The sequence below is a fragment of the Abrus precatorius genome, unplaced genomic scaffold, assembly GCF_003935025.1.
Source record: "Abrus precatorius isolate BTA unplaced genomic scaffold, Abrus_2018 Scaffold9, whole genome shotgun sequence".
Taxonomy (NCBI): Eukaryota; Viridiplantae; Streptophyta; class Magnoliopsida; order Fabales; family Fabaceae; genus Abrus; species Abrus precatorius.
Window position 1 is genome coordinate 21,349,082 of NW_020874439.1, and position 220,978 is coordinate 21,570,059.

The window sequence follows — 220,978 nt, forward strand, 5'->3', positions numbered from 1 at the left end:
TTTTGAGGTTTGTATTTGATATGTAAACAAAATCAACTAAGTTAATAATTCGCTTAAGTCCGATCTAATCAGAATATCATAACAAAAAAGAATCAAAACTTAGTTAAAGCTTAAAACCATCTCTCAAAATGTTACAAATCTTTAGAATATTTTTCTAAATAGTAGAGTATGTTGGGCCTATTTTAATAACCCATAGTGGATTACCTTCCATATACTAGACCTTCATAATTTAAATCTAAAATTTGAGTTTATCCTACAAAATATCATACATAATTCATATTTAACCATTCGCATATCACAAACACCCAAACCACCATTTTTCTTAGGAGATATAATTTTGTCTAAGTCAACTAAATAAATATTGTGGTTTGAATTATTAGAAGATTAAATAAAATCTATAATCACTTAATTGATATCATAAAAAAAACAGATTGAGGTAATCACCAAATTTAAATGTGATAAATAGGAACATAAGTTAAGATAAATTTTGCGAAGCAAAGTTTACAAATTTTTTTAGTTTTTCATTTCAAATTGTCACCGTTTTATGAATTTTCTCAAGTAAAGGTGTATATCTGTTTTATTCAATCTACCTTTACTTAATAGAAAATCATTACAGGTTTCCATATTTGAAACAAAATGAATGGAAGTGAGGCCATAAAAAGTGTCATGCTTTTAGCGAGAGACTCCTTTCGAACACATTGTCTTTGATTTGTCAAAGATAATCTCAAGGTTGGAGGCATCATAAAATTCTCATATTATTGTTATAACATCTTTGACCTGTGTATTTTTAGCTTTATGAAAAAGAAAGACATCGTCAACAAACAAAAGATGGGTGATATTTGAGTCATTTTCTAGATATATGAATGTTTTCACAACCCCTCCTTCACTTTTTGATCTATCAATAAAGAAAGTTTCTTCATACAAAAAATAAAAAAGGGAAAGATGATCTCCTTATTTAAAACCTCTCGTTGGATGAAAATCATCAAGTTGAACATCATTCCATATAATGGATAAGAAAGAAGTACACACATACTACATGATAAGAGACATAATGCAACATAATATATCAAAGTTATGGAGTGTGTGTAAGAGAAAATTCCAATTAATAATGTCATAGGGCTTTTCCAAATCAATATTAATGATTATTATTCCTTTTTTGGCTTTATTTCTTATGCATGTAGATTAAGATTTCTTGAACTAAAACATTCTATGTTGTTCCTCTTCCAAAGATGAAACAATTTTGAAGTTAAGATATTAAATCATTTAAAAATGATCTAAGACGACTATTAAGGACTTTAGTGATGACCTTATAAGCCACGTTACAAAGGCTTATAGTTTGAAAGTCCTTAAAATATAGTGGATAATCAACTTTGAAAATAAGGAAAATAAAAGTATACACTAAACAAGGATCTACAAAATTAAACTGAAAAACATCCATACCAATCTTCAAAGATCAACCACAGCTACTTTCTACCAAGATTGATAGAAAATTGATGGAATTCATCTAACTCAAGGACTTTGTAAGTGCCCATGCTAAAAATAGTATTTTGCACTTCCTCCTTTTAAATCAGGATTTATAAGAACTATTTTACCTTTTTTTTTTAGAGTTTAGAAAGAAAAAAAAAAGATAGTAAAATACTACTATATTGTAAAATAAATTTTTATAAAATTTCAAAGCTTCTAATTTAATAATGTTATTTTCTGGAGGATAATATGTTAGTAATTGGAGCATTAAAAGGTCATCTTTATGCTTCTATTAAAAGATCAAACTTTAATGGACCTGTTTCAATCACTATTATATGTGACAACAAGTGTGTACGGGAGTCCATACAAATTAGGATAATATATTAGTCATTAGATTAACAAAATTAGATCTTCATCTTATTTCTTAGTTGTTTGTTTTATATATTCATTAGAAGTTTTATACTATGTAAAAAATATTAATTTTGTATGACTATTAAATATTAAAATCATCAAAATAAGTAATTGACAGTTGGTGAAAATACAAACTATAAGATTTTGATAATATCTTAGTAATTATCTAGAAAAAACCAAACATTTTAACTTCATCAATAATTAAATTTTTATTTGTAATACAGTGAATCTTTGATTTTTTTTTTCTTTATTTATTGCTAACAAAAACGTTCAAACCATACCATTTGTACTTAAGTATCTTAATACTAAGTGTAATTAGTAAATAATAAGAGTATATTTGATTTTCTTTTTAAAAATAGTTTTTTGTTTTTAAAAATAAAATAAAAAATGATCTTAAAAAAAAATTCTTTCCCCCCTAATAGATACATTGTTCTATGTCACTCAATAAATCGTTCATTCTTACCAAATCAACGGCCACAATAATCTATTCATCTCCATCTCCAAATCAATACCACTTTCCGTTTCCATACATTGCTCTAACCCTTTTGCATTCAACCTATGAAATACTCATATATAAGCAAGCTTGAACCCGTAGTCGGAACCCTATCATTATTTGGTGTCCAGATTAATAGTCAAATCTCCATTGACCCCATCATTGCAAATCCATGGCTGATGCTTCTTCCCTGCCATAATTTGTGCCTTAAAAATTTGTAGTTATTTTGAACTTTGTTCATGTCTGGCTAGCTCTCGTACCTTACTACTCTTTTTTGTTGATTAGAAAAAAGACTCGCTCTAGCCACTTGTGGCTTGCAATTTATAGATGCCTAATATATATATATCTTTCTCACACAAGTGTAACACTTATATTTAATTTGAGTCTTTCATTTAACTTAAATTTAATAGTTAGTGAAGTAATAAATTATAACCCGTTAAATTTAAATTAAATGAAAGGCTCAAATTAAGTATAAGAGTTTTTAGACTTATGATATATATATATATATATATATATATATATATATATATATATATGCTCATAATCAATAGATGTGCAATGGTTTAATGGATTTTTTTTTATTTTAATTAATATCCTATATTATATTATCAAACTATTGCTTTAGAATAAGTTGGAGTGTTGTTGAGGCCACTACCACAACCACAATGTTGCACATCATGAGCTCTAGCTCTTGTATTCTTGACCAACAAAATGATTTTCTCAAAATCATTGACCTTGGCCTTGGTCATGCCTTCATTGTTCTTCTCAAGAACTATACTCACCACATCGTCACCCTTTGGTATATACCAGTCTAGGTTCTCTCCTCAATTCCATCCATCTTTAGTTTATGCACTCTTTCTCAGCATGTTTCTTTATCCACCACCAATCACATGCATGCTAAGTTGTCCCATTTTGTTTGGTTTGTTTGTATAGTTTGAAATGGAGATGGAGAAGACGAGCTCTATTTCCGAATTATCCAGCAGCTCCTTAACATATTTTTGAAATGGTTTGTTTCTTTTGCTGTTTTGATCTAGCTAGAATCCCAGTGTCTGGACATCACATTGGACATTCGACTAATCTAGTTCAAGAAGGGATGCAAATATTTTATTGCAATGAAAATGAAACCCATTTTTATAACAGAACAATTATTAGCGATTAAATATTGTTTTAGATGCACCATTAATACCCTCTAACCTTTGCAAGTGTTTACTTTTAATTTCTACTACTGATTGTTGATTTGTAGCAATGGGATTATGACTAAATGTGTTATTAACGGTTCTAAGAATTGATTCAGTTCTAATTTTTGTAATGCAGCTCCTTGCATTTGTCATCTTGTAGCACAGAGGATATGTTTGATCATAAAAGCATGTAATTAAAATAAAAAAACACAAACAATTAAGAGTTTGTAAAGCAAATAATTAAGAGAGGCAACGACGAATCTAGAAATTTTTAGCTACCGCAAATTACACATCATTTTTGTGGGAGTAACATAAATAAATGATTTTTGGCCACTTAAGAGCGCTAATACTTTGTTGCTTGATGTTCAAATTGGATCAATGATCATACTTCACAATCTATTATCAATTTATATCTGCATACTCAACACTTAACACTTCATGCATGCTCACACAAGGAATCATAGCTAAGAATTACTCATTGTTATATAACACCCACAATTTTTTACAGTTATGTCATGTTGACACATCACATAATCTCGTTTTCATATCTTGATTTATTTTTTACTATTACTTTGATGACTCCAATAAAGATGAATTCCATGGGGTCTAAAGAACTCTTATTATTTTGGTACGTGGGAGGTAGGCGAATATTTTTTATATATATGGAATTAATATATATATATATATATATATATATATATATATATATATATACACACACACACACCAAAATATAGTATTTTTTAAAAAGTTACAAAAATATAGCATTTAAAAATCGTCAGTAATAATTTTTTGTGTAGGTAAAATAGAAAATTGGAAAGTTACTAAATTATAAAAGATGTCGTTAACGATTTTTAGAAAAATATTAAAAAATTGTCACTAACAATTTTTAAAAAAATAATAAGAAAGTTTAAAAATTTAAAAATGGCCGGTGGCAGTTTTTAGAAAAAAATTGTTAAAAATTATCATTAATGATTTTTTAGAAAATTTTATATTTTTGTAATATTTTTTCAAAACATCATATTTTTTGGTAATTTTTTATTTTTTTCCATATAAAATAAAAGCAAAGGTAGGTGGTAAAATAAGAATTTAGATTTTAAAAAGTGTTTTTCATCAGTCTTATTTATTCATAAATTACTTTTTTTACAATTGGCATATTTTTTTTCTTACTCATTTTATACGCCTAATCATTTACATGTTTTTTTTTTTTTGGTGCTTTAGTAATAATTTAAAATACATATGACGCGCGTATAGATTGTTAAATGGAAGTTATATAGATAAATAGATAGGTATAACGTTGCTTATAACAAATCTTTATAAAAGAAAATAATTGTGAAAAGAGAGAAGCAAGGAATAGTATATATATACTCTTGAATCTATATTTCACGTAACGTTACTAATTTAAAAGATCTAGAGAAAAACATCATCCGGACACGTCTCTCATACATGCACATATTCTCTCTCTTACTGTAGGTAGAAATCCAATAAAGATGACATTTATGGAGCTATCACTGTTTTGACATTTATGTTCGCCTGGAGCTTTGTACCGCTCTACTGTAACACAAGAAAGTACCAGCGTAGTTGGTCCTCAGCTACCATTACCATACAAAACTACCTAAGAAGACCTACTGCTGTAAGCTATAATATTATAGATTAGAGATAGAGGTAGCTGATCTTCTTCAAGCCTTCTGGCTTCTAGCCATATTTTACTTCCCATGAAACCATCTCTTTCCCGCTTCTAAACTGAATGACCACGTGTTGTGGACTCTCCATAAATAGTATGAAGTCAGATTCTTGATGGGTTTTTAGTTTTATATTTTCCAGATACACTGCTATTTTATCAAAGTTCAAACTCAAAGGAGCCATTCTTGCTGCCTATTTACTATTACGTTTTCCAACATTACCATCTAATAGTTCATAATTATTAGATAAAAACTGTGTTTAACTGTGTACGCGCAAAAATAAAACATACATTTCAGCTTTTCAAAATAATACATTATGTTCATATATGGCTTCGTTATGTACTTGTCCTTGTCCCCCCCTCCCCCTCCCCCTCCCCCCCCCCCTATTGTCATCTTTAAGTCGACAATTTCATGGATATATAACTAGGTGTGTATTACACACAAACCCTTCATCCCCTATCACCGAGGCATGCTGTGTGTGGAACACATGAAAATAAATGATTGAACCACATTATGATTTCAATCAATGCTCTGAACGGATATCTAATTTAAACGACCAAACTAGTTGTGAACATTAAAGTCAACATAATGTAGGAGGCCGACACGGTAATAGCGTACTGATTAAATATGTGTTTCAGAATTTTAAGGAAACAAGATGAGATTGCACATGCTGGGAGAGATCTAAAATCTATTACAAGACACATTACTTGGTTAAACCGAGTGGAATGTTGAACAAGGACCACAACAGCATCAGGACATGAAGGGACCACGCACCAGCAGGGAAAGAAAATTTGCCAGCAAGTGCCTGCACGGCAAGCTGTTCTTGTGGACAAATAGAGACAAGAAGCAAGTAGTAGTGGTGATTTCACGTGTACAGATTTTTTAATATCAAATCATGTGCTGTATAACATCCATGGAACGCTTACTGCTACAAATTCTTATGGAGAAATCTGTAGTGGACAGTTCCAAGTCCCACTCTACTGTTATGTCAACTTCCATTCACTCATTGCTCTCTAAGTCAGCCTTCTTACTCCAAGTTTACTTATTTCATTGTTGGCGTGGACATTTTCTCCACACAGCTTTTTCCTATCACAGATCTGAACTCGCCTTCTCATTTGGCACTCCCTCCAGTAATTGGACATGCATAAGCCAATGGCCCAACCCCATGCTACCATAGGAAAACTTAAAAACTAGAAGTGGACATCCTAAAATTTCAATTTTAATTACATTAAGTATATATTTAAGAAATGAGATGTATAAAAATTACTAATAATAAGCTTAAGTTTGATATATTAAAATCAACACGAACATCTTAAATATTTCGTATATGTGTGATAAATAGGTTTTCAAACATGAAAAATGGACATTGCTAACTTTCAACCTAATTATTTCTACCCAGACAACCATTTTATTGCTCAAGCAACTTCTAGAGGATGCGACGCTAAGAAAGTACGTTGAACGTGAATTGTTTGCTGCAAAGAGTAAATCAGCCTAATTCTCAGCAGGTTTCCTAATTCCCATCCATGAAACTCAGTTTGTTTAGGAATGAACATACCACTAGTCATGGCACTTTTCTTTCTTAAGTTCCTTCTTACTACCCTATCCCTCCCCACACCCCTCTTTTCCAAAAAAGAATTAAGAAAACTAGAATCTACAATAGATAAGAGAAACAATGTGAAATTTTACTATTTGAGATTGATTTATATCAAAATCCGTAGTCGAATAAAATTTTTCAATGCCAACAACTGGCATGCAAATATGAGGCTCTTAGACAGTGGATTGAAAAAAAAATCCTAATCTTCCCCCTCCCTAAAAGACAAAAAAAAAAAAAAAAAGCTAAGACAAGCAAAAAAATTCAATGGATAGAAATACCATAATTCATAATTCTTTTGTATTACAAAATACTTTTGTTACTTTGAGAGCCAATAAATAATGAGAAACAACGTACAAGCAGCAATAACTGCTGACAGAATAAGAGTATCCCTTGAGCGTCGCCTTCTTATTGAACCTGCAAAAGCACATATTTGGTCAACAAAAAGAGAGACAGTGACGCTGAAAATCAATGGAAAATTCGTAATATAAAATCTAAAACATACCAAGCAGGCTACGAATGATGGGAAACTTGTCACCAAGAAGCTTCACTTTTCCTTGAACATCAGAAAACAATGCCCTCTGCGAACCCAACACAGCTCTTGTTGCTTGAGCTTGACTAATCACATCATCTATCTGGAAAAATGCAGCAAAATTGACATCATGACTCCTTAAAATCCAGGATAATAGAGTCATGTTTAATAAGAGCAGAAAAGAAAAAAGTGTGTACGAGACCTATTATTGTGACTTCGTGTCAGCAAAAGTGAAGAAAACTTATAACATAGCGATTCACATACAATCCAAATGGATTTTCAAGACCTTTTTCTTTTTGTTAAAGAAAAAAGAAATCTAATTAGAAATTTGACAACCATAAATGGATAAATGCAGTATTGCAAATTTTGAGAACTTCAAAATTATAAAACCCAAAATATGCTTGAGGAATTAACTATATCAGACTAAACATTATTGCCACCAAGCAGGAAGCCCTAACTTTGCACAGAAGCAATAGTGCATAATTTGAGATACGAGAGACAATATGATTATTGAAAAGATAAAGCAATTTACTTCAAGTACTAATGGGATACTGAACATCTCAATCTCCAGTTAAAATTTGTATGTTGGGAAGCCCGACTTTGGATTAGGCCTTGCATATGACTTAAAAGACACCATATGATATGTAGCCAGAAAAATGTACACTAAAAGTAGAGACCATATGACAAATCTTAGGTACAAGACTTAAGCTACCCATTTGACATTAGTTCAAGTGAAGGGAAAGAAAAAGGGGATCCCCAGAGCTAGCCATGGGGAAAGAGCATTGTTTGACCCCTCTGATGCAGCTTTCAAGGGATCAATGAATAATTGACATTCACTTGAAATGTTCACCAATTGTTTAAGAAGAAGAAGTACAAATTTATCCTACTTCAATAGAATAAATACTCACATGAGATATATTGCCATGGATTGCAGCTCTCTCACGTAGTAACTGCATCCTTGGGGACATACTACCAGCAGACGTCTGCCAGAAGAAGGTAAGTCTATAGTACAGCTATGAGAAAATATCAATGTAATTTAACTCAGATCATACTCATGATTCACCTTAAAGTCAGTAATATCATCCCTGACAGAACTCAAAAGCTCTGCATGTTCCCTCATTGAGTTTATGTTTCCCTTGATGCGCCTAAATTCCTGAAGAGAATAACAAATAACAGGGTAAACATGTTTAAAGTAAACTTATTAGAGTAATAGAAATCAAAATTTTCAATGTAGTCATATCTAATTAATGTCAGCAATAAACTAACTTTCTAAAAGCTGCTGCCTAGTTCCTAAATAAGCTATCTCAAGTAAAAAATAGCATAACAGATTAACAGTAGGTAGGGCACAGCCACAATACATTGTATGTGATTATGCTTAGAAGGAATTGCTAAATGCATGTACAGTTAGGTCATCATCAGCAAACTCAAGTCAAAATGACAGTAGAACATTGCTCACTTGAGTTACCGAAATTTTCTGTTTACTTTCTAAGACATCTGTCAAGGCTTAAGAAGGATGATGCAGAGTCTGAAGAACCTTGATAAATGGACTAAAACATTACACTTACACCTGTCCTGTCCTCAGTAGCCTCATGTTAGCATGAAATGGACTACAAGAATATCTGAAGATCACTTTTTTGCACTTTTTACTCCAGGGGGATATCTTATTATTATCCCCTGTTTAGTTCTTCTATTGATAACATTCATCAGGCCTCAAGCCAGATAGATATTTAGTTTCCATTTGAACAATATTCATCATTTCCTTAAAAAGGCTACAATAAGGACAAGAAAATAATCACAATCCAAGCACTTTTTTATTCTTCAGTATTGTCAGTGAAATCATTACAAAGAAATGAAATCAAAATATCAAATTCAATCATTAATTCCCCACCTTCTCAGAAGACAGAAACTTCAATAGTTCTCTCCATTTTCAATTGTTTCATTTTGTTGAGAATAGAATAAAGCAGTGACATATTAAAAGAATCACCAGCCATCTGATTCAACAGTTTACCCAAGGTTACAGGCTTGACATAACATAATGTGTGCAAACGAAAAATTGGTATTGGACACTTAGTTGAAGTTAGGATTCAGGGCAATGATTACTAGCAATTCATTTATTACTTATAACCCTTTATTTTTCACTTGGCATATATCAAAGCCTAGTGCTTTGTATCTTGCTTATCCAGTGGTGAAACTTGAGCCACAATCCACTTATAAGGCAACCCCTTCTACAAAGCAATAACTAGAACACCTGCACAAATTCCTTTCTCCCTAGATGTCAGTAAATCCATCTAGTTCCTTAGTCCAAAAAGGTACTTAACTCAGCTGCACTTCTTAGTACTAAACAAATCTCTAGAAGTCATGAGTCATTGATTCTAGAATAACTGATCTTATGAAAATTTGTTCAAGATTATTCTCTTTCTATAGTCCTTGGAGAGTGAGCCTTGGTGTAAACAGTAAAGCTGTTAACTTGTCGCCTAGAAATCAGAGGTTCAAATCCTGGAAACAACCTTTTTGTTTATATGGACAAGGTTCCCCAAACCCTATTTGATTGGAGTTTCGTGCATTAGGCCATCCTTTTGTTCCTTGTACAGCCAATAAAAAATCAAAATTGTTGATGGGTCCTTCCTCACAATAGTCAGAACTAGCTTTCTCTGCCCCTCATTAAACCCCCACAGTGTTTATGATCCTAGCCTGTCATGCAATTTATTGTCCATTAATAAAGAAACTCATGACCTAAATTGTCATGCCATTTTTTATTCCTTGTGCTGTAAATTTCAAGCATGATGCTCAGGTAGGATGATGGGCAGCTAAGGAGATTGATAGAATCTACATCTTTGACAATGGATCTGACTTCAGTGGACAACTCAACATACCTTTTTAAATTTTATCTCTGTTTCTATGGACAATGAAATAATGTTATGGTACTAAAGGTTAGACCATCCAAGTTTTAGTTATTTAAAGCATTTTCTTCTGAAGCTTTCAAGAATAAAATTCATCATCCTTTACTAGTGAAATTTGTCAATTAGCTAAGCATCATTGCACCTCTTATCCATCAAAGACTAACAAAAGCATCCAGTCCTTTTACCATCATCCACAGCAACATTTGGGGACCTAGTCAAGATCTCACATCTTCAGGAAAACAATAGTTTGTCACTTCAAAGATACAAGACTCAGTTGGTTGTCAAGGGATTTTCTTCAACCAATGGCAATGATAATTTAGAGACAGTTCTCTGGCTGTGAAGCCAAAGATTGTTATAGTTGTTCCATCTCTTGCTACAAGCTCAGTTGAACTTTACAATAACTAGTTGTGAAGAATGCAACACAACAATTAAGTTTTATCCTATTGTTGATATGCTTCAGTCACTTTTTTTCTGTTTTTTTTCAAGTCAAAGATTGTTTTTCAATAAGTCCTATTTTCTAGGAATTTGTTAGTGCTTGATAGGTTGTCACCACTGATCACGCAACATTAGTTTTTCTGTTAAGTTTTTTTTATAAATGTATCGGTTGATGAATGAAATAACACGATGGAGCATATATTAGTTTTTCATTCTCTCATACTCGTTACCTCCACACTCTGTTTTCCATTCCTTGAAAAAATTTACATATCCTATTAGGTGAAGTTAGTATGGATCACACGATGTTATTGAGTTCAATCAAAAACCAAATTCTTAAAATTATTATTAATAAAAAAAATTGTTCTAATAACTTCGTTTAAGATTCTCTTGGATCTCCTTCTACCATTTTTTACCAAATTAAAAGTTGTATTCACTTTCTTAACTAGTACTTCTAAAAGTTTTCTTTGTACATAACCAAACCATCTTAAGTCGGTTTTCAATCATCTTTTTCACTATAAGTACTACTCTAACATTCTTATGATCATTGTTTATTCAGTTCATTCTCATGTAAGCACTCATTCACTTTAATATTCTCATTCTGACCTCACTTAGTAGGATAAGACTTAGTTGTTACTGTTGTTATAAAAAATCAAGGATATACACAAAGTCAAGCAAATCATGCCAGGCTTGCTAAGGAAGATTATTGTATTGATTGTAATTGTGTATGACATAATTCTTACAAGAGATGAACTAGATGCAGAAAACTCTCTAAATAGATTTTAAGATTGTTGAGATCCCACATTGATTAGACATGATCAAAGAATGGCTTATAAAAATTAAAGCAATCTTTATTTTACAAGCTAACTTTTGAGGTAAAATTAAGTCAAAGCTTTCATTTAAGATAATATCAAATTCTATTGTAAATTTGATATTAAACCACCCTTAACTGCTTAAAAAATACTTAGTCTCATGAATTTTTCTGAATGCAACTTACCTGATCCCACAACTTTCACAATGCAACACACACACACACACAAATCTAACCTCAATTACAGTATCACTAAAATAAAACTTATAAAGATTACAAAAATCCTCACCTTACAAACTATCTTTTGGTGTTGAATTAGGCTCAAGTTTAAATTCAAGAAAGAAAAAAGATTTCCAGTCCCTGAGATACTTCCATGGAATGGATTTTGCAAGGTACATAAAAGGAATTGTTCTCTCTCCAAGGTACATAAAAGAAAGGTATGAATGCTCACATATCAGTAGACACACCATTGGCCCTAGTCAAAAGCTTAGGGATGACAAGAAGGGGGAAGGGGAGAACTTATTTACTGCTTGTCACATGGCCTAATAATGTGTTTGCAGTAAATTTAGTAAGTCAGTTGGCAAATATCTTTTCTTCAAAAGAAAGTCACACAATAGATTATTGAGGCCATCACATATACTTACCGGGTAGGGTATAACTGACAAGAGGTCTATTGCAGGCAGTTGCACAATTCTGAGGTAATTTTGTTAACTGGAAAAGCAGAATAACAGAATGCCATAGCAAGGAGCACTGCTGAAACAAAATACAGAGCTATGGCTCATGGAAACTATGAAATGTTGTAGCTTAAAAAAGGGTTCTTGAATAATTAGGGATGCAAAACCAACCTACCAATGAAGTTATATTGCGACAACAAGTATAGCTATTTGGATATCAACCTACCAATATGCATTGCCCAGATTCCAATACAACAATGATAGAATTAAATTTGTGTTTGAACTTCTTGTAAGCATGATGAGCATAATAGATATTTATGCACCAACAAGAAGGCGTTAAATTTTGTTAGGAATTAATTCATAAAAATTTTAGAGAGATTTGTTGGTTAGGACAAAAAACACAAAAACTGAATACAGTGATTCAATTGTTAGGTGGGCACTTGGGCTGTCTTTTCCTTATTTTGCTCTGTTCTTATCAATTGGCATGCTAGTTTAATTTCTCATAATTTGAACCAGATCATACTATGAATTTCCCAATAATAATTAACAAGAGAATGCATTTTTTTTTCTCTCCAAACCTGTTCCAGGCATTGCAAGTAGGAAGATGTCAAAATGCACCAATTCTTAGAATCAACAAATTCAGTAGTTCAAATCCAATGCAACATCCATCCATCCACTAGACAAGGAATATGCAATGGTTGTCTTGTCAAATGAATTATATGCATTTCTGTAATAATCTACAATGCTAGAAATTCAATCATTTTGAACTGAACAGAGGTTAAAACTTTAAATTATCCAAAATAGAAATGTGACATAAACATACCTGGGTAAACTCATGAAGAATATCTCTGTGCCTAGCCAACTTTTGAGTAACAGAAGTGGCTGGTCCAGCAGATGCAGCACATCTACTCATTGAATCATTTATATCCAACAGTTTCTCAAGCAAGGATTGGATTTCCATTTCCATGGACTTCCATGACCTACTGGACCCAAGAGGTGGTGAACCACCATCCACATAACCTAATAACAAGAGGCATATACTCATAATTCTTAAAAATAGAGAACTGCCACTGCCAGACTAAATGCACTTGATTATTAGATACTTCTTCACTATTAATCAACATAGACAATTTCTCTTTCATGTCCAAATAACATTTAATGATTGTGAACAATTAACTAATCGAAATTATGTATCGCTACAATTAACTAATCAGATATAGAATTTCATCTGGACAAGAAACATTTCCATTATAACAGCGCAATGCCTAAATAAAAAAAATAAATAAATTATCAATGTAAAGCACTGAAAATCTGAAATACAGTAATAGTCACTTCACCAGCTAGCAAATCGGAAATTAAAAAGCAGAAAAGATTAAAACTAAAAATCTTCAATTCACTTTCATGAGTAAAATTAGCTAGTTTAATTTAATTTAATTCAAATTCAAATATAGATAAAACAGAAACACGATTCTCAGATGAATGTATGTTCATTGAAGGATTGAATTGAAAAGGAAGTGTGTTGAGAATCGAACCTCCTGGAGTGAAGCGAGCGCCAAGTTTGGCGTAAGAAGAAAGCTTGACGTCGAGATCGCCTTCGATCTTGCGCGCTTCCTTTCGCAGTTCCTCCCAACCCGATTCCTGCAACTCCAAATTCGGATCCCTCATTCGGATCTTTCTCGGGAACCACGAGATTTCGGGTATCACGGTTATTGGAGTTGGTTGTGATGTGAGTAATTTCGAAGTCGCGAAGAACACAACGAAATAGAAGGTGAAGAAGGACGAAGTAGGGAACGAAGGAGGAGGATCCTCTGTAGCTAGTCCACCGTAGGAAGAATGCAACCGGGTCTATTATTATGATTAGTCAAGCGATAAATAAATATTAGTTGTTATTTAATTTTTAATTTAAATAAAAACTTTTAAAATTATAAGAACACTTCTCATGATTCATTTTAATTAAAAGCGTAAATAACTTATATTTTAGACCCTCCAAAGAGTATCATATGTTTTGTATTATATTTCATTAATTGTATATCATCTACTTTTTGTAACATTGGAATTTCTCAGTTTAATTACATTTTTCATATTAACAGCCGATGCAGTACATACATAATTATATAAAATAATATATGATTTCAGTACACTTAAGAATTACTCAAGATGAAGGGATGCGTTTTTCTTACTTTCATTATTAAATAAGTAGTTTTGATTTTTGTTGAGACTCGCCCTCTTTTGAAATGAGATAACTTTGTTTCTTTTTTTCAAAGATTTACTTGTTAGAGTTTGTTATATTCTCCCCATATTGTTTTATTTTTTATTATTTTATAAAATAAATATTAAATAAAAATATATGTAATTATTATCTTAAGATTATAAAAAAATATTTAATAAACATAAAGGATAGAAATTTTAAAATTATTCTTCTATTATTCTCGTTTCGTTAATGTGACTTCTTCCAAATGCTCGTACTCTCTCTTTTATTCCTCAAGAGACTTTTTGTATTTCCTTATTAAACTATAATTTGATCGTTAAATAACCCTTATAATCTTCATATAAAAATAAAAATAAAAATTTTGTTAAACTGAAAATAAGCAATTAATAATAATACAATTTTTTATTAAAAAATATTTATTATATTTTTATAATTTTAATATAATAATTGTGTATATTTTTTATAAAAAATTTATATTTATAAATGCTTAAACTTAACCCTAAAAGTTAAAGTTAACAAAACTCTTAAAAAATTAGATAACTGTAGAAAACTCTAAAACAAAACTCTATCACCTTATCTGAAAGATTACAAGTATGTGAAAGAGGAGAAACACAAAAAAACGAAAATTTTAAAATTGTTATTAATAAGTATTTAAAAAAATTTAAAAATAAAGTCAGTTATTTCATTCAAAGAATACATTTTTTAGACACATATTTTCTTATTTTTTTCTAAAATATTATATTTAGTATATAATATTTTTAAATCTCATATTTAAATTAATTTCCTGCAGTTGGTTTAAATTAATTTTTTGGTGTTAGGTTGGATTTCTAAACTGGTGCATGCAATAGGTGTGGGTCAGCCCAATCAAACGAAGGAAAGTGAGCCTAGGCCTAATGTCACGCCCAAAAGATTACCATTCAAATATCAGATAAAATTTAAATTATTTCTAAAAAATATGTATACATGTTGTTTTATTAATTTATATAGGTATATCAAATTAAAGATTATGAAATGTAATAAAAACAATCATTTTTTAAATTGGTGCAAAACTTTTAAAATGGTTTTGTATTAAACTATATCTTATATCAAAATACAAGCATTAGTAAAATTGGGCAGCTCATGAGTACAAGTAACCCAATAATGAATTTTTACAACTCAAAGTTTTAATTTTTTTAACATGAGGATATCTTTTTATTATATTTCATTTTTTCTTGTAATACATAAATTCATCGTTATTTAACATTTTTTTTTATCTTTTTAGTAAAATTAAATTGCTAAATTTTTAATTTTTAGGTTAAATTTCAAATTTTTAAATTTCAATTTTCATTACTTTAACTTTAATCTCATAATTTAACTACCTATATTATAAAAAAAAAATTACTTTTTTCTCTCAATTTAAGTTACTTATATTTTTTTCTTAAATTAAAAACTAATTGTGCAATATATAGATAGTTGTTGGCTACCAACCTAACTTTTTTTTTCTTTTTTCTTTATGTGATTGATTAAGTTCAACCTAAATTTCAAATTCACTACATTCCTTTTTAGATTACTTTGATTAGTGGGTTCAGAAAATTAAGGGCCTGTTTACTTTTATCATTTTTTGTTTTTATTTTTATTTTTATTTTTATTTTTATTTTTATTTTTAATAAATGAAAAATAAAAATTGATTAGCTATTTTCGTTTCTATTTTAGAAAGGAAATTTCTCAAAGATAAAAACTAAATGAAAATTGTATATTATGTACTTGCCCCGATTCTTGTTAATTGCCTGCTTTTATTTTTTAATTTGAGCAAATTATACTCAGATCTTCTTATATTTAATAATTTTTTTCAGAATTAAATAAAGTTTTTATTCTTAAAATAATTAAAAAAAGTATTTGATCTCTCATTTTGATTTTTTTTTCAAATAAGTTATCTAAAAATTCGATTTTCAATATAATTGCTCCATTTGTAATTTTTTACTCTTTTTAGTTTTTTTTTTTTTTTTTGTAACATCTAACTTGACTCGTATATAAATAATGACGTGAGATTTATATATTTTTATTATTTTTAAATCTTAATTTCAAAAGTTCTAAATTTATAACCTAAAATTATTATAAAATAAAAAAAATATATGATCTTGCTATTTATATTTCATCCATGTTATGTCTAAATTAAATTATATGAGCAAGTTAGGATATTATGTAAACAAATAATATAATAAGATAGCACATTATCAATAAAAAAAAACTGATAAAAATAAAAAAAAATTTCTCAAGGAATTAAATTAAAAATTAATAATAAAAAGAAATGATCAAATAGATAAATTACAAATTTATTTTGAAATATCAAAACCTTTATTTACACATTATCTTTAATTCATTTTATCCTATAATTAAATCTACATCAATTCGTGATTGATTGGTTAAAAAAACTTTTATACTAACGAGTATTGTTCTTTAAGAAAGGAAATTTCTAAATGGTACAGAACAAAAAATTATATAAAAATCAAAATATTGAAAAGAAGAAAAAATATTTTTTCTATGTTTTCTTTTATTAGCAACAATAATTTTTAAAGTTTTGTCACTTCAGCATGTCTCTTTAAATAGGTTAGAAAAAAAAAATTGTGAAAGCATTTGAGAAGAAAAAACTACACATTATTAATGTGTTATACAAAATATATATAGTTAATTTATAAAATAAAAAATATCTAAAAGATAACGATTCAACCAAATTATTTTATTGATTTTTGACAACTATTCAACTAGAAATAAAGAAACAAAATTTTAATAAAACTAGGAGATTTATTCAAAGCTAACAACTTCCAATATTTTAGTAACAACTAGAAACTTATTCAAACATATCTAATATTTTCACCGTTAATTTAAATCATCACAAACATTCAATTTATATTTGCTATAACTCTTAACTTGCTTTTCATTCAAACAAAGTTTTCTAGCTTGAGTAGCTTAGTCAAGACATCAGTTGCTTGTTTTTGTGAGCTACAATGTTGCAACTTAACTGCTTCATTCTTTGTAAGATCCCTTAAAAAATGAAAACGTACATCTATTTGTTTACCCCTCCTATGCATAACTGAATTTCTTAATACTTTTATAGTAGAACTATTATCATAATATATAACAATAGGACTTGTTTGTTTTCTTCTGACTACCTAAAGTATTTGTCTAAGCTACATAGTCTAACAAGAACCTGTTGTTCCTGCTATAGATTTTGCTTTAGTTGTTGATAGACTCATCATTGGTTGCCTTTCTGACTACCTAAAGTATTTATTTTCTGTTTTTTGTTTGTTGTTCTCTATTCTTTGTTTTTCATTTTCTGCTGTTTTTGCTTTGCTGTTTTCAGATTTCATTTTTCTCTGCTGCAGTTTTTGTTTTCTGTTGCAATTTTTGTTGCTGTTTTTCAAATTTTGCAGTTTTCTGTATTGAATTTTTGCTATTTTTGTGCTTCTATTTTTCTGTTTTGATGATGTTTTGTTGGAGTAGTTACACAAAGTTTCATTCTTTCTTTTTAATTTCTAGATATAGGAATTGTGAAAGTTGTTACACCATTTTTAGTTGATAGGTTGCAATACTTGATATGAGTCATTTTTACATTTTTAGTTGAGTAAGTTGCTTAAAAAATTTGAGTTTGATTCATTAATGATAGAATATGAACCTTGTGAGAATTTTAAGCCTATTTTGCTTATTTCTTGTGTGATTTCACTCATGTTGCTAGCTTACCTTTGGTTTTGCCTTGTATCTTTTTTAAGCTTCTTGTCACATGCATTATTGATATGATTTAGGCCTTCTTTGAAATTGTGGCTACTTTGCCAAATTGACTTACCTTGCATTGATTCCTCTTGTTTACCCCCTTTGGGCCTTTATAACCCTTCCTTGATTTTAGCTCATTATAGGCCATATAGTGGAAAAAACCATGATGTTCCATAACCTTAGGGATTATAGGAGCTTTGGAATTGGTTTGGGAATGGATTTTTAATAAGTGTGGGGGTGCCTCTAGGAAATACTTCTATATTGTGAATATTGAGTTGTTTGGTATTAAAAAAAAAAAAAAAGCAAAACAAAGCAAAAAAAAAATAAAAAATATATATATATATATATATATATATATAATTAAAAAAAATATGTCAAACCATAGGGTTTAGGAGATTTTTTCTAGTCTTTTTGCTTATTTAAACTTATTCCCCATTGCTCCTCTTTTCTCTTTAGTTGTTTAAGCCTCAATGTCTTTTTCATCTAACCTTTACCTTGGCCACATTACAAGCTAAATAAAAGTCCTTTTGATCTTTAATAGCATGTGTTTCAAGTTGTGGAAATTAGAAGCTTGTCAAAGCTTGATTGTGCTAGTTTTCATGTTGTGTTGAGTGTAAATACTAGCCGAAAAAAATAATAAATAAAAATATTTGAGAGTTGAGAGCTATACACTATCTTGTGAGGTTCTATCATTTTTGAATCTTTCTTTATTTTGACTTGTTTTCTTGCTTACTTTTAATGTCATTTGTGTCTCATTGATTTTTTGTTGCCTTGATTCTAGAAATGTTTGTTCTCTTTCTTTATTCTTTGCATTGGAAATTCATTAGAAAGTTCTGAAAATTTTGTAAATACTTCTTGTTGTTTTAAAAGTTTTGCCCCAGAGTGCAAAGGATTAAGTGTGGGGGTATTTGATAGTCATATTTTAGTACATCTTTCTTTTCATGTTTTTAGTTTAATTGAGTCTCATTAGTGTGCTATTTTGATGTGTTAGTTTAGATTTGTGTTATTAAGTCATTTAGGATTTAAAGTAAATCTTTCTTTATTCTCGCCATAATTTCTTGTTTGACACAATTTCTTACAAAAATCATATCTGGAGCTACACTATTCAGAATTGAACAAAATTTGTGTCTATGGAAAGATAAGAGAGAGATCTACAACTTCTCTGTTGGGAGAAAATTTCGGTTCAAGCATCTTAAGGCCTAAAATTGCGTCACAATGTTGCATCCTTGCACTAAAATTTTCAGAATTTGATTGTATTTTTTATATTACTTAGTTAGGTGTTTAGGAACCTCATTAGGGAGTTGGGCCTTAATTAAGATCAATTATTTTATCTTTCAATAGAGGTTATGACTTCATGTACGAGATCTCTTTCCTTATTTTTTAGAATTCAAAAAGTCTCTATTCTAAATTCTTTTTTTTCCTCTCTTTTATTTTCGTTTCTCTACATTCCATCTTCTTGTATTTTCTAGTTTTGGCCGAAGCAAGCATGATCATGAAGTAAGGCTAATCCATCAATCGGTTCAAGGTTTCAAGAACTACATTACATTTGAGTTTCAAATTAGGTTCTACTGAATTCTCTCTCTCTTTTTTTTTTTCTTATTAGGATAATTACATTTTTCATGATATTGAATTTTCGTTTGCAACCTAAACAGAGAATGAGAATTTCAGATTTAAAATAAATGAATTCACCTAATTCAATCAATCAATTGTTCTGAATTTCGTTAGAGCATTGGATTTGCGATTGCAATTTTTTTGTTTTGATGGAATTCATAATCTAGATTTAGATTTCGGATTGTTAATGTCGAATTGAATTAGTGTTGATTGAAAATTCGTTGGAATTGTATTCATGTAGCAATGAGAATTGCATTATAGTAATTGAGATCTTGAATTAGTTGAAGTTCATATTTCGTTGGAATTATTTTTATTCTTTTCTATTGTTTATAATTTAATTCAAAACAATCCTCCCCTTAAGCTAACCTGAAAATTGTATGATGGAACCAGAAGCAGAATGCATTTTATGTCCTTGTGAGATGACCTAGGTTTACTCCTTCTATTGCAAAAATTGTTCAGAAAATCTAGTTTATTTGATACCAGTACGACGTGGTTATCACCAACCCAAGCTATGAGCAACATTTCTTCAAAAATCTCTATATGGTTGCTTTCCTTGCTTTGACATCTCCAGTGAAAGTGCCCTAGTTTGTGACAATTGAAGCACTCAATAGTGGATTTGTCAAAGTTTACCTTTCCTTATCTTTAACCTCGTCTTTAATAACTACCACGATCTCTTCTTCGATTAAAAGATTTCCCATAAAATCACTTTCAAAGGTTGTTCATCACATGTACTAATAATTATTTGCTCATACAACTATCCAACTAAAAAAAAGAAAACATAACTCTAGTAAAACTATAAAACTTATTCAAAGCTAACAACTTTCAACATTCTAGTAATAGTTGGAGATTTATTTAAATATATTTAATAAAATATATAATTATAGAGTTTAAATTTAAATTTTTTTAATTTATGATGTCCTTAAAACATTGGATAACTATATATTAAAAGCTGAATTTATTTTCGTGTAAAATTTTTAATAACATTGCAAAAAATATATTAAAAATACTATATTAGAGTTTTTCTAAACCTAAAATTTGTTTAAAAACTGACTATCATGAACATAGAAGATCAGTTTCTTTAGAAGGAACAATAAATTTATATATATATATATATATTAATATTATCTAAAGATTTTATGATACTAATAAATAGTGTGTCTAAGATGACTTTTTTTAATTGACTTATCTGGCTTTTTTTTAATTTAATTTTAATATTCTAAAGTTAAAGAGGAGGTGTGTTATTATTTATATTTATACTTTTTTAATTAGTATTATATTTATATCCCACGTTGAACTTGTCTGCGAGTTTGTCAACGTCCCCCTTGCAGAAGGCCAATCACCTGAGGTTGAGTACTCGGCATATAGGTGTACATTTCCGCACACAAAAGCCACAACGGCATGTACCGCTGTCACAGTAACCGATGTTAAAATAATAGAAAACAATCCTGTGTTTATTGTCAATTTTACATCATCATCATTATTATTATTATAACTAATTATATAATTTTAATTTGTTTAATAGTTTTAAGAACTAATTTTACTTTTAATATTATACAAAATTAGTTCTTTTGTTAATTTTATTGTACTTAGAATACTTAAATTCTTACTTTTTTTTCTCAAAGTCTTGAGGAATTAAATCATTTAAATTATTTTAAACTTTATTTTCTCAAAAAACACTAATTTAAAAATTAAGTTTCACTTAAAATATTTTTTAAAAAAATTCTATTTCATGTCTTACAATATTTTTTAATTTTTGTCAAAATTATACTATTTTTTACGCACAAACATTTAAAAATATAATATAATAAATAAATTTATTATATATTCTTCAAATATTTATAAACAATATTAATTTAAGAATTTTAAGTAGAATAAAGTCAATGAAGTGATTAAATTTATATAATATAATTATATATAAGTCATATTAAAGAAACTTAAAATGTAATTAAAATTTAGAAAAATAAGAAAATTGACAAATTATTAAGAAAACAAGAAAAAGCATTAATAGATTAGTCTCGTGTTGGACTTTTGTTAAATGTTCACGAAAAAGTGGTGGATGCTTTAGAATAAGAAAAATCTGTAGCTACTTCTGCATTTATTATTTATATATATTATAACTTCACATTTGACAAAATCTAAAGATATTTTTAATACAAATTAAAATTTTAAAAATAAAGAATAAATTAGCTTTGTTATTTTGTGCAAAATATTTTGTACGAATTTTGGCAAAGCTACGTGTTTCTTTATAATTGGCCTAATGTTAAATTAAAAAAAATTATATAAATATAAGTCGTTAAATATTATGAAAATTTTAATTTATCATTAATTTTTCTGAACATTATAAAATTCTTTATATTAGAATTATAAATTTTTTATTTTATCGTCATGAATATCATGACATTACAAAATAAAAAAAAATAGCTAGTCACTAATAAATTTAATTGTTAACAAATGATTTTAAGGATTATACTAATAAATAATGCATTATATATTGATAATATACATTAATATTTTTAAATAATAAATTATTTATTAGTATAATATATATATATATATATATATATATATATATATTAATAGTCCAAACATAAAGTGTAATTTAACATAAAAATAACGTTTTTTAGTGTAAATTTCTAATTTAGTCTTAAGAGACTAAATGAAAAAAATTATAATATTTAAACATCAAATAAAAAAATTAACAAAATGAATTATCATTTAATACAATTTTTTTTAAAAATTAAAAATAAATTAAAAAATATATAAATTTTGAAGAGATCAAATTCTTAATTAAGTTATTACATTTTAATAAGATTATATTATTTATTTAACATTTCTTATAATACTTTTATTTGTTATTACACTAGTCAATTTATTTTAGATCTTTCTAAATTTTTATTTTTGTTGTATAAAAAAATGATATTTTCAGCCTACGAAAATATAAATGACTTTAGTTTGAACATTTCAAAAAATATATGGAATTTTAATTTTCAGAATTTGAAATAAATTAAAAAACAATGTAGAAATCCAAAATTTGTTTTCATAACAGCGTAAGCGTCACGGGTCTTGTGATAATCACATACTTAACAATCGTGCAAAAAATGTCGGTACGGTGGGCCCCACTTTTATACATGGTTGGTGTACGAAACCGTACATACATAAAACTGTAATTAGTTGGTGTTCATGTTTGTTATATTGAAAGATGAAACTTAAAACGACCCCGTTCAAGCCTCACGCGACTTTTCGTATTGAGAAAAGGACAAAGGAACGTACATTGATTAGAGCCAAATTTTCGTGGGTAGGTATCCATTTGAATAAAATATTAATTTATTTGAAATAGAGATACAGCATACGTGTACTCTATCACTTTCGAGGAAACAACTTGCAGAAGCATATCAAAGCGTTTACATTGATCTTACACTTCTTCCCACCATTTAATCCACTTTTAAATTTCTACACTCAAATGAACAATGTTCTCCGTTTGCCTTTGTTTCTTCTTTTACCAATCAAACACTACACATTAGGTCACTCGCACTTGTATATAGTCCATGTAGACTTGTAAATGTATCAGATACACCATGTAAGAAACACTAAATCAAGCTGTTTTATGAAATAAATAATTCTTATGTAAGAAAATATGACTCAAAAATTAATATTAGGCAAGTAATAATAATAATAATAAATTATATTTTTAAGTATATATGTCTACTTTTTCATTAGCATAAACTTTTATGATTTGAAACGTTCCTTTTGTTTATTAAGTAAGAATGTTTATATAGTGTTAAAACAATTATATCATATAGAAAAAAAAAATTATGTCAAGTGCAACGAGTGTGAATATAACTTGCCTGGATAAAGTTATAACTGTCTAACTAATACATGCATAAATGGGTTACTTGCTAAGTTATTTACATCATGTTTATAAAGTCTGAATTTTCATTCAATTAAATAATCAAATTTAACTCAAAACTATACTTATTTATTTAACTCAATAAATGAACTTAATTAAACATATAATAAGCTAACTCAAAATTATTAATGAATAACTCAATTTATTTATGCTTTTATTTCTGATATTTCTCTTTATTTATTAAAACAATTTTGTTAAAACAATTTTAAACTTATTTATCTTTTATTCATGTAAATTTTCTTGACTATTAATTAAAGAAAATATTATTTTTTTATATTTTTAAGATAATAAATTTTACATTTTTTGTTAACTGTATAAAATAATATCAGGATTATTAGAAAGATAAATAAAAAGGTATAGATAAAATCATTTGTTAGCTTAATTATAAAGAATAATTTAACATATTTAATTTTTTTATTGTTGTTTTTATAAAAATATTTTAAAAAAATTTGTTTTTAATAAAAATTTAAAAGTATTAATTTATTTTACATATTTATCATTCATTATTGAACTTTTTTCAATTTTCTTAATCATTAGTATGATGAAAAAATTATCTTTAGTTAGAGATAGACTTGAAATATTATAATTAATTTCAAAAAATTAACACATTAATTTCTTCAAATAAATTTTATTAATCTAATTAAAAGAGACTGAAAGGAGTTAAATTTGTATTGAAAAGAAGATATTTATTACAATTTTGCATTTGCAATGTAATATAAAATTTAGGTGTTTAAACTTATTAAATAAAGAAAGTATTGGGTATATTTTGTATTTTCAAGAAATATTAAAGTACTTATTAAGTACTTTTAACAACTCAAAAAGCAAATATTAAATAAAATTAATATCTTAATATATTTTTATCTTGGCAGATTTGATGTTAACAATAAATCATTAAAAATCCTTTTTTATTAATTTATTTTTATATTTTTTGCCTTGAATAAAATGCTACACTCCTAATCAAAAGCCATCCAACCATTGACCATTACACAATCAAACCTTTGACTCTTTCTCTGATTGTTCCAACTTCCAAGCCTCTTATAAATAAGCTCCAAATCATTCGCCACTTCATTGGCTTGCTTCATCTCACAACCACAATTCCTCATTTCATTCCAACATTTTCTCAGAACCTTTAACCCTTCACTTCCCCATCTTCTTCTCTATATATACCAATCACTTCATTAATTTGCATAAAAAGTTTAATCTTTCATATTTGGGATCCATTGGGTTCAAGGTTCTGGAATGAAAATTCACTTGTATTTTGATACTATTCATCATCATCATCATCATTATCATCGTTATCATCATCATGTCAAACATACCCACATCCCTCTCTGAAATTTGTCTCACCCACTTTCGACTTGCCATGTCCACTGCGGATCCATGGCCCTTCTCATGAGCCTCATTACACGCTAGCAAAGCCCTCCTTTTACTACTTCTAGGAAATTCTAGAAAAAAAAAAAACTGCGGTTTCTGATTTTTGTGAAGACCATGCAATTCAAGCTCGGCGGGCGCGTGATCCGGGTCACCAAATGGATCTTCAGACGGGTCAGGATCCGACGCAGATACCATCGTTTGGGTGGTTCTAACTCTAACCCCATGGCGAAGCTTCTCACGTGGGCGCGCATGTTGAAGAGAGGAGCCAGACTCCTGTGCGAGAGGAAGGGGTCGGGTTATATTCCAATCGGGTCGGATCCGGATAGTGTTCCGGCCGTGCCAAAGGGGCATTTGGCAGTGTACGTGGAGGAGGAAGACGGCGCGTGTCAGCGCGTAGTAGTGCCGGTGATTTACTTCAACCACCCTTTGTTCAGTGATTTGTTGAAGGAAGCGGAGAAGGAGTTCGGGTTTGAGCAACAGGGTGCGTTCACAATTCCGTGCCGGTTCACTGAGTTTGAACGAGTCAAGACCCGAATTGCATCCGGGTCGGGTTTGCGGAGGAACCGGAGACGATTGGCGTGGCGGGTACAGTGTTGAACTACGAAGTGTTGATGGGGTGACTTGAAATATGCTTTCGGAATTTTTATTTTTAAAAATAGGTTTGAGATATTTATTTATATATTTCACTTTTTTTTTTTAATTGGGAATTCTTTAGGTGGGTATTTGAATGTTTCTGATGTATAAATGGAATTTTGAATGTAAAGTAGAAATTGATTTTTCATTTTCCTCCGTTTAGCTTTTGGGAGGACGTGAGTTTGTGGTGGCTGGTGGGATAACGTGATTGTGATACTACCTGATTTTTAATGTGCCCCAAACAACGACCACAATAACATAATATATGAAAGAAAATAAAATATATGGCCAAACTAAAAGCGATTAAATACAATATCGATAAATTACTTTTATTAAAAATTTTGTTGTGAACGAATTAAAAATTACGAGATAAATTTTTAATAATAAACTCAATCAGCACGTTACGATTCGGTTAAATTCAGATTAAATTAAATAAAAAAATAAGATAAAAAATTAGTAATAGTATGTACATTGTGTATAATATTTGTTTTATATTTTAATTATATAAAACTAATTTAATTTAAAGAGTATTATAATAAGTTTATTGAGAAATATAATTTTTTGTTTTAATAAAATTCTTGTAATTTATTAAATTTCTAAAATTTTAATCCAAGTATGGGATTCACTTTGATACTTTTGTCTTTTTAGATACTATAATATTACCGTAATGAATTTGTAACTTTAAATTTACAACTTCTAGTTTTTGTAGTTAAGTTTACAGCATAAACCTTGTAATTCTTTTAAAATTAATTGAAACTTCATAAGAAGTTAGCTAGAAGTAGTGGACACAAAAAAAATTACAATGTTTATATAATTTATAAACTATAATGGGCCTACGTGAACTTTAAAGGAAGGTAAGGATAGGGAGACCAATGAGAGGATTTCCTTTCTCATCTTTCTGCAGAACAATCACTTAACAGTTTACTTTAAAATCGATTTTAAAATGCAAAAAAATAAGGTTGAAAATAATTAACATGAACCTGCCTGCAGCATTTTCTCACCGAAAGTGTCTCTATCAATTGATAATGCTGAATCAGATATTTGTATTTTATATTCATTCATATAAAAGTAAAGAAGTCACACCCACTTGCTGCCTCGAGAATCAAGGACCAAGACAAGCTTTAAGGATATAATTTTTATTTTTATTTTTTATATCAGATGCTCTCTCCATCAATTCTCATGTATATAAAATGTAAACATTTATTAATATTTTTATTTAATAGTTAAAAAATTATACATATAAACAAACTAGAAAATTTATTTATTTTATATGCAAATGAAATTTGTTGTGATTAATTATATATTTTCTCTCATAAATTTTAAATGTTCTGCAAAATATTTTTTAGTGATTGTCTGTTGCTACTCTCTTGTATTTATTGATATAGTCATAAAAAAAAATTATTTTAAACACAAAATACTTAAATAAGAGTGACGAATATCAGTATTTTAAATACAAAAGATAATAGACACACTCGTCAACATGATACACAAAATTTCAATAAACAATGTCATTTGATTAACAGCCCAATAATTAACCCGCTATCATAACTAAACTATTGATAGATAATGACTGAAAAAAGAAGCATCATAATATGTATTAAAAAAATTAATTTTTTTAAGTGTAAAATTTTAATTCTGAAAATATATTTTTAGAAATATAGAATCTTAATTACAAAATTTTATTTTTAGAAAAAAATTAATTTTTAAAATGTGAAGATATAATTTCAAAAATTTAATAATAATAATTATTATTAGTATCATTATAAAGGGTATTTTGGAGGAAAAATTATAAATGTATTTACTAGGTGCACAAAAAAGTAAATTCCCGTATTAAATTGGATTCACGGAGCTTAAAGGATTTGTTTAGATATTTCTTCAAATCGCGTTATTTTATTCTTATTGAACTTTGACAAATAATCCTCTTTTAAAAGCAAGGGAGCTGCTAAATAGACTTTCCACTGCAATATAATTGAATCCTCTTTTATTAAAAACTATATAAATTTTCTAAATCTCACTTTTTTTATTTTTTAATTAATTTTCTCTCTCATGTTTTTATTAATTTTTAATAAATTTTAACTAAATAATATGTTAGAAAAAGTATTACCGGCATTCCTCTTAGTAACATTTAAAATATGCCACTACTTGCAATTAGCAATACTTTGACAAATGCAAAATATTGATGCATATAGCATATTTTAACTCTTCAAATTTTTTTTAACAAATAGACAACTGTATCTCTTAATTGCAGTAAAAGTGAGTGTTTAATACTTTTCTAATATTATTTTCACATAAATTATATAATAAATATTTACTATTATTGTTCCTTAAATGTTAAGTAAATTTAAAAGTTAAGAATGTTTAAATTAAAATTAAAATTTGAAATTGAAAAGTAAATAAACAAAGAAATCACAAATATGATTTGATATGAATAAAATTTCAAACTTCGATTTATTCTTAACTACCTTTATGTTACCAAATTTAAATTTATTCAATTGTATTAAAGTAATTTTTAATTATTTAATTAACTATTATTACTACCTAATAATCATAAGATAATGATAATTTTTTATTTATATGTTATCTTAATAATTATAGAAAATAAAAAATAAATAAGAACCTCAATAAATATAAAATTTGTTAAAAATAATTAACTGATTGAAAATTGATGTAATAAATTAATTTTTTTAACTCTTAAACCTAAAGGAATTTTTATTTTTATTAATTTATTAATAGTATGATTGTCTATTAATTGATAACTAAGAATAACTTTTGAATCATATATATATATATATAAAGGTTTAAAATTACATTACAAGATAAATTTTAGTCTAAAAAAAATGTATTTAGTTACATATAATTATAAAAATAAAAATAATTAAACATAAAATATTTCTAATGACAAATAATAAGAGAAGAAAAAACTCAGTAACTAGTTTGCTTTATGAAAACACAACTTTGCAATAAGAAGGAAAGAAAGAATAAAAAAATGAATTTAAGATGGAAAATTTAAGGTTTTAGTACGCAGAGACGAGGATAAGATGAACTCTTTATTGATTTCTCTATATTTTTATTATTTTTCTGCAACATTTTTACATACGTTGTTATGTTTGTTCAGGTCGTGTTGAAATCATTTTTTATAATTAAATTAATAAAAATTTAACTAATAAAATATTAATTTAAATGATAAAATAAGTTAAAATTCTCTAAATAAAATAACAAAATGATAGTTTATAAGTATAATAGTTACAAAATAAATATAAACAGATACAATTGTTAAAAAAAATTATAAGAGGTAAATGTAATTTACCCTATCAAGAATAGTAGCTATTATATTATTAAAATAGAGGCAATACAAAATAGCTCAAACTGATTGAAAAATTCTAGATAATGTTGGGAATAATCCATCTTTAAAATCAACCAACATATCTTTTTATAATATTCTCTTGACGTAGATACTCACTCAAACTTATCATATGGCTCACCTGTGTCAGTGACTCAATGGGTATTTTACAGTTTGAGAAGAAAGTGAAAGGAATATATTCTTTTAATTTCTCTCTAAAGTAATAGCTGAAAGTTCTCATTGTAATTCATTATTTTGCCGCAAAAATATGTAAAAATCATAATCTATTGAGGATACACATGATTTATAATTATGAATTTGGATGCCAGAAATTCGAGATGATTGGTAAAGTAAATTTAGCTAACTGTAAACTTTAATGTAACTTGTTCGATATAATTCATAATTTGATCCATAGAGACAAAATTGATAGCATAAATAAGTAACCTGCTCTTAGAAAGATAATTTAAGGCTAATTTAATATTTTAAAAATAATATGAATAGTACGATCATTTCAAGTTTTGAATGTTCAGGTAATCTAAAATTAATTGAAATATAAAATTTAACATTCACAAGGCTTTCCTACTGAAAAAGGCTTCACGTGAGAATTCAGTAACGACCGAAAAAGTGCCACCACCCCACTCTCATATTATCATGATAACCATGAAAGAAAGGAAAGTCTTTACTGTGAGGAAGCAAGGAAAAAAGAATGTTGAGAACTCATAGAATCATTTTAGCTTTTAAACTCTCAAATATGATATTTCTCTTTTCTTCAATTCTTAGAGCTCAAGGTTACACTACAAGAACTCAAATGTTCATTTATGGAGGGTGCTCTCAAGAAAAATACCAACCTAACACACCCTTTGAAGCCAACCTTAATTCTTTTCTGTCTTCAGTTGTTAGCTCATCTTCTCACATTTTATACAATAGCTTTGCAATTGGAAATGGAAGCTCAACAGCCTCAGAAGGGTCCATATATGGCTTGTACCAATGTAGGGGTGATTTAAGACCAATTGATTGCTCAAAATGTGTTCAAAGTTCTGTTAACCAAATAGGTTTGGTTTGTCCCTTGGCCCTTGGAGCATCTTTGCAACTTGAAGGCTGTTATCTAAGATATGAACATGTTGATTTCCTTGGAAAACCTGACACTAGCCTTTGGTTCAAGAAGTGTAGCAAAGCTGTGACAAATGATGTTGAGTTCTTTAGGCGTAGAGATGATGTTCTTGCTGATTTGCAAGTAGCTAATGGATTTGGAGTTAGTACTTCAGGTTTTGTTGAAGGGTTTGCACAGTGTTTGGGGGATTTAACTGTTGCAGATTGCTCTTCTTGCCTTGCAGAAGCAGTGAGAAAGCTGAAGAATATATGTGGATCAGCAGCATCTGCTGATGTGTTCTTGGCACAGTGTTATGCTAGGTATTGGGAATCTGGCTACTATGATGAACCAGGTCCGTTTGATATCTCATTCTTTTTCCTTTTTACCCCCTATTTTGGATTCTCTTGTATTAATAAGTAACATTATATAGTCCTTGTTGTGAGAGCTCGAAAGACATAATTGTTACTCACTATAGTTGTTGGTTTGCATTCATTAAATTTGATAAAACTTATGTTTTTCTCAGCGCGATTGTATTATGTTATTCAATACTATGTGAGGATTTAATTTCTTTTTTTATACATTGTGCATTTAAAATTGAAGTATATATATGTATCTTATTCAAAGGCAAATCTTCTCTGATTTGTTTTTTTATTTTAAATTGTACCCACTAGTTAGTTTAGTGCTAATATAATTACATTCAATATTCTTCCCAATGAGCATTTGTTAAAGGAAACTTTGTGAATGACTAAACTGATTCAATTCTTCGGGGAAAGAAGCAAGAGAAGGAGGTTGATTTTTATTTTTTTTGGAATTTTGGAATATGATTAAAATTACTTAAAGAAACTTTGTGCCATTCATGACAAACATTTGAAGAGAAAATGGAGGTGAAAAAGATGCAGCTAGTACCTAACAAATTGTCAACATGTAATCTTTTTATGAAGCAAAGTGTTTACTTTTATGCTTTACAGGGACAGTAATTCCTCTATGCCCTTTTACTTTCTGTAAGTTTGATTACTTTTGTTTAAAACTCAGAACGCACTTATTATTTTATTCTCTATCCTATATTTTCAAGTTTCATAATTTGGCACAAAAATAAATTTTAATGTTAAAAATAAGATACTATGGAATCTAAGGACAATCTTTTAGTACCAAACACTGAAGAGTTTTATATTCTTTCTCCAATTTCTTAAACTAATTAATGGTTATGATGAAACAAAATGCAAAACTTTTATTAGATATGCTTTTGAAATTAAAAAGGTTTCCTTTACAATTTGAATATTATAAAGTACAAACCACTATTTTTTTTTTTAATCAAACCCAACAGTTTGGTGTAGTCATGGGATATTATAGCAGCCTTCCTTAGTATCTTACAAATCAAATGCACACTATACAGTAAACCAATAGTTCTGATCGTTGCTTTTCCCTAACTTTGTGTTTTGTGCAGAATCTTCCAACGACGATGACCAAGTGGGAAAATCAGTTGCCATTATTGTGGGAGTACTAGCAGGTCTAGCCATTCTAATTGTCCTCCTCTCAATCTGCCGAAGAGCAATGGGTAACATTTGATTTCTTAATCTTGTAATGCTTATAATAAAATGAAAGAAAAAGTCTGTTTTGGCTGCAAGATTTTAGTTTTTAATTGGTGCAATACGACTCCTTATATATGTGATAAATTTTTCATGACTAAATATACAAGATAAAACATAATTTTTTTTTCTAAATTGAATAACGACTGATAAACTAATGGGGCTAATATTCAATATTTTTAAATTATATGCAGGTTAAAAAAATTGTAGGTGGGGATTACACTCAAAGAAGAGGGGTAATCATTTCAAAAAGTAAGCAAATGTTTGTTTAAATTTTATGAAAGTGCTGCTTCCACTTTTGTGCTATTATTAATACATTATGTTTTTCAGAGGGTGGATGTTATGTGTACAAAGTGGCACTCTCATTGTTCATCAATTTCAGAAGGGTTGTTGAATCCCTTGCCCACGTTATCTCCCGACAAAATATCATCATTCTTTTTTTTTCATGAAAATTAATTTCTTTGTTGCTCTAGTATAGTATGATTTCTTTCTTAATAGGATTACTTTATTGTACTACCTTTGTTGACATATTTTGTTCAATGCCCTCTTGAAAGGCAATCTAGATTGTTCTGAGTTTTAATTAATTAACTTGTTTATGGATTGCAAAGCCTCTTTTAAAAGTACAACCTAGTTTGAATCACAATTTTCATAAGCAACAAAACTATAACCTAAAACTCATGTGAACATTTAAGATTTTCACATAGATGTGCGTCGAATTAACATTGTATATAATGGATCTACGTTACCATATTTTGACGTAAAAGCTATAATTTATGATGATAGTAGTAGTTTATGTGGATTTAATGCAAAACCAAGTACACTAGTAGTAGTTTATGCATTTCAAACTCATGTTACTCAACGCATATTCAAACATCTTGGTAGTAAAATTAAGTCTGATAATCTGCTAGTCTTATTGCAATAAAGATAGTGTATTTAAAAAAAGTAATGCCATTTTCTCTAATATATTAATTTTTCTAATATTTTATAAAAAAAGTATTAAATAAAAAATTATGAAGCTTGATTTAAAAATAATGATTTATTCCATAAGAAGGGAGACTGGTTTAGATTGATTTAACAGTATTTTCATTTTTCTTTCCAACTCATGTAATAACGATAATCAGAGTTTCGTTTTTTTTTTTCTTTTATAAATTTGATCGTCTTTGTTTGTTTAAAACAATGCCTAGTCCCAAATAATTTGGCACCAATCAAGACTTGTCTTCATTCTTATTTCTTTATTATTTTATTTGGTTATATTTTTTTTCTTTTTTGTTCATATGTGATATATCTTCATTGGCTTGTTTTTCGTTTTAGGTTGATATGTCTTCATTGTCTAGGGGCTTTTTCATTCTTAATTTGGGTTTATTTCAAATATCTACAAAAATATAGATCTAATTACTCAACTTTTATGTAGGTCCAGCAACTTTTTATTGTTCTGGGCCTTAAAATAATAAAAATGGTTTGCACCCAAAAGAAAAAGAAGTAAAAATCTTACCTTAATAGAAGAAATGTTGGACAGTTATAAGCTAATTATTTAAATGCTGTAATGACAAAAGCAAGAAAAATGCTATAAGGATGGATTAAATATCAAAACTGCAAGTCTTAAGTTTAAGAACATTCGAGAGATGTAAAGTTGCAAACTCGTTTGTGACAATGATGTTTTTGTTTTTGTTTTTGGATTTTAAATTGTCAAGAATTAGAATTTCAAATGATTCTAGCTAGAATTTAGATGTCGTAAGACTTTACCTACGAGAAAAGTTGGATAAGTGTAAGTATTGAAAGTCAAACATGATTACATAAGGCGTTTAATTTTAATGAAAGTTGACTGTTGCAAGAGATTGACAAGTTTTTCTTTTGAAAAATTAACAAGATTATAAGTTTAATTAACTTAGCGCGAGATTTTTTTTTTCTTAACATATATAATGTAAATGCATCTTAATTTTAGGTTCATGCCTTTTAAATTTTATCATATAATAATCTATTATATTTAAATTATAAAATTTATTAAAATATCGATTCGATTAGCTCCCGACTTAATCGTTAGGTGATGCATAATTGAAATGCACTTTTTTTAATGGAAAGAAGGAAAAAGTGGGTGGCATGAGTTACACTGTACTTCGCACACTTTATCCAATAATATATTTTATAAATAATTAACCTTTATAATATAATTTTAAGTCTGTGTTCTGAAAAGCGATGTAGTCAGTAACCATTCATACAAAAAGCCTATTTTGTTAAATATATATATATATATATATAAATAAGTGTTTAAGAATTGATCCAAACTATTTTAAAATATTAAATTACAAAACATTAAAAATTTATAAATATGCTAAAATTATAGTTATTTTTTTTTATATAAACACTAATCTAAAATATATTTTATTCAATGTATTTGTATTTTAAAAAAATGAGATTAAAAAATATTTGTTATTAACGAAGAAGAAAGTAACTCCTAAAATGGTTTTATCTAAAATAGTTTATAAAGTAAAGTTATATTTAATATACAGAGGCATATACACACATAATATTTAAAATTATGAAAATCATTTATATCTACAAAATGTGAAATAAGATTTTAATAAATAATTATTAGATTGTGTAACATTTTTTATTTTTTTAATCTTTTTTATATACATATCATTTTAAAAATATATCTCAAAATTAAAAGGGACAATATCTTGTTATCTTACTTTTGATAGTAAATAACATTTTCAGCATTTATTTATGTGGGGTCATCTCTCTTAAATGTATAACCGAGAAGACAATTCAAGGTCCTCTAACTCACATATTAGATTGATGACCCATTCTTAATTGCCCTATGATGTCGATACATGGACTAACACGAAGCTTCCAAGACATCAGAGATGACATGATCCAAATTCCAACCTCAACACACAGATCAACTCAAGAAAATGAAACTTTATTCTATATAATTTATAAAATAATCATTTATTGATATTTAAATTGTGCTCACACATGGACTAATCTTAAGGCCCGGAGAGTAAAAACAATTCCATCGCCAAATGTGAGAACCTCGCAGCTTAATTAGATTCAATATGAAAAACACAGACAAACAGAAAATGACGACCTATAAATGAAACTTTGATCTTTGATTCTATAAACGAATGCAATTCCACCAGCAATAACAATTCTTTAATTCAATAGTAACAATATAAATACCAATACAATTTATTGGCCGTACCAAGATATTATTTTTTTTTCCTTGCCTTATTATTCCCTAGTACAGCCATGATATAGATTTGTACGGGACAAATAATTTAACATGAATCAATACAAGAGCTAATCACAAGGTGCACCAACTTATAAAATTAATAAGCAATTTAAAGCCCTGATGTGAAAGGCACGCCAGTGTTTGGTATCCATGAGTTACCAGCAATGAAGTTTCCAACAGTGAAAGGTGAAGCTTGAGAAGCACTAGTGAGAACATGGTAACCCTTCCATTTAACTCTATTGGAAGTGGAGGAACCTGGACCAGTGTTTGCATATTCAGCATAATACAAAGTGTCCAAAGCAAAATTGCCATCCCATTCCATCCAGCCAGCAGGGTTTATCAAGCTATCAAGAAAAGTTTTCATGAACACTGTTCTTGAGTACTTTTGCCAAGGCCTTCCAAGATATGACTTAACAGAACTTGGGTTGAAACCTGAGGCACCTGTGACCTTAGAATTGTGAATGATGATTCCAGTGTTTTGGTTTGGATCAGTTCTTCCTTGTGCAGTGACTGTGATGGTCTTTTGTGGAGGGGGTCTTGCATAAATGTTGCAATTTTGCAACACCACTGCAGCATTACCAAAGATGAAATCTACTGTGCCATAAATGTCACATTCCCTATAAAATTGCCTCTCTGAATGAACATATAGTGTGTCTTGATAACCCTCAAAGCCACATCTATAAAATACTGAGAGATCAGACCCTGAACGTAGTGCCACAGCTTGGTGATTTGCTGCCCCTGCAGTGTTCCTAAATGTGATGTCTTGTGCAATAAATCCATCACCAACAGCAGCTGCAAAAAATAAAATAAAGGATAGTTGAATTAATTAACTATTAATTATTGCTTACACTTTTTTTATGAAATGCCAACTATTTTCTATTGAATTATTGTATTAATGAACTTTTTTGTGGCTTATATATTTATTTTCAAAATCAATTACAAAAGTTTCTATCCAAATGCCGTAGTAACTAGTCTTGTCTGCTTTTGAATTGTTCAAATTACTATACCGATTGATAAAAATCTCATTTTCTACTTTAATCTAGGTTCAGTACATGGAACTTGGAGAAAATATCAAAGTGGGACATGCTTGCTTTGAATTAGGAATAAAAGAAGATGAATGCAATTTCTTTTAACTAGCATATATTTAAGAAGTGGTCCATAAAAAGAAAATATGATAATCTAGAACGTATATATGTCCCTTTCTGCATGTTAAACCATGCACGCTTCTATAGCTTGTTTGACTTCTAAAAGTCAATTCCGATCCCCTCCTATATAATTTACCTCTCAAGAAGCTTATTAACCTTTAACTTGCTCTCTAAGACAAGTTCTGTATGCGACCCTTTAATTTTTAAGACCACTAATTCAAATTATTCACGTAAATTTATTCTTAAATCAAACCTGCGGTTATAGAACGTTGTCTTAATTCCAATAAGAAACCAGCACAAAAAATGTTTCATTGACTTGCTACGGATTATTATATTTAGTTTCCCTTTATTATCCCTTTTCCCGATTGATTGATTTCTTTTTTTGAATGGACAATACTCAATTGGAGAAATATGAATTTTCGGAAGGATTTAACAATAATTTTTTTTGAATAAAATACATATCGAAAATGATTCTAGCTTTAACCACTTAATGTGGATCTTGGGCTCCACCAACATCTCAATCCTTAATCAAGACAAGATGAAGCTTTTATTAAATTAAGATTCCGTCTAATAATAGAAATTTGAGATTTCTTTAATAGAGGTTGTTGAAAACTAAACAAAATGATTTGATTGATATCATAATAGCATCTTTTCATTTTTTTTTGTTATTATTAATCACCTTTTGTCCAAGAACTCTTTTGTCGGTTTTTTATGGTAAGTACACCACTATGTATAGAATCATATAAAATTTGTTGGAAGTAGAACGCCTAGGCATATTAAAATAGTTATTTTTAATAATTTTTAAGATTATTTTTAAATATTTAAAAATAGTATTGTTTTAACGAAAAATATATATTTATCATATTTTTAATATAATAAATATTTATTTATAAGAGAGTTATCATTTTTAATTGTTTAAAATCAATTCTAAAAGATAACATTAATAATTTTTATTAAAATATAATGTTTTAATATAGTGGTTATTTCTTTCACAGACAAGTAAACTGAGTCATGATTTTTTCACACTGAATTTTACTACACTTTCTTCTATAGTTATTAAAAAATAGTATATTTTTCTCTTTCTTTTCAATGTCAAATAAAAAATGTACACAGAATGATGAACTTGATTAATGAAATAATAATATGTCATTAAAAGGTAAAATAAATTATTGATATATTAGCCTATCTATCTATTACCACTAATTAAACCATCATTAAGTAGTGTATAATTGGTATTAATATTTTGGTGAGTGAAAAAAGTTAGAGAAAAGAATATGATAGTATTTGCTTACCAACAGTGGCTGAACGGAAGGTTGTGGAGCCCCCTCCAACGCTTTTGCTACCTGTGATTATAGTCTTTCCAATACCATCACCAACTAACATTATATTCGTCGCTTTTATCTCAACTTGTTCATTGTATACCCCAGCTTTCACATATATCACATACCTTCCGCTACTACTCTTTGGTGCAGCATCTATGGCTGCCTTAACCGTTGTGTACTTTCCAGACCCATCTTTAGCCACCACCACATTAGCCTTAGAAGCTGCTGAAGATGATTGCAAGAGCTTTCGGTCACCGGGTTTGACCCATGTTGGGAACCCATCTTTGTAACTTGGTGGTTGGTAAGAACCCTTGTTGAGAGATAGTGTATTGCTTAGTAACTTAGTTACATTATTGGACAACAAGGATAACACAAAGTTTGGGACACCAAGGTCATAGAACCCATCTTTGCACGTTTCAAGGTTTGTGAGAGCTGTGCTTATCCAAGTTTGAGCTTCGGTTTGGGTGCACTTGGTGTCTATGGTTTTGTTGAGCCTTTGGATAGTGTACTCATAGAGTTCAAGGCAATCAGTCCATGCGGCTGTTTCATGGGCGTTGCGGCACTTTGGGCCTACTGAGTGAGTGTTTTCTTGGCCCTTTTGGGCTCTCTGTAAGGCTAGTTGTAGAGAAACTTTGAAGAAATCGGATTTGTTTTTGATGGGTTTGTTGAAAGCATTGCTAGTCAAATAGTACTCACATGGTTGGGGGTAAGGGGTTTGGTTGCACCATGATTTGATGTCATTGAATGAGTAGCCGGAGACAATGGAAGAAAATAGAAAGGGAACAAGTAGAAGTGTTATTAGCAAGCGAAATGGTGTCATAGTGAGGAGGTACACTATGGCTCAAGAGTCGGAGGGTGAAGAGAAAAAAAAAATAGGGAAGGGGATTTGAGGTTGGGTTTGAGGGTGGGTGGGGCTCATGTCCTAAATTGGAGGCCTTTAAATAGAGGGAGAGAAGAGGTGCTTTGTTGGACAATTATGCATGGAAATTTGTAAACTATGGGAATATTGCCCTCCATGTCTTACTTTTCCTACTTACTTTTGGATTGGCTCTATATTTTCATGCACGTCTGTTCATTCATTTGTGTATGAGCAACAACTATTGGAATTTATTAAAACACAGCATTTAAATGGGTAGCAATATTTTATAAAAGATTGGGAAAAAAAAATCGATTAAAGATATGTAATTAAAATCGGGGTCTTTGACCTTACCTAAATACTGATTTGGCCCAATGACGGCAATATAATCATCCAATGAAACGCGTTATAGTTACAGTATGTTCATATTCTTACACATATATTGAATATAGATACATGTTTTATATCTTATGACTTATGTTACGTCCATAATCTAACTGGCTGAGGATAGTTTCTAGCTGGGTAGTATTATTGTTACTAATTAGGAACAAATTTGCCAACTGTTTACTAATTAATTGTTGGCCTCAAGGAAAGGCAAATTGTTTTTGATTTGCGTTTTGTCAACGATGAATTAACCTGCATGTTGCAGCCTGATCCTTGCCATTATAGTATTCCATAGATCCACGGCTAGATCACACACGCATACGAATTCATATATGTCATTAGTTAAATATATTAATCAAAATGAATTGGTATGGAGTAATTAATAATGGACCAGAAGTCTTGGCTTAGTTGAAAGATAACCATTGGCGAGAAACTTTCAAAATAGCTTTGTTCAAAAGAAATACTCAATTGTAAAATAGAAGGAAATTGACCCTTTGGTTTCAGCAGTTCCACCATTTGTATTTCTCATGGTTACGCTTCGGATATGTCCAGATTGACAGTAGATTGCAGTATCAAGGAGACTTTTCTTACTTTCCTGTCAAACGATGAATTGCTTGGCAATATTAATTTTCTTGTGCTGACTTTGGGACAGTGATGTATAGGGTTGCTTCATATTTTCAGTATCAATTAACATTTAATTTTAAGCATCAATTAAATTTTAATTATATAAATTTTATAAATTTGATCTACTTTTAAAAATTATAAATTAATAATTAAATTGATAAAATTTATTTTTGATAAAAAATGTTAAATATATAACTTTACGAAATTTGATATTTATTATTATTCCATATCTATCATTTAATTATCTTATAATTCATAAAGTACTAATTTTGATTATTTTTATAAACAAAATAATATTATTATGAGTTATATTATTTTCACAACAGACTTTTTTTAATTTTCTTTTTCTAATTTATAAAAAAATATAAATTTATTATAATAGAAAAACGATTCTATTATTGTTGTTAAGTAGAAGAGGTATTCAAACCTATTACAGTAACGCCAGCTATCCGTTTTAGTCAACATGCGAAAAAAGTAGTCCCCGTCCACCTATTGCTGTAATTCCAGGAAATTTATACAACGACCAAAAAAAACCCGGAAATTTATATAAAAAAGATACCTTTTTTTAAAAACAGATATAATTTAAGAATTATAATTATATTAAAGGGATATAAGTATTCTACTAATTTTTTATTCAATATATTAAATAATGTGTAAATACGAGATTCAGTGAGTAAATAATATATATAAATTAAAACGTATAAAACAGATGTATAAAACAACTTGGGATTGCACAAAAGTACCCTCATAGGCATAGCCAGTCCACTCAATACGTCAGATATTACTAGGTACTGCAATCTCTATGAAGAATTCTAAATCGAATCTATAATAATCAATTTATCAAAATGAAATTTGATTATATAATACATTTTTTAAGGTGCTACTGTAATTTTCAAAGATTAGCTCTATGAATAATTTGCTGGTGCATTCACCGTTAAAGACGTTTTGCATACTGAATAAGAGAATCAATAAAAAAAAATTAAAACGAAAAATTACCATTACATAAGCATCTACTTAATATATTTAATGTTTATATCACTTTGTAAAGTTAGAGGAAAACTACACATCTTAAACTCAATTGTTTGAGCTAGGAGTTAGGTTCAAGATTTGAGGATAAAGGTTCTATAAGTTCTTGAGTATAAGAGACTAAGAAAAATAAAATAAAAAATTCGTGTATAAAAAAATATATATACTTGATGTTTATCGTATGTTAACGGAAGAGCACATAGATAAGGGTTCATCATAATCTTCATATTTTAATGGTAGCTTCAATCAAGGTTCTAATGGCTTGTTCAATCATGTTTTATTTTTTCTATCGTTTTTTTTTTTTGGTTTTTGAAAATTAATTTAATGATCAATTTTAAAAACTGTTTCTGAGGAGAAAATAATTTACAGAATCTATTGTTAATCTATTAATTGGTTTATAATTCAAAATTATATATGTTTTACCATCCCTCGAAGGTAGCAGTATATATTCACTACGAAAAAAATTACTATTTATTAACGATTTTATGTTTAATTAGTTTTTGTTACTATCTATATATCACCATGCAAAATTTGAAGAAAAGTATAGTTATAAACACAAATATTGGTATGACGTAACAGCAAGGTTCAAGTCTTCAAGATGGAAATCATATAGTGAACATTAAAATGGATCAATAAAAAGTTTTTTCTTAATTTGGGGTAAATTTTTAAAATTCATGTATATGAAAAGATAAAAAATATAAGTGAAATTAAAAAAATTATATTCCATATATTATACAGTGTCATTTTTTTATATTTTAAATAACGATGCTATTTTGGAATAAAGATTCTAAGTTCGACAGAAGTCAGCTATAAAACACTTAAAAAAGAAAAAAGTAAAAGAAAATATAAAGTTGTGTGAACAGAATATATACTTTGATGTATCGTTATTTAACGAAAGCGCAGACAGAGAATGGTAGTATCCATATTTTATTGGCAGCTATAATCAGTGTATTTCTATTCATATTAACTACAAGTACAAATTTATATTTTTTTCAACCAAAAGAAAATTTTATTGCTTAATTAAATGCAACATGAGAATAATTCTCTAAGTAGAAAATACAAATATTACGAAAGGGTTTTCAAAATAAGGGTTGTTTCCTTTCAATCTCACAGTATTATAGGCTCATGAAGGTTTTATCAAATTAATCAAAGGCCCCAGCATGCTGATTATTACATATCACACTAGTCAAGAATGAGCAGCTAGATTCCTTTGAATGGATTTTCATAATTCTAAAATGTATAGATTTTCTTTTTCTGAAATGTCGTATATTGATAGAAAAAACTTAAATGTTATCCTAACAATTTTAAATCCTTTTATGAAAAAAAAAAGTTCTTCAAAGTCTATACCTATCCTTTAAGGAAAATTGTGGATTAAAAAATGTTAGATTAATAAAAAAAAATTTTGTTTGAGTTCATATTTGAATGAGTATTGATCTACATTTATTTTAATATTATTAATTATAATTTTTGTATTAAACCTATGCATGTTTATAAATTTTTAATGTATTTTCAGCACACTAAAAATAAAAAGACAAAACATAAGTATAAATTTTTAAGTACTAAATTTATTAATCAAAATTAAAATTTTATCTTAATAACTCTAAATGATATTAAATATTTTTTATTAATTTAAAACTTTAATTTTAATTAATAAATAATAAAAATATTTTAAAAATTACACAAAATAAAATTCATACATAATTCGCCTAGTTAGTATTGTTGAGTTCGTAAAAAATGTTTCTTCTTTTTGTTATTTTATAAATATAATATTTGTTTATTTAAGATTTAATTAAAAATAAAAAATATTAATTAAAATTATTATCGATATATTTTTATTTCAAGTTTTTTTATAAAACTATTAATTTCTCATTAATTCTTTTGAGATCAAGAACATATTATTAATTCTATCTCAATTTATGGGACCAAAAAATTTCATGAAGTCATCAATACTTATTTACATTGAAAAACGAGATGAGTTTATAATACGTATTTAGAGGGAGTTAGTTGTTTAACAGTGTAGACTTATCCTCTGAAAATTAAGATTGCCATGAGATGCAGCCGTGTGGCGTTTAGATCAGCAAACATCATTAAATCTAATCTTGACTTTATTGGATAGACACATCATTAAATAATAATTTATCCACACTCAAAGGTGTTATAAACAACTAAAATATATACATAGTAATCATTTGGGATGTTGGCTGCTCATTGACACTTTTCACTTTATTAACTTATTATTATGGAATATTGACAAACATTTTTGTATCTTAGTTAAATCGTGAGCTTAAAACATTGACAATGAGAATGACATGTGTCAATTAAGTTACAAACTTTTCAATTTTGACATTTGATGTGAACAAGTTGAATAAATTCAATTAATGTATAAGCAGGAAAAATTGTTTAGATTTTTTTATTAAATTTTTTTGTTAATATCAATTTTTAGGGCTGAGTTTAAGTATTTATAAATAAAATAATTTTATAAAAAAATATATAATTATTATATTAAAATTATAAAAATATAATAAATATTTCTTTTTTAATAAAATTTTATTATTATTAATTGCTCTTAAAATTAACAAAGCCCTTTATTAAAAGTGTTAATAAAAATTGTAGAATGACGTTTTTTAGTTAAGCTAATAATAAAGGAATAATCATAAACTTCAAAGAAACGAATTGCTTTCCGTTTTCAAGGAATGACACGACATTTGAATTTTAGACCTTATCATTAATTTTCAAGAGTCAAATATACCAACGTCGTTACTTGTACCTCATGCATTTGATAACTGGATGATATTAATTAACACGTAACAAAAAAGATCATTGATGTTAAAGTTTTTGAACTAAATAAATGGACTATCTTTTTATAAACATGCGACGATTTTCAGGTGACGATAAATTGGATACATTTTAAGTTTCTGGAGATGTCAACAAATGATCACATACCCTATCTTTGATTTTAAACTAAGTTGTTGAAAACACTCTATATGCTCCTAAATGGAGACACAAGTTTAATGTTTTAAATCATAAGTTTGTGAGTCAGTTAAACATCATCAGTTGAAATGCATTGAGTTTACACGACAATAGATTATGACTTATCCACGGGTAATTTAAAAGAAAAAAACTATGTTTAATCGATTTTTTAACATATAAGTAACCACACACACACAAAAACATTACATACAATAAATATTTACTAGATATTATAAAATTTAATCCATTAATAAAATTATATATTATAATTTCTAATAAAAAATTATTATATACTTTTAAACACGGTATATAAAACTAATAAAAGTTGATTCAAGTGATACTTACATACTTCTTTCTTTTTAAGGAAAGTTTCAGATTTAAATCCTGTGAATGAAAAAAATAATTGTTAAGAGAGTTAATTTTATCACAGTGTAGCATAAATATATATGATCTAAATAAAATATATATATAATATAAGATAATGTATATTTAATTACTAAATCTCAAATCTTTAACCAGGCACTTTTTAATTTTCCTTTCGGTAAATGCTTTAGTCTTTATTTTAGACTAGTATGCATTGATAAGTGGTAATCAATCTGGTTTTGGATTGTGGAGTCTTCAAAGGTGTGTTTATATTTACTTTTAAGTGTTTATTATTATTTTTATTTATTTGAAAAGTTTTTATGTAAAGCACCCTAACTACTAATATAATTGTAAGAGAGAATAAATAATACTTTAGAAACTCTTAATTTTAAAACATAAGTGAACTACCAAAAAAAAAAAAAGTGTTCATGCCTTTAGTCTTTATTTTTCAAATAATTATAAATTATCTTTTTTTTTATTGTTTTTGTTAGTTTCAATCTTTAAAACTAAGTTTAAGCAATTATTAGCAACAAAATTTTAGTAGAATTAGAAGCATTAATCATATTAGAGATACACAAATTTGATAATAATTTAATTTTTAATAAAATTTTACTATTATCAATTACTTACATTTAATATTAATAAAAAATTGTCATAAGTATAAATTGTTGGTTACTAGTTTTAAAGGTTCTTGTAGCATCACAGCCATTTTTAATATAGAATATTAGCCACCCTTCATGAGGTTTGGGTTGGAATTTAGTATCAAATTCATTTGTGAATCAGATTCTTCAAAAGCAATTGATCTCATTCATTGGAAGCATCAAACACCCATCCTTATGCTTCTTTGATCAGTATTATTAGACATGTGTGTTTTCAATCTTGAAATATCACTTTATTACACACTTTACGTGAAGACAATCACTCTACGGATATGCTTGCAAGTTTGGAGTCTGAACTCATGTTCCTTTTGTTGATCTCGTACAATATTCTTTTCAACTCAGTCCAATGGTGGGATTAGATGCAACAGGTTTAGAGAGAATTGAGGCTTAGCTTCTTAATTTTTATCCTGTTACTTTCATTCTTGTTTGATAAAAAAAACATGTCTTGAGGTTAATAATTGATAATTTATCTTTCTTCTTAAACTTGTATTGAGAGATATATACCGTTTATTTTATGAATGCATTTATCCATTTAATTTAGAAAATACGAAAATCAATACATAAGTGTATGTTTTTTTTATAAGCAAGTATACATGTCAAAAAGTAATAAAAAATTTTAAAATAAAATTTTAAAATATTATCTCAAAAGAATTATTTTTAATTATTAAATTTTTTTAAATTTAATTATTTGAACTTAGAGGATATAAAATTAAATTAAATAAAGATTTAAATATAAATTTAATTAAAAAGAAATTAAAATAACACAACAATTAACTTAAAATAACTAAAGTATGGGTATATTCATTGCTGTGAAATATTATTTTCAACTAATTTGAGTCCAAAATGTGCTCTAACCTAACCGTGTCCTTCTTATATTAATCTACACAATAATTATAAAAATTAGTGTAAAAACCTAATAAAATAATACCACAAATAAATATATAGATTATAAAAATATGTTAAAGTACAAACTTATCATTTTGAGTAGAGGAAAGTAAAGAAACAAAAAAAATTACAATATCAAATATGAGACAGTCCTAACATTACTTAGTTAAGACTAAACATCCATAACCTACAACTTTATATCTTGAATGTTGATATAAGTAGTGTGGTAACATGATATGTCTAGTGCTGACCAGTCATGAATCCACAAGAATATTTATCCATTACCAAGTCAAAAAGTGAATACATTCTTCATAATATTTTTCATTGCTTGCCAAGAGTTAGATTCTTCATCTTTACTATGAATTCCTTCACATATTTTTCTACAAGCATTAGATCTAAAGTTTATCCTTTTTATTCATCATATTCTAATCTCTTTTACCTAATAAAGCCACATCAGCTTCTTTATTTGTTCCCAAACCAAGGTCACCATCTTAGGTTCTATGAGTAATTGTATCTCAGTTCACCAGGTTAATTCCCTTTCCATCATTATTCTTGCAAAGAAAATTATGCACACACTTATTAATTAAGTGAAAAATAGATTGAGGCAACTTGTACAATTGTAGGTAATATGTTGGGATCGTCGTAATAACTTACTTATTTAGAGTTAAACACTTCGCTTTATTAAGGAAAATAGACTTCCAATTAGCAAGCCTATATTGAATTTTCTTCATAATGAAGTCAAAGTGTTTTCTTTTCACTCTACTTGAGATCATTTGAAAGTCCAAATATTTATTAAGGGAAGAAGTAAAATGAATAATTGAGATAAAGGTGAACTTGACTTGTTTCTGACCATTGACACTAACCAAAGCATAAACTCGAGATTTTATGAACTTAACCTTCAGACCAGAAGCAACACTAAGTTGATCAAAAATTTTCTTTATGATTTTAATTTGAGAGGTTTTAGCTTTGGTAAATAAAAGCACATCATCAGCAAAATGCAAATTAGATATAGCTGGGCCATTTTAGCTAACCTTAACTGGGTGCCACTGATTATTCCTACATAATCTTCTATAGAAAGAGTCAACATCTCCATACACTAAAAGAAGAGATATGAAGAGAGTGAATCACTTTGACGGAGGCTACGATTTGGAGAAAATGAAGAAAGTTAATTCTAATACCATAAAATGCTGGTGGATGGAGTAGTAACATAGTACATGATAAGAGTTACTATTTTATTTGGAAATCCAAAGTTTAGGAGGGTGCACATTAAGAATCTTCAATTATAATTTAAAGACAACATCTCATTTTCTCCTCTTGGACTTGTGCATCATATAAAGGATTTACTACAAAATAATTGTGTTGTTTGTAGTACGCTAACATAAGAGGAAACTACTCTGGAGTGCTCCAATGAAGTCATTAAAAATAGGTATCAACTTATTAACAAGCACTTTTGTAATGATTTTATAAAGGACATTACAAAGGCTAATAGATCGAAATTTCATGAAATTGCTAGTACAATCCACTTTTGGGATGAAAGAGATAAGATTTATTGAGAGCTTGCTATCAAAATTATTTTTCTCAAAAGTATTATTAACTAATTAGCTTATATTACTACCCATTTCATGCCAGTATTGTTTGTAGAAGATTGTTCGAAATCCATCAGGCCTAGGTAGGGATAGAAATAGGTTAAATTAGGTTAGTCTTTCTATAAGTAAGTCTGATCTGTTTAATAATTTTAAAATTTAAGTCTGACTTATTGTCTGTCATTAACTTTTTATTAAATTTAATTTAGTTTTTTTTAAGCGTGATTTGACCTATTAACTTTTTTAATGACTTACTTTATTTTAAAATTTTTAATAATCTTTTTATAAATAGATTATCAAACTATATAAATAAATATATCTTTACAAAGGCCATAAAGCTTATAGCTAAATAAGTCATAAAAAATAGCTCAACACTTTAAATATTTGTAATAAAATTACATAATTATATTTATCACTTTCAAATCACATTTTTTAATTTAAATAAGTAAATAACTAAATATACAACAAACACAAATGAAAATTAATGTTGTTTATAATTAATATCAATATATAATTTTATTTTACAGTTAAATTAATAAAATTCAATATTTATAATGAGTTATTAAATAAAATAACTCTTCTCAACATTACTCTTAAAATAACTAAATCCTACCCATAAATATATTACGAAGCTATGCATCGAGCTAACAAAAATCATAATCATAAAGTTATATCTTTACCTGCCTCAGTACCTTCGTAACTCTCAAAGGAATGGACACTCCATATATATTTTATTTCCTTTACATTTTAGCTTTGATATGATCGAATCAGGACCATAATTAATTTCTTTTAGGGCGTTACAATGATCACGTTGAATCATGTACGGCATTGCAACTTGTATAATTTTGGATAGAAGTTCAACAAATTCAAATTTGGAGAATAATAATGGTATTCATGTATTATCCATTAATTGGATATGTTATCGGTTTAGAATCAAACAAAATAGAAAACCAAGGCATAGAATTTTTATTACAAATGAATCGTCTTGAACTGCTAATTTCATGGAGTCCAACTACGAAAGAGAAGTCCCAACTATTTATACACCTAATCGTTGTTTTTTTATGCAAATAAAGAGTGGCAAGCGAAATAATAGTTCCATGCATATGCATCATCGTCTCCGTCATCATTCTCATAAAGAAATTCATGGATATGAATGTAGGTGCGTCCTTGTGGTTGCTCATTTAAGACATGGCAGCCATACATTATAAAAGTATTATATATATATATATATATATATATATATATATATATATGTATGTATGTATATATGAAAATAAAAATAGAATAGTGGGATAAGATGCCCAATTGTTTCATTCATTCACATGCACCAACCGAAATCACAATTTGATCAAATATAATAGGTATGTATTTTAAAAAAAATACTAATAATAGGCAGAAAGAACGATTTACTATTTACTAATTAAGTATTGGTTTGAGTTTAGATAATTACTCACAAATTTTCTGAAATTGATTTCATGTATATATATAATGCCAAATCCATGCATTTTAATACTTATCTCGTCTTTCACTCACATATTTTTAAATAATCAAATAAAAATGTATACTCATTAAAATTAAACAAATAATTTTTATTATTATATTACTTTAATTTTATTTTTTTTTATATCTGATCAATATTAATATATGATTTTTGGAAAGTTTTTTAAAAAAAGTGAATGCATTATCTTTTGGTCTGCACCTGTACTTCTAAGCGTAGACCTCTTTGTTAAGTTTTATAATTATTCGGCTTGGCCCCTTTCAGATTTGTTTGCCATGCTGCTGCTTTTTTTAACTTCGATTTTGTTAACCAAATTATTATATTATTTATCTAAATAATTTTAATAATTTAAATTCATGTCTCGCTTACTAATCCACTTATATGAAATTTTGTTATCTATTTTTTCTTTTTACTTTCACGACAAATCGGAAAATTCATCAGTGCAAAATGTTGGTCAACTTGGGTATATTATATTGTTTTAGCTTGACAGACAAAATTATGTAGGGTCGTAGGTGTGCTCCATGATATGTGCACAGTAACACTTAAATGTATTTTATCAACATAATTCACATTGGCATTCATAACACATGGTCTGTTTCTATGAGAATTGAAATTCGACTTCTATAAGAAATCTTGATTTACACACTTTTCTAAATAAAACATCACATTTCAATCATAATTTTTTTTCATTTTCTGAAGAGCATAGTTTAGTATATTACACAAAACAGGCTTGTATGGCCTTTACAAAAGCTAATATTTTTCCATTCTATTCAATTAAATTGGAGATTTATCTTTCAAACTATATTTAACTCACATATTAAATATGCTCCAGCTAAAATATGATAAAACAAAAAGAATAAAGAAGGAAAAAAAATGTTTTGAACTTTCTCTGTCACCATGCAGAATCCAAATGAATTACTAATAATTCAAAATTAAAAATATCACTAAATAAAAATATAATTTAGGAATTTAAAACGTCTGCTTATAAAATATAATTATTGAAAAAAAAAATAGACTATCAAATTATATAAATATCATGCATTGATATACAACAGGTATATAACAATTTCAATTGTTAAAAATTTAAAATTACAAGAACTTAATTAAAAAATTTAAAAAATTAAAGAAACAAAAAATTAATATATTATATTATGCCAAAAATAAGTTTTTAGAATTCTAACTTAGACAACGGTTAATAAAAACTGTTTTGTAACTATATATTTAAAGAACGATTTTCTATTAACCGCTCTTAGATCTATACTTCTAAAAATGATTCTCTATTAACTGCTTTCTAAAGTCACACATTGGAGAGCAGTTAATAAAAAATCACTCTCTAAAGTTATTAAAATTGTTTATAAATGAAACATTTCTTCTTCTTAGCTAACAAAGTTGGTCTCTTTTACTCTTTAAAGTCATTAAAACTGTTTATAAATGAAACATTTCTTCTTCTTAGCTAACAAAGTTGGTCTTTTTTGCTCTCTAAAGTCATTAAAACTGTTTATAAATGAAACATTTCTTCTTCTTAGCTAACAAAGTTGGTCTCTTTTACTGTAAGTTTTGTTCGTCTTTTTCTGCTCTTTTATGTTCTCTTCATTTTTTTTTTTCTGTTAACTTGCTCTCTTCGTCTTCTCTCACTAACAAATTGATTTTTTTTTCACATGTGTAGATACCTATTCATTCTTTGTTAATCTACTCTCTTCATCTTCTCTGCGCTAACAATTAGTTTTTTTTTTCATATATATAGGTAACTCTTCATTCTTTGTTAGTCTGCTCTCTTCATATTTTATGCGCTAACAAATTAGTTTTTTTTTCACATATGTAGATACTTCTTCATTCTCTCTTTCTTTCTTCTTCTCTTTGTTAACGGTGAATCATCCATTCTCTCTTTCTTTCTTTTTTTCTCTCTTTTAACGTTAAAAATCATCCTACTAATTTTTTTTTTCTGTTTGATTTATGCAGATGTGGATTGTTTGGTTAACAACAAATATATAAATTCAAGATTCAATTTTGATTTGTGATAAAAATAAAGAAAACTCACAAAGAAATCAATTCCAAATTTTGATTTAAACGTAATAATAAATTAATTTTACTTTGCAGTAGAAAACTCAAGAAGAAACCAATTTCAAATTTCAGATTCGCGGTCTACATTTATACTTTGAAAAGCAGTTTAACGTAAAATCGCTCTCTAATCTTATACCTATACTTTGGTGAACGGTTCCGTGTGAAACTGCTGTGAATACCAATTTTTGCATCTATGGAATGGCCTCCAAATTTTTTTTAGTTTATAAAAATAAAATAAAATTATTTTACAGAAAAATAGAAAATTTTGAAAAAAGAGAGAGACCGGATCATGAAAATGAAAGTCTTGCACCATGCAGGTTTACATTGCAATTTCAAAACTGACTCCATACACAAGAAAGGAAAACTCAGAACTTTGGCATTTTGTAAAAAAAATAAAAAAAATCCTAAAACGTGAGATGGAATGAGGTATAAAAGCTCAAGTAAAAAATTTGGAAGGGAAGGCCTTTTCATAAATGAAAAATTAAGAGAGCGGTAAAATCTTTTAAAAGGAAGAGGAAAAAGAAAGAGCTGGGAAAGGAAGAGAGGAGGCCACAATCATTTTTCAGAGAAGGAGAGAAATTTTTTTTATAGAGGCACCTAGAAAATTCAGAAGTAAAAAGCATAACTATTTCAGGTGCCTCTTACCTTCGACTTTCTTGAAGTATTTGTGTAGATATGAATGAAAAAAACTATGAAAGAGTTGTAAAATGAACCATGAATATGAGAAATGAGAGTTTGTGAGAATGACACCGTGAGTACTTGCAGCATTTGATTAAAATGAGGTTGCAAAAATGAAGTGGTTCTAGGTATTTTTTTAGCTTTATTATTATTTTTTATTTTTTAAAATATATTTTAATAATATTACGTTTCTTTTGATGGAATAATGACTTGAAAGACTGAACGCTAGCAGTATACGCTACCTAATAAGCCATATCCAGTCAAATCAACTTTTTTTTATTATTTATCTATTATTTCATTAGCTTTTAATCGAAGGGGTTACTTTCTTTTCTTCGTGCTGTTCCAATTCAATATACCAACAACATCTACAATCCAATGCATTAGTTACATCTATGTGGTTTCTTTTTTTTTATTATTTTCTTTAGTAACTTTATTTATTTATTTATTGTTTGGTAAACGAAAATTTGTTTAGTTATTTTATTCTTGTTTTATATTTTATTTATCTTTTATTGTCTTAAGTAAAATATTTAATTTTACATCTTTATTTTTTATTTTGACTTAACTTCTCTTAATTACATTTTATTAATTTTAGATAATAATAATTGAAATAATAATGAGAAATTATTTAAATTAGGTTAAATGCAATATAATGCAACGCAATGTAATTTCCTTTTATTTTACTATACTTGAATTCTTTTAATTGTAAAATTTAATTCGATAATAAATTCTTCCAAAATATTTTCACGTTATTTGATTATTTAGACTTTTATTATTATGATTAATTATTTTTCTTTTAATTTAAGATTATTATCTTTTGTTTTACTTATTATATAGAATGTTGATGTAACTTAAGTTTATATATATATAAGTACTTCCTCTTATATCATTAATAATAAATAGCACATGTTTATATTAATTTATGACATTAACGTGTAGCTTCTCTACTGTCATGTGTTATAAATTAATAAAGCTCGAGTGTACCTATGTTAACTAAAGTTTTATGCAACATTGGTTTATTATATGTAGTCTATAATTAATTAAAAAATTATCTTAATAATCAATCAAAATGTATTCTTTATAATCATTATTTTACTAATCAATCAATTTAAATAGAAATTATTTTATTAACACAATAACTTATAATACTAATGTGTAGCAGCTCTATCTTTACTTATTATAAATTATTAGAACATCTGTGTACCAACGTTACATTAAGTTTTATACAACATAAATTTATCAAACAAAGTTTTAATTTTTTTATTGTTATTATTAAATTTTTTTTAATCAATTCAAATATATTTATTCATTTCATTAAATGAAATTAATTTCATACTTTAAAATTTTCTGAATCATATTTCTGATTTCGATAAGTTAAATAACAAATCATTTCTCCATTTTTATTATATTATACAATTTTTTTTTTATAATATTGATGTGTAATTTACATTGCCTTTGATTATCCAAAAATTATAAGAGATTAATGTATAGCTTACGCTATCTTAAATTCTTTTTCACCATTAATCATAGTCAAAATTAAAATTCAAATACTTCATTTACGAATAAAATATATTTAACGATTTGCAGTATAGTTATGTGATATTCCTTCACTTTCTGTATTGTTTCTCCTAGGGTACATGTATAACCGCGTTATCTTGTATCCTAAATATTATAATTTTACGAAAATAATTTTAATTTTAATTTTAAAATAAATTTTATTTTACTAAACTTAATTATAATCAACTAATTTCATAATTTTTAGATAGAACTACATGACTTTGAGTTTTCCATTGCACCTGGGGATACGTAGGAGCGGGAACCGTACCCGTCATGTCAAAATAATTTTTAAAATAACTCAAATTATATCTCAATAAATAATATTTCTTCTTGTAAAATAAAAATAATTAATGTTTAGGAATTAAATAAATATTTTTTAGAATTTAAATAAATTTGCACAATTAATTTTAGGTAACCGTTTTAAACGGATGTTGTGAGGTGCTAATACCTTCCCCACATGTAAATGACTCTTGAACTCATTTTTGGTTTCAAAAATCATAATATTTTAAAAAAAAAATTTCAAGGTTTTCTTAAAATAAACTTTAGTGACGATTCCTTTGATATATTTGAAAACGTTTTTCGCCGTAACGTTGCGACCGCTCGGTTGCAACAATCGCTATCCAATCTTAACTTTTAAGATCGATTGTTTAACTGTTCTCTTAAATATAACACATCAGATGGTGCAAGATTTTAAATCAGTTCTAAACACTATAATTTAAAACGAAATCACTCTCAGACTTCCATTTTGGCGTAGTGTTAATTTAACTATTTGAAAAATTAAGCAAAATTTGACTATTAGCGTGTAATTTAATCTAATCGGTTTCATAATTTAGTAAACACATGCCAAATGTTTAGATATTATGTCGTATAACATTTTTTTTAAAAAAAAGCACCTCTAATATATATAAGTCGTCAAACTAAACAGATGGTCAATCAAAATTATTCTAATTAAAATTTTTAACTTTTAATGTTCTATATAATTATTTAATGTTAACATTGATTTGGGTTAAGAAATTAATATAATGTTAAAGAGTGGCGCCGATAACCCATTGGGTGTTGGTATAGTAAAATATGGTAATGGCAGCTAAAAGAACATAGTATCACTTTAGCTCATAAAAAAATTGAAGATGGGCCTCAATATTTATCAGCTGAAAGCAAATGTTACATTACAAAATGTTAGGAATACTCTAGAAGATTTTAGAATACATTTAGCTGTCATGACCTGTAAATAGTGATTTCTTTTTTATCTTGTACTATTTTTGTTTTTTTTTCCTCAACGGGAACTTTGTGTATATATTGACATTTGATTGCCCTTATTCAATACAAAGCTTTTCAGCCAATATTGTTTGCAAATTTCGAGGTCCATCAGCAAAACAATGAACTTATCTATGATCCCACACAACTTGTTTAGTCGCTATCATATTCATGCTAGTGACAATTTTTCTTCCATCATTGTCAAAGAGAAGTCTGCTTTGATACTATTATTGTAATAGCCTGATAACTTATTCAGGACTGACGATTGTCCCCACAACTTTTCAATGTGCTTTATCCTCACTCACACACTTCCCGAAAACTTCCTAAAAGGTCACTTAACCTTAAGTGACAGGTCATCAAAAAGTAAATGCATTTTGTTAATATAGGTAGTTCTAATCAATTCTTTTAAGCTATCCTTAATTGTATAATCTCATACCTACACAGCCTCTAGATCTCTCTAATTTCGATGTAAGATCGATTCATTCATGTGCCCCTTAACGCTAGAAGCTTGCCAGGTAGCCACTCCTTATCTGTGCCACATTGCACCGGCGATCACTCCCCGCCCTCGCCCAGCGCTTGGCTGTCACAACACCCGCACTCACTGGTAGCCTCTGGATCCCTCTAATTTCAGTGTAAGATCGATTCATTCATATGCCCTTTACCGCTGGAAGCTTGCCAGGTAGTCACTCCTTATCTGTGTCACATTGCACCGGCCACTCCCTGCCCACGCCTAGCGCTTGGGTGTCACAACATCCGCACTCACTGATAATAACTACCACTCCTGGTCTCATTCCTTCAATTCATGGTCATCGTTATTTTTTAATCATTGTTGATGATTTTAGTAGATATACTTGGGTGGTGTTATTAAAAACAAAAGGAAATGTCCAATTTCATGTTCAAAATTTCATCACCCTAATTGAAAATCAATTTGAAACAAAAGTTAAACGTATTAAATCTGATAATGGTCCAAAATTTTCATTAAAATTTTTTTCTCATCTAAAGGAATTTTAAATCAAATAAGTTGTGTTAACACCCCTCAACAAAACACTCGAGTTGAACGTAAACATCAATATATTCTCAATGTAGTAAAGACACTTCTTTTTCAATCACATATTCCCACTCATGATTGGTCATATGCTGTTAAACATGTGGTTTATCTCATTAACCATGTCCCTTCACTAGTTACTCAAAATCAAACTCCCTTTGAATTACTAAACACACAACTACCCAACTTTCCACTTTAAAAATTTTTGTATGTCTTTGATCCCCATTCTTTGTCAATACACAAAGAAACTAAAGATGGGCCTCAACATTCATCAGCTAAGAACAAATACTACATTATAGAATGCTAAAAATACTCTAGAAGACTCTAGAATATATTTAGCTATCATGAGCTGTAAATAGTGGTTTATTTTTTATCTTATACTATTTTTGTATTCTTTGTTTTTTTTTTCCAATAGGAACCTTGTGTATATGTTGGCATTTGATTGCCCTCATTCAAGACAGAGCTTTTCAGCCAATATTGTCTTTTTCCCTTTCGGTTACTGTCCTTATAGCAGCAAAATATATCATAAGCAACGGTTGTTGATTATTTGAATTGAAAGCACCAGAGATGGAAGGAAAATGTGGAGTTCTGTTGAAGTTGAAAGGAATGGTTATGGTGGTGACGATGCAAATGGATTTTTTTTTGGTGAAATCCAAAATGTGGGGACAAGTGTTGAGTTTAAAAAGTAAGAAGGAGAGTGTTAAGATGGAATGTTAATGTTTTTGATCGAGTGCTCTCATTCCGAGTCATGTTCATTATTTTTTGTTCTTTTTGGTCAAAGTTTTTCATTTGTTGAAGCCTATCTTTTCTTTTCTTTTTGGTTGAGCTTTTCTTTTAATCTGTCTCAGATTAATATTAGAACGGTAGACTGACTAAGTTGCCCAACGTTTTATGGGTTATGCCCCCATTGTCGAATTCTATATCCTCACACACGTCAAAAATCACGAGTCCAAAGCCAATGACCCTAAACATAAATTTGTTTACGAGTAAAACATGAAATATTGACAACAACATAGAAAGAGAGAGGGAGAGAGGGTAAAACACGAAATCTTTCAACTAGAATTATCTACTTTGGGTTTCACAATTATGGTTGTGTTAGCCGTTAGGAGTAAAACGTGAAACGAATTGAGTTGTGTGACTTTCACGCATACATGAATTTGAAGATATTAATTACATCTGAAAACTATTCTTTTTGGTAGATATCGATAGATAGATATATAGAGAGAGGTGATCTACTGAGTATAACTTGTTACATTGACGAATATATATGCGTATCGATCTCGTTACGATCCTATAAATACAAAAATCAAATTCAACAAAACAAAACTATTTATAAATTGTACATATTAAGTTTACTATTGCATTAGCAACCTAGGATAACATTATTTCAACGACTGAAAAAAATAAAGAAATGGAACGAATCAAACAATCAATAAATAATGAACACGACATAATCACAGAGTAGAGGTAAAAGGCACTTTGGTGGCAGGTAACCACGAGTTTCCAGCGATGAAATTTCCAACTGTGAATTTGGAGGCTTCGGAAGCTCTAGTTATCACATGATAACCTGGCCATTTAACTCTTCCAGAAGTAGAAGCACCAGGACCAGTGTTCATATACTCTCCATAATACAAAGTACTTAATGCAAAGTTACCAGTCCATTCTAACCAACCTGCTGGATTGATCAGACTATCAAGATTAGTCTTCATGAAAACTGTTCTTGAATATTGCTTCCAAGGTCTTCCAAGATAAGTCTTAACAGAGTTTTGGACTGGTTTCAAATCTGAAGCAGCAGTGACCTTTGAATTGTGAATGGAAATACCTGTGTTTTGGTTTGGATCGGTTCTACCTTGGGCAGTGATTGTGTTAACTTTGTTTGGAGGGTTTCTTGCAAATATGTTACAGTTTTGGAACACAACAGCAGCATTACCAAATATGAAGTCAACTGTGCCATAGATGTTACATTCCCTATAGAATTGTCTATCGGAGTGGACATATAGTGTGTCTTGATATCCTTCAAAGCTGCATCTATAAAATACGGACAAGTCTGATCCAGAACGCAATGCAACAGCTTGGTGATTTTTGGCTCCTGCAGTGTTTCTAAATGTGATGTCTTGAGCAATAAATCCATCCCCAACAACAGCTGCAAGAATTTAATCTTGGTTAGATTTCTGTAAATCAATTTTTGTTTCGTATAATAAATTCATGTAGGGAAAAAAAAGTTATTCAGTTTGAGAATTTTTTTATTTTCATGTTATTTTTAAAAAATAACTAGAGTTAACACCAGTAAAACCCATTAAAATCATTGCTATTGTTTATATATACAGAAAATTACACTTAATCATTGTATTGAGTGAGAGACGGAAGCTTAGAAAGAAGACGCGTGATGAGTCTTTATTGGAGAGACTTACTAGAAGTAGATATCTTAAATAATCACACTAATTTCATTTGTTTTTTATTTCCAAAAAATGTGTTTTAAAGCATAATTTTCTTTTTCAGTATCTCTTGTTTATAAATTATAGAATAAAAATATAAAATATGTTTTTTCAAACTGAATGGCAAATATAAAAATGTAATGAAACTGCTAAACATACCAACAGTTGCCGAACGAAAGGTTGTGGTGCCTCCTCCAACACTCTTGCTACCAGTGATTATAGTCTTTCCCATACCATCACCCACCAACATTATGTTCTTAGCTTTTATCTCAACTTGTTCATTATATACCCCAGCTTTCACGTGTATCACATACCTTCCACTACTACTCTTTGGAGCAGCATTCACGGCTGCACTGACGGTTGTGTACTTACCAGACCCATCTTTGGCCACCACTACATTAGCTCGAGAAGCTGAAGAAGAAGCTTGCAACAGCTTTCTATCGCCTGGTTTGACCCATGTTGGGAAGCCACCATTGTAACTTGGTTCTTGATATTGAACCTTGTTAAGAGACAAGGTGTTGCTTAGCAACTTGGTAACGTTGTTGGACATGAGAGGCAGCACATAGTCTTGAACCCCAAGGTCATAGAACCCAGCTTTGCATGTCTCAAGGTTAGTGAGAGCTGTGCTAAGCCATGTTTGGATGTCAACTTGGGAACACTTGGTGTTAGGGTCTACGGTTTGGTTGAGTTTACTAATGGTTTGTTCGTAAAGCTCAACGCAATCAGCCCAAGCAGCTGTTTCACGCGGGTTACGGCATTTTGAGCCAAGTGAGAGAGTGTTTGCATGGCCTCTGAGAGCTCTCTCTTGAGCAAGTTGCAATGAAAGTTTGAAGAAATCGGATTTTTGTTTGATGGATGTGTATTGGTGAGTGGGATTATTGCTCAAGAAATACTCACACGGTTGAGGGTTTGGAGTTTGGTTGCACCAAAGTTTGATGTCATTCGAAGAATAACCATAAACTAAAGAGGAAGACAGCAAGGGAACAAATAAAAGGGTTGCGAATAAGCGGAAAGTTTCCATAGTTTGATTTCTTCGAGCTATGGATAATTTGCGTTAACAGAAAATGGAGTAAATCAAAGAGAAAATGGTTTGAATGAGTTGCTTGTTGATGAATGGTGTTTCATGTCTTAATTTGGTGCCTATTTATAGAGAATGGCAAGACATGATCGTTATAATATATTGTCGGCGGAGCACACAACACACTCTACTTTTCCGAGGCTCAACTTTGATTTCTGACTTTTACTTTTCTAATTGCTTGTCGCTTTTTGCTTCTGCATGGCCATGCATATTCTTTAATTTCGCTTTTAGTTTTGTGTTTATCTAAATTATTCTATGGGTACATAATTTGTTGATAAGAAATTAAATAAGCAATTTATATAATATCTTAATTTTATTAATTCACCATATATTTATTCTATAAAATAATTTAATTTCTACAAACCTTAGCTTTTATTACCAATCAACGTGGAAGTTGTTAGAAAAAATGATTGGTTGCAATATGACTTGTGCATGTCTTTTGACTTTCAACCTGCGTAGCATCGTTGACTTGACATGTGGCAATACTTTAGTGGCGAAATGAAACGCGTCATGCTTATTCGTTTTGTTACGTGGATTGGCTAATAGTTTGGAATATGGAATGGCACATAGGTTCAAGAAATTATTTACGTTGGGAAATTAAAATTTTCATTTCCTCACGTGACCCTATTATTTTCCAAACAAAAAAAAATCATCTGCAAATTAATGCAAGTACGCTAATTACTGAAAAAGACTTGCATGTGAAACAAGTATATATAGCTATGAATAATAATGTACATATTGTGATTTACTAGAAAATATTTCAAAAGAATTCACTATTATAACTTTTCGAATTAGCATATGCGATAATGTTTTTTCTAATAAAGATAAGTGTCATTAAGAAACAACACTCTTAAAGAAGAACAAATGACCACGTACAGAGATCAATGAGTTGTAAAGCATTTGGCGGTCAACTCACACATGATGTGTTGCTGGTTTGAGAGTTTTCAAAATGTCAAATAAACAACTTTGACAATAATGACAATGAGAAATTTCACAGAAATTAAGTTTTTCTGCCTTTATTTTTATGTATAATTTACATATTAATTTGCAAACCTTATAATTTAGTTTTAAATAAATTCACTTAATTAAACTTACACTAGAAATAAATAAAGGTTGAGGATGAAACTTAAAAATTATAAAATTATGAATAAAATTTATTAAATTACGTGTAAAATCATATAATTTTATATTTTTTAATAAATTTAGTTGATAATAAAGTATGTATTTAAAATAATATTAAATAATATGTAGCTAATATTTCTAAAAAATAAAATACAAAAAAAATGTAGAAGCACTAAATTTTGTAGTCTATCTAAACGTTGTTGAATTAAACTTAAAATTTATAAATGATCAAGATGTTATGGGTATTATCATCATCTTAATTACTGGTATAAATTAATTAATGGTAGTTCTAAAAACATGTGAAGTATAAAATTAAGTGTTTTAAAATAAAACTTGAAGGAGATAAAGATGAAAATACATTTATTTATACTCCATATGAAGTGAAAGATAAGTAAATAATCAAAGCACCTTGTGATAATATCTTAAGTTTGTTAATTTTTAGAGAAATTTTACATTCTCCCAGATAAGTTCAATTGCTTTGATTAGTGACCATGCATGTATGTTTACATGTTAATAAATAATAAAAATAATAAATCATATTTTTAACATTAAACTTTTTTTAAGAAAAAACATATAAGACGGATGTTTCGTATATTTTATCACTAATTATATTCTTAATATAATTCAGCACATATAACAGTAACAAATCCTGACACGATAACAAGACAATTTATCTTGGTACATAAATTTTAGTAATGGTAATTATTTTGATTCAATAAAAAAACATGCTTGAAACATAACTAAAAACAAGAATCATGTAAAATCAAGAAATCCAGTTTAACAAAAGTACAAACTATTATCAACTTTTTCACATTATACAAATGAATTTGGTTAAACAATTTATAAAGAATAATAAAGCTATTATCACCACTAGCTAAGTAAATTTTCTTCTTGTATTTGATAAAACATCATTCAAACTTATATGTTGAAGGGGCGAAAATAAAAGAATAACAAATCAATAAATCTACTAACAAATGATAAAATTTAAAGACCAGAGGTGAAAGGAACACTTGTGGAAGGTAACCATGAGTTGCCAGCAACGAAATTTCCAACAGTGAATTTTGAAGCTTTAGAAGCACTAATAATGACATGATAACCCGACCATTTAAATCGGTTTGCGTTTGAAGCACCTGGTCCTGTGTTCATGTATTCTTCGTAGTACAAAGTACTTAAAGCAAAGTTACCACTCCATTCTAACCAACCCATTGGATTGATCAAACTATCAAAATAAGTCTTCATAAAATTGTTCTTGAATATTGTTGCCATGGCCTTCCAAGGCATGTCTTAACCGAGCTTTGAACTGGTTTCAAGTTTGAGGCAGCAGTGACCTTTGAATTGTGAATGGAAATACCTGTGTTTTAGTTTGGATCGGTTCTTCCTTGGGCAGTGATTGTGTTTATTTTGTTTGGAGGGTTTCTTGCAAAAAGGTTACAGTTTTGGAACACAACAGAAGCATTACCAAAGATAAAGTCAACAGTGCCATAAATGTCACATTCCCTATAGAATTGCCTCTCAGAGTGCACATACAATGTGTCTTGATAACCTTCAATGCTACATCTGTAAAATACTGATAAGTCTGAACCAGAACGCAATGCAACAGCTTGGTGGTTTGCTGCACCTGCAGTGTTCCTAAACGTGATATCTTGAGCAATGAATCCATCTCCAACAACAGCTGCGACAATTCATGTATACTAGTTAAGTCTTGATCTTTGAATAATTCAATATTTCTCATAATTTATTTTTCAATTTTTTTAATCGAGTTCAAATAACTAATAACAATATGATTTTATTATAAGAATGTATTGATCATAATTTTGTATATCTAACATAGTAAATATTTCTATTATTATTATTATTGGTTGCTTTTGTGACTTAAAAAATAGGTTAACAAATCTGTTTATTATTTTAGCAATTACATGGTTGAAAAAGAAGATGAATATTATGATTATCTTTTGGCTTACCAACAGTGGCTGAACGGAAGGTTGTGGTGCCTACTCCAACACTTTTGCTACCTGTGATGATGGTTTTGCCCATACCATCACCAACCAACATGATATTATTTGCCTTTATTCAACTTGTTCATTGTATATCCCTGCCTTCACGTATATCACATACCTTCCACTACTACTCTTTGGAGCAGCATTCACGGCTGCACTGACAGTGGTGTACTTTCCAGAACCATCTTTTGCCCCAACTACGTTTGCTTTAGAAGCTGGAGAAGCAGCTTGCAACAGCTTTCTATCCCCTGGCTTCACCCATGTTGGGAAACCATCTTTGTAACTTGGTTCTTCGTATTGAACCTTGTTAAGAGCCAAGGTGTTGCTTAGCAACTTGGTAACGTTGTTGGACATTAAAGGCAACACATAGTCTTGAACCCCAAGTTCGTAGAACCCAGCTTTGCATGTCTCAAGGTTAGTGAGAGCTGTGCTAAGCCATGTTTGGGTGTCTACTTGGGAACACTTTGTGTTAGGGTCTATGGTTTGGTTGAGCTTAAGAATAGTTTGTTCATATTATAAAAATACATAACAATGTTTAAGTTTTATAATGACGTCTCCTTCTTGTTCTCACTGGTTAAATTCTTCTTTATTCTATCATTTAATATATATATCCACTTCTAATTTTAAGTCCAATTCATATTTGTAGTACTGGTGATGTTGGTTTGAGAATGGATGATGTTAAAGTTGAGGCTAAAACTCTCTTTTTAATATCAATTTTATTATTTTTAAGTTTAAATGATTTTTTGATCTTTATAACTAACACGAATTTGTTATTTAGTCTTTATATATAAAAAATTTATAAATAAGTTTTTATATATAAATTTAGTCTCAATTCAGTATTTGTCATTATTTTTTATCATAATGTCATTTATAAAAATTGCCAATATGTATAAGAGATGCAACATGTAAGCAACTTAATAGCCAAAACAACATGTTAATAAAGAAATCTTAAATTAAATTGTATACATTGTGCCTCCTATGCCAACTTTTCTTCTTCCACATACAATAGTATAAAAAATGGGGACTACTACAACAAGCATTTCTACTTCAAGAAGAAAGAATAAAGTGTCATTCTGTGATTGTAGGTGTCAAGTGAAAATTTACACATTTTGGACTCTTCAAAATCCATGAGAATATTTCGTAGATGCCCAAATTTTAGAGTAAGTTGTCACATTAGTGCTTTCATTTTGTTTTACTATGATTTTTCCATCTTATTCTGCTATAGATTTTGCATATACTGCTGCAACGGCATGCTTACATACAATAAAATATATTATATTCAGCATAATAACAAAATTTTAATTATAGCATACTTCAAAGTATAGTAGGAAAAGAGTAGAATTGCAAAGATGAAAAATTGCAAAATAGCATAATTGCATAATATCAAAATAACATAATTCATAGTATACTATAATGAAAGGAGATGGAGAATGGAGAATGGAAGGTGATGAATGGACACTTCAAAATTTATATATAAACTACATTGGATCCGTTGGTCAGGTTGCAAATTTATTAAACAACGTTAAGATTAAAAGTAATAGTAGAGACTACATTGAGACTCAATTTATGTACATGGACTTATTTATAAATTTTTCATATATAAAGACTAAATTACAAATTTATTTTAGATATAGGGACTAAAAAATCATTTAAACTTTATTTTTATTTTTAACTTCATCATTATCATCATCTTAATAACTAATACAATTTAATGGTAGTCTTAAAAAAAATGTGAAGTATAAGGTGAAATGTTTTAAAATGAAAATTGAGGAAGATAAAGATCAAAATACATGCTCTATATGAAATGAAAGATAAGTAAATAATCATAGTACCTCATGATAATTTTAAGTTTGTTGATCTTTAGAGAAATTTTACATTCCCTCAAATAAGTTCAATTGCTTTGATTAGTGACATTGCATGTATATTTAAATGTTAATAAATAATAAAAATAATAAATCATATTTTTAACATTTGACTTCTTTTTTGAGAAAAAATATATATAAGACGGACATTTCATATATTTTATCACTAATTATATTCTTAATGCAACTCAGCACACATAAAAGTAACAAATCCTTGTAAGGATAATAAACTATTATCAACTTCTTTATAGTATACAAATAAATTTGGTAATACAATCCATAAATAATAATAAAGCTATTATCACCTAAATTAACTAAATAAATTTTCTTATTGTATTTGATGGAACATGTTCAAACTTATATTGAAGTGGTGAAAATAAAAGAATAAGAAATTAATAAATCCACCAACAAATGATTAAATTTAAAGACTAGAGGTGAAAGGAACACTTGTAGAAGGTAACCATGAGTTGCCACCAATAAAATTCCCAACTGTGAATTTTGAAGCTTCAGAAGCACTTGTAATGACATGATAACCTGACCATTTAACTCGGTTTGCAGTTGAAGCACCTGGTCCTGTGTTCATGTATTCTCCATAGTACAAAGTACTTAAAGCAAAATTACCACTCCATTCTAACCAACCTATTGGATTGATTAAACTATCAAGATAAGTCTTCATGAAAACTGTTCTTGAATATTGTTGCCATGGCCTTCCAAGGTATGTCTTAACTGAGATTTGAACTGGTTTCAAGTCTGAAGCAGCAATGACCTTTGAATTGTGAATAGAAATACCTGTGTTTTGGTTTGGATCGGTTCTTCCTTGGGCAGTGATTGTGTTTACTTTGTTTGGAGGATTTCTTGCAAAGAGATTACAATTTTGGAACACAACAGCAGCATTACCAAAGATGAAGTCAACAGTGCCATAAACGTCACATTCTCTATAAAATTGCCTCTCAGAGTGCACATACAGCGTGTCTTGATAACCTTCAATACTACATCTGTAAAATACTGATAAGTCTGAACCAGAACGCAATGCAACAGCTTGGTGGTTTGCTGCACCTGCAGTGTTCCTAAACGTGATATCTTGAGCAATGAATCCATCTCCAACAACAGCTGCAACAATTCATGTATACTAGTTAAGTATTAATCTTTGAATATTTCTTTTAATTTATTTTTCAATTTTTCTAATTGAGTTCAAATAACTAATAATAATATGATTTTATTAAAATAATGTATTGATCATAATTTTGTATCTCTAACATAGTAAATATTTTTTTTTTATTAGTTGCTTTCGTGACTTAAAATAATCGGTTAACAAATATGTTTATTTTTTTACCAATTACATGGTTGAAAAAGACGATGAATTAGTATTTACTAAGATAAATTTTTGGCTTACCAACAGTGGCTGAACGGAAGGTTGTGGTGCCTCCTCCAACACTTTTGCTACCTGTGATGATTGTTTTGCCCATACCATCACCAACCAACATTATATTATGTGCCTTTATCTCAACTTGTTCATTGTATATCCCTGCCTTCACGTATATCACATACCTTCCACTACTACTCTTTGGAGCAGCATTCACGGCTGCACTGACAGTTGTGTACTTTCCAGACCCATCTTTAGCCACAACTACGTTTGCTTTAGAAGCTGGAGAAGCAGCTTGCAACAGCTTTCTATCACCTGGCTTCACCCATGTTGGGAAACCATCTTTGTAAATTGGTTCTTCGTATTGAACCTTGTTAAGAGCCAAGGTGTTGCTTAGCAACTTGGTAACGTTGTTGGACATTAAAGGCAACACATAGTCTTGAACCCCAAGTTCGTAGAACCCAGCTTTGCATGTCTCAAGGTTAGTGAGAGCTGTGCTAAGCCATGTTTGGGTATCTACTTGGGAACACTTTGTGTTAGGGTCTATGGTTTGGTTGAGCTTAAGAATAGTTTGTTCATAAAGCTCAACGCAATCAGCCCATGCAGCTGTTTCACGTGGGTTGCGGCATTTTGAGCCAAGTGAGAGAGTGTTTGCATGGCCTTTGAGTGTTCTCTCTTGTGCAAGTTGCAATGAAAGTTTGAAAAAATCTGATTTTTGCTTGATGGGTTTGTATTGGTGAGTGGGGTTATTGCTCAAGAAATTCTCACACGGTTGAGGGTTTGGGGTTTGGCTGCACCAAAGTTTGATGTCATTCGATGAATAACCATAAACTACAGAGGAAAACAGCAAGGGGACGAATAAAAGTGTTGTGAATAACTGAAAAGTTTCCATAGTTTGATTAATTTCTTCGAGCTATGGATAATTTTCGTTAACAGAAAATGGAGTAAATCAGAGAGAAAATTGTTTGAACTAGTTTGGATCGATGATGTTTCATGTCTTAATTTTGTGCTTATTTATAGAGGATGGCGAGACATGGTTGTTAAAATTATATGGATAATATATTTTCGGCGGGAGCACACAAAACTTTCTACTTTTCCAAGTCTTTTTCGTTTTTCTTTATGAGTGTATATTATTTCAATACAAGACAGTTCTGTATAGCTTGTTCAAAATTTGGGCTTATGTTTTTGACCATCACCATGCGCTATTTTAATAAATATTTGACCATTAAAAAAAGTGTACTTTCGAAAGTGTTACCCTTTTTGCAATAACATGCATATATTGAAAGGTTGAAAACGCTTTTAGTGATATGATTAATTTGTTTGTGTAATATACAGAACTCACGAGTTCTACGGTTCCTTTAACATACTTTTTTAAAAAGGAAAACGTTCTCATTTTTTATGAACAAAGGTTGGAACAAACTACATATCAAGACTACTTGCCATTTACTTGTTTGGCAATTATAGCAGATGAGATGAATGTGTTACGTATAATTTGTGATCAATCGCAACGAATTTTTGTATTCCGTGACAAAGGTTGCACCACGGAGTACAAATTAACAAACCATATTTACTACTTGCCATTTATTTGTTTGCCAATAATAGCACATGGGTTGAAAGAATTATGTATGAATTGTGATCAATTACAACGATTTTTTATAGGCTTGCTTTAATAATTAAGCTTGATTATTTCAACACTAAATATTTTTTACTAGTATAAGTGAATATGTTATCTATATATTATTTATATTATATTTTTATTTATTGTGAAATTTGTATTAATAAAATACTTTCATTATTCATATAAATAAATATAATTAGTTATTTAATATATAATTACTAACTGATCATTTAATATATAAGTTATATAATATAAATTTATGATATAAGTAGGATCATTATTTAATTTTAATGAATATTTAGTTTTTTTTTTATAATATCGTCAGGATCATAAACCAAAAAATCAACATTTAATCAAACAGATAACATTATAAAATTAAAACTAAAATGGGCTAATATTATAAATATTAAAACTTATATTTATAAAATTATAAGGATCAAAATCAAACTTTTAAAATATAAAATTAAAACTAACAGTTGAGATATAAATTATTAGAAAAATATATATGTAGGACAGAAAATGTTGCACGTAATTATCCTACAAAATTTCCTGGCATTTATCAAAGAAGGATAATTAGTACTACATGATTCAAATAAAGCAGCCTAAGGAGTTTATGACTTCTAAATCCGATGCCAGTTGTTCATAATTATTCAACTTAAAGTTTTTAGCGACACCAAGTGGCCTCTGCAGAATTCTATGCATATAGAATAAAACATTGGACAATTTGTTGTCGTGTTTGGAATTGGAAAAGGATATGACTGTCAAGTTGGAGTCTGGCATTTCAAAACGCATAAGTCATAAATACTGCTTGTCTGTTCTCAATCGCTCTGGATTATCAAAGATTAATTGCAAAGAACCATTAAAAAAAGATTAATTAAAAAAAAAAAAAGTAAAGCATCGGGGTACTGTGTTAATTTATTTGGTATCCGTTTCTTTCATACCTTAAATATTGTGTTAAATATCTATAAAAAATTATTTGTCACAAAAAAATAATTAATCAAAATTTACAAATAATAAATTATACAAATATTAAAAAATAAAATAACAAAACCCAATTAAGCTTTATCCGATTAATGTTCCAGTATTCACGTTCAGCCGCAATTGACCCTGGGATGTCCTAGGAAAACATTGACTCAGGTGTCATGTCATGGTCAAGACAATAACGTAGGGTAATTAAACCTAGGCTTGCTTGACTATGTTGTCATGTGTTGATATTTTTGTTGAAACCTGACGTATTAGACCTAATTTATCGAATTTGATTCCGCAAATTAACAGAGTTTCCCCAGCCAAAGAATAATCTATATAAAATTAAGCATGGCGTCTATTGATATATCGAATTTGTTAAATATTTACTTTTTAGTTTTATCTGTAATTAATCCACGTGTAAGTTGTTCGGATTATGACTGGACATATCTTTGAATTGAGCATGGCGTCGATTGACTTGACACGTGGCATAATTAAGCAGCCAAATGAAACGCTCGCCGTTAGCTAATTGTATTGGATTTGCATGTCAACGTTGAAGAGTAGAACATACACAGGTTGAAATTCTTAAATTGACGACTGGGTGATTTATATTTTACTATACTAAAAGCATATTAAATCATTAATTTAAAACATGCGACAGTGATTATTGTTGCAGCAAGGAAGTGCACGCATGCAAGTTTTTAATTAATAATGATTTCAAAATATATATTTTTCTGCACCCGAGAATATCGTTTATTCATTATTAATAATTTTTCAATAAATTAAAAAAGTCATGAATAAGATCTTTTATAGTATTGCTCAAAAGAATTTTCTCAGAAGCTCGAGCTGATCTGACATAATTCTAACATTATACATGCATGTCATGAAAAAGCTGTTAAAAAGAACTACGTAACGTAAAGATTCATGACTTGAGAAAAAGGTATTTGACGGCTATGGGCTCGTGTTGTTCTGCTGGTTTGAGAGTTTTGAAAGTGTCAAATAAATCACTTTGAAAATGTGAACTTTCACAGAAATTATGTTATTTTCACACTATTATGCATATAATTTACTCATCAAAATACACACATTATAGTAATTAGTTTTAACTAAATTCACTCAAACATTAAAATCTAAATTTAAACTGATGTTAATTATAAATTGACGTTGCTATGCCCTTGCTAGCATTCAAATGCGTGTTTCTTAAAATTCTAAATTTTTTTTTTCCACCATTCATTTTTCTTCCAACAAGAGAAATCAGAACCAGTAATGTGTATATATAGAACTACTCTGGAAATTGTGTGTGATATGAAGTTTCGATGACATATATTACAGTAGTATTACATTTCTCACACGTGCTTAAATAACTTAATTAGATATAACTACATGAAAATAAAATGAATTTAATTATAATCAAATAATAAAATGTATATAAATGTTTTTCCGTATATCATCGTTGAATTCTTATATTTAGAAAATGCTAATTTTCGAGGGATATGTGGTTCAATATTAAATTAACGGATTCCATTAAAATTATTTATTACTTTAAAATGTTTCAACGGAAATACGTTGTATTTAAATTTAATTAAATAATGATTATTAACAAAGCGGTTTATTTTTTTTGTCATGCGGTGCATATAAAAAGAATTAACAAAAATAATGAAATTGCTAGGCAGTATGATTTATTTATTTTACAAACTTGGTGTACAAATGATGTGGTTATGTTTCGTTTTATTTCTTAATTTTTGTGGTTATTTAATTCATTATTAAACCAATCAATAACAAACTCTCCGCATAAAATCGTATGCATTCGTATTTAATTTTTGTACTAAATAGAACTGTTCAAAAGATATTAACATATTACAATCGTAATTATATTCACAGATAAAAAGATTAAATATGAAGTTGAAGGAGATTGGACTCGTCAAATAATTAATAACAAAGGTACTAATTAATTAGCTGGTTTAGAAAATTTAATTTATAAAAATACAGCTAATAAATAACTGAGATTTATGGTAAATGAAATATATTAAATTATATTTATTTCTCTCATTTGAAATTTCGGGATTTGCGGCGAACTTAGTAAATGTGAAGCGGAAGGGACCCATATGTCCTGCATGGATTGAGACTCCTTTCTCAATTCTATGTCTCAGAATTGAGTTGACGTTTGAGACGTTTATCAGAATCACGGCACGCTTATACTTACTCTTCCTAATTTTCCATTTGCATACTTGGAACTATGATTCTACATTTCGTGCTTCTGAGAATTTTCTTTCTGATATTCCACTAACAGTTTCTTTTTTTTTTTTCCTTTGGCTTTGCATGATAAAAGAATATATGCCCAAAACTCCGAAATTGACTAACTGTTTCTGCTAGCAGACATGCATGCATATATATATATATATATATATATATATATATATGTATATCAGTTTGATTCCAACTGTTAACTAATCAACGGTTGCACTAGACCAATAGAAATATAGGTCACTTGTTTCTACTTATAATGTTTTTCCAAGACATCGATTTTGATCGAAATAAAAGGCCATATTAAATTATCAATTTATACTAAGTTCTAGAATACTTTATTCAATATCTTCTATTGCAAGAAATAAAATCCTTACTTGCTTTTAATTTTTTGAAATATAAATTTGATAGTTTTCATTGAAAAAAAGTAGGGTTTTTACTATGGATTGCATAAATATGTGTTTTTTGAGTTTATATTAAATGCTTTTAATTATTTAAACATGAATTTTTAAATTTATAATATATTAAATATATTACATTTTTCGTTCAATAGACATGCATTACGAAAGTCAAAGAGAATAAAAATATTCCTGTTCCTATATATGGGCAAATTGTTATCATTCTTTAATTGGTATTAGTCTTATGTACTACTAACCTATGTCCTTAATTATTGAATCTCCCTCCTGAACTTTGTGTGTAAGGGTTGAATATCCTTGTATGTACTCCCTTTAATGTTATTTAACTAATAAATATTTCCTATATTATAAACATCATTTCGATACTTTAGCCCCACCATTCAACTATTGTTTAAAATAATGTCCAAATAGACAAAAGCAAAAACAAAAACAAAAACAAAAATGAATTCGATAAACTACCCCAACACTCTTGACTTTTGTCCTCATACTCAACAACTACCTCTCAACACATCATCTATATAAACACAACGACCTCAAACCCTTAAATCACCACTCTTAACTAGAAAATATATAAAATCGTCCTAAGGCTATAGAAAGCAAAGTACTATGGCATCGCTTCTCTTACTACTTTCTCTTCTAATTGTTCCCTTCTTGTATTTCCCTTTCGTTTCTTGTTATTCCTCAAATGACATCAAATTGTCGTGCAGCCAAACGCCTAACCCTCAGCCATGTGAGTATTTCTTGATCAACAACCTTGCTCACATGCACAAACAAATCAAACAAAAAGCTGATTTCACTAACCTCTCTCTTCAACTGGCCCAAGAGAGAGCTATGATGAGCCATGCAAATGCACTTTCACTAGGCCCAAAGTGCCGGAACCCACGTGAAAAAGCTGCATGGGTTGATTGCCTTCAAATGTATGAGCACACCATTCATAGGCTCAATAAAACCTTAGACCCTAACACCAGGTGCTCCCAAACTGATTCTCAAACATGGCTCAGTGCTGCTCTCACCAACCTTGAGGCATGCAAAACCGGGTTTTATGAACTTGGGGTTCAAGACTATGTGTTGCCCCTGATGATGTCTAACAACGTTACTATGTTGCTAAGCAATGTTTTGGCTCTTAACAAGGTTGAATACCAAGAACCAAAAACATACAAAGATGGGTTCCCAACATGGGTTAAACCAGGTGACCGTAAATTGTTGCAAACTTCTTCTCCATCTTCTCAGGCAAATGCGGTGGTGGCTAAAGATGGGTCTGGCCATTTCACAACAATAAATGCTGCCATAAATGCTGCACCAAAAAGCAATAGTGGAAGATATGTGATATACGTGAAGGCTGGGGAATACAATGAACAAGTTGAGATAAAGTCTAACAACATCATGTTGATGGGAGATGGTATTGGGAAGACTATTATTACTGGTAGTAGTAGTGTTGGAGGAGGCTCCACAACCTTCCGTTCTGCCACTGTTGGTAAGAAAATCAATTTTTCAACAGCATAGACAACGACTTCTATATTTTTATCATAGCTACTTTCTCTTATATTTATTCTTTATATTTTTAAAATACTAATTTGTACGAATATTTTTTCAAGACACAATAATGTGAATTATTTAATAACTTTTTTCTTAAATCAATAATTTTTCTTTGCAATTATATATCCGCTCATTTCCACATTTAGTTTAGAAGGGTCACTTGTTACACCATCAATGAAAAAAGTCATTACTACTGCGAAAAATATTAACAATATATTATTTTAAATACACTTTTTGACTTTTTTTTTATCAATTTTTTAAAATTTAAAATATTTTATAAATTCATAACTTTTTAAAATTTATTTTGACACTTTAGAAAACTAGTCATTACTAGAATTGTGTTGAATAATAAATTAAAAGAATGAATGTGTGGCTAGTATTCTTTTTGTACTACATAGCATGATTAATAATTCATTTTATCTATTTTATCTCTTAAAATTTTATTAAAATGAAACAAAATTAAATGTCGAGAACTAACCAATTGTGTTTACACATATGATTTTTCAGCTATTGATGGGGATGGGTTTATTGGTAGAGATATCACATTTAGGAACAGTGCAGGTGCATCAAATCACCAAGCCGTAGCACTACGCTCAGGATCAGATTTATCAGTGTTTTACAGATGTGGTTTCGAAGGATACCAAGACACACTCTATGTGTACACTGAGCGACAATTCTATAGGGAGTGTGACATCTATGGCACAGTTGACTTCATCTTTGGTAATGCTGCTGTGGTGTTCCAAAATTGTAACCTTTTTGCAAGAAACCCTCCAAACAAAATCAACACTATAACTGCCCAAGGCAGAACTGATCCAAACCAAAACACTGGAATTTCCATTCACAATTCAAAGGTTACAGCAGCCTCAGATTTGCAAACAGCTCAAAGTTCTGTTAAGACCTATCTTGGAAGACCATGGCAACAATATTCTAGAACAGTTTTCATTGAAACTTATCTTGATAGTTTGATTGATCCAAGTGGTTGGTTAGAATGGAGTGGTAATTTTGCATTAAGTACTTTGTATTATGGCGAGTACATGAACACAGGTCCTGGTTCATCCACTGCAGATCGGGTTAATTGGGGTGGTTATCATGTTATCACTAGTGCTTCCGAGGCATCAAAATTCACAGTTGCAAATTTCATAGGAGGAAGTTCATGGTTGCCAGCAACTGGAGTTCCATTCACCCCTGGTTTATAAATTAATTATTTTGCTATATATGTTGTACCATTACTGAATTGTTTTTTTATTATGTGAAAGTCAATTATCAATAATGTTGTACTAGTGGGATCAAGGAAAATAGATCATTAGTACCGTATTACGGTTCTCATTAAGGATAGATCTTAGTTTTGGTTTTGTTTGAGTTAGGGGAGGGAATTGTTTGTATTCATATTGATATTTAATTCGTTTTCGATGTATGAAAAAGCTTTAATTTGTTAGTTTAATAGTAAATTGTTTTGTTATGTACGAGTTAGAGTTTTTAATTTTATCTACATATACGAGGTAGAGTACATTGCTTGTACTCTTTTAATAATGAAAAAATAGTAGTGTGGTGGCCAAATAGAATTGATATCATACTGGTTTGTTGTTATTTATGGGGACATTTTCCATGATACACAATTTTTTAAAATAAGAAAAAAAATTAATTATAGATTATAAGAGTATTCCAATCCATGTCGACCAAGGAGCAAGCTCGATCCTGAGGGTAGTTTAGAAGTGTGATCGCCTAGAATCTAAGCTTAAAAGAGTGTCCAAAGTAAAAATCGTGTTCTACTTTCATTTGAAAAAAATTTCAGCTCTTGCCATTTGCAGTTAAAAAAAAAACAAAAAAGATCTTTTAATTCTTCGCACTTCACTTGTTATAAACATAGTTGACTTCTTAATTTCTATAAACTTAAAACTTCATTTAATTATAAAATTTTACTATTCTTAACATTAAAGCTCATGAAAAATTTTAGCTTTCTTCAAAAAAATTAAACAGTTATTAAGTTTGTCAAATTTATAAATTATTATCTAAATGTTTCAATCACTTATAAAATTTAATTTACGGTGTCAGTGACTATATCATCAACGGAAAAAAGTTTTTTAGAATTAAAGTTAATCAAAACCTACTTAAGGTCATCAATTTCACAAAAACAATTGAATAGTCTTATAATTTTATCAATCGATAAAGAATTTTTAAAAAATATTAATGTTAATTTTATCATTAATGATTTTGTATCTTAAAATACTCATAAAATATATTTTTTATAATTTTATGTTTTTGTAGTTGATTATAACATACGAGTCGAGTTTATTTGAATGAAAGAATTTTTTTTTTTATAATTTTATTAAAAAAATTATAGTCACTTAAAAAAAATATATTATTTTAATAAAATTATTAATATATATTTTTATTTTGTTTATTATATTTTATAACTTTTTTTAAAAATCTCTAATTTCTTATTTCGTCTATAGTCCCAAAATGGTCAAGAACACCTACCAAAGTGTACTCTTATAATGTTACAATATTTTCTTTTTCCAAATAGAACTAGACAGTATTATTACTTAAGACACAGGAAAATATTTTGATTTATAAGTTAAGTGATAATAAATACATTTTTAATTTTTCTTAATTATTTAAATTAATATTAAATAAATCTTGTTTTAAATATAATAAAAATTTTATTTTATTATAAAATTATATTTTTATTTCTATAACTATACCTTTGATGTATACGGTAATCTTTTTAAATAAACTTTGTCTATGAGAAAAGTTTAAATCACAATAAGTTTATTATTAATTATGTTATAATTTTACTCTTATACTTTTCCTTGATCATTTATATCAATTTATAGATAATTTTTTATTACAAGTATATTTTTATGTTATATTTTCTAGATTTTAATTTGTAACAATATTTTCTATTATATTTTTAAAATATATTTAACATATTTTATATGTTTAATTTAATTTTACATGTTATTGTAAAAATAAAGGAGAAGGAAAAAACTCCAAAAATTGGCTGTACTACAGAAACGTTTTTTTTTTTTTTAATTTGTGTTTTCTATATTAAAAGGTTTATTTTGTTTTTTATTTATAGATTTGAATCGAGTAAATTGATTTTGTTTAGGTTACGATATTTTAAATGATATCTTTTTTTTTTTTTGGTGAAATTTAAGTAAAATATATTGTATCCTCTCTATTTGAAAGAGTTTGGTATCTTTGTAAAATTATCATTAGTTAATTTTATATTAATAAATAATAAAATTAATAATTTAATTAAAAAATATTAATATTCTTTAATTTTCATCTATCTAAAATATAATAATAATTAGAAAAAAAATTTATCTATCTAAAATGTGAAACCGATGAATTGGCCTTTCTCTTTCAAATTTCAACAAAACTGTCAATATGTGGCATCATGGTTGACCAAGCAGACTTTACCCAACGGCGCTTTTTGGAATTAATAATTATCTTTGAGGTCTGATGTTTGATTACGCATTACAACCTCAATTTTAACTAACTCAATTTTATATAAAGATCGTATTATTGATCTTCACAAATATCTCCCAGCGCGTAGATGAATGACTTTCATTAAAGTCAAGAAATAAATTAATAAAATGTGATTATAAAAATGGATGACTTTAAGGTTATACATTTAAAAATAGTGATTCTACATAATAGTTTTAAATATTCATCACGTAAAAAGAAACACATTTATTATATTAAAAATATAGCTTAATAAATACTTGTCTATTAATAAAATTTTAGTATTAAGAGATATTTAAACACAGCCTTTAAAACTAATATTAACATTTTCTTAAATGATTATTTATTATTTATTTTTATTTTTTAACCACTCATATTTGATTATATGGATCAGATATATAATTAATTTCTTACCTGTCATAAAAAGTATCATTATTAACAATTCAATGTTAGATTAACTTTTATTAGTATAAATATTTTTTATCAAAAATTAAATTGTTGGCATAAATACTTTAAGTTTATATATATTATAATAATAAATAAGTTTATTAAGATAAAATATTAATAACTAAAGCATATTATTTGTTAATATAAGCCTTCAAATTCTTTATTGATAATTTCTTCCATTATATCGCGAGATTTAACTATTGGTTTATGATAGTTTAGCCAACCAGAACATTTTTTGAATATAGATATACGATATTTAACACTTTATATGATGTATATGCCCATTGGAGAAGAAAGAATTGAGAAAAAAATGATAAACTTAATTTTTTTTCACAAGGCCTAACTGTGACCATGGCAAACAATTATGTGATATGGTGTATATGGCAATGCATTAATCTGCAGAATAGTTTGCAGCTGAGCATATTATGAGCAGAATCAATTGTAATAAAGCTGGTTCCTTTTGGGGTGTAATGTTCGATTTTTTATTATTTATTGGATAATATGTTGAGTCAAAAAAGCGTCAATAGATTCATCCGTTTTGTGGTGTGCGTTTCACAGTTCCAAAACGTGCAAAGCCAATAGATTTGTCCAATACTTTCATTCCACGTGGATGCATGGGAGGTCTCAGGTCAGTTAATGTCTCTAATAACCTTTGTTTGATTCAGTGATTGAACAAATGGCACTGATTTTAAAAGCCATCAAATTCTTTGGCCGCTGTATTTGAATCCTTAAACTCAAAATATTAATAATTTCTTCCCTTTATAAACTTCTTTTCACTTTACGTTTTTTTCCCTGTCACAGGGAACAACTATATAAATTATATAATTCTGGATCATGATCAAACACTATTAAATTAATCTTAAGATTATTAAATAAGTAAGATATTTAATCGCAAGATGATAACTACTATCAGATTGATATATAACAATTTATTTATAATATAGTTTATATTAATGAAAATAAGTTATAGGTCACAAATAATTAAAAGATAAATTTATTATCAATTAATTAAATAATGTGAGCATAATTTGCAACAAAAAAAAAAACATATCTCTTAAAATTAGGTTTATATATATTATTTAATTATTTGTCAGTGATATTATTTTTTTACTCTTGGTGTCCTTTAACTTATTTTGTTATTAAAATCATATTGCAAATAAATTATTATGTTTCAATTAAATATAACATCTTGATCATTTATAAATTTTAAGTTTAATTCAACAATGTTTAGATAGACTACAAAATTTAGTGCTTCTACATTTTTATGTATTTTATTTTTTAGAAATATTAGCTACATATTATTTAATATTATTTTAAATACATTCTTTATTATCAACTAAATTTATTAAAAAATATAAAATTATATGATTTTACACCTAATTTAATAAATTTTATTCATAATTTTATAATTTTTAAGTATATTTTAATCAATAATTAAGAATATAAAATAAAGATTGTGTAAAAAAAAAGTATTATTACCGGTCTTCTTCATTTTGTATGGGCAGAAATCAATGGTTGAAACAGAAAATGACATTTTATTTTCTTTCGTCCAACATATTGGGATCATGTACGTTTTTAATACTACATTGATAAACATCTTTCATTTAATCATCATGTATATATATCAGTTCGTATTTCGAGCATTAATCTTTAGCTAGAATAAGATTCTTATTCATCTAATAATGTCAAAGTTGACAAATTAAACTAATCAAATACAATTAGCCTCCATCAAACTACCGGATTAGTTGACACGTTTTTACTTTTGAAAGGTTGCAAACATAGTTGCGAGAAAGTTGCATGTGTGGTGAACGCAAAATAGTGTATGTGCAAATTATAAACAAATAACAAATTTGCTATTCTAATATTGTACATTGATGAAAGAATATGCAACCAAAACAAAAACGAAAAGGACTTGGAAAGTAGAGGGAAGTCTCCAAGGCCCTAACTAGCATCCATAATTCCATATTAATTCAAGACATCAACTTCTCGTTATCCTCTATATATAGGCACCAAAATTAGGACCCTAAACACCATCCAAATCCAACACAATTGAATCTAGCTCAAACTTAATGTCATACACCATATTCATCATCCATTTGCTGTCATCCAAAATTTTATTTTCCAGTGGCCATAGCAAGCCCAATGGAAGCTGTTCGCTTAATCACAACACTTTTAATATTCGTTCCCTTGCTGTTTTCCTTTTTAGTTTATGGTTATTCTTCCAATGACATCAAACTTTGGTGCAGCCAAACCCCAAACCCTCAACCGTGTGAGTATTTCTTGAGCAATAACCCCACTCACCAATACAAACCCATCAAGCAAAAATCCGATTTTTTCAAACTTTCGTTGCAACTTGCACAAGAGAGAACACTCAAAGGCCATGCAAACACTCTCACTTGGTTCAAAATGCCGCAACCCACGTGAAACAGCTGCATGGGCTGATTGCGTTGAGCTTTATGAACAAACTATTCTTAAGCTCCACCAAACCTTAGACCCTAACACAAAGTGTTCCCAAGTAGACACCCAAACATGGCTTAGCACAGCTCTCACTAACCTTGAGACATGCAAAGCTGGGTTCTACGAACTTGGGGTTCAAGACTATGTGTTGCCTTTAATGTCCAACAAAGTTACCAAGTTGCTAAGCAACACCTTGGCTCTTAACAAGGTTCAATACGAAGAACCAAGTTGCAAAGATGGTTTCCCAACATGGGTGAAGCCAGGGGATAGAAAGCTGTTGCAAGCTGCTTCTCCAGCTTCTAAAGCAAACGTAGTTGGGGCAAAAGATGGTTCTGGAAAGTACACCACTGTCAGTGCAGCCGTGAATGCTGCTCCAAAGAGTAGTAGTGGAAGGTATGTGATATACGTGAAGGCAGGGATATACAATGAACAAGTTGAATAAAGGCAAATAATATCATGTTGGTTGGTGATGGTATGGGCAAAACCATCATCACAGGTAGCAAAAGTGTTGGAGTAGGCACCACAACCTTCCGTTCAGCCACTGTTGGTAAGCCAAAAGATAATCATAATATTCATCTTCTTTTTCAACCATGTAATTGCTAAAATAATAAACAGATTTGTTAACCTATTTTTTAAGTCACAAAAGCAACCAATAATAATAATAATAGAAATATTTACTATGTTAGATATACAAAATTATGATCAATACATTCTTATAATAAAATCATATTGTTATTAGTTATTTGAACTCGATTAAAAAAATTGAAAAATAAATTATGAGAAATATTGAATTATTCAAAGATCAAGACTTAACTAGTATACATGAATTGTCGCAGCTGTTGTTGGAGATGGATTCATTGCTCAAGATATCACGTTTAGGAACACTGCAGGTGCAGCAAACCACCAAGCTGTTGCATTGCGTTCTGGTTCAGACTTATCAGTATTTTACAGATGTAGCATTGAAGGTTATCAAGACACATTGTATGTGCACTCTGAGAGGCAATTCTATAGGGAATGTGACATTTATGGCACTGTTGACTTTATCTTTGGTAATGCTTCTGTTGTGTTCCAAAACTGTAACCTTTTTGCAAGAAACCCTCCAAACAAAATAAACACAATCACTGCCCAAGGAAGAACCGATCCAAACTAAAACACAGGTATTTCCATTCACAATTCAAAGGTCACTGCTGCCTCAAACTTGAAACCAGTTCAAAGCTCGGTTAAGACATGCCTTGGAAGGCCATGGCAACAATATTCAAGAACAATTTTATGAAGACTTATTTTGATAGTTTGATCAATCCAATGGGTTGGTTAGAATGGAGTGGTAACTTTGCTTTAAGTACTTTGTACTACGAAGAATACATGAACACAGGACCAGGTGCTTCAAACGCAAACCGATTTAAATGGTCGGGTTATCATGTCATTATTAGTGCTTCTAAAGCTTCAAAATTCACTGTTGGAAATTTCGTTGCTGGCAACTCATGGTTACCTTCCACAAGTGTTCCTTTCACCTCTGGTCTTTAAATTTTATCATTTGTTAGTAGATTTATTGATTTGTTATTCTTTTATTTTCGCCCCTTCAACATATAAGTTTGAATGATGTTTTATCAAATACAAGAAGAAAATTTACTTAGCTAGTGGTGATAATAGCTTTATTATTCTTTATAAATTGTTTAACCAAATTCATTTGTATAATGTGAAAAAGTTGATAATAGTTTGTACTTTTGTTAAACTGGATTTCTTGATTTTACATGATTCTTGTTTTTAGTTATGTTTCAAGCATGTTTTTTTATTGAATCAAAATAATTACCATTACTAAAATTTATGTACCAAGATAAATTGTCTTGTTATCGTGTCAGGATTTGTTACTGTTATATGTGCTGAATTATATTAAGAATATAATTAGTGATAAAATATACGAAACATCCGTCTTATATGTTTTTTCTTAAAAAAAGTTTAATGTTAAAAATATGATTTATTATTTTTATTATTTATTAACATGTAAACATACATGCATGGTCACTAATCAAAGCAATTGAACTTATCTGGGAGAATGTAAAATTTCTCTAAAAATTAACAAACTTAAGATATTATCACAAGGTGCTTTGATTATTTACTTATCTTTCACTTCATATGGAGTATAAATAAATGTATTTTCATCTTTATCTCCTTCAAGTTTTATTTTAAAACACTTAATTTTATACTTCACATGTTTTTAGAACTACCATTAATTAATTTATACCAGTAATTAAGATGATGATAATACCCATAACATCTTGATCATTTATAAATTTTAAGTTTAATTCAACAACGTTTAGATAGACTACAAAATTTAGTGCTTCTACATTTTTTTTGTATTTTATTTTTTAGAAATATTAGCTACATATTATTTAATATTATTTTAAATACATACTTTATTATCAACTAAATTTATTAAAAAATATAAAATTATATGATTTTACACGTAATTTAATAAATTTTATTCATAATTTTATAATTTTTAAGTTTCATCCTCAACCTTTATTTATTTCTAGTGTAAGTTTAATTAAGTGAATTTATTTAAAACTAAATTATAAGGTTTGCAAATTAATATGTAAATTATACATAAAAATAAAGGCAGAAAAACTTAATTTCTGTGAAATTTCTCATTGTCATTATTGTCAAAGTTGTTTATTTGACATTTTGAAAACTCTCAAACCAGCAACACATCATGTGTGAGTTGACCGCCAAATGCTTTACAACTCATTGATCTCTGTACGTGGTCATTTGTTCTTCTTTAAGAGTGTTGTTTCTTAATGACACTTATCTTTATTAGAAAAAACATTATCGCATATGCTAATTCGAAAAGTTATAATAGTGAATTCTTTTGAAATATTTTCTAGTAAATCACAATATGTACATTATTATTCATAGCTATATATACTTGTTTCACATGCAAGTCTTTTTCAGTAATTAGCGTACTTGCATTAATTTGCAGATGATTTTTTTTTGTTTGGAAAATAATAGGGTCACGTGAGGAAATGAAAATTTTAATTTCCCAACGTAAATAATTTCTTGAACCTATGTGCCATTCCATATTCCAAACTATTAGCCAATCCACGTAACAAAACGAATAAGCATGACGCGTTTCATTTCGCCACTAAAGTATTGCCACATGTCAAGTCAACGATGCTACGCAGGTTGAAAGTCAAAAGACATGCACAAGTCATATTGCAACCAATCATTTTTTCTAACAACTTCCACGTTGATTGGTAATAAAAGCTAAGGTTTGTAGAAATTAAATTATTTTATAGAATAAATATATGGTGAATTAATAAAATTAAGATATTATATAAATTGCTTATTTAATTTCTTATCAACAAATTATGTACCCATAGAATAATTTAGATAAACACAAAACTAAAAGCGAAATTAAAGAATATGCATGGCCATGCAGAAGCAAAAAGCGACAAGCAATTAGAAAAGTAAAAGTCAGAAATCAAAGTTGAGCCTCGGAAAAGTAGAGTGTGTTGTGTGCTCCGCCGACAATATATTATAACGATCATGTCTTGCCATTCTCTATAAATAGGCACCAAATTAAGACATGAAACACCATTCATCAACAAGCAACTCATTCAAACCATTTTCTCTTTGATTTACTCCATTTTCTGTTAACGCAAATTATCCATAGCTCGAAGAAATCAAACTATGGAAACTTTCCGCTTATTCGCAACCCTTTTATTTGTTCCCTTGCTGTCTTCCTCTTTAGTTTATGGTTATTCTTCGAATGACATCAAACTTTGGTGCAACCAAACTCCAAACCCTCAACCGTGTGAGTATTTCTTGAGCAATAATCCCACTCACCAATACACATCCATCAAACAAAAATCCGATTTCTTCAAACTTTCATTGCAACTTGCTCAAGAGAGAGCTCTCAGAGGCCATGCAAACACTCTCTCACTTGGCTCAAAATGCCGTAACCCGCGTGAAACAGCTGCTTGGGCTGATTGCGTTGAGCTTTACGAACAAACCATTAGTAAACTCAACCAAACCGTAGACCCTAACACCAAGTGTTCCCAAGTTGACATCCAAACATGGCTTAGCACAGCTCTCACTAACCTTGAGACATGCAAAGCTGGGTTCTATGACCTTGGGGTTCAAGACTATGTGCTGCCTCTCATGTCCAACAACGTTACCAAGTTGCTAAGCAACACCTTGTCTCTTAACAAGGTTCAATATCAAGAACCAAGTTACAATGGTGGCTTCCCAACATGGGTCAAACCAGGCGATAGAAAGCTGTTGCAAGCTTCTTCTTCAGCTTCTCGAGCTAATGTAGTGGTGGCCAAAGATGGGTCTGGTAAGTACACAACCGTCAGTGCAGCCGTGAATGCTGCTCCAAAGAGTAGTAGTGGAAGGTATGTGATACACGTGAAAGCTGGGGTATATAATGAACAAGTTGAGATAAAAGCTAAGAACATAATGTTGGTGGGTGATGGTATGGGAAAGACTATAATCACTGGTAGCAAGAGTGTTGGAGGAGGCACCACAACCTTTCGTTCGGCAACTGTTGGTATGTTTAGCAGTTTCATTACATTTTTATATTTGCCATTCAGTTTGAAAAAACATATTTTATATTTTTATTCTATAATTTATAAACAAGAGATACTGAAAAAGAAAATTATGCTTTAAAACACATTTTTTGGAAATAAAAAACAAATGAAATTAGTGTGATTATTTAAGATATCTACTTCTAGTAAGTCTCTCCAATAAAGACTCATCACGCGTCTTCTTTCTAAGCTTCCGTCTCTCACTCAATACAATGATTAAGTGTAATTTTCTGTATATATAAACAATAGCAATGATTTTAATGGGTTTTACTGGTGTTAACTCTAGTTATTTTTTAAAAATAACATGAAAATAAAAAAATTCTCAAACTGAATAACTTTTTTTTCCCTACATGAATTTATTATACGAAACAAAAATTGATTTACAGAAATCTAACCAAGATTAAATTCTTGCAGCTGTTGTTGGGGATGGATTTATTGCTCAAGACATCACATTTAGAAACACTGCAGGAGCCAAAAATCACCAAGCTGTTGCATTGCGTTCTGGATCAGACTTGTCCGTATTTTATAGATGCAGCTTTGAAGGATATCAAGACACACTATATGTCCACTCCGATAGACAATTCTATAGGGAATGTAACATCTATGGCACAGTTGACTTCATATTTGGTAATGCTGCTGTTGTGTTCCAAAACTGTAACATATTTGCAAGAAACCCTCCAAACAAAGTTAACACAATCACTGCCCAAGGTAGAACCGATCCAAACCAAAACACAGGTATTTCCATTCACAATTCAAAGGTCACTGCTGCTTCAGATTTGAAACCAGTCCAAAACTCTGTTAAGACTTATCTTGGAAGACCTTGGAAGCAATATTCAAGAACAGTTTTCATGAAGACTAATCTTGATAGTCTGATCAATCCAGCAGGTTGGTTAGAATGGACTGGTAACTTTGCATTAAGTACTTTGTATTATGGAGAGTATATGAACACTGGTCCTGGTGCTTCTACTTCTGGAAGAGTTAAATGGCCAGGTTATCATGTGATAACTAGAGCTTCCGAAGCCTCCAAATTCACAGTTGGAAATTTCATCGCTGGAAACTCGTGGTTACCTGCCACCAAAGTGCCTTTTACCTCTACTCTGTGATTATGTCGTGTTCATTATTTATTGATTGTTTGATTCGTTCCATTTCTTTATTTTTTTCAGTCGTTGAAATAATGTTATCCTAGGTTGCTAATGCAATAGGAAACTTAATATGTACAATTTATAAATAGTTTTGTTTTGTTGAATTTGATTTTTGTATTTAGAGGATCGTAATGAGATCGATACGCATATATAATCGTCAATGTAACAAGTTATACTCTGAAGTTCACTTCTCTCTCTCTCTCTCTCTCTATCTATCTATATCTACCAAAAAAATACTTTTCAGATGTAATTAATATCTTCAAATTCATGTATGCGTGAGAGTCACACTATTCAACGGCCAACCACGACTTGTCAACGTAATTCAAAACAATATACCCACAATTCAATTCATTTCACGTTTTACTCCAAACACAACCATAACTGCTGGCAACTCGTACTTACCTTCCACTCGTGTTCCTTTCATCTTTGGTCTTTAAATTTTATTATTTATTGATGAGTTTATTGATTTCTTATTCTTTTACTTTTGCCCCTTCAAAATAAATTTGAATGATGTACTGTCAAATACAATAAGAAAATTTTACTTAGTTTAGGTGATAATAGTTTTATTCTTTATCAATTGTATAACCAAAATCGTTTGCATAATATTAAGAAGATGTTAGCGTTTGTAATTTTTGAAACTGAGTTTCTTGGTTTTGGCACTTTGTTATGATTCATGTGATTAATTTGTTTCATGCATGCTTCTCATGATTGGACCAAATTAATTACCATGGCTTTACGTGCAACTGAGAAATAACATGGTTATTCCTGTTAAGGATTTGTTACTGTTATGTGTGTTGAATAGTGTTAAGTAGAGATGAGAACGTTAGATGTTAAAAGTTGGCCATTTAAACAGCGTTTAATTATAACAATGGAGATTTGATTTGTGTCTTACATGGGTGAACTTTTGGAAAAGTTGATATAGAAAAAAAAAAATTTAATATAAAAAATAAATAAAATTTCTCTTATTAATTAAAAAAAGTTATCTCTTTAAAATTTAGATAAGTTAAATAAAATAGCTTCTCAAAATTTCTCAAAAAAAAAAAAGTATGACTAATTTTCTATTTTATGAAAGATATTTTGTCTCTTTTTTATACTAATTTTTTTCTCTTTCAAAAGACTTTCTTGCACTTTTACTAAACTGAATCTTAGTCTATGTTTTTACTTATTAAATTTAGATCTAGAGGTGAATATCTGCTAAATTTGGGGTGGCTCGTCTTTATTTAATAATGTTAATCATAGATTTTATTTTAGGAATGCAAGAGCAGAAAATAAGAAAAAAAATTATAAATAATATGTGATCCAACAAAAAAAGATAAAAATAAAAGATGAAATAGAAAAGCAAAAATTATTATACTAATGTAAGAATATATATTTTTTAATCGGTATCATGTATATATTCATATTAGAGAAACATTTTTTCAACACACTTGAAAGAGAATAACTTTAGGTCTCTGAATAATTTTAGGTATTTCTTTATAATACAGACAATCGTATATGTTACAGTATAATTTTGAACGGTTCATGGAAGAAAACTGTTGATATTATCTGTCAAAAGTAACGTTAGTCCTGTTTTGTGTATACTAAAAGATTGGAGTATCTATTATACATATTTCAGCCATAATTTTTTTATTTTGCCTTTACAAAACTGCATGGCCTTGTGTCTCACATGTCTTTCTGTGTTTTTACAAGATACTAGCCAAACATGATGTGTGTATTGTCATGTTTCTCTACCAGTATTTTTGTCTCTAAATCAAACGTTACTCTAATGTTTCATACTTTAGGAAGCACTAAGATGATTTTGACATTCATTAGTCCTTTCACGTCAAAACATTGTGGATCAGGTGCCCATTATATGTTGGTTTTTGCATGGGCACCTGATCATATCTGACATTATTATTATTATTATAAAAATACAGTAAAATCAAAGGCTGCCTATTGGTTTTTGCATGGATTTATCAAATATAGTGTTTTCATGTGAGCAGTTGCCACCCACTGATGAGCATATCAAACCCAAAATAAGCTATTTAATACGTGGTTTACTTCTCTCATTTTGTTTTACAAAATCTTTGAAAAAATATTAAAAAATCAAAATAATTTTAAAAAATATTCAATTTATGATATAAAATTTAAATTAAAAAAAAATGTTGTAGGATATCAGCGAAGAACAATGGTATCGCAGAAGTAACATGCATAGAAAACATACTACTCTGCAAATTGTCAAATCATTGTACTTCACTTTCAAACGCGTGGCCACAAAACACCATTTTCAATGACTTCAGCCACCGAATGCGTTTTGCATTATATCTCTGTCCTTTGCTTTGCTTCTTTCTTTACATTTTTTTCTTTTATTAAATTTTCTATGACTACTCAATCGATAAATTTGTTAGAATTTTAATTTGGGAATGCAACTACTTTATTCTTATCTTATTATGTTCATCTTTATTTCTTAATATCCATTGTCAATGATAAATACCTTCTTAAACATAATTTTAAAGTATAATCAAAATGGCAATATATTCCGAATTACATTGTGATAATCAAAATTATGATTGTAATATAATTGTGGAAATAAAAAAAAGGTAATGAAAAATCCTTATCATTACATTTTTATATATTTATTAACTTCGGCCTTTGAACCTTTGTCTGGATGGCACCGCACCGCGCTTTTGTGCGCAAACTGACGCAGCATTTCAAAATCTAAAACTAAATACTACATTTTTATTTGGGATACATAACAATCAAATTTTTTAGAGTCCTACATTTTTTTATTATTTCTATTAATAGTTTATAAAAAAATTTAGCTAAAAATTTATGTAATGTCTTAAAAATATAACAGGAATTTATTATTTCTTTGATATAGTAAACAAACGAATTAATAAAAAATTTAATAAGAGAATTTAAAATAGGTTATTTTTTTATAATATATTTTTATAATTTTTATATCATTTATTTTTTTTATCAAATAATTTTTTATCTTTTCTTTATCACTTCTCACATTGTAAGACGTGTTTTTAAAATATGACTATAATTGGACTTTAATTCCTATGATCCAATCTCATGTAATCAATTATTAACATTCATGATTACTAATTTCAAATTATATTCTATTTTTAAAAATTGACAGCATAAACATTTTAGTATTTCCAATACACTAAAATTAAACTCATAAAATGCACTCTATTGTCTTATCATTTTCTTAAATTCACATTTTAAATAATTAAATATTAATACCAAATCTATTAAATTAATAAAAAAATATTTTTTATAACATGATTTTATAAATATTATTTATTTAAAAAATATATTTTGAAAATATATTTTAATTTTATATTTTTTAAATCTATAGCTATATATATAGTATTAAAATTCATATATTATATCATTAAATTAAACCAACTCAATATTATTTTATATAAGATTAATTTTTAATCAAATTAAATTTAAATAAATAATTTATCAAAACTTTAGAAAAAAAAAAACTCGTTCCTCCTATTCTTGCTAACACTTCTAATTGTATTGTCGAAAGAGATTCCTTGTGAAGCGGTGGTTTTATTACCGCACACGATCTGACAATTGTTATATGCGTGGATGTGATTTCTCATAGGTGGGCAATGGATAATATTTCTTATAATGATTTTTTATCGATTAGTATGTGTTCATATTTATTCATTTTTATCTTTCTTATATATTTTTTATGATATTATTTATTATGTTTTTTATTTATTTCTCTTTTTCTTTTCTCTTCCTATAATACACCCTATATAAAATAATCTTTTTCCAATAATTATATGCTTAGAGTCGTGCAAGCCAGGTATGAGATTAGACAATGTTAATTATATATTCATGCGGGCACGATATTTCTGTAAGAAATTATTATTATAGGCTAGACCATTTTCATACATTTTACTAATTAGATGTTAATTTAGATGATAAAAGAATTTTTTACTTATTTATAATAAAAAATTCTACTTATTTTTTATTATTCAAAATATTTTTTAAAGATTAAAAAAATTATATAATTCAACAAATCTCACAAGGTAGAAAATTTATTTAAAACTTTTCCTATCGAAGGATTATTAACCTAGTTAAAAGATTTATACTAAGGGCAATAAAAAGGAAAGGTGTCCTATATTTTATAGAAATAAAAAGTATTCTTGCACATTAAAATTTGTGAAATTAATTTTATTCTTATACAAGACCACAGAGTATTTTTCCCATACAAGTGACTTTTGTTAAATAAAGCATTTGATCTAGGTTTTCTACAATTCGAAGAATGTTAAAAAAAGAAACTATAAATGTTTAACAACATTTATATGTATACTTCGAAGAAATTTTCCCATCCAAGATAACACATATGTCAAATAGGTTAGGTCACACAGTCCTAGTGACACTTGGCTAGCATCCATGTGTGTGCTTTCTTTAAGCTGGCTATAAATCATCAACCCACAACACCAAACCATGCAACTCATCACATTTCTCTAGTAAAAAATGGCCACTTATTACTGTGCTACCACCTTGCTCCTCCTTCTTGCCATGGCCACCACCACCTTTTGCCTCCAACAAATGGAGGTGCTTCAAATGGCCCAAATCCGTATTTCAGAAGCCAAGAGTTGGGTTAGCAATAACTCTGTGAGATTGCATGGCTTTGGAAGCTTAAGCCTTGACCAAACAAGTAATAGTGTGCCTTTAAGAGATTGTGCCAAACTCTATGAGGAGAGTGAGTCTCGGCTCTCTCACATGATGTCTGAAGAGAGTAGTTACACCAAAGAAGATGCACTTACATGGGTTAGTGCTGTGATGACAAACCATAGGGCTTGTTTGGATGGTTTGCAAGAAAAAGGGTATGTTGAAGCCGATCATGTTTTGGATAGAAACTTGACCATGTTGCTTGGGGAAGCTCTTGTTTTGTATTCAAAAAGCAAAGGCAAAGGTACGTAACTTGTATGATATAATAAAGGAAAATTAGCAAATCTATTTTTTTTAAAGCTTCTGCTATATATATTTTGTGATTAATGCTTTTTTAAAAATAATTAATTTATAAGAAAAATTTGATTAATTACATGAAATGCATTATAAAATGTATTTAAAAGAATTTCTTATCAAATAACTGACGTTGTTATCAAATGGTTTTGTGTTTCATTTCTCTCTTAAACTGTGACTCACTCCTGAAAACGACTCTTGGTTGATATATAAGTAGGGGATGTTCATATGCATGCAACAGGTGTATATATCAACTTTGACATTTACTGAACATTATCTATGTTCTGCCATTGCACTAAATGTTACATAAATGAAAAGGGTACTGGTATCTATGCAATCCACCACTACACATATTTTAAGATAAGACAGCTTTTAGACATTTTTCGAGCGTTGACAACTGCGGTTCAACAAAGATAGATCCACCACGTGCGTGTGTCTCTCTGTATATAATTTATAATTTTTATTACTTCAAAAAAATTCATCAAGTATATAGTATGTGCATATGCACATAGCCCTTAAGAAAGAGAATGATTAATTTGTTCTTTTCGTATGTGACAGCAGGGTAAATGGCATATAAATATGTAAAATTATTGAGAAAAAAATTTAATTAAATTGTACATATCTATTCATGTATTTATCTGATTTTGTACTTTTGTTAGATACTACATATTTGAGCTTATCTGCACCTATATTTCTGAAAGGATAGCTACTATTTACTCTTTTCGGCAAAAGAAGTTAGAAGAATGTCTTAGTTACGGAAGGCTAGAATATTGTCCTTTAGTATATGCAACAAACAAAAGAAATCATGAAAGCTGACTGGGATATGCAATAAGCTCATTATTGGTCTACCTTGGTATATAATAATTGAGAAACAAAAAATGAAAATAACTCTTTTTTAAGTGGTTTTGTTACTAACTATTTGGTTTCTTCTGTGTTAAGGGAAAATATTATTCTCTGCCATTTGATGTACTAACTACCAATTTGATTTTACATTTACATACAACTAGGTCATAAAAAATTAACAATGACAAATGTTGATAATTAAGGATAACAACACAGGATGGTTAATTAGTAATTACCCTAATTGATCACAATATTAATTTGAATATCTTATATTGATTTTTAAAATGTTTGTTGAGGACCAGCTGAGGGAACGATATCCAAATCAAGTGGTGGTCTTTTAGAATCATGGAGTACAGAAAGCTATAAGGCAGATTTGACAGTGGCACAGGATGGTTCAGGGACCCACAAAACAATCCAAGAAGCGGTAAATGGACTAGCTGCAATGGGGCACAATCGTCCTGCGAGAGCAGTTATACATGTGAAATCAGGTGTCTACAATGAGAAGGTGCAAATTGGATTGAACAATGTGATGTTTGTAGGAGATGGCATAGACAAAACAATTATCACTGGCAACCGAAATGTTGCCCAAGGCTCTTCCACTCTGAGCTCAGCCACATTTGGTAAGACTATTAAATATCTGTCCAAATAATAAGTATCTAATGCACTGCATGTCTATGATCTTCTTAAGTCATGACACAGCATGTGACTGTATATGTTTTAGGTCATGTTTAATTCAGTTTGAATAATTTTAAATCTATAATTTTCAATGATACTATTTATAATTTTTATTATATTAGATCTACGTTTTCAAATTTTTAAACTTATATTGTATCGTAATTGATTGGAACCATTAATACACATAATTTTTAACTACACAGTAATTTCCCTTTCACTTGTGTCCGTTTCCTTCATCATAAAAATACATGTAATTTAAAAGTAGCATTATTATTTTTTTTTTTTCAATTCTAATTCTCAGACACTCCATCAATATTACCATTTATATGATATCTTTTATTTCTTTAGGTTTCTCTTATCACATCATATTACATATTATATTTATACCTTTTCTTTTCTTATCTTCCACTTGAAATTTACACTTTAAGGGGTGTGTACTAAATATTTTCACAACATTTTTTTATTCCCTAAGGTCTTATTTTCCTATTAAGGGAACAGAAAAAAGGAGACACAATGAGGACAGGTGGTTTGGTTTCATGTGATTAAAAGGTTTTGCTAACTAAATTTGGTATATATCAAACAGATGTATCAGGGGATGGATTTTGGGCCAGAGATATGACAATTGAGAACACAGCAGGCCCAGAAAAGCACCAAGCGGTGGCACTTAAGGTTAGTTCAGACTTATCAGTCTTCTATAGATGCAGCATCAAAGGCTACCAAGACACACTTTATGTGCTTTCAAATCGCCAATTCTACCGTGATTGTTACATATATGGCACTGTAGATTTCATATTTGGTGATGCCATAGTGGTGTTACAAAATTGTGACATCTTTGTGAGGAAACCAATGAGCCATCAATCCAACTTCATCACAGCACAAGGAAGAGACGATCCAAACAAACCCACTGGAATTTCAATCCAAAATAGCAGGGTTAGGCCTACATCTGAGTTTGTCTCATTTAAGAATTCTTACAACACATTCTTGGGTAGGCCTTGGAAGAAGTATTCAAGGACAGTGTATCTTAAAACTGACTTAGATGGGCTGATTCACCCAAAAGGGTGGAGTGAATGGGATGGAAATTTTGCACTCTCAACTTTGTACTATGGAGAGTATATGAACACTGGTAGTGGTGCCTCTACTCAAAATAGAGTGAATTGGCCTGGTTTTCATGTGCTGAGTGCTAGTGAGGCCTCACCCTTCACAGTGAACCAGTTTTTGCAAGGAGAAAGTTGGATTCAAGCTACTGGGGTGCCATTTTGGGCTGGAATTTAAGTGGTGATGCAACTTTGAGTTCATGCGTAGTAAATGAAATTAATCATTAATGGGTTGTAACTATATGTTAGCATGACTGTGATACTTAGCAGTTAGCAATGTATCATATGCTAGCTTTTCTAAATATCCATCGCTTTAAGTAGATCCATGAATCTAGTATGTACGTAAGGTAAAGCCTATGTTAATATTATATGGAATAAAATCATCTATATATATTGGAATAATGGTACAGTGGATTATAAGTTAATAGTTGTTTTTTTCCTTAAAAAAATGAAAAAGGGAGGAATAGTTATATTGAAAATTCTTACTCGATACAATGTAAGTCATTCATTAGTATACATGTGAATTACTGTCTTAATAATAATTTTGTTGGAATAAAGAAAAAGGCATAGACATAAACCTGAACTTATAATTTTGTTGAAATTAACAACCCCTCACACTTCAATATGATCGCTGTATTGCGTTAGAGATGTAAGTACTCGAATACTTTGGTGGCATACATATATCATATATTTTTAACTTCTTTTAGGATTGATCTGTATTAACAAAAGTGAAAAACTATACCCCAAAAGTTACTGGTTATAATAGAAATAATTATTATTTACTGACAGATTGAAGTGATATATATACTTTTTGTACTATTTTTTTTAAGATTTTAATTTTGTAGATTTTAAAAAATAGATTGATAGATAATGAGAATGTTTTTATTTAAAAACAATGAAAAATATAAATTTAAACTATCCACTTAGATACTAACAGCAAAGATTAAAAATTATTACTATGTTATTATAATTTTATTTAATAAAATTAAAATTATTAATTTAAATATCTTGAGTCTATATATGATATTGTTAACACGATGCAACAACGGTCGATAAATGAAATTGTTTATAAGTATATGTACTATTAATGAAGACTATTACTTAATTAATAGCTAAATATTTATTAGATAAAAAATATTACAAAGATTTTTTCTTTAGTATATTCTTTTTGTTTGATTAATATCAATCCTTACTATTTAAAATAGTAAAGTTTTATTAAATATTAATTATTTAAACTCAGTCTCATAAACTGATATGAATATCTTTCTTTACATCCATATAATGAAGCATGTAAGCAAACTTGTTCGCTCAAAAAAAAATATACAAATAAAAAACAGAATTAAATGAATAAGGTTAGGATAGTGTTGTTGGCACCGCATAAATTCTCAAGCAAACTTCAAACTTTGTTTTTCACTGAATAAATGAAAACTATATCCTTATACCTTAATAAATGAACTATTCAACATATATCATCACGATGTCATCGGAATGTAGACACCCAAAGTGAAGAATCATTTAGCGGTTGATTTCGGCAGTATCCTCTAATTCAAATTAAATGAACTTTTCTTTCAATAACTATGTCTCTATCGATCTGTATTTTATATATATATATAAACTTGTGTACGAATCCTGATTCATATACCCACATAGTTATTAATTAATATAAGTAGTCATAACTCATAATTAATTGGAACTTATCACAAGACAAAGATATGATGAGAGGTGACTAAGCAATCAATGCTGGAATTTCTACAAACAAGACTTCATGTGATTAGGCAATTATAATTAATTTCTTCCAAATGAAAATAATACCATCTTCCATTCTTGTTGCTATCTCTGTTTGTATATTTATGATATTTATTAAGTACCATTTTTTCATATCATTTAAAGGATACGACACAACCAATATAAGTTGGTCGAAGTGGCAAACACTTTAATAGTACTTGAGGAAAGTTTTAAATTTAAATTCTTGTGTATATAAAAAATTTTCAATAATAAATTATATTTAAATACGCAACCTATATCGGATCTAGATTTAAAAAGAATAAAAAATACGATCACAACAAAATTTTGAAAATATTCATATTAAATTAAATCTTATTCATTTTGAACTAAAATAGATAGAGTAATAATTAAGATAAATAAACTTTTTATTGAATAATGAAGCTAAAAAATTAAGAACAAACTATAAATTTTAAATGTAAATACTATTTTAAATAACATGTAAAATAATTTCATAAATAAACAATTATAAATTTACTTTAATTAAATAAGTTTATAAACTAATAAAATAAAATATAAACTAATTAAAATAATTTTCTAAATACACTAAACTTAAAAGTTTATTCAAATTTTTATCCAATCTATTCATGTTCTTTCCCCGGATTCAAAACATTATATATTTAAAACAATTAATAAAAATAGAAGTAAAATAAGAGTTATCCTCAAAGGTGAATTGTCAATGAAGACAGATGAAGTGAAGAATCATTTAGCGGTTGCTTTTGGAAGTCTCTTCCAAATTCAGTGAACTATTTCTTATCGTGGATATCAGCTGTAGAAAGATACACACATAAAAGCTTCGATTAGTTGTTTCTCCACTTAGTTTCATATTCCACAAACCAATGAAATCCAAAACTATGAAAACAAAATATGTTAGCAACAAGTTTGGGATTGTAGCAATAACACACACAAAGCCTACCAACCTTACCACTTGCCAAGTCACTCTTTCCCTCTCTCAGTTTTCCTACACGTTTTTTCACCAAAGATTCACATAGAGATTACAAATTAATGTTTCATGAATCAAACATGCCCAATTTGCATTATTCCCTTCGCTTTATCCCTCTAAGACCAATGAAGAAAAAGTGCTCCCTTGATTCGACTATCATCAGAAAAAGAATATGTCATCATACGTTTATCATATCAACAACATACTAATATTAATCTAATCTATAAAAAGTTAAGTAATATTAATTTAATCTCTCAATTATAGAAAGTAACATTGGAAGTAAGTTTGATAGTGATCACCAAAGCAAATAAAAGAAATGAATAGTAAAATCACAAACCATGTGGTTGAAAAAATAATTTAATGTCATTTTAAATTACCAAGAAAGGAAATTAATGTTGATTATTTTATAGAATTAAATTAATTTTATTGTTTGTTTTAATCATAAACTTCAGGCTGATTTGTTTTAAAATTAGATAGGATATAAAGGTATATTTTTTTATTGAATATAATTGAAATATATGTCAACATTAATTTTTATTATAACGTATAGTTTGATTAAAAAAAAAAAACTGTTTTTGCTTGGCACTTAGACTGCAATCGATTCGAACCCCAGGCCATGGATGTTGACTGAACCTAATATATGGATCTTACACATGGAAGCTTTTTAAGAATCACATGCACAGAACCTCAAAATCCTATGATTCTTGGATCATTATGAAAGTTCAAGGATTCATGCTACTTGTCTACCTAAGTTTAATTCACTTACCATACAGTTTTATACAAAAAGGATTTGATTTGAGTGTTGAAATACTCTTGTAAGTGTTCATTCTTTCACTTCTTTGTCATTCAACTGCATTTTACACAGAGAGAAAAGTGGTTTAAAAGACAAGTGTGAAGATCACATAATTTTAATTTTTACTATTAACTCCTAGTAGCTTCTGATACATTAAAGGTCTTTTTTTTTTAATAACAAAGGACATCCAATTTTAAGTTTAACAGAGTTGGAGCATGCGTTTTTTTATTTTTTATTTTTTATTTTTTATTTTCTCGTTGCCTTTTTATTTAAAAAATTATAAAAATATGAAAAAAAAATAAAAATTGTCATTAACAATCATGTTATTTAAGTACTTTTAAAAAAATTATTCTTTTTTCAAAAATCACTAATTTTTTATTTTTAAAATTATTTTTATTTTTTAAAAATCACAATAAAATTTTTTGACTTTAAAAAATTTTACATGTTTTTTTTTATTATCATTAACAATATTTTATACTTTATAATTTTTTTTATTTTATCTCTAAATATCTGCATTTATATTAAAAATCTCTATATTTCTTTAATTTTTTCAATAATATCATATTTTAACGTATATTACTTTTAAATCCTTGCTACTCCACGTAATCCCAACTAAACTCACCCCCCCCCCCCCCCCAAAGTCCTCAACCTTTGTGAACTGTGGAGACTGCACAACACTTAGCTCTCACCATGCATGAAATAATCAATCATTAATTTATATAAAAGTTGCTCTATAAATTAAACTTTTCAACCAATTTGAGTAAAAGCGAATGTGATATACTCGATCTTTTTATTTGTGATTAATCAATTAAATTAATTAGAATGACTAAACAAACAGGAATAAGATAATAAAAATAACTCATACTATAATAATATAACATTTATTAAAATGTTTTTTAAATAAAATGTGAAAGAATGTTGAATTTGAAAAGGTTTAATCAGTGTGCTGGAGAAATATGTACCCACTTGCTACGATATATAAATATGCAATTTGGGTGAGTTAAATCAACTTTAAAATATAAATTAGAAAAAGTTAGGCAAACTACCAAGTAAACAATTTGAGCTTTTTAACAAATAAACATTATTAAGATATTATTTTAAATATAAAAATTATTTTAATAAATTTTTTAAATAATTAATAATTTTGCACTCTAACGAATAAAAAAATCTTCTGGGTATTTTTTATTTTATTTTTTTTGGTTTCTTTAGCATCTAGCAATGATAGTGAATGACACACTATTTTATTCTGTAACTAAGAAGTAATTTTTGTCAGAATAACCCAGAAGATATAAATGGGCCTGATGAGCCCACGAAATAGGTAGGCCCAATTCATAGGCCGACAAAATGAACGGGCCAGGCCCAAACTGAAATGTATACCTTTCCTTGATCAACACGAAGTTATAAAATTTCTGTTCTCTCTTCACCATTTCTTCTAAGTTCTTATTCGCACTTCTTCAACCCTAGTGGCCTTCACTTGTTTGTAATCAATGGCTGGTGAATCTAATGTATCCGAAAACACCCTCTCTTGTGCTAACTGTGCCAAACCAGCAAATCTTCAGTACTTTTCCTCACTCTCTTTCTCTCTGTTTGTTCTATAGCTACTCACAAGTCACAATAACTGTGACCACTTCTTATTTAATTGTTTTGGATCGTGAGATTGTGTTTCCTGCATTTGGCATGGTTTGATGTGTGATTAGGACTTAGTTTTTTGCTTTGATCAAATTGGGTTTTCATTGTATCCGCAAAAGTTGCTGCTACTACTGGCAGCATGCAGTTTTTATTTATTTTTTTCTTCTTTTTTTAACTGTACCCAATTTTGTTGCATTGCTATGATGGCGGTTTTGGTCAATTGGGGTGGTGAAAGATTCAAATTTTGAGTTTATTATGAGGGCCTTGCAATTGGGTGTTTGAGGTTTGGGATGGTAATGTTGTACAGATAATGGAATGGTATGTGCTCATGCATCATGTGTTTGGGTTTAACTTGTCTGACTTTTTCTCCTTTTTATGTTTTTCTATTTGTTCAGGTGTCCAAAATGCATGGAATTGAAGCTTCCCCGTGAAGGTTCTGCTTTCTGGTTTGTGATTGTTTTCTACTCTGTCAGTTTTTTGAAATCGTTGATGCATGGATACTTCAATAAACAAGCTTTCTGGTTTGTGCTTATATATCATTTATGATAATAATAACATGATTAATATATTGAACTTATGTTAATATATCATTTTTTATTTTTTATTTGGAAAAAATATTAATTTAAAATATATTTATTTAAAATAGAAGATTTATCTTCCCCTCCCTTCCCTCCAAACCCACCCCTCCGCCCCACCCCCTTTCCAAACAAATCCTAAGGAAATAACGACAGATTTTTAAGTATGATGTTACTCATATGCCAACCGTTTCCGACACTGTGGAACATAGTTTGAAATCCCTTTATTATTTTTTTTTCATTTTATCTCAGTGTACATTTATACAATAGAAATTACTGAGACCAAGTGTTTATGAGGCTATTCTCCTGTGGTTAACTATCATAGTTCTTTTAACTGAAGTGACAAAGTTAGATATTTTGATTTCACTTGCTGGTTGTGCAACTGCAACATAATGCAGGAGTTGGTGCTGACAAGTGATATTGTTTCAGTCATTGTAAATAAAAGAAAGAAGTTCTGATTGATCTAATTTAATTCCTGATAGAAGATTGATAGTTACTAGGGAATGTCAATTTGGTGAAAGGGATGTCTTTGTCGCTTAGAATGGCACCGTGTGTTGCTAATTAGAGGAGGGTGAATGACTTGATACTTTATAATTCTGAATCACCCACGACATGACTTTCCTTCTCACAGTGAGTCTTTTGATCCTTTATGTTGTCTATTGGAGCCAATTTTGATATCTCTTGACAGCTCTCAGGAATGTTTCAAGTCTTCATGGAGCACACACAAGTCAGTGCATTTGAAGGCAAAGCTATCCTCACCTGGCACTCAAAATTCTGGCTCACTCGGTGAAGGTTGGCTGTATTGCTTGAAGAGAGGACAGGCTCGAAGTCCAAAGCTTCCTCACTTTGATTGGACTGGGTAAATTTCTAGGGCTTTGAATCCCCTCAATTTACTTAATGAAAGAAGATTATATAATGTTAGTAATGATATTTTCATGTTTTTGCATTTTGACTGCTGTCTGTTTGTTCCATGTTTCCAACACTTTTTTATTTTGGCATCTTAGATGTTGTAGTGTTGAATTTGCAACTTTTTTCTTCCAGTTTATTGATAATTAATTACTCATTTATTTGTTGAGACCAAAATTTCATTTCTGCTCTTGCAAGGATGCTGCGGCCATATCCCATTTCTAGTAAACGGATTATCCCTGCAAATATTGATAAACCTGATTGGGCTGATGATGTGAGTTATACAAAATCTTCTTTTTTAAATGCCTGAGGTTCATTAGTTTCTAAATTGTTTCATCTTTTCTGTTTTTAAAACTTCAGGGAATTCCCAAAGTTGAGCCCAGTAGTGAACTGCAGCATACTGTTGAGGTGTGTAAATTTAAAATACACGAGTAGATGATTGATGTTAGATCAAGTTGGACATTGTCATTATTCTGTTTATTCTACCTTCTAACTGATATTAATCTGTAGATCAAATCACAAGATCAAATTGAGAGAATGAGAGAAACTTGTCGGGTAAGTTTCTTGCCTCTCCTCTTCTGTCTGAACTCATCATTCAATGCAAAACTGTTTCATATCCTTATTTTCATACTGCTCAATTTGTTAGAAAATGACTTGGTGATATGATAATTAATGTCACTTTGTTGATTAATGATGACATCCAATAAACCTCCACTTTGATATATGTAATAAGCTTGAGGGGTGAGAAAAGAAAGAAGAATCTCTTGAAATTGTAAAAAAAAACTTCATCAATATTTCTTTTCTTGGGCCAGTTGAGGTGGCCTATAATATTCTAGTGTGAGTAAACTTTTGGTGGTGAAAAGGTCTTTGAAGATTATGTTTTTATTTTTGCTTTGTATGTTGATCTGGACTTTTGACTCATTATGTGAATTGATTTAAAGATTGCAAGGGAGGTGTTGGATGCAGCTGCTCGGATTATTCAGCCTGGTGTGACAACTGATGAGATTGACAGAGTTGTTCACGAGGCAACTATTGCTGCAGGTACTAATTTTAATGACCTTTCCTTTTCAAAAATGCTCACAAGGCTTGCCATCTTTTTAGCTGCTTTATTTATTGAATTTTAATAATTTTATCAATTAAGGAAGCTCAGATACTTCAAGTTCAAATTAGCAGCCATCTGTGTGGTGTACCCATCTTTTGAGACACATCCATCGGGCACTTAACAGAAAATCAAATACTCCTAGCTATTTTTCAAATTTTACTTTTTATTTTTAAAACTTTTATGCAATACAACTAGGAATGTCATTATACTGAGATTAAATATAAGTTTGAGATGGATTACTTTTGGTTTTTTATTTCTCTCAAAAGCTCTCTGGGATATCGGAAGAGAAAAGAGATTATTTGTCCAAAATAAGTTAAATCAAACATATACTAATTATAATGTCATATTATGTATACATTCTACAGTGACTCATGCCCACTTTTAAATTTTTTATTCTCTAATTTTATTTACAATTTGTGTTTCGTATTGCTTTAATTCAAAATTTGTCATATTATAGCTGTGTGTCAGGTCTAATAATTTTTTAAATTTATTATATCCTCTTGTCTGTGCTGTATCAGTGCCTTTAAGTTTATCACATTACATTTAGAAAATCTTGGCATTACTGTAGTGTTCAGTATGCATTTCTGTTATTTATGATGTAGTCATAATCATTGTAATCTAGAGACATATCTTTCGGAATGTTGTGTCTGACTGAAAACTCTGAAACAATTGCCTTTCTTTTTTCTTTTTGTGGTACTATGTACAACAAGCAATTTTTTGGATAAAATTTTTTTTAATAGAAAATCGATAAAGTACAACTAAGTTGAATAGAAGATATTCTCCAAAACGGGAGAAAAAATAAAAGATACCAAAAGATATAGTGAGGCTACTGAACCTCTGATACCAGAAATGAAAAAGTCCTTCAAAAAAGTCATGAGCATACTGAGAGAAAGCTTCCCAACCTCATTATAATTCTGTTTCCCAATGGTTCCTTTCGGTTTCTTGATGTCAGTGGGATTTGGCAATTACAATTGGTCATTAATGGTGGTATTTTCTTTTTTCTTTAATTTTACCTTTGCAGGAGGATATCCATCACCTCTCAATTACCATTTCTTCCCTAAATCTTGCTGCACGTAGGTACTTTTCTTCTGTAAATTTTTTTTTTCTTTTGGTTGCCTTGGTATATGTTATGAATGAAATTTGCTCTTTCTAACAGGTCAGTTAACGAAGTAGTCTGCCATGGAATTCCTGATGCAAGGTAACCTATTCGGTGCCTTTTCTTATTTATTCTTGCTGTAGTTTTCGTTTTTTGCTAGTACCCACTTTACTTATATATCTTTTGGCTATAATTTACAGAAAATAACTTTGCTATTTGATTCTTCTTTGGCACTTTACACTTGATTAGTGCAAGCAAGTGCCACAGTGGCATAATACAATTATATCAACTTGAGAACTTCTCTTAATAATAGTCATTGTACAGGAAGCTTGAGGATGGTGACGTTGTCAATATTGATGTCACTGTGTACTATAAAGGTGTTCATGGTAAGTTAATTAGTGAATATATGTTACACCATTTCACTTGAAGTTCATAAAATTCAACCCTCGGTTAATTTATGAGTTGTTATGCAGGTGATCTCAATGAGACATACTTTGTGGGAAATGTTGATGAAGAGTCTCGCCAACTGGTCAAATGCACATATGAGTGCCTGGAGAAGGCAATATCCATTGGTATATCTCCATTATATTTCAACTCTGAAGAATCTGTCTCTTGTCTAAGTTTCAAATATAATTGAATTTTTAAAACATTATATTATTAGTCTTGTATTTCCTTATGAATTCATAAATGAAACTGCAAATTTGATCCTAAAAATGTTAATTTGGTCCTCAATCCCCAATTATATTAGATAATATATCTTTTAACTATTAAAAATATAAATTAAAAATAGGACATGCTGAATAACTGATATTGATTGAGCTACTTAATATTTTATCAATATGCATTGTAAAAATCAATTAATAACTGATAAAAACCATAAATATATCTATTTGGTCTTTGGATTATATTGTCCGATTGCTGTGTTTAAATGCTTCATATAATTAGAATGTCCATAAGATTTTAAGAAATTGAACAATGGGATCCTGATTCTTCCTTTTCTAACGAATTCAGTTAAACCTGGAGTACGATTCCGCGAAATTGGTGAAGTTATTAATCGTCATGCTTCAATGTCTGGCTTCTCTGTGGTATAATTACTTTTCTTTTCTTTTCTTTTCTTTTAAATTTTAAAGGTACTTTTTTATTGTTTTGTTGCTTCACATCGGTCGATGGATATCACTTGTACCTTACTCATATTCCCCCGTCCCCTTAGGTAAAATCATATTGTGGTCATGGAATTGGAGAGCTCTTTCACTGTGCACCAAACATTCCTCATTATGCAAGTATCCTTTCCTTGGTTTAAAAGCACTGCAGGGTAGGGAAAATATATTTGAAAATTACTTTCTGCATCCTCTAATGTATGTTTGGTCAAGCGTTAAGCACAATATGCAATATGCACTTTTCTTTTAATATAAAGGAACCGATTGTTGGAACATAAAATAACTGTTGGAAAACTAGAAATAATTTTACTTATGATTAGCCGTTCACTTTCTATTGCCAATCTGGTTGTAGATTCTGTTAATTGCTCGCGACAAACAGGTTCTTTATTCTCATGTCATTTTTTTTAAAATTGTTAATTTTTCTCTGTCAAATCCAATTCTTGAAAGTATTGCTCCCAAAATTAAACTTACCATTTCACATTAGCTTTTTATTGTGCGTGCACCTCTAGCTTCTCTTCCCCCCATCCCAGTTGATTCATGTTAACATTGAACCGTGATTGCAAGAAAGAGAACATGTGCAATACACCTTAACCACCAATGTCAGGAAATAAAGCAGTTGGTGTGATGAAGGCAGGGCAGACCTTTACAATTGAACCAATGATCAATGCAGGTATACTTATAAAATTGCTTATGTAGATAATTTTCATGAATACATGTGGCAAGCTCTAATGGTAGTTTTTAATAGGCGTTTGGCGTGATCGAATGTGGCCTGATGGATGGACTGCTGTTACCGCAGATGGTAAACGGAGCGCTCAATTTGAGCACACTCTTCTGGTATGTCCACTTCTGTTTTCTCCTGGGTTCTATTGCAGTAAAGTAGAGTTATATTTTACATTCTGTCATGATTTTGTAGAAAATTATCATAATAATTTTAATTTTTGGATAAAATTTTGTACATATGATAAGATAACATTTACATTCTCACCTTTATATAATGATAATGAAATGATTCAATAGCTTGCTACAAAGTGCTTTTGTTGGGCATAATGGTAGTAGCGAAGAGGTTTAGTTTAAATGTCCGCTTGTTTATTTATTTTGGGTGATTAGTTTGTGTTTTTAATTTGTGTATATTTGATTCAAATAAAATTGATTTTGAACCTTCAAACATAATTGGGATATGTATTTAAATTAATCTCGGCTACAGATTTTACACTAGAACATGTGCATGGTGTAGGGGATTAATTGATTTCTAATATAAAACAAAAAGGCTCTAAACTTATATTCTCATGCAAATTACCCAAGCCCTACACCACTAGCCAAATCCTAATCCTATTGGCATTGCCTTCTTTTTACAAAGTGCACTAAAGCCATGGTGGCTTGTTCTTAATTTGTTTTGGTCAGTGAATTAGTAAATTCAATGACACTTGTATTTGGTGTCTTAAATATGCATCTCATCGTGCATCACTACTTTTAGCTAACCATATCTGTTTAATATGATGCAACCTTTTCATTATTAGGTGACAGAGACTGGTGTTGAAGTTCTAACAGGGCGGTTGCAGACATCACCCAATGTTTTTCCTTGGCTAAATTCATAGACAACCACATTTCATTGCTTAACTTCCGCTGGTTGCCTCTTTTTTTGGGTATCATGTTTGTAGCTTATACACAAAAAATTCAATTTAGTTGAGGAATATGATAATGATATGATGTTTGTGTAATTGAAGACAATTTCATTTAATAATTTTGTGGTGTGTTCTTTATTATGCTTTTGTTTAAGTGAATAATGCTTTGAGCAGTTGAGCCTATATTTTGAACATCAGGGCTTAGTAAATGATATTCCTAGGATTTATATCTTGTCCATAATATGCGTACTTACATTTTTAACTAAATTATTCAAACTAATAAAAATAATTAAAATTAGTTTATTTTCATAATTTTTAAATATGAAAATCAGTTTTATCCTTATTTAATATTATTGAACTGAATTTTAGTATTAACATTTATTTTTGTAGTTTTAAGTTTTCATCAATTCTATTTATGAAGGATAAATGAAAAAATAATAATAAATACTTCATAAAAATTATGAAGTATTCTATAAAAATAATTTATTAATCTATTGCTTTTAAGGTTGAGTTTATATGTTTGAAACTATACATTCATGCTATGTATAATGTTTCATGAAGAAAATAAGATTAAATTGACATGCAATATAGGTTAAATTTTGCATTATAAGAGCTGACCTGGCTTAAATAGGTTTTTCAATTAAATATAATTTTAAAAATACATTTGGATGATATTTGAATGAAGTTGTAGTGGTTGTTTGGTTTTCAATAGTTGCTTGTTAGATTAAATGTAAAAGAACCCGACACTTTCACTCCCAAACTTTGATGTTATGTACTTCAAACATTAGTTAATCCGCTTTGTCTTCTTAAGTAGTCCTTTTACTCGCCTCACTTTTAAAGTTTCGCGAATTGATTCAGTTCAATTAAAAATTAATAAAAGAATAAATTTGTATAATTTTATTCTTAAATAAATTATCAACTTTATTGTACTAAGATATATTTTTTTATGTATTAAATTTATGTCTGTAAAAATTAAGAATCTAAAAACAAAATCTTAATTCTTTTAAATTTTTATTTAACCCAATGATTCTAACTTATAAGTGAATAATACCCAACCTGTCTTGGTCTAATTTAATTTTGATGTTTTCTAAATAGCAAAATAAGACCCAATATGTTTTGGGGCGGGTTGGAATTGCTTAACCCGATAAAAAAATTATATTTTTTAAAATAATTATGAATTAATGTATGATAAATTTTAATAAATAACATTATGCATAAAACAATATTATATTTATATTATTGGCTTATATATATATATATATAGCTAGATCTTCTTATATCGGTGTAAGTTTAAAAACTTTTATATCCAATCTGAGATTTAACTTAAATCTAACGGGTTATAATTTATTATTTTACTGGTCATTAGACTTAAGTTAAATGGAAGATTCATATTAAATGTAAGAGTTTTTAAATTTACATTGGTGTAAGAAGATTCTTTCTATATATATATATATATAATGCAAAAAATAGTATAATTTTAGTTTTATATTTCGTTAAAATTGATATATCTTGTTTAAAAATTGAGTTGATTCAACCATATTAGAATATTTTTATGGAATTTTGATTGAGTCGAATTCAAACATTAAAAAGAATAATCCTATAAAAATTCATAGTGAAGTAAGAACAGATATAAGCCCGTCCCTTGTATATGGTTAGTCCAATTCACCTTATTTCACTTGGCACGAAGTAGCATAAATGGGTTGGAGGATTTCATCCCCAAACTCGCCAGCCAAATTAACGGTCACCACCACAATGTTCTACATATATAAATTAAATGGAATATGCTCAGTTTTCTTTTCTATCAAGAAAACAGTTTTCTTAGATTCGATTTTTATTTTTACTTATGAAACCACACAAAATTTATACGATTAGTTATATTATATTAGTATACTTTAGCTATTATTATTTATATTCCCCATAATATTCTTACGTTAAAAATAATTTTCCTTTATTTTTGGTGGTTTAGAATAAAATCCCTTTCATTTATTTATTGTATTCTTTTTTGCTAAATTACTTGACTTGACTTGCTGGCTAGCTAGCTATGAGAGCCTCAGTCAACGGATTCTAAAACCATTACCAATTAATAAAAACAATCAATAAAAAATGCAAAAAGAAAAACTGTTTTTTATTATTATTTTATGTGTGTGTGAATCAAAGATATCTCCCAGCCGACACTTAAAAAGTTTTATTTTTCCTAACAGTTTTTCCTATACCCATGGTTAGGAATCATATAATTCTTTATGAACAGAAACAAATATGAAATTACATTAATAAGTCCAGATTACACTTAATTAATAACAATTTAAACCCACCCAAAGAAAAAACATGCATCATGGACATGAACAAACAAAGGGTAGTAATTAGTTAAGTTAGCTTAGCTGTCAAGCTCCTAGGATTGCTTGGAGATTCTAGTAGCAGCTTGCTGGTATCTAGATGCATATCTATGAAATATGGCAAGTGCATTACTAGTAACTTGTGCCACATTCATGGCCTTAACCTTAATTGCAGCTGCTCTCTTACTCATTCTATGACCAGGGAATGAGTACACACAAGTACTAGCATCTGTTAAGGCAGTGCTCACCCATGTCTCAACATTACTTATGTGCCACAACATGTCATCATTGATGGTGGAGCCATGTTGGTTCAACATTTGTAGTTCTTTGATGGCTTGATTAAGTTGGTCCACGCTATCCTTTATTTGGTATACGCAATCTTGCACGATTAGGTACTCTCTTTTGTTGTTCTTTGTGGCCCTAAGTTCCTTGGCCACTTTCAACAAGTACCCTTTGGTGTTTAGTGCTCTAGAGAGGCTCACTGACAAGGCAAATTGAGCTAAGTGTTGTGGGCCATTTATGGTGGATTTGGCATATTGAACTAAGCAACGAATGCAAAGTTTTGGGTAGAGGGTGCCATTGCAAGAGGACTTTATGTAGGCCATTGTTTGGGAATCGTTATGCTTGGCCATGGTTGGCTCAACAAAGGTGGCAATAATTGAAAACAAAGAGAGGAAAATAAATAGCACCATTGTGAGGTTAAATCGTGCCATGTTGGGTCACAATTGAAGCTTGTTTAGTGCTAAGCCTAAAAGAAGAGTTTTCAAAGCTCAAATGGAGATGTTCGGTTGAAGAAAATGGCAATGGGGTGTGGTGTTTATATAGAATTCCTCACATCATCACATGCACATCTATTTAGTTTTTCCCTTTGTTACGTTATTTTATGTCCTTTATACATGCAATGAGTTGTGATAAGAACGAGCAGAGCAATATAGGACTATAATAAAATTTAATAGGAGTTGGTCGGTCAAATCAAAATCAAAGATAATATACAATTAACATTAGCATTGCCATCAGTATCCATTATATTATTATTTTATGTGTATATAATAATACATTCATATCAAAGATAGTCACCCTGAAATCAAGAAAATAACTTGTTGGAGTAAAACCTTGTTTTAAGAAGCTTGTTTTCCTTGTTTGAGTGTCATGGTATGTGAAGTAATGTGGCTCAAACTTTTGTTATTACACGTTTATATGACTCTTAATTAGTAAGGAAAACGCATGAAACTTGAATGATATATTGGGATAGTTTAATGAGAGTATGTTGATGATTCTGAAGGCTGAATCAAAGTGCAACATGGAACTTTCAAGGCGAGCCCACGGGTCCCTGTCCCCTTGAAAGAAGAAAAATAATATAATTAATGCTCGTGTGTATTTGATCAACTGCTTGGCAAATTTAAGCATAATAACATCTTACATTTTTTTAATATATTATATTGTTAGTAAAATTTTAAAATATCTATACTAAATTAATTTTTGTTTTAAAATATTATACTAACAAAGGCTAGTCCAACGAAAATTTGCAGTAAAGGATAATTTTTTTAATTCTTGAGATGAACAACCCATCACGCTCCTGTTATCCCAGTCAACATTGAAAAATTTTGGCCCCATGGTGGAGCCTCATGCTTTGGAAGACTAAAGTTTTAGTATAAAAATATTCACATAAAAAAAATAAAAGATGATAAAAAAAAAAGGACAAAAAGAATTTTTTTTAACAGGAAAAACTAATTTAAAAAACTATAAAATTATTTTAATTTAACTGGTAATTTTGAGTTCGAGTAATATTAGATGTGTAAAAATTAATGAAAAAAATTAAAAAATAAATAAAAGATCAAATATAATAAGATTGGTTAAAAGATTTGGACTTTCATTAATTGCTGCTTAATTTAACTTTGTGGTGTTAAGCTACACTGTTTGTTGGTTTATTTCAACTTTAAATAGCATTTAAGTATTAAGGAAATAAGTACAAGATCACGATTCTCCAAATAAAATCTATTCCCTTAATTTGGCAAGTCAGATGTTGCTACCTAAGCATATCAATCTTGAAATTGAGCTAATCCTATTCAGATTTTGAGATTCAAATGCTCAGATATAGAGATTCATGTAAATAATAGGTTCTTTATTACATGATTTACTCGTGCTTTCACTTAATAATCTCATATTAAATCAAATCAATCTATCGAATTAATTATTCGTTAATCTACGCCCCTGAGATTGAAAACCAGCTGACCTCCTTAATTACATGCCACATTAGCAACATGTAGCTTTTGGACCCAATTTTATGCTTTGTTTTGATCCAAGGGATGAAATTGCATGTGATTAATGAAATAGATAGAAATGAAATGAAAATAAAATTAAATGGTTTTTTGGATAAATTGAAATGTGAAGAAAATAATACACATAAATATTAAAAGAATAGTTTACCCTTAATGTCTGTTGAGTTAGGGAGTTTTTAGGTAGAGAGTCTCAACAAAAAATAGGACACCACAATACAACTCCAAAACTTTAAGGCAATGGGTACATAGGTCCATCTCTTTATAGACCTCTAACTTGCTCATATCACTTGACTCCAATACTTCCTCTCAAATGTGAATCTATCTATTCCATATTCCATATCGGCTCCCTCCGCAGCAGAATTTCTTTCATCCATGAGTATATCTATGGTCTACACTAGAGCAACTCTTGCTCTCTTCCACGTGGGTTGTTATTCACCCAACGATACTTTTTGGGCTCATGAGTATATCTATGGTCTACACCAAAGCAACTATTGCTCTCTTCCATGTGGGCTATCATCCACCCAACAATACTTTTTGGGCTCCACACATTCCGCACATGAATGCTACTGGCTCATGAGTATATCCATAGTCTACACTAGAGCAACTATTGCTCTCTTCCACATGGGCTGTCATTCACCCAACAATACTTTTTGGGCTGAGTATAACATTGTTGGGTTGAAGAGTTTTTACGTAAGGAGTCTCAACAAAACAAATACTAGAACACCACAATGCAACTCCAAAACCTTAAGATAATAGGTACATGAGTCTATCTCTTTATAAACCCCTAATTTACTCATATCTTATTCCATGTGGAACTAATTCACACTTTACTCTAACAATGTCTTTGAAGATAAGAAATAAAAATGACAGAATCTATTAAATTATTAAATTTTAATCATTATTTTTAATGAATTCAAATTAAGGAAGTGAACTTAAATTTTCATATTCCATGTGACTTCTTCGCTTTCGCTTGTCCTAATTCTTTACCCAATAAAAAAAAGTGGTTAAGATTATACAATTTAAGTATAGATATCATATTTAATTTTACATATCTTTTATAAATTAAATTGATTAATTTTTATTTTATCAGTACCTCATTCTTATGTGAAGAATAATTCTTCTTTCAAAATATATATATATATATATATATATATATATATATATATATAGAGCAACGCCTTTTGAATATTTTTTAAATTAGTAATATTTTCTGAAAATATTTTTAATACAATATTAAATTTTTTAATAATAATTAATTTTTAATACCCATGTTACTATTTTTAATAAATCGCCTTTATGTATCTTAAACTGTCCTAACAATTGATAACAACCCAACTCACATAGTTATTTATTAGTACAAATAGTTATGAAACTAAATTCATGAAATCAAATTACACCAAATGAATAGGTATCATAACCCCCCAAAGAAAAAACATGTATAATGTATACATGAACAAACAGAGGGTGGTAATAAGCTATAGCAAATTAGCTTCTAGGTTTTCATGGGGGTTCTAGCTGCTACTTGTTGCCGGTATCTAGATGCATATCTATGGAATATGGCAAGTGCATTACTAGTAACTTGTGCCACATTCATGGCCTTAACCTTAATTGCAGCTGCTCTCTTACTCATTCTATGACCAGGGAATGAGTACACACAAGTACTAGCATCTGTTAAGGCAGTGCTCACCCATGTCTCAACATTGCTTATGTGCCACAACATGTCATCATTGATGGTGGAGCCATGCTGGTTTAACAAATGTAGTTCTTTGATGGCTTGGTTAAGTTGGTCCACACTATCATTGATTTGGTCCACACAATCTTGCACGGTTATGTACTCCATTTTGTTGTTTTTTATGGCCTTAAGTTCCTTGGCCACATTCAAAAAGTACCCTCTTGTGTTTTGTGCTCTAGAGAGGCTCACTGACAAGGCATATTGGGCTAAGTTTTGTGGGCCATTAATGGTGGATTTGGCATATTGGGCCAGGTAACGAATGCAAAGTTTTGGGTAGAGGGTGCCATCGCAAGAGGACTTTATGTAGGACATTGTTTGGGAATTGTGATGCCTTGATGGTTCAACTGGCGCGGCAAAATTTAAAAAGAGGAGAGAAAGGAAAATGGATAGTAATGTAAAGTTGAATTGTGCCATGTTGAGTCACAAATTGAAGCTTAGTTAGCTATGAACCTTACAGAAGAGTGTTTTCAAAGCTCAAAAGGAGATATTTGGTTGAAGAAAATGGCAATGAGGTGTGGTGCTTATATAGATAGCTCCTCACATCATCACATGCATAGGTATTTAGGTTTTCTCTTTGTTACGTTATTTTATCTTCTTTTTACGTGCAATGAGTTGTGCTAAGAACGAAACAGAACATAGGACTATAATAATTTTTCAATAGGAGCTGGTCGGTCAAATTAAAATAAAAAATTATAATTAGCATTAGCATAAGCATACATTATATTATTATCTTAGATGTAAATAATAATATATTCATATAAACTATATATAGTCCACCCTGATATCAAGAAAAAACCATGTTAAAGCAAAACCTTGTCTTAAGAAGCTTGTTTTATTTTGAGTGCGGTGGTATGTGAAGTAATGTTGTGGCTCAAACCTTGTTGTTATACGATTAAAAGGGTTAGACTTGAACTTAGATTGTAAGAATTATGATCAAGTGGTGAGAGGGGGAAAAAAAGAGAAAAAAGATGTAATACGATGCTTAAGTAAGAAGAGAAAATGTATGAAACTTGAATGACTGGAGATGATTTAATAAGAGATTGTTGATGGTTTTGTAGGGTTGATGAAGGTGCAACATGGAGCTTTTAAGGCGACACCATCGGGTCTATGTCTAATGCAAAAGAAGGGAAAAAAGAAAAGAAGAAGACATGTGCGAAGTTGATCAATTGGTTGGCAAAACATAATAGCAAACCCCAATATGAAGCTTGGAAGATTCCAAGAGACATAATTTCGATTACTAAAACTATAATGATGCGTCATTATATGGTTAATTGTTGGCTCTTCAATTTTGCAAGTGGGACATTACGAGTGATATTCCAGCAAAGATGATATGATATAAGATAAAATTTAAATATCAAGTGAACATTTTTTTTTAAGACTTCAAGTACTTTTTATTTGAAGTTAAATAGGATCTTTATATAAAGGATAAAATTTTTGCTTCAAATCATAAACTCAAAAAGTTAAGTTAGAACAATCTCACGGTTAATTAATTTACTAATTCATTATAATATTAAGTGACATTTGATTATCTTTTAAAACTGTGAGCGAAAGAGATAGAAATAGGGAAAATTAAAAAATATATAATTGATATATAATAGAAAAGGAAAATAAAAATAAAAAGGAGTTAAAAATATTAAAAAAGATATAAATATAAAAATATAAGAGTTGGTAAAAGAATGATACCCAGTAACTCTAATGTAACAGTGGAGACTTTTGTCTTGTTCTACTAAAAAGATTCTTTATAATCTTTCTGATACCTAAGAAAAAAAATATTCAATAAAAGTATGTTTTATTAATTAAAAAAATTACGCGTATTCAATTTTTCAAAAAAAATATTTATATATTTTATTTAATAATGAAAAGATTGGCTGAAATATTTAGAATTGTTCAAAAATGAAAGATATTAAAATATATAATTCAAAAACTAAAAGTCAGCAAATCTAAAAATAAAATACCATAATTTCAGTATTTCATCAACTGGTGCAGCGAAATGTTGGTTTATATAGTTGCTTGGTTTAACTTTAATTAAAAATTTAAACATCGGAAGCCAGATAATGAAAAAATAATTAGAAGATGATGAATTATGTCTGAATAAAATATTATGAGTCTCAAAATAAAATTTGTTCCGTTTGATGTTGGAAATGCAGAGATACCTAGAGATTCATGTAAATCTAGGTTGTTTTACATGGCCTACTCATATTTATTTTAATAATCTCACCCTAATATAAAATTAAATCAAATGAATCTACCAAACAAAAATGCTGTTAAACAATGCTATAGGAATTGAAAACCAACCAAGCTCTTTAGAAACCATGCTACCAATACATGTCAAATAGGATTATTATGAGCAACAAAGCTCTCTCTAAGTATTTAATATAGTTGTATGTATTGATACTTAAACTTAATATCACAAATTAAGATGGAGTTCAAGTTCCAATAAATAAAGTTGTGTTAAATATTCGAAAAGAGAACTTTGTTGTCCAGAATGGTTCTACTCAATTTAGACAAGATTGTCAGTAAAAGATACATGTAGTCTAGATCAGAAATCATTGCTTAATTTACATCAGTAAGAAAGAAAATATTTTAATTTAAAGAAATATCAACTTTTATATATAATTTGTGAATATTAATTCTTGAATGAGAACATTTTTAAAATATTTTTTACATGAAAATGTTGGTAATAAGAGTGAAATATTCTCAAATGTAAATATTTTTAAGGGTTAACTTTGTTTTTTGCCATGCCAAGTAATTTTTTTTTACATTAGGAATTTTTTAATTTAATATTTATTTACATTTTTATATTTTATTTTTATTTAAATTTAATAAAATGTTATTATTATTATTAATTATAATATGTACTCTCTTTTTTTTTTTTGCTAATATAATGTGTACTCTTTTTAAATTTACAAAATTTATTAAATTTAAAAATATTCGCATAATATATTTTAATTATTTATTTTAAAAATTAATTCAATAACAGTGTAAAAAATTACAAATTTATTTAAAATCCTGCACTAAAAGTGGTTGGATAAAATTAATAAGCAAATATAATTCAAAGGAATTGGGAAATTCTCATCTTGAGTAATTCATTAAATGCATCAACATCGTTTGCTTATTTGTGCCATACATGCATGTTTGGTTTTTTCCTTTATGAAGTTCCAAGCCATCTTTTAGTTTTAAAAAAAAAAAATATTCCTCGTAACTTTTACTCAAATCATAATTTGAAAATTCTCAATAAAAATTAAATAAGTCCCCGGCCAGATCCATAAGAAGTTTTTTGAAGAGTAAGTTTTACAGGAGAAGAAAAGACATTTTTTTATTTTAAATAAATATATTTAAAATTAATATTTTTTTCAAAATATAAATTAATATATTAATCATGCATCTATCAACATAAATAATATATGTCTTTTAATTTAAAATTAAAATACATATTCTCCCCTCGCATAGATTTTCAGCAGCTATAGTAACCAAAGCATTTGCTTAACAGATGATAATGCTACCCTCCCATCAAATATATGCCCACCGAAGAACATTTCTTCTGCTGGAAACATTGAAATTCCTAAGGGAATGGAATTTCTTTTATATACCTTTCAAGAAGAGTGGTAAGAACACTTTCTAATACCCTCTTGCACTCTCTAAGTTATTAGTTACACAAGCAACAACCACCAAATCTTATTATCAATGGTTAAAAATTAATAAAAATTATAAAAGTTCGAGAAGCACGGGCTGAATTAGAAGAGAAATTTACAAAACTTTGGTAATTTTGAATAAACTTCAACCAATAGCTTAGTGACATTTCATGCCTTTCAATTCCCCTCTCACTAAGACTACTAGAATTGGGGTGCAGGATGTTTCCACAGTACAAGGGACATGAATATAAACAAGGATAAAGGCTCATTTAATCTTACAACCACTAAAAGGGATCTTAAAAATTACAGACAACAGCATTATCTTACAAGATAGGGGAACAACAATTCAAACAAACCACATACAAACAAATATGCATTTGCTGAAAGCTTGCCTGTATCCAGGAATCATTCAGCGACCTTCATACCTGAGAGATAGACTTTACTCTGAATCACACTTCCCCCAATCCAAAATCCAGGCATAACCATCAAACCAACTTTGGGTTTCTCATCATTATCATCCATTATCAGATTCTTGACCACGCTTTCCATATAAACATCAGAGAACTCACTCCCTTCTTTAACCTGAAATACCTTCACATTTGGCTCAAAGGAATAAGCCAACCTGTGTAAAAGCCAAATTGACTTGGCCAGTTTAAGAAAAGCCTGGTAAAAAGGAGTCCTTGGATGCCCTCCACCCATCACGTAATTTCGTTGATCTAAATTTCCAAAGAATGATGCCTCCATCTTGGGATGAACTACCACTAGGTATTTGCTCTTGCAAAATTTCCCAAAAATGGAATCTGGATTTTGCCCTAGAGTGTCCAAGGGATCCATCTCCCTTAACGCAAGAAATTGGTGGAAGAAGCTCTCTTTAGTGACAGTAATATTGTCTGATTTTACAGAGAAGCTTTCCTGCTCAAAGCCACTGAACATTCTTTGGCATATATAAGACTCAAATGCATATTTCTTATGAGCTCTCTTTGCATAAACAACATCAGGTTCAATTGAATTGGCAGCAGCATCAAGATCCCACCCAGCTGCTTTCATCATGTTGATCAAAGGTTTGGAAAAATCATGAATGGCTTTTGCAGCTGCTTCCATAGAAGAAGTGAAGAGATCTGGAGTTAAATCAACAGGGAAAAATCCATTTTCATCTCCTGATTCTTTGGTTGATAAACCTCTAAGCTTCAGATTTTTTTCAAGTTTTGCGCGCTTCTGGCTAGCCTCCTCAATCTGCTGCTGCAATTGATGGATCTCTGAATCTTTATTCTGGATTTCAGATTGGAATTTCTTCACCATGACCTCATAAGTTTTCAGAAGGCTCTGTTGTTCTTGAATTTCTGCAGCTAAACGCGAATCTTGGGGAGAAACACACACTGGTTTTGGGTTGTTTTCCCTGTAGAAATGCTTGAGTTCAGACAGATTTTTCAGCTCGCTAATAACAAGTTTATCAGCAGTGTGGATTTTATCAGGGTCATAGGGAGTATGAGCAGCTTGCAGCTGGATATAAGCAGACTTCAAGGAAGAGATATTTGCAAAAATTTTAGATATTAGGGTTTCCATAGCTTCTGGATTCTGATTCATGGCATCTTCCATGGGTTGAGGATGGACCTTCTGACTGTTGCTCTCACGTAATTGAGTCTCTTTTGCTCCAGTGGGTAGCATAGCTAACACCAAGAAAGGGACAGTGGAAAAAGCTTTCTGTCAACAGAATCAAAATTAAGAGAATTAGGTGCCAAATATGTGAGAGTGGGTGCTTCAGCTCCAAACACAACCCGCAAGCTTTCAAAGAAGTTCAATCAACCTGTTCAGTGCAGAAATCACTTATTTTTCTACATTACATGATTGTTCAATACATATTTCACAACTACCGTGCTTACAGTCAGCAGGTAAAGAAAACAGATTCCATTACAATATGGCCAAAGAAGAGACTGAAAACACATGTACTATGTGTGGGTGACATTCAAAGGAAATGTGCACATGCTAAAAGCAATGTGCAAATGCAATCCCATATTCTTCTTTCTAGCAATTGAAAACTTATATCATTTCACACAATGCTTCATGCCCAGTGGATTTAGGGTAGTCGTTAGGGGAAAGTTAAAATGTAAAAACTCATCCAACCATGTCCCAGGCCTTCAAAGATATTTCTGAATATTTATACTAGGAAAATAGGAGCACCCTAATGTGAGAAAGAGAGATAATAATATCACACAAATGACAATTAACACAAAAAGAGGGATAATCAATTAAGCAAATAATTACATTACATCATTGTTGATAAAGTATATAACAAATCAAGAACACAACATGTAAGCAACTACCAGTCTGCCACTAATGAGATCAAAGTTTATTAATAGAAATTTTATTCTGCAGCTTCTGATACCATTTAGTACGTTACTGTTTTTGATAGAATATCCAAGGCTTTCTTCTCCACATCTTCTTAGACCTATAACACTCTACAACTACAAGTGTACAATCATTCAATCCTCTCTCTGTGTATAGCATGTTTAAAACTGAAGGTTCTAATTGTTCTATGTCTTACATTACAACTTCCAGTATTTAAAAAATGTTCATTCCAGAAATATAATATAGAGAACATATGAAGTTCTAAGATTTCATAAGTAATTTGATTCAGGAGGCAAACTCAATGGATCATTTGCCTATAGAGTGAAGAATACATTTCTAACTACTAATTGGCAACTAATAACCTAGTTCAGTCATATTTCTCCTTACACCTATCCACTTCAAATTGGCTATGAACTAGTCATATATCCAGAAGTCTTGGAAGTTGGAAGTATATCACCAAAGATCTCCTCATGGTCTAAAGCCCATTTTGTTAAACTTGATAAAAACAAAGTCCTTTTTCAGAAGCTACTATTTTCAGCTTTGGAGAAACACACAAAACAGCTTTTTTCAAGTTTTCTTTGAAAAAAAAAAAAAACTTGGGTAACTTTTATAATTTTTTTAAAACATACCTATTAATTATAAAAGCACTTTTTCATTTAAAAAAAACTGAAATAAACGGACCCTTGGTCTTTGATCCAGTGACTCAATATTTCAGCTACTAGCATTACTATATTGAACTAGTTGAAAATGCAACAATTAAAATGAAATTGAACATAATGTAGGGATAGCTTTGGGTACAAATATCAAATTTACTACCCACAAGTAAAAATCTAGTTTCTAATCCTAAGGCACGTGAAGTTCATATTTAGAAAGGCCAATTAGTCAGAAAAATTCCAGCATTGCACAACATAAAATTGTAAATATTCAAAATAAAATACCAAAACATCATATAAAAAATGAAAGAAAACAAAATAATATACAAATGAAGTGGTGGGAACGAGCTTTCTACCTAGAAAGACTGCATTTCAGCAAGAGAATGAATCCAGCAAGCATAATACCCTCGAACCTAAGAAATTAAAGAAAAAAAATTAATAAGAGGAGATAGCTATTAGCTACAACCAAACGCTGTAAAGAATCAATGAACCCTAATTCGCAAGCAAAATAAAAATCTATAATTATCAAATGTCACAAGAAATTCCCAGAAATTATTGTGGTTTTATCACCACACCAAACCCTAAATTATGGGGAGGGGGAAAAGGGGTAGACTTTGGAGAAGATAACATGTGGGCACAAAAGATACAACCTTAAACAAACAAAAGAAACAAAAGGGAAGAAAGATCTGAGATTTGAAATGGGGTACCTTGTTGGAAATTTGAAGGAGTAAAGATGAAGTGCTGATGCAGTAAAGTAAAAGCGTGTTGGTGACAATGAGTAACAGTACAAAACCCTACTCCTTCGCGGAAGGAAACCAAACAAAACATAACGATTACGCAGTTGTCGTTTTATTTTTCTTTTATTATTATTATTTTATTGCACAAAACGGGTAGTTGCTTAAGAATTTTGATTTTTTTAACGTTGTCTAAATATACAAAATTATTAATATTTATAATATTTAATATTATTTATACATTAAATTATGTGATATCCCATTATGTTTCATAAAATTTTATCATACATAAATTTTTATTGCATACTTTTTTTATGAAAAAGTGGTATATTTTATTGCAATCAATCTTAATTGAATTAGATAATACTATTTGAGTTAAAAAATTATTTTATTATATTTTTGTTGGATAAAAAAATAATAATTTTTTTGTTGAATTTGAAAGGGAAAAGAAGTGCATGTAATGATAAGAAGAAGAAGAAGAAAAAGAAAAAAATTTGAAAATTTGTTTATCACAGTTCAAAAATGGAAAAGAAAATGACCAAAAGACATTGATGAAGTGTGAAAGAATGAAAAAAAAGAATAGAAATATTAAATTAATAAATAAATAATTTATAAGAATATAATGTGTTTTTAAAAGAATTTATAATGTGAAAGAAAATTAATAGTAATTTTTTAAAAGAATTAACATTTTATAAAAAATAACTTATTTAAAGTACTTTTATAAATTAATAAATTGAAATAAAAAAATTAAAATTTAAAAAATCAATTTACTTCAATAAAATATGCTTTTAAATAGAGTGTGTAATTTTTTATAGGAATATAATATATCACTATTTTATTTATTTATTTATTTTTATTTAACAAACTAAATTGTCAATGGCTATTGAGTTAATTTTGTGATAAATATAAAAAAATTTTATATAAAATAAATATTTAATAAAATAAAACACGCATTTATAATTAAAAGTTAAAATATTAAAAGATAAGAATATTTTATTAAAAAAACACATTTGTTATTTAAATATTTTAAAATATGATAAATGTTTTTTTTAGTAAGTTTATTTTTACTCTAAAATATTTATTGTCACACCTCCTTAAATAATTTTTTATACAATAATTTTTTATAAAATATTTTAAATGAGGTGATGATAGACATTTTAGAGTGATAATAAATTTCCTTTTTTTTTGCTATTTTTAATAGTTTAAAATAAAATTTAATAATGAAAATTATTATTTTAAAATATTATATTAAAATCATAAAAATAACTGTCTTCTAATATTTTATCTTAATAAAATATACTTTTAATTATTTAATTGGTACTTCAATATTTTTTTATTATTTTTAATAGAAATTAATTTTCTGATTTGATAATGTGATACATTAGATGTAGACCTTTTATCAAAATAAATTTTACATTTTTAAGAAAAAAATTATTAATATAAATTTTTTATTATGAAATAAATTTTATGTCATTTTAGTATATAAATATTAAGGTTTATATATTCATATAAATTTCATTTAATTATATAAAAATATTTTTATGTGTGTAAATAATATTTTTATTTCAACAATATAATTATTTATTTTTTAAATATTTTTTATATATAAATATTATATATTTTTTAAATTGTGTTTAAGAATATACAATAAAAACTTATATATAATATTTTTTATAAAAATTATAAAATTCAACACATTAAAAGTTACATAATAATATTTAAGTGCTATAATTTTAATAAAATTTATTATTTATTAATTTAATTATATTTGTAAATAGTAAAAAAATGATGTTTTATTCTGTGAATACATTAAAATTAAACTTTAGAGGATTTTTCATCAATACAATAATATTTTCAATAGCCGACCGGGACCACAAAACATGGGTTAGCTCTTGTTCTTCTCTTGTTCTTGGTTCCTTATTTCTCTCTTATTCTCTCTCTCTCTCTCTCTCTCTCTCTCTCTCTCTCATCGCATTCCACGCCATTGGCGCTATCCCCCACTAGATCTACACTCTAACGGGTACGGATTCTTACGTTTTATGTATGATTCATGGGAACGTTTTGCTTCTCTTGGTGTCTTTTTTCTTATAATACAATATGCAAGTTCTTCACTTTTTCCTCTTCTTAGTGTTTCTGTTTAAACCCCATTTCATGATTTTGCTCAAGGTGTCCGCTATATTATATTTCAATTGAAGTAGCTGTTGATAATGCAATTAGTGTGTGTGGATTTGTCCATTGCTTGAATTCTCTAACTGGGTCACTTTCTAATACACAAATAGGTTTTTAAAATATGTCACTTTATGCTACATGATTCTATATAAACCATAGATGGAATTTTCATTCGGGTTTTGATTTAATTCTGTTCATTTTTATGCATGATATGTTACTTAGAGTTGAAATTAAGTAAATTTTTATGCCATTCAATTAGGATTTCATTGCTTTGTGGTTCAATTAGTAGCATTTAGGTAATTATAATTATAAATCTATTATCCCTGAGCAAAAGCATGTATACTTAGTTTTGATTTGCCTGCTACTGCTAGATTCATAGGCTTGGACTAAGAGCTGTAATCAGCCATAGATGGCACTCTCAGCTTCGCGGGCTATGTCGAAGGGTGTGGTGATATCAGTGCCTGTTCTGGTTCTATCTGCTTTGGTGGCTGCTGTTTTTCTGTTCTTCCTTTTGTCCTCTCTTTCATCTTGCTCCTGCCCTTCAACTTCAGACATTTCTGCCTCTGATGCAAGGAGTGTTGCTATCGGTCTTTCCGAGTCTAGCCGTATTAATGTTCCCTTATCGACAAGGAAGGAGGATGTTGAGTGGGTGAAAGATCAAATCCGAGCAAACGGGCTTCATATGCATGACAATGTGCTTCGCAAGGGTATTAACCCTCGCACCAGGGCCCAGCAACTTGAGGATCTTAGACAGTAAGATCCTTCCAAGCTCTCAATTTGTTTTATCCACTTGTTTGTTAAATTTGTATACTTTTGTTTTGGGATTACCATTTTTTTAATCTTATTCATTTTATTAAGTCTTCAGATTTATAATTTCTGAGAATTCATGTCATTTCCAGTTTGTAATGAAAGTTGCTGTTTGGTAGAGAGAGAACATGGATGGGATGGGAGGATTGGTTCTAACGATTTGTATAGCACATATTAGCCAATATAGAAAAGTAAATTAACTGGATGAATTGTATGTAGCACTGAAATTGTACTGGAGTCATTAAAAGTGAGAGAAGATGCAAGAGAATGAGTGAAAATATAGGTGTTCCTAGAAAATTCAGTCCTTCTGCCTTTTTCGTCTCTGCAGTAGTGTAATGTAATCCTTTCAGTACTTATATGTTTGATTTTGAATAATCCACTGGGCTTTTCAACTTCAAACACTGTATAATATAGTTCTGACTCAGCTTTTTGTCAAACACTTTTTATCAAAATGAATGAGCAAATGTACTACAGCATGCTATATTTTTGCATTATGATCTCTTTTTAACTTTAGAAATCGCGTTCCTTGTCCTTGTTCATGACCCTGTCTTTGTCTCTTTCTCTTGATAAGATACCAAATAAAGGACCTCAATGTTTTGGTAGCCTCTTAAGTGATACATATACGTTTGTTGCTTGGTTGTGGTTTCTAATTTCATTTTATTTAGCATTACTGAATGAATGTCCTTTTGGGTTTTCTGATTTCAATTTCTTCCAAATGTAGATTTAAGGGCATATCTCACTATGAGGGACCTGAATCAAATAATCACACGGCCTTGCCATGCCCTGGGGAACTCCTAGTTGAAGAGCACCATAGCAACTATGGTGAACCTTGGGCAGGGGGAAGAGACGTGTTTGAATTTCTTGCTCAAACCACTCACCTCAGACCAGACTCGCAGGTGCTAGAGATTGGTTGTGGCACACTTCGAGTTGGATTGCATTTCATTCGATATTTAAATCCTGAACACTTCCATTGTCTTGAAAGGGATGATCTTTCTTTGATGGCTGCATTTAGGTACGAGCTTCCTGCCCAAGGCCTCTTGCACAAACGGCCTTTGATAGTTAAGGGGGATGACATGGATTTCAGCAAGTTTGATTCTGGTGTAATGTATGATTTGATTTATGCTAGCGCTGTATTTCTTCACATGCCTGATAAACTTGTGTGGACTGGACTGGAAAGATTAGCATCTAAATTGAAACCTTATGATGGACGAATCTTTGTATCGCACAATATAAAGTTCTGTTCAAGGTTAGGAGGAGAGGAATGCACAAAGAGGCTTACAAGTTTGGGGCTTGAGTATCTTGGGAAACATACACACGGTAGCTTGCTATTCAATCACTATGAGATATGGTTTGAATTTAGACGATCAAAGGTATAAGGTCTGGATTGATTCTATAAAGAAGCACGAGAAATTTCTGCAAATGGTTTGAGAGCACTATATATGTGCTTTGCACATTGCAACAAATCTTCAGCTACTCAGATGATATTCTTGCTTTGAGTCCAAACAGGTGGCAGCTTTCTACTCTGTTTCATCAACTTGTGCCAGAAACCTGTTCACGCTTTTGACACTTCCAAAGAGAGAAGAATTGTATGTAATTTTGATTGAGGACTCAACAAAAGCAACAAGATTTGTATTATTTTTTGGTGTCCTTCTGTAAAAGGACTGGCTTAATATTTACCTTCTAATTTTGTTTCCATATAGATTCTTATTATATGATGATTGTATTTCTGCTGAATGTTCCATAATGCCCTCTTTTTCTTTTTCTTTGTTTTTTTATTTGAGGGAAATAGGGCCAAGATGCATAGCTCATGAATATTGTTGTATGGTAGAAGCAGGACAGTAGATTGATCAATATCTTGTTACAGGTTCACATTCTCCACATATACTTAGCCTCCCATTTATACTCAGAAATGGCATAGAAATATGTATTATTGATTTTTGGCAATGGAAGTGATCTCGTATAAATAAATTTTATCCATTTTTTAAGTGAGCAACTAAATGCAATATAGCAATCAGAAGTTGTGTGTTTAAAAGATCATTTCATTTCTACTTAAGGAAATGCTTTGGAAGGAATTTTGTTTACAAACATTGATAATATCATAATATATGCTTCTCCTATTCTCGTTGGAGGATATAAATGATGCCTCCATTTATATTTTGGTCATTAAAAAATTGGGAATCCAATATAAACAATTGTTTTGGAATACATTAATCTACTTAAATTTAAAATAAAAAGTTAATTTTTCTTCTTCTTTTTCTTCTTATTATTAATGATTGTAGACAAATTGATTCAAATTAGAATAATTTCTTGTTCATTTTATTTGTATAAATGGGTACATGTTAATATTAATCACGGTTAGTTTATTAGTGTACATATGCACGTATTTGTTTTGAGATGATCATATTTGACTAGTGTAAATTGTTTAGATCATTAAAGCAGGTGTCACATTATTGGAGTAGTTAAACAAATTCACTTAAAGAAAGAGTTTTATTTTTAAATAATGTTTAAAATTTACAAATGAATCAAGGTTAAATCTTTCGTTAACATTTGCTTAACCTAAACATACAAATCAATTATCATAGGCCAATTTTTTTTTAAAATTATAAGCTTAGTGAAAAAAGTATCACTGATATGTCACAACTTCATTGTTAGAAGGAAAAAAAAAATCATCATACCATCAAACATACCCATATTTATTATATAATACAACATTTTAAAAACTGATATATTTTTTATTTTTAAGTATGAAATTCACACCAATTACAGATGAAAATCCTTGAATGAACCAAACATAGGGCTGCAAATCACAAACCAATGATTAAAAAAATTGTTTACTATCACTTTGATCTAATTAAGAGATTTTTTTTATTTATTTTGATTTTTTCTACTTTTGTTTAATAATTAAAGATGCCAATGTATCAACAAAGCCTAACATAATACAATATAATGTTTTTTTGTATATGATCACAATAAAATTCATTTTATCGACATTTTGTACACTTTAAAGAAAATAGTTTTACGAGAAAAGAAAATAAATGAACACAATAACTTGTGTAACTAAACCTGCTTTAGTTAAAAAAAAAAAAAAAACTTTGTACCAAAAAAGTTTTAATCATCAAAATTTTATGGATATTAATTAAAGAATTAATAAATATTTTTTTATTAAAAATTATGTAAAAATACATTAAAAACATAAAAATAGTACTTTGAATTGAAATGAGAGAGTTGTGGCGATGGTGGCACACACGCACCAGACCAGCAACATTTTCCCCCTTCCGAAACGTATTTTGTGTTCAGAAATGTTAAGAGTTCAATCGATTGAAAGAGTAAAACCAAAAGAGTGTGATGTTACTGTTATCTGAACGAAGTGAGCGAAGCAAGAACCCCTTCATAACCTAATTTTCACACTAAATTCTCACCAACACTACGCACAGTAAGCTTCTAACTTTACTTTTTTTCTTTTTATTTCTCAAACACCCATTTGCTGCGGTTTTCAATTTGGGTTTCAATGACTTCATTTTTTTTTGGGTCTTTTTTTGGTATTTTAATCAAGCAATGAAGATAAGCATTTGAATTGAGTTAGATAATTACACAGATATGATGAAAAAACACCAATTAAAAAGTTGAAAGGCACTGTTTGTAAGCAATTAAATTCACTCTGTTATGTTCATTGTTTCTGTCATAAACTCATTACAGAAAAGATTTGCAATTCCCAGTTATTTAATGGTTCTACTTATTGTAGGGATATGCTAACCAGTGTCAAAAGTGAATTTTGTTTAATTAAAAAAGTGTAACAATACACTCCTTCAGTAATTTTCAATACATGCCTAATGTGATTTTCAATGAAGGCTTTTTATTTATTAGCTCAAGTGGTACATGCTTGATGTCTCTTAAAGTCAGGCCTCGAGTTTGAATTTTGTGTATGGAAAAAGTCCTCGCTGGAAAAGCTAATCTCAACATGCTGAAGATGTTCATGACTCGACCAAATTTACCTTCTACAGAGGATACTTATAGTTTAGACACACAAAAATAATGTCTTTTGGACACTGGTCTGCAAGACCCTTAATTGTATCCCTTATAATTAATGAAAGTTGATTTAGGTATTTCAATTGTTCATGATTACACAAATTGTCCTTGTATGTATCTGGTGGTAGTATTGTTCCGATTGATGTTTCTTACATTTGGTATCATCTCTAGGAGTGACGACACCTGTGTTGTTTGCAAAAAGAATGACATCATCCAATTGTATGACAAGTGCCAAAGTTGTGTCTCTGGATTCTATCTGTTCAGGAGTTTCTAAAGTTAGTCTCTCTGCATTGTTTTACAAAGCCACATTTGGCCAGAAGCAACGCTCTCCATGCTTCTCCTTCAGTTTTGCTCAACCTTGTTTAATAGTAAATTTCAAGTAAGTCCAGTGGCAGTTTATGCTTATGATATTCTATCCCAAAAAGAGTCTGGGACATATAATGAGATAACTTTAGAAATATGTAGCATAGTTGGAGGTTCTGTAATGAATAAATGCAGAGATGGAGCTTGAGATGTGTGGGTGTACACTATGGTATTATGAACCTGTCTTTGTTGTTACAGTTCTACTCTAGTATTCAAAGTAATGAGAAAGGGTTGTTTTTAGGTCTTTAAGCACCATTCCAGATGATGAATAGAGATTTTTTAATATGTTGGAAGTTATCTTCGCTGGATGGTTGGAATGTATTTCATTACAAAAATTTTGATAAATTTAATTTGATATGAAATTATAAAGAAGATAATATCTGTGTTCTTCCACAAAATTGTATTTAAAAGGGTAGGCTATATTCAAAATGGTTGATATTTTCAGTTATTTTGGGATATGAATATGAACATGAACATGTACATGTGTTTGCACATGCATATATGCTGTTTGAAACATCAAAAGTTAATTATATGTAGAGAACCATGTATTATTGTGTGAACATTTTCTTGAAATGTCTTTTTGTTCCTCTTCAGGAGGATGACTATGTCAGTTAGAAGCAGCATAAATGACAGCAGTTTTAGTCCTTCCACGTCAAATGGCACTAATGGAAGGACCCGCATAATCAGAGTGATTCAAGAGTTTCAGACCAAGTTAGGTTCTAAAATTCAGGAGGTAAAGAAAAATCTTCCGATGAAGCTTCTTTTCTTCCTGGTTGGATTTTATTGTGCAACTGCTTTTGCCACTGTTATTGGACAAACTGGTGACTGGGATATTCTATCTGCTGCTTTGGCTGTGGCTGTTGTGGAAGGCATTGGGGCTCTCATGTACGGGGCTTCTCTTCCTTTTGTTGGCAAGAAAAGGAGCATAATTTCCATGTTTAATTATTGGAAGGCTGGCCTTACACTGGGACTTTTCTTGGATTCATTTAAATATTGATTTGGTTCCATTAGTGGATGCTGTAATCACTTCATGTGAAGTGGAATTTCCCAGTGTTCTTTTGAGACTTGGCATTTTTTATGCGATTGACTCATTGCTGTTGCAGTTAACCATCACCAGTCACCATCACCATGTGGAAGTTACACTCTGCAGATGTAAGTTGGAGCTAGTTAAGCTTCTAAGTTTAAAGTCCCTGAAAGTCAATGCTCATATCAAGAAGCTAGGACACTCAAGCTGTGAGGTGAATCATACATATTGATAATAAACTTAGCACTGGCTTTGACTGGGGAACGTAAATGCACATTGAAACAATTGGCAACTTGAAATTTTAGAATACACCTCCACTGAGTTCTGTTCTATCAGCACCTCCTTCAATGTGCAACATTTCACTCCTTCAGTCCCTTATTCCTAAGCTTCATTCTTTCATACATCTTGGCATTGGATTTGCTAGTGGAATCACTAGTATTCACTCTGCAGGAGCATCCTGATGAATTGGAATATTAAGAGGTCACTTTACGCATTGACTAGCAGCATGGATAGCAATATACAATGATTTATAATTGTGAACCTTTTTGCAAATAGCATACCCCATACTCTACAACATGAAAGATGTGACTCTTCCAAATAGAGGAAACTTGGACTGCCGCCTGACTGTTGATGTCAAAAATAATTTTAGTTCAAATAATGCAAAATGGAACAAATATGATCTTAGTAGTGTGATCGTGGATCATCTTTTCTGCAGGAACTACAAATTTTTTTAACAATGCATCAGGTACATGTGTTCCTGGCTCCATCAAGAATGGCAGATAATGTCATTCATCGATTATTTGTCGATATCAGTGTACTGCTAGAGGATTTGCTGAAAAGCTATCCATCATGTCTATACATAACTTTATTTTTTCAATAAGAGAATTTTCATTTTGTATGTACTTTTACCTCTTGTAAATTCATGACTTTGATGAACATACAGAAATGCACGGAAAAAATGTATTGGGACTATTTATGAATATGTACATATGTCAATTTTCAGCTTAACTTGATGATCAATTCTATTCTTAGCATGATGAAAGGCAGTCAATTTTCCAAGGGATGACAACTTTACGATGTACAATTGAAGCAAAGTCAACTTGAATCTTAAACACTGCATTGTTCAAGTAGGCTCTCTTCCGAGTGTTGTTCTTATGAGGGCAAATTAGGTGAGAGAACAATTTTCTCTTTAATACGAAGTTTATTACGTTTGCACCACAATTTTTGTTAACAACATCACCAGGTTTTTGTATATTTTGGATAATATATATAGGTATTTAAAGCTTGACAGCCAGGTGATTCATTACCTTCCTATTTGCCATGCACAATTTTTTTATGTGCCAAATAGAAAGGTAATGAATTTTTTCCTTTCAAATCTCCAATTTCGTTTTCTTCCTCAAGTCCATGAATGATGGGAAAATATTTAGGCAAAAAATTTCTAATTAATGCTTCAAAGATCCACTCTTGTAAGGAATGTTAAATACTTAGCACACATTATACAACTCCAAAGGAAACATATGAAGAAGTTAATAAATTTGTTGTGGGATGATGCAATAGGTGTACTAGTTCAGTCTAATTCAGAGTCTTGACTGTTTGTTGATGGAGATGTGTATATGTTTTGTTCTTTATGTGAATTAACCTTCATTGTTAATACTACTTATTATGATAATCATTTTTTTTTTATCATACACTTTGTTGCCAATGTGGAAAAATGAGACAGATTATTATTCTCGGTTTGGAGACACTTGTGATTTTAGAAAGAGAATTTGAAAATTTAAGAAGAAAAAAACGATAAACAATGCACCTATTTGAGAAAAAATAATAATAATAAACAGTGTAAAACAGTACATTGTAGCATAAAAAGATAAAAAAAATATTAATAGAGTTAACCGTTTTAACAGAAAAAATAATTATTTAAAATATTTTTAAAAAATAGAAAATTAAAATGAATCAAAATAAAATTGGAGAACCAATAAAATTTTATCCTAGAGTTAGAAAATGAAAATACTAATTTTACCAAAAATAAAATAACATAATTATTTTATTTTTTTATATTTAATATAATAAATTTATTTTATAAAATTTTTCTATTATATTTTTTAATATAAAATTTATTCTATAAGATAATTAAGACAAAAATAAAAATAAAAACATAACATAATGTAATTTAGTCCATTGTTTTAGTATATTTTAGTTATCAAATAAAATATAAATTTATTTTACTTTTATGTTATCTTATTTTATTTTATTTTATTTAAAAAATCATTTGAAAAGAAAAGTTTTAAAAGAGAGAAAAAGGGAAGACAAAATTTATATTTTAAATAAAAATATAATTAATATATTAATAATATATTCATTATCATATATAATATATAATATTTTTATTTTATTTTATTTTTTCAAAATCTCTTTCAGTAAGATTAAATAAATTTATATGAAAATAGTATAAACAGTTATCAAATATATTATTTATTTTTATTAAACAAAGAGTACCTGTGATCTAGTGGTATAACTGTACCTTGCCACGGTGCAGATTCGGGTTCGATTCCCGGCTGGTGCATTTGTAGGGAGTTATGAGGAAATTCCTGTGATTGATGGGTCAATCACTCTCATCTTCTGGATAGATGAGATATGTGCATCTGAGCTCTCTGTTTTTTTCTTTTATAATATTTTTATGGTATCAACAATTTATATTGTATTATAAATAATAATTTTTTTAATTTATGTTAACTATAGATCATATAAAAACTCACTTAAAATATTTAATAAAATAAGAGAAAAACTTATGTAACATTAAAATAAATTTTAAAATTAAAAATGGACAAGTTAGTTAACTCAAAAATTTGATAAATCAAAATTGTATATAATTCAGATTAAGAGAACCAAAAAGTATAATTAAACATTTAATTTGACATTTAAAGATAAAATAAACAAGAGTAATAATTTAAAAGAGTTATATATTTTTCAATTTAATTAAAGCATACTTAACTATGTATATAAGAAAGTGGCTAATTCCTCTTTGTCACAAAGAAGGGTTGCAACTTTCCTATTCTCTTCTTTTTCTGCATTTTTTTTCTTTTCTCTAGATTTTATATCCCACATAAAATTTCAGAATGTATTAATCACTTTCGAAAAAAAACAAGAAACTATACAACACAAAAGCATAACCAATAAAAAAAAATCAAAGATAATGTATGTTATTTCTCATCTAGGGATTATACTACCCTAGATAACAAATAATTAAGAAAAAAATTATAACCACTTGCATAATGAGAAAAATGACAAAGTACATGTATCTCAGAAGTATCGAAAATTAAATTTAAACTTGATACAGTTATAAATAGTCTAATATGACTCAAAAATATGTCTAAATTGGCTCAACTAAAAACAATGGTCAGCTTGAGTAAATTTATAATATTAAAATGAGAAGTTTCAATCTGTCTTTCATTTCTCCATTTTCACTATTATTTATGAGTTAGGAACAAAACCAAAACTCACCCAAAAATCAAAAATCAACTAAGGTTCAGAACTCACTCATTTCTCCATTTCTGTCATTGTTTTGAGGTTTAATTTTAGGCTTCACAGTTCCTGAACTTTGGAGCCGTATATCAACATTGAAATGGAAGGTACCTAAAAAGCAAAGCGAAGAGGATAACCCTGCACAATCATATATCAGTCTTCGACCCATCATATCCTTTCTTCTTCAACACCTCTAGCACCACGTAAGTCGACATTTCGCACTGTGTGAGGAGCATCTCGTTGGATCTTTGTTGCTCCGACAAGATAGAAAGGGCGCAAAGTTAGAGACTTTGAGTTCCTCGTTCTCATCAAGGAGAAGATTTTTGGGCTTCAGATCATAGTGAGTATATTATGAACTTTGTTCCTCTTCTCTATTGCTGTGGTGGTAAAATCTCACAAATTTACTCTTTTATAATCTCATTTTTTCTATTCATTTTACAGCAATAAAGTAAAAATGTTATTCTTACATTTTTCAACTGTTGTTTTTTATGACAAAAAATGAGTTTTAGTTTTGACTCTATTTTTAGAATTTCAAGTAACTTTGATTTATTAGAACTTCAAGATTATCATGCTCTATTTTAAGCATTTGTCACTATAGAGGAGACATGTATTTTTTTTTATATATAAAACTACTATTTCTTTTATGAAATTCTAACTTAGAATAAAAGATAAAATATATAATTTTTTGATGTGTTCATAAACAAGAAAAAGATATGATCGTATATATTTTTTTATAAAATATGATCATTGATATGTAAATGACATTAATATAAATTAATTATTAAAATTTTTTTATAAATATTATTTCTTTAAATTTATATTTAAGTATCTAAATTGTATCATATCTTAAAATTTAAATTTTTTTGGTATTATAAGTATATCATAACACATCACATTACATCATTGCTTGTTATTATACATGGCTATGTTTGTTCTTTGAGCTGCCACACAGACAGTTTATTGGTTTCATTGATTTATGGATCTTAAAAACTATAACCATAATTTTCATTTTGTTTAATTTAATAGCCCGATTCGTTAGAATATCATGCAGTTCAATTGATTTTTATTACTGTGCATTTATTTGAGATGTGCACATGGTTTATTTTTTGTATGTGAATCAACTTTCACTTTTAATACTAGTTTATTATAATCATTCTTTATTCCATACCATACATTTTGTTGCCAATGTAGATAATGGGACATATTGTTACTCTTAGAGTTACTTGCAATCTTAGAAAGTGAAATCAGAAATTCAATAAAAAAAATTTATGAACAGTATACATATTTAAGAAGAAATTATGAAAATTGCAAAATAATACATATAATAAAAAAATAAAAAATATTAATAGAATTAACGTTTTTAATAATAATAAAAAAGACTTATTTGAAGTATTTTGAAAAGTTAAAAGATTAAAATAAATTAAAATAAAGTTGGATGATGAAATTGAATTTGACTCTTAAACTAGAAGATAAAAGCACTAATTTTATATAAAAAAAATAACTATTATTTTTTTATTTAATATAATAAATTTATTTTATAAACTTATTTTTATTTTATTTTTTAATATAATTTTTTCTCTAAGTGCAAATTCATAATTTGTCATGTAATGCAAATTCATGAAATAATAACATAATGTAATCAAGAATAGAATTCATGTCTATATTTGCATAATGTAATTTAGTCCATTGTTTTAGTAAATATTAATTATGAAATAAAATATAAATCTATTCTACTTCTATGCTATCTTATTTTTATTTAAGGAGTTATTTTAGAAGGAGGATAAATTTATATTTAAATAAATATATTTTAAATTATATTAACATAAATTTAATATAATAATAATATATTTACCATAATAAATAATACATAATATTTTTAATTTAAAATAAAAATATATATCATCCTTTCTTTTTCTTATAAAAATATTTTTCAAAAAATTATACGAATATCACGTAGAAAAATAATAAATATATTATTATGTAAACAGAAAAGCACCAGTGGTCTAGTGGTAGAATAGTACCCTGCCACGGTACAGACCCGGGTTCGATTCCCGGCTGGCGCATTCATAGGGAGTTATGAGGAAATTCTTGTGATTGATGGGTCAATCACTCTCATCTTCTAGTTAGATGGAATAATCTGCATCTGAGCTCCCTATTTTTTCCTATTCCACTTTTGGTGAATATTATTAATAATGCATAAAAGTTATTTTATGTTATTATTTTTATATTATATTATTAATAATTTAAAATTATTTTTATTTATGTTAAGCGTATATTTTATAAAAAATTAAAGTTTACTTAAAGAACAAGATATAAATTTATTTATTTAGTACATATAAATTTACTTGATATTATTTTAATTGTAAAGAAATTATAAAATACACAATAATAAGTGAAAGATTAAAAACAAAAAAATTTAATGAGCATAAAAATGAAATAAAAAAAATTATTTAAATTAATCAATATATTTTAAAAATAAAATATATTATTTTTTATAAAATTTAATGAAAGAATTTAAAAATTAGAAAAATGCCACGTGACATTTTACTGGAAATAATAATAATAATATAGATAGTAGGCATTGATCCTTACATCAAGCATTTATCTAGACTACGTCCTCTCTTAACTCTTTTTGGCCTTTATTTTTTATTGAGGGCTATGTTTTGTTAGACTTTACATAATCTGTCAGTGGGTAATAACATGTTTTGTTAGTGAAATATTGAAAGCTATAGGAATTGAGTGATGGATTATTTTCGCTGGGGTCAGATTTAATTTGAAAAAAAAAATTGTCAGCCCTTAATTTTCTCTACTTTGATAATTTATGTAAGGGTAAATGCACAAATTACTTGGTAATAATGAATAAACAAGTCAAGAGTACAGAGATTTTGGGTGTTTCATTTTAGTCCATGTATTGTACATAGATGATGGCTCCAATAAAGTGTAATAAATTTCTTTATAACCCATTTATTTGACGGATAACCCCTTTTTGTTTATATGAATTTAGTCTCGCTTTCATGCCACCAATGAAAACAAGTAGAAAGAGAACTGTGAAATTTGAGAAACTAATGAAAATGTGAGAAAATTAAAGGATAAAAATTCGTGTAGCAGGAAAAAATACCTTCAGGGTATAGATGTCATCGCCATGATACCAGGTTAAACAAGGTACGAATGAGAGAAATCTAAGAATTATACCAAACGCGAAAAATTGTGATACAAAGCCATTGTGGCTCATATATAGCAGAATGATGTTGCTGGCTACTATACAGCAGAATGATTTACCAATTATTCATCATTACATTTGTTACTCTTTAACTATAATAAGAAATCCAGATTTATTACACATTTACTAAACAACAATGTAGATTGTTAGCAAAGTTACCAGAAATTATCAAATATGCAGTTGTGTATGCGGACAAAATTTTACCTATGTGGAGGAACTCACATATACAGAAATATACACAGAGGTTTATAACTAGTTAAATGAAGTGTTTTGGTAAAGAGATTCATCTGACAGGCCACTTGTTATGTAAGTTTCTGTAAACATTGAATGGAAAGTTGAAGTCATCAAGCATCAACATCAGGGCCTGGATATGCTGGTAAACTCATAATACGCTTGTCTAAGACAGGACCTCCAATAGTAAAATGATAGAGGCTCTGAAAGGCTGATCCTTTTAACCCAAGCAACTGATGCACTGCAAAAGAACACAAGATTTTCAAATACTATAGACTTGTCAATATTTGCATTAGTACACTACAGGACACCATTTCTCCTGAGAATAGGTATTTCTATTTAGTTAAATGGTCTAGTTGATGGAGAGCTTTCAAATTTTATTCTCAAAATGATGAGAAGTAGTGTTCTATGATATTGCATGGATGTTTAGCTTCATTGTTGATAATTTTATTTAATTGTGGTACTGTATTCTTAATCAAAATCTAACTGAGTTCAACATAACATTAAAACGAGAAATGGTTGTAGAAAAGTGACAACATAATAGTAAATTGTAAAGCTGGTCAACATAATGGAACACGGAAAAAGGATGCCAGGTTATCAATGCTCAGTTGGTGTGAAACTACAATTGCCCTAACGATGATTAGATATAAGAAAAAATTCATTTAGAACTCAGTATAAGCACTTATCTTTTTGAGGACTAAGCAAAATAAGAAACATTTATCACAAATAACTGCCACCAACCAAACCAATTCTAAAAGCAATGATGAGACAAAGAATCATACCAGGGTCATCAAAGAAGCAACCAATTCCAGTAGCAGAGATTCCAACAGCATGTGCCTCGAGGTACAGCACCTGTCCAAGGACTCCAGTCTCCCAAAATAATCGTGGATACATCCATACATTCTTCTCACGCAAAGTGGGTTCCATACGGGCCAACATACCAAGGCTGAAGCAACCATCACTTGCAATGTCCTGCAAGTGTGTGTCACATTTAAAAAACAAGAGATGGAAAATGTTCAGATTCCAGTTGCGGATAAGACCATTATTTATTAGTGTCTATTAGTAAACTTACACCAAACTCACTCTCAAAAGCTAACTTGTAAGAAGAGGACTACTAAACCCTTATAAGGATCATTTTGGCTCTATTCCTAGCAAACGCAAGACTTATTAATAGAGTCATTCAATGAATGGAATAAAGTCATTTTACATTAGAAATGTTAATGGTCAAAATAAATCATAAACCCTAAATCCTTTCTTTTCTTCAAAATCAGTAGCTCTTGAATAATAAAGCAAGAAAACAACTTAGTCTTCACACCCACAGATTCAAATTCCAAACTATGATGCTATTAAGAATAAACAGCAGCTTATTCACTTATTCAATAGTAGGGACAAGACTACCAGACGACTAGCTTGTGTGAATTGTGGCACAGTTAAATATATTGCTAATCCTGTAACCTGAATTTCAAAAAAGAAAATCTCTCTTTAAAAGCAAAAGCCAAATTCAAAACACCTAACTATTAAAAACAATAGGAACAAACCCTTAACACTGTCATCCTAAATATTTGGTTCTTTTTTTCTCTCCAGTAAGCATCTCACAATTTAACTAGAAAATTGCTTGATCCTGTAATAGGTAACAACATAGTTTCCAGACTATAAGAAACTCCATAAAGCAATGCACTAAAAATTGAATCACTAATCATCACGTACCTGGTGGCACGAAAGCTGCTTCGCAAGCTGCCGACAATCGGATCTAAGTAGTTCATACAAAGGAAGATCATCAGGACAGCCCTCAGGTTTGGTCCACGAAAAGTCAGGGAGCATAGATTTCTTCAACTCATTAAAATGCGTCTGATTCCTCACTAACAAATATAAGCCTTGTGGCAACCCTTCCACTCTATGAACAAACAAAGCAGCATGCACCTCGGCATCCCACGAAAGTGCCCGAAACGGCAATGCAAGTTGTCTCCTTTGCTTCCCTTCAGCTTGGCAACCTGAAGGGAGACAATGTGCTAGAATCTGATAAAACGTATCCCTCTCAATACTAGTAACTCCATCCATATCAACAGCACTTCTACGCTTCCTGACAACTTGCCTAACAGTAAGGTCCTTATAAGAACCTTCACTATAAAGACCACTCCTTTGAAATGGCTCAACCAAGAACCTATGCCCCAATGTCAAAGGCTTCTTCACAACCTCAGCAGTTCTATAAATAACATCCCAACACACATGCTCTTTGCTAAGGGAATTAGGCTTCCCTTTCCACTCTAACTTATCAAATTCCAACATGGCACAACTTAACTCCTTAAAATTCACATCAAACCCACCAACTCCACTTGGATAAACCAACATAACACAATCAGGGTGCTCAAACTCAATCTCTGGAATCTTCCCTCTAACAGCACGTGACGGGATTTCAAACTCGGGAAAAACACGAAGCCCCATTAGACTCTTCAACTCCTCACACCCCAGTGTGTCCAAAACCTTAACATCCCAACCAAGACACGCAGCAGCCATTGTAACAGCACCAATGGCGTGACCAACATCATGGTTACAGTACCTGAAAGCACGTTCCCCATATTTCCAAGCCTCGCGCCAGAAAACAGAGGTGAACCCAACAAGGAAGGAATTGGGGGGAAAATGTTTGGGGAAAAACCCAGATGGGATTTGAGCTCTAAGCTCCAAAGAATGCTCCTTTGGAGCATAATGAGCAACAAAAGGTGAATCAGAGATAGAGGGTATGGGTGGAGCAACGATGTAGGCTTCAGTGGGGTGCAAATTGCCGCTGCTAGGGTTAACCCTAAGGGACCAAGTGGAAAAGCCAGTGGTTTTCCAAGCGGAGAGAGCGAGGGAATCGTAGAGGAATTGGGATATGGTGGATTTGGAAACGGGTTTGGGAGAGGGGAGAGAGTGGAAGAGGGAGTGGTAAAACGGTGCGTTTTGTTGTGAGTCAGAGTCTGTGGGGAAGTGAAGGAGAGAGAGGAGAGGGGAAGAAAGGTACCTGCGAAATGGGTTGGGCTGGTTGGCCCAATCGAGCCCATGAGGGCCTCTGGCGTAGTGGTTGAAAGCGTGTTTGGTTTGGTTGTGGTATTTCAGCACGTGCGAGAGTTTGTGTTCGTCGAGGTTGTTTTGATGTTGTTGTTGTTGGGTGTAAGAAGAAGAAGAGGAGGAGGAGGAGAAAGAACCCATTGCTTGTGATTGGAACGAAACGAAAGGGGTTGAAGGAAGACAATGGAAGAATGGTGACGGTGAATTAAGGCTACGAAGAGAAAGAGATGATGGCATCTTTTAAATGGGATTCTAGAATTTCTAGTTCTAGAGACACACTGTCACTCGTTTCATTAATAAACAGAACAAAAGCCAACTGAATACACAGGCCAAAATAGTGTGCTTTTTAGCTGACGTGAACATAAATAAATATTTTATACACGATAAATTATGAGAAATAATACTTTATTTTTTAAATTAAATATTTTTTTGATGAAACAAAGGGGAAATTTTAATATAATAGTTTTTGTTTTTTTTATTTAATTGTATTTTTTCTTGTTGTTATGACTGTTAAATAGATAAAATATATTTACATGCAAAACTTATTTTATACAAGTAACTGTAACATTTACAAATATAATTAATAGCTTCTCATTTTTTATTAAAAGTAAATAATAAATTTATAATATATTTTAAAAATATCTATAATAAATAATAAAATTTGTGACTCATACATTAAGAATATATTTAATTACATAACTTATTTAAATATTTATTTAATAATTTTATCTAAACAATAATTTATTTCTTAAATTTAATTAAAATTTTATTAGAATAAAATGAAATAACTTAATTTAATAAGTTATATCGAGAAATTTAATAAAAAAGTTAAAAAGAAAACCAACGACAATTATAAGCTATTTATATAAATTATCTACAAACATTTTTTAACATACACTAAATGAATAAATATATATTTATATAAATAATAAAATTATTTTATTATTATAAATTTTACAATAAATATAAATAAATAATTAACGTATTTAAAAAAATTATTTCTTATAATTAGAAGAAAAATGCCAATGATAATTATTTTTTATAGAAGTAATTGGAAAGAGTAATATATTTCTTTTTTAACAACTGACCTAAACACACCTTAATTATTGAATGGCTTCTTAAAAGAAACTTCGAGTAAATTTTTTTAATGTAAAAGCATTTAGGATTTGTCTGTTTTAAATTTACAAAATTAATTCTCATCCTTTAAAAAAAAATACATGTTTTAATACGAATATGCAACTTAAATTAAGATATATGTTAAATAATGTTTTAAGAGCACTTGTTAAGGAATAAAAAATGAAAAATGAAAGTTTATCTGAAAATATTATTAAAATACATTTTCTCTCTTTTAATTTTTAATATATATATATATATATATATATATATATATATTATAGAAAAAAATCATTTTCAATTTCTTAACTAATACTCTTAATTAATTTACACATATCTCAATCACAAAAATTAATTTTATTCAACTTTAAACTAAGAAAAAAAAACGCATGCTATAACACAACAATATTGATCTTTCTATATTGTAAATTTATGCATAATTGAATGTTGAGAACCTGTCTTAGAGAAAGACCTCCTCATTCTCTGAGACACTCCTGGTGCAAAGGAAAGTGTAAGCATTTCATGTCCTATAGCTTGTTCACGCACTTCTGATGTTGATGATCTTATACCAACCTGAAATAAATTAAGGAAATAAAACATGAAGAATCAACATATCATAGAAGAGACAGAAAGACCAGGATGTGCACCAAAATGAAGAACATCAATTGATCCTCTGAGCTTCTCACGGATTGCTCTAACAACTGGAAATGATATTGAGGGATCACCACCTAAAACCAAGGGACGCAATGGATCCTGAAATAATACAGATATATGCCATGCATGAGATATTGAGAGCCTACCTAAATTTTATGAGAAAAATGTACACATGATAATTCAAGTTATGCTAGATTTCACTCAAAATTCTTTTACTAGAACTAGTAAAATGTACTTGTTGGACTTGGTCAACTCAGTTAAACATGTTAAAACTTAAATTTTTAGTCTTGAGCTAGAAGCAATTCTGAATTTTGTAGTTCATTCTATCTGATTTTTTCTTCAATCAAATTCAAGTTAAGTCAATTTATTTAAATATAAAGTGCAAGTAATTGAGTTAGACAAAATTTTTGGTTAACACCTCTAAGTATCATGAATCCACACTTATTGTCAAATACATTATATTCTATTTGTTAGTGTAACTGATTAATCAGGACTGAGGACTTACGGATCTATCTCTGTCATGTTGAAAGACCAGAGCAAAAGCAATTTTTCTATGACCAATGACTTTGTTAGAAAAGTAAAATACAAGTCATAATGCAATAAAAATAATTTAAAAATTTTGAGTTATTTTAAAAATAATTTAAATTTTTGAGTGATTATCATGCTACCATAATTAGCTCATGATTATCATACATTACAAGCCCTTAACAAGAAGCATTCCCTTCGTGATTTTTATTAGAGAAAAATAATAGGGTAAATTTTAACTGGAGAAGGAATTTGGAGAGAAGAATCACGTCCTTTTTCACTTTTTTAATTTTTCTCGTTAACATATTTAAATTTTTTTTTCTCCCTATTTACTTTCTCTCCATGCATAGACACTAGATTTACAATGGCTTAGAGAGTTATATCATGTTAAATACGTGACAATTTTAATTAGCACCAAAGACAATGAATAATTATTAAAAAAGTAGTTTTCTAAAGAATCTTTTAAGTTTTTTTTAATCAAAATTAAAATTTTACTTCAATAATTTACTACAACTTTAAATGATCACTATTTCATAAAAAAGTTTTAATTTTATTAAAAAACGACAAAAAATGCTTAAAAGTAGTATACTTTGTTTATAATTAAATTAGTATCATTAAAGGAGTTTTAGTTATTTTTTTAAAATTTATTTAAAAGTTTGGATAGAGCAAAAAAGAAAGCGTTTAAAGAAGGTCAAAAAAATTAAAGAAAAATAGTTAATAAAAATTATTTAAATTAAAAAAACTTAAAAATATAGACTTAGATTTTGAAAAGTTTATAAAACATTTTATCCTTGTTTAAAAACTTTTACATAAGAATTATTATTATTAATTAAATTTTTTCTCTGTTTCTTTTTCTCTAAAAATTAATTCAAATTTCAATTAATAAATCTGAATCTTCTCTAAATGTAATGGAAATTGGACATTTAGATTCATTTTTATTAAAACAAAAATGAGTTTTGTTAAGTAAAAAAAATAACAAAAAAATTTTACATTGTTTTTGTTTTTCACTTTTCTACAACTCTCCTTCTCTAACTTCTCTTTTCCTCAATCCCTAACTCTCCCTCAACTCTTAATTTTCCTTCTTTCCATATACCAACTTTTATCTTCCTCTCTCACCCTCTTTTTTCCCTCACTCCACGCACCCATATCTAACCCCCATCCGACTCTCCTTATGTCCCACATCCATTCAAATTTAAAACATTCAAATTTTGTTAAGTAAATTTTATATTTATTTGAATAAATTTTTATTATTTTATTAATTTTTATTTAAATAAAAATAGAACTAAACGCCTAATTCATATATTAATAGGAGAGAATTAAAATCTTTAATTAAGATTTAAAAGGTTTATATTCTAGAATTTTTTTTAATACAGAATATAAATTAATTTTTATTTGCTAACGAGTTTACAAAGAAAAAAATTAGCATATTTAAAATAAAATATATTGAAAAACTTATAAACGTCAATGAAACATATAAGTTATAAGATAAATGTAAATTCACTTTGATTCAAAACTAAATATGCATTTAGAGTAAACTACGCATGACTAATTGACAACACAGCCCTTTAAGGAACAACGAATTTTTGCTGCATATAGTTTCCGCATGGAATGCATGCCTCTACGTCCTATGCTTGACATTTCTGCATCACAAAAACAAAACAAGTAATATTTATATATATTTAGAGTCCAAATAAATTATTTAAAATACTCTCTTTATTATTTTTTAACATATTTTAAATTATTAAATTAAAATTTATTAAAAATTATAAAAATGTAGAAGAGAATCGTTAAATTAAAAATGAAACTCGTATAATTTTTATTATATTATATTATATATCCCTTTGGTTTTTGAAAAGAACAGAGGACACTCGATATAGAGAGACTCTGGGAGAAGTGATTAAGTTGTGCTCAGAAGAAAGGGTGTCATTTCTAAGTATATGGCTTTATATACACATTTTCATATTATATATTTTCATTTTATAGGAATTTATTGGAGTAGGGGTATGCACAAGGCAAAGTGACTCCCACCCACCCCTCACTTTAACTTTAAAGTAACATTTATTTTGGCTAATTTGACTTAAAAAAAGTTTTAATTATATGATTTTATATTATCAACTCTTAGATGTATAAGTTATTTCAACCAATTAAGAAGTTTAGTTAATTAGTTATAAGTTTGTTTTGTTAAAAAATAAAAAATGTTTGATAAATAATTTATCTCACTAATCTGTAATCTATGTCAAATATAATTTGAAGTAGCACTTTAATTTATAATTTATTATTCTAAAGTAAAAATTATTCTTTTAAAAATTAATATCTTATTATATTTTATATATTTATTTAAATTAAATTTAGATTTTTTTATAATAAGGATTTTTTAAAAATTTTATTTGTGATTTTAAAATTTCGTATAAATTTAGAAGCAAGTATATAATATAATAACGCAATACTTATTAATATAGTAAAAATAGAGAGTAGTTTTGTGCATGTTATAAAGGGAAGGATTTAAAAATTTTAGTGACAATTTGTTTTAAATAGGGAATATAATTAATCTTGGTAGAATTAATTTTGAGCCACTAAACAAAATTAGATTATGTGTTTAAAATATTTTAAATTACAAATTCATTTTATATTAAAGCGTATATTATAATAAATAGATTTTTTGAATTATATTATATTTTGTTCATGTATCACATTTTATAGGGGCGAGTATAAAAAAAATAGAGGGATTATGCAATGTGATGTAGGGATGGCAATGGGTAGGATACTATAGTACCCATCCCCGTACCCGCGTTTTAAAAAAATACTTATACTTAGTCTCATACTCGCATGAGTATAAATATTAATCTCCGTGCCGTATCCTTTGGATACCCGCATATCCATTTTATACCTATTACCCGCACTTGTTTGAGAAACAAATATTTATAAAGAAAAATATGTTTATATAACTTCACATAAATAGCATAATAATACAAAATTTCAATATGTATTTGCTGAATAAGGTACAAACATAGATAAAAAATAAATATTCAAATATCACAAGTGTTAAATGTATCTTAATACAATAATTTTTTAAATTAAAATTCTTAAAAATAATAAGCGAAACTAAACAAACAAGTTTTTTTTTATCGGTAATGACCTTATCTTATTTGAGATTCGATCGATCGGCAATATCAAAGCGACAACAAAATAGATCTGCTTGAGTGACCCTTCGTGTGGAATTACTTTATGACCTTTGTGGCGACATTGTCAACTAACTTCAATTCATAATTGTTAGATTTTAATGAAACAGAGAGTAGAGTTAAGGTAGAGAAGTTTAAGTACTAACAATGAAAAGTGGATGTATAAAATATTTTTCAAAATTTTTGAATTTGAAATTGTAAAAAAATAATAGATTTAATTAAAATAAAATAATATAATTAATATATATATATATATATATATTAATACTAGTATTTTTAACTCATATATTATATGAGAGTATTTTGTCAAAAATATAAGTTTTTGAAATATTATTTTAATAAATTAAATATTTATAATGTATATAAATTTAAAAGAAATAATTTAAATAAAAGATAAATGGTTACAATAAAATTTTATAATAAAGAAATACATGTGTATATAAAAAAAAGTATACTTTTTTATTGAAGAAAAAATTAACAAATAAAAATTAACAATAATTTTTTATATTTTATATCTTTTCAAAAACTTCTTTAAACGTAAATAAATAGTAAAAATAATATTATTTAGATTTAATAAATTATAGTTGTACTTATAATGCATATGTTGTATAAGAAAATATTATTTTAAATTAAAATATAAAAAATAAAATTTAAATATTATTAATAAATAATAAATTTATAATAATAGCAAGTGATTGTAAAATTTATAAAATATTTACAATATGTTTATTATTTATCATTCTATTTTATGATTTAAATATCAATATAATTTTATTAATAAAAATATTTGTATGAAAATATTTTATATATCTGTCATATATAAATAATATTTTTTAAAAAAGTTAATATCATATCAATTATATAATAATTAAATTGTATTAACTTAATTAAACGATATAAAATAGTAAATAAATTTTTTTATTAAAAATATAAACTAAAATAATTTTTTTAGTTTATTTTATTATTAAATATATTTTTATATTAATCTTATATAATTTCTCATAAATTAATATAATAATATAAAAATTTAATACATAATTTTAAAAAAAAATTCAAAAATAAAATAAAATAAAAATAAATAAATAAATATATATATATATATAGAGTAAGATGAGCACTTACTTATACCCGTATCCATCACTATTTATATATTTTTATTCATACTTATATCCTTACCTATATAATAAATAAATACCTATCGATTATAGGTAAATTTTATGAATGTCCGTTGGATACTTTTTTCCGTTGCCATTCCTAATGTAATGGGCTCATGGGCATCACATTTTACGATGTTAACTGCAAATTCTGTCCGTATCTGTGGCTTGCCAAATCCTTCTACAAATTCAATGAATTCGCTGTAAGCCCTTTTATTTTTTTTTCTTGTATTTTTATGAATTTCTAGTTTTAATTTTAGAGACTATTACATGATCATTTTTTTTTTATGAAACTACGTCAATAAAAAAATACTAAAATTTTAAAAATATAAAATATAGAAATTAATTTTTTTTAAAAATTAAAATAAAAAATCACAAAATACAAAAATACAACAATTAAAATATGTTTAAGCTTTTTTAATAATTAAAATATTTTTTTAATATATATAAAGACATGCATTAAAGCACTAGAATTTTTTATTAATAAAAAAATTAATTTAATATATATATTTTTTAGTAATTTAAAATATATAATAAATTATATTTAATATTTGTTTTTTGGTAAAAAAAAATTTACATTTATAAATCATCTATGGACATTCATGTGCATTAATATCTGTGTATTTTTAGAAACAAAACGCTGTTTGTATTTGTAAGAGAATTTTAAAAATATGAAATAAATAATAAAAAATAATTTTTAAATAAAAGTAAAATATTAGACTAACTATGAATAATAATTATAAACCTAACATAATATTTTTAAATTTTTTTAATAGTACATAATTTATTAAATATTATATTAGATTTTTTCTTACTATTTAAATATATATTATCTAATAATTTAGAATTATTTCATCTAAATACAATAAAGTAAAATATTTAAACAGCAGTTAAACAAATTATTTTTATAAGATTGAATGAAATGATGGCTAATGATGGTTATGGGTATCAGTGCATCCCATCAAAGTTAAATAAATAATCTATATAAGTGTCCTCTTCCGATTTATGATTAGCGCCACTTCACTTCCCACAACTCTCTCTCTCTCTCTCTCCAAGTGGTTTCCTCCATTCTCTTCCAAGTTTCCAAGGTACTCACTTAAATTTTTAAACCTGAATTGGTTTTTGATGTTTGAATGTTCTGGGAAATTAACGTTGAATCTGTCATCTGGGTGGTAAAAGGATGAAACTTTGAAAAATCCTCTATTCTGGGTGTGCCACAATTTAGTATTTTTTATTTTGGGGTTGCGAAAATGAAGAGAAAAGGGAAGATCTCTTTGTTTTTCCGATATTATTATTTTTTTCTTAACAAAGTGTTTCTTAGAGTAGTTGAAGTTATAGTTTCATTGCTACATGCAAAGGAAATGGTGAGATCAGTTAATGTTTCTGAATCTGATAGGTATTATGCTTTGTTATGATTAAAGAAAAAAAGAAATAAAAGAGCAGTGAACATAAATAATCTTTTATCTATTAGTTACTATTTTGATTTTTATGTTTTACAAAAAAAATAAATAAAAAATCACATTTTGATTTAGTGTTTTTACATTAAAGTTGAAGATATTGCTTGATGTATACCAGGGGCTGAATCACTTGATTGTGTTTGCTGGGTTTTGTGTTGTAGGAGAGGTTAATTTACTGTGTTTCAGGGTACTGGGTATGTGTGCAGTATCATTCACATTGATAAACTCCAAAGTCCAAAATGATTTTTGCAAAAAAATTTTTCAGCTCGATCATAGAAGTCTTTGGTCTCTAAATATAAATGTCAATTGTCAATAGTTTTGTTCTTTTGATGCAGAAATGTCAATTATAGCACGCAGAGGCATCCGTTACATGCCGAGACTAAATGCAGCAAAAGTATCTGATGCTTTGCTAGAGAAAGGCCAAAGTCGTGTGATAGATGCTTCACTTACACTTATTCGAGAGAGAGCAAAGCTTAAGGCATGTTATATTTGCTTCTATCCTACTTGATTGAATTTGTGTTTATTTAGTGTTGTGTCCTTTGATCCATGATTTTAATTTGTACTTTTATTTTGGTGATTTTGATTTATGCTTTGCATAAAAATAATATAAATCCAGAAGTTGTTTTTTCTCCAGGGAGAACTTGTGCGTGCTTTGGGAGGTGCCGTAGCAACTTCATCTCTTCTTGGAGTTCCTTTGGGACATAACTCGTCATTCCTTCAAGGACCTGCATTTGCACCTCCTCGCATTAGGGAGGCCATTTGGTGTGGTAGCACAAACTCAACAACTGAGGAAGGTAGTCATATAGTTTTCCTTTGGTTTGTAGAAGTCTTTGAAAAGATTTTTTGTTTTATCCTAATCTAAAATTTGCTCTGTAAACTCATCTGCATATGTTAATTGATTCTTTGCATCAGTTCTTGGTAGTAGAAAGATTCAAGAATACAAACCTCTTATCTAATTGGAACTGTTGATATTATTTCTTTAGATTCTTAAAAATACTGGAATTTCATGTTGTTAGGACTTAAGACTTCAGTTACTGTACACATCTTTTCCCTCCTCTTCTGGTTGTATTCTCTGAGTATGATATGGACTTCTGTAATGACTCCTGCTCACCTGTATGATCTGTGTTTAGTTATTTATGTTTTGTGCCTTTACAGTGGTTGTGGAAGTGACTTATTCGATGGAATACATCTTGCAATCTCACTTCACTGTGCTTTCCTCATTCTTCGTCTGGGCCTGTAGTTACCCGTGAATTATGATACTAAAGAGCTTATAGTAGCATGATTTTGATTATATGCAGGCAAGGAATTACAGGATGCACGAGTGCTAACTGATGTTGGTGATGTTCCTATCCAAGAACTTCGAGATTGTGGGGTAGATGATCACAGATTAATGAATGTTATTGGTGAATCTGTTAAATTAGTGATGGAGGAGGTAATTTGTCAATTGTGAGCCTGTGCTTTGAATGCTGTCACCTAATGTGAAATTAAAAATTTACACTTTCTGTTACATGCAGTATATGTCATTTTTTCATCCAGTTTTTCCTCATTATTTTCAGTACATTATGATCAACATTTGATAAAGTTTATATAGAAAAATGTGTGAAGTGCTTTAATTTTCTAATATTAGCATCATTTCCAGAAGTTTTATTCATAGGTAGCTTGATTGCATTGTCCCTTCTCCCTGCAAGTAAGGCTTTCTGAAGCTTGATATTCCTCGGTTTTTCTTTTGTTCCTGTTTTTAGTTTTTGGTACTGAAGATTATTAATTAATCAAATATGTAAAAGAGGAATTGCTGTTGAGGTCAATTGACACTCCCTTTTCTAGATGCTAGAGCTGTTGCTATAAGCTGGCCTGTAGTGTGAATACAGAAGTAACTTCCTGCACACTATTAGCTTGCATCTTAACTTTAACGTTGGCATTAAAATCACTGTTATTAAGGAAAAATGGCTATTTAATAGAATAATAGATTAGTCATAGAAATTGTTTTTGCTTAGGTCTTAATTCCGTAGGTCCTCAATCCTGATTGATCAGTTAAACTAATAATTGTAATATGTTTTGACATGAATTGTGGCTTCTTGGCAATAGTTTGAACATGAATAGGGAAGGATCCATGTGTGACATGACAAGACCTAAGCTTTGGGGGTCCCTTTATTTCATTATTGGATTTATTTCTCTGAAAAATTCACTAGATTGGAAAGCTCTGTTGTGAAAACAACTTTTTTTTGCATCAATTCTACTATCACTTGAATTATCAAAATTTTCTGATAGCGTTCTGTTTGAACATGATATAGCTTGATTCTCATAGTGTCTGTATTCTTCCAGGATCCATTACGTCCTTTAGTTTTAGGTGGTGATCACTCAATATCATTTCCAGTTATTAGAGCCGTCTCTGAGAAGCTTGGAGGACCGCTTGATGTTCTTCATCTTGATGCTCATCCTGATAACTATGATGCCTTTGAAGGAAACATTTATTCTCATGCTTCATCTTTTGCTCGAATCATGGAGGGTGACTATGTTCGAAGACTTTTGCAGGCAAATTTTGACATGTTAATAGTGTTTGTTTCCTAAATAGTTTAATTTAATAAGGAATTTCTAAAACATAAATCATGGTTATTCTCTGTGATAGTGTGACATTACTTTCATCCCATTTAGCCTTTTATATTCTGTTATTAATTTATGGTTGGCCACTTGGCCATGCATTGCACTGGCTGAAAGTCATTGGCATAATAGAGCTGAATTTTATTTACATACTAAATATAACTTGATAAGGACTTGGGGATTAATCATCAGGGACCTTTGCAAAGAAGGTGATCAGTAGGACATATGGATGATGTTGCTAATCTTTCTATGTATCTGGTTTCACAAATGAAGAAATCCAATTTCTGTTATATTTAGCGTAAGATATTTGTACCTCTGCTCATGTCGTTATGATTTCTTCTTGCCATATATTATTGATTATCAGAAATCATTTGTCATTTGACTAGAAAGTAGTTAGAACTATGACAGTTGAATTCCTCATAGAATCATGCAACTGCATTTTGTTGAAATATGGTTCGATTATATTCAACCACTCCATAATCAAAATGATTCCATCATTTATACAAGCTGAATTTATCAGGTTGATGGGAAAAAACAGATGCATGGTTTCTTCAGCTTTATTTCTTTCACTTTGTCTTGATCTGATGACTTTTTTTGTTATTTGTTTCACTAGCTAGATTGCTACAATTCTCTCTTTTGTATAATATCTGATCTGATATTTTTTTTAGTGGTGGTGGCAAATATTTCGATCTTCACCCATGTTGTGCTGATATATCACATTCTTCATTCTTTTATTTCAGGTTGGTATAAGATCAATTACAGCTGAAGGGCGTGCACAAGCCAAAAAATTTGGGGTAGAGCAATATGAAATGCGGACATTTTCAAGAGATCGTCACCTTTTAGAGAACCTGGTCTCTCTCTTACTCTTCACCTGTGTGTGTAATTTAGCATTATCTTTTGTTTTGGTATTTGGTGGTTCTTTGATTTTTATACCATAGGGATTTGCTTTTGCAGAAACTAGGGGAAGGTGTTAAAGGTGTATATATATCAATAGATGTGGATTGTCTTGATCCTGCCTTTGCTCCAGGAGTGTCTCACATAGAGCCAGGAGGTCTCTCGTTCCGTGATGTTCTCAACATCCTCCACAATCTTCAAGGTGATGTCGTTGCAGGAGACGTGGTTGAATTAAACCCTCAACGAGATACTGTTGATGGAATGACTGCTATGGTTGCTGCTAAGCTGGTGAGAGAACTGACTGCAAAGATTTCAAAATGATAATCTCCTGCCTCCTGACATTTACTCCCAACACACTTCTCATTCCCTAAAATGTTTTATTTGAAGCATTCATAGAACATAATCAATAATTCAAGTCTTTGTGGGAATGCTGCATTTCTATTGGGGTGTAGTTGGTCATGCTTTTGCAGTTTCAAATTTCTGCAGAGGTTGCAGTTTGTTTTTCTATATAGCCTAATAGGATGATTGATCTATGTGACTCATTGCACCTCTTGATATAAATTTTGTAAGTGCAAGTTATGATATACAAAACTATCTTCTTAGTTTGAAAGACTAATAAAGAAGAGAATAACATTAATTCTTATTTTTCCTTGCGATAAAAAGAGGGTTAGTTTGAAGTTTGAATTTTTAAGTATAAAATTTGTAATGGTTGACACAGTAATTCTATATGAGATGTTTGCCCCTATGCATTTGATCTCATCCATTTGGACTTGTGCAGTCCATTCTCTACAGTTTTGTGTGGGGGATTAGGATGAAAGCAAAATTTGAGGTTCATTCCTTTTGAAATCCCACCTCAACTATCGATGTAGCTTAAATAGAGTTTATAAATGTGAGGATAATCTTTATTTCATGAGTTAGCTTTTAAAGTTAAGTTGATTCTTAACTCAAATTTAAAATGATGCTAGAGCCTATCATAAATTTGATATTAGGCCACTCTAAATTGAAAAAAAAAAAAGGTTTCACAAATCTTTTTAATGCAATTAACCTCACCCATTTAATAATTTTTATAATTGCCAATATGGCTTAAATAGAGTGTATAAATATTAAGATAATCTTAATTTTACGAGCTAATTTTTAGAATTAAGTTAGTTCTGAATATAAATTTAAAAATTCATGTGTCATAACAATTTGCACATTAGAGTCATACGATCAAATAGTGGATCCAAGTTGAGATGCCTAATTTAAATGTTGAACGCGGGATTGATTACACACAAGCCAAGACCATCATAGCAAAATGGGAGGATAGAAAGAACCGAAGCACTAACACATTAAATGTCAGTTGTGCATTACTCTTTTAGTCCATTGTAAATGTAACATGATCCAATGCACTCAACAACAAATCACCTTTTCAATGCTTGCACAGTGAGGCACTTGATCCAATGCACTTAACCTTTTTTATACTTTATTCAATTCAATAGCCAAACCCCTTGTCAATTTCTCTTGTTCCTAAACACAACATACAAACAACCCAATATCATTCCTTCAAGTTTTTATTTACTCGAAAAAATGCCCAACTTAGCAAATTTTTGCCTGCCATTAACAATCAAAATTTAGTTTCATGTTAAGCTCTATCTTTCCTTTGCCACTCAAAACCGACTAAGGGAAATAAAATTGACAGGACTAGAGAGAAAGGATGAATTAGATTTACACATGACAAAAAAAAAATGGTAATAAGATTTATAACCATATTATGGAAACAGAACATGATTTCTAAAGCAAAATCAATAGTTGAATTGAATTTGACTTGAAATACCAAGTGTGTTAAATGACAACAAATCTTTTTTAGTTCACTGAAGATCGATTCTTCACACTTTACAAATGGGGTCAGAATATAATAAATGCCTTGAAAATCAAGTTTGAGTGAGTTTAGCACTAGTTGAGCATTTTCTGCATGTACATAGTTTTTAAATTCAAATTTTAACCTGTTAATTAATTGATGTCAAATCCTACTGAATATCCTTAACTATGAATTTCCAAGTGATTGCATATATAATTTATCTTTAGCATATAAATTAGTAAAAATATAAAAAATTAAATCAAATATTACTCAATCCTAAATAATCATTCACAAGAACGAAATAAAATAAACGGGATAGGAATGATTTAAAAAAAAAGTGAAAATAAAATATTAACTTTAAAAAATGAAATAAAATAAAAAAAACTTTCATTTATTTATATGGCTGAAAATGAGAGTATAAAAAAATTATATAAAATTATTTTATAATATTTAAAAAAAAAAACTTTAAAAAATATTGTAACGATGTGGAATCTTTTTGTATATCCAATAAAAAAAACTGTAATAAAAAGAAAAAGAGAGGCACAAGCGAAGTGCTATATCTTGCTTGGTACTTTCTTCTTTCTCTATCTTCTCTGCAACAATGCTACTTTCTCTCTCTACAATTTGGGCTCCATCAACACTTTCCCGCCTAAACTTTCTCCCCAAACCTTCGCTTTTCACTGCACTCACCACTTTCCGCAGAAACCAATTTCTACCCAAATGCTCGTCCGCTCTCAACCCGGCCTCGAAACGCGACGGCAATTTTGTCGTTTTGGGCATCGAAACAAGCTGCGACGACACCGCTGCAGCTGTCGTAAGTGTTTGGAATTGGCATTCGTCAATTTTTGTTTAGTGATGTCGTTTAATGGCTTGTGTTTTGCGCGTTGTTTAGGTGAGAAGCAACGGTGAAATTCTGAGCCAAGTGGTGTCTTCTCAGGTATGGTATTGTATTATATGTACTCAATTCGAGTTGGTACTTAAAGAGAAAATGTAGAATTGATGCAGAATTTTATCCTATTCAGGGCATGTTGGAAGAGCTTATGAACACTATGAGAAACAACTTATGATTTCCATGGAGCTATTTTTAACTTAGTTTAATAAATTTTTTGGTGCAGCTTATTAAAATAAGTTATTTTTAGCTTGTCTCAATAAAATTCATTGTGAAATTTATGATACAAGTCATCATTTAAAAAGAGCTTATTGCATAAGCATTCAGATAAGTTGTATATTCAAACTCACCTCATTGTTATCATTATTTTGTTATTGTTGTGGGAGTGAGGAATATTGAGGGTTGATTAGTGCGTGTTTGAAATATAGCGTATCTGAAACATATTTTTTAGCAGCTTCCTGAAAAGAATTTTTGAATTTATTTTTTCATGAATAAGCTGAAACAGTTGGATAGGTTTGAAAAATGAAGAGTATTTTTTGAGGTAATTAGATTTTTTCCCCCGAAAGCTACTTTTTATATTATTGAACAAACAACAAGCATTTCTTTTGGTTCTTTTGCTTGTTATTTTAAGAAGTTAATCCAAGTATCTTGAAAATTTTCAGCTTACGTTTTAAAATAAAAGTGATTTTCATTTTCTTTAAGAAAGCTCAATCAGATTGGCTATTGGCCCCTGATGGATAGAGAGAAGTTTCTTTTGCAGTGGGATTGCAGCAAAAATTTGGTATTAGAACAGTTGATCTGACTGATATTAAAATTGTGCTCTAGTGCATTTTCTATGCTGCATCAGTTAAGATATCAAATAGGTGGCTGAGACTGTTCTTTGAACATGCTAATGCCATGCATATCCCAGGCAAGAATAAAAGCACAAGAATGCCGTCTCTGGGGGATGCATCTTGCATTAAATAAATCATCTATGGAAGGATAATGAGATATAATAATATGACAGAGTGAAAATACTAAGTAAGAATTTGTGGAGGTTATTTTCACTGTTGCCTGAACTATAATGAAAATCTACAGTTTGGTTAAATTGATTTTGCTTAGTCTAAAATGGTTACTAATCATCATGAGATGGTCTGAGTCTCGTTTTTTTATTAATCATTTTTCACTCAACAGAAGAATGCCTATGTCTATATTGAATGCTTTTAGAAATGTTGTTAGCATGCATCTTTTCAGTTTTATCTTCATGAGCTCAATATATATATATAACTTGGCTCTATATTTATGTCACCTTTCAACTACCAAACATAACACTCTTTCTAAATATGTAACTTCTCCAAATTAAGGCAGATCTACTTGCAAAATATGGGGGTGTTGCTCCAAAAAAGGCAGAAGAAGCTCACTTGCAAGTGATAGACCAGGTACAGCATTTTTGTCCTGTTATCAATACATCCTAGCTTGAACATGTCTTGTGTAGCATTGTAGGTGAAGCTAGACAAATCATATCATGAGTATACTTTTGTAACATTACTTTTATGAGGTGACTGGCTGACTGCACACATGTCCATTTTCTTTCTTTCATTATTTATTTATGAGTATTCAAATATTCATAAATATTAGCCCTTCAATGCCAGAACCTGGTAGAATGTAGGTAACTTTTGGGGGCCCTGGGATGATGGGTGGAGAACACCACCAGGTTGTCAAACAAATTTCTAATATGGATTCTAATTTTCTCTCTTTCTCTTCCTCTGTATTTGGATTATTGATAACCTTTTTGTTTATTCATTGTAGGTTGTGCAAGAGGCTCTTGATAAAGCTGATATGACTGAGAAGGATCTCACTGCAGTTGCTGTCACCATAGGTCCTGGTTTAAGTCTCTGCCTTCGTGGTAATACTTAAGAAATTATGAGAATAGACTTAAGAAATTAGACAGAAGTTATGTGAATTGCTTGAGTTAGAGCTCTAATCATCATTAATATTTATATACATAAAAGAATAATATTATAAAATTTGGATTTAACTCACTCTCAAAAGTTATTTTATAGAAGGTGGAATATCCAACAAGCCCTTATATGGAATATTTTGACTTTCTCATGCCCAAAACTAGACATTTGGTGTGTGGAGTTTATAGGATTGGACATCTACAGATGACCCAACAAGACTAAATAAGACTAAATACTTGTGGGTAGCTTAACATTCAAATTAGATAGGCTTTGATACCGTATTAGGAAACTTGTGTCTAACTTATTCCCAAAAGCTAGTTTGTTGGAAGAGAATTACTCAAGCCCTTATAAGGAGTATTTTGGTTCTATTTTTAGCCAATGTGTCACACTCTCCTCATGTCTAGAATTAGACATCTAGTACATGAACTTTGTAGGATTGGATATCTACGGATGACCGAACAAGATTAGACATTTGTGGACAACCTAACATTCAAACTGGATAGACTTTGATACCATATTACAAAACTTGAGCTTAACTCATACCATGTTGAATTTGGGCTTTAAGCTTAATAGTGTTATCAAATGTTGGTTATGGTGGCGCCATGATGCCTAACGGTGGCGTTTTTCCCTCAGACCGCCATGAGTATGGTAGTATTTTAATGGATTATGCATGGTGGCTCCATGGCAGCCGTTATGTGCCTGGTAGCCACGACAAAAAACATGGGTTTTCAAGAAAAAAAATGAAATGGGCCTTTGACCTAACCTGATTCAGAGTTACCCGTGAACACCAAAATCCTAAAAAAATTGTCTTCTTCTCCCTCTCTCAAGTCGCGACTTCTCTCTTGAGTTCGAACGTCTTTGCATTTTCATCCTCAATGTCTCTTTTCTTGCTCTCGACGTCTCTCAATCTCTTCTCCTTCTCAATGTTGAGGACCACCACAATTCTGTCTTTGATGACTTAAGTTGCTGCCATCTCCAGTGGCATCTAGAGTGTGAATATAGAACTGGATAAGCCGTTAGACACATCTTAGGATGTCTGAAGTTTGTAAGACTGAACATTTGCGAGTGGTCTAACAAAACTAGATATTTGTAGGCAGCTTAACATTCAAACTGGATAGGCTCAGGATGCATGAAGTTTGTACGTGTGAATGGTCCAACAGAATTAGATATTTGTGGGCAATTCAACATTTAAATTGGATAGACTCTAATACCATGTTAGAAAACTTGGACATAACTCACTCTCAAAAGCTAGCTTGTAGGAGAACTACTCAAACTCTTATAAAGAGTATTTTGACTTTATTCCTAACTGATGTGAAACCTTTTAACAAATAAATATATAAATATACTTAACATTTATAAGAATGATAATAAAATGTAAAATATTTTCCATGACTCTAATCTTTCCAACAATGTATAATTAACTCCCATAACTCTAAATGACATTATTAATCATTATCACTATTTTCAACACACAATGTCAGTTAATTTCAATAGATTTTCATCATGTGTCCCATGGCTTCAATGAATTAAGCAGGATAATGCATGTTAAAGTCTGATAATTCATTGTGAAGATGTATTAATTATTTAATATATATGCAGCCTTGTGATATTATTTAATTAAACTTTTAAAGTTAAAATTGCAATAAAATGAAGCTGCATCTTTGTGATTCTTAAAGTTGGCTTCGTAAGTTATAAAACCATTATTTAATAGGTCAAAGCAACACATAGTAGTGCCAGTACTTGCATGGGAATTGGCAGGAAGTTTTTTTTTTTCTGTCCTCCTTCCTCCTCCCCGTCAAATTTGTTGTTGACACTGCAAATCATTGACACTGACTCATTTTATAAGTTGGGTAAATAGTTGTATCTTAATACAGTCTGATGGTTCAAACTGTAGGTATGAATGTTTGTTTCTGACTTCAGTGTAATCATTAGAAGGCATATTTCAGTAATAATTACCCATTACTTCAACTTCTGATCATTGATGCACTTTAGATGAATTTCATACTATCAATTACATATTCCTCAGTCTATGTCTTGGACAATGCAGTGGGGGTGCAGAAAGCTCGTAGAATTGCTGGGGGCTTCAATTTACCAATTATTGGCGTACATCACATGGAGGCTCATGCTCTAGTGGCCAGGTAAAGCTATAGTGGCTCATTAATATGTAATTTTCTGCATAGTAGATGGATGCAGAGGCATGCTTGCAATATTTTGGATATTTAATTTCTGTTTGTTGTTATGCTTCTAGAATTTGTGTGCACCTTCTAGTATCCCATAGGAAAATATGCTTTTTGCTATAAGATGTACATATCTTTTGTTTTAGGTTAATTGAGAAAGATTTGCAGTTTCCTTTCATGGCCCTACTTATTTCAGGTAATATTCCTGTTTTTGGGTTTTATTTTTATTAGTCTTGCTTTTATTATTCCTTACAATTGATCTATTTTTGTTTTTCTTTCTTGGATCATGAATCATAGTTTCCAGTTCTAGTTCAAAATTTGAAGTTTGTGGCATTCTTGGGTAAAAAGGTCCATCCATGTGGTACAAATAAATATGAATTAAGCCAGAGCAATTTTGGATACTTCTGAGATTTGAATTAGAGCAGTTTGCAGCTTGATGCTGAGTACTTTCAATCAAGTCACATTGAGCAACTAGTATGATGATTTGTGAAACAAATGGACATGAAATATGATTGACATGCTTTTGGAAGGGACTAGTATTTGTACTTCAAACTTTCCATGCGAAATGAGTTGTTTGGAGTATGAACTACTATCATCTTACTGCTTACTAGTAATCCATTTTTGTGTATCTACTATCTAGTAGCATTTGATTAGGTGTTTGGGAAAAATAGGGACCATCATTACAATTTTCAACATTTAAGTGGGTAAAACACTTATACAGGAAAATCTTTGAAAGTTGGATAGAATTTGAATTTGGGGTTTTGTTTTAAGTGTAAGGAGGATATCTTGTTATTTTTGGTTTTTCTTATATTATTTTTTCCTTATTTACTTTAACATGAAACATATCTTGGAAATATTAGTACAAGGGATCCAGTGGCAGTTGCTTTAGCTCAAAGTAGAGCTGATGAATCCTTAGCAACTAGAATTTGTGTTGTGATGCATTGAATGTATATCTTGAAAATCTTCAGCATTGATTGGAAACTAAATGAGAAAGGAATGTAATAAGAATCGTAGGAGACCACACTACAAAAGCTAGCCCAATGTTGGAGAACCCAAGGTCTTGTAAACTCTACATCCCATACTTCCAATTGGATCCTAACAGAATGAAAATATAGGAAGGCAGAATTCAATTTTCTAGTTTACTTTATGGCTTGAAGTCATATAAATTGAGGGATTAAAAATGTTCAAGAAAGAACTCATATTTACCTATAATATTTTTCAAAATTATGGATGTAAAACAAATCTTGGGCTTTCACCTAAAAACTTAGGGCCTGATTGGGTACTTTCCAAATGGAGTTTAGAACATTTTCCAAGGCAAAAGTCTTAAACCAAACATTTATTACTTTCAAGGAAACATAATTTAAAGTGTAATACAGAGGCTTTATCGTTTCAGAGAATTGGTTGACAACACGATCAAAGGTTCATGACCAAGTGGTTAAGAGTTTCAGTGGAATGTAGAGTGAGTTTGTTCATTGTCCATACTTCCAAATAAGGACTTTAGCATGAAAGCTCATGTTAGAGATTTAAGATCGATTGTTTGCTTTCACCTAGCAATTTAAGCTTTTGGGAGAGGGCTGGCCCATGACAACTATGATTTGAAATAGGTACTTGTTTGAATAGACTAACTGCAGGTTCATGTTAAAAAAATTCTCTTCTATATCAATTTTGTTGGCTCAAGCCTAAACTTCCTCATTAATTGTTAGAATATCTTTGACACTTGTGGTAGCACATTGGGTATACAAGGTAGAATCAATGAGAAGCGATCCTAGGCAATACTTTAGGATTATAAATCTGTATAATTAGCATTGAATCTTTTCAATTCAACACTAAAGTCATTATATGCTGTATACCACATAATTTGTTATACTAACATACCATGTACCATTTACCCATGGCGAAGAAGATTGAGTGTCAGGTACGTTGATAAAAACAAGAATTCTACTGTGGAGTCATTTCAGTCAATATGGCTCAAAAGCAATTGACATCAAGTGCTTCTACAGTTTACTCACTTCTGATAAAATGTCATATTTATACAAGGCAAGTCTGTTATTACAGTTAGTGATCCTAACTGTCTCTGTTAGAGACTAGCCAACATGAGAACTGTCATATAATAGCTGGCCAACTAACAAGTAATGGAACATATACATGTACCTCTAACACAGGAATATGATTTTCACCTTCATTCTTTTCAATAATTTGCATTCCTTCCGGGTCTCTCTTCCATTAAATTTTCTGAAGTTGGGTACATAATTGCAAATTGAATTTGAATGTTTGAATATTTTGATTCTTTTAAATGTAGAGATGGTTCTTGTGTTTTAGTTTCCAAACAATCCAGCGCATTGCTAACCTGTAATTTGATAGTGACCGCTGACTGTATTCATCACATACTGATACGCCTGGCTATCTTGTGTGAGGATGACGACAATTATTGTATTTCTAGGTGGACACAATCTACTTATTCTTGCACGTGATCTTGGGCAATACATACAACTTGGAACTACAATAGACGATGCCATTGGTGAGGCATATGACAAGACAGCAAAATGGCTTGGACTTGATATGAGGAGAAGTGGTGGTCCTGCTATAGAGGAGCTTGCTAGGGAGGGTAATGCTGAATCAGTCAATTTTTCTGTAAGTTTGTTGTGCAATATCATACTCCATTCCCCTCCCCAATGCTTCGTTGCTGCCCTAGGTTGAATATCTATCCTATTCTGACATTTTTATGGAGGCTGTGCCTGTAATGGGGAATTAAGTTTATTACTATGTTTATTCTAGATTCCGATGAAGCAGCACAAAGATTGCAACTTCTCCTATGCTGGTCTAAAAACCCAAGTACGGCTGGCAATTGAGTCAAAAAAGATGTATGTAAATACTTAAGCTGTTTGTTAATAGTTATTTTATAAATAAATACATAATGAGGGAGCAATGCCATATTGCCATAACCTGAAAGATAATCTATCTTTATCTTGTCACATGCTTTGTCTTACTAATGTAGTTATTAGCTGCACAAAGTAATTAAAAAAAATTATGTCTTGAGGAGGTGGCTGATTTCCACCATCTGTTTAGTGTTACTTTTTCTTCTCATGCAGTTGGTGTTATAAAGCCATTCATGTGTCTTTACCTAACAACATAAGCTTTGGGATAGTTGGTTTATGACATGTTATGCCTATCCATTGGTCACCGGCAGATGTCTATTGAACTTCACACTCTGAGGTGCAGTCTTGGGCTTAAGGGGGTATGTTAAGATGTTCTGAATTGGTTAGGAATATAGTTAGAATACTTCTTGTAAATAAGACTTGGGAAATCCCTTTCCCCTTACCTCTTCCTCACCTTGAGTTAGCTTTTGAGGTTGAGTTAGGTCATGTTTATTCTTAATATGTTATTAGAGCCTCTATGACCAAGTGGTCTAGTGCTTTATTCACTGCTCAAGTTCAAAGGGCTCTTGCATAAGGGGGCATGTTAAAGATATAATATAAAACAAGTAATGTGTCTACAACTAATAGCTTAAGCTTTTGGGATCATTTTCATGGTTAGATAGCTGCTAATATTTTTATTTGACCAATAGTCGTCAGCTACAGGATAACTAAATGATTCATATTGCATATTGCAAGAAATCAAGTATTAGGTGATCTAGAAGTAAATTGTACTAACAGATTTTACTTTTATTATCACCTACTTATGAGTATTTGGGTGATTGGCAGTGATGCCAAAATTCCTATTTCTCCTGCTTGTACTGAAGACCGATTGTCACGGGCTGATATTGCTGCTTCTTTTCAGGTTAGTTATATTTTTGTAGGTTTTGCAGATTGAGAGTATCTTCTCTTTCTAGTCTAGTAAATGAAGTTTAGTATTTCCTTTTTCTTGTTTAAAATTTCTTCATGTTCTCCTCTTTTGTTCACCTTCAACCCATTTGGTTTTAGTATATGCATTGTTTATTTTGTTTTCATGTCAAGCAGCGAGTTGCAGTGTTACATCTTGAGGAAAGGTGTGAACGAGCAATACAGTGGGCATTGAAGATGGAGCCTTCTATAAGATACTTGGTAATTGGAAGTCTAAACTGCTGCTGGTGTCAAATACATCAATGCTTTTTCTTTCTGTTAATTTCCATTGGAAAATGTGAATGTCATTCTATGTCTTCTTGTCTGTTGCAGGTTGTCTCTGGTGGTGTTGCATCAAACCAATATGTTCGAGCTCAGCTTGATATGGTTGTGAAGAAGAACGGCCTGCAACTTGTATGCCCTCCTCCCCGGCTTTGTACTGATAATGGTAATGATATATTCTTATTTTTGTGTTAGTAATGAAGGCTAATTCTATTCATTCCACGCTGCTATGAAAACATTACATAGCTGGTCCCAAATCCAAATAAAAGACGAGGGTTGTATATTAGACATTCAGCAATCAATATTGAAACTTGCCCAATATTCAATGACATGTATCAATGATAATGCTAGGTCATTATTTGTAAGTTACAAATTGTATTACTGAGTCCAGTGTTAAATTAGGAACTAGTACTACAACTACATTGGCACATGGATGTAGTGCAAAATAGGCAAAGGGTTCTCAAATTTTATGGAAAGTTGAAATTTGTCCATGAGAGTAGGATCCATTTTGGTTATGGGAATTTTGGAACACTGACAATTGAATTTATGAAAATAGCATCAGAAGGAGTATTACCGTGCCTTCAAACAGTATATTATCGTGAATTTGCAGTGATTCTGCAATCCATTTAGCCATATGGAACAACGTTGACTAGGCTTTCTTGTATAGATGAGGTTCAATGCTCGTCCTTTCCTCCGTGTTTTAATTCATTCTCCTTGACATTTCCTGTGGAGTATATGAAGAAAAAGGAAAATGATGCCCTCCATTTCTCAATTGTAATATTGTTCATTTGTCTTTCTTGATCCGTATTAAAAATGCAAATTAGAATGCTACTCTTTCCAACGCATCATGCATGTGATATAAGAAAGTTTATTTCTTGTTTAATTAAACCTATTTATTTCTTACCAGCTTGCTTTTAAACTAAATAGGTGTAATGATTGCTTGGACTGGTATTGAGCATTTCCGGATGGGAAGATATGATCCTCCTCCCCCTGCGGAAGAGCCAGAAGATTTTGTGGTGCGTTTTCTGAGCATTGACAAATATATGGTTTAAAGCACTTTTTAATCAGACAAAAGTGCTTTCCTATTATGATTCTTTAGATGGATTAGGTTAGGATAATAATTTTTCTTAATAAAGAAAAAATATGTTTAATGCTTTTTACACAATCAACAAGATCAGTTATCACTTAACCCAGTTCATAAAAATGTTGCTTTCATCGGTGGCCGATCTGTTTTATCATGGAAAGCTATCTTAAGATGTTGTTCACGTTCTTTTCAAATTATTTTCTACATCTCTTTTAGTAATCTAAAATTCTCAGGGCTTTAGTGCTACTTACCATTGCTGAAAATTTGTTCATGTTCAACTTGAACTTCCCTCAAATTGAATTGAAGAAGCAACAAAAAATTTACCTGTGCTGTATATTATTCTTGTGTTTCATCTGTCAATAAAATTTATTAAATAATGCTTCATTTCAGCATGATTTACGCCCAAGGTGGCCACTGGGGGAAGAATACGCTGAAGGAAAAAGTGAAGCACGCTCCTTAAAAACAGCTCGTGTCCATCCTTCTCTTACATCTCTCATTCAAGCATCATTGCAAAAGTGAGGAATGAACTTTCATGTTGCTTCATTTTGGTTTATGAAGTTGTGCAGGACAAGCCTCTTTTTGGACTTGTCTCTGATCAACATGATCGAATTTTCTATAGCACATGAAAAATTGTCCAAGTTTGGTGCTTGGTTAGGGAAACTGGGCATTGGCATCACGCAGTATCACGAGAAAATCCAGCAAAGCATTGTCATTCCAAGGAGAAATCTTATGGTTGATAGAATTGAAAATAGGAGTGGGATGAGAAGAGATGTAAATTGTCTTTTGGTATTACCAAAATTTTACTACTTCTAGGGAAACGAAGTTGCAAACTTCTATTTCTGTGCCTTATTCTTTAGGCGATCTGTAAATTTAGTGGTTAAGGGTTTTTTTTTTCTTTTTCATTTTTATTCGAATCCGCTTGTATATATTTAGATTGTGATGGTTTACCGTTGATGACGTTCGTTAAAATTCTATCCACTACTTAAGAATTAAACCCAATTTATGTGTTTGTGTTGGATCAATTGATATCAATGCAGAACATCTTTGGTGAAAATGTACACTTTGAAGAAACAAATTAAAGTACGGATGATTAGACAATTATAGAAATTTTTTAGAATACATTATATGTTCATGAAGAATAAATTAAAAAAAAATAATAATTTTGATTATATAATCAAGATTGTGAAAACCAATATTTCCTTGAGACACGATATTGGAAAAGAATTTTGTCTTTTATTAAAAAATTTCATTAACGATCATATTAGGTAATGCAAATGCTTACCTATAAGATGTGTTCAAGTAGTCACTAAACTTCTAATAGACCCAAGCATTGATGTTGTTTGTTTTAATATATCTTTGTGATATTAGATATAATAGGTTTGGAGATACCATGACAGGAATAGTAAAAATTAGTTTTGGACAAAGAATAGTTTATTTTAATTATTATCCAAACAAAATTATGAATTTAATGGATAGAAATATATTACTCTTTATTTTTAAACATATATTTCCATGGTCTTGACATAAAATAAATATTCATTCTAACAACTTTAATTTGTAGGATTTAATATAAAGTAATGAACACTTGTGCTTTTAGGGTCTTCTTTAAACTAAAAAAAATAATTTTGTTTATCACGAATATGATAAGAGCTAATGTTTCTTTACCCAGAACAATAAAATGGAATAAAGTTACTCTTCTTTATATGGACAAAGTTATTCCTTCTATTCATATACCTGCTCCACAAATCTAAGAAATCAAACAAAATAATTATGAAAAAATTGAAATAACTTTCAAAAGAAAAAATTTCTTTTTTTCTAGAATAGAAGTCTCAAAACAATCTAAGCATGCATATGCAAGAAGATTATTCTCAATTCGTTCACAAGCTTTCTAAAATTGAGATACCTAAATCAATCTCATATTCTATCCTATATAATAAACCTTCAAAGATTGGATATAACATCTAGAATCCTTAGAACAACTTATCAAAGTGATGAAGAAGAAGACCAACAATCAATCAAATTTTCAACTTAGTCTTCTCTTAATGATTCTTATGATGTTATTTCATAAATTTATTATAAATAAACCATCTTTTAAAAGAAAATTTAACTCTAAGGAATAAAAACCTTAAAGATGATGATTTTTCATAATTATAAGGGAAACAATAAATATAATATCCAAAATCAATACTACAAGTTTTTGAAACAAGTTAAGATGAATATTTTATTTTTAATTGGTTTCATGTGAATACCATAAAAAATAATATAGATTATTTATTTCAAACACACGTTATAAGACAAAGATCTATTAATATTATTGCAGTTTGACATGACAAGGAAGGAGAGATGATTCAGTCTAAATCACCTCCTTCTACCTAGTATCAATTACCTAAGATAAGAGATGATGATCATATTCCTGTTATGACTACACCTTTTAAAACAAAAAAATTATAGGAAGAAATAAATTTTAAAGACATTAATTAAGCTAATTATTCTACCAAATATCTTCAAGTTATATGAGAAAGAATTAATAAAAAAAAATATTCTCAAATCTAGATAGAAAAACCCTTCTTTAAATTATTTAAAATTAATGCCAAAGTAAAATAAAAGATCCTCTCTATTATTTAAATAGAATCTCAATCTAGAGAAGAAATATGAGATAATAATAATGAACATTTTTTCTTTGCTCCTTTAAAGTAATATAGTTTTGATTAAAAACTACTATTAAAAATATTCAAAGAATTGCACTAAAATTTTATTCGTTTATTTTCTACAAATTAACACTAAACATGTTAATAAATTTGAAATTAAATAAGTGAGCAATTTTAAATATTTGGCAGTCGTGAAAATTGAGCTGGTCTAGTCGAAACTTGTGTTATCAATTGTTCTATTGTTCCGTGTATAAACTAAGTTACATGAAATCACAATTAGATTAATACAAATTGATTGCAATATGTGACAATATAATTAAGATATATATTTTTATTGTATTTCATTTCTTACATAATCAAAGTACCTAAACATACTCTAAAAAGGATACTAAAAATAAAATTAATACAATCTTGATAAAGATTTTCACGTAATTAAAATAACCCTTACTACAAATACACAAGATTAATACAACATTAGGCAAATATAATGTTGCCAAACGACATGATTTACGACGATGAAACCTTATAGCATAGCTGATCGAAGTCTTGAGTTGAGTCAAAGGATTTTTGGTTTAAGTACAGTTAAGATGCCAGATGGAGAAACAATTCCGACGTAATTTGCAATTGCAAAATGCCGACCAAATTCAACGGAAAACTATGCGTCCAGCAATAAGTCAACAGTGTTTAATGCCCGCGAATATTGGATAGTGATGTATAACCAAAAGCAAAATGGGTAGTGAGAGCCAAAATGAAAATTATCGAAGGTGGCAAGTAGAAAACAAAATATCGAAGAAAACGTAGGAAAACACTTAATTAAGCGATAACGATAAAAGCCTGCCTAAGATTGTTTTGTTGGGTGAGAAGAGATCCATAGAGATCAGAAAAGTTTAACAGATGGAAGATATAGCAAGTAAACCGTATATAGAAAGATCAAATAGAATATTAGGAGAAAAATAGAAAAGACCTTGCTTTTATGGTTTTATTCAAAATTTATTTTTTAATAAAGTTCAACTGTGTCAACTGATTCATATAGGTTAGACTTGGTTGTATTTATAAGCATTCTGAAAGCCAGGACAAAGCCAAAGCTTATAGTTGTCAAAACAATAAAGATATTTATAAACATAAACAATAAGAAAAATGCTAGTAATACACTTTCTAACACTCTTAACTATTGATTAAAATTTATTAAAATTGTGTAAAACTCCTTAATTTTATAATTATCATTCCTGATTTAATGATTCACTCTCGTATTTTTTTAATTTTCAATAAATTATAACCAATAACTAGAAGTATTAGAGTGTGTTCCTAGCACTCCTAGACAAGAAATTACTTTCTCATTCAACACTTTCGTCACCGTTGCTGCCTCGCCAATGTGATAAAAAAGGAATTTGTGCAAGCAAGGAGCTTATGAACCCAGAAGCAGATTGGTCTTCATTTACTTCACTATCCAAATCACGCCAGAACTTGATGATATGGAGACTTTCTTCCTCTGTTGATCTTTGGACAACAATCTTGGAAGCATATCCTCTCTTTCTCATTTGAAGGCATATCTCAGAAGGATTGTTTGCAGTGAGGGTGACCAAGTACAACCATCCCTTTTCTGACAAAAGATGGTCTGCAACGGGTAAAATTCTATCAATTACACTCCGGCCATTTTCGCCACCAGCCCAAGATGCCACAATACCGTCACCACCCACTTCATCTTCAGGGGTAGGCACATAAGGAGGATTCACAATCATAACATCAACCAACCCGGCTAAACGCTTCTCTAATCCTGATGCAATATCCGTTACTATCAACTCGGCATCAACCCCATGTGCTTCCATAGTCTCAAGGGTTACTCTCACTGCATGTGGGTTGATATCAGTTGCAATATAGTTGATGCCCCGACCTTCCTGCCCGAGAATAAGAGCTAGGGATGTAATAACGTATCCACTACCACAGCCTATCTCCATGCACAAAGATGGATGATGCTCCATCAGATTATTACGATCAGCTAGAAGAGCATCAACCAGTGCAAAAGAATCATCACATGGTTCATAAACCTCTTTGTGCGAACTCACAAGGCGAATTTGGGCAGTTCTTGGTAACTCCCTGTATGAATCCTATCATTAAAAAGGTAGCTGTCAGCAAAGTGCCAATGGTTCAGTGTAATTCACAAGTAAAAGGGGACCAAGGAAGTAGCAGCAACAAAAGGTTTTGCCTCCTTACCATTTCACTGTTGTCCACTTTGGCAGTTGTTTGCAAATGACTTTTAGTGACTCCAGTTCTGAATTGCCCTGGTCAATGCAAAGAAAAAAAATCCACGATGTCAGCTTCCTCCCAACTACTCCTGAGCCTGAGAGCAGAACAATTTAGCAGTTGTACTACAAATAAGTAGTGCATGGCAGCAGGAAAAAAGCATTTAAACTAAAATATAAACTCCAATACAGGAAAAAGAAAAAGAAATAAATACATATGAATTGTATCTGGAAACTAGTATGCTATATGAGGAGTCCAGCACTCCAACGTATGCAAGTATTCTCCAAAATATAAGTAAAAGCTTTAAATTCTTATGGGGCATCATGTAGGTACAGTGTTCTTTGAACTGATGACTACCGTAGTTATTTCTGGTTCTGTAACAGATCAATTAACATATGACACAGGAAAGGTCTTGCTTCTTTATCATCATAAAGGTTGACACTCCCAGACAGGTCATTTCTCAGTAAGCATTCATAGGGATATACTGAATGTTTAAAGATTTTGTTCATGGAGAATCATATAAAATTAGTCCAGAAGGACTATTAAAGAAATCATACAGGTAGATCAATACTTTGTAATGCTAACAGATCAGATCATGTTGACTTTGAAATGATAACAGATTAAGGCTGTAGGAGAATTGACCATCATGAGGAAACTTGAGGACAACAACTAGTCGCAAAAGCAAGTAGAAAAACCAGATAATTCAATATATTAAAATCATATTCCACATATTGCTTAATCTCCCCGGCTACAATGTCGGAGCTTGGTCATTCACATTTTTATTTTTGCTTTATGACAATATATTTATTAAAGTAGAATGCTTAATGAATGAATTGGAAAAGGGGAACCATGCTACTTCCAACATTGGGAGAGAGTGAACCTAACACACTCATAAATGTGTAGTCCTGTTCATCTCATCCTAGCAATGTATAACAGATTTGACACAATTTAGCAGAATGGCTGATGTCTTTAAAACATGTGGTTGGCTAGCTAAAAGAATATTTGACAACGTGTGGGACAAATATTCATGTTTTCCAATAAAGACACTGAAGTATACCAACCAATAATAATCAAATACTTACTCTGCATTCTTCAGCAATGAAGAAATTAAAAGTTATATATAGGGGCACAAGAAGATTGAAATGAGAGAAGCAAGACTGGAGAGACATGGATTCATGTTATCTACATCCATTTTCTAAGGTTGAAGCCCATGGGATAGGATGAAAATTAGGTTCAGGCTCTCCAGGGAAGAGTGTATTTAAATGAGTAGAAATATAGCAAACAGGCAGACAAGTTTAGGAAAACAGAATATCTCCATCAGCAGAAATGTCAAATGTAAATCCAAGAAACTCCAGTTGTTTTGTCAACGAAGCCAAGCATTCATAAATCCATTCAGCCTGTTGATGCAATAAATCCCTAGCCATGAACTCATGCACAACGCCATTAATCTCAATTGAGCTACAACCTGGAGTCTTTTCTACTCCTCTCTCTTTCATTACTTTCCATGCACTCCTTGCCTCCTTCCACATTTTTGCCTCACTGTACAAGCTAGCAAGCAGAACATAAATACCGCTATCGTAAGGATCCATCTCAAGAAGCTTCAAAGCTGCCCTCTCTCCAATTAGAACATTGCAATGAACACGACAAGCAAAGAATAAAGCACCCCACACAGCAGCATCTGTTGCTATTGGCATATTTCTAATGAGCACTTCTGCTTCCTCCAAATGACCTGCCCTTCCTAAAAGATCCACCATGCATGAGAAATGTTTAAGCTTAGGGGATATATTGAATTTAGAGCTCATTTGGGAAAAGTATTTGCGGCCTTCTTCAACTAAACCTCCATGGCAACAAGCTGATAAGACCCCAAGAAAAGTGATCTCATCAGGCTTTAAGCCAATACGAATCATTTCTTCGAAATAGGATATAGCATCATGAGCATTACCATGAAGTGCTAAACCACAAATAATGGCTGTCCAGGTCAAGCAATTTTTGTGTGGAATCTCTTGGAAAACCTGGACGGCCTGTGCAATATTTCCACACTTGGCATACATGTCAACTAGTGCAGTTCCCAAGGTAACATCTAGAGGGAGATTGTATCTTTCAATATAATGGTGAATCCATATCCCTACATCAAGTGCTCCTAGTTGTGAGCATGCAGACAGGCAGCTAACCATGGTTACCTTATCAGGTTCTATTTCACTAATTTGCATTTCATGAAATAGAGCCAATGCTACTTTACTATTTTTAGCTTGGATGCAACCACTGATGATTGCATTCCATGGCACAACATTCTTCTCTGGAATTTTATATAAAAGCTCCCGAGCAACATCCAGAAAACCAAATCTGGCATATCCCAAAATCATTGTAGTCCATGAAACAAGGGTCTTATGTGCCATGTTATCAAATAGAACTTGCGCAGCTAACATGTCCCCACACTTCACATACATGTCCATTAGAGCATTATTGAGAGGGATTGTCAACTCGATCCTATGTTCTTTGACGTAACGATGAAATTCTCTCCCAAGATTCAAATCCTGCAACTGAGAACAAGAAGAAACAATCCCAATCATCGTGATTTCATTTGGTTTCACTTTCTCTGCCTCCATTTCCCGATAGAGCTTTATAGCCTCATTTGCTAGTCCTCTTCTAACACAACCAGTAATCATGGAATTCCATGTTACTAGGTCTCTCACACAACCTTTATTGAACACATCGTATGCTGCCTCCAGCTTTCCACACGAAAGCAGCATAGTGATCAATGCATTGTGCACATATATATCAAATTCAAAACCAAACTTCAACACATGGCCAATTATAGTAAGACCAACAAAATTCAGAGATGGACAAGAACAAGCTTTAAGCAATAAAGGGTAAGTATGATTATCCGGCTTCAACATACCACATTGCAACAGTCTCTTGTACAACATAATAGCTCCTTCTGAGTTCCCACTCTCCATATATCCCCTAATTGTCACATTCCAAGAAAATACATTCGGTTCTTCAATATGAAACAATATTTTGGTGCAATACTCAAGGTTTTGCGATTCAGAGAGAGCACAAAACGCAACAAGGCGACTTGCAGCAAAGCCATTGCCAATCAAGCCTGCCAAGATCATTTGAGCCTGGATTTGCCTTAGCTGGACCAAGGATTGGCATCTTTCCAATAGAGAAAGGAGGGGGTTGTTTCGAACAAAGCCGTGGGACGTGTTCCAATTGATGGGCTTGGCACATGGAGACAAACAACGAGTGTGTAAACAACAAAGAAAGCCTACAAATGGGGTTGTTGGGATGAAATAGGGATATTTGTATCTGAATTTGCTGACAAACAGAATAAGCATGATTTGACAGTGATCTCTGAAAGTTCCACTGCTTGTTCAGAAAGGAACCTAGTCACTCACATGAACATAAACATGGTACATCACCAGACAACACCACTGCACTTATTGCAATAACCATAGAAAGAACAATGATTGAATTGTTTTATTTTTATTTATTGCAGTTATAGTAAGGCAACAAATATATGAATAACATTCATAATGTGAATTTTCTCCCAAGTCCTATACCAAAAATTAAAAGCAACAGAATAGAATTATGAATGAATTGAAGAAGGATAGAAGTAAAGGTGTTACCGTTGGTGAAGAGAGTGAAGGGTTTCGGCTCTCACAAAACCAAGTTTTGTTGGTTCGATTGTGTGATGACCTAAACAGAACAATTTCCTGTTTGACGTATCTACACCGTTAATTGAAAATAATTCTTCATCAATGGTTCACATTATATTTACTTAAACACACCGTTTTACTACCAAATTGCAGAGTTAAAAAAAGACATTTAACTTGTTGAAAAATTGCATTTAGGTCTATGCTTAAACTACTAAAATAATTTAGTTTTTTTCATTAATTTTTTCATATAAAAACTTTAAAAATTCATTTCAACGGACATTACTCTTCAAAAATTTTTTATATTGATTTTAAAATATATATATTTATGATATAAATATTTTAATTTTAAATAAAATGATTAAAACATAAAATATATTATTAATAATTTCTCTGATTTTGAAGTTAGTTTAATCTTATATAACATGTAATTTAGATTAAAAAAAAAACTGTATATCGCGTACTCATCTATTCCCTCTTTTTTAGGGTTAAAACTTAAGCTAATTTAGTTGACAACGTAGATAGTGATAAATATTTAATCATAATTAATTTTTAGTTTTGACTACTCAATCATCTCAAATTAAAAATTTAAATTTATCTGTTACTTCTCTGAGTTCGCATGAACTTTCATAAAGCTGCAATTACATATTTTTATTTTGACAAATATCTTATTATTTATTTAAATATTTAAATAATAAATGAAATGAAATAAATCAGACTAACTATGTGTTTGGAAATTTATTTATTTTTAAATAAATTAAATTAAACATGCACTAAATTAATTGGAGTGAAATAGAATAATAGAATATTATCAATATTACATGTATTTGTTTATGCTAAAATATGAAAAAAAAAATCCCATCTCATTTTATTAAATAAAATAAATTATATTTCATTATTTTTTTTTGTATTGTCTTATTTTAAATAATTTAAATAAGATTTTTTTTGTACAAGTTATAATGTAAACATAACTAAAAGGGAAACACCTTCTATTGTGAGAATCTTTGACACTTATCACTTTGAGTAGTTAATAATTATTGTATTATATTATGTGTTTGTTGACTTATAGACATTGGAACCTTATTCAGCCTTCTTCAATCCTCCGTATCAGAAGCTCATGCAGCCCTAAATATTCAGGTACTGACCAAAAATAAAAAAAATCAAATTCTGCGTTAATGTCAATTGATCGAACACAAACACATTCACTAAGTTTAATTTTGAAGCAGTAGATAGAATGTTAACGAATGTCATCAATGGTAAACCATTATAATCTGAATATATACAAGCGGATTAAAATAAAAATGAAAAAAAAAAAACCCTTAACCACTAAATTTACAGATTGCCTAAAGAATAAGGCACAGAAGCAGAAGTTTGTGACTTCTGTTTTTCTGGAAGTAGTAAAATTTTGGTAATACCATAAATCAATTTACATCCCTTCCCATCCCACTCCTATTTTCAATTCTATCAACCATATATTTCTTCTTGGAATGACATTGTTTTGCTGGATTTTCTCGTGATACTGCCTGATGCCAATGCCCAGTTTCCCTAACCAAGCACCAAACTTGGACAATTTTTCATGTGCTATAGAAAATTCGATCATGTTGATCAGAGACAAGTCCAAAAAGAGGCTTGTCCTGCACAACTTCATAAACCAAAATGAAGCAACATGGAAGTTCATTCCTCACTTTTGCAATGATGCTAGAATTAGAGATGTAAGAGAAGGATGGACACGAGCTATTTTTAAGGAGCGTGCTTCACTTTTTCTTTCAGCATATTCTTCCCCCAGTGGCCACCTTGGGCGTAAATCATGCTGAAATGAAGCATAATTTAATAAATTTTATTGACAGATGAACCATTAGAATAATATACAACACAGGTAAATTTTCCGTGGCCTATTCAATTCAATTTGAGGGAAGTTCAAGTTAACCATGAACAAATTTTCAGCAATTGTAAGTAGCAGTAAAGCCCTGGGAATTGTAGATTACTAACAGGGATGTAGAAAATAATTTGAAAAGAATGTGAACATCTTAAGATAGCTTTCCATGATAAAACAGATCGGCCACCGATGAAAGCAACATTTTATGAACTGGGTGAAGTGATAAAAGCATTTATTATACTTTTTCTTCATTAAGAAAATTTATTATCCTGACCTAATCCATCTAAAGAATCATAGTAGGAAAGCAATTTTATCTGATAAAAAAGTGCTTTAATCCGTATATTTGTCAATGTTCAGAAAACACACCACAAAATCTTCTGGCTCTTCCGCAGAGGGAGGAGGATCATATCTTCCCATCTGGAAATTACACCTATTTAGTTTAAAAGCAAGCTGGTAAGAAAAAAATAGATTTCATTAAACAAGAAATAAACTTTCCTATATCACATGCATGATGCGTTAGAAAGAGTAGCATTCTAATCTGCATTTTTAATACGGATCAAGAAAGATGAATGAACAATATTACAATTGAGAAATGGAGGGCATCATTCCTTAGGAAGAGTGTCAAGGAGAATGAATTAAAACATGGAGGCAAGGAAGAGCATTAGCCTCATCTATACAAGAAAGCCTACTCAATGTTGTTCCATATGGAACATTACAGCTAAAATGATGCACTGCCAAAATGACAGTAGAAGATGAATAAGAAACATCCAGAAGATCAGCAAATGACTGGAATGATGCACAGCTAGATTACTGGATTGAGCAAAACTTAATACGGCTTGCGCTAGCTTGATCTACACTCTACAGCTTGAGCATAGAACAGAATGTAGCAAATAACAATGCAAAAACAGAGCCAAACGACAATCACAAGTTCACAACCAAGAGCATCAATCCACACAAGGACAAAGCAAGACAGAATCAATTGAATCCAAATAGTACCAAACATAGGGTAGATGGTAGCAGGCTTAAAATAATGCTTTCACATCATGTTGAAATTATTGGTAAAAAGAAGAAAGAGAGGAAAGAAAAGCAACATTTCATCGAAAAAATGGATAAATAATACAAAACATTAATACCTCTTTATGTTAACAATCTTGGTCGAGTGCTACCGCAGAGCACAACTAAGACTAGGTTAATATAAAAGACAACTAAAGTCGCAAGATTCGGTTCCTTGAGTTTGATAAGCAATATGCTGCGACTTTTCAATCCCAGTTATTAGACAATGCAGTGAATTTTTCTGGCTCCCTTCTAGTCTGTCTCTGATAATAGCTTTGTAACTAACTAGCAGCAAACTATAAATAGGACGGAAGCATGTAAGAGGATATCTCTTTTGTAGAATTGAGTGGTGGGAGAGATCATGGAGCTCTTAAATCTTCCAAAGACAGTTATTGTACATTCATTCTTTATAATGAATTCAGTTCAGTTATGGAACTACCTCATTAGCTGGATAGTTTATACATTCTTGAATAAGATTCTTCTCGATTCTTGCTAATTTCTGGGTCCAGTGTGTATCAGACTGCATGTTAATATATATATAAGCTGTTGTTAACATTTTAGTTTGCTAACAAAGATATCTCCAAAATTAAAATAGATTCCAATGAGTAATTAATTAGTTCCCCATTTCCCACAACTGATTTTCTTATTTTTATTTTTATTTTTGTAGTTGAAATGACCAAAAAGTACATACATGTGCACAAATAATTCATGTATCCCACACCATATAAAAATCTCCACATCAACAAACTTCTATATTTACGGTACCTGTACCCTGAATCAATATCTTCACTGTCAAATCTCAATAATGTAGCAGCATCCCAAAAACTAGCCGAAAATCAATCTACAAATTAGGAATAGAATTTAAAGACATCCCCTTCTGTCTGCATTTATCTATGATGTTTCGGGCCTCTTCTACAAAGTCTTGCTGAACCAATATTTTAATAATTAAGTTACATATATATGAATCAGGAGAGCAACCATTTGCCTCCATTGAGTAAAACATCTTCTTGGCTTCCTCTAATCTTCCAGATCTAGACAGTGCCTCTATAAAAGCATTGTAAGTGTAATTGTCGGGATTCAAGCCAGATGTTGACATTGAATCAAAAAGCTTTTTAGCTTTCTCAACTTTATTCATCCTACAGAAGATTTGAATCAAAGGATTGTAGGAGTATGTGTCAGGGCTTATTCCTTCCTTTTGCATTCTTCTTAAAAGTTTCACTGACCTTGCAACATCCCCAACAGCACATAAAGATCGAATCAAGATATTGTAAATGACAGCATTTGGACAGATGCCCCACTCAATCATCTCCGTAAAGCATTCAAAAGCCTGCTCAATCCTCTTTATTAGACAGAGTCCATCAATTATAGAGCTAAAAGTGAAGATATCAGGTTTAAGTCCATTTTCTAAAAGCAGCTCCAGCAGCTCCCGTGCCTTATCTATTGCTCCATCCTTGCAATGGCCATTAATAAGGGTATTGAAAGTAACAAGGTTGGGTTTAAAGCCTCTAAGCTGCATGTCTCTGAAAGCCTCAGATGCATTATCCATCAATTTGGCTCTGCAGAAGCAATTAATTATCATGTTATATGAGAAGACACTTGAAATTATCCCATCGCTAATCATTTGACAAGAAACTTGATCCCCTTCATCTCTCCATCCATTCTTGTATAAAGCTTCAATAAGTGCAAGGTAAGTATCAATGCCTGCCTTCACCCCTTGCTTTCTAAAAATTTCAAATATGTCACATACCTCTCTCAGTTCTGCTCCCTTAACCAAACAAGCCATTATGACACTAAAAAAGGAATTATCAGGGACATAACCTCTTCCCAGGACCTTTCTGAGAAACACAACTATCTCTTTTGACATAGAATTATTTGCAAGGCAATACAGTATTGTATCACAAGCTAACTTAAAATGGATGTGCTCCCTATCTAAAAATTTAGATACTAATAAGTCAAGCGCCTTACTTGGATCCACACAATGAAAAATACCATGAACTAGCGTTCTTACAGTGGCTTCATTTGGATAAACTTTACTCTCCTTCATTTTCTCAAAAACTCCGAAGGCTTCATCAACCCGGGCTGCATTACAAAACCCATCAATCAGAATTGTATAAGTGAAAACATTAGGAAAATGTCCCCTATCCCTCATTTGACCAATTAACCGTAGTGCCTCGTCTACCACCCCAATCTTGCAAACCCCATGAATGAGGGAATTGTACGTAATTATATCTGGACGACAATTATCCGCAGTCATCTGTTCGAATTTCAGATATGCAAGGTCAATTGAATTCGATTTCACCAAGGCATCAACGAGAGAATTATACAACCTAGTGCTAGGACTGAGACTCAAGAATGATATTTGGCCAAAAACATGTGCACAATAATTTGCCAAACCGAGTTTTCCCCAACTTGCCATCAATACACAAAGCAGGTCCTCGGTCACCCAAAAACCTGAATTCTGAACATCCTGAAGCAACTCAACACTCAATATGACAGGGCCTTTTCGGCATAAAGTGTTCCCCAAAACACCTTGAACTGAATGAGATTTTGCCAGTGCAGGGTTGACACTCGAAAGCCACGTGTAAAACTTTATGGCATGTAAAGGGTCTTCTTGGTTCTGAAAGATGCTTACAGCAGAAGCAGGGTTAAGCAGCAGCCTCTTTGAGAACAGTTCGTGTTTTAGCAACAAGGCCCAATCAGGTCTCGAGAGTAGTTGCGAAATGTATAGATGATCAATGCTCGTCCTTGATGGTGTTGTTTTTGTGGGAATAAGGTTGGACTTGGAGGGTCTTTGAGGCTTGATGCGCCTCAAAGGTTGAAGTTGAAGAGGCATATTGGTTTCCAACAGGGTAAGACTCTGAGCAGGGAAGTTGATGCAGCCACAGCCCAACAGCTACTTCTCTCACTTCGTGCCGCCTTACACCTACAATTATACTTTTCTATTTTAAGTAAGATCTTATTATTTACTTGAATATTTAAATAATGAGTCAAATGAAATAAATCAGAGAGTGCAAAATGCAACAAGGCAACTTGCAGCAAAGCCATTGTCAATCAAGCCCGTCAAGATCATTTGAGCCTGGATTTGCTTTCACTGGACCAAGGATTGGCAAATTTTCAATAGAGAAAGGAGGGTGTTGTTTCAAACAAAGCCTTGGGACGTTTTTCAATTGATGGGTTTGGCACAAGGAAACAAGCAACAACTATGTAAACAACAAAGAAAGCCTACAAATGGGATTGTTGGGATGAAATAGGGGTATTTGTATCTGAATTTGCTGACAAACAGAATAAGCATGGCTTGACATTGATCTCTGAATGTTCCACTGCTTATTCAGAAAGAAACCGATTCACTTACATGAACATGATCATGGTACATCACCAAACAACACCACTACACTTATTGCAATAACCATAGAAAGAATCAATGATTGAAGGTTTTATTTTTCTTTTATTTTCATCTGATGCAGTTATTGTAAGACAACAAATATATTAATAAAACCCATAGTGAATTTTTACCAAGTCCTATACCAAAAATTAAAAGCAACAGAATAGAATTATGAATGGATTGAAGAAAGATAGAAGTAAAGGTGTTACCGTCGGTGAAGAGAGTGAAGGGTTTAGGTCTCACAAAACCAAGGTTTTGTAGGTTTCGATTGTGTGAGGGCAGCATCAGATACCATTACCCCAATCGTGCAGGCTTTCATTATTAACGTACCAATCTACAATTACATTTTTCTATTTTGAGTGGAATCTTTTTATTTATTTCAATATTTAAATGAACAGTGAAAATAAATAAATCAGACTATGTATTGAGAATTTAAAACGAGAAATTCTAGAAAAATATTTTCAAATACATTTTTAATTATTAATTATAATTTATAAAAATTTACGTGTGTTTCAATTTCAATTTAACAAACTTTGTTTAAAGTTTGATAAAAAAAATTCGTTTTTATTATAATTTTTTATCATTAATTAAAAAAGTATTAATGCTTTTTTAGTGATTTTCTTTATTTTAATTTACAAAAAAAAATTAAAAATTAAGAAGAAAAAATTTAATGAAAAAAGCTTATTTATAATAAAATCCTTTTTGAATTTTGAGGTCTTAAAATTGGCGGTGTGAATATTTGTTTTTGGTTTTTGTGAAGAAGAAATGAAAAAGTGAGAATTTGAGGGAAAGAAGGAAGCATGGAGGTGGGTATGCTTCCAATCTCAGCTTCAAAGAGAGGAAAACTCTTAGCTGCTGGTTATACCACACTCGATTCCATTGCTCGTTCCTCACCCACCCACCTTGCTCAAGGTCATGCATTTTCTTATTGGGCATCGTCTTATCTTGAAAATTTCCTCTTTTTTCACTAAACCGTTATTTCATTTTAACAGATATTCAAGTTTCTGAGAGTGAAGCCTCAGAAATTTTGAATTTTGCAACCAAGACTATAGCTTTGGACAGATCAAATGGGACTCACACTGCCGGGGTTGATGGTATGCTTTGAAATTCCAATTTGTTTTAGTTTTTCTTTTGGGCGTTGACAGAACTTTTTGCTTTTCTGTCATGTGTAAATGTTGCATGTTCATTCACACCTCTTCAGTTTCCATAACTTAATTGGATGTGAACTGGTGATGTCATAAGGTTTACAGTTGATTTGGTTAGCATTTGCTCAATAATTTGTGTTAAAAAAGTAATATTTCAAAGAGATTGAGGATAGGAAAAGATCCCAAATCAATTGTATGTGTTCCTGGTTTGTGCAATTGAAAATTAAAGCTATTGTACCAAAATAAGTTTCAATTTTTTATGTTGAATTTTAAGAAGTGGGGTTGTGTTGTATCTTAGGAACCAAGTTAATAGAAATTTTGGCAAAACTGAGAAGTCTAAAGCAATAGCTTTTATCAATTCAAATTTGAAGCTTCCTTCCGTGTGAATAGTGCTGATGGGTGAGATCTATAAACAAATGTCTGTGGACATCATTAATGAATTGAATCCACAAACCATCATGAGAAGGTAGTTGATTCTCTTACACAAAAGTTAGATAGCATCTCATTCTATTTATTTGGCAGTAAGTGTTTTGGTTATTGGATAACCTTTTCGTACCATTAGAATACATTTGGATTGCATTCTTTTTGTATTTTATGAATTGAATTCACTTCAGTATGTGCTACAGACACAGAGCATGATTCCCTCAGATAATGATTTTTTTTTTTTATTTTTTTGCCTTTTCTCTATTCTGTGCTTTTCTGTCATGCAGGTGGTCAGACTGCTTGGGATATGCTCAATGACGAAAAGTTCTCTTCTCATATTACCACATCTTGTGCAGATCTGGATAACATCCTCAGTGGAGGGATTAAGTGTAAAGAAGTCACTGAAATAGGTTAGTAACTGTTTGGCTTCTCTCAAGAGTGTGAAATCCATAATCATGACTTCCAATGAAATTTACATTACTTAACTTGTTTTTGAGCACAAATATTTTGCAGTTTTAATTCTTTTTCCCTTTTATGGGTTGCAATATGATTCTTTATTTATTTATTTATTTAGGTGGAGTTCCAGGCATTGGTAAAACGCAAATTGGGTATTCTTTGTCAGCTCAATTTTCTGCATCATGTTGTTCTTGTATTTTTCTGTCCTAAGTTGTGAAAAATTTTGGTTTTTGTAATAGTGAGTGGTATTTGCTTGTGCAGGATTCAACTTGCAGTAAATGTTCAGATTCCACCGGAATATGGTGGCCTAGGTGGGAAGGCAATATACATTGGTAAGGGCCTTAATTAGATTCTAATACTCATTCGTTATTTGATGCAGATTACTGATTGCACTTCTTGTGCCCATGTAATACTCAGACACGGAAGGAAGCTTTATGGTTGAACGTGTTCTGCAAATTGCTGAAGCATGCATAGAAGACATGTCGGAATATAGCCACCACTTTCACAAGGATTTTCAAGATCGGGAAGTTAAAATGCACCCTAATAGTATCTTGGAAAATATATTCTATTTTCGTGTTTGCAGCTATACTGAGCAAATTGCTTTGGTAAATTACTTGGACAAATTCATCGCAGAGCATAAAGATGTAAGAATAGTATTTCATATATTGAATTGATATTATTTTAGCAAACATATTGAAGATGATACTAGATTTTTATTTTCCTTATTCCTACACATCATACTTTGCCTAGCAATGGAAGTTGTCTTGCTTTGGTTTTCTTTTCCTTTGCTTTTAATCAACTGTTCTAGTACATCTTAATAGTCCATTGTGATCTGTTTTTTAATACATAATTGCAGGTAAAGATCATCATTGTTGACAGTGTTACTTTCCACTTCCGCCAAGACTTTGATGATATGGCTCTGAGGACTCGATTACTCAGTGAAATGGCTTTGAAGTTGATGAAGCTTGCAAAGAAATTCTGTTTGGCTGTAAGAATCAATTTATTCTGCTTGCCACAGATGTTTTGTACAGAACATGATAAGAACTTTTTTTATAATTCTGCAAAATTTTAGCTAGATAGTTTTTATGTCAAGTAGAAGGAATTTTAAATGGCATGTCTCTAGAGAAAATTTAAAAACTCCTCTACTATGCTTTCATATTCTTCAGAATTCTAAAATTCTCCATCCAAACACATTTTTAATTTTCAATTATAAATGTGATTTTCTGGCAGGTTGTTATGTTGAATCAAGTAACTACCAAGCATATTGAAGGTTCATTTCAATTGACCCTTGCACTGGGTAAGTGTTATTTCATCTTGCACATCTCACTTGGACTTTTAGCTTGTATATCTTTTTATCCTTGATTAATAAAATTTGTTGTTTACACTTTATAATGCTGAACAGGTGATAGCTGGTCACATTCATGCACAAACAGGATCATCTTATTTTGGAATGGCAATGAAAGACATGCATATATTGACAAGTCCCCTTCTCTTAAATCAGCATCAGCTCCATATTCTGTGACCACTAGAGGGATCCGTAATTCTACTTCTGGCTGTAAACGAATCAAGATGATGTGAGATTTTGGGTAGGAAGATGGTCTATAACTCAACCTTCCCTCACACTTTTTGCTTATTCTTTTTTCGAGTTTAGGACATGACAAGATTATACAACATGTTTCTTTTTTAGGCTTTCCTACAATGCCAGCTTTTTCTGTAGGCTTGAAGTACAGTGAGTTTTGGTTTTAATTTTATAAATTAGGCTCGTCTAAATTGAGTGTCTCTGAAGTGAACAAACAAAGGGGTTTCCACCCTTGATTTAATTTAAAGGGCATAATGATCCTAGTTTACTAACATTTTATGGTAGACACATAGTTACTTGCTGGCATTAGAGATGTACTCAGTTTAAATTTTTTTTTTTCTTGGATTTATGTTCAATACGGATAAGCTATGCAGATTACAGACTAATTAATCACACTGAATTTGCATGCTGGTTTTATTTTAATAAAGATTTAAATGTATTTTTGGTCCTTCAAAATATATTATATTTTAATTTTGGTTCTTATAAAGTTATTTTTTAATTTATTTTAGTCTCTATATATTTTTAAAAATATTTGTTTTGGTTCTTAATTATTGTTAAGCGATAATGTGATTAACTCAAATGTTGTTAAGTGTGAACTTTTTATTAAATATTTTTGTGTTACATGTTGCTTTTTTTTTTTCTCCGCATTTGTTAGAGAGAATAGAATCAATAATATTTTAACATGTGAAAAGTAAAATAATTTTTTTTATAGTGATTAAAATTAAGAGTTAAGATTTGTTGATAATAGATATTAAATTTAAACACTAATACTGTTTAATAGCTTTTTATCGGTAATGAGATTAATTAATTTAACTGTTTATTTAAAAGTTTCTTTAAATAGATTCATTTTATAAAATTTCATATAAAAAATAATAATAATTATTTTGTGTTATTTATTCGAATAAACGAATCTAACTCTGATTAAAACGTAGAAGTGAAATGAAAATGAATGATGGAGCAAGATATTATCATAAATTACTCATTTTCCCTATGAATGGAATGAAAGTGATTCAGATACTACACACCAATTTTATTTATGATGTTAAACATTTCAACCTTTTGGTCTACACCACAAAATGATATAATTGTTGATGTCAACGTGACGCATATCAAATATCAACTTCTGAGTAGACAGTAGTCAAGAATTATGGATTGGATGATACTCTATGATTATGCATCGTGGTGTATATTTTTTATTCAATTCAAATATATCAAGCGTAATATATATTTTAAAATATAAATTTTATAATCAAATCAGTTTGAATTCAATAATTGTGTGAAATAATTATATTATTTATATTGTAGTTTGACTATTATTTATTTTTAACAATTGTCATAGATAGACTAACTAATTATTTAGTAATATCAAATTATATGATTAATATAAATTCATAATTTTAATCTAAATGTTTCAAAACTAACTCATATTAAAATAAAAATAAAAATTCAAATCATGTCATACTTTGGAAACATTTGTAAGAGTTGAAAGAACAAAAGTTAGGTAGAATTGTTTAGGAACTTTTAATATCATTTTTAGTTAAAAACAACTTTTTCTCTAATAGTCTGTGATATCATTGAATGTTTATCTTTTATTAAAGTGAACCTTTAAAATTAATTTAAAAATATTGGCAAAATTATTTAAAAAACTGCAGTTAAAATTTATTTTTATAAAAATAGCTTAAGATTGTTGTCAGTTTTCTTTTATTTTACTAAATTTTTTAATATAATTAGTCAAAATTTGTAATTATTGTAATATTTTATAATCAAAATCATGTTATAAGCTATTATGTAATAAAAATTTGTTAAATAAATGTTTTATTTATTTAATGAAAAGGACGAGACAAAATCTCAAAACAAAATTAACAATTTACAAGCCCAAAAAATATTGAAAAATACCAACTCTTAAATATTGAGTATAACCCATTAATAATAATTTTTTTATTACAATATTTATTATACTTTATATATTTAATATAATAAATATATTCTCTTTTAATAAATTTATAATAAAAAATATTTTGAAAGCATTTCTTTTTTATTATTTTGCTTCCACCATCTATGAAAAGCGCATAAAGTGCATGCCATGACAAAAAGGGGGCATTAAATGATAAGCTGAAGGTTTGTTGTACTGACCTTTGTGGTTTCCATCGGCCGTGTACCCACCAAAGGGCAAAGGCTGCTAGTTTAAGGCTCCTTGGAAGGCAAGATATAATTTTTAATCTTCAATTAAAATAATTATATATTATTTATGATAATAAATATATAATTATTATAATAAATTTTTAAGTTAATATATCATTTTATAAATTTTATTTTAAATAAATTTTAATTTTAAATATATTTATTTAAAATATAGATTTTATCTTTTTCTTCTAAAAATTTCTTCCTAAATAATTCCCGAGTATTTTGTAGATAAAAAGCATTTTATGATATGAGTTCATTTAAAATAACTGATTATTAATTTTATATTACATTTAAACGTTATTCATCTATTTGATATAAATATATTTTAATTTTTAAAATATTAAAAAATTACAATTATTAAATTAAATATTTTTTAATTATAAAAAATAATCAATTTTAAAATTTAGAATAAATTTTTTAAATATTTTTTTTTTGTTAAGCAATCATTTTACAACTTTGCAATAATAGATTGTTTGTTGTAGCGTTAAAAAAAAGATATCTATTTTTTCTAAAACAAATGTACAAAGTAAAAATAATATATGTTTAATATAAAAAAAAATTAATAATATATGTTTATCACAGTTAAATGTGTGTCTTTAAGTGTGACTTAACCGGGGAAGATACATTTTTAATCCAACTATTTAAATATATTATTTAATAAAATTTAATATTATATTAATACAATTTTAATTGATAATATGCTCTACACTAAGAATGTCACTGCAAAAGATTTGTATTAGGTTGTAGTTACAGTGACATATTTTCTCTTAAAATTGGTTTAAGAGATGAAAATGGTCCAAATTGTAATAGCATTTTTTTTATGCCAGATAAATCTTTAGTTTACAGAAAATTATAATTATATATTTTATGATTGAATAAAATTCATATAAATTTCTCTTTTGAAATTTGTTTCACTTTTTTCTTAAACTTTCCATTGCTGAGTTGTATAAAGGGTACTTTAGTGGATAAGTTATAATAATAAATATCAATTAAAATTAATATTTAAGATTATAATAAAATACATACACATATAAAGTAAATTGTAAAATTATTTTATCAACAATTATTAATCCATATTTTAGCTTGTAATATCTCAGAGTTTAAGATTCATTCGTCTAATCTTTTAAACAATTAATTTTAAGATTTTCTACAAATAATTTATTCATTATAATTTTTATATTAAATATTTTTTTTATTGAATTATAATTATAAAAATAATTTTTATTTAAAAGATAATAATAATTTTAAATATCTAATAAATACTTAAAACAACATCTTAAAATAATTTTAAAAAATTAAGAAAAATTAAACATATAACATAAATATTTTTATTAAAAAAATGAAAGGACTCAAACACAGACATATCATTTCTCATACTGGCAATCTTCATCTACTCAGTCCTTATTAACACTCCATTAATAAACAACTTTTTTTTAATGTACATATAAGAATACATAACAATAACTTATATATAATAATTTTTTTAAAAATTATATAATATTATGAAATATAATACACTAATAATATTTAATATTATAATGCCATTTTTATGCTCTGTTGATTTTTGAATTTTTAAACTATGGATGCATAATAATAAATCAATAAACAATAAATTTTTACATAATAATAAATCAATAAACAATAAATAAAAATTTATTGTTTATTGATTTATTATTATGCATCCATAGTTTAAAAATTCAAAAATCAACAGAGCATAAAAATGGCATGCCATGCTACCAACCCCAAGTATGCTTTAATGATATTTCCAACAACACCACCAACGACGACGAAATAAATAAAAAAATATAATAATAATTATGCTTTCTCTCTCTAATGTCACACTGTACCAGTCCTCTATGGGCGACAACCTCAACACTCCTCTCTCTCTCTCTACAAAACCAAACACTCTCAACAACTCCAAAATGCACCCGTCACCACCTTCTCTTCCTCCCTCTCTGCCTCGTTCTTCTTCGCACTCTCTCTCTCTTTCTCTTTCTCTCTCCCCACACAGCACACACCAACCATGGCTTCCACTCCCTCCCTCTCTCTCTCCCAAGCCCTTCTCACACGCCCTACCTCCCTCCCTGCCTCCACGCGCCCCTCCCTCCCCGCTTTCTCCGGCCTCCGCCCAACCTCCTCCACGCGCCTCTCCTTCTCCCTCCCCTCCGCCCATCGCCGCCGTGCCAACGCCGTCAGAGCCTCCGCACCCGTCGAAACCGTCGAGAAGGCTCCGGCAGACGCCGCCCTGGTCGAAAAATCAGTTAACACGATCCGTTTTCTCGCCGTTGACTCCGTCGAAAAGGCGAATTCGGGTCACCCGGGTCTACCCATGGGTTGTGCTCCGATGGGTCACGTGCTCTACGACGAGGTGATGAGGTATAACCCGAAAAACCCTAAATGGTTCAACCGTGATCGCTTTGTTTTGTCGGCGGGTCATGGTTGCATGCTCCAGTACGCGCTGCTTCACCTTGCTGGCTTCGATAGTGTCAAGGTTAGAACAAGGAAAACTTTGAAAATCTATCTGGGGTGCCTTGGATCTGTTTAAAGTTTGTTACTTTGGGGGTTTTAGATAGGAATTTTATCTGGGTTTTGGGAAATTTGATTTTAGGGTTAAATGGTTATGTGTGTGGTGGTGTTTTTGTGTTAGAGAATAAAGATTTGGTGTTGGTTACAAGTTTTTGTTAGTTACAAATAGATCTAAGTATGTTAATCTATGAAAAAAAGATTTTTTTTAATGGGGCTTTTTTTTTTAATATTATTCTGCATGTTGTTTTTCATCTGTTTATTAATGGAAGTATGAGTGTTGAACATATTGATCGAAGACTGAAGTGAAGTTGTTGTGTGGGGATGAATGTTTAGGAAGAGGATTTGAAGGAATTTCGTCAATGGGGGAGCAGAACCCCGGGACACCCTGAGAATTTTGAGACTCCTGGAATTGAAGTCACAACAGGTTTGATATGAATTATAATTTAGAGTTCATATACAAGCACATCTAATTGCTTTTTTTTTTTTATAGGATTTAATTTAAATATACTGACAGAATAAATATTTTTTACACTATGGTCCAATCATGACAATAAGAAAGAAGCATTGATTTTTGTATTAATTAATATATAAATCGTAAGGTGTATTCTAATTGTTTGACAATATAAAAATCTTTACACTAACAGTGTACCATAATTAAACTCTTTTATATATTTTTAATGTTTATTTATCCTTCTGGTTAATGCAATATTTTTCAGGTCCTCTTGGTCAGGGCATTGCTAATGCTGTTGGTTTGGCCCTTGCGGAGAAGCACTTGGCTGCAAGATTTAACAAGCCTGACAATGAGATTGTTGATCATTACACGTAAAATGACTTAATCTTGTGCCTTCTCCTGTACTTCTTATCTAAATTATGATCATATAATTATGAGACATTAGTTGTGTGATGTTTTGGAAATGGTATTTGTTTTCTATAGGTATGCTATATTGGGTGATGGTTGTCAAATGGAGGGAATTGCAAATGAAGCATGCTCGCTTGCTGGCCACTGGGGACTGGGGAAGCTAATAGCATTTTACGATGACAATCACATTTCTATTGATGGTGACACGGAGATTGCATTCACTGAAAATGTTGATAGTCGTTTTGAGGGACTTGGGTGGCATGTTATTTGGGTAAAGAATGGGAACACTGGCTATGATGATATTCGAGCTGCCATTAAGGAAGCCAAAGCTGTCAAAGACAGGCCCACATTGATCAAGGTTAGTTTAATTATAATTAAAAGGTTAACATGTAATTATAATTAGCAGAATTTGTCATGCATTGATGGGATTCTTTTGAATTTATGTTATAACTTGATTTCTTTGACCCAAAACTGCATTGTACTGCTTTGAGAAGTGGAAAGTTATAGATGTGAAATTAAAAGTAGTGAATCATGTGGCTATCAGTTTAATCAATTGCTGATTGCTGTTGGTTTTAGGCTTTTGCTGATTTTATCTGTTTCACAGGTCACAACAACCATCGGTTTTGGTTCTCCTAACAAGGCTAACTCCTACAGTGTGCATGGAAGTGCACTGGGTGCCAAAGAAGTTGATGCCACAAGGAAGAACCTTGGATGGCCATATGAGCCTTTCCATGTGCCTGAGGATGTCAAAAAGTATGGATGATGGGATTAGAGATTTCTTTGTTTCCTATTGCAATGTTGAAATTTTAATGATACTGAATATGTATTACTTGTCTGTCCCCAGGCATTGGAGTCGCCATATCCCTGAGGGTGCTGCACTTGAAGCTGAGTGGAATGCCAAATTTGCTGAATATGAGAAGAAATACAAGGAGGAAGCTGCAGAATTGAAGTCTATTATTAATGGTCAATTGCCTGCTGGCTGGGAGAAAGCACTTCCTGTGAGTAAATTCCATTTTTATAGGTTGTTAATGATTTTTATGTGGAACTAACTTGTTAAGGTTTTGATTATGTACTATCCAAAATTGATTATAAATCTGATGTTAATGAGGGCCATTGTTTGATATCCTGTTATCTTAATTTCATCACATACTTCCATTTGCTGTCTGTGTGGGTTTCATCGAAATAAGAAAAACCTGACTTTCAAGTAGATATGTCTGGAATATCAATAGCAATCACTTCCATTTTGATTTCAGGCATACACTCCAGAGAGCCCAGCCGATGCCACCAGAAATCTGTCTCAGCAAAACCTTAATGCCCTTGTAAAGGTTCTTCCTGGTCTTCTTGGTGGCAGTGCAGATCTTGCTTCTTCCAACATGACCTTGCTAAAATCATTTGGGGACTTCCAAAAGGATACTCCAGCAGAGCGCAATGTTAGATTTGGGGTTAGAGAACATGGAATGGGAGCAATCTGCAATGGCATTGCTCTTCACAGCCCTGGACTGATTCCCTACTGTGCAACCTTCTTTGTCTTCACTGACTACATGAGAGCTGCCATAAGGCTTTCTGCGCTGTCTCAGGCTGGGGTTATTTATGTGATGACCCATGATTCTATAGGACTTGGAGAGGATGGACCAACCCACCAACCTATAGAACACCTGGCAAGCTTTCGGGCAATGCCAAATATTTTGATGCTTCGTCCTGCTGATGGTAATGAAACGGCAGGAGCATACAAAGTTGCCGTGGTTAACAGGAAGAGACCCTCTATCCTTGCCCTTTCCAGGCAAAAACTGCCCCAGCTTCCTGGAACTTCTATTGAAGGAGTTGAAAAAGGTGGTTACATCGTTTCAGACAACTCAACTGGCAACAAACCTGATGTCATTTTGATTGGAACCGGTTCTGAACTGGAAATTGCTGCCAAAGCTGCTGAGGATCTAAGAAAGGAAGGGAAGGGTGTTAGAGTTGTTTCCTTTGTGTCTTGGGAACTTTTTGATGAGCAATCAGCAGCCTACAAGGAAAGTGTTCTGCCTTCAGGTGTTTCAGCCAGAGTTAGCATTGAGGCAGGATCAACATTTGGGTGGGAGAAAATTGTTGGACCAAAGGGAAAAGCAATAGGTATTGATCGTTTTGGAGCTAGTGCTCCAGCTGGAAGAATATACAAAGAGTTTGGTATCACTAAGGAAGCTGTTGTTGCTGCAGCCAAAGAGCTTATCTAGATGTTTTAGTTTATGCTCATGTAGAACTACTGATTTTTTCTTCTGGTTTTGGTTGATGTTTACAGAGAGGGGGGCGGGGGGCGTTTCAAGAGTGTAGCCCATGGCTTGAATAAGAAAAAGGTTAAATATCCTTTGCTTGGCGTTCTAGGTGAAGCAACATAGATCAAAGAATTTTTGGCAACTTGTAATAACTGTTTGACAATTGAGTTCTACATTGCCACGATTTAATTCAATGTTGATCATGGTCTTACATTGTCCTTAAAGTATGCTAGTGTGTTTTATTTTCTTATTGATTGACTGTATGGAATTACAATACAAAAGCATTTGGGAGTGTTTGGATGGCCTTGTTTTGTTCATTATGCAGCTCAGTTGAGAAGAGTTGTCTAAGAGGCAGTGGAGAAGTTGTCTAGGAGGTAATGTGGCGTGGTGATTATTATTTTAAAGGTTTTCAAAGTTTTTAAAAAGTTTAGTTTTTTAATCCAATAGTTAATCTAAACATGACTGATAAAGATGTTATATTTTGACTCTTGGCGCATTTTTCTACTTTTAAATTCGTTATGGGAAGGTTGATTTATCTTTTGAGAAATAAGATAACAATTTTGAAAGGTGCATTTGGTAGAAAAAAGTTATCAGTTTAAGAAATTAAATTATATAAGGTAACTTTTGTAACATTAAATCTTTTGAAGGGTGTCTTTGAAATTACATCCAAAAGGCAAGCATTCGAGTTCATTCTGTGCTACAAACAGATGCTAAGTTTCATATCTCCCCTTTTTGGTTTTGTCTGCAGAATTCTTGTGCATGTTTAGGACACCAGGAAGGTAGCAAAACAGGCTTAAGGCCCATTTCTTTATAATCAAGATAAAAAAAACATCGTCGTAAAACTGTTTCTTTACACGAAAGTTACATGTTTGTTCAGATAAAAATATCACGTTGCAACAAAAGTATTTTAGGTTTTTTTTTTATGACTCAGTTATAGAAAATACACAAACAGGAACCTAGTTTATAAGCTTGTTAATCAAACCTACGGCTTTTACAGAGAATGGACTTGTCTGAACAATTCCTCTTTGTTAAATCAAGGTGAACTAAAAAAAATCGTAATATAAATGTTGAAATTAAGAAATTAAATACACTGTAATTGTTTGTTTGATGTCCAGATGCTTAACTTTAGCCTATTTATTTAAACGAGTTTTAAAATTTGGGGTTTAACTTATTAGAAAAATATGAAGCTTTAACTTGCCTTATTAAGCTCATTTATGATTTTTTTATCAAATATATTTTTAAAGTATTTTTTATAAGTTTGTTAATTTAATTATTACTGTACATTTTTATGTTAAAAGATATGATGAAATTAAGAAGAGAAAGAATATAAAAAAAATTTGAACATTAAATTATTTATTGTTAAATTTTCAAGATATATGAACTCAATCCCACTAATTTTTAGTTATTGAAGAGTGATTTTGACTTTGAGACTAAAATTAGCTTTCCTAATAATGAAAAATCATAGTTGCCAGTTTGCTTGATAGATGTTATTTTGGTTGCAAGTTTTCTTTGGTTTTAGTTTTGCAATAATTCATAGTTGCTGGTACATATTTGCAATAATTTCAATCAAATTATCCTTAAATATCAAATATATATTTTCGAGTTAATCAATTTATTAATAGAAAAAAATGTCATATTCTACTTTTTTCCGTATATATAAAAAAACTGTTTATATTAATCTTGCGCGATTAAATTATAGATTCATTATAAAAAAACATAATGCACTAATCATAACTTATTCATAAATTTTTAATATAAAATATATAACGCTTGAAGTTATTTACATAATTAAACTAGAAATTAAGATTGAGTTTGTTGGTGTCTTAAAATAAATAAGTTTCATCAAATATTTAAGAACTTCAATTCAAATAATTCATAAACAACTCAATTTATTTATAATTTTTCTTTTAAATAATTTTAAATTTATGATACGTAAATAAGAAAAATAAAATAACGATTATATATGCAAAGTATAATGCAATTAATATTTCCTAAAATATCCTTATAAGGTACACTTAATTCACTAGTGCTTTTAAAATTTGTATGTCATTGTTTCTCTTCATAAAAAGAAATTTCAGAATGAAAGAGATGGGAGTGTTCATAATTGAATTAAGAAACAATATACCATAAGACATATATAATCTTATTATAATTTGAAATTAAATTTTATTGTATTACTCTTTAAGTATAGATATTTTCAGATAATGAAACTTTTACACAATAATTTTTATGAGAAAATTTTAAATTTAAACAATAAATATTTGATAAACTGTGGCCCCCATTGGGTTGGTGAGTGAGAAAAGTGTCTCAATCGCCACTTGTTGCCAAGTTCCATACCAACCCTTTTCATCTTACCAACCCATTAGTCAAAAGTGTTATGTGCATCCCTCTGATACCATTATCGTTACTGATTCTTATATTCTTTTTCTATGAATTTCTATATAGTTCAAAAATATTTAAAGTGATAAATATATACCAAAAAATATAATTAATTTATAATTTGGTTATAAATTTAAAATTCACTGTAAAGTCAAAACTTTTATAAATAATTCCATTTTTGACGTTACTACAGTGTTTATAAATTATTAACTATTTTATTAATGAATTGTATTTGATATATTTTTAAAATTTATTAAAGGGTAATTTTTTTTTATACTAATAAGTTTAAAAATTTTTACACTCAATTTAAATATTTCATTTAACTTATATATAACGACTAATGAATTAATAAATTATAATCCGTTAGATGTAAATTCAATAAAAAGTTTATATTAAGTGTAAGAATTTTATACTTATACTAATATAAGAAGATCTCGTCTCTTTATTAAATATTGCTATATATTTTAATTTTAGTAAATTTATAAAAAGGTATTTCTACCAACAACTTTCATGCAATGAAAGAAAAATAAAAAAATACTATATTTAAAATGATGAAAGTTAATATCTGTATGCTTAAATTGGTAAAAATAATACTAATTTATATTATTTGGATTAATTAATAGAACTAATTATTTATTTCTTAATATTTTATCCTTTCAAATTAATGAAATTAAAAATTTATTTTTATAATGAAAGATTTCTTAATAATAATAATAATAATATAACATTCTACTTTATTCTCCTTTTATGATATGTTCACTGTATTTTTTGTTATTTTTTAAAAATAATTTTCATGATTTTATAAATAAATATTAAATAAAATATACATATATTTATTATTTTAAAAATATGTAAATCACTTAATATTTTTTTATCTAAAAATTAAATTTTTTTACAAGCATGCAAAATAAAAGGATTTAAAATTATCCAGGTTAACATTGCTCCACATATCAAATATGAAATTTTTTATCTCATCTAAAATAAGAATATATGTAGCTAAAAACAAATAAAGATATATCTATTTTTATTTTAAATTAAGAAAATACTAATTAATATTTTAATGATATTAATTAAAAATAAAATGTTGAAAATATTATTTCTATATTTATTGTAATTTTTAACATATTTTTAATATAATTTTAACTTTTTATTCATTAGTCAATGTTTTCTTAAAATTTTAAGATCCTTGAATTAAAGATAAATATTATTATATTAAAAGCACACAATAAAAAAAAAAAATATATATAATAAATTTTATTAAAATTTATAAAATGTCACATGCATTAATAGTTTTAATTTTTAAAAAAATATTATTTATTAATTTTTTGTTTTATATCTTAAAATACACATGAAAAAAATGAGCAAAAAAAAAAACCTCCTACATCTTAAAGCCATTTTTCTTGGTAGGTGAAGTTGACAAACCTACACCAACTTGTTCACTCAATTATACTTTGTTGGCAACTAAAAACCCCTTCACCTCACCCGAGTCAATCCAACAACCTCTCACAGCACCAACCCCCACACCCACTCTCACAAAACCCCTCATTACACATTATCGGAAAAAAAAAAAAAAACTTCATTTGTGTGTGTGAGAGAGAACAAAGATCGAGGAGCAAAGTGCATAGAACAAAGTTTACAACTTTAAGGAAAACTGAAATGGCCCAAGTCACCAGAATCCACAATCTGGTTCAAAGTACTCAAATTTTGCACCATTCTTCAAACACCCACAAACCCAAATCAGCAAACTCGCTTTCATTGAGGTCACGTCCTTGGGGGACCTCAAAAGCTTGGAGTTTGATGCATAAAAATGAAAGCTTTTTGGGAAATTGTAATGTGGGTAAGGGAAAATCGGGTGTGTTGAAGGTTTCTGCATCGGTTGCCGCCGCAGAGAAGCCGTCGATGGCGCCGGAGATCGTGTTGGAACCCATCAGAGATATCTCGGGTACCATTACATTGCCTGGCTCTAAGTCTCTATCCAATCGAATTCTGCTTCTTGCTGCTCTCTCTGAGGTGAACCATATTTATATATTTATTTTCTTACTTATTTTGTTTGTATTTATTTATGCTTTTTTTTGTGGGGTGGGGGGGGGGGGTTGTGATTAGGAGCTGCAGTTTGATGTCTGCTTGCATTTGAACATTCATTTTTTTTCAGTGTTTTTGAGTGAAAATGTACCATCCTACCCCATGAAATAACATAGACATGAAATAGAGTGGCTTATGATCAGAAATTGTGATCTTGTGTTCAAATTTTTAGACAAATGAAACATTTGTCGGTTTGTTATCTTATAGCCAACGTTTACGTGTGTTTTGAAAGGTATAGTATCCGTTAAAATGAGGTTGATTAATGAAGTATTAACTGATTTTTAAATTGTATGAAAATTTATAGACTATCTATTCAACAAGAACTTCCAATTCAACGGTTAGATTCATATAATTCAACAACTATCCCACTATCTATCTATCTATCTATAGCGCTATAATACTCTTTTTAAAAGAAAAGTGGCAATATATGTAGGAAGTGTATTAAGGTGAGAGCATGAGAGGAACATATTTTGAATATTCGATCAAATTGTTTTTGTATGACAAATATTAACTCCACAAAATACCCCCAAAACAGAAATTAGAATGGTGTATCAAGTTCAATGTTATTTTCATTGTATAATTTGTACAACTTTTAATAAGTTAATAGATGTCTTGTCGTGTATAAATTATAAATTATTCTATCGTTTTTATTCAGGGAACAACTGTTGTAGACAACTTGTTGAATAGCGAGGATGTTCATTACATGCTTGGTGCATTAAGGACCTTGGGACTGCGTGTGGAAGACGACAAAACAACCAAAAAAGCAATTGTAGAAGGCTGTGGGGGATTGTTTCCCACTGGTAGAGATTCTAAAGATGAAGTCAATTTATTCCTTGGAAATGCTGGTACTGCAATGCGTCCTTTGACAGCAGCTGTGACTGCTGCTGGCGGAAATGCAAGGTCTGTTTTTCACTTTGTTCTTAAAATGCACTTTTAATTATACATGTAATGTACATTATCCTGTCTTAGTCTAGCATATGTGACACACACATTGATTATATTTGAGGAATGCATGGGAGGATCTTCCTGGTTTTCTGCATTAACCTCACCAAATTCTTCTGTTGGAATTAGATCTTCTACCATGATTACTGGTTTGAGTCTCTAAATAAACCATTTTGGTGTTCAAAATATTTCAGCTACGTACTTGATGGGGTGCCCCGAATGAGAGAGAGGCCTATTGGGGATTTGGTTGCTGGTCTTAAGCAGCTTGGTGCAGATGTTGATTGTTTTCTTGGCACAAACTGTCCACCTGTTCGTGTAAATGGGAAGGGAGGACTTCCTGGGGGAAAGGTAAGGTTTGGATTTCTTTTAGAATAAGGTGGACTTGCCTTCCTTCAACAAAACACTAACTTAATGAGCTTTCCCTTTTCTTCGTCTTTGGAACAAGACACTAATTGAACTGGACTTAGGAAGCGCCATTGATTGGGTGCTTTTCCTTTTTGGAGGTTATCTTTCATCTTTATTATAGTCTTTCTACTCCTCACGAGTTCATTGTGCATTGAGTCATTGGCTTTTCTTTGAAAAGAGTGTTTACTTCTCTTAATTTATTCTCTCCATCCTCGCTCAGTTGCTCTTAAACTTTATATAAATATGATAGATACCAAAAATATAACAGAAGGCAATACTGAATATTCACTGTGTTATGATTGATAGCAGACCTGTACCAAAGTGATATAAGACCTGTGAAAATTAAGGAAAGAAAATATGCGAAAGAACTCTAGGCAATTAGAGAATGCCTATTTTCTCCCAAAAGTCCCAGCCAATCCCAGCCTACTTTCTCATTCTCTCTTCCTAACCTTGTGTGCTCCCCACACTACCATGTCATCGTTCCTCACCTCACCACCTCAGCAGTTAGTTACACTTCTCACTCTCTCTCTCTCATGGCTATTATTCACTGCATCGCCTCTCATTCTCTATCAAGATATCATATTTGTTTTAAAAAACACTAAGCTTCTTTTAGTTATGCCTTCCCCTCCTTATTCTTTCCAAAGGAAATTTTATAGTCAGTGTTATCCATTGTGAAACTTATTATCCTATTTCTTATGCAGGTGAAACTTTCTGGATCAGTTAGCAGCCAATACCTGACTGCTTTGCTTATGGCAGCTCCTTTAGCTCTTGGTGATGTGGAAATTGAGATTGTTGATAAACTTATTTCTGTTCCATATGTTGAAATGACTTTGAAGTTGATGGAGCGCTTTGGAGTTGCTGTTGAACATGATGGTAATTGGGATAGGTTCTTGGTCCATGGAGGTCAAAAGTACAAGTAGGTGTCTATGATTTAGTGTTGCATTGCTTTTTGGCATTTGAAATGCAATTAAAATAAAAACTAATATTTCCAATCAGGTCTCCTGGCAATGCTTTTGTTGAAGGTGATGCTTCAAGTGCCAGTTACTTCCTAGCTGGTGCAGCAGTTACTGGTGGGACTATCACTGTTAAAGGCTGTGGGACAAGCAGCTTGCAGGTATTCATGCTAGACACTATTTACGGTTATCTTTTATTTCATGGTCTATGCTGCATCATTCCTAATTCTTCCCGTTTCTTTTCTCTCCCCCCTTGCTCCCAAAACTCGAAAATGATACTTCTGTGATTTTTTTCTCAAAATTCAATAGCTCTTCAATGTTTTGCTTCATCTCTTGAGCAGATTCTTCTGTGATTATCCTCATTAGTCATTGGTAAACCTTTTCCTTTTCCCTGTTTCTTTGAAGAATCAATATAATCATCATCATCATGTCATGTGAACTTACATCATCTTTGTTCTCCCTCTTTATATGTGCTTCTTTTATCACTCTTTCACAAACATTTCATTATTCTATATTGTTAACAGTAACAAAAATCAATTGTCAAGCGAACAATGTAGCACATGAGATAGTGATACTTTGATACTGAGACTGGGGAAAGCCCACATAATACATTATCTTCAGTACCAATCGGGATGTAGATAGCCATAGCCTTCCATGCAGCTTATTCTGATGCCTAATACTTTTTTTGCCCTAAAACTTGAATTAGAGTCAGGCTGAACTATAATAAGAGCCACAAAACTTTGTTCTTGAAGAATTACAAGAATCAGAAATTTTAATTGGGAATAATGAGGACAATAACAAGTTAAAAGGATTGCGGAATTCATTTTGGCAGTATATTCATAGGGAAATTGCGGACTTCAATATAGACCTTTAGGCTACTGGCCATAAGAGGTTTACCTACTGGATGGTTGATGCTTCTTGCTAAGGTGTTGATAAGCTAAGGGACTATCCTGGGCCAGATGGTGAGAAGCTCACATGTTTGATCAATGTGAGAACAAATCCTAAATATTTGACATGATGCTTGCAGTTATGAACTTGGAATCTTTTCACTTTGTTTTATTTGGAACCTAGTAGGGTTTTAACTTTCCTTTGGTCTTTGTTCATGGATTTTTTTTATAGCTTTTCTATTAAAAGAAATTGGAGGGGGTCATAATCCATAGTTAAATGTATATGTTGTCTTGTTGTCTGTGTTTCTATTTTCTTTCTTTAGGTCTCTTTTCTTCCTTCTTTCCTCATCAATAACTTGTTAATCTCTTAAAATATATTCATTTTTGTAGCTGATAGACCTTCCAAATAAATAGGAGAAAAAGTTTCACATATTCCCCTTAACCGTTTCAGCAAAAAAACGTTGAAGCGTGAATAACATTAGCCGAAACAAAAGAAGTATGTCTGATTGGGGATAGCTTTAATTGTTAACTATCAGTGTCATTTTGCAATACAAAATTTGAAGTAGGTCAATTAGTTTATACAGTTATTTAAAAGGGATGAATGATGTGAATAATTACTGATCATATGTAAAGCCTATGACCAACCACAGTACAGTCATTTTAAATTCCACCATTTTCTAATTTGTGCTTATGTTTAACTTTGTCATTTTAAAGGGAGATGTAAAATTTGCTGAAGTTCTTGAAAAGATGGGAGCTAAAGTTACATGGACAGAGAACAGTGTCACAGTTACTGGCCCACCACGCGATTCTTCTAGCCAAAAAGTCTTGCAAGGCATTGATGTCAATATGAACAAGATGCCAGATGTTGCCATGACACTTGCTGTTGTTGCACTATTTGCCAACGGTCCCACTGCTATAAGAGATGGTATGGTTTAGCCATTTGTTAGTCATCTCAGAGCTTGTTTTTAACAAATTTTTTTTATTGTGATAAGTAAAATTACTATAATTACACTAATATTTGAATTGTATTACCCTCCACGTCCATATAAGTAATTTTTTAGTATTAAAACATCTCTTGTCAATATTTTTTCTTTTATCCTTTATTTTTTTTTTTTGGTGGGTTGGGAAGGGAACGTGTTCCTTTAAACATTGTTTCATAGTGTACAACCTGGACCCACCTGGTCTTTGAGCTGGTCCAGTCCTTATTCATGACAGTTTTTTGCGGCAAACTGGTTAACTTTGGGTGAGCTGTTGACCCACTCTGATCAGGCTGACCACCCCCTTCTTTTTCTTTTTAAATAAAACTCCCAAAGATTATTTATAAAATTTAACTTGGTGTGTAATGAGTAATGACCCTTGCGATGAAGTGGATTATGACATTAGACCTCTTGACTCTATTTTATGTTCTTATTTTTTAAAAATTTATATTGTTATCGAATGATTTGATCTTCAAACATGATTCTCGACAATCATCATAGCTAGTTTGGTTACATCATATAATATTCCTTTTCATGCATTTTTATTCTTCTTTGTCTGGCTTTTCTTGGCCTTTTTTTTAGGTCTGGGTTATATGACAATGCTTTGCTTGACTTCTGAAAGCATTACTAGTAGTTTTCTTAATCATGGAAGCACTAGAGTGCAATCCTGCACATTATTCTTTTATGGCAGCTTGAATATGTAAAAACTTGGAAATATGGTTTTTTGGGATAGTTAATTCATGACATAACATCAGACTATCTGTGATCAAGCGTCTAGAACTCAATCCTTGCAGCTCTCATTCTTCTAATAAAAAGTTGAATTCAAGTAAAAGATAGTGGGGTTGTGTATTATTCTTGCTTCAAGCCCAAAGTGTAAGGAGGCATGTTTAAAACATAATACAGAATCATTGACGAAAAACAAAATAAAAATAAAAATGAAGGAATCATTCATGTGTCTTCACCTAATAACGACAAATGTTTTTGGATAGTTGTCTCGTTAGAGTTTAAACTGGATGTGATCCTTCCGTGGAGGGAAATTTAACGTAAGGAACTTGGAAGCTTTTGTTCTGAACTTTTCTTTTAATCTTTTTAATAATTGGAAGCGTCTAGTTGTATCTGTAAGCATGCATTATGCATTTTGTCATTCCCTATTTTATACATGTGAACTATCTACTATATCATTCAGCAAACATTTTGCTGCTCGGTCACCTATTTATTATGTCTCCTCCATTTTTCAGTGGCAAGTTGGAGAGTTAAAGAGACAGAGAGAATGATAGCAATCTGCACAGAACTCAGAAAGGTGAGTGTCTTGCTGCTTCCATAATGGTTTCTTTGTTACTGGACTTTTTACATCTCAGTATCTCACCGACATACTCTTGGTATTTCAGCTAGGAGCAAAAGTTGAAGAAGGTCCTGATTACTGTGTGATTACTCCACCTGAGAAATTGAATGTCACAGCTATAGACACATATGATGACCATAGAATGGCCATGGCATTTTCTCTTGCTGCTTGTGGAGATGTTCCAGTCACCATCAAGGATCCTGGTTGCACCAGGAAAACATTCCCTGATTACTTTGAAGTCCTTGAGAAATTTACCAAGCATTAAAAGCATTCTTGTACATGTAGGGAAGAGAGGGAGAGATAAAATACTCACAAAGCAGTGAGTTTATGGCTTTCTATATATTCCCTTGTAAACGACCAGAGATAATTTGTATTGTTGAAATGAGCTTTTGCTTCTGTTGTATCAATGTAATTTAGAAGGCGTTTGGAAGAATTTAGAGTCCATGAAAATAGCTTTATGACTTTTATAAATATTTTTTGGCTTATTTCAATAAGTTTCATTGTCAAATTTACGTGGTAAGCCTTCTTGTGGTGTACATTGATATGCAATGATATCCAAACACACGCCTAATTTTCAATACCCATTTAGCCTTATTCCCCTACAAGATTGGACTTTACCTTTTTGTTTATTATTTAAGTCAAACACAGACCAAGAAATGAGTCCAGCTATAATGGGCCTAGTAATTGCACGCTTAAGTTCAGGACTTCTTTTTAATGATTGACACGAATGTGACAATCTTGAGTGGCCTGCAACAAATAGCAATGCAAGCATGACTATGGCCTTGGGGACCAAATGGTCATTTACCAGTCTCACTTACTTTAGAGCCCTGGTCCTGTACAATGCTCTAGTGTTTCTTCAATTTTTTCTGACAACGAAAAAGTTCATATTCTTTCCGATTGCTAGTCAAATCATATGTGGTAGTTACATGAAACTCACCATTGGCTTAATAATAATTCATATCCTTTAGTTCCTCCCTGAGGCAGGGCATATGCAAGAATTTTGACTATTGCTATAAATGCTGTGCGGCAAAATGTTTCCCTTCCTCATAATAAAGAATAAAGACATGTATAGATTATTGTATATCTACAGGTCAAGTTCTTGTAACACCAAAGTGTGGTATTTTACTATATGCCTGTGACACTGCACTAAATATTTTACAATACACTATACAGTCTGGTTTGATAATAAAATATGTACAAAGTCCGACTTATGATAACTCTGATAATTCACGGAAAATGCTGATATACGGATTAAACGAAAGACAACCATTATGCTGATATTAGATTGCACATGGGAAGGGATACTGGCTCATGGGGATATTAATTCTTGTCCCTTACCTAAAAAGAGAGAAAGATAAAATCAATAAATTATTAAAAAAGTGTACCATTGCCACCTTTTCCCTTTTAGTTTTTGTTATGCTTTCATTACTCTTTCATGTGTTGTTTGTTGGCTTCTGATAGTGACGAATATGATATTAAGGTGAGAGAAATGTGCCAAGTAAATTATAGCGACAGAAACTTTAGCTTCAAAATAATATTTATTTTATTACTTTTTAAAATTTGTTGGAAGGTATTAAAAGTAATATATATATATATATATGTAAAACAAAATTTGTTTTATTATTTCAAACAGGAAGTGCATTTTCCCCTTAAGTATTACTCTATCCTTGTGAACAAAGCAATCTTGTCTTGATCCTGTGATTGTTCTACGCTAGTCCTTTCTACGTGTACCTGAGCACATGATACTTTGCTGCCTAACACATAAATTGTACCATAAGGATTCTTAGAAGATGCTTTTGCCTTCATTTTCAAGTTTGTTTACACTTAAAGTTGCTCCTTCAATGCATTCTCTTCTTTTCTGGACCCCCTCTTTCTTTCTCTCTTTAACACGCGCACACAAAAACAAGTAGACAATAATTAGTACATGGTTCCATTAAATTTATGTAAGATGTACAAAGAGTTTCATGAATTTATATTTATCCATGTCATAACCTGATATCAGGATTTTTTTCATGCTTTGAGTGTACGTTTTTATTCTACTGTACGATAAGTGTTCATTAAATTTTGCCTTGGATTGCCATTATCTTTAGGATATGTTTCACCTTAAAAAAGAAGGAAGACGACAAGGATAATACTAATACCAGTAGATTCCACAAAGTGGACCCAAACTAGTAAGCTACAACAAATTACGGTAAGAAAAGTGAGGAAAAGATAAGAAGAATGAAGATAACAAATTGTGATTGAACTTTTCCATGCCTTGAATGGAAATGTTTTAAGATGAGTTTCAACTTCTAAGAAGAGATATGTCAGAGAAATTAAGGAATTTTTTTTGTATATTGTTACATTACTGAGCCTTTTAAATGATCCATTTGACGTAGTTGAATTCGATGTAAAGGGAAAACCAACAAATCTCTGATGTAAAAGTTATATCAAAGTATCAATACACTTTATGGCTAACGTTTACTTCGATTATAAGAAATGCATGTAATTAATGGGAAAACTAATTATTTGAAGCCAGCTAAGTGAAAATAATTTTCCTCCAAAACTACTCAATTCCTCGTTGAAAAACAAAAATGCACATCCAAGTGAATCTAACCGTGTTTGTTTCATTTCAAGTCTTCAATTTTCAACTTCTAGCGTGTTAATATGGTATGAATTTAGGTCGTTTTGACTGTTAAGTTTATGCATTATTTCACCTCTTGAGTACTTTTTTAATACAATTTTTAGCAGCATTTTCAGCCCAAATTAGTAAAAAGGAGTTATGCGTGGTTTGACTGTATGGTAACTTAATTAAGATATCTAATTTCAGAAGTCAACAATTGGAGTTCTAATTCTATAATTAAACCTTTCACATCCTAATATTTTTCTCAAATCACTGAATTTAGAGATGATCAAAATTTAAATTCCCACGAGTTTCACATGCCTTCCCACGGTGCAGAAAAGAGGAGCCTCTTAATAGCAAAAGCCTCACAATCTCATCCATTGCATTTGCACATCCAACAAACCACCCATTATTGTGTTCCTTAATAAATCTCAAACTTGATAACTCTCCTCACCCATTCACCAAAAGGAAGTTTCCTCCACACAAAAAATATCCCTAAACGAAGTGTCTCTATACAAATCTATTTTTAAATCACCCAAATTCAAGGATCTCCAGCCAATCAAATTAGCATATAGCATCTTTTACTACCCACCCCACTTGCATTACATTTCTTCAGTGAACACCTTTTGTTTTTGTGTTGTTCTTTCCATGAGACAAAGGGCGGAAACACTAACTAACAACCCAAATACAAAATCCTAGTTCATTAAATTAACCCTTAATTTCTTTCATTCATTCCTTCATTCACATTTTGAAACCTTTTTGTCTGTAAAACTATAAACCCAAAAGAGTGGCCAGCACCTCCAACCCATTCCTCCAAGAAACATTAAGATTCCCATATATAAAGAATATTTTAAAAAAGAAAAGAAAAGAAAAGAAAAGGGAAAAAAAAAAAAAACTCACCAAAACCAAAGCCCCCCCCCTTTTTTGTTCTCTCCAATCTCTTAACACTTTCCTCATCTCAGAAACAAACAGAACCAAACCACCACCATTCTTATAATACTCACAGCAACCCCAACCCAAACCCGAACCCAATTTCCCAGAGGAGAAACAATCTAACAAACCCTAGAAATCCAAGAATTTGGGGGAACACCAAACAAAAATCCCGGAAGCCAAAATCGGGCTCAAACTTCGACGAAACCGAGGGAAAGAAATCTTGGGCACTCTTCAAAATCCTACATTTCCCCGAGAAAATGTCCCAGCTGAAGCAAATGTCGCATATTGACAGTGCCCCTTCTACCCCAGGCAAGTTCAAGATGGAGAAAGCTTCATACTTCAACCGCGTGCGGTGGCACACCTCGCTCGCCAAGCTCGCCGTGTGGTCCTTCGTCTTCTTGGCCGCGATCTTGATCTTCTTTTTCCGGTCTCCGGCGTCGTCGCCGATTCCGGTGGATCCTTCCCGGCGCTCCCTGAGGACCTACAATTGGGGCGGACCCGTTTGGGAAAAACGGGTTCGGTCATCGGCCCGTGTCCGGTCCCGGAATGGCTTCGCCGTTCTGGTCACCGGAGCCGCCGGTTTTGTTGGCACCCACGTCTCTGCGGCACTTAAGCGCCGCGGCGATGGGGTACTGGGAATTGACAATTTCAATGACTATTATGATCCTTCATTGAAGCGTGCACGGCAAGCTCTTTTGGAGCGCACTGGGGTGTACATTGTGGAAGGGGATATCAATGATGAAGCACTTTTGAGGAAGCTATTTGAGGTTGTGCCTTTTACTCATGTGATGCATTTGGCTGCTCAAGCTGGTGTGAGGTATGCTATGGAGAATCCTGGCTCTTATGTTCATAGTAACATTGCTGGCTTTGTTAATTTGCTTGAGGTTTGTAAGAGTGTGAATCCTCAACCGGCTATTGTGTGGGCTTCTAGTAGCTCAGTTTATGGACTTAACACTAAGGTTCCCTTTTCTGAGAGGGATAGGACTGATCAACCTGCTAGTTTGTATGCTGCTACTAAGAAAGCTGGTGAAGAGATTGCTCACTCTTATAACCATATATATGGTCTTTCATTGACTGGATTGAGGTTCTTCACTGTTTATGGCCCTTGGGGTAGGCCTGATATGGCTTACTTCTTTTTCACTAGGGATATTTTGAAAGGGAAGGCAATCTCAATATTTGAGGCTGCGAATCATGGCACAGTTGCCAGAGATTTTACTTACATTGATGATATTGTGAGGGGTTGTTTGGGTGCTTTGGATACTGCTGAGAAGAGCACCGGGAGTGGTGGGAAGAAGACCGGGCCGGCGCAGTTAAGGGTGTTCAATTTGGGGAATACTTCACCGGTGCCGGTTAGTGAGCTTGTGAGCATTTTGGAGAGGCTCTTGAAGGTTAAGGCAATGAGGAACATAATGAAGTTGCCGCGGAATGGGGATGTGCAGTTTACTCATGCGAACATTAGCTATGCGCAGAGGGAGCTTGGGTATAAGCCTACCACAGATCTGCAGAGTGGTTTGAAGAAATTTGTGCGGTGGTACATGAATTACTACTCTGGTGGGAAGAAGGCTGTTGAGTGATGGATTCTTTTAACCGCATGATAAGGTCTTTGAATTCTTGTTCATTATGATTCTCGTGATTGTTCCTTAGCATTTCTCTGTTCGTTGCACGATCACCTTGTTTCATGTGTCAAGGATGCCGTAATAGGAGGAACCTTGTTTCCTGCACCGAGGAAGTTTTGTTGTTGGTGGAGATTAATGCCTGGACACCAATTTTCTGTGTCAAAGAAAACAAGATACATCGTATTCTCTTTTATTCTTTTTTCCTGAATGTAATTGTTGTAGTTTTAGAAATGTAGCATTTATGACTGATAGAGCATATGCTGATTGGTGGCAGTGTATAATAATTGTTAAGAAAATTTAGTAAAAGCACACGATAGTTTGATTTCCGATTTTCGGACTGAATGAATCAATAAGACATGTATTTTATTTGCATATGTAATTTTTCAGCTATAAATGGACTCATGTATTAATAATTCTTGCACAGTTCTACTACTTTGTGTTGCTATTGCTAACATTTGATTGTTAACTCTGGCACCAGGCATCCATTCTCCTGGAAATGTATGCGTTTGTTTGTAGATTATTAGGAAGTTCTTAAATGTCATTGCAGATGCTTGTTTTGTTGCGAGATTAATGCTTCTTAAGTTGTAAGATTTATAAGAAGCATTAACAAGTTCCTCTTCGTAACAATTTATCTCTTTTTATTTTAACATTTTTTTCTCCTACTTAACTATTTTTACCTGGTATAACCATGTTTTTGTCCACTAATAGCAATTATATGTATGTGTGGGGTTCTGAATTTAGGCATATTCTCAACCTATTTCAAATATAAATTTTGCTGTTTGTAAATTGCATGTTACTGCTTCATAAGATAAAAGGTGTAGGATCCGTGAATAAGCATTGGCAAATTGTTTTGATGCTTCATTATCATTTGAACAAATCAGTTCTGGAAATAATTTTAGGAATTAACTTGTAGTTTCATAGTGTTTTAGGGCTTGTTTGTTTTTGTTTTGATTTTTAATTTTAAAAATTATATTTTAGAACAATTAAAAAAAAACTGCTTTTAAGAAGAAAATGAAAATAAAACATATGTTAATAAACATTTTTTATTTTATTTTTACTAAAAAAAAATATTTTTAAGAACATAAAACAAACTTACTCCTAGTCTCTACTTTAGTATTCATATCCATTTTCATATTCATTTTAATTTTGTTTTGCTTGTATCACCATATTTTTGGTCTGCAAATAGCAGTCAAATGAAAATTTGTGTAGTTTTTCTGTTAAGGACATCATGCGATGTGTAACTATTGTCATTTGTAAGTTGTATTTCTACTTGCTATCGTTGTTGTGATACCATGGAGATCATTGTTGCTATCACTATGACTATGACTGTTACCATTGGTCGATACCGTCATTGTTACAGCTTTGTCGCCTTAAACAGGAATATAATTTAACTGAACTAGTCATGATTTATTTGAATTTGGTTCATTAAATGTTTGAATAAGTTTGTTTATTTAATTAAATAAACAATCTCAAACTTAAAGTAAGATTCAATTTTAATGAGTCAAGTTCAAGCAATATTACCGGTTTGTGCATAGTTTGTATGTGTATACTTTTTTTTTAAACAAATATACCAGTTTCATAATAATTTTTCTTAAATTTTTTTACCTTAAGTCATCTTCATGTAGATAAAATTATATTTTTATTACTACTTTACATTTTAACACAAAAATTTACTAAATACTAAATTAATAAAAAAAATTTAAAACTTGTCAAAAAAAAATTATACACAAACTAATAAGCTAAACTTAAGTTTCAAAATTTTTAATCAAGTTAAGTTCATATTTTAAATACGATTCATTTAAATAAATGAGACAAGGTTGAACATTTTATTTCCACAAGTTAAGCTTGAGTTTTCAACAGTCGGCGTAGTTCTCGACTTATTTATGTCACTAGTGATGATGACTTAGCAACCAATATCATCATCATCACCATCATATATCACCTTCATCAGTGTTGCCACCATCATGCTATTGTACAATCATTACTAATACTCCACCTCCACATTTTTGTCATTGCCTCTATGTTATTATTGTTATTACCATTAGGACTATTTTTATTAATTACAACCTTCATTATTAACTCTTGATTACCTTGACTATTTATCACTAGTGTTCCTATCACTACCCATCGTTTCTAATAAATAAACTTAAATGTGTAGTGAGTAATTTTTATATTTTGAAATTAAAATTTGAAAACTAAACTATAAAAGAAGTTAAACCTAAACTATTTAACTAAAAATTGATTTTAGGTTTTAATTTTTTAGAACTTAAAAGTAAAAATTACCTTAAACAAGCCCTAACTCATTTGAGTTGAGTTAATTAATTTAAAATTAAAAGATATTATTGCATTCAAAATTGCTTTTGTTAGTCTTTTTACTTTTCGTTTGGTCAGTCTGTTATGCTATTTTTCTAATGTCCATCTTTTGCTCTTAATTAAATTTGTCGCTAATTTTCTATTGATTTAAAGACTATTTCTTTTACTTAACAATGTTAGAACCTAAGACATTTAATGGTCAAAGGCTCCAATTTTTTCTAATAATGCAAAACTTTAATGATTGGATGGAAGTACTAGCGAAATTTTTTTAAGCGTACAAAGTTATTCAACATTTGAAGCTTATAATATCTTGAGTGTATTGTCTGATATCTTAGACGATATAAGCATCAAAAAGGTCGTATGTAGGAATACCCTTCAAGAAGAACATAGTGCCTCATTTGAAATCAAATATTAGTCAAATTTGATAGTAATACATGTTGAATGTGCACCAATATGCTAGAGAAGAAAGACAACATGAAGTTTTCAATGACAACACTGTGCTTGAAAAAAAAAAAAAACAAAAAGATTCTTGACACAAGTATGCTAAATCCCTGAAATGCAAATTGTACAATAGCTATCTAAGTAATGAAGAGATGAACAACTCTCTTTTCAAGTCATTATCTGGTAAACACTTCCCCCCTATTTTACTATTTTATTTTTTTAATTTCTCGATTGTGCCACTATATGCACTTGTGTGATGGAACCTATAGAAAAGAAGCTGAAATCAATTCTAAGATATGATCTGAATCTCATAAAGATATTGCATGTACATTTTTGTGTAGCTTCACAATAAATGAAGATGTGATAAGTGGTAATGTAATATATTATAAAACCATCATATATATGCATGTTAGAAAATTAAATTTGGATATTTTTCATTCGTTTAGGCTATGGAAACTATTTCCCCCCTATAATATTAATGTTGGCATCAGCTTCAAAATATAGAATGAAAAGGCAGAAGAAACTTTTCTTATTCATCATTAAAGAGAAATATATTACTTCTCTTAGTTTTTGCTTCGAAGATGTTATTGTTGACACTCAAATGAAAGACAGTATATCTTGAGTCATCAACTGATTAATTGAAATTTCACTGAAAGGCAAAGGTAGTGAAAGTTTGGAAGAACATAGTTCTTTAGCCACTTGTTGCATTGATGGTCTAAACTTTGGTTTAGAACACAAGCATGCCAATGCTAGTGTTCCCACAATCATTATATCTTGAGCATCTTTTTGAAAGCTTGGAAGAGGAAGACGTGAATCCAACAAATCCTTCAACAACATGTTTTCCGTAGATGAGTTTGATAAAGATGAGATAAACTCTCCTGGATGTCTTCCCATCAATGTTTCCAATGCCACAACTCCAAAACTATAAACATCACATTTTTCTGTTATAGTCAATGTGTAAGCAAACTCTGTAATAAACAAATGAAAAAACAAAAAAGAAAGTTAATTAAACTTCTCATGCTATATTATTAAATCAATTCAGGAAAGTCATAAATATATTTTTCTCTTTAGTTAAAAAAAAACTCACCTGGAGCAATATATCCGTATGTTCCAACTACTAAGGTTTGATTTGAAGAATCAGGATCAAGTAGTCTAGCTGTGCCAAAATCTGAGATGAAGGGCTCTAATTGTGAGTTTAATAAAACATTGCTACTTGTTACATCACGATGAACAATAGGTGGGTTACAATCATGATGCATGTAGGACAAAGCATGTGCCATTCCCCTAACGATATTCACCCTCTCACTCCAATTTAACTCCTTAGCTTCCTCATCAGTGCTCAAGAGACAAAATAAGCTACCTCTTTCCATGTATTGATAAACCAAAAACATGCACCGATTGTGGAGACAAAAGCCATGGAGCTTTACAATATTTTTGTGACGGATTTCTGTTAACATCTTGACCTCATTGCGAAAACTCTTGTCAAAAGATGGGATTTGAGATTCCATTTGGTGAAGTTTTTTCAATGCAACAATTTTGCCACTTGGTAATTGAGCTCTATACACACTTCCATATGCACCAGTCCCAATGCAGTACTTGATGTGAAAGTCTTCAGTTGCTTCAATGATGTCTTCAAATGCAATTTTACCATCAAAGTTCCATATTGAAAACAGGTCTCCATTCTTTGTTGATCTTCCTTCAAATTTAGCCTTGTTCATACACTTTAGGAAATATAATGTTGCAAGTACAGAAAGAATGATGCAAGTGATAGGAAGAAAAATTACAATGATAGTCTTAACTTTACTAGTTGTTGTACCAGTTTGAGAATTGGTTTGGTGGACATAATGACAAGCTGTGTAATTTGGTGGGTCGTAAGTGATAAGTGCATTTTTTGAGAAAGAACAAAAGTCTGGTAATTGAGACTTTGAGTCAAGGTTTTCTGAAAAGTCAAAGAAATTGTATGAAAGATTTATATATCCTAAAGTAGCAAGTTCCTTATGTAACTTACCTGTGAGATTATTATAACTAAGATCCAACCTATCCACCATAGAATTTATTCCAAAAACAGATGGAACCTGGCCGCTGAAAAAATTATGACTAAGGTTAAGGTTAGTGACACAACCAATTTGGGAAGTGATGCTTCCATTTAACAAGTTACAGCTTAAATCCACTGTTGCATCAAGTGGACAATTCAGGATAGGAGATGGGATAGAGCCTGTGAGGTGGTTGTGGGAAAGGTCTAGATATGAAAGACTGAAAGCTTTTGAAATCTGTGATGGTATTGAACCAGAAAGGGAGTTACTTGAAAGATTTAAGTATTGTAATGATGTTAAGTTCCCTACTCCTATTGGTATGGGACCTTCAATTTGGTTAGAATCAAGGAAGAGGTGGGTCAAATTCTTCAATAAACCCAAAGTATGTGGGATTAAACCGGTAAAGGAATTATGTGACAGATATATTTCCTGCAATTGTGTCAAATACCCTAATCCTATTGGTATGAGACCTTCAAGTTGGTTTAAATCAAGATAGAGATAGGTTAAATTCATCAACCGACTTAATGTACAAGGGATTGAACCTGTTAGTGAATTGTTATAGAGAGACAATATCTTCAAACTTGTCATATTGCCTAGATGTAGAGGTATAGGACCTGCAATGTGGTGCAAAGGAACGAAGAGATATGTGAGATTCTCCAACCAACTGACTCATTTCAATGTACAAGTGATAACTCAACACCACTAAACATCACACCAATTTGAAAGTTCTTTAGGAAGCAACATACCTTGAAGGTAATTATCTGACAGGTAAAGAAATTCAAGTTTTGTAAGCGTGGTTATTTCTGGAGGAATGCTTCCCATAAGACCCATTCCAGATAAACTTAGAATGACTATATTAGGGAAGGAAGTTACATTCAACTTCTTAATCTGCTTCATTTCTTCTGATAATGGATAATGAATATTTAAATCCCCTGAGTAAATCCCTATAACACTTCCAACTTCATTGCATTTGATACCTCCCCAAAGACAATGGTTTGAGATATTGAGGTAATCATTCCACCAGCCACTCTGGACCAAAGCCTGTTTTTCCTCATTCATGGAAGTGGAATTAGAAGCTTCCATCCTGGAAGTGGTAGCAATAACAGGTGGTAGTAACATGACATAAGAGGTAACAACGCTAATTGAAGCTACTATTAAATTGGTACCACAATTTGCCATGTACTTAATTGATTTAGATTCAAATGGGTACAATTACTGAACAACTTCATTATAATGCTATTGGTTCTGGGACTTGGTATATATAACAGGAGAAACACTATTAACATATTCTTTTAAACACAATCTGTAGCATCCTTCTTGTGTGATTGGTCAGTTATTTAAAAAGTCACAATGCTTAAACCCATAAATTGAACATTTTTAAATATTACTTTGAATTTTTCAAAAACTAATTAATAACAAAAAGTCTGTTAACGAGTGTATTCAGAAAAGTGTGTTGCTAGCATTAATCAGTATAACAGTGGCGGATGACCTGCCCAACATGCTCATGCAGAAAATTTTCTTGGAATTTCCTTTCAACTTCTTCTACTTAGGACAATGGACATTCAAAGATGCGGTTTTGCACTAAGGAATGATGAAATGATTAGTTAAAGGAGTGGAAGACTAGATGGAGGTGTGAGACATGTAGTACATGTGAAAGAAAATGAAGTGCAGTTATGGCTTGACTCTGACGTGTGTGGTTGACTCTGATTAATATGCTACCATTTCATGCAATATCTTGGTCAACCATTCATCCCTTGTTGCTCGCTCCTCCGAACCCATTTTCATTCCAATAGTGATCCACAGATACATTGCATTCCAAGCTTTCTATAGACTACATTATACATGGAAGCACTTGGGTAGAGTTGGTGAATTTTGGTGGGGACAGAGTTTGATCAAGTTACTGTTGAAGCCAAGGAGACCATTGTTCAATGCAAGCAAACCCACCCATTTTTGACTTTCTTGAATTCATTTTTGTTAAATATGTCTTTTAGTGGATTGGTTAAATATTATGAGGCATGGTTACTATAAATGCAGAATTGCCTGAAAATTGTGGTGTCAACAAGATTTCTTTGACTGACAAAACATGATGGTTAAAGGTATTTACATTCACGCACTCCTCATAAAGTTGCTCAAGATATGATTCTTTTGTTAGCATTAGTGTATGCCTGTGTTCTGATCCCAAATGGTAGCCATCATTCATACAACTAAAAGAACAGCATAGACTTTATAACAAAATATAGCGTTTAACAAGAGACTTTAATATATCTTCCAATGGAGTGTTTGTGCCCAGTAAGTAGTCATCCTGACAAAGGAAAACAGTATCTAACTTAAAAAAAAAAACAGATTCCAGATTCAGTGTGAATCAAATATGAAGAAGTACAAGAATGCATCTTAAGATCAATGGCTACAAGGCTATAATTGTAAATTATCTTGAGCATATATATGTGAGTGTGTATAATAAATGTAAGCAATGTACTATTGATAAGAATATATCATATACCAAGTCGTTTATATCCTATAAAAAGGTGACCGTTAGGAAAATATTGTCCTGTGTCTGTATGAACACTCAAAGTTTATGCAAGTTTATCATAAGTTTTTTCTCTCCAGAAGATGAAAGAGTTCATTCATTTGTATCACTGGAAAATACCTGAAGAGTCATTGACTCATAGAAAATGAAAAGGTTTGTGGTTCATTTCATTGAATTAAATCTATAAGTTGGTGCAATTAATTAGAATATTCAATAGAATGTTTGATTACTATAAATTTGACGAATTATTCAAAAATTGATGGTTGACATTTGATTTTTGAAGGAATTAGAAAAAAATTGGCAATTGAATCTAAAAAGCAAAAGTTGAATTGTTGCATTACACATTTGTGGGCACATGCAATTCATGAGGACACAAGCCTGAAAGAGCATATAAAAACAGAAATTTTTGAAAAAGACAACATATTTTACATTTCAAAAACATAAATTTAGGTTTTCATACAATTTTACGTAAGAATGACAGCTAGGGTATTTTCATCTTAATTTTCTATGGAATTTTGATGGAAAATAAAGTTTTATTTCTTCAATCCCTTTACTTTGTAATGAAACGGTGATTCTCACCATTTATAATTTTTTGTAATTTTCTTTTATTCTGAACATGAGGTTTCATTCTGTAATATATTTTAGTTTCTACTTCATTGCTAATATGTCTTGCGAGGAATGATGAACTTATTCTTTTATCCATTCCAATGAACTAAACATTGAATGCTTTAATTTAACATTTTGATTCTGAACTTAATGTTTTTTTGTTTTATGTGAATAAGATTGATGAAAAGGAGCTCATGGCTGGAAAGTCAGAAATTTCTTGGACTTGGACTTGATCAAAATGTTTGTTATAAATTATCTCGGAATAGAAATTTATAATGATGTGGTCATTTAGGTTTTAATCTTAATGCTGAAAGTTTTTGGGTTTATCTAAGGAATTGAGATTCTGAAATCAACCTACTTCTTAGTTAATTTACAACTCAGTTTCATTATCTTATTTAGCTATATTTTGCAGTTTAGTTTTATTTATAATCAGTCCTGTACATCTGAATTTTTAATTCCTTAGTTAATTAAATTTTTCAACACTTATGTTTTTACATTCTGCACTTTATTTATTTTTCCGGTTTACAATTCCACTCTTTTTTTGACCCAACTAGTAATATTCTTGTAGTTTGGTAATTGATATGAAGTAAACGATAAATCTATCTATTTTATTACTTCAACTATTTGGTGTACTTGCCAAAAAGTTATCAATACCGTGATGGATATAATAGTTTTTGAAATACCTATATACCATATCTGCAGGTAAAGCAAGCTCAGTAGTTTTGCCAAAGGATGTCAAGGATCTTCTCCAAGTGCTGTTTAGTATAGTACGAATATTTCACGAGTGGGATTAACAATTTCAAATAGCCTATGAAGGCACATGAGTGTCAAATTCACCAACAGGTTATTTTAAGGCATTTACTCTAATACAAGAATTAATAGCTTCAAAAGTATATGACGGAGAGAAGAAAAGGGAATCAAAGAAACTAAAATAACCAAGTAAACTCTGATTTTTCCTGTTGCTTGGGTAACTTAGATGTAATTACAAAGATTACTGATCAAAAGAAATATTAATAAAATACTTCTACCAGAGCTTTCTCACATAACGCTTGCAAACACCTTACATGCAATAAAATTACTTTCTACTAACTCAAAATGATTGTACAGAGAGTTAAAGTCATAATCATGTTAACAAAGAAGGTGCTGCAAATACTGAGAAGTGTCATTTGTCTTCTTGCAAGTCTCATACTGAAGAGTTGATGATGATTTATGACATGAGAGATATTACAAAATATTTGTTGTGGTATAGTGTGAGACTAAGCAGCCACAATGTGCACAAAGAGAACTATTCTTTCGCCTTTTACTAAAGAATAACGTGTGCATGCTGTGTTGTGTGGCATTCATCAATTTTTGAAGTCTTCTGTGTGTTAAGAGTGACCAACCAGAAGGTTGTAAAATTTTTAAGGGGAAACCAATGACAAGGCACCTACGTGAAATGTTTTTCTCTTCACTAATTTTTATTCTGAAGTTGCCTTGAAATAGGATTTAATTTCATAAAACATAGTAAGTATTAAACAATTCTTAACTAGTCTATTGACATCAGAGCAGTGATATTTGGTTATTTGCTTCACTGCTATAACTAGTTATATATGTTATAATTATCAACATTCTTCAACTTTTCTGTCAAATTACAAACTTAGCTTGAGGTTATCTTCCCATCGAATCTTATGAAACAAGGTTTATTATCAGTTGATGCACTTTGTCTTGTTCTATTACTTAAATTAACAGCTGTTTATGGTAAATCTAGTTGGACAAGACTATAAACAGTAGTTATAAGCTTTAATACAGAATTAGAAAGTAGGATTGGAGGTTTTCCATGTTTTCCTTTTTCACTTTCATTTTGCTGATATATGTTTGTGCTGGATAAGTGAAGATTTATGATAGTAGTATGACAAGAGGGTAGATTTCATGATCTAACATCAGCTATGCAAAATAGGATTCCATTTATCATCTTGTTCATTATGATTCTTGTAATTGGTCCTTGGCATTTCTCTGTTCATTGCATTATCACCAAGCTTCGTATGTGTCAAGGAGCCTTGTTTCCTGCACTAGGAAAATTTTGTTGTTGGTGGGAGATCTATGAAGCATGGACTCTAACACGGAAACCAGACACAACATGGACATGAAACCTCCAACACGGCAAATGTCTGAAATATAGGACAATGAGCCACCACACACACACCTATATAATTTCCTATAATAAGCTTCACAAAAAATTAGTAAGAGACATTATTTTACAATATAAATATTATGGACTCTTTACAAAAAAAATCTCAAAACAAGATAAAATCATATCTTTAAACAAGGCATATTCACCTTATCAAACTAAGTTTTTTTATGATAGACCATTGAGAAAAGTAAAGAGGCATTATTTTTAATATTTTATATTATATTTTAAGCTAACTTTTCTAAAAGTTGAAAAAATGAATTTCTTTTAATAGTATTAGTGTATGTCAATCTATATTGAAGAGTTAACTAATATGTCCTAGCCATATGGATAATTTGTTAATTGAACACCTAACAAAGATTGTTTAACACATGTTGAATAACTGTTTGAGAAGTGTCGATGACAGAAAAGTATGTGAGGCACCATAACAAGAGAGGTGTTTGTGCTTTACAGGTGGAGATTAATATTTAATATTTGGGCACTAGGCTATTTGCAGTATCCAAGAAAAATAGATACATCAAATTCTCTTCTATTTCTTTTTTTTCTTGAATGTAAATTTTATAGTTTTAGAAATATAGCATTTATGACTAAAAGAGCATATGCTCAATGGCGGTGTATAATAGTTCTGAAGTCAATTTAGTAAAATCCCAAGAAAGTTTGATTTCCTATTCTCTGACTGAATGAATCAATAAGACATGTATTATAGTGTAACTTTTCAGCTGTAATTGGACTCATGTGTTAATAATTCTTCTTTGCCACTGCGAACAATTCATTGGTGGCTGTATGATACCAAGGCACCCTTTCTTTGGGGAAAGCCAGTCTGCATTAATATATGTGTTTTTCTGTATATTAGTGTCAAGAAATTTAGTGACTATTTGATTTTAGGACAACTTTTCTATTTTCATTCTGATTTCCGTTTTTAAATATTTGTATAGGAAACATTAAAAATATTTTTTTTTTCTATTTTCATTGTTTTCTATACAAACTTAGAAAACATGAAACATAATAAAAATAAGGTGAAAGTTTTGTAATTAAAAGTAAAAATAAAAAATAAAAAAATAAAAAATTTTTAGAAACCAAACAAGCCGGTAACAAAGTCATTTACGGTTCTTAATTTGAAAAGGATTCTAATTCTTAATTTGTACAACCTAAATTAGGAGGTCTAATTATGTATAATTGAGAAATTGATTTCTAATCCTAATACGTACAACATATTAAAAAAATGATAATAACCAATTCCCTTTTTAACAATTAGAAAGTATAAGTTCTAAGATTGTAAAGAAGAGCATTGGGAATTGCTTTTAATACTTTATTACCATTTAAAGGAATCGGCTTTGAAATAATTTTAGGAATTAACTTGCAATTTAATTCACAGCATTTTAATGTCTTTTTTATTTCAATATTCTTGATCCATTTTCAAGGATTTTTTTTTTTTTGGTGTGGTTCGTATCACTAATTTTGCCCACTATAATAACAATTATATGCAAAAATGTGTGGGGATTCTTTCTGTTAAGGACATTCTTATTCATAATGTGGGCACTTTTACAATGTATTCCGAATATGAAGTGTAAGATTCGGAAAGAAGCATTGACAACTTACTTTTGATGCTTTATTACCATTTATACAGATCAGTTTGTAAAATAATTTTAGGAATTAACTTGCAATTTTATAGAATTTTAATTTGTTCCCTTTTATAATATTTAATAATATTCTTAATCCGTTTTAATATAGCCTTTTGTTTTTACTTGTATAATTTTTTCACATATAACAGTAGACATTCTTCTAAAAGTAATTTTGGTTTGTAAATTGTATACTTATTTTTCTTTTATTTTTATTTATATATGGATTCCAAGTTTAGCCCACTTTTACTAAAAAATAAATATAGAAAAATATTGTAATATTCTACAACTTATCCAATCTGCAGTAAAACATATAACACAAAGTTTATTTTATATAATAGCAAGAAAAAAAAAATCCAAACTAAAGAAAGATTTAAAAAGTTTCATTTAGGCTTAGTTTATTACTTATAAAAGTAAGATACTTTGAACAGTATGCAGATAAACAAAAATCTGCTTCAAAGAATATCGTATTTACCTTTTTTTTTTTAAAATGAAATTAAACTATTAGAAATGTTGGTTAAACAATTTGATACATCTAAAATAACAAATCATTATATAACATCGAGATCCATAAATCACTAAAATATAACCCCCCTCCTTTTTTAATTTGTAGAGAGCTGAGGGATAAATAAAATAGAATAAAAATTCATTTTTTTAACTCTAAATTAAAAACTTTAAAGCTACTAAATAATAGTAGTAGTCGTAGAGAGTTAAGGGATAAGTACAATTTGAAAACTATTGTTTCTTTTAGTTAAGATTATGTTTGTTTTTCTTTTTAAAAATAATTTTTTTGTTTCTAAAAATAAAATATAGTACAAACTATATTTTATTTTTAAAATCAGAAAACTATTTTTAAAAAGTAAGGCTTGCCTTTGTTGAAATAATGTAGATATTGGTGTGATGTGTGCTTTTTTTTTTTTTTCCTTTTCTGTTTTTTTCAGTTAAGGGTTATAAAATATATGCAGTTTAGTAACTAACAATAATGTACAATATGTAGCAGACAAATGATAGAAGTGTTAAGTATCTTGGTATAGAAGATAATGAACAAGAATATAAAATACTGGTTTCAAGGTACAAAATATATCGCTATCTTTTGTGAGATATTCACCCCTACACGAAGTTACTATGAGTTGTTGACGATACTCTCCCAGGATATAATGAAATCTTTAAATTTCTTATCTAATGATAACAAGAATTTTTCTCTCTTGAACTTGAAATTTAAGAACACTCAAATTCATAAGTTACACACAGTAAAAGTTCATTACGTGTTCAATAATGGATATTATTTATAGTTGATGATTTAAACACAAGTGAACAATTAATCTTTTCACTTGAGAGTCATGTCTTTTAAAATCAAGAGATACCCTTAAAAGTCATATTCTTTCACTTGAAAGTCATCTCTATAAAACCAAGAGATATCCTTAAAAGTCATATCCTTTCACTTGAAAGTCATGTCTTTAAAACTAAGAGATGTCTACATGAACCAACACACTTGTTCATGGTTAATAACCATTTCATCTCTCTTAATAATTTAAATCATCTACTTTTAAACTTATAAATATATTTCAATCCTCCACTACTTTACAAGTTTAAAATCAATTTATGCATAAAGAATATATCACAAGGATTAAATATTCTTTTAGTGTAAATTTTAAGGTTCCAATAGAGTAATAGGTGTCTAATTGATTAAACCTTTACTCTCTATGTTAGTACCAAACATTTCACACACATAAATTGTATTTCTTATCAAGTTCAAGAATTTGTTAATTTTAAGTACTTTTATGGCCATATGCTTATCCTGGTCTCATGAATATTTACGAGATCTAAAATTCTCGAATAAAGCGACACCACTTCTATATTCACGTAGGTAGAATCCTTTGATAAATAATATTATCAATTCATTAAGGGTTTTAACCCACCCTCCTAATTATATATATATGACAGTAAATCCTATATCTTATATAGTGCTCCAATTGTTAAATAACTTGTTGTTACCCATTAAACCTTGAAACTAGTGTTCTATTAGAATAAGGTTGCATTCCCATCATTTAACAATTATAGGTTTTAATCTCATTTTAGCAGTAGTCTCTTTAACCTTATCTCTTGACAAACCTTTAGTCAGTAGGTCTGCTAAATTGTTGTGGGATTTTACATATGTGATGGTAATTATACCTCTCCTATTAATTGGGTCACATACTCATGTCTCAAGCTTATATGTCTAGACTTTCCATTATAAACTTTGTTATGTGCTCGAGACATGGTTGATTCACTATCACAGAAGATCAAATTGGCATTCATTGGTTGTGGCCATAACTTTATATCATATAATAAATTCCTAAGCCATTTTGCTTCTTTACCAGCGGTTCATAAAGCTATAAACTCAGCCTCTATAGTAGAATGAGAAATACATGTTTATTTCTTTGAGGCCCAACTTATTGCTCCACCACCTATGGTGAAAATCCATCCTGAAGCAAACTTATTATCACTTAGATTTGTAATCCAACTAGTGTCAGAATAACCTTCCAATACAGTAGGATAATTACTATAATATAATCCCTAGTTTATAGTTTTCTTGAGATAACCAAGAATTCTTGTTATATCTTTCCAATGTTGATTACTTGATTTTCTTGTAAATCTTGATAGCTTGCATACAACAAAAGCTATATCTAGTCTAGTGCAATGTATTGCATACATTCAACTTCTTATAGCACTTGCATATTCCAATTGTGCTACATGGGAGATCTTCTAATTTAAAATTAGGATCATAGCGTGTATTGGATTCCTTAATTTTAAGATGCTCAAACTTTTCTAATATCTTTGTGATGTAATGAGATTGACTTAAAACAAAGTCAATGTGATGTAATGAGATTGACTTAAAACAAAGTCAATGTCATGTTTAAGCACCTTTATCCCTAATATTGTATCTACTTCATTCAAATCCTTCATCTTGAATTTAGAAGTTAGATACTCCTTTGTTTGACGAATTCCTTCTAAATTTGTCTCAAATATTAGCATATCATCCACATACAGACAGATCATTAGTCTCTAATCCTTAGTAAATTTGGAGTATATACATCTATCTACACTATTATGTGAAAAACCATTTGATAACACTACAAAATCAAACTTCTCATACCATTGTTTAGGTGCCTGTTTTAACCCATATAAAGACCTAACAAGTTTACAAACTTTATTTTCATTTTCAAGTAGCACATAGCCTTCTGATTGTTCCAAATAAGTTTCTTCATTAAGATCTTTATTAAAAAAAGTAGTTTTAACATCCATTTGATGCACATGAAGCTTATAAATGGATGCTAATGCTATAAGAGTCCTAATAGAAGTCATTCTTGTCACAGGTGCGTAGGTATCAAAATAGCCTAGACCTTCTTTTTTTTTAAACCCTTTTGCCACTAACCTTGCTTTAAAGATTTGTAGTGAACCATTTGTATCATACTTTCTTCTAAATACCCACTTGCATCCTATAGGCTTTGATCCTTGAGGCAAATCAATTAAGATCCAAGTATTATTAGATAATATTGAATTCATTTCATCATCTACTACTTCTTTCCAAAAGGCAGAATCTCTAGAGGCCATTGCCTCTAAATATTTGAGGATCACCTTCTATACTTAGAACAATAGGAATTTTGTTTATCACAGAATCCCTAGTTCCTTCAACCAAAAATGCTATAGCATGAGAAGAAATAAAGTATGGACCTAAGTCTTTCTCTATTCTCACTCTTTGGCTCCTTCTTGGTTTAAATAATTCATTATTACTTAGTCTTTTATTGCCTTGATTTATTATTGCTTCTTGGGAATCTTCTGTATTCTTTTGGGGATATTCTAAACTAAGGTTTGAATCACCAATGAATTTATTTTCAATAAATTCTACCTCCCTTGATTCAATGACTATACTGGACACTGAGTCCAAAATTCTATATGCCTTATAATTTTGAGCATATACTATGAAGATAATATGGCTCTTGGCCCCAATTTAGTTCTCTTTTGATCAAAAACACGATCAAAGGCTAAACACCCCTACACTTTTAAATAATTTAAGTTTGATTTTCTTCTTTTCCATACTTCATGTGGAGAAACTTTTCTATTTTTTGATGGTATCCTATTATGAATATGACATGCGGTCAATAGTGCTTCATCCCATAGATTATGAGGCACCTTAACATTTTATATCATTGAATTAACCATATCCACTAAGGTACAATTCTTTCTCTCCGCTAAACCATTTTGTTGCAGAGTATATGGAGTAGAACATTCATGCACAATCCCATGTAATTCACAAAAATTATCAAATTCATTAGAGAAGTATTCTCCACCTCTATCACTACGAAGAACATTTATTTTCTTATCAAGCATATTTTCTACTTCTATTTTATATTTCTTAAACATTTCAAATGCTTCATCTTTATTTCTTATCAAATACACATAAGTAAATCTAGAACAATCATCAATAAAGGTTATAAAGTACCTTTTTCCTTCGCTAGTAATATTTTCATTTAATTCACAAATATCACTATGTATTAATTCTAGTAAATGTGTATTTGTTTCAACTTTAGGAAAAGGTTTCTTAGTAATTTTGGATTGTATACAAATTTCACATTTCTTATTAAAATCCTTATTACTAAGATCAATATAATTATAATTTTTGCATATATTCAATTGATTTATAATTTAAATGTGCTAATCTACTATGCTATAAATCACAAGAATCAACAACACACAAAGTGTCATTTACTTTATTATCAATACTAAATTTGAACATGCCTTGAGTACAATATCTTTTTCCTACATACATATCATTCTTAAGCAAGATAATCTTATCAGATTCCATCACAATTTTGAATCCTCTTTTACATAAGAGACTAGCAAAAACTAATTTCTTCCTTATATCTGGAACATGAAGTACATTCACCAAGTTTAACTTCTTTCTCAATGTAAAGTTCAACTCTACTGTTTCTTGACCACACACTTTGGCCGAATTGTCATTTCCCATTAATACTTCTTGGTTGTTCACTTCTTCATATATCTTGAATTGATTGTGATCATTGCAAACATGAACAGTAGCACCAGAATCTAACCACCACTCATGGGATTTTTCATATGTTGCCATGTTTAGTTCTGTGATCATACCAATGTGCATGCATTGAACTCCTTTAGTGATCATAGCAACCAAATCTCTTTCTTCCACAAGGTTGGCCATAGAACTTGATGCTTCTTTTGAGCTATTACCCCTTTTTTAGAAGTCAACAATCCTTGATATAATGTGTAACGCCCTAGATTTTGTAACTATATATATTGATTTACTAATATAAATACATGTGGATTGCTATATGTTGGTGAATTTGATTTATATGATGATGATGATGATGATGATGTGGATGTGTATTTAACTATGTTATGTATATGTGAATTTATTAAGAATGTTGGACTAGTGGTTGAGTTGGAATTGGATTGAAAAATAGGCTAAGTGTGTGCTGCAGGGGCATTCTCGCTCTAGCGAAAAGGCCCTGGGCGAGTTGGGTGATTCTATTATGGTCTCGCTATAGCGAGAAGGACCTAGGAGAAGGGCGTGATTCTGTCATGTTCTCGTTGTAGCAAGAAGGCGATAGAAGAGGGTGTATTTTTAGATGCAGTCTCGCTATAGTGAAAGGGTCTCGTTGTAGCGAGATTTTGCCGAAATCAGAGTGCAGTTTCTTCTGATATTTTCATTGCAGTGAGAAGGAGGACCTCATTGCAGCGAGAATATTATGATCAGAGAGGTATTCGAGGGGTTTAGGGTTTAGAAAATTCATTTCTCACTTTTTCCTTCGAGATCTCTCTCTATTCTCTCAATTTTTAACCTATTCTTACCGATTAAATTGCCTCTAAAGCCATTTGTGAGCTAGATCAAAGATTGAGGTTGTATTTAGAGGTAAGTTTTGTGGGATAGGGTTTCGTTCCTTCGTCTCTTTCTTTGTTTTCTTAGGTTCTCATGGAGATTTTTCATGTTTTAAGGACGGAGCACCGTGTGGGGAAAGTTTTCTACTATTTTCTCGTGTTAGGTCTTTATTTTAAGATAATGGGAGACTCTATCCTATCTCATTTTTGTTTTGAACCCGTTTATTTGCAATTAGTTGTAATGTGGTTGAGATAGAATGTGGAAATAGGCATGTTTTGATAGAAAATTCTTAATTGAGCATGATAAATTGAATATTTGACATATGTGTGGTGGAATGATTGATTGTGGTAGGGCTTATATGAAAGACTTGGATGTTTGTGTGTAATGTGATGGAATGTAGGCATACGTGCCGTGTATGAGAGTGAATATCATGATGTAATTAAGAACTTGAGTGATTGTATGTGATTGCATGCCATTGATTAATGATGAGGAATATGAAATAGGTGAATATATGTGAATGACATGTTGGTTGTGTGTGAATATGTTGAAAACTATGAATGGTTCAGTGATACACTAGGAGTGCGGAAGATGGGGGCGGTAGAAATACCTTGGAGAAGAGAGGGTGGTAGTGACACCAACAGTGACCGTGGGTGCATCACAGGCCTATGCACTCTCCTCCTGACTTGGTCTTTGACCAACACCTTTGCTTGGGAGCTCAGTACCTCACACGTTGTATCTGTGGAGCAGGAGTTATCTGGTGACCATCCATGGTGTGAACTGAGTAAGTCCCTGAGGTTGAGGGCATCAGAAATTTGTGATCACAGTGCCACAGTGAGCGTGGCTAACGTGCAGTGAGCGCATGTCTGTAGATTGTTGATGATGCAGTGAGCATACTTGTGTATGAATGAGAATGGAATATTAAAATTATTACTTAGTGTATGAATTATGTTAGAAATATATGGAAGCTTGCATAGTGAGTCTCTATGCTTGTGTGTGTTTGATAGTGTAGAGTATTCACTCTTACATTTATTTTACAGGTGACCAAGACAATCAGCACCAAACTCAGTGAAGGGATGGATGAAACTGCTATAAGACTCAAAAACTATATTTTTAAAATTGTGATGTATTGATAGGTCCTGTAGCAATGATTTGATTCAAATTTGTAATCCATCCTTATTTTGAATTATTTTACTAAACTTATGCATTAGGAATTATTTGGAATAAAATCTTTATTGTTTCTATTTTTGTGAAATTTATTTATTTAGAAATTAAATTAAGATGTTACATAATGTCCTTTCTGGTGACATTCGTAACACTACGGGTGCACAAAAATACCAATTATAAAAGTCCAATCCATAACTAAGCCCAACCAGTTTTAAAAATCTAGATTTTTTGAAAAATCAGAAAACTAAATTCGTAACTAAGCTGAAGCAGTTCTAAATGGGTTTTAATATATTAAAATTAGATTAGATTTTAGAAAACTAAATTTATTATTCTCGTTTCTTCTAAACCCTAGATTTGGTTTGCAGTTAATTTGTAGCAACAAAGTGTGATTTGATTCACAGCAACACAAACTTAGCAATAGAGATTCGCAGCAACAAGCCTCGTGGTGCTTTTTTTCTTCCTCAATTTTTGATTGAGCAGCTTATTCCATTCTTCATCATTCAATCAAATCTTGACAACAAAAAGATAATCATTTGATGAGGGAAATATAAAAATCGGATTAGATTTTAGAAAACTGAATTTATTATTCTTGTTTCTTCTAAACCTTAGATTTCTATTTGGTTCACAGCAATAGAGATTCACAACAACAACAGAGATTGCAACAACAACAAAGATGGCGACAATAAGATTCATTTGCCTCACATGTACTTTTTTCCTTCCTTGCTTGCCTTGTCTCTTTTGCTGTTTTGCTATTTAGATGTTAAAGGAAAGTGTATTATGCAGTGTTAGTTTTATCATCAACGACAGTTTGTCTAGTAAGCAATAGGAATAGTTATGTGAAGACATAGCAAAACCACCAAACCTTTTTTTCACAATCTTAAATTGACTCACAAAATGTAAATCCCTTGAAACCAAAGGTTGTAGGACTTTCTAAATGATTTTTTCATTAAGATGCATTTAATGCAAAACGTATTTGAAAAATGATTATAAATTTATATTTATTTCAATACTATCTTGTAATGTAACTTTTACATTGAATGTATTGAATCAATGAATGTGTTGAATGTGTTGAATCAATGAATGTGGCTTGAACTTGAAGCAACGGGCAAGGCCTGCTGTGGCAACTTTTCGGCTATGGGTAGTTTACTGTGTAGTGTTTACTCTATGGGGGAATGATGAGGGTAGAGAAGGTGGTGGAGTCGACAATATAAGATTAAAAGAACATAACTTAAAGCCAAACACAATTTAACATTTTTAGTTTTTAAGTATATAACAAAAGTTGTAGTTATTAAAAGGAGAATGTGATTTCTTAGTACTTAGAATAGTAGACAGATCTCTTAAATATTCTTCATGTTGATGGTTGCTATAATATTATTTTTTTCAAAATTTTAAATTAACCCAATCACTTTAATATTTAAACTTTTTGTTATGAATTTAATCTAATAGAAATTTCCATTAGACTTTACTTCTAATATTAACATTGATTTGAGAATATGTAAAGGGAGTAGAAGAATCTGCCACCATGTTACAACATGTAGATGCATCACTCATCTTACCCTTCCTCTGAACCCTTTTCATTCTTATGTTTACTTAATAAAATCTCTTACACTTTCAATTCATTTATGCTTTTCTTTCAGCCCTTTACATGTAGGAAAGAAAGACCGTGACTGCAACATCTTAATATTCATGTGCAGGATTTGATTTTCTTTATTTAAATGAAATATGCCCCAATTCATTTAATAGACTACATTAACTTTAATTTGCCTAGGAGAAATTTCCACTAATTAATAGTAGAATGTAGTTATACACATGTTTCTGGAACAATAGAATTTTTTCAAAAATCCTCACATTACTATAACTGGCTTGATGCTTCATCTTTTAATCCCATTTGAACAATCAGACCCACCTTCTTACTGCATGAGAAAAATATATTGGCATTGTAAGTGGGATGCACGTGTAATCCCTCTATTTCTTAAATTATAATCCTTGAAGATTTCAAGAGAGTTGGGAATCATAGTGCTGAATGACATCACAGACCTCATGTCACTGTGCAGTCTTTAAACACCTTTTATTACTAAGCCTTCACCTAATCTAATGCATGAAGAAAATATATGTGTCCTTATCCTTACACTACACAAATGGTCTTTTAGGATCTACTCACTACTCACGACTCTAAATAATTGATGGCTAAATTCATGTACCTTACGTATATAATTAACTTCTTCCTTCCTCTCATTCTGTCAAGTACTGCGACCTAATATATAATCTTTGATATCATTTTATCTAACCTTTGATAATTTTTTAAATATTTTTATTTTTATTTTTAATGCAAAATAATAGACACAGTGGATGATCAAGATGATTTTAT

The 220,978-nt window shown here is 30.3% G+C and overlaps 26 protein-coding genes, 4 non-coding genes and 2 pseudogenes across 39 annotated transcripts; 19 read left to right on the plus strand and 13 right to left on the minus strand.

Annotated features, from left to right (window-relative positions):
• Positions 1-6,905: 6,905 nt before the first annotated feature.
• On the minus strand, positions 6,906-13,995 carry LOC113849086 (Golgi SNAP receptor complex member 1-2). The gene is made up of 6 exons (XM_027478694.1): positions 13,701-13,995; positions 12,992-13,188; positions 8,415-8,504; positions 8,260-8,334; positions 7,325-7,454; positions 6,906-7,236 (listed from the first exon to the last, which is right to left on the minus strand). The coding sequence occupies exons 1-6, from the start codon at positions 13,831-13,833 to the stop codon at positions 7,139-7,141; spliced, it is 723 nt and encodes a 240-aa protein (XP_027334495.1). The 5' UTR covers positions 13,834-13,995; the 3' UTR covers positions 6,906-7,138.
• On the plus strand, positions 11,830-25,748 carry LOC113849087 (auxin-responsive protein SAUR36-like). The gene is made up of 2 exons (XM_027478695.1): positions 11,830-11,847; positions 25,095-25,748. The coding sequence occupies exon 2, from the start codon at positions 25,131-25,133 to the stop codon at positions 25,611-25,613; it is 483 nt and encodes a 160-aa protein (XP_027334496.1). The 5' UTR covers positions 11,830-11,847; positions 25,095-25,130; the 3' UTR covers positions 25,614-25,748.
• Positions 25,749-29,740: 3,992 nt separating this feature from the next.
• LOC113850986 (cysteine-rich repeat secretory protein 15) lies at positions 29,741-31,645 on the plus strand. The gene is made up of 2 exons (XM_027481487.1): positions 29,741-30,431; positions 31,524-31,645. The coding sequence occupies exons 1-2, from the start codon at positions 29,741-29,743 to the stop codon at positions 31,643-31,645; spliced, it is 813 nt and encodes a 270-aa protein (XP_027337288.1).
• A 3,156-nt stretch (positions 31,646-34,801) lies between these two features.
• Positions 34,802-38,274, minus strand: LOC113850088 (pectinesterase 2-like). The gene is made up of 2 exons (XM_027480452.1): positions 37,335-38,274; positions 34,802-35,689 (listed from the first exon to the last, which is right to left on the minus strand). Exons 1-2 carry the CDS (start codon positions 38,182-38,184, stop codon positions 35,007-35,009), a joined length of 1,533 nt encoding a protein of 510 aa, XP_027336253.1. The 5' UTR covers positions 38,185-38,274; the 3' UTR covers positions 34,802-35,006.
• A 17,984-nt stretch (positions 38,275-56,258) lies between these two features.
• On the minus strand, positions 56,259-58,260 carry LOC113849586 (pectinesterase 2-like). The gene is made up of 2 exons (XM_027479587.1): positions 57,399-58,260; positions 56,259-56,947 (listed from the first exon to the last, which is right to left on the minus strand). Exons 1-2 carry the CDS (start codon positions 58,258-58,260, stop codon positions 56,259-56,261), a joined length of 1,551 nt encoding a protein of 516 aa, XP_027335388.1.
• A 2,163-nt stretch (positions 58,261-60,423) lies between these two features.
• Positions 60,424-61,949, minus strand: LOC113850987 (annotated as a pseudogene).
• Positions 61,950-63,719: 1,770 nt separating this feature from the next.
• LOC113849587 (pectinesterase 2-like) lies at positions 63,720-65,553 on the minus strand. The gene is made up of 2 exons (XM_027479588.1): positions 64,692-65,553; positions 63,720-64,408 (listed from the first exon to the last, which is right to left on the minus strand). Exons 1-2 carry the CDS (start codon positions 65,551-65,553, stop codon positions 63,720-63,722), a joined length of 1,551 nt encoding a protein of 516 aa, XP_027335389.1.
• A 4,955-nt stretch (positions 65,554-70,508) lies between these two features.
• On the plus strand, positions 70,509-72,634 carry LOC113849583 (pectinesterase 2-like). The gene is made up of 2 exons (XM_027479585.1): positions 70,509-71,376; positions 71,946-72,634. The coding sequence occupies exons 1-2, from the start codon at positions 70,509-70,511 to the stop codon at positions 72,632-72,634; spliced, it is 1,557 nt and encodes a 518-aa protein (XP_027335386.1).
• Positions 72,635-77,495: 4,861 nt separating this feature from the next.
• Positions 77,496-79,334, plus strand: LOC113850988 (annotated as a pseudogene).
• A 2,163-nt stretch (positions 79,335-81,497) lies between these two features.
• LOC113849584 (pectinesterase 2-like) lies at positions 81,498-83,499 on the plus strand. The gene is made up of 2 exons (XM_027479586.1): positions 81,498-82,359; positions 82,811-83,499. Exons 1-2 carry the CDS (start codon positions 81,498-81,500, stop codon positions 83,497-83,499), a joined length of 1,551 nt encoding a protein of 516 aa, XP_027335387.1.
• Positions 83,500-88,071: 4,572 nt separating this feature from the next.
• LOC113849588 (probable pectinesterase/pectinesterase inhibitor 36) lies at positions 88,072-91,308 on the plus strand. The gene is made up of 3 exons (XM_027479589.1): positions 88,072-88,468; positions 89,658-89,981; positions 90,620-91,308. The coding sequence occupies exons 1-3, from the start codon at positions 88,072-88,074 to the stop codon at positions 91,306-91,308; spliced, it is 1,410 nt and encodes a 469-aa protein (XP_027335390.1).
• Positions 91,309-96,063: 4,755 nt separating this feature from the next.
• Positions 96,064-102,873, plus strand: LOC113849589 (methionine aminopeptidase 1A). Its single transcript, XM_027479591.1, has 16 exons — positions 96,064-96,206; positions 96,673-96,723; positions 97,541-97,711; positions 97,957-98,032; positions 98,119-98,166; positions 98,269-98,313; positions 98,700-98,799; positions 99,882-99,933; positions 100,017-100,058; positions 100,281-100,342; positions 100,430-100,528; positions 100,968-101,041; positions 101,167-101,236; positions 101,718-101,783; positions 101,859-101,947; positions 102,631-102,873. Exons 1-16 carry the CDS (start codon positions 96,136-96,138, stop codon positions 102,706-102,708), a joined length of 1,194 nt encoding a protein of 397 aa, XP_027335392.1. The 5' UTR covers positions 96,064-96,135; the 3' UTR covers positions 102,709-102,873.
• Positions 102,874-105,124: 2,251 nt separating this feature from the next.
• LOC113850989 (pectinesterase inhibitor 9-like) lies at positions 105,125-105,781 on the minus strand. The gene has a single exon (XM_027481488.1). It carries the CDS (start codon positions 105,779-105,781, stop codon positions 105,125-105,127), a length of 657 nt encoding a protein of 218 aa, XP_027337289.1.
• A 3,058-nt stretch (positions 105,782-108,839) lies between these two features.
• LOC113850990 (pectinesterase inhibitor 9-like) lies at positions 108,840-109,493 on the minus strand. The gene has a single exon (XM_027481489.1). It carries the CDS (start codon positions 109,491-109,493, stop codon positions 108,840-108,842), a length of 654 nt encoding a protein of 217 aa, XP_027337290.1.
• A 3,244-nt stretch (positions 109,494-112,737) lies between these two features.
• On the minus strand, positions 112,738-116,538 carry LOC113849690 (protein GRAVITROPIC IN THE LIGHT 1). Of its 5 annotated transcripts, none has more exons than XM_027479768.1 (3): positions 116,418-116,538; positions 116,067-116,123; positions 112,738-114,412 (listed from the first exon to the last, which is right to left on the minus strand). In XM_027479768.1, the coding sequence occupies exon 3, from the start codon at positions 114,374-114,376 to the stop codon at positions 113,117-113,119; it is 1,260 nt and encodes a 419-aa protein (XP_027335569.1). In that variant the 5' UTR covers positions 114,377-114,412; positions 116,067-116,123; positions 116,418-116,538; the 3' UTR covers positions 112,738-113,116. The 5 variants fall into 5 exon arrangements, with proteins under 5 accessions (XP_027335569.1, XP_027335574.1, XP_027335570.1 ...); XM_027479773.1 differs by having other exon boundaries at positions 112,738-114,515; positions 116,418-116,480; XM_027479769.1 differs by lacking the exon at positions 116,418-116,538 and adding an exon at positions 116,361-116,374.
• Positions 116,539-118,345: 1,807 nt separating this feature from the next.
• On the plus strand, positions 118,346-121,324 carry LOC113850005. Its single transcript, XM_027480299.1, has 3 exons — positions 118,346-118,464; positions 118,985-119,366; positions 120,142-121,324. Exons 2-3 carry the CDS (start codon positions 119,023-119,025, stop codon positions 120,794-120,796), a joined length of 999 nt encoding a protein of 332 aa, XP_027336100.1. The 5' UTR covers positions 118,346-118,464; positions 118,985-119,022; the 3' UTR covers positions 120,797-121,324.
• LOC113850006 (uncharacterized protein ycf20) lies at positions 121,207-125,747 on the plus strand. 2 transcript variants are annotated; one of them, XM_027480302.1, is made up of 3 exons: positions 122,747-122,853; positions 123,618-123,825; positions 124,404-124,840. In XM_027480302.1, the coding sequence occupies exons 2-3, from the start codon at positions 123,650-123,652 to the stop codon at positions 124,804-124,806; spliced, it is 579 nt and encodes a 192-aa protein (XP_027336103.1). In that variant the 5' UTR covers positions 122,747-122,853; positions 123,618-123,649; the 3' UTR covers positions 124,807-124,840. The 2 variants fall into 2 exon arrangements, with proteins under 2 accessions (XP_027336101.1, XP_027336103.1); XM_027480300.1 differs by having other exon boundaries at positions 121,207-123,825; positions 124,404-125,747.
• A 1,654-nt stretch (positions 125,748-127,401) lies between these two features.
• On the plus strand, positions 127,402-127,480 carry LOC113851741. The gene has a single exon (XR_003502307.1). It is a non-coding gene; the product is annotated as a small nucleolar RNA snoR114 (small nucleolar RNA).
• A 2,864-nt stretch (positions 127,481-130,344) lies between these two features.
• Positions 130,345-130,415, plus strand: TRNAG-GCC. Its single transcript has one exon. It is a non-coding gene; the product is annotated as a tRNA-Gly (tRNA).
• Positions 130,416-130,423: 8 nt separating this feature from the next.
• LOC113851742 lies at positions 130,424-130,503 on the plus strand. The gene has a single exon (XR_003502308.1). It is a non-coding gene; the product is annotated as a small nucleolar RNA snoR114 (small nucleolar RNA).
• Positions 130,504-131,543: 1,040 nt separating this feature from the next.
• On the minus strand, positions 131,544-135,117 carry LOC113849590. The gene is made up of 3 exons (XM_027479592.1): positions 133,511-135,117; positions 132,586-132,775; positions 131,544-132,044 (listed from the first exon to the last, which is right to left on the minus strand). The coding sequence occupies exons 1-3, from the start codon at positions 135,083-135,085 to the stop codon at positions 131,917-131,919; spliced, it is 1,893 nt and encodes a 630-aa protein (XP_027335393.1). The 5' UTR covers positions 135,086-135,117; the 3' UTR covers positions 131,544-131,916.
• Positions 135,118-142,484: 7,367 nt separating this feature from the next.
• LOC113849747 (arginase 1, mitochondrial) lies at positions 142,485-147,146 on the plus strand. Its single transcript, XM_027479877.1, has 7 exons — positions 142,485-142,561; positions 143,266-143,408; positions 143,565-143,724; positions 144,229-144,362; positions 145,253-145,462; positions 146,269-146,379; positions 146,483-147,146. Exons 2-7 carry the CDS (start codon positions 143,268-143,270, stop codon positions 146,741-146,743), a joined length of 1,017 nt encoding a protein of 338 aa, XP_027335678.1. The 5' UTR covers positions 142,485-142,561; positions 143,266-143,267; the 3' UTR covers positions 146,744-147,146.
• A 1,689-nt stretch (positions 147,147-148,835) lies between these two features.
• Positions 148,836-159,478, plus strand: LOC113850114 (probable tRNA N6-adenosine threonylcarbamoyltransferase, mitochondrial). Its single transcript, XM_027480485.1, has 13 exons — positions 148,836-149,073; positions 149,152-149,196; positions 150,492-150,566; positions 150,937-151,033; positions 153,136-153,226; positions 153,412-153,461; positions 155,706-155,896; positions 156,041-156,126; positions 156,967-157,042; positions 157,222-157,305; positions 157,417-157,531; positions 158,293-158,381; positions 158,840-159,478. The coding sequence occupies exons 1-13, from the start codon at positions 148,861-148,863 to the stop codon at positions 158,966-158,968; spliced, it is 1,341 nt and encodes a 446-aa protein (XP_027336286.1). The 5' UTR covers positions 148,836-148,860; the 3' UTR covers positions 158,969-159,478.
• Positions 159,479-162,055: 2,577 nt separating this feature from the next.
• LOC113849237 (methyltransferase N6AMT1) lies at positions 162,056-167,065 on the minus strand. 2 transcript variants are annotated; one of them, XM_027478992.1, is made up of 3 exons: positions 166,968-167,065; positions 163,309-163,435; positions 162,056-163,202 (listed from the first exon to the last, which is right to left on the minus strand). In XM_027478992.1, the coding sequence occupies exons 2-3, from the start codon at positions 163,309-163,311 to the stop codon at positions 162,432-162,434; spliced, it is 774 nt and encodes a 257-aa protein (XP_027334793.1). In that variant the 5' UTR covers positions 163,312-163,435; positions 166,968-167,065; the 3' UTR covers positions 162,056-162,431. The 2 variants fall into 2 exon arrangements, with proteins under 2 accessions (XP_027334793.1, XP_027334794.1); XM_027478993.1 differs by having other exon boundaries at positions 162,130-163,202; positions 163,309-163,376; positions 166,968-167,007.
• Positions 162,248-167,028, minus strand: LOC113849235 (pentatricopeptide repeat-containing protein At2g22410, mitochondrial). The gene is made up of 4 exons (XM_027478989.1): positions 166,968-167,028; positions 164,421-166,704; positions 163,309-163,435; positions 162,248-163,202 (listed from the first exon to the last, which is right to left on the minus strand). The coding sequence occupies exon 2, from the start codon at positions 166,674-166,676 to the stop codon at positions 164,634-164,636; it is 2,043 nt and encodes a 680-aa protein (XP_027334790.1). The 5' UTR covers positions 166,677-166,704; positions 166,968-167,028; the 3' UTR covers positions 162,248-163,202; positions 163,309-163,435; positions 164,421-164,633.
• A 1,144-nt stretch (positions 167,066-168,209) lies between the features above and the next one.
• Positions 168,210-173,702, minus strand: LOC113849236 (putative pentatricopeptide repeat-containing protein At3g16890, mitochondrial). 3 transcript variants are annotated; one of them, XR_003502086.1, is made up of 3 exons: positions 173,515-173,702; positions 170,689-172,857; positions 168,210-170,443 (listed from the first exon to the last, which is right to left on the minus strand). XR_003502086.1 is itself a non-coding variant. In XM_027478991.1 (3 exons), the coding sequence occupies exons 2-3, from the start codon at positions 172,754-172,756 to the stop codon at positions 170,955-170,957; spliced, it is 1,623 nt and encodes a 540-aa protein (XP_027334792.1). In that variant the 5' UTR covers positions 172,757-172,857; positions 173,515-173,702; the 3' UTR covers positions 170,868-170,954. The 3 variants fall into 3 exon arrangements, 2 of the variants coding, with proteins under 2 accessions (XP_027334791.1, XP_027334792.1); XM_027478991.1 differs by lacking the exon at positions 168,210-170,443 and having other exon boundaries at positions 170,868-170,967; positions 171,147-172,857; XM_027478990.1 differs by having other exon boundaries at positions 168,210-172,857.
• A 305-nt stretch (positions 173,703-174,007) lies between these two features.
• Positions 174,008-177,162, plus strand: LOC113850260 (DNA repair protein RAD51 homolog 3). Its single transcript, XM_027480720.1, has 9 exons — positions 174,008-174,217; positions 174,298-174,399; positions 175,161-175,283; positions 175,448-175,481; positions 175,591-175,661; positions 175,747-175,973; positions 176,186-176,317; positions 176,560-176,626; positions 176,732-177,162. Exons 1-9 carry the CDS (start codon positions 174,106-174,108, stop codon positions 176,905-176,907), a joined length of 1,044 nt encoding a protein of 347 aa, XP_027336521.1. The 5' UTR covers positions 174,008-174,105; the 3' UTR covers positions 176,908-177,162.
• Positions 177,163-180,909: 3,747 nt separating this feature from the next.
• Positions 180,910-184,950, plus strand: LOC113849319 (transketolase, chloroplastic). Its single transcript, XM_027479153.1, has 7 exons — positions 180,910-181,583; positions 181,952-182,042; positions 182,335-182,440; positions 182,553-182,835; positions 183,082-183,230; positions 183,322-183,475; positions 183,731-184,950. The coding sequence occupies exons 1-7, from the start codon at positions 181,116-181,118 to the stop codon at positions 184,688-184,690; spliced, it is 2,211 nt and encodes a 736-aa protein (XP_027334954.1). The 5' UTR covers positions 180,910-181,115; the 3' UTR covers positions 184,691-184,950.
• Positions 184,951-188,467: 3,517 nt separating this feature from the next.
• Positions 188,468-195,270, plus strand: LOC113849353 (3-phosphoshikimate 1-carboxyvinyltransferase 2). 2 transcript variants are annotated; one of them, XM_027479213.1, is made up of 8 exons: positions 188,468-189,118; positions 189,846-190,090; positions 190,327-190,480; positions 191,239-191,453; positions 191,534-191,651; positions 193,092-193,302; positions 194,593-194,654; positions 194,743-195,270. In XM_027479213.1, the coding sequence occupies exons 1-8, from the start codon at positions 188,765-188,767 to the stop codon at positions 194,959-194,961; spliced, it is 1,578 nt and encodes a 525-aa protein (XP_027335014.1). In that variant the 5' UTR covers positions 188,468-188,764; the 3' UTR covers positions 194,962-195,270. The 2 variants fall into 2 exon arrangements, with proteins under 2 accessions (XP_027335014.1, XP_027335013.1); XM_027479212.1 differs by having other exon boundaries at positions 194,593-194,660; positions 194,713-195,147.
• A 2,570-nt stretch (positions 195,271-197,840) lies between these two features.
• Positions 197,841-200,266, plus strand: LOC113849118 (UDP-glucuronate 4-epimerase 3). Its single transcript, XM_027478758.1, has one exon. The coding sequence runs from the start codon at positions 198,489-198,491 to the stop codon at positions 199,803-199,805; it is 1,317 nt and encodes a 438-aa protein (XP_027334559.1). The 5' UTR covers positions 197,841-198,488; the 3' UTR covers positions 199,806-200,266.
• A 2,932-nt stretch (positions 200,267-203,198) lies between these two features.
• On the minus strand, positions 203,199-216,768 carry LOC113850991 (MDIS1-interacting receptor like kinase 2-like). Its single transcript, XM_027481490.1, has 4 exons — positions 216,362-216,768; positions 205,381-205,718; positions 203,689-205,248; positions 203,199-203,569 (listed from the first exon to the last, which is right to left on the minus strand). Exons 1-4 carry the CDS (start codon positions 216,766-216,768, stop codon positions 203,199-203,201), a joined length of 2,676 nt encoding a protein of 891 aa, XP_027337291.1.
• Positions 209,027-209,142, plus strand: LOC113851784. Its single transcript, XR_003502348.1, has one exon. It is a non-coding gene; the product is annotated as a U5 spliceosomal RNA (small nuclear RNA).
• Positions 216,769-220,978: the final 4,210 nt, after the last annotated feature.

What these genes read in the sequence shown, in the direction of transcription:
- LOC113849086 (XM_027478694.1), bottom strand. Translation starts at nt 13,833, where the DNA reads ATGAGGGATCCGAATTTGGAGTTGCAGGAATCGGGTTGGGAGGAACTG. An exon ending in CGCTCGCTTCACTCCAGGAG is followed by an intron (nt 13,189 to 13,700) that starts GTTCGATTCTCA and finishes TCTTGTTATTAG; the next exon opens with GTTATGTGGATGGTGGTTCA. An exon ending in TCCATGGCAATATATCTCAT is followed by an intron (nt 7,455 to 8,259) that starts GTGAGTATTTAT and finishes GCATTTTTCCAG; the next exon opens with ATAGATGATGTGATTAGTCA.
- LOC113849087 (XM_027478695.1), top strand. Translation starts at nt 25,131, where the DNA reads ATGCAATTCAAGCTCGGCGGGCGCGTGATCCGGGTCACCAAATGGATC.
- LOC113850986 (XM_027481487.1), top strand. Translation starts at nt 29,741, where the DNA reads ATGATATTTCTCTTTTCTTCAATTCTTAGAGCTCAAGGTTACACTACA. An exon ending in TGGCTACTATGATGAACCAG is followed by an intron (nt 30,432 to 31,523) that starts GTCCGTTTGATA and finishes TGTTTTGTGCAG; the next exon opens with AATCTTCCAACGACGATGAC.
- LOC113850088 (XM_027480452.1), bottom strand. Translation starts at nt 38,184, where the DNA reads ATGACACCATTTCGCTTGCTAATAACACTTCTACTTGTTCCCTTTCTA. An exon ending in CTTCCGTTCAGCCACTGTTG is followed by an intron (nt 35,690 to 37,334) that starts GTAAGCAAATAC and finishes TATTTTTTGCAG; the next exon opens with CTGCTGTTGGTGATGGATTT.
- LOC113849586 (XM_027479587.1), bottom strand. Translation starts at nt 58,260, where the DNA reads ATGGAAACTTTCCGCTTATTCGCAACCCTTTTATTTGTTCCCTTGCTG. An exon ending in CTTTCGTTCGGCAACTGTTG is followed by an intron (nt 56,948 to 57,398) that starts GTATGTTTAGCA and finishes AAATTCTTGCAG; the next exon opens with CTGTTGTTGGGGATGGATTT.
- LOC113849587 (XM_027479588.1), bottom strand. Translation starts at nt 65,553, where the DNA reads ATGGAAACTTTTCAGTTATTCACAACACTTTTATTCGTCCCCTTGCTG. An exon ending in CTTCCGTTCAGCCACTGTTG is followed by an intron (nt 64,409 to 64,691) that starts GTAAGCCAAAAA and finishes GAATTGTTGCAG; the next exon opens with CTGTTGTTGGAGATGGATTC.
- LOC113849583 (XM_027479585.1), top strand. Translation starts at nt 70,509, where the DNA reads ATGGCATCGCTTCTCTTACTACTTTCTCTTCTAATTGTTCCCTTCTTG. An exon ending in CTTCCGTTCTGCCACTGTTG is followed by an intron (nt 71,377 to 71,945) that starts GTAAGAAAATCA and finishes ATGATTTTTCAG; the next exon opens with CTATTGATGGGGATGGGTTT.
- LOC113849584 (XM_027479586.1), top strand. Translation starts at nt 81,498, where the DNA reads ATGGAAACTTTCCGCTTATTCGCAACCCTTTTATTTGTTCCCTTGCTG. An exon ending in CTTTCGTTCGGCAACTGTTG is followed by an intron (nt 82,360 to 82,810) that starts GTATGTTTAGCA and finishes AAATTCTTGCAG; the next exon opens with CTGTTGTTGGGGATGGATTT.
- LOC113849588 (XM_027479589.1), top strand. Translation starts at nt 88,072, where the DNA reads ATGGCCACCACCACCTTTTGCCTCCAACAAATGGAGGTGCTTCAAATG. An exon ending in TTCAAAAAGCAAAGGCAAAG is followed by an intron (nt 88,469 to 89,657) that starts GTACGTAACTTG and finishes ATGTTTGTTGAG; the next exon opens with GACCAGCTGAGGGAACGATA. An exon ending in TCTGAGCTCAGCCACATTTG is followed by an intron (nt 89,982 to 90,619) that starts GTAAGACTATTA and finishes TATATCAAACAG; the next exon opens with ATGTATCAGGGGATGGATTT.
- LOC113849589 (XM_027479591.1), top strand. Translation starts at nt 96,136, where the DNA reads ATGGCTGGTGAATCTAATGTATCCGAAAACACCCTCTCTTGTGCTAAC. An exon ending in CCTCACTTTGATTGGACTGG is followed by an intron (nt 97,712 to 97,956) that starts GTAAATTTCTAG and finishes TGCTCTTGCAAG; the next exon opens with GATGCTGCGGCCATATCCCA. An exon ending in TGAACCAATGATCAATGCAG is followed by an intron (nt 101,784 to 101,858) that starts GTATACTTATAA and finishes AGTTTTTAATAG; the next exon opens with GCGTTTGGCGTGATCGAATG.
- LOC113850989 (XM_027481488.1), bottom strand. Translation starts at nt 105,781, where the DNA reads ATGGCACGATTTAACCTCACAATGGTGCTATTTATTTTCCTCTCTTTG.
- LOC113850990 (XM_027481489.1), bottom strand. Translation starts at nt 109,493, where the DNA reads ATGGCACAATTCAACTTTACATTACTATCCATTTTCCTTTCTCTCCTC.
- LOC113849690 (XM_027479768.1), bottom strand. Translation starts at nt 114,376, where the DNA reads ATGCTACCCACTGGAGCAAAAGAGACTCAATTACGTGAGAGCAACAGT.
- LOC113850005 (XM_027480299.1), top strand. Translation starts at nt 119,023, where the DNA reads ATGGCACTCTCAGCTTCGCGGGCTATGTCGAAGGGTGTGGTGATATCA. An exon ending in CAACTTGAGGATCTTAGACA is followed by an intron (nt 119,367 to 120,141) that starts GTAAGATCCTTC and finishes TTCCAAATGTAG; the next exon opens with ATTTAAGGGCATATCTCACT.
- LOC113850006 (XM_027480300.1), top strand. Translation starts at nt 123,650, where the DNA reads ATGACATCATCCAATTGTATGACAAGTGCCAAAGTTGTGTCTCTGGAT. An exon ending in TGTTTAATAGTAAATTTCAA is followed by an intron (nt 123,826 to 124,403) that starts GTAAGTCCAGTG and finishes GTTCCTCTTCAG; the next exon opens with GAGGATGACTATGTCAGTTA.
- LOC113849590 (XM_027479592.1), bottom strand. Translation starts at nt 135,085, where the DNA reads ATGCCATCATCTCTTTCTCTTCGTAGCCTTAATTCACCGTCACCATTC. An exon ending in AGCAGCTTTCGTGCCACCAG is followed by an intron (nt 132,776 to 133,510) that starts GTACGTGATGAT and finishes ACACACTTGCAG; the next exon opens with GACATTGCAAGTGATGGTTG. An exon ending in TTGCTTCTTTGATGACCCTG is followed by an intron (nt 132,045 to 132,585) that starts GTATGATTCTTT and finishes GTTCTTTTGCAG; the next exon opens with TGCATCAGTTGCTTGGGTTA.
- LOC113849747 (XM_027479877.1), top strand. Translation starts at nt 143,268, where the DNA reads ATGTCAATTATAGCACGCAGAGGCATCCGTTACATGCCGAGACTAAAT. An exon ending in TTAAATTAGTGATGGAGGAG is followed by an intron (nt 144,363 to 145,252) that starts GTAATTTGTCAA and finishes GTATTCTTCCAG; the next exon opens with GATCCATTACGTCCTTTAGT. An exon ending in GTCACCTTTTAGAGAACCTG is followed by an intron (nt 146,380 to 146,482) that starts GTCTCTCTCTTA and finishes TTGCTTTTGCAG; the next exon opens with AAACTAGGGGAAGGTGTTAA.
- LOC113850114 (XM_027480485.1), top strand. Translation starts at nt 148,861, where the DNA reads ATGCTACTTTCTCTCTCTACAATTTGGGCTCCATCAACACTTTCCCGC. An exon ending in GCCAAGTGGTGTCTTCTCAG is followed by an intron (nt 149,197 to 150,491) that starts GTATGGTATTGT and finishes CTCCAAATTAAG; the next exon opens with GCAGATCTACTTGCAAAATA. An exon ending in GCAATTGAGTCAAAAAAGAT is followed by an intron (nt 156,127 to 156,966) that starts GTATGTAAATAC and finishes GGTGATTGGCAG; the next exon opens with TGATGCCAAAATTCCTATTT.
- LOC113849235 (XM_027478989.1), bottom strand. Translation starts at nt 166,676, where the DNA reads ATGCTTATTCTGTTTGTCAGCAAATTCAGATACAAATATCCCTATTTC.
- LOC113849236 (XM_027478990.1), bottom strand. Translation starts at nt 172,756, where the DNA reads ATGCCTCTTCAACTTCAACCTTTGAGGCGCATCAAGCCTCAAAGACCC.
- LOC113850260 (XM_027480720.1), top strand. Translation starts at nt 174,106, where the DNA reads ATGGAGGTGGGTATGCTTCCAATCTCAGCTTCAAAGAGAGGAAAACTC. An exon ending in TCACACTGCCGGGGTTGATG is followed by an intron (nt 174,400 to 175,160) that starts GTATGCTTTGAA and finishes TCTGTCATGCAG; the next exon opens with GTGGTCAGACTGCTTGGGAT. An exon ending in ATTGGTAAAACGCAAATTGG is followed by an intron (nt 175,482 to 175,590) that starts GTATTCTTTGTC and finishes TTGCTTGTGCAG; the next exon opens with GATTCAACTTGCAGTAAATG.
- LOC113849319 (XM_027479153.1), top strand. Translation starts at nt 181,116, where the DNA reads ATGGCTTCCACTCCCTCCCTCTCTCTCTCCCAAGCCCTTCTCACACGC. An exon ending in GAGATTGTTGATCATTACAC is followed by an intron (nt 182,441 to 182,552) that starts GTAAAATGACTT and finishes TGTTTTCTATAG; the next exon opens with GTATGCTATATTGGGTGATG. An exon ending in GCTGGGAGAAAGCACTTCCT is followed by an intron (nt 183,476 to 183,730) that starts GTGAGTAAATTC and finishes TTTTGATTTCAG; the next exon opens with GCATACACTCCAGAGAGCCC.
- LOC113849353 (XM_027479212.1), top strand. Translation starts at nt 188,765, where the DNA reads ATGGCCCAAGTCACCAGAATCCACAATCTGGTTCAAAGTACTCAAATT. An exon ending in TTCTTGCTGCTCTCTCTGAG is followed by an intron (nt 189,119 to 189,845) that starts GTGAACCATATT and finishes GTTTTTATTCAG; the next exon opens with GGAACAACTGTTGTAGACAA. An exon ending in CAGAACTCAGAAAGGTGAGT is followed by an intron (nt 194,661 to 194,712) that starts GTCTTGCTGCTT and finishes TTTACATCTCAG; the next exon opens with TATCTCACCGACATACTCTT.
- LOC113849118 (XM_027478758.1), top strand. Translation starts at nt 198,489, where the DNA reads ATGTCCCAGCTGAAGCAAATGTCGCATATTGACAGTGCCCCTTCTACC.
- LOC113850991 (XM_027481490.1), bottom strand. Translation starts at nt 216,768, where the DNA reads ATGGCCAACCTTGTGGAAGAAAGAGATTTGGTTGCTATGATCACTAAA. An exon ending in ATCTTGCTTAAGAATGATAT is followed by an intron (nt 205,719 to 216,361) that starts GTATGTAGGAAA and finishes TACCACTTCCAG; the next exon opens with GATGGAAGCTTCTAATTCCA. An exon ending in ATACGGATATATTGCTCCAG is followed by an intron (nt 203,570 to 203,688) that starts GTGAGTTTTTTT and finishes TGTTTATTACAG; the next exon opens with AGTTTGCTTACACATTGACT.